The sequence below is a fragment of the Martes martes genome, assembly GCF_963455335.1.
Source record: "Martes martes genome assembly, chromosome: 16".
In the NCBI taxonomy this organism is placed as follows: domain Eukaryota; kingdom Metazoa; phylum Chordata; class Mammalia; order Carnivora; family Mustelidae; genus Martes; species Martes martes.
In genome coordinates, this window is record NC_137904.1 from 61,808,345 (window position 1) to 62,066,416 (window position 258,072).

At 57.7% G+C, this 258,072-nt stretch overlaps 5 protein-coding genes across 8 annotated transcripts in view; all 5 read right to left on the minus strand.

Annotated features, from left to right (window-relative positions):
- DNAH17 (dynein axonemal heavy chain 17) overlaps window positions 1-16,687 on the minus strand; it is a gene marked incomplete at its 5' end in the record, with an annotated part of 91,969 nt that extends 75,282 nt beyond the window's left edge. For both annotated transcript variants that reach the window (XM_080826459.1, XM_080826458.1), the window contains 13 exons: window positions 3,786-3,932; window positions 5,663-5,858; window positions 5,998-6,263; window positions 9,934-10,050; window positions 10,345-10,512; window positions 12,061-12,147; window positions 12,255-12,407; window positions 13,306-13,431; window positions 13,622-13,707; window positions 13,883-13,982; window positions 14,186-14,378; window positions 15,150-15,343; window positions 16,343-16,687. In XM_080826459.1, the coding sequence (XP_080682585.1) occupies window positions 3,786-3,932; window positions 5,663-5,858; window positions 5,998-6,263; window positions 9,934-10,050; window positions 10,345-10,512; window positions 12,061-12,147; window positions 12,255-12,407; window positions 13,306-13,431; window positions 13,622-13,707; window positions 13,883-13,982; window positions 14,186-14,378; window positions 15,150-15,343; window positions 16,343-16,687 (2,178 nt within the window). The remainder of the gene's footprint in view (window positions 1-3,785; window positions 3,933-5,662; window positions 5,859-5,997; window positions 6,264-9,933; window positions 10,051-10,344; window positions 10,513-12,060; window positions 12,148-12,254; window positions 12,408-13,305; window positions 13,432-13,621; window positions 13,708-13,882; window positions 13,983-14,185; window positions 14,379-15,149; window positions 15,344-16,342) is intronic.
- A 32,426-nt stretch (window positions 16,688-49,113) lies between these two features.
- On the minus strand, window positions 49,114-129,028 carry CYTH1 (cytohesin 1). The gene is made up of 13 exons (XM_080826466.1): window positions 128,898-129,028; window positions 71,323-71,405; window positions 69,643-69,707; window positions 67,798-67,864; window positions 67,400-67,518; window positions 67,030-67,110; window positions 65,810-65,922; window positions 64,709-64,857; window positions 64,193-64,304; window positions 58,998-59,074; window positions 56,393-56,464; window positions 55,634-55,788; window positions 49,114-52,782 (listed from the first exon to the last, which is right to left on the minus strand). Exons 1-13 carry the CDS (start codon window positions 128,917-128,919, stop codon window positions 52,704-52,706), a joined length of 1,194 nt encoding a protein of 397 aa, XP_080682592.1. The 5' UTR covers window positions 128,920-129,028; the 3' UTR covers window positions 49,114-52,703.
- Window positions 129,029-138,457: 9,429 nt separating this feature from the next.
- Window positions 138,458-177,461, minus strand: USP36 (ubiquitin specific peptidase 36). 2 transcript variants are annotated; one of them, XM_080827388.1, is made up of 21 exons: window positions 177,302-177,461; window positions 174,837-174,997; window positions 171,870-172,131; window positions 171,103-171,324; window positions 164,348-164,458; window positions 163,569-163,671; window positions 158,331-158,398; window positions 157,755-157,825; window positions 157,194-157,276; window positions 156,214-156,325; window positions 153,089-153,229; window positions 152,507-152,607; window positions 151,678-151,816; window positions 148,056-148,721; window positions 147,275-147,402; window positions 144,847-145,422; window positions 144,235-144,446; window positions 141,995-142,096; window positions 141,259-141,374; window positions 140,714-140,865; window positions 138,458-140,363 (listed from the first exon to the last, which is right to left on the minus strand). In XM_080827388.1, exons 3-20 carry the CDS (start codon window positions 172,120-172,122, stop codon window positions 140,734-140,736), a joined length of 3,336 nt encoding a protein of 1,111 aa, XP_080683514.1. In that variant the 5' UTR covers window positions 172,123-172,131; window positions 174,837-174,997; window positions 177,302-177,461; the 3' UTR covers window positions 138,458-140,363; window positions 140,714-140,733. The 2 variants fall into 2 exon arrangements, with proteins under 2 accessions (XP_080683514.1, XP_080683515.1); XM_080827389.1 differs by lacking the exons at window positions 174,837-174,997; window positions 177,302-177,461 and having other exon boundaries at window positions 171,870-172,199.
- An 8,957-nt stretch (window positions 177,462-186,418) lies between these two features.
- Window positions 186,419-231,265, minus strand: TIMP2 (TIMP metallopeptidase inhibitor 2). 2 transcript variants are annotated; one of them, XM_080826383.1, is made up of 6 exons: window positions 231,230-231,265; window positions 230,847-231,018; window positions 199,177-199,277; window positions 197,180-197,288; window positions 191,289-191,413; window positions 186,419-189,368 (listed from the first exon to the last, which is right to left on the minus strand). In XM_080826383.1, exons 2-6 carry the CDS (start codon window positions 230,974-230,976, stop codon window positions 189,171-189,173), a joined length of 663 nt encoding a protein of 220 aa, XP_080682509.1. In that variant the 5' UTR covers window positions 230,977-231,018; window positions 231,230-231,265; the 3' UTR covers window positions 186,419-189,170. The 2 variants fall into 2 exon arrangements, with proteins under 2 accessions (XP_080682509.1, XP_080682510.1); XM_080826384.1 differs by having other exon boundaries at window positions 230,847-231,265.
- Window positions 209,770-211,431, minus strand: CEP295NL (CEP295 N-terminal like; the record flags this gene model as incomplete). Its single annotated transcript, XM_080825597.1, has 1 exon — window positions 209,770-211,431. One exon carries the CDS (start codon window positions 211,429-211,431, stop codon window positions 209,770-209,772), a length of 1,662 nt encoding a protein of 553 aa, XP_080681723.1.
- Window positions 231,266-258,072: the final 26,807 nt, after the last annotated feature.

Here is a 258,072-nt window from a genome sequence, read left to right on the forward strand (position 1 = left end):
ACGTCAGAGGCTGACCGCTTGCCCTTCAGAACAACGCTTTCCACACATCTGGTACATTCCTATGGGCCCAACCTTCTCCCTCAAGTGTTTTCAGGGGTTGAGAGGGCAGAGAAATAAAGCTCAGAACTCGCCACGAGTCGAGACTGGACGGCGGCGAGAGAACGCGTCTGTAGCTCATAAAGCGAGTGAACGGGAAGTATTGGCTCCAGTCGTCCAAGTTCAGATGCCGAGTAACTACCACCGGCTGTGGCCTCCTCCCCTTTACGGGTGCCCTCGCTTTGAGACTACGTCCCACACGAGACCATTTCACGAAGCGCCTCTTTGGTAGGTTTAGGAACTACGTCCTGGGAACTACGTCCTGGGGACGGCGAGGGGAGCCCCTTCCGCAGGACGGAACCAGCTGGGCAAAGGCGCTGCGTCCCGGAAGACGGGGCAGAGACGGCAGGAGCGGCCCGGGCTCGGCACCCGGGGCCGGCCCAGCCGGGGCGCCGCGTCTTGCCCACGACTCACACGGATGCTCGGGGACTCGGGAAGGCTGTTCATTTATCGCCGATCCCCCTGGCAACAGCCCAGAGACGTAGCCGAAAGTCCCCGAGCTGTTGTAATTGCCGGTGTAAACCGAGTTCACGGGGAGAGGAACCATGAACTGCTAGGTACGTCCTGGGTATTTTTTTTAGCACAGCTTTAGGGCACTGTCCTCGAAGCGTCATGTGGACAAACCCCACACTCGCGTGGTCTCTCGAGGCACCACGCCCCACTGCACCCCAGCTCAGACGCTTAACAGATGCGAGCAGTCTGCAGGCTGGTGGGGTCTCTTGGCAACAGAAACCACGCGAAGGATGCAAAGGGCCTGGGGAGAAGGGCTCCAGAGAGGGGCACGGGCGTCAGCAGCAAGCGTCGCCGCAGGCACTGAGCCCCGGGCCTGACTTCCTGCCTCCCCACCTAGTCCAACGTTCCTGTTTGTAGCTGAGTAACACGCTTCCCGGGTTGGACAGAGATGGGTGTGGCTGGGTTTTGTTTGGAAATACAGACGTATGAGATCAAACTTTTAAAATTTTTTTACCTAAAAAAAAAAATTTATTCATTTAAGTCATGTCTGCACCCAACGTGGGGCTCGAACTCACGGCCCCGAGATCCAGAGGGGCTCGCTCCCCCGACGGAGCCAGCCAGGCGCCCCAAGATCCAATTTTTAAAATTCAGAATAAACTTGGCTGGGCTTTTTTCTTCTGGTTCATCACCGTGGGAGGTGATGGGAGGCCTTCTGCTCTGAAAAGGGCCCATAGACACTTTTGGCGCCGCCGCGGCTGGGAGGGGCTCGGGGCCGGTGAAGGCAATCGTCTCTGAGTCTGGAGAGAGCCGCTTCCCGGGAAAGCTAGGGCAGGGAAGGGCGCTTATGACAGACCCTGGTGTTTTGTCGCTGGCGGCACAAACATGTGAGACCGTTAACATTTTATCTCAAGAAATGAATGAAATCGAGCTTCTTTGTTTCTGTTGGACACATTCTTGTGGCGTCACTGCCAGGCCTGATTCGTGGGCTGCAGTAAGGCACGCACCGTGGCTGATTCTTGGCTGGTCGTGTGGGTGGCGGGGTGGTGACGACCTGTGACAAATCGGTGTGATGGCCTTACCTGGCCCGCTTCACTTGGCCTTTGGCTGTCCCAGCGTGTTCTTCAAGGAGGTCGCTTCTGCCGAAGGGAGGGGGCTCCCTCGGCCTCCCCAGGGCCTCGTTCATGATCCTCTGGTGACATCTACACTCTTCTCTGGGTCGGCACGTGAGGCGGGCACCAGCTTCCCGGCTCGGTCAAACACACGGTATTCTCTGGCCACCGTCCCATACACGTTTGGTAAGCAAGTCCCAGGTCCCAGAAACGCCCTCGGACTCATAGAGTCGCTGCTGCGGTCTCTTGCTGTCGTAGGGGAAGGTACGGGGCCTGCTGGGCTCGGGGAAGGCGAGCTCTGGTGGAACTTTCCAGGACCGCAGGTGGAGGAGCTTCCCCTCCACGTGCGCGACGGAGTCGGACGGGGCCCCTGCAAGACAGGCCAGGGAAGGCAACAGACTCGTGGCCCTGCGGCTCTGGGAAAGGGGCCGTCGCACCAGGAAGCCGTGAGCAGAAGCATCTCTAGGACAGACGGAGACACGAAGCACAAGCAGAAACAGAGGAAGGCCGGTCAGCGGGGTGCGCAGGCCAAGTAAGGTCGCAGACAGGAAGCTCACGGGCGTGGCGCATCGAGAGGACCCACGGGGATGGGACCTGCAACGTCCACATCCAGGCTCCTCCCGTGGCTGGGGGCCTCTCAGCCACCCGCTGCCCTCCCCAGATCCCTTCCTTCTGACTGGGCTGCTGTCCTCCTCCGTCCCTCTGCTTCCCCAGGACGCCCATGTGAAGGAGGCTGGCACCTCCTCCAAATTCCCAGGGATCCAAGGAGAGGGAATCCTGTGGGTCCCTTCCTGGATTTGGGGGGGGTCTGCAGGGGGGGGTCCATTGGCTCCCGAGAGACATCCACATCCTAATCCCCGGGATCCGTGGCCGTGCAAAAGAGAATTTCCGGGTGTGATTCAGTTAAAGCCTTGGCGCTGGGAGGTCATCCCGGGTTATCCGGCGGGGGTGGGGGAGTGGAGGGCATTGCAATCACAAGGTCCTTAGAAGACGGAGGTGAGAAGGTAGAGGGGAAGAAGGAGGCAGAGGCGGGGGGGGGGTGTCCTCTGAAGGTGGAATGGGGAAGGCAGTGACCTTGAGGAGGTGGGAAGGGCAGGGATGCAGGGGAGCCCACTGGAGCCTCCGGGAGGAAGGGGCTCGGCCGACGCTTTGATTTTAGCAGAAGGAAACAGATCTCGGACTTCTGACCTCCAGAACTGGGAGATGGCAAACGTGGGCTGTCGGAAGCCACGCGGTCTGTGGTCGGTGGTGGCAGCGGCCCCAGGAGACTCATGCAGAGCCACATCCATCCTAACCTGCCTAACTTGGGCGGGAGTGAAGGTCCCAGGGCCCCAACGGCAGAGGAGGGATCTGCGGGCGGGGGGAGGGTGGTGCCTGCCACGGCCCACGGTAGCCCCGAGTCCACACCTCTCTGGGCCCCTTTCTAATTACCGACCCAGCCCCCAGGGGATGTCTTGCCCAAAGGAGGTGCTCTGAACAAACAGCCCTGGTTCCCGAAAGGCGTGGACCCCAAGGCCATTCAGTTACTTTATTCAGAACCAGCCTTTTCAGGACTCCTTGTACCAGGTCCCCAGCTCTGATCAAAAGGGGTGGAGCCCAGCGGGGGCTTGAACTCACGACCCTGAGAGCAAGACCTGAGCCGAGATCAAGAGTCGGATGCCCAACCGACTGAGCCCCCCAGGCGCTCCCCGAAAGGAATTCTTGATCCGCGGAGCTGACGTGCGCCTGCCGCCTCCCCGGGCCCCGATCTAGGGTACCTCAGCGGGGGGCTCTTCCACGGCACCTCCCCGCCGCGTGCCGCTGGCAAACCTGTCACCCCGGCCGATCCCGGGAGATGCCCACCCGCTACACGTTACTGGATGTAACGGGATGACTCTGATGTGACCCAGAGCAAATACAGCTTGGGCAGTAAAGCCCCTCGGAGCAGTCGCGGAGCCAGAACAGGAGCCGAAGCCCGGCGGAAGCGTCCGTCACCATCACCGCTGCCCCCGGGGGGCTCGAACCTCATCCGGACACAGAAAACGTGCTCACTTTCTCTGTTGCCCTTGGGGGATCCTACGGCCGCATTTATTCTAAACAAAACCCCAAACTGGGCAAATAAAACGAAATGAAACTGCCTCAGCTCACCTCATTGTACCAGCCGACGATGAGCTCCAAGTTGCCCACAAACTTCCGGAAGGTCTCACGCTGCGAGAACAGACTCTCGGCGCTGCTTGGGATCTCCTTCTGCTGCTGGAAGCCCAAGTACTTGACCTCTCTCAGGACTGCCACCAGCTGTCAGGCCAACGAAGGTCACGGAAGAGGTCAGGGCGTCCCCCCAGGGGTATGGCACTCAGCAACACAAGGGCAGGTCACTCCCCGGTCGCTCCCCGTCCTGGGCACATGCTCTCCTGTTGGCATTCAGGACACCAGACTCTCCCGGTCACCCCCGTCGGGCTCGCCGGACGCTCTGGAGATGTGCACGCCCGCGGGTCCCAGGGTGTCATCCGTCTGCGTCTGTTCCCAGCTCAGTGACCTCCCCCAGCCCAGACCTCTCTCCCGCCCTCAGGCTCCGGTATCCACCTGCCCACTCGGTGCCTCCCTTCGGATGTCCAGCTGACGGCTCAGCCCGCCGTGGCCCCGTCTCCGGGGCAGGCCGGCTCTGCTCGTCTCCTCTGGCTGGTGGCAGTTCTGTCCTCCCAGCGGTCCAGCCCAGAAACGCTGGGGCTGGTTCTGTCCTCCTCAACGACTCTATTTCCAGCCCAGTCAGAGTCTCACAACCTCACAGGCTCTATGAGCGACATCCAGTCGCCCCTCACACCCTGGTCGCAGCCACGCTGGTCCGGGCCACCACCTTCTCATGGTCTGTCTCGTGGATTATGGCAAAAGGCTCCTAACTGGTCTTCCCACGCCTACACCTGCCCAACCCCCACCCCCGGCTCCTGGAGGGGACCTGGACAGACACAGACCACATCAGGGCTCACCTCTGCTCCAAAACTTGCCAGGGCAGCCACGTCACTAAGAAGGGAAATCCGAGTCCCCTCCGTGGCCCTGGGCGCTCTCAGTGCCCCGCCCTCCGCCCTCCTCCACCCACCCCTCCTTCACCTCTTCTCCTGCCAACAGCAGAAACCTCACCTGTGCCCCGTCCTCCAGCTCTGCCGAAGCCCCTCCCACCCGCCCCACTCGCCAGCACCTCCCCAGCATGGCCTCCTGCTGCTTCCACACAAATGTATACCCCCTCCCGCCCCTCCCCTGCTCCCTCTCCCTCTCTCCCTCCCTTCCTCTCTCTCTCTCTCTCTCTTTCTCCCCTCCCTCCTCCCCCAGTAAGAGGTAAGTTCCCGGAGGACAGAGACCTTTGTCTGGTTCACTAAATTATCCTAAGTGCATAGCCGACGTAGGTGCTCAGTAAATATTTGTTGGTCTTTAAAAAGAATGAATTTGTGTGGAAGGGGAGGTTTCAAAGGAACCTCACATCGGCCTCCCTGACATCACCGCTGGGGTTCAGAGCAGGACAGGGGCCTCCTTGCAGGAATCCGGGCCACCCCACTGGGGTCTCTGGGGCTCGGCTCACTAGCCCGGTTTCAGCCCCGGACACAGGTCCCACGGCTCACGCGTGAGTTCTCTCCACCTGGCCTGGCGTAACCGGAGGACCCATTTGTTCAGATCCTGCCAAGACCTCCCTCTGTGTGTTTCTGTCCGTCCTGGCGTTCCCCCCCTGGGAGCCCAAGAAAGGCCGACAGGCTTTGAGGGAGTGTCGTCACCGAAGCCGCTCTCCGCAACGCTACTATCCTGTCTCAAATCTTAAATACGTCCCGGACACGCTCTGATCCTTAAGGAATAAAACTTCAGCTAAGTATGTCATCGGCATCAGCCGCCACAAGTCTGTGTTTCAGGAGAAGGGGCCCGGCCTCGGCGGCACCCACGGGCATAGGGCTCCTCCCACCCCCCACCTGCTGAGGGGCCCTGGTCCCCGCGGGGCCTCTGACACGGACGCCTTCTGCGCCCCGTGGCAGGACGGCACCCACCTCTTTGCTGAAGTTGACCTGGATGAGGCTGGTGACGGGGTCCCGCTGTATCAGGGGCTGGCCCAGGTTGAAGTGGCAGTCCTGGTCCACGCCGGCCACCCACTGCTGGTAGGTCTTCTCGCGGTAGGCCCGCAGCAGCCCCATCATCTCCTCGTACTTCTCGTAGATGAGCTTGGCCTCCGAGCTGGACATGACCCTGCCGTCGGTCAGATGGGGCGGTGAGGGGGTCCCTTCAGCGCCCTGCCGGCTCTCGGGGCACCGGGAGAGCCCCCCCTCCCCCGCAGCCGCGGAGGCGTGATGCCCACGGGGGCCCCGTGGCCGGCGCCCCGACTCACGGGTGCTCTACGTGCTTCAGGTCCTGCCTGGGCGTCTCCAGCCTCTCCTGCAGCTCCAGGCTCCACTTGAGCTGCCCGGCCACGGGGGGCATGTTCTTGTGGATCGGGGGGACGTGCCCGTCCGCAGAGGCCGCGAGCTGCGCGTCGTACAAGGTCTTGGTGTTGTCCAGCTCGGCGTCAAACAGCTCCAGCATGACCGAGTACCTGGGCACGACCTCCGCAAGGATCAGGGGCCGCTCCAGGAGGCCGCCGCACATGTGCAGGAGCTGGGGGGGACGAGAGGCGCGTGTCGCCAAGGTCCCCGCCCCCGGCCCCGTCCCCAGCATCGCCCCCACCTCGCGGCGGCCGGCACGAGGCGCGAGGCCAGACTTCAGGGGCGAGAACACCTGCCCCATCGGGACAGAGAACGTCTAGGCCTCTGTGATTTTCACGTTGGCGTCTGGGGAGGCCCCAGGTACGTGGCTGCCCACGAACAGCACGAAGTAGGCCTGAGGTCTGGAAACACTGCAGGCCCAGGAGAGGCCAGGCTGACCGGTTGGAGGTGGGCGTGGGGGTGGGGACCCCGGAAATGAGCTCGGAGGCCGACGAGGGTGGGAAGCCAGAGACGCGGCCCCCGAGGACCGGAGGCAGTCCCAGAGGGAGCCTGGGGACGTGTAGAGGCCATGACCCTGGGGATTTAAGCCCAGGTTCCCTGAGTCCCCGAGGAACAGGGACAGCCCATGTGCCCGGTCACGTGTCCTTTCTGGGAGAGGAAAGGCTGGGCCTGCGGACCTGCCCGCTGGTTGCCATTGACCTGAATTCGTCCAGGAGGCGTCCCGGCACAGTTCTGAAAGCAGTGACGGTGCCGAGTACCTCTCCAGGTGGAGGGTTCATCACCGTCACCGTCTAGGTCTGCTAGACAGGAGCAATCGTTTGCCAAACGAGAAGCTGAGTAGAAGAAGGAAGCTACTTTATCTGGGTATTTCGGTTCGGTGCCGGCTGGAATCAGATGGAGAATTTCCTAAAAGATCACCACCCCAGGTCAGGGCGTGGAGGAGCCAAGGGGCAGTACAGGCCCTGGGCTGGGCCTGACGGGGTGGGGACGGGGTCTTCCTAGAACCCGGAGAAAGAGAGTTCTGGAAGCTCCACGGCCAGCCCGAGGTCAGCCAGACCCAGGCCAGGAGAGCCACCCTCGAGGCAAACGGGAGTCAATGGCGCTCTCAGACCACACAGTCGCCCAGCCCTGAGTGCCTAAGGGCACCGGACCCTGTCTTGGATTTGCCCCAGTTTTTGGTGTAAAGACTAGGACGATGTCCCCAAAATGGCCTTTTCAGGCAAGAGGGAGACATGGCTGCAGAAAAAAGAGGAGAGATCTGCAGGTCCCCAAAAGCCAGACAGGGCAAGCTAGATGCTGGGAGAAATGGAACCCAGATGCTCTCAGCTCCCCGCAGGGGTCTGGGGGACGCATGGGGTCGCTGGTGCCACTTCCTGCAAAAGCGACCTGTCTTCTTGCGAGAAAAAAGGTGCATCTTGCAGGTTCGTGACCCCCTGACGTCTTGTCGCTTGCTCCCCTCCCGTGCTCCTCTCTTTTTCACGTCTACATAGTTTTTGGCTCCTGGCTCCTGGGACGAAAGCTAATTTTATTTTCCACCAGGAGACCATGCGGAAAATTGCTCTAGAACTTCCCTGGCTGCGTGTGAATTCCTGACACTGAGAAGCGCATGGGGGCAGCTGGGGAACTTGCAGGGAACGGAGGAGGCACTGGGAAGGAGGGAGCCCCAGGGCCCGTCCTCATTAGGGCACGGGGTTGTGTCAAGCAGGAGAGGAAACGCGCCCCAGTCCAGGAGGGAGAGTCGCACACTTGGAAGCCAGATTGAGGCCAGCAGTAGGAGGGGGGTGAGCTCCCTGGGAAGGCCGAGGTGCAGGCTTAGCTCCTGGTGGATGGGGCGTGGGGCATGGTCCTGCGGGTGCCTGGGGGTCAGGGAGGTTTCCTCCCAGCCACCCCACCCCTCAGAGTGCTGACCCGACCCCTGATCACGAAGGCAACGGGCTTGTTGATTTGGCCTCCACAGCCCAGATCCTTCCCCTGGACTAGACAACAGCACCACGTCAGAGCCCACGGGTGGGGAGTGTGGGGGTGCTGCCTCCTCCGCTCCCCCCTTTAACCCCTTACAGGAGACGAGGCAGGCTATCCGCCCAGCTCGCCCGCCCTCAGCGAGCTCCCACGCGATCTTTGAGTTTCAGAGACCCCATCACAGCGGGGAGGTGGGGGTCTTTCCAGGTTACAGGCCTGGCTAGAAACCTGTGTTCGGGCACCTTCCACACGGACAGCCTTGGAGCCCCGTGACCCCAGTACAACTCCCCTCCCGCGGCTGGAGCCGGTTCCCTCCACGGGGAAAGCTTGGAAGCACCTACTGTGTGTCCAAATCAAGTGCCTGTCCCCGGGGAGTTGATAATCTAGTCGGGAAGACAACGGACACGGAGAGATCAATACACACCTGGGGAGGGGAGGGCCGGCAGGTAGGCCCGGATGGGGGAGACCTCGCCTGCCTGCTTTGGACGGGGGGCATTCCAGAGGAGGGAACGGCGTTGAGGTGCTGTGTGGGTTTTCACTCACTGATGCTCCGCTGGGAGCACCAACACAATCTCAGACCCAATTGCTCCTTACAAGGCAGACTCTCAAGTTCCCTTGTATTTGCATTTTAAAAAAACGATGTCTAAAAAACAAAGGAATGTCCTGGCATCTGTGTTGGGGAGATCCAGAAAGACGGCCAGTACCCTGAGCTGCCCAGGCCACGCCCACTGCCTTCCGATCTGGCCAACTCAGGGATGGTCTTGGGTCCTGCCTCCCCTACTAACCGGCTGACTGTGTGGCCCCGGGCAGGCGTCTTGACTTGTCCAAGCTGGCAAAAATGGGATGGATAACACAGGTAACGAGTTTAGCACATGGCGTGGGACCTAAGGTCCTATAATAATTATGGGGTGTCTCCTGCGGGCACCAAACTGCCAGCAGCAACCGAGGCTTTGCCAAGAGAAGGGACGAGGCAGCTCAGACCTACTGAGTGACCTGGTCGGAAAACACGCGTAACACTAGGCAGATAGAAAAAGCCACTCACGTATATACAAATATTCACTCATTTAAATGCTCAGTCCCTGTTCTCCAGATGAACTGTAGATCCGTCTCCAGGGATCCCCCCTTCGGTGGTTTGTCCAGGGCAAGGCAGGCCAGAGAAATGCAGGAAGAAGGGCAGGGCTGGGACAGTATGGAGCGGTGGGGACTGCGGCACACCGGCCTGCCCAGCTCCTCACGATCTAACCAGCTCGGCCGGTGGCAGGTGCCACCTTGCCGCTGCTTTCCCGGTGGCTTTCCCAGGGGCTCACAAGGTCAAACTCCCACGTCCTCGTGTATCGGCCTTTGTGTTTCTCTCTTGAGCCGATGGTCTCCAGGAGTTCTGGTGTGTTCTGACCATCTCTTTTTAACATTCTCTTCCATAACATCATTTCCTTTTTCCCAGTAAAAGTGCTGCATGCTTTACGCTCGCAACTTGGGACAGCACAGAAAAGCACCCACAGAGGACGACAATTCCCGGCCAGCCCGCCGCCACCCAGAGGCGGGTCCCCAGTAAGGGTGTCGGGCGGCTCGCGGGGTCTCACGTGTAGAAGAGGGTGCAGATGCGACCCGGCAGGTCAAAGAGGGTCTGGGCTGTGTTTTCACGGCAACGTTGCCTCTGACCTTTGGTCCCTTCCAGCAGGGGGAGCGATGAGTAAGAATGAGCGGACACCCCTACTAGTGAGACGCAGTGAAGCCACTGTCCTCTCACCCTCATTCCCTCTTTTAACTCTACGAGGAGGCCACCGAACCCAGCAGGAGCTCCCCACGACGGCCGCACCACCCGGTCCGCCCTGGGTGGCCCCCGGATGACGGCTCGCAGCCTGCAGGCCCCGGCCCACACCGACCTTCGTACAGGACTCGATAGAGCTACAGTCGTCAAACGCTTGGCAGAAGATCGTGGCCAGCCGCCTGTCCAGGTCTTGAATTTTGGTCTCAAAATCTGCGTAATCTTCGTCAAAACTCTGAAAGTGAATTAAAACTGGTAATCAGTTGTTTGTTTGTTTGTTTGTTTTGCCTGGTGATCAGCACGCAAAGCCGGGGGTGGGATGCTCTCTCGGACCCTGCCCCCCCGTCGCGGCCCCCACCGGCAGGTTTCGGGGCTCCGTCTGAGGGTGTTCACGGTCATGGGGATGCCCCCACGGGCGGCTGGTTTCGGGGACATCTTCAGAACGTGACCCACACTCCCTCCACGTGTCTCCCCACTCCTGGGGCATCTGACGTGGGTCCAGCCAAGTCCACCCCCCACCCCGATTTACCGAATCTCCAGGGTCCAAGGGGTCATATTTGCATTCGGCAAAAACCTTCACCAGCTCGAAGACCTCGTCGTAAATCCGCGTGACCATGCTGCCGAGGATGTTCCCCCTCACGCCCCCGAGCTCAATCTTCTCCAGTTTCAGAAACTCAATAGCTGTTTTATAAAGATCCTGGTGGAGGAAAAAGGAGCCCAGGAATCTTCTTAACTCAACCCAACAGGTCGGTCCCTGCCCCCAGCGGGGAGGAACCAGGGAGGGAGAACGGGCCTCTGACCCGGGCCACCCGGCAGCAAGGTAGTGGGGGGGACACCTTGTTTATTTCTGTCCTCCGAAGTCCTTTCTGGAACAGTGAGGGGTGAACACGGAGAAGGGGGAGACGAGGTGGGGCTCTCGTCCGGACCCCGCTCTGGCTGAAAGCCCCCTCTACACACACCCGCTCTCCCAGGGCCCCCAGGTCCTCAGCTGTGGCGCGAAGCGTCGGAACCTCGGGGGGTTCCTCGTGTCGGACTCAGCGTCAAATCTCTGCTTCCTGGAAGGCCCTTGGCACCCAGACCCGGCCCCGACGGTGATCTGAAAGGGTCCCCCCTCCCGCAGGGGACGCCCGACGGAGGCGCCTCCAAGTCCTACTTCCTCCGACCCGGGGGTTTCGCCTCTTCCCCTCCTGGGAGCTTCTCCTGCTATTTGGGCCCCCGGCGGTGCTTCCCTTTCCAGAACTCTCCGCGCTCCTCCTCCGGCGTTTCATCACACCCGGCGCCCTCACGCATCACCCCCCCGCATCTGTGTGAGGCTCTCGTTTCCCGATCTGGATCCCCAAGGCTCCTTGGGGACCCCACGTGCGATGCTCGCGTGGTGCTCACGCCACGCCCCTCAGCCAGCGCCGGGCGGGGGCCGTCGTCCCCAAGTGCCGTCACCAAAGTGGACCCAACAAGAAGCAGCAGCAGGGCCGTGTGCCCTGAGCTCGGGGCTCGTGCTGCCGGAGGAGGGAGGGGACAGCCGGGTGACCTCCCTTCCCAGCCAGCTCACCCTGACTCAGGACCTGGGAGCTCTGGGCACGAGGAACCCTGCGATGCAAATTTGCTGTCCTAAGTGGGCCTGGTCCACCCGCCCGCAGCTGTGGAGAAGACCAGCCAGGCCCGCCCAAAGCCACTGCAGAGGGCGGAGACCACCGGAAACACCAGTGCCCCAGGATTCCGGGGTGATTCTCCCCTTCCAACGGTGTGAGTAGTCTGAGTTTCCATACGGAAAATCACAAACAAGAAACAAAATTCTCTCGTCCTGCCCACGCGTTTATGCCTTGGTGCCTCCCCGGCTCCTCAGCCGTCATCTTGAACCAGTTAAAAATGTTCATTTGCTCTGTGTCCGTCCGTGTATCTGACAGTCCTTCCGCAGGGTCCTGCCCCTCCCCCGCTCGCACTTGTCCTAACCGAGCCCGCTAACCCTCGCCCATGGCCACCCAGCTTCCTGACGATGCCCGCGTAATTCGTCATCAGCCCGCCCGCGGACACAAGGCATGGGTTGGGGGAGAAGCCTCTCCAGATGGGCCACTTTTGTTCTTCGCCGACGACTCCGGGCGCGGAGGAGGCCGGCCCCTGACTCGGTTTCCCCACAACGCGGACGCTTGGGTGCGGCTTTCATTCTCCCACCGGGAGAAGAGGACGTGGGACACGGACGGGAGAGGCAGCTCTGCTGAGGCCCGCCTGAACCACACTTCACCTTTACCTCAATGGTCTGGACGCGACGGAAGAAGTCATTCACCCTGGAAAATGCCAGAGAGGAAGGGAATTCCCAGGGCACCGGCTTCTTGTCCTACAAGAGAGACAGAGAGGAGGCCGTGGGGGCCTCAAACGTTCCCGCAGTCGCCCGCGGGACCGGCGCCCACGTGTCCTTGAACTTGCTCTGAAGCCGGGCCTGACCTTAAAGAAAAGCTTCATGTTTGCGCAGCAGAAGTCGTAGGTGCGGTAGAGTTCCTTCAGGACGCCCAGGGACAGAGAGACGCTGCCCAGAACCTCCTCCGTCTCTCCCTGCAAGCCTTTCAGCACCTCTTCCGGGCTCAGGAAACTGCGCGTCTGGGCAGAGGAGAAGACATCGCGTGGTCCTCACGAGCCCTCTGGGGTGACGTCCAGGCCGGCAGGCCGCTCGGCAGGCTACGAACAGCCCGAACCGGGGCCCACGGTCCGCTCCTTCGGACACGTCAGCGGTCCCTGAGGTCCACGTCCCGACCGGGCTGCCCGCTGCCGGGCTGTTTCCAGGAGGCCGGGCTGCCTCCCCGCCCGGCCCCGCAGCCCCCCGCGACGGCTGCAGCAGCGACAGATTCTGGTCCCAGATGACTGGGAGCCCCACCAGCCCGGGAAATCCAGTCCTGCCCCCGGAGCCAGGATCCTGCCCACCGTGCCTTCCCGGGCAGCAGGCACGATTTCCACACACCCGGGCAGCCCCAACCCAAACACTCGTGGCTGGCGAAGGCGGGTGCTTGTGAAAAGGGAGAAGACAGGGAGTCTGTGCTGAGGGAGACAGGAGGCAGCTCGGTGTCGCCGCAGATGAACCCCACGACCCTGGCCGAGTCCTTTCCTCCTCCCGCCCAGGGCGGGGCCCCTTGGGCTGACACTGCCCCGGGGCGGGGGTGGGGGGGCAAGTCTTTGCCTGTTTTTAAACTGCCCAGGAGGGGTGCCCGCGTGCCGTTGTTGGGTGAGTGTCCGTTGTTGGGTGAGAGTCCTGGGTTCGAGGCCCGTGTCGGGTTCTGTGCTCAGTGGGTCTGCTTGGGCCTTCTGTCCCTCCGCTTCTCCCCCTACTCATGAGCACATGCGCTCGCTCGCTCTCCCTCTCTCTCTCCCCCCAAATAAATAAAATAAATCTTAAACAAATAAACAAACAAAAAACTGCCCAGGAACGCGGGCAGGGGGGAAGCCGAGCAGAAAGGGAGAGGCGCCCGTCGGGAGGAGGGGGCGGCGTGGCGGGCGGGGTTACCATCTCGATGATTTGGTTGCAGAACTCCTGCAGGATGACGATGACCCTGGAGGGCGTGTTGTAGTACTCGGACGTGGCCCAGATGAAGCAGATGGTGTAGAGCACCTTCACGATGAAGGTCGGGAGCTGCGGAGAGACGGGCGGGCGTGCACTCTCCGCCCTCTGCGGCTCTGGGTGGCGGTGGGGGGGACCCCAGAGGGGAAGGAGGAGGCAGTCCCCGGGACCATGCAGCCCCTCCCGGCCAGGAAGCCCACAGCCCCCGCGCCCCTAAGACGCCAGACCAGCCCCCGCGAGCGGCCGTCTCGGGCCGGCGCACCGTCGTGAAGTCGGCCTGCTCCGTCTCCTCCAGCAGGACCCGCAGAGGCTTCAGGTGCAGAACAATGTCGCTGGCCTCCTTCAGGCCTGCACGGAATGAGGACCAGGGCTCGCGCACCTCCAGCGGTCAGAGATGGGGCCGGGCGGCCCCACGTGCACGGCCACCGGCTCCCTCGAGACCCAGGACCTTCCCCGGAGGAAGCCGCCTGTGGGCAGGGGCCCCGGCCCCCCGCGGAAGGCTCCCGCCGCTTCCCCAGCTCACCGTCCATGACGTTCATGTACACGTTCTGCAGGGCTGGCCAGTAGCAACTCTTGGCTTTTTCCAGGATCTCAACTATTTTGTTCACTTTGGGCCTGTTCAGCTGACACAGAGAACAGGAACATGAGCCTTTCCAGAGGGACTCGGAGGCCCCACACAAAAGGCACCTGACCCCGCGGCGGCTGGAGCCCAGGACTTCCGTGTGGGTTCTCCGGGTCCCCTTAGGAATCGGCCTGGCCGGCACGTGGGCCCTTGGCTGCCGCACCACAGAGGCCGGGTCACCGCTGCAGGGTGGGGGACAGTCACCTGCTCGTGGATGTATTTGAGATTCATCAGCCGAGCGTCCCAGAACTCAAACTCCACTCGGGGCAGGGGGTGGAGGCCGTCCAGCAGGGGCTGGGCCGAGTCCTTGCTCAGCACGTCCCGGATCTGGTGCGACCAGTCGATGATGATGGTTTCGATGGCGTGCAGCAGCGAGTTGTCCAGAGCAGAGGGGATCCTGCACAGCAGGTGGGGGGGCAGGATGCTCTCCCAGCCGCAGGGATGGGTTCTGCCAGCACTGCCCTCCCCGGTAGCCCTGGGACAGCAGGCCCCATCTGGCCCCCATCCCACGCTCCTCACAGCCACCCCGGGGGAGGCTGGAGAAGTGCCCAGATCCAGCTCAGAGAGGCCAAGTGTGGCACGAAGCCCACGTCCACGGTGGCTCTCCCGGCCGTCCTTACTAGGGTCATACAGGCACATGCGGCGGGGTCCGTGGACCACTCCCAGTGGAGAACCTGCCTGCATAGTGAGCCCCCCCAGGGGCCGTCACCCCCTGATGTGTGTACACGGAACACACTGCCACCAGGCAGCCGCTCCAAGAGCCCCACACTCCAGCCAGCTGCCAACGGAGGTCGGGCAGGTGCGAGGGCATGCGGAGTCCTTGTGCGTCCCGGGGCCTCCGGGACGCCACCACCACTACCTAGATTCATGGTCTCTACCTGTTGAAAACCCCTTCGGCACCCCTCAGTGCCCCTCAGTACCCACGTCCTAAATCTGGATACCCCCTTTTCCTGGCTGTGTGACACCATCTGCAGGGCGTGGGACGCCCGGACTGGTGCCCACCTCACACGATGGGAGAGGGGCTCCAGCAGCCCCTCCTGTCCTGCCCGAGTGCCTTTGACCTCAGACTCAGCACCTCACGGTACCGTCTGCCCTCTCGTGTTTCCTCCCTGGGGGTCACGGGTCAGCGACTCTTCCGGCTGGCCAGGAGCTGGGCTGGGCCGCCTACCTCTCCATGGACTCCAGCGTGCCGTCCAGACTCCCCAGGTGCTCCGGGATGGGCAGCAGCGTCTTCCCTTTGATCTTGCCGCCCATCACAAACATCTCGTTCTTCAGCTTGTGGACTTGCTTGACGATGTCTTCCGAGACCACCCGGGGCCAACCGCTCAAGTTTTCGCTTTGGTTTAACAGGGAGTAGAGCACCTGGAAGGAACAGCTCCTTACGCGCGCCCAGGCCTCCTCCGACCCGGTGGCTCCCAGGAGGAACTCGGAGCCCTCGGTGCCTGGAGCCCTCCCGGGGAAACTGAGCCCACGCCAGAAGGAGGCGTGGCCGGGAGGGGCGTGCAGACGCAGGCCGATGGCCCAGCAGCAAAGCCGCCTTTGAGAAGGGAACCCCAGGTCTCCGAGCAGTGGCTCACAGGGCTTGCTGGAAGCAGATGGCCCGTGCTGCCTTGGAGGGCTGTTAGGGGCCGAGCCGGGCCCCCCAGGTTTGCATGTTGAAGCCCCAACCCCAGTCCCTCTGGCTGTGGCTGTCTTTGGAGATAAGCCTTTCAAGAGGGGACTAAGTTAAAATGAAGTCCCATGGATGAGCCCAAACCCCATGTGACCGGTGTCCTTACAAGGAGAGGTGTGGATACGGACAGACAGAAGGACAACCAGGTGAGGACGTGGGGAGCAGACAGCGTCTACAAGTCCAGGAGAAAGGCTGCAGAAGAGACAGGCCCTGCCCTCGCCTGGGTCTGGGACCTCCACCCCCAGGACTGTGGTCCCTTGTCACAGCAGCCCCAGCAGACTCACACCGACGCCCGAGCACTCCCGCTCCAGGCCCACCAGGCTCCTCTTCCCAATGTGAGGGCAGACTGGCCTGAGTCCTCACTCGAAGTCTCAGAGCTGGGGAACCCATCTACCGGGACCAAGAGACCCCCACCCTCTGACGCTGTGGGCGGGGGCCGTGCCCGGGGCACCCTGAGCTCCTAAGGAGACTGAGTGAGGACAAGGCGCTGGCTGGGGCCTCTCAGCCCTCGGGGGCACAGCACCGCCTGCAGGTCGGGTCGAATGCGGGTGTGTCTGCACACCAGGGCCTCTGACCCGCTCCCAGGGAGCCCAACGCTGCTGGCCCGTGGGCCGCAGGGCTCTCGGCCACTCACGACAGGGCGAGGAACAGAGATGGTTCCCCGGCGCGGCCTTCCCCCGGGCACCCACCTCCTCCACGACAGCGATCAGCTGTTCCACGGGCGCGGGGCTTATGTCCCCGTAGATGAGCCGGTCCTTGTAGGTGTTCTTGCTGAGGTTCTCCCGTCCCTTCTTGATGAAGTAGACCCCCTTGGACTTGAGGGAGGCGGGGAAGCCCAGGCAGGGGACGATCATGCCGGCGGGACTGAGCGTCAGCACCAGAACCAGGACGTCCGGCTTCTCCAAGAAATCCGTGAGTAAGGCCATGTTCTCCTCGGCCCCGATCAGCTTGCCCCACTTGTCCGGCTTGAACTTCAGAATGAGGGACGCGATGCCCTCTAAGTACTCCAGCCTGACATCCGGCGTGATGGTCATCGTGGCCTTAGAGCGTGGTCAGCTGCCCCGGGCACAGAGACGCTGACACAGCACCACGCGCGGGGGGGCTCACTCCGCGCCTGTCTCCGGAGCCGCTCGAATCCTCTGACCCGACCAAGCCGGGCGACGAGGTCCCCCTCGAATGGCTGCTCTTCCGCTGGGCGTGGGCTGGGGGCAGGGAGGGACACGGGGGTCCTGGCTGTCTGCCCTGGCTGGACCGTCGTGGCCCTGGGGCGAGGACCGCACAGGGGGGCGTGTGCTCGCGTGAGCTGGGACCGGGAAGGTAAGAGTGGGAAAGGCAGAGGGGGCGCTGGGGAGAAGGGAGGCCAGGAGACGGTCGCAGCCAGGGGGTCCGCGGGTGGGGCGTGGGGGGAGGCCAGACCAGAGCAGCGTCAGGTTGAAGGGTCCCGGGGAAGGCGGCTCACACCCCCGGGGTACAGCAGAGCCCAGAAGGAGCTCCCCTCCCACAGGGAAAGGCTCACCCGCTGGTAGACGCCGTTCCCGTCGTCGGCAGGGCCAACGGACAGGCAGCTCCTTCCCAGACCAGGAAGGAAAATGGCTCCCTTTCCTGGAGGGGCTCCAACTGTCATGGAACTTCCGCGGGTCCCCTCAGCACCTGGGACTTCTAGAACCTTCTCCTTGGGACCTGAGGGACCTGTGGGGGTGCGGCAAACAAGCAAGGCTCCATGGCCTGCCGCAGTGGGGAGGCTCTCGGACTGTAATATTTATTTTATTTTATTTTATTTTATTTTATTACTTTTAAAGATTTATTTGAGAGAGAGCCAGAGCCCGTGAGCATGAACAGGGGGACAGGCAGAGGCAGAGGGAGAAGCAGATTCTCCACGGAGCAGAGAGCCCGATGCAGGGCTCTATCCCAGGACCCCGGGACCACGACCTGAGCCCAGGGCAGACGCTTCATCGACGGAGCCACCCTGGCACCCCGACTGTAGTATTTTTTAAATCAGTTGAACCATCTTTTTGCCTTTGAACTGGAGCGTTCAGTCCCCTTCCAGTCCCTGTGACCCACACACGCTGGGATTTACGTCTATTGTCTTCCCGAGTTCTCCTTTCTCTCCTGCTTCTGGATTATACAATTTTTATTATTTCGTCCCCTCTCATTACCTTGGTTATTATACATCTTTTATGCTTCCCTTTACAGGCATGGAGACGTCGTAACATGCATCCTGACTTACCCCACACTAATACTCACTGCAACCTGGTAACGAAATTCAGAAAACAATTTCCACTTACAATAACATCAGAACAATTCTGCTCACAATTTCACTTATACAAGCATCAGAAAGAATAAAATACTTGGGATTAAATTTTAAAAGTTTATTGTTTTGTTTTTATTTTTTATTGTTTTTTAAAGATTTTATTTATTTATTTATTTGAGAGAGAGAGAGAGCACGAGAGGAGAGAGGTCAGCGGGAGAAGCAGACTCCCCGCCGAGCAGGGACCCCGATGTGGGACTCGGTCCCGGGACTCCAGGATCATGACCTGAGCCGAAGGCAGTCGCTTAACCAACTGAGCCACCCAGGCGCCCTACTTAGGATTACATTTTAAAAGGGAGCGCGAGACTTAAAAACTGAAGACCACGGAACATCGCTGAAAGAAATTAAATACGTGGGAGCATGAAGGGGCATCCCACGTTCACAGCTCCGACGGCTTCCTCTGGTTAAGATGATGACGCTCCTGAGACTTATCTGTGACCGACCCAGATTCAGCACAATCCCGGCCAAAATCCCAGCCACGTTTCTTGCAGAAATGGGAATGTCGGTCCTCCCTATCACAAGGAAACGTGAGGGGCCAAGGAGAGCCAAAACGATCTTGAAGAAGAACGAGGTTGGGGGGCTCACGCTTCCCAAGCTCAACATCTCCTATAAAACCACAGTAGTCCGAACGGAGAGCTGCTGGAGCGGGGCTGGACGTCCAGATCCCTGGACCGGAACGGAGGGCCCGGGAGTCACCACAGTTATGGGCAGCTGGTGTGAGACGGGGGGTCCCAAGACAGGCCAGCGGGGGCGGAGCAGGCTTTCCGAGAGATGGCGCTGGGACATGCGGACGCCCACACTCACCCCTACCTCACACCACCTACAAAAATTAACTGAAACTGGACCAAAGACCTGTGAGAGCTACAACCAGAAAGCCCTTCCAGTAAGAACTGCGAGTAGATTTCCACAACCTTGGAGGAAGCAGCAGTTTCTTTCTTTCTCTTTTTAAAGATTTTATTTATTCATTTGACAGAGAGAGACACAGCCAGGGAGGGAGCACAAACAGGGGGAGTGGGAGAGGGAGAAGAAGGCCTCCCACCGAGCAGAGCCCGATGCAGGGCTCGATCCCAGGTCCCTGGGATCATGACCTGAGCCGAAGGCAGATGCGTAATGGTTGAGCCCCCCAGGCGCCCCGAAGCAGTGGTTTCTTAAGAGAGGACACGGAAAGCACGAGATCAAGAAAATAATGGATAAGTGGGGCATCATGGAAATTAAAAATTGGGGGGCTTCAAAGGGTACTATAAAGAAAGTGAGAAGACCACCCGCAGAATGGGGTCACGTATTTTCACGTCTTCTATCTGATAAGGGATTGGTACTCAGTATACATATGTAACTCGTAACACAATATAGAAACACTGGGGCGCCTGGGTGGCTCAGTTGGTTAATCGTCTGCCTTTGGCTCAGGTCAGGACTCATGGTCTCAGGGTCCTGGGATCGAGCCCGCATCAGGCTCCCTGCTCAGCAGAGAATCTGCTTCCCCCTCGGTCTCTGCCCTTCTCCCACCCCCGCTTAATCTCTCTCTCTGAATAAGTAAAATCTTTAAAAGTAATAATAATAATAAAAATACAAACAATATAATGCGAAATGGGCAAAGGGCATAGATCAACTTTTCTCCAAGACATACAAATGGCCAATAAGCACATGAACAGGTATTTACATCATTAGCTGTCAGGGAAGGAGCTCGTGTCCAGCGCCCGGAGCCACAGAAGCCGTCGAGACAGGAGTTCCCATCACCCAGCCTTCTGGATGAGCCCTGCCCTTGAAGCACGTGGCACCGTGTCTGGGCCCTGGCAGGCCTTCTGTAAGTATCACTGAGGGAACAAAGGCTCTGAGAAGTCCCGCAGCAAGGAGGCCTGTTGAACCTCATCCAACCCAGTATTTGCGGCGCCCTTCTTCCCTTGGAGCCCCATCGCTTGTGTGAAGCGCTAGATCCAGGTCTAGGTGGTCCAGTTTCCATACGATTGTGCTTCCCTGGGGTCTGTGTCCGTGAGACACAAAGATCAAATGTCTCCTGCTGAAATCGTGGATGTGCAAGGGGTTCAGGGAGCTGCCCCCTCGTCCTCGAACTCCCGCCCTAGGGCTGCAGGGTGGGTGCTGTGCCTGCTGTGAAGGAGGGACGCGTGGGTGACCTGGAGCTCCTGGTGGGTCACACCTGAGGTCCCGCCTGCGCAGAGAAGACAGAGGAGGACCCATTTTCTAGGAGGCTCAACCAGCTCTCGATACGGACACGCTGTCCACGTTGCAGCAGGAACAGCGGGCCCTTTGGGAATGGCCAGGGCACTGCGTGACGCTTCAGGGCTGGCAAGTGCCCTTGGAGCAGACCAGGGAGGCCAAGGGCAATCCTCTCCCCTCCCCCAGGGCCACCAGCGAGGCACGCCATTCCCTCACTTTCTTCACCCTGACAGTCACAGCCGCGCCGTGTAAAGCCCAGCCTCTACTTACAGTCCCCTGGGAGCACGTCCTCCCTGCCCCGCTGACTCGGAAAACCTGTGCACCATCGCCCACCGCTGTGCACAATTGTAGGACCATCCCCCCTGCTGGGGACACCTGCCGACAGCAGGAGGCCCGGCCCAGCCCTCCCCACCCCACAGCCTCCCTCCCTCTCTCTGCCCTGACACGTCCTCATGCCCGGTTCCTGGCAGAGGGGACAGGGAGGACAGTCAGCCTTTGTCCTGCTGCCCAGACACGACCTTGCCCCGGGGCTGGGCGGAGAGGGAGGGCAGAGCCCTGTTCCCCCGGGCTGGCCCCGCAGGGTACTCTGCTTCCTTCGTGGGGAGGAGAGTGTGGCCAGAGGGTTGTCTCGGGCCCGCGAGGTTTCCAAAGGTCGCAGCGAGCTCGGCGCTGGAGGCCTGTGAGCCTTCTGCAGCTCCGGGGCTCTGCCTAGCAAGCCCTGGGGCTGAGGGTCCACAGAGCACGGAAGCGTGTGGGGTGAAAGCTGTCCTGGCCGGGAGCAGGGCGGGTCAGTGTGAGCGCTGCACAGCCTCGTCTCCCTCTCCCCACCCAGGGGGACGTGGGCGGTGTGGGGTGCTCCCCGAGGAAGCAGGCGGACGGCAGACATGCCTCACGGGGGTGGGCCCAAGAGAAACAGTTGACTCTAGTCCAAGACCGGAGAGACCGACTCATCGGTGCTGTTATGATGCAGAAGAAACCAGACCAACCCCAAACACAGCCAAGACAGCCGCCCTTAGAGCCCCGAGCAGCCACAGGCGACGCCAGGGGACGGGGGTTCTAGCTAGCCGCGGCCAAGGACTGGGACAACACGGGTGGGGACGAGGACCGTCCTCAGATACCGAGGGGGGTGAGGGGGGTGACTGAGCAGGATGCTTCCTCAGACGGGCTTGGGCAGACTTAGAACCTGACCCAACCCTTAGCCTGTCCAGGGGAAGGCTCAGCGGGACCTGACCTCAGTTTGGTCAAGAAGAGAGTCACGGCCTCGTGAGGGGTTCTGAGCTTGGGGGGACAGAAGAGTCAATCCGCGGGGCTGCAGATAGAAGGCGCCGCCCCCCCAACCCTGCGGCTCTGGCTGGACCCCACCAGGGCACTTTGAGGGACAAGGTTCGTCACTTGCTGGTCCTGGAGGGAGCGTGGAATGCCCGGACCACGCAGCAGGGTCACAGGGGTGGAGGGCGCGTGAACCTGGGCTCTCCCTTTAGTAGGGCCCAAAGGTGGGGTGTCTGGGGCTGCGGGGTTGTTCTCTACTGGCTGACTTGAAGCATATGAGTGGAGGTAGGGTTCAGGAGAGCAGAGGCGGGTCCCTCGGGCAGCCCGTTGGTGAGGTCGCCCGGCGTCGTCTGAACGGGGAACCACGGGCGGGGGCCGGCTCCCCATCTGGCGGTTTTGCTGGTGGCTGTGTCGCATGCACGGCAATGAGCTTATTCAAGACGGAAGTCGTGCACCTGGAGTCTCCGCACCACGTCTCGGTGTCCCGCACACCTTTGAGTCCTCACGGGGACCCCGCGCTGTCCTCCCGCCAGCATCTCTGTGTTCATCGGGGCCGGCCGGGGACAATGCCGTCCAGCCCTTCCAGGTGCCGGCCCTGGGCTCGGCCCCGCGGAGCGCCTGCGAGCTTCATCTGGGTTTGGAGCGGAGGTCCTCGGAGTCTGGTCCCCGGGGCGGCCCGCGGCACCGGGGATTGAATTAGGGAAGCAGGTTCTCAGCCCCGTCCCCCCAGAGTGGTGGGAGCCTGGAATCTGGGGCTGGACCCAGCAGTCCTTACGGAGCGAGCCCCCAGGAGACGCTCCCGCACAGCAGAGCACGAGAACCCCTGATTTAGAGTACAATTTTGGCGTCTGTTTAGAGTCATGTCATTCGAAGGAGGCCTCCTATGCGTCCTTTCTGGTCACTCGCGCCTGAGGAGGCCCCCCCACCCCCCGCAGAGCCCGCCTTCCCTTCCACGAGCCCCGCCGGTGGGTGGCTTGAGGAGCAGCGGTCACCTCACCTCGTGGTTCTCCAGTGACCGCACCGTGGAATCACCTGGGAAGCTTCCGGAACTCACGGCGCCTGGCCCCGCCGCCCCAGGGTCAAGGCCAAATGTCCAGGTCTTAAAAGCTGCCGCGTGGGTCTGAGTGGGGAGTCCCTGCCCCAGGAGGCCTCAGTGCCCCTGGGAGGTGAGTCTCGCTGTCCCTACCCCGTCTGCAGCCACATTCATCCCAGAGCCCTCGCAGCTGGCTCATCGCTGACCATCTGTCTCCCTAACGGGACAGACCTCGGAGGTCCCAGGCGCTTCACCAGGCGGGTGCCAGGCCCAAGGCCTCTGCCCAGCGTCCGACTGCTCCTTCCATACGGGCAGCTCACCCGTCAGGTCCCGTGGGTCCGCTCTGGGCTCGGGGAGGCGGACGACCTCAAGGACAGGCTGGGCGTCTGGAGACCCCTGGTCGCCCCAGCTCAGCATCCCCCAGAGACTTGGAACTATCAAAGACCGCTGTCTTAAGAGGAAAAAGACCCCTTTGCTCTGGACTTTTTTTTTTTTTTTTTTAAACGTTGAACTCCTCTTCGATGACTTGGTTTAGGGCGTCTCAACTGGAAAACAGAGTTCTCCCAGGTGCAAATCAAGTGCTGGGAGTCGCCCCCGAGGGTCACAGCGATGGCGGAGGCTGTAAGGCTCTGGGCTTTTCCCCTGAAAATCACCTGTTCTGCTGTGTGGGAGAGTTCAAGTTCAACTCTGAATTTCAGGGGAGCGAGACACACGCAGCCCTGGGCGCTGGGCCCCTGCTGGAAGGCCTGCTTGGCTTTGTTTGCAAAATTAAATGTGCTTTGAATGTAATGAGTCAGGAAAGGTCTGGAAATGAAATTTCCTGCCTGTGGTTTGACTCACGCCTGTCTGTCTCGAAATCCACCCCAAGGACATCTGTTCCAGGGTGACAGGGCTGGTCTGGGCCTGCCCTAGACTCCTGCAGGGAGAGGAGCCTGCGTTCCCCCAGGACGCCTTTCCAGACTCCACTGGTCAACCCCTAGGCCAGTTCCCCCAGCTGGGCCTCCTTGCCTGAAGAAATAGAGACCTACGAATCTCAGTACTCCCTCGGCTTTTCTGTCCTCTTTGGTAGCGTCGTGGGAAACAAAGGCAGAAGGAGACGCAGATAAAATCACCTGCAGCCCCTCGACAAACCCTTGTGCCAGGCAGGGGATGATGCCCCTCCGGGAAGCGCCCAGATGTCTTCAGCCAGCCTTAGCTGGCTTTCACTAGAGAGAAAAACCACCTTAGCTGGGCCGTAGACAGGCCTCCAGGACCCTGGGAGTCGTCCTCAGTGGATCAAAGTCCTTTCGGAACTCCCCGTATCTTTACTTCGTCCAACCCTGAGGTGTGTAATCCTTGGTCCTCACGGTCCCAGATGGCAGCTCTCTCGGCCCACGGGTCCTGTCCCCTGCTTTAATAAAACCAGCTTTTTGCACTGAAGATGTCTCAAGAATTCCTTCGTGGGCTCCGGATCTCCAACATCACTATTCCCAAAAAACTACATCACTAGTGATGTGTGGAACAAAGGCAGAAGAAAAGTTATTACATGTCCTTACTACCTACAGCCCACTGACAAGTCCTTGACTCGGGCAGAGTGACCTTCCTCTAGGGACGCAGCTGCCTGGATGTTGGTACTTTGCTAAGAGCCAAGGGCAGTCCTAGCTCGACCCCCAGGATCCTGTAAGTCTACTTTAATATAAAAAATTCCTTTGGAAACTCCCTTTATCCCTACCCACCCCCAAGATACATGCTGGCCATCACCCCCAGGCATATGACCCACCGATATGCATCTAAAGTCTCATGACTCAGGTTTTGCTAGACGGTAGAAAATGACCTTTCCCCAACACCAGCTAGCCCCTCAAGGGCCTGCAAACCTTGCTTCCAAAATTCCTCAGAGACTCACAATCTCCCTCACCCCCCATCCCCAACTAGAGAGCACACCATGGGTCACTGCTCATGACCCCAGCGCAGCTCTTTCTGCCCACGGGTCCCGTCCCCGTGCTTTAATAAAACCACCTTTTGGGGTGCCTGGGTGGCTCAGTGGGTTAAAGCCTCTGCCTTCGGCTCAGGTCATGATCCCTGGTTCCTGGGATCGAGCCCCGCATCGGGGCTCTCTGCTCAGCAGGGAGCCTGCTTCCCCCCCCCCCTCTGCCTGCCTCTCTGCCTACTTGTGATCTCTGTCAAATAAATAAATAAAATCTTTAAGCAAAACAAAACAAAACACCTTTTATCCTGAAGACAAATTCTTCCTTGGCCGTTGGCTTCAAACCCTCACGTCTTTCCTACATCACTAGCACACGAGCCTAATCGTCCCGGTCGCTGGGACCGGGGGTCTCCCAGGACCTGGGACTTCTGGAACTAGACCTAGGAGAGTCAGGGACACTGAGGCTAGTTAGTGACCCTCACACTGTTGCCAGGGCAACAGAGGGGGCCGGCCATCTCTCGGGAACCTTCCAGGAATCGAGAAGAATTCACTGCGGTTCTCGGTGAGGTGTGGGACTTTCTCAGGACCACCCATTGGAGCGAATCCAGGTTTAGAATCCGATTTTCTAATTTGCCAGATGCTGCTGTTTAGCCCTCAAGGGGCCATTTTAATCGCAAAGCTTTATTTTATAGTCTTGGGTGGTCCCAGACCACCGGGGGCTCCGGAGCGAAGGAAGCCTCCCCAGCCCCGTGGGGCTCGGCCAGAACCTGCCGTGTTACCCCCAGGTGACCCACTTGCACGACAGATCAGGAGGCAGAAACGGGCGCTGGAGTGTTCGCTGTTCTTACTCGAAGCCACAGAAAAACAGCCCGTTGACTGGGAGCAGCCCGCCCAGCGAGGCAGGGTTTTCAGCAAGCTCTTACACTCCCGATAGGGCTTGATCAAGTTCGAAGGGCAGTTACATGTGTCTTTGAACAACACCGGGCAAACAAATCAATTTCTGATATACGGCAGAAAGAGACCCTTTTGTTTCTTAAATAGACTATATTTTAAAGGATTTATTATTTATTTATTTATTTGGGAGAGACAGCGTCAAACGGTGGGCAGGGGCGGAGGGAGAGAGAAACCCTAAGACTGTGCCGAGCAGAGAGCCCGATGCGGGGCTCGATCTCAGGACCCCGAGATCATGACCTGAATTGACACCAAGGGTTGGATAATTAACTGACTGAGCCACCCAGGGGCCCCGAAAGAGACTTTTTAAATTATTTTATTTTTTTAAAGATTGTGTTTATCTATTTGAGAGAGAGACAGAGCACCAGCAGGGAAGGGGCCGAAGGGGAGGGAGAAGCCCGCTGTCAGGACCTCAGCTGAAATCAAGAGTGGGACGCTTAATCAACTGGGTCACCCAGGTGCCCCTAAACGGACTGTTCTTTTAAAGCAGTTTTAGGTTTACAGAAAAACTGAGTGTGAAGTCTCGAGTCCCCCCATGCCTCTCACCCCCTCCCTCCACACTCCTCTGCACCCCCCAGTTCCCTAGTGGTGACACCCTGCATTCCTGGGGCGTGGGTGTTAACGGGACACGTTTATTTGACAGCTGAAGGCCACTGTGATCTCTTGGTGCTGTGCACTCCGTGGGTTTGGACGAATGTGTGCCGAAGCCGTGAGCCCCCACCGTAGCCTCACGCCGAGGGTTTCCCGACCCTGACATCCTCTGTGCTCCCGCTCACCGCCCCTCCTCCCCGCCCCCAGCTGTCTCCGCAGCGCTGTCGTCTCCCAGCGAATGCCGGACAGCCGGAACCCCACGGTAGCCTTTTCGGATGGGCCCAGGGACACCCATTTCGGACTCCTCCGTGTCTCTCGGTGGCGTGCTAGCGCTCTTCTCTTAACCACTGGCCAGTATTCCACTGTCTGGACGGACCCGTTCCCTCATCCGTCACCTACGGAAGGGCATCCTGGCTGCGTCCAAGTTCTCGTGCTCATGAGCAAAGCGACTCTGAACATCCACGTGCGGAGTTCTGTGTGGAAGTCGCCCTTCAGCTCCTTCGGGTGGGAGCTGCGTGGCGGGAGCACACACGCCGGCGGGTGGGGCTGATGGGTCAGACGGGGGGGGGGGGCGCGCTGGGCTGTCTTCCAAGGTGGCCGGGCCGGTCTGGGTCCCCCCTGCCCCCCGGCGGAGAGTGAGTGTCTCCAGGTCCCCGCCAGCCCTGGGTGTGGTCCGTGTCGGGAACCTGAGCTCCTCTGACGGCCGCGCCGCGTCTGTCCCTGCTGCCGGAACGTGCAGTTCTCTCCCTGGGGACTGAAGGGATCCGGAGCCCCTTGCCATGGGCTTACTCATCATCTGTGTTTCTCCCCAGACGAGGTGTCTGTTTCGGTCCTTTGCCCAGTGTTTAACTGGGAAGAGAAATCTTTTAAAATGAGATATTTTTAAAAAAGCCACAGCCACATTCTGTAGGAATCCACTTATATGAAACGTCCAGAATGGGTAAAACCATGGAGACGGAGGGCTGACGGGCGGTTGCCAGGGGCGGGGGCAGGAGCAGGAGGGAGGGGAGGGGACCGCTAACAGGGCGTCCTGGTGGGCTGGTGACAAGTTCTGGAGCTCCATGGGGTGGTGGTTGCTTAGTACTGTGAGTGCCCTAAATGCTTCTGAATGGTTCACTCTACAACGTCTGAGAGGGTAAATCTTGTTCCATGTATATCACAATTTAAAAAAAGAAGAGAAAAAAGCCAGCTCTGTGGTGAGGGTGTGAAGAACACGGCACGGAACAGGGACCTGTCCACCGCGGGGTCAACGGTGACCCAGACAAGGCGTCTCCCCCGAGGACCCCCACTCTCGCCACAGAGCACGGAGACGTCCCTCCGCCTGCCCCTGCTCCCCGCACCCCCCCACTCTGTCTGCTCAGGAAGGTCCCAGGCTGCCCCCTCCCCAACTCAGGTGACAATCGCTGGGTTAGATCAGTCCCTCTGTACCAGTCTGTACAGCTACGATTCTGACCCCACAAAGTCACCAACAAGGCCCTGGCCACGGGCCGCCGAAGCGCCCTGTCCTCACAGGGCAAAGCCGTTACTCCTCCCTAATCCCGGCCTCCCCCTGGCACAGCCACGCTCCCTGCTCTCCCCGGCTCATCGGCTCCCTCAACCCCGTCCCGCCACCGCCCCCCCCAGGCCCTAGATGACTCCTCACTTGGGGATGTTGAAGGCCCCCCCAGCCCCTGCTCGGCTCCATTCAGGGTCCTTAGTCACCTGGGGATGAAAAAGGGAGTCACAGCCCCCGTGTATCCTGTGCCGTGATCTCAACTGCGCTCAGAGCTCACTGCAAAACCCAAGGTCGGCCTTGGCCAGGGCAGCCCCATCCACCCAAACCCGAGACACAAGCCCTGGCCCGCACGTGGCCAGTCATCACAGCGCGGTTGGGTCCGCGGTGGCTCCTGGGGGCTCGGAGCCTCTGGGAGTGTGCGGGTTCCCTGTCTCCTCCCTGTGGGGACGGTCCGGCTCCCTGAGGGAAGGCCGGGGCTCGGAGGACAGGACATGGCTCCCCCGCACGGTGGGCTCCGACTTCCCTGGGACAGAGCACCTGCAGGGGCGGCCCGGACCCCACCGCGGGGCAGGCTGCCTGGAGACACTCTGCTGGGCTCCACTGCCTCCCACCACCCTGTGAAGCAGGTGCCTGCGGGCCCGGGTACAGATGGCCCCTGGCAGGTGTGGCCCCTTGTCACCACTGAGCAGAGCAGGCCTCGGTACGTCCCTGCCCTCGGCTGAGGTTGGGGTCCCGAGGTGATGAATCTGGGATTCTGGGCTTAGTCCAGCCGCTCAGTGCCCACGAAGCTTCCCTCTCCACCCCCCGAGCTGGAGCACCCCGGCCCCGAGGCCCTCCCGCGGCCCCACCAGCCTCTGCCCGGGGCCAGTCCCTCCACGGGTCTCCGTCTCTGTCTTTCCGAAGGGGATGACTTTCCCCGTTTCAAGGGGTGGCCCGTGACTCACGGGCCTCCTGGTGAAATGGTTTCCTAAGAGGGAAAACACGATCACTGTGCAGTGCCGGGGGCTCCCCACGGTCAGGTCGGGAGTCCACGAAGACCGAGTTCCCCGAGCCGCGACCCATGAGCACCGGCTTCTCCCTCTCATCAGGGCTTCAGGGGGCTTCAGGGTCGGCAGCCTAGTCTGCAGGAAGGGACCGTCCACAGTCTGAGGGCCGGGCGGGGCCGGTGACTGCTCGCCCCACCCTGCAACCCGGAGTTCGGAAGCAGCCGCAGACCCCGTGGGCAGGGGTGTGGCTGTGAACCCCTTGAACGTCACTTAGACAACAGGCCTGACACTCAGTTATGCTTCGTGGTTGCAGAGGCCGGACGCCCACAGCGGAGCCTTCTCACTCCGCGCTCGCTCAGAGGGAGACCGAGAGGGAAAGCTCTGGGGTCTCCTCTTCCAGGGACACAGACCCCCCCCGCTGACCAGCTCTACCCCCGCCTGCCGCCCCCCCAGGCCCACCTCCAAGCACAGCCACCACCGTGGGGCTCCGGGCTCCGGGGAAACCGTCCGCGGCGGCCGTGACACAGTCGTGGAGATAGAAGGGTCGTAAGAGATACTTACTCCCAAAGCAAGCAGGAGAAGGGACGAGGGGACGAGGGGAAAGACGGGACGAGGGGAAAGACGGGACATGGGGAAAACGGACGGCGAGCTGGCAGGTCTGAATCTAGTGGTGGCGGGGACCGCGCCAGGGCTGAGAGCAGGGGTGCAGAGAGATAGGCGTGCGGGGGATGGGCTGGGGAGGGCTTCAGCGGGAGGGAAATCGAAGTTACGGTTTAGACCTTTGGGCCTTTTAATCCCCTCAAATGAGGCAATTCTAACCCTGAAACGGAGCCCGCAGAGCCCCGGCACCTGCGCGGTCGGCCTCGTGGAGAAGGCACGGGGTGCGGCTCAGGCGGGGATTTCGACCCCATTAGGAGCTGGTGCGGAAAGACACCCCCCGCCGTTTCTGATTCCCCAGGAGGGAAAGTACGGGCGTCTGGGGGCTCAGGCCCTCGCCCTGGTGGTCTCCCTCCAAGGCAGATGGGAATTATTCCCAGCAAGGAGCAGAGCGAAGTGAAGGTGGGTTATGCTTCCGCCCCTGCAAAGCAGACGACCCCGTGGGGTGCAGAAGGCGGGGTTTTCATCGCTGCGCTGTCTGGGGCTGTCTGGCCAACAGGTGTGCAGTGGCCCCCCTCTTGGGAGGTCCTGTGCTGGGGGTTGCTGGAACGTGTCTCCCTGCTCACGTGTTTACAGAAGAGCGAGACCATGCCTGCTCCTGTCTGTGTCCGTCTGTTCTGTCTGCACCCCCTCGATGCAGGCCTCCTGCAGGCTGCTTCCGTGACGGAGACGCCCCTGGACGGAGGACCCGGCCCCACCCTGGCCAAGCCTACACCTGTCCCAGGTCGCGGCTTGGCTCGCTCCCCATGACCCGTGTGCAACTCCTGCCCAGGGACCCTCTTCCAGAGCCCTTCTCCTCCACCCCTCCACCCGGACAGAGGAAAGTGATCCAGCCTGGGACCCGGATGGAGGGGGCCTGGCGAAGAAACGGGTTCTGCCACGAGCACTGTGAGCTCACGAGGACGGAGCCCACGTGTGTTCTGCTTGCTCTCGAATTCCCAGCACCTGGCACAACCTTGGATCAGAGTTGACGCAAGAAACACTTGGGAAACGAATGAATGATGAATTGTCAAAAAGAGAAGAGGAAGCCATGACAGCAACGTAAAGGTCCATTCAAGCATGTTGGACTTTCCCAGCAAGCCTGGAGCACCAGGCTGGAACGCAGGGAGGGGAGGCACGCACCTCGGGTGCAAAATTTAAGGAAGGCCCCAAAACTCAGTAATCAAGATAAACATCATAAACATCATTTTAATGCAATTTTTTCAGAAAATGCAACTGCATTATGAACAATCGATGACAATCTTTACGTGAAGACAGGATTAGTAAGAGTGCGGTGCGAAGTCCGGTGGAACCAGGGCCAAAGGGAAGAATCCAAATACGGACCTTGCCCCAACCCCTACATTTCGCATGCAAGCAGAGCCCTCCCCCGGCCCCACCCACGTCCTGCTCTTGAGGGGAAGAGAACCTGGGAGACAGAGAAGAAAAGAAAATCCCGCACCTCCCTGAACCCAGCAGACCGTAGACGTAAAGGGACCTATTACCTCCGAAAGGAGTTTCAGCTGGCTGAAGATAGGGTCCACGAAGCGTTTCAATAACATCAGGAATAGGTTTAGGACAGGAATTAGGGAATGTGCATTCGTCCAGAGAAACAGAACCGATGGGATATGCACAGAGATCTCCAGAGAGACGTGGAACGAGGGGCTGGCTCCCACAGTGACAGAGGCTGAGGAGCCCCATGGCCTGCCCTCTGCCAGCCGCACACGCAGGACAACTGGGGATGGGGTTTGGTCCAAACCAAAGACCTGAGAACCAGGAGCGCCCGTGCCCATGGGCGGGAGAAGACGGTGGTCCCGGCTCAAGCAGAGAGAGAGAGACTTAGCCTTCCCTCTGCCATTTTGTTCTCTGCGGGCCCTCAGTGGATGGGCTGCTGCCCACCAGCTGGTGGTGGCCCAGAGATCTGCATTCCTGGATTTAAATGCTAATCTCTTTAGGAAACACCCTCGCAGTCCAGCCCAGAAATAGTTTCCCAGCTGCCTGGGCATCCCTTCGCCCAGTCAAGCAGACGCATAAGATCACCTACCACAGGACACTTGGACGTACTTGCAAACTTGTGAAATTAGGTCATGGACGGTATGGAGGTTTCTCCATCACATGAGATCCACTGGCAGCACTGGGCATGCAAGCCGCCCACCCCAGAGGGGCATTCCTTCCTTCTACTTGCCGCGCAGCACAGGGAGACAGACCTGATTGCCAGAATGAAGCAAACGAAGTAGGTTTCCTTTCTCGGAACCACCAACCCCAAGCTCCCACCCTTCCCTGAGTGAAATGGACAGAGAAGTGGGGGGGGGGGTTTAGCTTGGTCTCCCCAGGGAGGACTGGGACAGGCTTCATCCGTGGCCACTTGGGAAATGACCACGACATGGCCCTCTGCCCCACACCAGGGTGTAAAGCCGCCCAGCGGCTGGGCCCACGAGTCCCTCTCCAGAAGCACAGCAGACCCTCAGGCCCTGGGCATGCTGCCCGCCAGGGCACTACAGAATTCGCTGGAGCCGGCTTTCCCACTGATTGCGGGAGGCAGAGCATACGGCATGGCCAACAGCCAGACCACCCATGACAGCAGAACCCCGACACAGCCCTTGCGGCGACCAGACCAAATGACCAGGATGTGGTCCTTGACCACCAGCTTCCCTCATCTCTCCCTTGCTTTCAACCCGGGACCAACCAGGGAGACACAAATATGCCACCTAACCAACCACAAAGGATGTCCTACTTCTAATTAGCTCACGGCCGGCTTCCCCACGCCCACGGCCCTCTCCTCCGCCGTCGGCTCTCCCGTCCCTGTGCCAAACGCGTGGCCGGCACCCGGCTCTGAGTGAGAAGCCCACGCTTCTCCCCTTGGCAGCAGCGGGTAGGAGCCCAGACACGGAGCCCATCACCAGGGTTTGCAACAACCTTGTTAAGCAAGCGCCTGACCCCTCCCTTTGAACTGGGGATAATAACAGCACCCCCACCACAGGGAGGTCGTGGGGACGAAGGGTCAGTATCTGTGAGGCTTTGGAACAGTCCTGGGTGGGGAACGGGTCTCACCCATCATCACCCGGCCCCACTTTATGTATCAAACGGACCACATACGTATCACACGTTCTCCGGGCTTGTTTTTCACCCTGAAAGCTACAAAGTGCAATGAAGTCTCTAATTTCAAGGCAGCTTTGATGCCATTTCGAGCTTCTTGTACACATTCCTTAATTTTGTTCTTTCCTTTCCCGGTGGAACGCTCCGTCCAGGGGAGGTATTGCTAATGAGCCCATTACCGTTGCCGAAGCACCAACGGCACAAGACCGTCAACATCCGGGTCGTCCTCGCTGTGGGAAGTCGGCTGGGACTCACCTGCCTCCTTCTGCGCCCGTCCCCGCTGGGCTGACCGGTCTCCTTCCTCCTACTGAGCATGGCGGGTGGTGGGGACTGGCGGCTTAGCGTCGGCTTCACAGTCGGCGTTTGCTCTCCCCGCTGTCCCTCTGCAGCTCTCTTCCTCCAGACCGGCCCACACTCTTCCTCTGTACGTGCAGAGACTTCCCGGCCTCTGCTGTCACCTGTTCCAGACACGTCCCCGCCTGTGTCAGCACAGATCTCGATTCTCATGCTGCGCACCCGTTCCTTGGATAATAAGAATGTCCCTGTTAGGGGCGTCTGGGTGGCTCTGTTAGTGAAGCGCCCGACTCATGATCTGGGCTCAGGTTATGGTCTCAGGGTCATGAGATCGAGCCCCGCATCGGGCTCCGTGCTGGGCGTGGAGTCTGCTTGGGATTCTCTCTCTCTCTCTCCCCCTGCCCTGCCTCTCTCCCTCTCAAAGAAACAAAGAAATCTAAAACCCACAAATATATGAGCTGATAAGGTCAGCCGTGCACATCCTTCTATGGACGGTTTACTTCCTTTGTTTCCATCTGGACTCCCCTGTTTAAGACTGCGACCCCCTTACCCACCCCCGCTGCCCCGGGGAAAACCCAACCCACTCAGCCCCCTCCTCCCCTGCTCTGCTTTGGCGTTCCCGCAGGGCACACCGCCTTCTAACACATTGCTTTATTTCCGTATTTATTATGTTTCTTTATTGCTCATCTTCCTACATTAAAAGTAAAGGTCCGCAGCTGAAACAGAGCCTGGAATGTGCCCGTGAACATTCACAGGACCCATGGGTTCATCGTCCAGCAGGCATGGTCCACGCTCAGCAACGGCCCGACACCTGACTGTTCTGGGCCCGCGCTGAGCCCAGCGCTGGGAGCTAGCATTCCCAAACTCTGAGACCACCTTGACCTTCCCAAGGCATCAAAGGGCATGGTCAATTTTCCGATAGTTTATTTTTCTTGTACTTTTTAAAAGCATTAGTTCTACGATGGATTGGAAATGAAAAGCAAAACAAAAGAAAACAGGTCCTTTGCCACAGGTAGTTTGAGAAGCACCAGGCCCGTGAAGGAAAGAGGCCTAAGGCCTGGCACACAGGAAAAGTCCGTTTCTAATGTACGAGCTGGAGTCGAGGAACATCCAGGGCCTGCGATGCTGTGCGCCGAGCAGCCACATAGGAGGCCGGGGGCAGGGCCGGGATTTCGGAGAGCCGACGCCTGCAACCCTCTGGCCCGTCCACCTACCCCACACCCACTCGCCTGGGGGACTGTGGGACGGTCACCACACTGTCCAGCGGGGAGGGAGCAGGGCGACCACCCTGTCTGCTGGCCATACCACCCCTGCCCTTTCCGGACGGGCAATCTCTCCACCACCCACCCCCCCCCCGGCTTCATGGTCATGGTCGGCCAACCCTGAGTCTTGAACTCAAGGGTTCAGAAAGGGCTGAGCAGCCCTCTTCTGGGGGTGCTGAAATGGTAACGTGGGGGTCCAGCAGCAGTGGGCGTGGGCTGCTAGAGGAGGAGAGCGGAGGAGCAGGTGAACCAAGCAGGAGCGAGAAATGGAGACAGTCCTGATAGCATTCCGGAATGTCCCAGGGGTCCTGAGACCCACCTGCCCTGTGCGCGTCAGGTCCCGTGAAAGAAAACACCCAGTCCTTTAGGCTTGAAGAAGCATGGGTGGGTTTCCTGTAGCTTATAGCCTGGAAAGACAGGGCCGCCCCAGAGGAACCTCTCCCCACCCCACCCCCTGCCCGAGCATCAAGGCCACGCCCCTCCGTGGGTTTGAAGGCTCGGGTCCCTCTCCCCGTCCAGGTTCACAGCTGGCCACGCCCTGATCCATGGGGCCTGCTGGGTTTGCACACAGAACTCCTACCATGCTGGGGTTCAAATGGGGGGTCTGGGGACGGGGTCCGAATTCCTCTCTGTCAACTCGTCGGTGGTTTTTGTGGCTCGACTCTGAGGGGATTTGGCAAACTCGAGATTCAAGGCCCCCCCAATATAAAGGGGCTCATTCTGCAGGGACAGAGTGCGCCGAGGTCGGCCTTCGGGGTGTGCAGGGGGCAGCCACAGTCCCCAGGGACCCCCTCAAACACTGACCCAGGGGCCGCTGGCTCTGAGTGGGGACATGGTGCTGGGACGTCCAGGTGGGCCTCGCCTAATCAGCTGAGAGTCTGCAGAGCAGAGCTGGGGTTTTCCTGCGAAGGAAGAATGCCATCTGTGGCCGGCAGCTTTGGCCATTGCCCAAAAGGTCCAGTCTGCCCTTTGTAGCAGCCATTCCTGCCACGTCAGACATGCCTCGCCAGCCCCCACGGCCACGCAAGCCCACTGCCGGCAATAAATCTCGACACACACACACACACACACACACACACACACACAGATGCTCCTGGGTCTGTTTCTCTGCTCAAACCCCAGTGGACACAGAGTGTGTCAGGAACCAGGGCCAGGTTTTGGCGTGGTCAGAAGGCCAGAACGTCGCCCAAACTTCAAGCTTCCCCTTGTCCACCTGCACCTGCCAAGCGAACTCTTGAGGAACGAGAAGCCGAATTCCCAGTTTCTCACTGCTTGGCCACCCAGTGCGGTCACGGGTTTGCACCTCGGTCAGCCCGTAGCACCTGGCCGCGGAGTCTCTCCCGGGCCCAGCAAAGCTGACGCCGGCGGCTCTACTCCAGCTCCGCGTGGGCCGTGGGTCCTGCCACAGGACACTGGGCCGTTTCTCAACAGCCTCCTGAGAAGAGATTCTAAGACACAAGAAAGTCAGAAAGGGAATCCGTGACTTTTCTTTTCCTTCTCGACACCCCCCGATGTGGGGGAGGAGATCCAGCACCAGCCTGGAGCCAGGGGGCCAGCCAGCACAGGTCAGCTCAGTACCCTTGGGAGAGGCGTCCTGCTACTTGGTACCTCAGTTTCCCCATTTAGAGAATAAACTGGATGACCTCTAAGATCCCAAGACCTCTACCTCTGGCATCTGTGGTTCAATCCGTGAGACACCAAGCTGGGCGTCAAACCACCCTTGTCCAGCTGGGGCATCTCACTCGCATCTTCTGAGCCCCATTCCCGCTCTGGAATCACTGAATGTTTTTGTTTTTTTCTTAAGATTTTATTTGTTTATTCAACAGAGACAGAGACCACAAGCAGGCAGAGAAGCAGGCAGAGAGAGAGGAGGAAGCAGGCTCCCTGCTGAGCAGAAAGCCCGATGCGGGGCTCGATCCCAGGACCCTGGAATCATGACCCGAGCTGAAGGCAGAGGCTTTAACCCACTGAGCCACCCAGGTGCCCCTCACTGAACGTTTAAGAAGCTTGATTTCTAAAACCACGTGACCCGAGAGCACAGCTCTCTTCAGCCTGGGCACGACGCCCCACAGTGTCTCCCCGCATTTAGTAGTAGCTGGGTAGTGACCCAGCCTCGCGAGGGCTGGATTCTGGGGTCCTTGTTCAGTGCTCTGTTTTAGCTCATCTAACACGCTTACCCTGGGTCTCTCTGTCTCACGCACAAATCACGAACGTTGGACTCTGACCCAGGATCTGTCTTCGTCAGGGACACACTGGGAATGTCTGCTCCATTGGAAGGTTTTTCAAGCTGCTGATGGCCACAAGGGCCCTTTCACAGGGAGACGGGATGCCGGCCCAGCGCGGGAGACAGCTCTGGAGAAGCCCACACGGTGTGCTCCCAGGAGCCAAGTCACCCCCCCTTGTACTTGGCCTGCCTATCGTGGTGGAGGGCGCCTGCCACTCTTGTCTTCACCCCAACATTTTCCAAGGAGCTTGAAAACCTGCTTCGGCCCCTCTCGAGCCATTTACGAAAACAGCCACGGTCCTCAAAAGCCTGATAATTCAAGTTACCTCGAGGAATATCACAATGGACGAAGCTCTTCGTTTGCTTTGAATATACTCAGATATTTGACCTAAGCCATGAAATGCAGAGGAAACCCCCAACTTTCCAAACCTAGGGAATGAGACTCGGGGAAGGGATACCTATTCTCTGCAGGAAACTGGCTGGGCCTTTCCACCTGGGAGAGGGGGTCGGTGATGACAACGATGTGCCGGGGCCTCTTGGAAATGAAAGCAGGGATAGACGGGGACGGTAGAGTGGGACTTCGGTCCACAGACAGTGCCGGGCTAGGACACGGACGGACGCCGCCAATGTTATGCGGAGGGAGAGAAGCCAGAAACAAAAGACTGCACGTTACAGGACTCCATGTTTGGCACAAAACACCCAGGAGAGGCAAATCCGTAGAGACAGGTGGTTTGCCAGAGGTGGGGGGAGGACAGGAAGCTGGCACCAGCGGGGTCCAGGCTTTCCACCCGGGTAATGAGAACGTTCTGGAACCACGAAGAGGTGTTGGTGGCGGAACAGCATGAATGCTCTAATTGCCCGGGAGCAGTTTAGAATGGTTAGTTTCGGGGCGCCTGGGTGGCTCAGTGGGTTAAAGCCTCTGGCTTCGGCTCAGGTCATGAACCCGGGGTCCTGGGATCGAGCCCCGCATCGGGCTCTCTGCTCAGCGGGGAGCCTGCTTCCCCCCCCCTCTCTCTGCCTGCCTCTCTGCCTCCTTGTGATCTCTGTCTCTCAAATAAATAAATAAAATCTTTAAAAAAAATTTTTTTAAATAATAAAATAAAATGGTTAGTTTCACGCTATGTGAGTTTTGCCTCAATACGAACATTTAAAAGAAAAAGGTTTAAAGGTGTTTTTTCAGCATTTACAGGTGTTACCGGGGCAGTGCTGTGTTAAAAACTAAGACACTCTCTACATGTCCATCCGACGTGGCTGAGATCCAAAGGGACAAGCACAGAGTCACCGCAGTCCTTCCAGTCTCCGGCTGGAGCCCCCGGAGTCACGGGGGCCCTGCAGGTCCCGCACCAGAGCGAGATGCGCCCTTCTGGGGACAGAATGCGAACATTTTCCCGGAAAAGGATCCGGAAAGTGGGTGAGGGGACCCTGACTGGTTTTCCGCTGCAGACTGTGACCAGAAAGCACCAAACGGGGAGAAAGTTCTGGAAGTCTCTCCTGAGGGAGGATTAGCAGGATTAGCGAGGTCCGTAAGACCACGTTCTGGCCTGAGAAACAGTCGTGGCTGTGGTGGACCTTCTGCCTCAGGCCAGAGGACAGGTTAAGGAGCGCGAGCCCCAGACGTGACACCTGCCCCTGGGCCTGCCTGCCCGTCAGCAGAGGAGCCTTGGATCCCGAGACAGGGACAGCGTCAGCACGTACCCCGATGCCCCCTCCCCACCACCCTGGGCTGCGATGGGGTCCCCTCCTGGGCTCCCAAACCCGGGAGGGAGACCTTATTTGGAAGCAGGGTCTCTGCCGATAGGATCAGTGCAGATGAGATCCTCCTGGATTAGGGCGGGCCCTAACCCAGACGGCGCGCTTGGAAGGAAACGGACACAGGGGAGAAGGCCACGGGCCACGGGGACAGGGACGGACAGGGGCGGCTGCAACCCTGAGACGCCGAGGACGGCGGGCACCGCCAGGGGCTGGGGGAGGGCGGAAGGTCCTTCCCCAGGACCTGCAGAGGAGCGGGGCCCGCAAAACCCTGACTTCCGACTCCTGGCCTCCAGACGGTGCAAGAATTTTTTTTCTTCATTCTAAGCTGTCCGGTGGTTCTTTATTGATCAGAATGGGATTTCTGCGCTGAGCCAGGAGTCTTGATGCCTAGGGTTTTTGGGAGAACAGAAGCCTCGCCTTTATCCCCCTCGCCCCGGAGCGCTGCTACTTCCTGTCAGGGCCACTGGATCATGGCACAGGACAGGAACGAGGGAAGACAGAGGCTTCAAGGCGAGAAGCTGTTGCACAACACGGCTGCCTTTCCCTTAGGTTTTAGAACATGTGCCCCGGAGGGGTGCAGGCGCCTGTGCTCCTGGGGGGACAGAAATGGTGGGAAAGAAAACACTCACACTCCACAAGGAACATGGTCCCGGCAGGGACTTGAAACGTTGTGCCGCTCGCTTTCCTCCCAAGCCAGCACTGCCCCCACCCCAGGTGGTCAAGGGTGACAGGGGCAGCAAGGGAAACTCTGTGTATGTCGGGCGGGGGGTTAAGAAGTGCCCCCCCAACTTGCTGTGACATCACCCTCCCCGACGTCTGGAGGGCCCTGGGCAGAGGCATCTCCCCCCGGAACCTGGTTGAGAAACCGAACCCACAGGTGTGTCCACGCTGGGGTGAAGAGGAGCTCGGCCGAGACAACTCTCACCAGCCCCGTGCTCTGGGGTGGGACTGGGATTCCTCAGGTACCCGTGGACCCAGAGAGGCCACAGAAGGGACCGGAGGACGGGCTACACCACTCTGCCGCCGACGGGTTGCCCTGGAGAAGGGGGGCCGGACAGCGCATCCGTTTCACACGTCCACATGTGTGGGTGGATCCCCCGACTGGGAGGCTAGTGGGGGATGGTACCCGAAGACCACCAGATGTGGCCAGATGTCACCACGCAACCCCAGAATCGGATGAGAAGCCTCCGCCGCCCCCCAGCTGCAGCCAGCCACCGACACGGACGTCCCTGGGCGGTACCGCACCGGTCGCCTTCCCAGGCAGGCTGCAGGGGTGCGTGCCGGGACAGAGAGCGGCCGCTGTCCCCCCCCGCCCGCCCCCCCACCTCCCCCCGCCATGGGCTGCCGCGGTTTGGAAAGGAGCGTGGGCCAGAGGGCAGGCTGCGGCCCTCACACCTGAAGGGGCCAGGTGTTTGCCGGACACGTCCGAAGCTTTAAACCCGGCAATGACAGAGAAAAACGCCCGGCGGAACTGTTTACCGGGTTAAGCTGCGTTAAATTTAGTTTTCTCGTTGCCAAGCAGGAATGGGCCTGTCAGAGGCGCGCCAGAGCGGGGCTGAAAATAGAAGAGCGTTTGCACACGGCGGGCCGGGAACCGTCAACTCACACCTACCGCGAGACGACAAGATGCACAGCGTACGAGCCGAGCGCTGAGCCCAAACTGCAGGGACAAAGAGAGGACACGGAGCGAGTGAAGCCACAAGCACGAGTGTGTCCGCTCCTCCCGCCCCAGGGAAAACCCGCCGCCCCCGACCACCAGGCCAAGAGCCAGCGGTTGGGAAGGATCAGCAAGACAAGCCAACGCCCGGCACGACGGACCCACGCGGGGCACGAGAACGTAGCTAGAACCACGAACAGGAAGACTGAACGCCGTGGCCCTGCCGGTACCATCCCAGGCCGAGCGTCTGAAGCTCTAGGATGACGCTTCTCCAAACACAGCCTCCTGACCACGCTGCGCTCGCGTGGCCAAGGAACGCCCACGGCGGGCAGGAGGCCCACGGTGGTCCACAGACACACATGTCCCCCACCTGGAGCTTCATGGGGTGGGTGGCAGGGGCACTGTGCTCCCTCGTTCCCGGCGAGTTACCACCCTGGTCCCTCTCTGTAATTCCTCACTGGGTCATCCGCCCGACACCCCATTCACTGTCCTCACATCATCACTCCTGATGCCGGAGGGGCTCTGGGCATCCCAACCGTGCAGGGTGGCCCCAGCCTGGCCCCCGTGTCACCTGCACGGGCACGTCCCCGCCCTCTGCCTCCCCACCCACCTGCTTGCTCTGGTCAAGAGAACTTGGAGTCTGGAGGCTCCCAGTCTACTTCCCTCGAGTGTGAACGTGTCTCGTTGCCTCCGACTTGCCCCTTAGCTCACTCCACCGATGGCCCTTTTCCACTCCTACGTCCTAGCACAACAGATCTCCTTTCTGGTCCACGCTGGCTCACACATGACGGTGTTATAACGCATAACTCAGAAAAGACGATTCTCTGCTGAGTTTTGAAAATTAGATTCTTAATTAGAAAAAAGTCCATTAAAAACAGGAGCTGAGCTTTGCGGTGTGGGCGCACACATGTGTTGTGCAGGGGCCGGGGGAGCTCCTAGAATAAAAAGGACAGAGAAGGAATTGCCCACATCGTATGTTCTGTGCAATAGACATTTTGAGGGGTGTCTGGGGGGCTCAGTCATTAAGCGTCTGCTTTCAAATAAATAAATAAAATCTTTAAAAAAAATAGACATTCTGAGCCACTACAGTGATACGGTGAACACTGTGGTTTAACGGGGAGGGACCGTCCTCATTCGGGACACCCAGCAAGTGAGCTCAGGCAGGAGAGGCCAAGGGCCCCCGCTGTAGCGCCAGGACCCGGAGCGCGCCCGGTGGGGGCACAGAGAAAGCTGTGCAGGCCCGTCACCGAGGCAGCCTCCCACCAGAACCGCCACACACGAGACCAAATCCAGGTGTGGGAACGCAAGGCCGAGTTGGGGGCCCACTTGCCACTTGCTCTAGGTCCCTGGGAGCCACTCTCAAGGGACACTGGGTACACGTCTGAGCTGGGAGAGCCTCTGCCTGCTGCCCCACTCTGGAGGCCACAGTCAGGTAGTCAGAGGTCAAGGCGCTGCCCCCCAGGGTGGGCTGGCTGAGTTCTGGGTAGCGGCAGGAAGGGCCGAAGCTGGCAACGTCATCGTCCAGGGACGTGAGGGCCGAGGTCAGCCCTGCCGAAAGGCAGGAGGCCAGGAGAAGCCCCAGGGGAGAGCACAGCCCTGAGGCTGGCAGAGCCCGAGGAGGCTGAGTGAGATCCACTCAGGGAAAGCCTCCGGCAGGCACAGGTTATTCTGTTCGGGAAGTTTAGGAAAAGGCGGGCTTCCTGGGCCCTGTGGGCAGCTGCCCCAGCCTCCGAGCGCCATGCCTCGCAGGTCACAGGCTGCCCTCTCATTCTAGCAGGGGCGGCCTGGAGGGGAGGGTCCAGCGCGGGACTCCCCGGCCCAGCGGGTCCCGAGTCCGCTCTGCAGGACGAAGGCGTGAAGGAAGAGGTTTCGGCCGGAGGGCTCGGGACCACTGGGCTTCCCCCCTCCAGTTCTGGGGCTTTCCTGAGAGAAAGCTCGCGGGGGCCCAGCAGGCACCACAGACCGGGCGCCGGAGGAGAGGAGGCCGGGAAGACGTGGGTCCCCCGCGAAGACCATCGCCCAAACGGGCACTTACGGAGCGAGGCTTCACTTTGCTAATGGAAGGTCTCTGCTCGGTGGGAAACGGAGAGCCCCGGGGATTCAACCCCAGAACACAACCTTTTTGTCTTTGATTCTTCACTACCCCCAGAAGACCTGGTCTGCACAGGGTGCACCGGGGCCGCGTGGAATGAATGGCGTGTACCACAGCCCTCGGCGGGCTCCCTCGTCCAGGAGGCACAGAGGGCACCGGCAAGGGGAGTCGGGCGGAGAGCAAGCGCCGGCTACCTCAGACTGAGAGAGAACCAAGAAGTCTCTCGTATGGAAATAGAGCACGAATGCGCGGCTCGGTGTGTTTTCAGGATTCGAGGCACAGGACACCGGCATCGGCAGCGCAGGGCCTGGCCTGTCCCAGGGACATGATGGGGAAACGTTCCTTCGGGAGCTCCTTCCACAACAAACAGGTGTTGCTGAGATGAGAAAAGGTGTGCGGGACCCAGGAAGGGGTTTGAAAACCATTCAGGTCAAAACAGAAAGGGGGGCTTTGGACAGGTACACCTGAGCCGGGCTGGGCTCCCCGACGGCATCCCAAGGGACGCCCGCCTGTCATGAGCCCTGGATACGCGTGGCTTTAAAAAAGCGCTCTTTGTCCGAATACCTTTCGGGTGTGCCACAAAGCAGAGCCCTGGCTTGGAGACCCAAGGCCCAAGCAGAGAGCTAGCTTTGCCCCTCCCAGCCCCGCCTGGTCGCCCGGGACCGCGGGACCACCCCGGCACGTCACACCCACCAACATGCTGCCCGCTCACCTGCTGCCGGCAGACCAGAGGGGAAACACAAGTTCCGAATGTCTGGGGGACAATCCGGCCGTCTCCAAACGGCCTCCCTCCTAAAAGCGTAGGATGGACGGGCAGCGCGAACCGGGACGTGCGTCCTTCCGGATGACTGGGAGATGCAGGCAAAACCAAAGTTCAAATTCCCTCCACGTAGACTGTCGCGCTCCGACGGCGCTCTGGCCGCTGCGCCCCGGGATGGCCAAGCGTGTGGCTGGGGCGTGTCGCAGATCCAGGGGGAAGACAAAACACAGACAGAATCGTCCCCGGAAAGAGGCAAGTCCGGTGTGACGTCCGAAGACACCCGAGGCTGGTCCAACCTCTGGTCGTTCAGAGCGCCACGGCGATGAACCACTGGGGCATCACCAGACCTGGAGATCGCGGATCTGTCCGAAGCCCCCGGCTCCCGGAGCCCTTGGGCTTTCCCGAGCGAGGACAGCGAGGGGAGCATCCCTGGCCGCGACTGGCTTCTTAGTTACCGCAACGCTTCAGCAGAGCCACGGCTGCGTCTCGTTATTCGCAACCATCCCCGCAACTGACCGCAACTGGGTGTATGTTAATGAGGTGCCTCAGGACGAACACGCAAGCATGGGGGCTGGTTCCTGGGGGAACCAACCGGGAACACGGGGCTGAACGCCGGGAGGGGTGAGGGGCTAAAGGTTTAATCAAGCATGCCTATGTAACGAAGCCTCCGTAAAACCCCAAAAGGACAGTGTTCAGAGAGCTTCCAAGCGGGTGGCGGGTGCAGGGACAGGGAGAGCGGTGTCCCTGGAGACAGCGTGGACGCTGCGCACCCCTTCCTGACATCTCACCTTAAGTTTCTCTCCATCTGGCCCTTGACCTGCATTCCTTATCAGAGCCTTTAATAAACCAGTCAATGGGAATAAGTGTTTCCCTGAGTTCTGTGAGCCGCTCTGGGGGATTCACCCAACCTAAGGAGGGGGGTCATTGGAACCTCTGACCCGTAGCCAATCTGCAGGCTCTCAGCTGTGCTTGCGACTGGCATCTGAAGTGGGGGATGGGGGACAGTCTCGTAGGACCGGGCCCTTAACCTGTGGAATCTGACGCTATCTTTGGGTCGACGGGGCCAGCATTAAATTTAAATTCGTTTTGAATTAAAACGGATTGCTTAGTGTTGTGTGTGTGGGAACCGCCCCTCATTGGAAATGGATCTGGGAACATTAAAAGATCAGGGAACTCCTGAATCAGGAAGCCCGTCCACCAAAAGATCTGGGACTAGAAAAACTCAAGAGAAACTCTATACGAAGTTTCTAAGGGGAAAACAGAAAATCTGATACAAAGCATTTCTGTTGATGGGAATTCTCTCCCCCAAATCAGCCATGAGGCAGAAGGAGGCTATACGTTAGCCCTCCAGACTAAGCAGATGTCCTCAGACACTTGGAGACACAGCGAAGAAGAAACAGCTATAATCAGAAGTCTAAAACCTAGGACCAGGGAAAACAAAGATATTGTAGAAAAATATTTTAAAACTGGGAGATGGGGGAAAGGTGTACGGGAATTCTCTGTACCGGTCTTGCAACTTTTCTGCAAGTCTGAAAATATCTGGAAATAAAAAGTTTCAAGAGGCCTGGGGATACTTTCACGACTGTCTCGGTGGGCCGAGCAGTGACGGAACTACAGAGAGAGGGCAGGTGCGGGGGGCCAGGGAACACAAGTCGTCGGAGGGCCCCGTGCAGGGGGACGAGGGGGACTGGAGCCCAGAATGTGGTGTTCGCTCTGGGGAGTTAGAGAAGCTGCTGCTAGAATCACAGTCGGCAGAGTCTGGCCACTCCAGGGCCGACGGGCATCAACCAGAGGAACGGACGCAGAGCCCGTCCGCCCCGTGCGCTGCCTGGAGCCCCCGGCCTCTTAGCTCACTCCAGGGTCCTAACTACGTGAACGTGTGCTGCCAAGGAGCGCCGTGGGCTTACTTCACCTCCAGAAATAAGGTATTTGTTGTAATCGTGGGAAGTCAGTAGATAATAATCATGGTTCCCTATAAGAAAGGACAAACGGAAGCCCCGCATGTCGCAGAGGGACGTTCACGTCCCAGTAGAGGGCTCGGGTCACGTCATGACGGCATCAGCACGGAAGCCTCCACAGTCCTTCTGCAGCCACAGAGGAAGCCGCCCGGGCTCGGTTTGTTTAGAAGCGGGCGAGGACGACGCAGCCGCAGGTGTCGTCGGAGGGAGACTCTGAGCTGCCTCGAGCCAAGCGTAGGGAAGGGGGTTCAGCGGGCAGGCAGCCTGCTGTCCGGCGGAGGGGGACGGGCCGAGGACAAGAAGAGAGGCGAGGCGCCCCGGAAGCTCCGTCTTCTCCCTCCTGTGCCGCCTCTTGCTCCCGCGGCCTCGCAGCACCTCTACCCGGACAAGCGCGAACCCGGGAAGACCCGGCGCGGCCGACCCGCGGCGCTCACGCGGCCCGATGCCACTCTCCTGGCTGCTGCAATCCGGTGCTCATGAACTGCTCACACGGTCCCGGCTGGCGTCAACCAACCTGCGGTTTGTCGTCCTGCGTTCACTTGTTCATCAGACGGGTCCCGAGGGCCCTTCCTGGGCCAGGCACTGTCTAGGGGCTGAACCCAGAGATGACCTCAAGAGACAGCACCCCCGCTGTCCCAGAGCTGATAAGCTAGTGGGACGGCTCCGAGGACCCTATCACCACACCCCTCAGGAATGCAGGTGCAAACAATCCTTGGCAAAACATTAACAGATTGAGGGGGCACCTGGGGGGCTCAGTCATTAAGCATCTGCCTTCGGCTCAGGTCATGATCCCTGGGTCCTGGGATCAAGCCCCGTGTCGGGCTCCCTGCTCAGCGGGAAGCCTGCTTGTCCCTCTGCCTCTGCCCGTCCCCGCCCCCTACTCATGCTCTCTCTCTCTCTCAAGTAAAAAAATAAATAAAATCTTAAAATATCAACATACTGAATCCAGTAACGTATTCTTAAAAACCCATGACCCAGTGGGTTTTACCCCAGGGACGCAAAGTTGATTGGCCACTAGAAATGTTACTCAATGGAATCACGATATTGATAGACGAAGAGAGAAAAACCACACATGCTACGGCGTCTGTGCAGAAAAGCCATTGACAAAACACAACACTCATCATGATTAAAACTCTCAGGAAACTAGGAAAATACATGAGCACCTTTAACTTGAGGAAGAGCCTCTCTGAACACTCCACGGCTGTCAATCATCCCAACTAAGGATGAGAAACAGAATGCTTTGGTCCAAGATCAGGACCGGGATAGAAGTGCTCCCTTTAGCCCTTACCTCATCCCACATATAAAAATTAACTCGCAAGGGCTCAGACCTACCTGTAAGAGTGAAACCTTCTCTGGGACGGGGGCTGGTCACCAGAGACCGCAAGGCACGACCAGGACCAAGACCACGCTCGGGACTTCAGGGAGCGGAGAGGGGCTGGAAACGGACCAGCGATGGATCGGGCCTACATGAGGAAGCCTCCATAAAATCCCAAGAGCACAGGGTTCGGGGAACTTCCAGGCTAGTGAACACACCCACATATATGGGGAGGGTCACACACCCCACCTCCACGGGAACCGAAGTTCCTGCCCTCGAGAACCCCCTGGAGCTCGCCCTATGTATCTCCTCCTCTGGCTGCTCATCTGTGGCCTCTGTCATACCCTGTCCTCCAACCAGCAAGCGTGCTTCCCTGAGTTCCGTGAGTCCCTCTAGCAGATTAATCATTCCGAGGAGGGGGATCGTGGGAACCCCCGCAGGGAGCCACGTCAGACAGAAGCTGGGGGTTACCCGGGGACGTCCTACTTGCATCTGCCGTGCAGGGCAGTCTCGTGGGACGGGGCCCTTGACCGGTGGGATCTGTCTCCAGGGAGAGGGGGTTGGGACAGAGCTAAACTGTAGGACACGGAGGACTGCTTGGTACGTGTGTGTCCGGGGCGGGGGCGGTGGGGGGGGACCGGAATTGTCAGAAGTGCAATGTTCTGTGTGGAGGTAGGAGGTGAAAAATTTTTTGGACACGCTCTCGAGAGAACATTCTCCCGTCCGTGGACATTTCCAGTCCCGAGCCTTGATTCGCAAGCTGAAGGTCGAGTCAGAGCATCGGGAAGTTGAACAAGGTTAACACGTGTACCAGCAAATACCGACATCTGCCCGTGGGCACATCCCGTCCGCCCAGCATCTGCTCTCACCCGTGAACGTGCAAAGGCTGTTTGGGCTCTGCTCCCCGGGAACTGTTTGCCTCGGAGAAATGTGGCTGACTTGTGCCAACTGCTCCCTGATATTTCAACCCAGGGTCAACAGGACGTGCCCCGGTGTCCTCCACACACGACCCTGTCGAGAGGCTCTCCGGACTCTGGGCCCACGGTGCACCCGCATCTCTGGTGGGTGCGTCCTCCAGTCTCCACTGACACCCCGCCGGGCCCGCCCAGCGCCCGGGTTGGCGTGTGCCCCACGGCAGGCGGGTGCGCCATTACCCGGGAGGCTCGGTGCCTGCTAAGGACTCACCGAAGGAGCCCGTCCTTCTGCGCCGACACCCCTCGGAAGAAGGCACGCAGAGCTCAGACTCTTGGCGTCCCAGTCCCGGGGGCGCCGCACGACCCTGTGGTGTTAGCAGCTGTTGGCGGGCAAACGCCTGCCAGGTGTGGGTGGGCTTGGCTGACACGAGGCAGTGGCATCGTCCAATGGCCTGGGGACGGGGACTGCGTCTCGGGGGCTCTGGAGAGGCCGCCAGGTTAATCCCGCAGACGGAAGCAGCCACGGGCCCAGCTAGTCTCTGACACATTTGTCGAGACTCACTTAGGCGATGCCTCCTCTCAAGGTCACGTCCAATGTCTCTCTGCCAACCGTGCTGGGGGGGTTCTCCCGGGAAAGGGGCAGACGGCCCCGGAGAGCTTGCTTCCTCCAGCCCCTCTGCCTCCCCCGTCCTGCGAGGACACCGTGAGAAGCCGGAGGGCCTCCCCGGACGCTGGACTTCCCGGCCCTCGGGACTGGGAGGAATACGTTTCTGTGGTTTCAGCCGCCAATATCGCACAGGGACCACACCCAGACGGAGCCGGCAAACTTTACTTGGCCTGAAACACAGAGCTCCCTGGTTCCCGTCCCAGAAGGGCCCCTGGGAGTCACCCACCGGCAGAGACCGGGGCTGCTCACCCCGGAAACTGCACAGGGGCTCAGGACCGGGCACTCAGGGCTTTCTGTGTAACTTTCCAGAGATCATCTGTAGCTCGGGTTAGCTTCGCAGGGGGGCCCTGTGGCTCACAAACGATTAGACCTGCTTTCCTGGAGGTTCTCGGGTGGTGCAGACACACAGACTTTTACCAGACATGGTTTCCCTCTGCCCCAGGGAAGAGAGGACAGTTACGACAGCGGGAGGGCTGATGGGTCGAGATCGGCGCTCTCCGCAGGGAGAGGCAGCTCTACCCCACTCAGAAAGCAAAAGGTTTCAGCCTGATTCTCAGATGACGAGGAGATGAGCAAGTCTGCAGACAGGTGAGGTCGTGCCTCCGGGACCGGCGAGCTCAGGCAGCACAGAAAGGATGGGACGTCAGGCGGCCCTGCAGGAGCTGGGGTGCTGTCCTCACCGGTGACGCCACACCCCCAACGTGTCCCGTGATGCTGTCAGGTCTGTGTGTCTGCAAGGCACATGGCAAGGCTGCCCTCCTGCGGCCCGGTCGACACGGGGCGGCCTCATTATAGAGACGCCTGCCTTGTTTCCAACGGCCCCTCCTGCAGACACCCGGCGAGCCGGGCGGAGGCACGCGGGTTCTGGGTACAGCACCGAGCACACCCGCAGCCAGCTCGTCCAGCAAGGTGGGGGCTGAAGCCGCACGGGGGTGCCCCGCGTCCGAGGCTGGGGTCGGCCCTGCCGGCGGCAGGCACCCAGGACCAGCCCCGGGGGCGGAGGACTGGCCCCGGCGACACCAGGTGCAACCAAAGGACACGCTCCCCAGGAGAGCCGGGAGTCGCAAGCCCTGTGACACTGCCTGGTCTGCAGATGTGAAAACACATCGTCATTTTCACGTTAGGAAACCCGTCATCCTAGCTCCCCATCGTCCACGCAAGAGAAGCCATTCTCTGGCAGGTGCCGAGTGGTTTTCGGAGGGTGCTGGCCCCAACCACCGGGTTTCCTTCAAAATCTAGGAAGGCAGACAGGACAGGATTTGACATTGAGACGATTGCTCCCAGGGTGATTTGGAAAAGGATTATTCTGCCCTGTCAGATCATCTCAGGAACATGAACCCACAGCGGGAAGAGCTGGACGGTCGGGTCTAAGTTCCCAGGCTGCCCCTCTTGTCCTGTGAGAGGCCGACCCGTTCCTGCAGACCACCAAATGCCGTATCTTACCCCGGGACATGGCCCAGGACCCCACCAGTACCATCTACTCCACGGTACACTGTTCTACTCCCCTTTAAGAAGAATCACACGGAGGCCCCTGGGTGGCTCAGTCGTTAAGCCTCTGCCTTCGGCTCAGGTCATGATCCCGGGGTCCTGGGATCGAGCCCCAATTCCAGCTCCCTGCTCTGCGGGAAGCCTGCTTCTCCCTCACCCACTCCCCCCGCTGTGTTCCCTCTCTATCTCTCTCTCTCTGCGTCAAATAAATAAAATCTTAAAAAAAAAGAGGAAGAAGAATCACCAAGATCCCAGAACTCCTAAAAACACAAAAGCTAGTGTGTAGTAGGCTCAGTACTGGACCCAAGATCTTGGAAGTTTTTTAAAGTTTTTGTTCTTATTTTATTCATAAATTTCCTTTTCAAAAAAAGGAAAACAAGTTGATAAATTCAGATTTATATTATGGTAATAACAGAATAAGGGAGGGGGCACCTGGGTGGCTCAGTCGGTTCAAGCATCTCACTCTTGATTTCGACTCCGGTCACCTTCTCAGGGTTGTAAGACTGAGTCCCATGTTGGGCTCCGTGCTGGGCGTGGAGCCTGCTTAAGATCCTCTCTCCGCCTCTCCCTCCGCCTTCCCCCCACTCCCCGTGCTTGTGTCCTCTCTCAATCACTCTCAAATTTTTTTTTTTTTAAAGATAAAGGGTCAAAGTGTGATTAAAAGGGAACATACAGGCTACAGACTGTAGGATTCCAGCTGCGTGACGTGCTGGGAGAGGCAGAGCTAGGAGACAGCAGAAGTCCGGGAGGAAGCAGGGAGGGAAGGAGGGACAGGTGCGGCACAGGATGTTTGGGGGCAGTGAGACTTTCTGCAGGACACTGTAATGACGCATACAGGTGATCATGTCCGTCTAGACCCCTCGAACGTACACGCCAAGTGAACCGGGCACACCCTGCGGACTCCGGGTGCTGCTGTGTCCATGTGGACGCATCAGTTGTGTCACATGGACCCTCCGACCAGGACGCCGACGGGAGGGGAGGCCGTGCAGATCGCGGCAGGAAGCAAACGGGAAATCTCTGTACCTTCCCTCCGATAGCACCGTCATGCCAAAAGTGCTCTAAACGATGAAATCTACTAATAAAAACATCAGCAGGAAGCAGGGCAAGTACAGAGCAGGACTGAGTCACAGGCCGTTGTGCCTCTGACTCTGGGCTTCCTGGCAGCCAAGATGAAGAGCAAAACACAAGGACTCCCAGAGTGGCAGTCAGGCCCTCCCCTGAATCCCAGAGGCAGAAGCAAGCGCAGCGAATGGTCCTGGTGGCTTTTCAGAGAGAGGCCAGCAGGACACTCCGGCCCTGGTGGCCTCAGCCAGGGGTCATGGGGGACTGGACTGGACGTTGGAATTGGGATACTTTCACTGCACTGGAAGGGTGTTGGGTCCCGTCTCGCACTGTCCTGGAGGCTGTGGCCCTCGGAGACACGGGCCTAGGGGATGGACAACCCCAGGTTAAGACCAGCCAGTGCCAGACAAGCCTGTCCAGCAGGGTCCTGGGGCAGGGCTCGAAGTTCACCCTGCGTCTGAACCTTCGATCTGTGTGTGTAGAACCAAGCACCCCTCCTTCCCTGCACTGGGGCACGAGCCCGGAGAAGGGCTCCCGTGGACTCGGCCTGGGCTGAGACAGACCCCTGTGCAATTAAAATTCAGTGTGATTTTGGGAAACACAGCAAGCTGTACAACAGAGCATTCCTTTCCAAACAGAAATCGGTGTAGGGTGCCCAGGGTGTCAGTAGGGAGCACGGGGTGAGGGCCTAGAAGCCCCCTGGCGGTGGCATGCCTGGGCCGGGATCGCAGGGAGCAGGCAGATAGATGGGAGGGCTCCCGGGGCAAGAGGGGATGGGGGTTGGCCGGGCGGAGACAGCCCGCCCCGATGCGCTCTGCATCGTGAGGACGGGGAGGGAGGGCTGGGCTGTGGGCCGGCGGTCCAGAATCAATGGGAAAGGGCAGTGCTGGCCCACAGCACGCGAAGGACGCTGTTTCTCCGAGATGCCGTTCGCAGGGGCAGATTTCGGAGAGCTACGTGCTCCGGACACCTGCCGAAATCAAGGAGGCCCGCAGGAGGCAACACCGACGGCCACGCGACCCACGCCAGGAAGCCGCAAGGATGGGCGCTCGCTGCTGCTTCAGGGCCGGCCGGGCCTCGTCCATCGGCCCGTGTTGGGGCCGTGCGCCCTGCCTCCGAGGGTGAGCACACTCAACTCCTCGCAGGCGCCCCGCGGGCTCCTCTGGAGACGGACGTGCCGAAATCCCGCAGGGGGAGGCACCTCTCCGGATCTCAGCGCCCAGCCGGAGGTTCGCCGCTCCTCCCCGCAAGGGCGAGGCAGCTGCTGTTCGCTGCGCCTCCTCAGAGGAAGACAGAGCCGCTCCCCGCTCCCCGCGGACGTCCCTGCACCTGCGGGAGAGGCCGGGCCGAGAGCCACCGGGCGGGACCGCCCTGCTCCCAGGCCGCCGCGGAGGAAAGAGGCCACAGAGCGCAGGGGTGCGGGGGCAGATCCGGACTTTATTTGCTGCGGCTCCTTGGCGCCGGTTTACAACGCAAAAAAACCAGAGGAACGAAAACAACTGGAATAATAATTATAATTTTTTTTAAAACCCTGTCAACAACTTTCAGTCATTTCTTTATATTTTATATTTTGACAAAACTTTTTTTAAACAAATACAAAATAATCTAAAAGGAGAGAAACTATACACGGATATTTACAGTCTGGTAAATAGACTAACACTGATCTGGTGCCCCTCGGGCTGTGCGGGAACCAGGGCAGGGGCGCGGCCGGCGGCGGGGCCAGGCGGGCCCGGACACCCTCCGGTCCCCTTCCGAGCTCCGGCACGAGCACGCCTGCAGCCGCTCTAGGGAGGGCCTGTAGGAGGGGGCCCCGAGAGTCCCCCCGCCAGCACCCCCGATCACGCCCTTTCACAAAGGCCATGTCCAGAGAGGCCCGCCTGCCCTACCGGAGCCGGAGGAGCCGGGGTCCCGCTGCCCGAGGAGACCGGCAGCTCTTCGCCTTACCGCGAGAGGCGGTGCGTGCGCTGCCCGGTCCCGGGGGACGCGGTGGCACCGGGACGGCCTGAGCCGGCCCCTGCCCGGCCTGCACCGGTGCCGGCCTGGATGAGCGGCGGGAGCGGCCCCGAGAGTCCCTGAGAGGACGGCAGGAGGACACTGCGTTTCGTGGCTCCCTCCACGCCGTAAGTTAGGCCGTCAGGGGGGAAGGACGCGAGCCAGGCCTTGTCCCCCTCACGCTCTGCCTGCCCCCGCCGGGCAGATGAAGGCCCCCCTCCCCTCTAGTGCCCCCCACCCCCAAATGGGTGACAGTAGTCCAGGTTGGGGCCAGAGTTGAGGCAGAAAAAGGTGAAGACCTAAGGTGATCAGGTAAGACCTGCTCCTTCCTCTAAAACGAGGACCGTAGCTCTGGGGGAGGAGGAGGAGGAGACAGGCCGCGGGGACCGCCTTCCTCACAGTTTTGGTTACTGGGTACTTAGCTCAAGGGAAAATGCTGACTTGGCATTTTAAAGCCCGACGAGAAGGAGCTCGGAAAGAGGAGAAACGGGACAGCCCAGCAATTCTCTCCCCTCAGCGTCCCCAGCACCGGGGATGGGGAAGCTCCGGCCCCACCGCTGGCCCCCAGGGCCCGGCCTCACCCGTGCCCACCGCCCTTGACCTCCGGCTGCCGAGAAGCCGGCTCCCGCCAGTGGCTACCGGGGGGCTCCCACCCTGGCCCAGGCAGAACGCCTCTGGACCGCTCGACTTTAGCTTTCTCTCTCTTTAAAAAACAAAAATATATCTTTATAATACGTGGCTTCTCTTCCATCCCACTTTTCTCCAAACATAGAATAATATACTGACAACGTGAGTTCACGGCGCAGGGCGGAAGGCCGCTTCACAGGGAAATAACCGAGAGGTAAACAGTTGGCTTCGAGCTCTGCCGTCACACCTGCCGAGCGGGAGACTTGCAAGGAGGCTGACATGCGGACAGGGCCCCGTTCTTTGGAGACAGAAAGGCTCCCAACCCCACGCCCGACGGGCCTCAGATCCCTCTCCCTCTGCGAACTCCTCCCCTTCTCCCACTTAAAAACAAATGGCAAAGCTGAAGCCGGTCTCTAGGAACTCAGGGTGATGCCCAGCAGGGGACAGCCCTGTCCAGCAGCCCATCCCCCACGTCCGTGGGGGACGGGGTGGGAGGAAGAACCCGGGGCCTCTCACGCCGCGCAGGCCGGCGCCGCTCACCGGGCGGACTCAGTGTCTCTTCGTGGAGGAGACCTTCTTCTTCCGCGCCGCCAGCATCTCGTAGAAAGGGTCCCTGCTGATGGCTGCTCTGGACACAGAGGGGAGAAAACAGAACAGACTGAGGGACAGACCCGGGAGACCACCCCGGGCAGGCGCTTGCCGGCGGCCCTTGTGTCCCCTGCCACCTGACTGCCAAGGCCAAATCGGCGACATCAACCTTCACCACGTCCATACGTGACTTCCGGGACAAGCTTCGAGACCCACGGTACGTGCAACAAGATCATCCTGGACTGTTCACTGTCCATTTCTACCTAATGGTGGGCTTTGGCTTAGGAATACAGTATTACACACTCTTACCAGATACCAGCCCAGAAAGACAGTGTGCTACTTCATTCCACAGCGACAGCGAGCACCACACAATCGTGGCCCACGGCGGCCCAACACATGCCACTCTGATGGCTGCCACGGTCTGGAGCCAGGCAACTTCTGAGTCCCACATTCCCACATGCACCAACCCGGTAACGAAGACCACACGTAGCTGTCCACACGGTCACAGGGCCTCGGGGTGCGGCTGGCCAGGCCTGCTCTGCATCCACAGCCTGGCAGGGAGGGAGCCTGCGTGTGCCCTGGCACTGACCCGGAGACCCCAGCACATGACAATGACAGCAGGGCCACCCCCGTGCACCTGTCCTTCCCAACCGTCCAGCACGTGGTGCCGTGAGCCCCGCTGACCACTGGCTCCACGCCTGACCAGGTAAATGACAGGCCTGGCAAACAGACCATGGCCTATCACGAGGGGTGACGTGTCGCTGACAAGTGTCTCCACAGCTCCCCGGGCAGCTAGAACCGACAGTCCCTGGCATGCGTCCCAGGGGATCTTGCCACAAAGGCCTCAGTTTCAGCGTCGAGAGCCAAGGACACGGAGGCGCCGCTGGCCACACGGCAGTCAGGGCTGCATCTTGCTGGGTCACAAGGCTCAGGCCTGAAGACCGGCACCACCTCCATCGCTCTGGACAGTTCATCCGCCTCGCTGCGCCTCAGTGTCCTCATCTGTGAAACGGGGACGACCACGCTTCCCAGGCCGCACTGAAGGGCGAGGCGCCGGTACCCGGAGCACATGAACACGGTGTGCGAATCCCGCCCCGGGGACCCGGCAGGACCCGAGCCAGCCCCAGGGGACAGTGAGCACCTGCACGAAAGACGGGACGATTCCAAACGCGACTCTCCAGAACGCCCAGCGGCTCTGGCCGCAGGAGGAAGACCCCGCGACGGACGGAACCCACGGCCGCAGACGAACCGTGCAACGGTGCGCAGGGGAGGCTGTCACAGCCCCGTGCCACTGCGGTGAGGCCCTGCGGGGCCCAGACAGTAACCAGCGCACACGGGCACCTCACACCGCTTGGCCAGCTATCACGACACCAGCGGGTCACCCGACACGAGAAGTTACATCCCTTCCTTCAAACCACACGCTAAAAATACGCTTCACAAGGACACAAGAGTTAAGTGTTTTTTTAAAAAAATGCACCATAAAAACGGACTGCAGGACCTACGACGGAGGGTCACTCGCCGGCTGGGATGCCCAGGGCACAGCCACTCCTCTGCCCAGACCTCCACGGCTCCAAAGTTTTCATTTAAATTCATTAGTTACCACACGATGTGGTATTGGTTTCCACACACAACAGAGCGAGTCGGCACATCCACACGTCGCCCACGGCCCGTCACGCGTGGCGGGCTCTGCAGTCTCATCGCTGGTACTGACTCCGGACACTGGGCTGCCTCGTCTATGGGTGAGGGTCAGAGAGCTCGCATCGAGGAGGGGAGCTGCCAGGGTCACCCCACAACTCCGCTTCACCCCAAAACGTCCCGGCAGTTATCCCCATCCCACCGAAGGAGCAGGAGGGGTGCCCATCTCCGGGGAGGCCCAGGGTCTGGCAGGAGGCCAGGCAGGTGCCCGCATCGGAGGGAACTCAGCACTGGGCAGCCTGACCCCGGCCTGTCTCTTCAGGCCAGGACTTCCAAGCAGACCGCCAGGAGCCCCGCACGCATCCTTCTTTAGTCCCCGGCCTGCCGTTTAACCCTGGCCAGACCCTGCAGCAGCTTCAGCAGCGATACCAAAACACACCCCAAACTCAAGCGTTCCCCCTCAGGAGCAGGTTGTGGCCGCGGCAGGAGCACGACCTCCCGGGGAGTGGGGGGTCCGCAGGGCCTCGGACCACCCAGTCGGGGTGGCCTCCCTGGCCTCCGGGGAAGTCAAACACTCTCAGAACAAACTGCCCCCAAGACAAGCAGCCACGCCATGCCCACGGAGTGCGACGGCCACGTGGACAGGCTTTGTGGAAGTCCCAGGGAGGGAGAGGACAGCTGTAGCCCGTCATCACCCTCACACTGTGCAGCTCAGCCGAGCCCTGCCTGTCCCAGTTCTGTCTACACCCGAGGAAGCCTAAGAACCCTCCTCCCCCCACTCTCAAACCCTCAGCCTCCCCACAGACAGTGGTCAAGGGTCGGGGGGTCTATTCCGTGACCCCAGAGCGTGGCCACGGGACTCTGGGTAGCTTCCTCATCTGTCAGTGGGACAAATCTCCCCGGAAATGATAAAACATTAGGATTGCTGTCTCCACGGAGCTGCCGTCCTGGCCGTGAGGCCTGCCTCCTATGACACGGGCCGACCAGGTGAACAGACGGCTCCGGTGCCTAGAAGGGACCCACGAGGGCCACTGCGGGAAGCCCAGACCCGAGGTGCGCTCGCACACGTGCCGCCACGGCCACACGTGTAGGGTCCGCTGGAAAGCAGCCTGGAAGTCCGGTCAGACTCGGCCCTGAGGCTCTCCCTCGCGGGCCCCGGAGCGGGGCGGGCGGCGCACGCAGCGGCCGGAGCGGTACGTGTGCGAGCTGGCAGCGCCCGTCGGGGGAAGCACGCCCACGCCGCGCAGGTCACCTACTTGATGCATTTGATCCACTCCTCCTTCTCCTCCGGCGTCGGGGCCGAGATTCGGTACACGGTGTGGTTCCCTTCCACCACCCGCCCGTCAGCCTCCGTCTTGCAGGCCTTGATGACTTGGTCTTTATTGTCGGGGATGTAAAGCTCGAAGCAGTTCTGAGAATCACAAGAGAGAGGACGGGGTGTCAGAGATCCGAGGCAGCTGCTGACCAAGAACAAAACGCTCGCTTCTCCCCCCGCGAAGGCTCCCCGCTCTGCCTTCCACAGAGCACGGGCAGCGCGTGTTTCCCGTGAGAGCCTTGCGGCGGAGTGTGGAGCACGAGGCGGTGTGTCACCAGCCTCCTCAGCAAACACACCAGCCTCGTGTCCGTCCGCTCCACTCCCAACACACCGAGAACACGCACGCTTTCTAGAGCCCACCTGTGGCCCCGGCATACCCCAAACAAACGGGAGGCATCTGTAAGGCGCCCGGAGGTCCTAACACGAGCAGCCCAGCCGGAGTGCCTGCTGCGACCTTGTAAGGAGGGACAATTCCATCCCCCGCAGGACTGTCCACACGTGACACTGAAGCACGTGGACAGAACGAAGAGGTCACTTACAGCCTCATCTCTGGCTTGAACACTAACGATAATTTTAAAGTCAGACCAAATTAGAGGCCTGACACTACTTTCAGCTTCAAGTAAATCTTGGCAATTTCCGTCTTTTTCAAAGAACTGCTACCCCACTCCCTTCTGTCCTCTCCCGTATCCCAGATACTTACCGGTTTTTTGGAGTCCTCTACCTCCCGGATACTCAGATTCTCTAAAGGGATGATCCCACGGGGCTCCTTGTCCTGGAGAACAGGTGTAGACAGATCGACGTCACTGCCGGGTCAGGGGCCGCAGCCCATCGCGCTCCTCACCCACACGTCACCCGGGCCCTTCTGCTCTGCTCCCTGAGCCCACACATCGGCGCTAGGGCCCACACCCTATGTTCTAAAATCAGAAGGCCAGGAAGCGTCTAGGTGCACGAATCCCTGTGACCAGCGGCCTCTGTAAGGAGAACTCCCAGGGCAGACTCAGCAAGTGTCCCCGGCAGAGCCCGCGGGAGGCCCTCCAGCAAGGAGCACGCCCGCCTCTCTCACCCAGACACCCCCTCGCCTCTCTGCCTGGATCCCGTGTGCACGTCTTCAGGCTCTGGGCCGGGGCCGGCAACCCCAGAAAGCCCCGGGCTCGGGCCGGATGCCCTGCTCCCTGCCGGCAGCGCCCGGGAGGGTGGTGTGTGTGACCTCACGACCTCCTGCCCTGCTGTCCCCCCCGCCAGACAGGAGGCTCTTCAACGAGAAACTGCCTTCCTGACAGCTCCGCGTAGGTCTAATGGCAGCTCCACTCCTGTCCGCAACAGCAGAACAGCCTTGCCGGGCCCTCCCCCCGCCACGGCCCTCCCCCAGAGTGTCCCACGTGAGCGAAGGCCGCCGCAGGCACACACTTCACACCTCCCCCTCCGGGACATCCCACTACCTAACAGCCCAAGGTCATTCCAAGGTCGCAGCGTAGCTGGGCTAAGCCTTGGCACTGAGCTCCCTACGACAAACGTCCCCGCGGCCCTGTGCTCTCTCCATCCGCAGACGCACGTCCCTCTTTCTTTTCGGGGAACAGCCCCATCATCAATGGCATCTCTGAACACGCAGGTGCCAGGACGCAGTACTGAGACCGTCTTTCTCTGCCCTGCACAACTGCTTACCTCTCCCCTAATTGTTCGCAGACTTGTCTTTTCCAGATACGATTTCTGTGACTGTCTCAAACCTTTCCTCTGTGACGGTGATTTTAGTCCTGGGTCACCTGTTCACTCCTCACAGTTTTTACTGATTATGTAACCGTCCATCAGTTACAGTCTACACACATCATGCGGCCTCTGTCCCTGTTCTCAGTCACTGCGCTGCACTAGGCAGAGGTCACTCTGCCTTCCCCGGCTGCCATCCCCCACTTCCTGACCCCAGATTTCCTGCACTGTGTCAGGTGATTCTGAGCGGAAGCTCGGCCTACCGTCTTAACTCGGAGGCCCCCTGTGTCTGCAGAGACACATCCTCTGATGTCCGTGGCCTAGTACAACGCTGGCCGCTGCGGAAGGGGGCGTGGGACTCAGGCGATGCCCCTGCAGTCCGCACCGTGAAGAGCCACGGCATTCGGGACTCTCACGCATCACCCCGGGCCCGCTCCAGAACTCAGGGCACGCTGTGTAGACGCCTGTGTTATGTTCCGTTTTACTCCAAAGAACGGTGAAAAAAAAATCCCAAAGAGGCTAGGATGCCACCATCCAGCTGTCTTTGAGAAAAAAGACAAACTACGGGCCAGGCGGGAGTGGGGGGTACAGACAGGAATGCGCTCTGGGGTGAAAAAGTGAGAAAACCACTGACTGGCACAACAGGCAGCCCTTGAGGGTGAGTGACGCCCTCACAGGCCAATCCCCACTCCCTGCATGAGAAGCTCCGTCCGCACGGTGTCGGCGACGACAGACCGCCGTGGAGGACGGCCGCCTCACCCAGGCACGTGCCAGGCTCCTGGTTCCTTCCCAGACGCGCATCCGGGGCTTGCACTTAGCACACGAGTCCCACCGTGCTCTACACGTGTCAGACACGACCTTTCCAAATCTCCACGATCCCGTGGGATCCATGACCTTAACTCAGTGAAGACCTATGTCAGGACACAAGCCCCACGCGGCCGAATAGGACGGACATGCGAGAGAGGATCGAGTGACAGCTGGGTGGCCAGTGTGAGCCCAGCCGGCCAGGCATGCTGGGCGCTGCACGAGAGGAAGCTCCGATAAACGTGTTACTTTCTCAGTTTTATTCGCACCACGTCCTACTACGAAGAGACTTACACTTATCTATCTGCATCATGATTCCGTCCCCTCTGAAAACCCACAGAACTTCCACGGACGAAGAACACTTCAGACCCCAGGTAATTCCCAACTTCTCCCACTTCATTTTACTTCCTCCTCCTCTGGTCCATCTTTCCCTGCTGGGCTGCTTCTCCCGAGTCCGGAAAACCTGAATTCTCCACGCGGTGATTTTCATCCCCCTTCCAAGGGGCCACAGATTCCTTTTTGGTACCTGACCACGTTCCCGGTTTCTAGCCCAGCTCTCAGCCCCATCCTAACGCCGTGTGCGACGCCAGGCTGCTGCCTTCTCCTGCCCCGGTCCAGAGCTAGCGGTTGGTCCCCGCCATCCTCAAGGCCCCCGACTCTGGGGGCTGTCCCAGCTCTTCTCTTGACCCCAAGTCTCCTGCCAGCCCTCCCCAGGGTCTCCCCTAACCAGACCTGACTGGAGTCGTGCAACACGGAGGCCTGACCCACTCCCAGGCCGCGGTGGACCAGCAGATGCTCACCGTCGTGTATTCAAAGTAGTAAAGGCAGTTGTCGGTCAGAATAAACCAGCGTCGTTTCCAAGTCTTGACCCTGCCACCTGCAGAGCAAAGAGAGGTGCGCGTCGGACAGGAGCCACCCGGCCCGCACAGGCTCCGTTAACACGGAAGCCTCCGAGAGCACGAGGGACCAGGAAGCGAGGGGCAGGGCACCCGGAGGACACGGAGACCATGGCAAGATTTACATCAGTAACAAGACACAGAGCCAAAACAGAAGCACCTTTCACAGAGTGAAAGTCTGTGGGAACAGGCAGAGCAAGCAAGTCAGGTGGCGCCTGGAGATGAGCTCAGGAGCGTGGGATGAGAGCATGGCGTAGGGGAGGGCCCCGGGCGAGGAGGACACGCGATGCACGTCTGACCAGGCTGCAGCGGCGCAGCAGGAGCGTCGGGTGGTGGAAATGGGCCCATGGCGGACAAAGAGGGGAGCGGGTCAGCCCCGGTCCCAGCTACACTGTGAGGACGCCCGGCCCAGCCCAGGGCACATATGGATGCAGGGGTTCGTCAGATGTGTTAACCCCTTCAGAATCAAATCTAGAGTTTTCCTGGAATGTGGAACCCAAATTCCCGGGGTTTTGCCCTCTACCCTACCTTGCTGACCACAGTGCACTTCTGTATGGCTTTCAGGCCCTGGGCCAGTGTCCTACAAATGACATCTCCCCAGAGTTCTGGAGGAGACAAGGCAGAGTTCCCGGATCGGGGAGGAACCCACCAGTGAGTGGGAGAAGCGCTCAGGAGCCTTTCCAAGCTCGAACTTCTCACCTGAAGCGCTGACCACTGAGCTAGGGGAGGGGCCCGCAGGCCAAGGGAGCACGGACAGTGGGGCCGTGAGCGCCAAAGGGCCTCTCTGTCCTCCCTAACGTCTCTGTGAAACAGCAGCGCTGGGGCCGAGAAGCTATGCCCACCCCGGGGAGGGAGGCTCGGTGGTGGGCTGTTTCAGCGAAGCTGCCTCCCGCTCCCCTCGTGGCCGTGAGCCGAACCTCATCTTGGTCTGCTTATGTCGGGGGCAAGGGGCAGCTTTCTGAATGCGAACCACACAGAAGTCACGCAAATGCCTTCCTGTGTTACGATGCGCATGCTACTGTGTGCCCACTTCTTACTGCCTCGACAGACTACGCTCTTCTCGCTAAGGCTTAACCTCCAGAGAACATCACTTCTCCTATCTTCACAAAGACAGGCCCACGGGCTGCGGAGCTGGTATGACCTTAGTCATGACTTCTCTCCCGTCCCTCAGCACAGGCAGCTGAGCCGAGAACAGGGGCGTGCTGCCACGTGCTCACACCGGGTCTCCGAACGGGACGAGACGGCTGGAGCGCTGCACATAACGTTACGGAGAGGCGCACCCAGCCCGGGTCCCGGCATTGAGCAGAAAGCCTGAAGGACTTCTCAGTCCCTTTCTCAGCTCTGTATGGGGGCCTGAAGTGTCAGGGAGGTTACATGATCGATCGTGAACTGCACAGACCCAGGGTACGGAGGCCTTTGCCGCTGGCACGCACGCGCTGCCCACCTGCTGGGCCCTGTGCAAGGGCCGGCCCTCCCACCAGTGGCGATCTGCCAGTTGATATGAGCATGTGCCTCTGGTCCCTAAGGCCCTAAGGCATGAATTCAGAAAAAAACCACAGATGGAAATATGACATGCATGTGGAAAATGGGAAAGGCTGGGCAGGATCAAAACAAATGAGGAAGAAAAAGAAGACAAGGACTCTATCTAGAACGGGAACCGATGTGTTGTAACAAGGAACACCCACCCCCACTTCAGAGCCCGAGAAATCAGCTCTTCTACCTCTCGGACCTTCATCCCCACGCAGGGCTCCGTACACTGGACACCTCGACCCATGCGGACTCCCATGCACTCCCCCCCGCAGGACCACCCGGGGGCCCTCGGGGCTTAGGAGGTCATGGAGGAGGGGTCAGATGCGACAAAGAAGAAGGTGGAAGGAAATCTAGGAGGAAAAGCAAAGCTGGAAAGATCCCCTCCCTGATTCCGAAAGCTGGATGATGTCCCCTGGCAATCGGCTGTATTACCGAGACCTCTGCTGTGAGAAGCATCACGGTGGCCCGGGGGGAGCATTTCCACGTTGAAGTAAACAGACATGAAACAAGCAGACAGACCAATGCGCGCACCTAGGACAGTCCCTGTGGAACTCACAGGACCTCTCCCACCCCCGAGGCGAAGGCCAGGCGTCGGCTTCCCTAGCGCTGATGAGTCCCCAAACGTGCTAAGGACCGTTCTGGCTGCGTGCGGCTCTCCCGGCAGGCAGTGCTGGAGCACACGCCTGAGAGGCTCGTCCTCCAGGAACACAAGCCCAAACCAGCAAATGGAGAGGAGAGACCAACAACGTAACTAAAAGGCCAATTTTGGGTTTTTAACAATATTCACTGGAAGAGAGGAGGGAGAAAAACACAACGGACATGAAATACGGAGCTCAGGTTGTAGCGCCCTCCCCTACCACCTAGGACTTCTGGGGTGGGCTTTTGGTGTTTATCTTTTTTTTCCCCCCAAACTTGGCATCCTTTGAGTTTAGGAGATGCCACTTCCCTGTCCCATGCAAAGGCAAGTATCCCGAGCTGTCTCATTTACTTCCCGTCCTGGCGTGCTTTCGGATCAGGGCCTATCAGAAGCACGTGGCGCCGGAAGCCAAACTTCCCTCTCTTCCTCCTCCTCAGAAATCACTGTCATTCACAGGTGTGGTCAATTTGAACGCGACACATACGGACTATGCCTGGCCAACGTTTCCAAGAGAAAATTCAGTGAATACTTTCTCTGCTTTTAGAAACCCACTTGGTATGCTTTCTTGCACTACCGCATTCAGTAAATTTAAATTACTCCGCGGCCTGGTGCCTGGCGGTCTGATGCACTCTGCACTAGTCCTAAAAGGGAAAACATGAACCCCTGATCCTGGCCAGTTCCCTAGGGACTGTACAATAAGTTAGAAGCAGCAGTAACACTACCACCAGCAATTAAAAAACAAAATAACCAAAAATAACAAAATAAGGAAACGCTGTAGCAAGTACAGTGGCCTTGGCAGAGCGAGCGAGCAGGCTGGGGGGGTTACATACCTCCTGGAGTTTGGGACAAGGAAAAGGAGAGCCCAAATCATGGAAACATACAAATGAGGGAGAAAAGAAAATTAAAACAAAGAAATTAAACCAAACTCCTTAATCTTAAAGTGCAATGTATTAGTCATTCCCATCTGCCCCGGGGGAGCCAAACATAAAATCACTAAGCAGGCGAACGCCACTGGCCGGCACGTGAACGGGGAAGCCTGTTTCACCTGCCACACGCCGCCCGGGGAGGGCGGGCTCTACAGCACCCCCGGAAGCCTGGCCCCGAGGATGCCGCAGAGCCGTGCTCACAAAGCTAAGGTTTATTAGTCTATCCGGAATCCAGAGCTAAGAGAGGAAAACGGGGGGGGAAATTTAATGTCTTCCTGCAGATGGCTGTCACTTTTTAAGGTGTGTGTAGGAATGCACACACATATTCCCATGAATGCATACGTACATACGTGTGCACACAAGAATACACACTCTTACACGGACACACACACACAGCTGCAGATGGCCGGAAGCCTGCCTTCTGCAGCACGCGGGTACACGGGGGTGATCCTAAGTGGCTACGATGAAAACACGGTAGAACGAGTTAGGGGTTTAGGGGAACTTTAGAAAAGGCAATGCAATGACCTAAAAGTAAGTCCCGCATTTTGTTAATTTTTTTTTTCCTTTTAAAAATATGGGATGCCTCATGAATTTACATGTCATCCTGGCACAAGAGCCAAGATCATCTCTGCACTGGTCTAATTTTAGCATCTGGGCTGTCAAAGCTAACACTCAGCATTAGCATTTAAACAAATTTCACTGGAGAGGAAGTAAGCCGAGCTCGGATGTGCTTTTTAGATTTCTAGTCGTGGTCCTTTTAGCTCTGTCCACTTGGCAGGAGAGGTGCAGGGCAAGACGGCTGTCCCTGAGGCTAGCAACTGTTTTCAAGGATTCCATTGGCTTAAAGACCTGAGAAATGTTGACCAACTCAAGAGAGGAGTCAAAACTCCAATTGGGAAGCGGTGCTTTAAGGAGAATTTATGAATGAGTCATTATATGGAAACACGAGGACCTGGGATATGCTTTTTAAAGGACACAAATCCTACTGCTACCTGAACTTGTTTAAAAAGACTCCATTTCAGCACTTCCCAGAGGTGTCAGTCATCGCCAAGAGAGGAGTGACTTCTAACCGCACCAGGGCTGGCGGCTGAAATGGTAGCGGGAGGTCATCCCAACGAGCACCCCGGGTGATGAGGGAACCCGTGCATCAAAAGGCCAAGGCCGAAGAAAACAGAGGACCGTATCCTCTCAGGGCCAAAAAAAAGTGCCGATGATGTCCAGGGGCTCTCCCCGTGCTCTGGAGCAATTAATGAAATAACCACATGTGGGCACAAATGTCAAGAAAACCCTACTTTTCCTTTTGGTCACTCTCTCACCTCCAGGCATGACCACAAGTCTAAGTGAATAAGCTCACTTTTGGCCAAGGGAAGAGGAACACTTTTAAAAAATTCTTCTAAATGAGCAGAATCGTGGAAGTGGCTGATCTGGGTTGGCAGGGAGGTTTCGGGGGGTGGGGGACCACTGCCCGGGGACGAGTGAGAGCGCTGCGGGTCGCGTTGCAGCCAGGGGCTGGGGTTTGCCATGCATGCTGCCCGTGGGGAGCCGGATGCAGAGGTGGTGATGACGCGCTGGGGTGGGGAGGCGGGAGCGCCAGCTACGAGCCTGTGTGATGGGAAGTAGAGAGATGGACATGGCTGGCCACCCTCCCGGGGACCAAGAGGGCAGAGAAAGGAAAAGGACCAGGTTCTCCAGGGATCGCCTTGACACAAAACCCGGCCAATCAATTCCAGGGTAAACACGTGGCGTGCAAACCCGGGGGAGCACATCTGTGCAGGGTGAGTCCGCGCCCAGCGGTAGCCCTACGTCCCGCGGCGGCACTGACCGCATGCTCCTTTCCGGAGGCGGGTCTCGTTAGAATCCCAGGAGTTCACACCACCGCCTCGCCGCGGCGCCTCCTGTAACCTCCCCCCACCTTCTCGCAGCAGCACGTGTATGTGCACGAGCACGCACACACCCTTCCTCTCAGTTTCTGTGCCGGGAGCCCCGGCCCAGAGTGCGTTACTCACCGAGTTTCAATAGCCAGCCTTCCCGGTCTGGGTTGAAGAACGTGTGAGTGAGGTCATTCCCATCATCCTCTGGGATTTTAAAGGGCTCGTTTTTTATGCTCTCATACAGATTCTGGGATAAAAGATGACACTGCATGTCTCTGGTTCTACAAACATCTCTGTGCCCTCCCCCTTTCTCTTGTTCATTCATTAAGTGTGGGTTATGTGCCATGCCCTTGTCAGGCACCGAGAACAGAAGAACATGACGAGTTCTGCCTTCAGGCCGCTCGCAGAGACAAATAAATAAGGTGCCTGATGGATAATTAAGAAAGAAAAGAGAGCAGCCTAACTTGCATTCACGCTTTTAGTTTCAAACTTATAAACCACTTCCCCCTCCTGATTCCCTCGCTGGGCCTCACGACCAATTTCGTACTGGGATTCACACAGTTAAATGAATTTTATGAGCAGACACTCGGCGGAGCACGGGTCTCTCCCGTCCCAAATTCACCACCTCTGGGCTTAGAGTGTACTGCTCACCCGGAGCAGCTCCTCGGGCAGGTCTCCCCCATCATTGATGCCGCGATTCATGGCGATGAACCTCTCCACGGTGGGCTTATCTTTGACGTTGGGGTTGTGCAGGCTGGTGTTCAACATGATGATGGCAAACGAGAGGACGTAACAAGTATCTAAAGAGAAAAGCAGCAAGAGGATCAGAAACACCCACCGGAAGGACCACAAACGTCCAACGCAATCAAGACTAACGGCCACACTGTCAGAAGGAGGAGACGACCGCACACGCCTGGACGCCGTCTAACTGAAATTATACACCGCGAACCGAAAACAGCCAGGCACCGAGAAGTGCATCAAGTATCCAAGACTGAAAACAGATTATTTTTCAGATTGCAAAAGGAGACCACAGATGCTGCACCACAATCCGAAAAACAACACAATGTATAAAAAAGAAAATACAAAATACCTATGACGCCACCGCCCGGCAACAACTTATTTTGCTTTTATTACACAAATGGGCCGGTGCAGCGTATCACAAATGGAGCTCACAGATGCACCCTCTTAACAAAACTGGAATCAAAACAGAGACAGAGCTTTGAATCCTGCTTTCCTGCGGCCGTATTAGCATTTTCCCCATGTCAATAAAGCCTCTTTTCAAACGCGTACTTTTTATGTTTTTAATCCTTGCATGAAACTGAAACTGAAGGATGGCAGACACGTGGAGCGCCTCGCTTCAGGTGCACGCACGCTCGCTCGAGAACATTACACGCCGCCCGCGCCCAGCCCCACAGACGCGCTCCCCACCGGTCACGGCCGGTTACAGTGTCCCCGCACTTCGACGCTGTACTTATCGAACTTGCAGTTACAAAGTAAGCAGGCCACAGAGATGCAGAACACGATTTTTAACAGGTGTACACTGCCCGCCTCTCAGCTACTATAACATCCTTCCCACCCCTCGCTCCTACTCCCGGGCCTGCGGGATTACCCCCGACTCTCCGCTAAGCCGGCTCCCGTTTAAATCGATGTTCTCGGCACGAACCCAGGTCCTGTTGTTTTGGAAACGACCTAGTGCCAGCAAAGACACCCGCAGGAAACGCGGGCCATCGGCGGGGCCTGCGGCCACCCTACCTGTGGACTGGAACACGCCGTGGTTGCACTGGCAGTAGCGCTGCGCGAACGCCTCCATCATCCGGTCGATCTTCTGGGCCTCTCCCGGTAGCCGGAAGCTCCACAGAAACTGCCTGAGTGGGGAGGACAGGCGTGTCGCTGGGCAGGGGCTCGGGGACACCACTCCCTTCTCCGGGAAAGGGGGTGGCATTTCCCATGGGTTTTAGTACAAAAGGGGGAAAGGGGACCCACTGGGCCGGGGCTTCTGCTCCCGCAGCTCTGAGCAGGTGCGAGCTTACAGCTCTACACCACGGTTCTCTCAGTCAAAGCCAAAGTATTGAAGAAAATGTGAAAAATTAAGATTTTCCTATATAAGAGAATGGCTCTCCTCCTCAGACCAACACACAAGACTGAGATAGAAATAATGCCCAGGCTAATGAGTGCCCGTCTCCGGAAACCAAGATGAGGCAGTGGAAAGAGAAGATTTTCTATCAGCGCTTTCACAGCTTATCCCCTTAAGTCCAAGAGAGACCTGTGGCCAACAGGTCTCACCGTGCATCACTCTCATCTATCCAAACAGCAACACAGAAGCTGATGCTAGTGACACCCCTGGCAGCAAGGTCACCGAAGGGTGGTGTCTCAGAAGATTTTGTAAAACAATGGGGGCACCCGGAGGGTTCAGTCGGCCGGGCATCTTTGTTTTGGCTCATAAGCTGGAGCCCACCTAGGGCTGCACACCCAGCATGGAGCCTGCTTGGGATTTTCATCCCCTCTCCCTCAACACTCCCCAGCTTTTGCACGTGTTTGTGTGTGTGTGTGTGTGTGTGTGTATGTGTGTGTGCACATGTGTGCACTCTCTCAAATCTTTTAAAAAAAGAATAAAAAATGAAAATTTACTCTCCTTCTAAGACGAAGTGAACAGCTACTGACTTCCTATTCTAGGTCAGGGGACTCAAGCGTTTTCTACAGTGAAAACTGGAAAAAATTTCAAAATATAAACATTCACCAATTTCCCAATGAAATTTCCCAAATGAAAGACAGGAGGAGTTGTGTAGAATTTGCCTTTGGGACGTGCTGTCATCCTGTTCTCTTTAACCAACCAATCCTCTCGGCCACCGGTTCTCCGGGATGTCCAAGAGAGCCCTCTAAACATCCTTCCATCAAAACGCCACGCAGGACAGACACGGCATCGGAGACCTGCCTCTCCCACCTTGCGGGGCGCCCTACCCACACGCACTCACCGTAGCGCCTGGACGAGGTTGAGGTCGGTGAACTCGTGCAACTCCACAAACGCGTGAAGAACCCGGATATTAAACTCGTCTCTAACAGGAGAAACAAAAGACGGGGGCGGGGGGCGGAAGTCAGACCCGGGGCCTGAGAATCCACACCGTCCAGCCCCAGCCAGGCGCTTTCCACGCTGAGTCCCGTGGTCCCGCAGGCTCCACACACAGCAAGGAAGAGGCCCACATCCCTCTGTCCCCGCACCTCCAGAACACCGGCCCCTGTGCCCCAGAACTCAGCTGCCTCAGGACAGAACTCCCCCTGGGGACTCGGAGCATGCTGGAGCTCCTGACCAGCCCGCTCTGCCCTCGGCATCCGGCAAGTCCTCACCTCTCCCCCAGGTAGTCGCCGATGGCGGTCTTGTTGAGCCCCTCCCCTTTGTACAAGAACTGGGCGATGTCCTCACAAGTGTTCTTCAGCAGGTCATTCTCTATCAAGAACTGGATCCCCTAGAAGAGACAAGGATGCCGATGACACTTGCCCTGGAAACCTCCAGAACAGAGGGAAAGGGCAGAGGAAGAACCATGTCGGTGCTCTGCACACACAGGAAGGATCAACGGACACGAGGGGTCAGGGGAGCCCCAGCTGAGGGGCCGGGGCTGAGGACGTGAGGGGGGGTCGTGCGCTCTACGAAAGGGCAGGAAGCCGTGACGGACAGCGCCGGGCTCTGAGCGCCGCAGCGACCCCATCGTGGAGCCCGAGGACACTGGCGGAACCCTCTCACTCACCTTTTTAGGGTCCATGTTAAATTTCTTCCTGCCCATGGCTACCTGTTTGTTCCTCTGCATGTTTTTCCTGTAAAACAACCCCGGAGCCACGTTAGTCCTCTGGCCGTTGGGAGGCTCAGAAAGACGAATGTCACCGCACCCACGGGCCTGCTGGGGGTCTGGAAAGCGCTAGCAGGAGAGCACGGGTGTATGTAGGTCTACGTGCGGAAGGTCAGCGGAACTCCTGACCCCGGCCCCGTGTCCATTTGTTCCTTCTATCCCAGGGCTTTTCTTTTAACGTGATTTTTCAAAAAATCTTTATCAAGGTATCACATACATATCGCACAATATACGCATCTTATGTGTACATCTGAACGATTTCTAGGAAGCTGACAAAGCTGTGGGGCCCTCACCATGACCGGGTGTAGAACATTCTACCACCCAGCGAGGCTGTGCCGGTGAGCGAGTGGTCCGCCCGCCCTGTGCCCGCCGGCCGGCTTGCCCGTAGCTGCAGCTGGGGCCGGGCGAAGCGACGGTGTCGTAAGTGCTGCTGCACGAGCCTTGCATCAGGTTCACTTTTACCTCCCACCAGTGACCACCTGGGCGCTCCGCCGCCGGCCACGGCACAGGGCACGCGGCACAGGACGAAAAGGGGCCACGCCGGCTCACCGACGCCAGGGACCCCAGGCCCACTCTTCACTCTGGGCGTCTCCTTGTCACGGACTTGCACTGCTCTCTGCACCAATATTCTGGGCACCAGTCCTCTTTCAGACACGCCACGGCAAACGTTTCTCCTTGTCTGTGGCTCACCTGTTTCTTTTCACAATATCTTTAAGAGCGGAAGTTTTAAATTTTGATAAGCTCCAATGTATCCACTGCTTTAAAGCTACAATTTTTTAAAATGGGAAGTTAAGAAAGCTATCATCTGGGGCGCCTGGGTGGCTCAGTGAGTTAAGCCTCTGCCTTCGGCTCAGGTCGTGATCTCAGGGTCCAGGGATTGAGACCGCATCGGGCTCCCTGCTCAGAGGGGAGCCTGCTTTCCCCCACCACCTCTCTCTGCCTGCCTCTCTGCCTACTTACAATCTCTCTCTCTTTCTATCAAATAAATGAAGAAAATCTTAAAAGGAAGCAAGCAAGCAAGCAAGCTATCACCCCAAACTGACAGCACAGAGCCAGGAAGTAAAGACTGGTGGTTCTTGGGAGACCTGCGCTTTGCTCGTCTCTAATGGCACCGCCCGCACACACTTGAAATAACAAACTCCAACGGTCTTAGGAAGCCAGACAGGGGACTTAGGCTTAGAAAAATACAGACATGTAGTGAGTTAGAGACAGTCCAGTTAGTGCATTAAGTACTTAGAAAACGGTCTGGGAAGCTCATTCAAAACTAAACTCTGGAGGTCACTGACGCTTCGTGCCGTCACCCTGCAAACAGCCCTCGTCAGGTTGCACTATGATGCCCACATCCATGCTCTGCTCCCAAGGGTAGGGGAGGCATGAGCGAGCCCCCTGGGGCACCCACACACAGCTGGGCGCTCCAGCCTTTGGAAACAGTGTGAGTGGCATTAAGCTTTTCCTGGACTCAAAGAAAAGCACAAACTCTGAAATGCAAACACAGTGGACAGCAGAGGGAAGGAACGCCAGTTCACAGAGTCCCTTAAGGGCTGTTTCGGGCTTGGGGGCCTTTGGAGTTCTCTGGCTCAGTGTCTGCCATGATGTGAAAGGCTGTCGCCTGTCAGAGCCCCTGCACTGAATAGGGGAAACAGAAAAAACATGGGGACTGAACACAGAAAGTGCCCCCCTCCCTTATGTAGGCCACAAGCGCAGGCCGGGTGCTCAGTAACCCAGGGGCCGGCTGGACAGACTCACCTTTCTTCTGTGGACCCGAGGTTTTCAATTTCATTAGCTACCTCTGCTATCTCATCCTTGAGCCTCTACAAAACAGACAGGTCAGAGTTAGCAGGAGGGGCCGATGCCGGTGAGAGGAGCCCCACTAACAGCTCACATAACTCTCTCCAACCACAAACAAGACAAAATAAGCCAAAATGAAATAAAATAAGATAAACCAGGGGAAAAAAATCTTTAACATTTGGAAAATTCATCTACTCGACAAATATGTATTGAGCTCCTACCAGGAGAATACAGGGAATTCCATTCCATTCCAGGGAATACAGAGGTGGGAGAGACCACTCCTGACCTCCAGGAGTTCACTGTCTAGGGAAGCTTATCATCACAGACGCTGCACAAAATACGTACTTCTGCCCTGAAAGGTGGCTGCCTTGATACAGTCTATCAGATCTGCAGCCGCTACGCAACTGTGTCTGCAGACTCAGGACGAAGGGGCCCCACGCCCAGCCTGTCGGGCCAGCGGCGCTGGGGCCGGGCTAACACTGCCGCCCAGCGGCGGGCCACGGGAATGTCCACCTGAGCTCCTGCCTCTCCGCCCCCGCCCACCCCCTCTCATGGGTAACACAACACAGACCCTGGGAACGGACAGTCCCAGCGGAGGGGGCTTCCAGTGAAGAACTGCTAAGACTTCGGAGGAGGGAGTGGGGGGAACTGGAGGCGGAGGTGGCCGTGAGAGACTGTGGCCTCTGAAAAACAACCTGAGGGTTCTGAAGGGGCGGGGGGGTGGGAGGTTGGGCCAGCCTGGTGGCGGGTGTTACGGAGGGCACGTGTTGCACGGAGCTCTGGGTGTGGTGTGTAAACAACGAATTCTAGTACACTGAAGAGTAATCAAAAAATTTAAAAACTTAAAAAAAAAAAGACTTCCGAGCATTTACCAGTGAAACAGGACTCAAAGAATTAACGCAAATGATCAAATTCTCCTGAAGTCAACACCGGAGCCAGTCTTTCCTTTGCACACTCTGCAGCTCTGAGGTTCCAGGGCGTGTCCCCTCCCTCCCCTTCCCACCCCCGAATGCCCAAAGGCTTTACGAAGAATTCTACAAGAATAACATCTGCTGCCCCAAGAGCTAAAATAATGCAACCAATGGCTTCTATGACTTACGTCCTACAAAACTTCGCGATTACGCAAAGGATCTTAGAAACACGGATGAAACCACGCTCGCGGCTGAAGCATCTCGCGGGGCCCGGGGCTTCGTTTAACCCTGACAGCAGCCTACCCACAGGTGCTTCCACACCCATCTCACAGCAGAAGCAACCGAAGTTCAAAGAATCCTTTCATCTGAGATGGCTCGTCCAGGAAGAGGCAGCGCCAGGACGGGACGTGGCTCTAGCTTAGCCCGAAGTCCCTGTTCCAAGCACCCGAACCCTCACCCATGCCCCCCTCGGCAGTGGGAAGCCCGCATGGGAGTCAGGGGGCCCAGGCTCCCCTGGTTCTGGCAACCGAGCAGGCGGGTGAGGCTTCACAAACCACCTAAGCTAGGCCTCCCTCTTCTCACCGGGGAAACCAAGGTCGTTGTCGGTCACTATGCTCTGCTCAGAGCTGGGGGGGAGGGGGGGCTGGGGTCAACTCGAAGATGTCATGAAGAGACCTTTGTAAAGGACACCTGTCACACCACACGCGTCACCGCCGTGACCTCCTACCTGAATGTCGGCCAGCAGCTCCTGCTTTCTCCGCCGGATGTTCTCCAGTTCCTGGCGCTCCTCTGCGGTCAGGTCACTGGGAACTACAAGAAAGGAGAGAAATGTTACTAGGAAAGCTTTATCTCATCAAAAATAAACAGACTCCAGAGACCACAAAAGGACAAGGACGCCATGGAAGAAACCAGAAGCCCGTTTTGGAAATGGGGACAGCTCTGGCTCCCATTCTCCCTCAGCTTCGCCGAAGGAAGACAGCACCCTGCTCACAGAGGAAAAGCTCGCTGGAGAGCACTTGCCATGGAAACGAGAGAGAAAAGGCTGCCTGAGGTCAGATGAGGTCGGCCGGGGATAAAAGGGGACTGTCCGCTGAGCCCTGGCCATCTTCAGCCCTGTTAGCGGGGACACTTCAGGCCCCCGTGAACCCATCTCTTGAGGCCTCGGCCTCCTCGTGGACCTCCCCACCGACCCGGAACCACTTCTGCGACTCCATGAAGTAGGGAGGGGGTGGTCCCTGCAAAACAACATGAACATTTCTGTGCCATTCGGGGACAGGGAGGGGACAGATCAACCCACACAGAAGGAAAAAGCCCAGAAGGAGCTACCCCAGCCAAGTGCCTGCTTGGCTCTGAGACTTTGCTCTCTGCCTTACATGCTCTCCTGAGCCCATCCTGAGAACACGATCACTGAATTCCCGTCACAGGACACGTCCCCCTCCGGGGCCACAGCTCCTCACCTCCAGGAACAGGGGCTTGGGACAGCAGCCCCTCGGTCAGAGGGGAACACAAGCACTCAGGTCAGGAAACCCTTGGCTCAAATCCCGCCTCTGACCCGCCGCACACGGTGCAGGGGCGCCTCGGGCCAGCCGCCCACCCGGCCCGCATCCTCAGCGGCAGAGCAGGGGCCGCAGCCCTGCAATCAGCGGCTGCGCATGGGGAGGCCACCCGAGGAAGCGCCCAGAGCCCGCCTGGCGCTCCGCGGAAGCTGGAGAGCGCTGGCGACCGCAAACGGCACCCGGCTGGACGGAATGGGCAGCAGGGGGATGTTTCCAGGCGGGGCCGGCGCCGGCACGAGTCGGAACCATGGCGACTGAGCCCGTGACACCGGACCAGGCCCGCGTGAGGACTGTGTGAGATCCACGCCAGAGCTCGTGCGCAAGGTACAAATGCCTCCGTAGTGCATTTTACATCAACCGCACGCGGAACTCATTACTGGATGAGTAAAATACACTATTTCAACTGCTCTCACGTGGGCTACAGACAGACAGACTGCATTTTGTGGCTCAGACTACATTTCCACCAACAGCGCGGAGCAGGGACAGCAGCTCTGCCTGAAAGCACAGGACCCACAACTGTGTTTCTGCGACACTGAGACGCTTCTGTGGTCACACACCACTTACTTTCCCCAAATAGTTTATACAAATCACGGAAGACAACAAGAGAGGGCAGAAGCGACAAAGACGATGTCTAGAGCACAGGTCGAATACCTCCCTAAGATAAGCTGGCTTTTTTTTTTTTTTGTAAGCAGGCTGCACACCCAGCCCAGAGCCCAACGTGGGGCCTGAACCCACAACCCTGAGATCAAGACCTGAGCTGAGATCAAGAGTTGGACGCTCAACCAACCAAGCCACCCAGGCGCCCCTAACTTTTCCTTTACGCAGAGTTCCCCTGACCCTTCTCTAGAGAAGTGTCTTTTAAACTTCCCCAAGACGCACTAAAACGTGCATTTGCTATCCCGACCTGATCACCACACACGATGGTACCAAAACCGTTCCTTCTTTACGGGGCGGCCGCTGGCGTTTTCTATCCTTCCACCCTTCGCTTTCTTCACGGGGGCTGGGACGGCCCAGCCTAACGCATCGAGTCCCACAGTGGGAGGCACCAATGTGGGAGGGGGATGGGTTCCGGCAGATGACGGAAATCCAGCCCAGGTCACCTTCCGAGAGTGGCCTCGCTGCATCCCTGGGACTCCGGGGGACGCTCACCAGCGCCGCCTGAGCAGCTGGACCCGGGACGCGTCAGCTCGGGGCAGGGCGCACGCCGCTCTGGAGCAGCGGACTCTACGGCCTCGACGGACGCGTGCTCCATTCTCGAGAAAAGCGCACTTGAAGGAGGGCACTCCAGTTTCTCTCCCACTCACAGAGCAGAGTTTCTAGCCCATGAAGACCGGAGGATCCCTTTAAGAAATAACTTCCTGAGATTCTAGAAGACAGATATTCTTCTAACATAACACGGTTTGAGAATTTGAGGCAACAGTTCACTTGTAAAAGCTATTCCATGGGGGAGAATAACCAGGCTGCGGTTCTGAAGCCACACGGCCGGTGTCATCAGACCACCGCATCCCTACCCAAGGAGAGGCAAGATTACGGCCCTCGGACGAGGCCGATGAAAAACAGACCCAGCATGTAGAAACTGTGCATCTCAAGACTTGCTGCGCGCCCAGAGAAGCCAGTGTTTCTCCTTCCAGAGCGGAAAACCTCTGTGGTTGCTGTCTTTCCAGAACCTCACACTCACCCGGTCCGGGTTAGCCTTCGCGCATGACCACTCCTCGGGAAGGTCACCATCGAGCTCTGGGGTACCAATTCAGAACCTGCTGCTGATCCTCCCCCTGCCAGCACACGATCTCGGAAACAGTAAAGGAAATTTTTAAAAGCTATAAACCTCCAACACCAGAAAAGTCAGGGAGAGGGGCCTATGGCAGAAGAGGTTTCAACAAACTTCTGGGACAGAAAGTAGAGTGCCAACTCCTCCTTCCAGGGGCCACGGGGGCCCGTCCCCGCCGGGTCTGCAGAGCCCAGCACAGTGCCCGACAGAGCACAGGCTGCGGATGTCTGCACCCCCGGCCCCCCGCTGAACAAAACCCCTGAGCAAGCAGCTGAGCCGGGAGACCGGGCACTGCCCTTCCGGGGAAGCCGGGTCCCGCCAACCAGATGAAAGCAGAGCCTCGCTGCCCACGAGGCCCGCCCCACACACGGAGCGCCCATTCGACCTCCGGGCCACTGCGTCTTACACCCACAGAGACGGCGGAACCTACAGCCCAGACAAGCACCGGCAAGGCAGGAACAGAAAACCCACCCTGGAGCCGAACAAAAGAAAACTTCAAAAGAACAGAAAACTCTGAAAAAGGGACAGTTAAACACTACGCTCCTGGAAATTAAACCTATTTTTGTCCCCCAGCTTCCTCCCATCAAAAAGGGGTTAAATGATAGGAGGCACGTGCAGAACTAAGAGCAAAGAGACCTGAAGACAGAAGCAGAGACGGACTCACTCGGGGAGACGCTCCCTGTAAAAATTCCCAAGTCAGAGGATTCGAGATGATCCTAAAGCTCCATGAGCAGGAAGGGGAGGAGGCGGCCGGTGTGACAGCGGACACTGGGAGACAGAGGAGGGGCTTTCGAGGGTCTAAATAAAAATGACTTTGACCCTAGAATTAATTCGCAGTCGATGTGGAGGACAAAAATGGATCATTTCAGACACAGGAGATCTCCTTCGGGAGGCGGAAGACACGCACACCAGGACGGGGCAGCAGCAGCCTCGGGAGCCCGAGGAGAGCACGCGTGCGCACGCGCGCTCTCGTGCGTGGACAGGAAGGTGACCGGCGGCCGGGAAGCAGCCCATCCCGGAGAAGGGACAGGAAGACCACTGAGAAGCATTTATAAGATGTGGAGGCACCACGGGGCCTCCTCTCAACAAACAAAGAGGATCCCGGGACACAGAGCAACAATGAAGGGGATCGTGAGGTGGCCACGGTGGGCAGTGTTCAGGGGAGGCGAGGAAGCAGAGTCCTCTGGGCCTCCTCGACGGGGGCAGCTCCCAAGAGAGCTCCAGGCCGAGCAGCAAGTACATCCCTGTAGCGGTGCGCGCACAGCCTCTCAGCCTCTGGAGTCGAACCGCAGAGGTGGCACGCAGGCTGCCCGCAATCACGCGCTATCAGTTGTGCAGGCCAGAGCAAGGGGGTGGCGGGGGGGGGGGGCAAGGCAAGGCGGGTCCCCACGGCACCTGCTTACAAAACCAGGGACAGAGCTAACAGATCAACGAACAAGAAAAGGAAGCTGTAAATAAATGAAGTTGTAAATATGTGTGTGCAAGTCCCAAAAGTGGAAACAAAGGAACCGAACACTGAGAAACCGTCCAGAATGGACAGCGAGAGAGCGGAGAGAATGACGTAAAGTGGGAGAGGTCGAGGGACCATCTCTGACTTTGATAAACCCATCAGTGGGATGAGAACATTAACATGCACTTGGCAGCACCTACCAGAAGATAAAAGCCAGAAAAAGTGAATGACTAGTGGCTGCTTCTGGGGAGTGGGTCTGCGAAAAGAGAGGAGGGTCCTATGAGCTCCTGAATACTGGCTCAAAAAATACATGTAGGCACTACTGCATTTTTAAAAAATTTTATTTACTTTTTTGAGAGAGAGTGCGCACAAGAAAGCTGAGGTGGGGGCGGGCAGAGGGAGAGGGAGAAGCGGGCTCCCCACTGAGCAGGGACCCCACCCCCACCCCAGGACCCCAGGATCATGACCTGAGCCACCCAGGTAACCCAATACTACTGCACTTTTAAAATGAAAACTTTCAAAAAACATTCGTCTGTGGCTCCTAGAGAAGACAGGCCTTCTGCGTCCGGAGGTCAGAAGGGAGCAGCACCGGCTAATCTGCAGCAGGAATAAACAAAACGTGTTCACGCGTGCGCCGACCTCCCGACATTAACCGCAGGATCTCACTGCCCACCGCGTTCCGGCCTGAGCCGCCTGCGGTCACGGCGCTGCCTGCCTTCGGGTTCAGCAAATCACCTGAGAACTACTTTTACAGAAGGGCTGGTTTGCATCTCATCTGTCTCATGCAGTTCTCCCTGCGACCAGGAAAAAACCCAGCACCCTAACCCACGTCCCTCCCGCACTGAAACTCATCAAGGGCGGGTCCCCTCCTCACTTCGAGCCCTCGTGCACACACTGCCCCGGAGGAGAGCAAACGCCAGGGAGAAAATGCTTCCCTTCACTTAACAGCAGAGAGGATCCAAACCATGGCTGGAGAGGGAGGGGGTGTGTGACCCCCAGGATGGGGCAGGCCACACCAGGGCAGGAAGGCAAGGCACAGTCGTGCACGGCCCACACCCCACGTGCCTAGAAAGGCAGCCTGGGCTCCAGCAAGGGCACATACCAGTGCCATGGCTCTCCCTCGAAGCCATGAGGGTTAAACAGAAAAGACCGGCTGACGGGCCAGATGGCAGAGAAACAAACAACTCTCCCTCCCCCGACTGCCACTGCCACGTGCTGCAGCCACGATTCTGTGCCAGAAAGGCAGCTAAGCCCCCTTCTCTCGAAAAGAATGGCAACCAGCGAGGCAGCAGCCCGAGCACAAAAGATGGGGGCAGAGCGCCTGGGGGTCTAGAGGCCTCGGAACGCACTCCTGCAAAGGTTAATTTACAAGGTGTCCCCCTTCCAGCAAGGGGGCCAGTGCAGGATGGGCCCTCCCCAGTCCCTTGTGGGGTTCCAATTCAATGCCGGGGATTAAAGTGCGGACAACAAGGGACCATTGTGCTCAGCTGTGAATAGAAAACCCACACAAGGGAAGCTTCCATTTCTTTCTTTATTTAAATGTTGCTCTGCAGATTTTACCACTCGGCAGAGCCCCAGAGCTGAAATGTGCTCCATCCAGCACATACAAAGGAGGACTGTCTTAAAGGGACAGCTCCCATAAACAAGCACATGGCGGCAACCCCGCTCGGCTCAGCTGCTCCCCCTCCACGGCTCCCCCCTCTGCAGGCAAGAGCAGGTGCCCAGCAATCCTCCATGAAGTCCGACGAGAAAGCAGTTCTGAGAGCAGTTTCTGCTCAGCAGGAGCACAGGCGACTGCCGGCCAACACGGACCACTCTGTCCCACATCCCTGGCAGTGTTAAAGGTGTGCTTCGGGACGGAGACACCACTCTCGGAGGTCCTCCGGCGACACCAGATCCCTCTGCCTGGCTCTAAAACACTCCACTCGCCTTGTTTTTCCAACCATGACCATCAACCATCGCCTTCTTATATATAGCCCCTGCCTTTCAGTGGGTAAGAGGCTCCAAATTTAAACCAGCACAGCAGGAAACGTTTTAAGAAGGGAGACCAAGAATCCAGAAAGGTCCTTCTTCCCCCCCCTCCATGCCTGGAGAAGGTAAACAGGCAGGAGAGAACACCCTAGACCAAGTTCCCACCCAGGCCAGGGAGGGCATCAGTGTGTCTGGACACTCTCTGGGACCAGAGGTACCCCTTGGTGTAAGCACGGCCAAAGCTTCGCAGATCTGTATGTTTTATGAGACTGAAAATACACAGCCTCAGATACCCGACTGGGAACAGAGAAGCAGTGGTAAAGCACATGCTTTCTTATATCCTCTCTAGAAAGTGCTGCCAGCCCTAGAGAACCCAGTCACTTACAGCTTCTGGGTTCGAGAGGACAAATCTGGGACGCTGTCCATGGGAGTGAAGGCGGTTTCCTCCCCTCCAGAGATGTAAAGGTGAAAGGGCCTGCATCTACCAACCTCGGACCTGTGCGGATCCCACCGGTTCGATGCCTCACACTGCCCCACCCGATGGGCTGAGTCACCTGGTATCCCAGGAAATCCCAGTGACTTACAATGTGAAAGACTCAAGAGATCAGAAGAAACTCGGGCACTGGAGACCAACATTCAACAAACTTTCACAAACCTCTCGATCCCAAGCTGACACCGGAACACCTGGGGTCAGATCTTTGCGGCAGGGACAAGGCGGAGACCGACACGCAGAGCAGCTCTCAGGTAAAGGGCATCACGGGGACATGGAACACAAAGAGCTGCAATGACTAAGGAACTGCAGTGAAAGCCTCGGTTCCAAGACAGAGACAGGCCTCAGGACGGCTGGCACGCCCAGAGGGCAAGAGAGGGAGGACGGACACAGCACACCAACAGGACCAGAGCCGGAACCTGGCTGCGCCGGTGAGCCAGCAGTGCCGATGATCACACCAGACCTTTACAGAAAGTCTGCTGACTTCGGAAAACCAATGACTCTTCCTTCCTACTAAGTCAAGACCAGGCATTCTTTCTAAACCTGCATACAGTGTCATTCCACGTCAAGAAGGAAGGACAGCCTGACTACAACCCAGATGAACCCTGAGACAGCAGGCTCACTGAAATCAGCCAGCCATAAAAGGCCACGTGCTGTAGGATTCCACCTCCCTGAGGTCCCCAGAGCAGCCAAATCCACAGAGTGGGATGGAGGCTGCCAGGGGCCGGGGGAAGGGAGATGGGGGACGGGGCTGACTGGGGACCAAGTTTCCATTCTACAAGGTGGAAACTTCTGGAGCCTGGCTGCACAACACGGACTATCCGGAGCGCTACCGAACCGTCTGCTTACGACCATCAATTTTATTACGCGTGTATGTCACCCTCATGAAAAGTAAACTAAACATACGAAAAGTTAATGGCAGTATCTCGACTTCCTGATTTCTGCTTACTGTGCTCTTCTCCCCCGACCAACTCACAGCATGTCTCACCACCAATTTATGGTCTAGGAGATTCTATTTTTTTGAAGATTTATTTATTTATTTTCAGGGTGGGGAGAGGGAGGGAGGAGCGGCAGAGGGAGAGACAGTCTCAAGCAGATTCCCTGCTGAGTGCAGGGCCTGATCTCATGACCCAGAGATCACGACCTGAGCTGAAACCCAAAGTCCGACGCTCAACCGACGGAGCCCCCCAGGCGGCCCCGCCTAGATTTTGAAGGAACTTGCGCACAAAACATGGGCCAGGAGTGAAATCAGCATGTGGCCCACAGCTGATACTCAACACAGAGAGGCCAGCGGCTCCCTCTAGCAGACGGCCCGTGCGAACATTTACTATTCCAGTTTAACTTCTTTCCACACAAAAGCCACCAAGTCTCCTACTTAGGAGAAAGAACAGATACGTTAACGATTTTACTGCCATTTTCTGCATATTTAAGAAAAACTCTGTTCCAGGGGGGCGCCTGGGTGGCTCAGCGGGTTAAGCTTCTGCCTTTGGCTCAGGTCACAGTCTTGGGGTCCTGGGATCGAACCCCACATCGGGCTCTCTGCTCAGCGGGGAGCCTGCTTCCTCCTCTCTCTCTCTCTGCCTGCCTCTGCCTACTTGTGATCTCTCTCTGTCAAATAAGGAAATTTTAAAAAAAGAGAGAAAGAAAGAAAAAGAAAAGCTCTGTTCCCGCCTCAGTCTTGGAGCCGGTTCATTAGTCCAGAGAAGCTACCTGGGGTTGAGGGTGGGAGGAGGACCGCTGCTGGGGGCTTTCCTCGTCAGGTCATTCCAGGATCTCCGGCCAACCACCTCACCACCCTGCCCCAACTGGAATGTGCGGTCATCATCACGGCCCTTCTCAAACAAGAGAACAGGTATCAAACAGCCCCACAGATGCCCAGCTGGCTCAGGTATTGGGGCATGCAACTCGTGATGGCAGGGTTGTGAGTTCGAGCCCCATGCTGGGTGTAGAGATCACTTAAAAACAAAAGCTTTATTAAAAAAAGAAAACAAACCCACAGAGCCCCATGAACTTAGGGAGGAAAAGGGTATTCTGTCCTCTTACCTTACACACAGAAGGGAACTGACACATTTTATCCAGTAAGTCCTAAAACTCCAGCACTAACCAGCCAACCAAAGGGAGATGAGGTCAAAATCAAGGTTGTAAAAGGGACGAAATTATAAAATTGTATCCTTAAAGTTTGGTTTAGAAAAACAAAGTTAGGGGCGCCTGGGTGGCTCAGTGGGTTAAGCCTCTGCCTTCGGCTCAGGTCATGGTCTCAGGGTCCTGGGATCAAGTCCTGCATCGGGCTCTCTGCTCAGTGGGGAGACTGCTTCCCCCCGCCCCCCGCCTTCCTCTCTGCCCACTTGTGATCTCTGTCAAATAAATAAATAAAATCTTAAAAAAAAAAAGAAAAAGAAAAACAAAGTTAAGATCTGCTTTCAATGAAAGGTAAAACCTAGAAAACAATCTAGAAACCCTCTCCACCTTTTCTCAAGCCTGACAGCGATAAGATCTGCTCCGGCTGGAGTTGTGCAGCAGGAGTCTTTCAGGCTTCAGACTTCCACTCTCTGTCTGCGAGGCTGTTTTTAAAAGGATCACAGGAACGGAAAGCAGAGCTGGACCCAGCTCAACAGGGGACAACCATTTTCTTGCCTGGCCCCCTTAAGACAGAGGCAGAGTGCTCAGCTCTTGGGGAAACCCTGGGAATTCCCTACCCAACAGACAGACCAAGTCATCTGCGCTCGCCGCCCTTTCTCCTGAGGGAAGGGCTCCAGGAACACCCCTGTGCGGATGCGGTACCCCTCCCGTGGCACAGCTGTGTGGCCACACCCCTTTCAGTCCACAACAGAGGCTGGGAGGGTGGGGTTTAAGAGGTCAGTTTTCTCTCACCTCACCTGCTCCTAAAACCTGTTTGTATGCCAGCTCTTGGTAAAACCTTCATTTTTTGGCACACTAAAATATTCTCTGTCCGTCTGATCGCTGGAATGGACCCCTAGGATCCAATGAAATGTGCAATTCCAACTCCTTTTCTGGGCGTACTGCTGGAAGGAGGGCTACCCACTCCCAGAGGGGGCTCCAAAGTCCTCAGAGTCTCACAGAAGCTCACGGGGTGGGTCCAGAGGGGAGGGGATCGCCCCGCACCTGTCCCTCTGCCTCCTGCTGTCCCGTTTCTCACCTCGCCAAAGCGGTGCCACCAAAACTGGCCATCAGCTTGTTCCTGAACCTCGGGCCTAGAAAAAAACCACACTGAATACCGGAACATCTACCCTAAGAAGCCAGTGGAAAAACCCTAGGAGGAGAGAACACGCAGAACCCCGAGGCGGTCATGCAGAGACGGCCGCGTCCGCAGCACATCATGGGCTCTGCTGCCGGGTGGGAGAGGCCCGCAGCAGCGCATAACAGAGTGGGACCCGCACACTCCGCAAGACGCCCCACGCACCGAGCTCCCGCGCCACCGCCCGGCCTCTTACCCAAGGCGAGTCCCCTCTCCGGCAGCCCCCGCAGCCCCCGTCAAAGGCTGGGCCGCTCGCCGCTCTCCGCTTCAGAGGCCATGGTGGGCCGGCACCGCGGCCCCACGGCGCCAGACTCCGGGGAGCTCCCGCAGCCCCCCGCGGACGGAGGGACGGAGCCAGCACGGCATGTGTGCCGGCACAGCCAGGGTAGGGGAGGCAGCCCGGGAACAAAAGCCGAGTGGAAACCGAGGACGGAGAGGGAGCCGATCCCGGCGGGGAAGGCTGGCGGGGCAGAGATGGCCGCGGAGCTGCCGCCCGGCTGACACTTGGCGTGTGTGCCGCTCAGCTCAGCTCCTCGCAGGCGTATTTCCATGAATGCGATTACAGCCGGCCCCTCCTACTACCCCCCACGCGGCCTCCTGGGGGAGGGGTGCAGATCGCTCGCAGGCTGCACTTGCTTTTTTCTACCCCAGAAGCAGAAGGCTGATGGCTGCTTCACTGCGAGGATGTTAACCCTTCCCTGAGATGCCCTCTCATTACTGAGCGGATAGACGACGGGGCAGACCCACGCGGCGGGGCGGGGGGAGGCTGTTCCGTCGCACTCGGCACCCGGCCACCCCTCCTCCTGCTCTGCACCCCGGGAGCAAGCAGTCATGCTGACCAAAGGCCCCAGAGCACAGGCCTCGCGTCTCCACACAGGTGTGGAGACAGCACATTCTGGTTAGGAGCAGCTCGGCGGGCTGATCTCGGGGACAGTACCATAAGGTGCCCGGTGACACGAAACATCACTGCAGCCCAAGAGCCGTGGCTCTCAAACTCAGAGGACCCGGGGACACCCCACGGGCACCCTTAAACACACAGACTTGGACCCCCAGAACCCAGGACGTGGGTTCCACGTTAGACCGGAGCATGAGATGACTCGAGGCAGCCGTCTTTGGCTGGTGAGGGAAGAGACACAAGGTTCTAAAGTCAAGTGCCAAAGCAGCACTTTGGAGGAAAAAGAGAAACCGTGACACCAGCTCGGGGCTCTGTGACCTCCTGCCAGGTCGCTCTCCCGCACAAGGGCATCCAGGCAAAGCAGGGGGTTGAGCTGAGCACCCCCACCACCTCACCCCCAGATGGGACAACCCACAGTGTCTCTAGGCATTGCCACATGTCCCCTGGAAGGCAGAACTGCCCTGCTTAAAAATCACTGCGCCCCATGACCAACAAAGGAGAAGACAAAACCATCCCCACGCCCGCCCCCCCCCCCAACTTCCAGTCTTTGGTCCTTAGGAAGCTGCTGAGAGGAGGCACCCCCGCCCCCCCACCGCCCCGGGCAAGGCCTGGCCCCACCCCACCCCTCTTCCTACTAACAGAGGTTGCATGCCCCTGGGGATTCTTTGTCACCAGCACAGGGTCGCCAGACCTGACCCAAATAACCCAACTCTGTCGCCTAGCCTCCGTCTTTGAAGAAATAGCCGTAATAGGAACTATTTTACTTCTGTGCCAAAATGGCAGTTCTCATCTGTAAAATTTTACCAAGTCCATGAAAAATAAACCTCAGAATTACTCGTGAACCCTCTGCTTTAGGCTGCAAAAGGAACGATCAACAGAGGCGCACCTGGAGTCCCCACCCGACACAGTCCCACCATCTGGAAAGCCAGCCCGCTCCCGCCCGCCCCCCGGGGAGGGTCCTTCCCCCCACCATTCTCATTCCCAGTCTCCCTTCACTTCCTTGTGTCTAAGGGCTCGTGCTCACCGTCCCTCAAAAGCTACCACTCGCAGGGAAGACTCTGGGGCCACAGCAGACAGATTCCCCTCTCATCCCACATGTGCTATGACCATCCCCTGAGCATCTCAACCCACGCCGCCCCTCCGTGTCCACTCATGCAGCCTACCGCCGGGCGATGCACTGTCCTTCCAGGGGTCTCCTCTGTCCAGCAGTAACCCCTGATCTACGTGTATAACCGGGGCTCTGCTTGCTGTTCTGAGGCAACACCACTGGTTTGTACACAAACACACACACACAGAGCAGGGACTGACAGGTCCCAGCAGGTGGCTGCCGACCTCTCACCTCCTGCCCAAGTCGCAGTCATGGTGCCCCCAGGTGACCACACCCACGGCGGCCCAGCCATCCCGGAACCTGCCGCTGGGCTTCACCTGTGGCCTGGGAGCCTGGGCAAAGGTTCAGCCCGAGCCCAGGCCACAGGCGGCTGTGAGCAGAACCCAGGACAGTCAATTCTCAGCACAGACCACAGGACCCGGGACGTGAACAGACAAGAAGTCAGAGCAATAAGCTACCGACATAATGGCTGCAGCATGGTCCTCCTCGTGTATGGAGAGCACAGATGCTAAAATAGACAGCCCCAGATCAAGTTCATGAAATCACAGTGATCAAACACAAAGACCTTTCGCAGCCTAACTAGTCATCTCAGGAAATCCACCAAGAGAGAAAATAAGAGTTTTTAAAAATGGTTTTCTCAGGCTGTTAATTCAACAATCTTCAAAAAAAAAAAAAGTGTACCACCATAAGCAAGGCGCCCTGTGAGCTACCACAGAAGATACAGAGATGGCGAGACACGGTTCAGCCCCCAAAGAGCTTACACCTCACTATTCCCTTGGAAGGAGAAAGAATCAGGCCGGTACGTGAGAAGACGCTGGCAACAGGTCAACACGGCGGCCACGTGCCAGCAGGCTGCCCACAGGGGCTGAGGCTGCAGCGTGCTCTGAAGGCGGGAGCCAGGAGGGAGAGGGCACGCTAGGCCGGGGAGAGGGACAGGCACGTGAGGGAAAGGGGCCAACACTCCGGAGAGGTGGGGAGAAGCTGGAGCCACACCGTGTCCTCTGACTCTGACACGAAGACCTCTGGATTCTGCCCCTGCCAGGGGCCCCCAGCTCCCCCCAGCAGGCTGGCACGAGACGCTCCCGCGCAGAGCTCACGTCCTGCCCTTGGGCACACGGAGCCGGGGACCCTCAGCACGCGTGCGGGGCAGTCCGTACCACTTACTCTGTCATCGGAGGTAAATTCCCCTCTTTCAACTCATCAAGGGCCCAAGCGTGCTAATCCTCGGCGGGAGGCACTGCCAAGCCCCAGCTGACCTGGGCAAAGCCCCACGCCCCAGCACGCACAATGGACAGAGAGCCCGGGTCTCAATCCCCCCCTTCCTGTCACATGGCAACAGGGCGCAGAGCTCCAACAGCTGTGCTCCATTCCTGACACTGAGACGTGCTTCATTTTTCTTAGTAAAAGCTAAAGCATAACCGCTTTTTGCGAGAGGCAAAGACTGACACCCGTCCCACGGAGAAGGGCCTGCAGACCTCTTGAGAGAGCAGCAGTGTCTCCTCCGAGCCCCAAGTGGGAGAACCCCATTCCCAGAACCGGACACCGACCCTTATCGGAGCTGCCCGGGGTCCAGACAAGGCTTGCCGAAGTCTGAGAGAAGCTGAGCAAGGGACGCGGCCCTGGGCTGGGCACCACCTTCTGCGTCCCGGCCGGTCGTGGCGGCCGCTCACGGGCAGGCTGCAGCTGGGGCAGGCACAGAGGCCTGGCCGTGGGGACAGGGCCCCCTCCCAGTGCCAGCGCAGGCCCAGTGCCCTAGGCCTTCCATTCTGAGAGACTGCTCTGGGGGTTCTCCACCTCCTGCCCTTGGCAGAGGGCACAGCTGAGCCGGGAGCAGCACCGCAGGGAGGACAGCCATGAGGCGGCGGCAGGAGACGACGAAGCTCGGTGCCACGGTCTCTGCCCTCGAGACCCCGGATGGCACTTCTCCCTCTCTAGAACGAGCTCGGGAGGAGACGTGATCCGTGGGGGTGGGGGCTTTGGCTGTGAACCCGACACTGGGAAGGTTTCCGGGGGCACTTGTCCCTCTAGTAAACAGATCCCCGCCTCCTGGTCACCCTGCAGATTCTGTTGTGACTGGCTTCTCTGGACCAATTCTCCTGTACCCCCAAGCCCCAAACCCCCAGAGCCAGCATGTGGCAGGGCCACCCTCTCACACGGGCAGGACAGAGTCACCAGGAAAACAAAGGGAGATCTCAGAGGAGGCGGGAAGACCCCACCAGGGAGAGGTCTCTGCCCGGTGCGTACGTCACAGGTCCTAAAAGCACTCCGTACATCTCCAATGAGATTTTTACAGAGATGACACAAATGAATAATAAAGTTCTAATGGAGAAGTTTATATACGGATGGTCCAGAAAAGCATGAAGAAGAAAAAAGGTGACATGAGCGAGTCGCTCCTGGAGGCTGACCCGTGAGGCTTGGTGACAGGGGACAGCACAAGGGACATTCGAGAGACGCTGACCCACCTGGCAGTGCCTCGGGTCACACAGTCTCAGGAAGAAATGACAAATATAAACAAATGTAGAGAGAAGTGCGCTGTCAACCCCTGGCGGTGGGGCAATAAGCCAGCCAGGCACCGGGGGAAGACGAGGCCGGACGCCCACCTCATTTACCTCAGCATGAACTCTAGCCGAACCACGAACTTGAACATAGAGAAAGAAACCATCAAAGCTCTAGCATAAAGCACGGATGACTCTGGTCGTGGTCTCGAACAGCGTGTCTCCCGCATGAAGACGAAAAGCTTCTGAGTGGAAACGGAGCCCGAGCAGCTAAAGGTAAACAGCCGGGACAGCAAATACAGAAGCATGTGCCAAGGGTCATTCTTCAGTCCCCAAGGAGCAGCGGGAAGCCCAGGCGGATGAAGACCGACACCACTGGCAGAGGACCCGGAGGCAGATGCAAGAGAAGAATACAGACGGCCCAGCACGGAAAGATGCCCGGACTCTCTAGAAACAGAGAACTTAAAACATGCCGATTAACCGATACCGTGCTGCTCTCCAACAGTCGAGCAGAAATTAAATGTGTGATGACATGGGGGACCCTGACGAGGGTGTGGGGGCACGCAGGTGGCCAGGGGCGGGTAACCTGGCACCATCCTTCTGCCATACCAAAGCTCAAAAGCCACGTACCTTTTTTTAAAAAAGATTTTTATTTATTTATTTGACAGAGATCACAGGTAGGCAGAAAGGCAGGCAGAGAGAGGGGAGGAAGCAGGCTCCCCGCTGAGCAGAGAGCCCGGTGTGGGGCTCGATCCCAGGACCCTGAGATCATGACCTGAGCCGAAGGCAGAGGCCTTAACCCACTGAACCACCCAGACACCACTGCCACGTACCTTTCCATTCAGCACTTCCATTTAAGAATTGACCCAACCGACATCTTCCGGAAATTGCGAAAGTTACAAAGTACTTAAACACCATGTGGTCAGGAGAAAGAAGGAGCGGATCTGTGAGTAACTGACTAGAAAATTCTCTAAGACATACTCAGTGTGATGAGCAACCCCGGAGCAGCGGGGGCACGAACACAGACTCTGGAGGGACGCACCTGAAGCTGGGCACGGACCCTCCTCAGAGACCATGGCCGTGGTGGCCTCACGGTCTACCTCCCTGTGTGTCGGGCTCTACAACCAAGGCCACACTTTTTTTTCGCTGGTTTTTTGTTTCTTTGTTTTTAAGATTTTGTTTATTTATTTAAGAGAGAAAGGGCAGAGGGAGAGGGAGAGGGAGAAGCAGGCTCCCCTGCTGAGCAGGGAGCCTGATGGGGGACTCGGTCGCAGGACCCTGGGATCATGACCCGAGCCGAAGGCAGAGGCTTTAACCCACTGAGCCACCCAGGCGTCCCTGCTCTAAGGCTTTTAGCGCCCACTGTACCTACACCACGCTGCTGCGGCTTTGTATGTGGGACTCCGTCTGAAGTCTCTGCATCAGTGTCCTGAACTCTTACCAGAAAATACAGAAGAACAGAGACTTTAGACACCAGAAAGAAAGGAGACGCAGAGAAGCCACTAACCAGGAAAAGACATTTACCGGCTCTTTCGTGACGGCGCTATGCAGTAAGGAAGAGGTTCTTTTCTTAAGGAAGGGGGGGTGTACTGGGGTGAGTGCGAACCCCCAGCAGAGGTGACCTGCCCGTCTCCACTTCCCCCAGCGTGTCACCCGCATCTACGGAGCCAGGCACATCACATCCTCGGGAGACGCGTGCGGGGGGTCACGAGATGGCCGTGCCCTAGCTGTGCTCTTGAACGTGAGCTCCCAGCTGAGCCCGATGTCCCTCCGGGAGCCATGGTGATGATGTTCGCTGGCAGAGCTGACTGGGCTGGACCAGGTCACTTCGGAGGCCGTCCGAGTCCAAGACCACACTGCATTCAGGAACTGTCCCAGCTGCAGCTCCTCAGAGGGCAAACAGGAGGCCAGCAGCAGCGACAAGAGTCTGTTCCTAACAAGGAAATCTCAGCCAAGGGGAGGACAAACAGAAAAGGGGCAGAGGGGGGGAACAATGTGCCTTCGGGGGTTGTCCAAATGCAGGGTAAAAGTGAAACCCTGATACCCTAAAACATTTCCAGGAGGTCTGGCCTTCCATCCTTCAACCAGAAGCAAACTGCATGCAGGTTCCACAGCCCCCACCACAAACAGACTCCAGAGAGCCTTCCGGAACCACAGAGAGGGCTGCTGACAAGAACTGGAATGTCCCCGCCTCCACTAGCCACTCTGTGTACCGATGAGGGCCCTCAAGGCCCAGACTCGGGCCTGCCAAGACAGACCCCCAGTACCTGCCTTTTCTGTCCCCCAGGGCTGGCTGCTGAGACCACCCCACCTGCCACCTGCACATCCCACCTGTCTGCAGGACTTGGGGCCCCGGGTGCCGGCAGCCAGGCCAGTGCTTTCCAACTCCGTAACAGAACTCAGGAGGCTACGGAGATGTTCAGGCCACAGAAAACAGTCCACTTCTCCAGAGAAGCAGGACCCGAGCCTCGTTTCTGCTCACCTTTGTAAGAAAAGGCAAGGGCGCTTCTGATCCTCTTATGACGACACCGTGAGCATTTGTGTCTGGTGCGCTCATGGGAGGGCCTAGGAGATTCAGCCCAGAGTGAGTCCCCTGGACACCTGTCACCACAGACGGTGACATAGGATGCAGGAGGCGCTCCTGCCTCACAGTAAAGATGCAAACCCCACCCCCACGGAAGGGAGCGAGGAGTAGCCGTGGGAGTACAGACTTCCAGTCCCGGCACCGCAACCTTCCCTCTTCCTGCGCGCCCGACGCTGCGCGGCTTGTCCAGCACAAGGCTGGCCCCGTCCCGGGACTGCGCCAAGAGGATGGGCTCGGGCCGTAAGTCAACGGCAGGGGGAGGATTTCTGCGGTCACCTGGGAATCCAGGATCCTGGTGGAGAGGCACTCTGCCTAGTTCCTCTTCCTATAATAATAGGATTTTACACTCACATAGAATCTCACAGCTTAACAGGTCTCCCCTTCGTCTCCGTTCTTACGTGCACAACAAAGCCCAGCTACGAACTCTGATGCTTCCTGATGGTGAAGGCGGCTCTGCTAGCTCCGGTTTGCCAATGAGGCAGGACTCACTGAGCAGGACACTCTACTGACACACACAGCCCCGTTCGCACGCCCTGGCCGAGTCCCTGGCTCCCCAGTGCCCCGCACCGCAGTAACCGAATCCGCTGCAGCTCAGCATCATGGAGCATCTGCCTGTGCCCACCCTGAGCACGGAGCTCGGATTCAAACGGCTCCGGCCCCTGCCCTGCACAGAACACGGGGCCAAGGGGGAGGCATGCAGGCCCGGAGCTCCAGCCCCCGCGGCCGCCTGGGCCATGCTCACGCGGCACTCGCAGCACACCCGGGGACACCAAGAAGCTCAGACAGGTCAAGCCTCCGAGCCAGGGCTTGGAAGGACAAATGGATTCCCCAAATGGAGAAGGAGAGACCAACGCCAACACACATATCCAGGAAGGCGAGGCGGCCGGGTGCGTGGGGACTGGGGGCACAGCTGCGGTCAGGACCCAGGACACATCAGGACTGGGCCGGCACCAGAAGAGAGCCCAGCATCAGCTTGCGAGGGTCTCGGGTTCCACACGCCAGGGAGCTTGGGTTCCAGCCCAGAGGAAAGGTTCAAGGGCGAAACAAGGGGGACTAAGCGTTGAAGAGATGGGACGAGATCACTGGAGGCCAGCCTGTGGCTATGAGACACCGCTCGCTCCTCGCCTGCACAGCGCTGCGCTGGGGACAGAGGCGCGCACGCGCCACACAAGGACAGAGGCCAAAAGCATCTGTAACGTCTGGGTTATGGATCGGAGATTAGCGCGGCAGGAAAACGTCCCACTTCTTGAGACACAACCCCCACTTACCCTTTCCTAGGTGTGCTCTTTGGATCCTACGGACCTAGAAGGGTGGCTCTGTGAGGGGCGTGACGCTAACACTTCCCTCTCTGCCCTGGGGTCTTGGGGACCTGCCAGAGCCAAGTCCGCCTGCTCCCTTCACTTTCAAGCCTGCCCGAGCGCCGTTTCTGCATCTCCTTGGGATCCCTACGGGACCTGTTTTAGCGGCAGTTAAAAGGGCAACAGCGCTGGCCTCCTGAGTCCCAAACAGAGGACAGGACCGAGTGCTCCTGGGAGGAGACGAGAGCAGCCCAGCCGGCAGTTCCTGAAGGTGACTCACTCCAAACAAAGCTGCCCGTGAACCCTATCTCTGAACCCTGAGCTCTAAGTCTCCAGCCCCAAAACGGCACCCCACTCTCACCACACATGTGAGCCATGCATGTTGGAGGTTAGGGCCTCCAGGACAGCTGGAGGCTGATGACACAGGACCCCCTGAGTCAGCCTCTCGAGGGACTCTTCAGCGGGGTCCTTGGGGGTCTGGAGCCAGGCCTCCCAGGAAGGCCCAGCAGGACATGAGGGGGAGCGCGCGGCACGGTGACCCGCGGTCATGGTGTGCCTGGGCCAGGCTCACACCTGCTGTCCCAAATCATCAGTAAAGTGACCTCCTCCTTTCCCACGAGAGACCCTGGCGACCGTGGACTCGCCCGGCAGCTAGAACCCCTCCTGGGGGGGGGGTGTGCAGCGCTCACACAGAACCGCCTCTCCTCACGGCCCCCCTCCCGCGCAGTAGGGTTACCACGAGCCCCTCCGTGCCCCTCTCCCCCAGCCTCTCGTACACGCTACAGCTTTCCAAGTCACCCCGCAGGTACGGTCCAGCATGAGCGTCTCAGAGGTAAAACCTGGAAATGTATCGTACGGTGAGCCAGGTAAGGAAAAGCAGAAAAAGGTCCCCAAAACTTGTTACAGCTTTCCTGAAACCCACCTTGAAAGAGAGCGTAATGTTTACTTCAAACCTCCCCGTATTCGTTACGAACGACAAAGCAGCCCACACTTCGCTGTCATCCGGCGGCGGGAGCGCGCTGCCATCCACGCGCGACACGCATCCACGCGCGACACGCTGCAGACCGCAGAGCCGGAACCCCGGCCTCGCGGGGCTCCCCTCCGCAGCTCTCTTCCAGGGCCCTCAGCTGTGTCACCCCCTCCCTCGGAGCCTCCCTGGGCGCCGTGTGGGCACGGAGAGGACGAAGGAAGTCCACAGACGCCACGGACCCCGCGGTCCTGAGCGACACGCAAAGAGGAAGGTCCGACAAGCTCTGCACGTTCCCTTCCACTCGTCTCACCCCCTACCGGGGGCTGCCCCCCGCCGCGCTTTTCACCGTGGCCGTCGGTCAGGGCGCGGCGACCCCAGAGCCCGGGGCCGACTGTCACTCAGAGCCGGGAGCAGGGACACTCACGCTAGGACGCAGGCCCCGCAGAGAAGCGCCCAGAGACCAGGCTGGGGGCCCTGCTCTGGGTGAAAAACACACTGAGTCACACGCAGCCCCACGCAGGCCTCGCCCCCGAACCACTCACGACCCTGCAGTCCTTCTGAGGACAGTGAGGGAAAAGCCTGAGTCTGGGGGCCGCTCCTCCCCGCAAGGCAATAAAACTGTCATCACAGGACGTCCCGGCTGGACGGCGACAGCCACAACCCCCACAGCGGGACGGGACTCACCGGCCTCCTCGGCGGCTTGCAGGACCATCTTCCCCCGGCCCAGCGGGACCCTGACGGAGCTGGATGTCGTTCGTCTAAGGGGCACCCGATGACGACGTTTCCCTGGGCGGGGGCGGGTGGGGCCCGGAACACCTGCGGGCCTGGGTCACCACCGCCACCGCCTCTGGGACAGCTCAGCGCTCCTTCCTGAACTGCGGAGCCAATGAGCCTCCCGCGGCTGAGGCGTCACGGCCACCGCCCAGTTCCTGAAGTCGGGCCCAAGGAGCTTCCGAGGAGGAGTTAACCGCCTCCTCCCTGGATCCGGCTCCGGCTCCGGCTCGGGGCCGAGGAGTCTGCGGTGACACCCACCGTCCCTCCTCAGATCCAGCCGGAGCACGGGACACAGCCAGCTGTCCCCTCCCTTCCCTCCGCGAGCACTCGCTTAGAACCGAACCACGTCAAGTCCGGCGCTCACACCGCCGTGACAGCACATTTCCGAGGAGAATGACTAAGAGATCGCAATCATTACGGTATGCCGTGAGGTCACAGGCTAAAAGGAGAAGGCAGATGTTAGAGGAACAACAACAAGAAAAAGCTAAGGGCAGTATTTCCAATACAAGTTTAATTTTATCTCTCTTCTATTTTCTACCGTCTTGTATCAAACTGCTTGTTTCCCCAAACTCTTACATTCACGAAGCATGTTTGTTGTTGAAATCAGATTAACGGGTAATGAGGGGAAAAGCCTTATTAATCCCATCACCCAGGGGTGACCCCTGATGAAATTTTGGTAGATGTTACTTACATTGTTCCAGATTTTTGTTCTGTGTATTATACTCTCATCCTGTCTTGGCCTCGCTCTCTGTGTGTACACACATTTACGAATACACCTTTATACCTCCACAGATCCTACATGTGATATGTGTAATAATTACGTTATATAACACACGAGACGTATGTATCTCTCAAGATGTACTTACACGACCTCAAGAGAGAAGTATGTATGTAGGCATAAATATGTATCGATAGAGAAATACAAAGAGAAACAAAAACTGTGTATTTTCTGTGCTATCTTATAACCTGCCATTTTTCACTTACGACACTTTTCCATGACTGTAAATGGAGACTTATCACATTTTTTATTATCCATGGTATAGACTGGGTATTTAACCAATGCCAGACTGTAAGACTCGGAAGCAGTTTCAAGTTCTCCTGCCAACCTCACCGCCCATGTGCACACAGTCCGGGCGCGTCTCTGATGGTCCTTGGAGCAACTGCTCCGGAGGCCGGCCGCCAGCTCTCGCTACTCCCTCCTGTGTTCACGGGAGGGATCACAGGGTCCCTGCCTCAGTCACTTCTCTCAGGCATGTGCTTAGGACATCACTGCTGTAGGCCACGTTTCCTGGATGCTCACCTTGTGCCCATGGCCGACTCACATAACCCTGAGAGCACCCTGCGAGGGCTTCTCTTCGGCCCTGATTCGTGGAAGGGACACCGAGGCCCAGAGGCATCACACGACTTGCCTGAAGTCTGGCCGCAGGGTGCCCGTTCTGTTGGCTGCCCCACCGCACCCGAGTCTCCCCTCCCCTCACTGGTCCTGGTTGTGGGGGCCCCTCCCACAGCAGGTGTGCACGAGGCCTGTCCCACATCCACGCTCTGGATGTGGCCACAGGTGCCTCAAGGGCAGTGGCCTCAGCCCACACTTACCCCTCTTGCCTAATAATAAATAAACAGACAAACATAGTTTTAAAAACCACTCTTTCTGTAGAGGCAAGTGACAGAGACCCAACTCCCTGCCTTCGGTTCAACACTTCGAAATCAGAATTAGCGCTTCTTCCTCCACGCCCCCTCCCGTAACGAGGGCCAGGCCAAGTCCCCTCCAGCCCCGTTTCAAAATCTACGTTTAATGACTCCCAAATCAGCATTTCGGTCTCTGATGCCTACCCCAGCTTTGAAAAGGCCGGGTCCCTTCTACTTCCCACAACTGTGCAGCAGCAGAGCGCCTCTCCGGAACCGACGCCGAGGCAGGCCGGCCTGGCCCCCGGGCACGGACACACGCCGCCTTCAGACACTGCCCAGGTCTGCCGCCTCCCTGACAGGACAGACTTCATTTCTGCGAGTCTGACTGCCGAAAAATGGCTTCTCGGTGGCTAGGGTCTACGATGATCTGATGACCGGTGGTGCAGATGATTTTTTCGAGTCTGCGGTATTTCCTCTTTTATGAACTGCTTATTCATATCCTTTACCCATTCTCCTCTTGGTTATCTTTCCTTATTGGTTTGCAGATTACGAATTCTTTTGAATCAAATGCTCCAACCTTTTCTCACAACCTGTCACTTGTTTTTATCAGCAGGTGTGGTATCTCTGCCTTACAGAAGCTTCTGGGTTACACGCAGGCCTGTCGTCTCTTCCTCCCCTGGCTTCTCTCAGCATTTACTGAGCACGCAGAGTGTCGGGCAGCCCACGGAGTGTCGGGGACCGGAGGTGCACCAGATGGCCATGGCACCTGCCCTCACGATGCTTACGCTCTATTGGGAGCTGGGGAGGGCAGGGCAGCGAGCAGCAAAATACACTGTTATGTTGGAAGAGAGATGCTACGTGGGCTTGGGGCGGAGCGCGTGGTCAGGGCTGGCTGGCTGCTCCTGGCCAGGGCAGCTGAGGCACAGCCAACGGCAGCCGGAGATGAAGGCAAGGCCGGGGGCGGGGGGGAGGGCTGTTGAGGGCCTCGATGGCTATTTTAACGACCGGTTTCCACCGTGGGTGAGATGGGAGGCCACTGCCCGGGGCCGGAACAAAGTGAAGGACCTGACTTCGTTTGTGATGAGAGCGCTCTGGCTGCTGGCTGAGAACAGACTGCAGGGCAGCAAGGCCAGAAGCCGGCGGGGGCTGGGGGGTGTGCCTCCGTCTTCCGGGTAAGAGATGATGGCGGCTTAATGCAGAAAGGGATCGGATTCATGTTCTATTCTAAGGCAGAGCCAGGAACGTGCCAATGGATCCCACATGGGTGTAAAAGAAGTCAAGTATGGCCCGGACCCTCTGGTCTGGGCAGGCAGAAGAATACAGATGCCATCTTCCAGGTGGCAGGCCGCCAACAGGGTCCCTGCCCCATGGCACAGGGCGTGCCTCAGCCTGCTCTCTGGCCCTGGACCTCGAGACTCACACCCTGCCATGCTGCCCAGTTCACGTCCCGAGACAGACTGTAAATGGCTCACACGGTATCCACCAACCCTGCGTGGAGACAGCGGGCCCCCTTCAGGCCAGGTGCCTGTCCCTCTCTGTGAGCTGCCAGGACCACAGCGGGGCCCGGCAGGCAGGGTGTCACTACCTGCGCCACTATCCTCTTCCAAAGCCAGTGCAACAAGTAACACTGTTAAAAAAGGAAGTAGCGAGGCGCCTGGGTGGCTCAGTGGGCTAAGCCTCTGCCTTCGGCTCAGGTCATGATCCCAGGGTCCTGGGATCGACCCCCGCATCGGGCTCTCTGCTCGCCAGGGAGCCTGCTTCCTCCTCTCTCTCTGCCTGCCTCTCTGCCTACTTGTGATCTCTGTCTGTCAAATAAAAAAAAATTAAAAATCTAAAAAAAAAAAAAGGAAGTAGTGACTGAAGAGCCAAGTCTCCAGTTCCTTAAAACAGAAGGTTAACTACTAAAGCATCAAATTATATGCTTGACTCGCTCATAAGGAAAGTGACATCGTAACTTATCATCCAGATCTTGGGACGTTTCTCAGACCGCAGGTGGGTGCTCCTTGTCATCCCGTCAGCCAGCGGGCATAACCCGGGCCTTCCTGGGCAAAAGGAGGCAAATCACCACCAGGCCTAGTGACGGCCTCAATCCCGAAGAGAGTGGGTAGGACTGTAGCACAGCTCTTTCAGCAGAAGCTGTGCCCAAGCTCAAAGGACACCGTGAAGTCCTTAGGAGAACAACGGCATGCTACAAAAAGCAGGACAGTCACCTAGGCCTCAGAGCCGTCGGAATGATAAGACGGGAGGCAGAGGAACTGGCCCGGGGCCCCCGTCAGCATCAAACAACAAAGTGAAAAACAACACTTTATAACTACTCTTATTAAAATCACACAAAAGAGGGGCGCCTGGGGGGCTCAGTTGGTTGGGCATCTGCCTTAGGCTCGGGTCATAATCCCAGGGTCCTGGGATTGGGCCCTGCATCGGGCTCTCTGCTGGGTGGGGAGTCTGCTTCTCCCTCTGCCTCTCTCTCTCCCTCTGTCAAATAAAAAAATAAAATCTCCAAAACTACACAGAAGGGTGTTTGGATTGCAGGTGTTCTGACTCAAGACATTTTATATTTTCAATGAATAAAATACCTTAAACAGCCTTAATCCTGTACCCCAGCCTCATCTTCTCTGGTGACAGGCAAGAGCATGCAAACGTGAAATGGTTTAAAACGACACAAGGTGAAGACGTACGTGAGTGTTCATGTAACGTTCCAGGGCAAGTTTTTTCTCAGCATGATACCCACGTCATCAGTCATAACCCCGAAGAGACAGAGTACACTCCAGGTGGGAGCCTGGGGAGCCCGCGGGCAGACTGTCTAGAAGTCGCGGCAGAGTCCGGGGTGACTCAGTGGTGGAGCTCCCCAGGGTTGGCAAGGGGCTCCCGACCAAGGCTAGGCCTGCGGGAGGAGGTGGCTCCTGCAGAGGAGGACAGGGCTCGGCTAACCCTCAGCTGGGGACAGGGAAGGGCTCAGGACGGGGCTCAGCTAACTCTTAGCTACCTAGCAGGGAGAAAACACCTCGACCTCTTTCTCCTTTGACCCTCCAAGCCTCTGCACAAACCCAGCGGGGACCACAGGGCAAGGCAGCCTGCAGACACAGTCCACCCTGGGTAGCCTCCAGCCCAGCAGGACGGAGCGGAGAAGGGCAGACGCAGAGGTCGGGGGTGCGGGGGCCCCCCCAGCAAACCACAAACTGCCAAGAGCCTCTCCTGGCGTCTGCACGGCCCCGTCAGCTGCCTTGAAGTCTCAGCTCCTTGTAGGTTTCAAGACCCTCCTTAATGGGACCCTGCTGCCCGTCCTGGTTTTTCTCTTCCCCCTCGTGTCTGGTTTTTCTTCTTTAACCAAAATAACATGCACACATCACATAAAAAAAAAAAAAATAGTACTGATGGCTTAAAACAGAAACCCACAGCTTCCTGCCCAACGGTACCCCCCACGGTCGTATCCTGCTCCGCAGAGGCAGCCCTGTCAGCTCTCTGTTCCACGCCTCACCTCCCCGCTTCCCAACGACACACACACACCCTCTGTTCCCGAGTCTCCAGTTCTGGCCATCCACGGCCTGTCGTGCAAACTGAAGACTCCGCTTTGACCCTACGCGCCCCCCCCCCCCCGCCCACACACACACACACTGGCGCACGCCGGGATGGTCACATGTAAACTTGGGGCTAAATCAGTACTTACTACTCCCATAAACACTGCTCACAGACTAGCGGTACAACCTACTATGATTACAATTAGCACAGGATAGCATGAAGGGTCTCTTCTGTCTCTGTGTGCTTGGCTCTCTGCACCAACGGATGAGACTGTCCACAGGAGCGAGCAGCCAAAAATCGGCCCCCAAATCCCCGCGCCCCTCCCCCCACCTGGCCTTGCTGCTCTCACCCCAGCACGCTGGCGAGTCCTTCTGCCCTTTCCAAACGCCACCCCCGTTTCTCTGACTCCATGTTTCCGGGTCCCTTCTCCTTTCGCTGGAGCATATCCTCTGTAACTACCAGAGAAAGCACGTGGAGGGGTGGGTTTCCATCATCTGGATTTTGTGTGTCTGGAAACACCCCTGTTCCTCTGGCTGGACACAGAACCGCACCCTAACATCGCTTCCTCACAATGGCAAAGGCGTCCCATGTCTTCTGTCCCCACAGCGCTGTTAGTGACCGAGCCGTTCTGAATCCCAAAATTTTCTAAGGGATCTTTTTCCTGCTCAGACAGCTCTCCGGGTCTTTACCCTCGGTGCTGTGCGGTTTTGTAACAAGGTGTCCAGGTGTGGGTCCATTCGCATGCACCGTGCTAGCCCGTAGGCAGACCCCCCAAGTCTAAAGTCTCAGAATCTTTGATGTCCTACCCTTTTTCTCAGCTCTCACTGTGCAGTTTCTGTTGGACAACTGGACCTCCACTGTGGATTTTTTAATCTTTTCACTCTTACTTTTCATCTCCTCGTGGAAATGTTCTTGCAATGGCCTGAATGTTTGTGTGCCGAAACCCTGAGCTGACGGTGTCTGGAGGCGAGGCCTATGGGAGGAGATCAGCTTGGGAGGGAGCAGCCGCACACGTGGGACTGGCGGCTGTAGAGGGCCAGCTGGCTGTCCTTGTACCTTGAGAGCACACGGCAGGCTGACAGCGCTCCGCGAGCTCGGGAGGGAGCTCTGAGCAGGAAGCACTGACGGGGGCCCAGCTCAGACCCCCACCTGGCTCTGGGAGAGCCACGCCACCCCGTGTGTGATGCTGTCAGGGCCGCCAGCACTGGGATGGCGCTCTACTTCATCTTTTAGTCTTTGTACTATTTTCTTTTGGCTGTTTTTAATTTGCACAAAGTCCCTCTTAATCTCTGAATGTTCCTTTTGGATAGCATCCTATTCCTGCTTCGTCGATATCACATCTAAGACTCTTAAGTACGAGGCTTTTCAGTGTTCTCCCAGGATGTGTTTCCTCAAACACTTTTTCTTCTACTTGCTTTGTTCTCCTGTTTAATGCTGAGGGTATTTCTTAAATGTCTGGTAAACACAGGCTGTTTCTCCATCGCTGGTTCCTCCACACCAACAACCTGATCAGACGTGGTGTGGGGTGGCTGTGGCCTGTGGAGTGCTGGGTCTCACTGTCAAATAATATAACGGAGGGGCGCCTCGGGGCTCAGTCGGTGAAGAGTCCGCCTTCACCTCAGGTCATGATCCCGGGGTCCTGGGGCAGTGCCCTGAGTCAGGCTCCCTGCTCGGCGGGGAGTCTGCATCTCCCTCTCCCCTCTGCTTGTGCTCTCTCTCTCTCTCACTGTATTTCTCAAAGATAAATAAACAGAATCTTTAAAAATGAATATAAATAAATAAAACAATAAAGCAGTAACACGCGAGAGGCTCTGTGTGTTCTTTCTCATATTAGCCTGAAGAACCCCTCGCCGATCCCCTACCTGGGCTGTGTGGGCTCCAGACCTGGCCGGCAGCATCCGGGCCGCCAGGGGGACGGGGAAAGGACGGGCCGCCCACACGGACCCACACGCACCTTCACTCACCGTGTGCCACAGCCTCTTCAGAAATCAAACCCTGATGTTCTACCAAGAGTGGAAGAGACGTCGCCTTAATGCAGGACCTCCTGCCGCAGACCCGAGAGCCCACGTGCGCGCCAGGAACACCTCCCACCCGCCCTCCAGTGTCCAGCCTCACCGCTCGTCTCAACTGGCAGAGCCCCGCGGAGCCCCGCGGCCCCTCTGCGATGGGAGGGTAAGTGGTTCTGGTTCCCGACGGCCCCCTCCTCTGCAGCTGGGATCTCCTGACAAGCCGCCAGTGGGAGAGCGGCGTGGGGCACGCAGTCGGCGGAGTCCCGAAACTCCCAGGAGCGCAGCTGTGCGCCGGGGTGCAAAGTGACAACGACACGAGTCCTCGCAAAAGGAAGCGCACCTGCAAATACTCAGACTCTGTGGAAGCTACTCCTGCTCGGGGTACCCGAAAAACACGGGCTCTGTGCTCGCGTCGGCAGCACAGACACTGAAAATTGGAACGATACAGAGTAGATGAGCACGGCCCCTGTGCGAGGATGACACGCAAATTCGTGAAGCGTTCCATATTAAAAACAAAAAAAGGTGGATTTGTAGTGTTTTTCCTCACAGACGTGAACAGAACCAAAAAATAGAAGGCTGAGGACAGAGAAAATATGTACGTGTTGCGAAGACGTCAAACGGAGAATTGGAAGAGCACGGCCACGCCCTGACGAGCCTCGCACCTGACAAAGGACGCGGGGGCAGGGGGCGTCCCTAATCGTATTTGCCCACACGGGCCTCTGTGAGGCAGAATCTTTAGCACTTTTTTTTAGTGCTTTTATTACCAAAAGAAGAAGTCAAAATCAATTAGGTATATATTTTAAAAGCCCAATCCAAACCATGTTCTTCTGCCCTTTGTATCATGCACAATTTAAATTTCAATTTTTTCCAAGAAGAGTCAACTTTTGTAAAAAAAAAAAAAAGAGTGCAATTTTCCACAAAGTCTGACCTTACTTTCTGTGTAAAGAAAATCCATCATCAGTGCCATAAAATGCCATAAATCTGAAACAAACCGCACGGCTTTGAGTTTCCACGAATCCTTTCCTGAGAAGGGGGTGGACACATGCACAAGACGACCACGCGGAGCCCTCGTGCCGGAGAACCCACATCCGGGGTGCGCCGCTCTCGGGGTGGGGCAGGTGGCACCGGCCCTGGAACCCTAGCTAAATGACCCTGCACTTTCTGGTGGCAGTGGCACTCCACAGCCACGGTCCCCAACCTCACCAGCCTGGGAGACGGTTGGAAATGCATCACGCGTACCTGGGAAAATAAAAACGTGACAGTATCCGCGATGCCACCCAGAGTCATCACACTCCGCAAAGACCGAGGAGCTACAGTGTGATTTGCGGAGGAGAAGGGAGACGACGCCAACTGGACGGGAAGTAGCTGGCGCAGGAGTCTTAGACGCCTTTTTTTTTTTTTTTTAAAGATTTTATTTATTTATTTGACAGGCAGAGAGGCAGGCAGAGAGAGAGAGGAGGGGAAGCAGGCTCCCCGCTGAGCAGAGAGCCCGATGTGGGGCTGGATCCCAGGACCCTGGGATCATGACCTGAGCCGAAGGCAGAGGCTTTAGCCCACTGAGCCACCCAGGCGCCCCTAGATGCCTTTTAAAATAAAGTAAAAAATACTGATGTGCTCAGTGCCGTGTGTGCTGCCCTCTGCTGGCTCCGTGAGGAACCTGCTCAAAGGTTTACAAGTGGCCCTTTTCGCCAGTAAATTCAGTTACCCTTTGAACATACATGGGGAAAAAGAGGAAATTCATGTTCTACAGAGGGTGGCCCGTGCCCTGCTGATACTCAGCAGTACTTGTCTCTTCCTTTCTGAAACGGTTTTCTTAATATCACAACGGGTTTGCCCTTTGTCCACACGCGGCGCCTTCGTGGGAACAGGTGCTAGCTAGCCCGTCGGAACTTGAAGGGACGGAGGCAGACCAGACAGACACATGACACACGGGACAGACCGTACAGGCACTAGCATGCTGGAAAGCGGGGTGACAGGCGACCAGAGGGAACCAGGAGCGCACGTGGGGACCGCCATGTGAAAGCACTAAATCCGGAGGTCGCCACGGGCATTGCCGAGAAGACAGATCTGAGCCGCAGGGACAACAGGCCCAGAACAAAGACCGTGGACCGGCCCCTCTTCTCTACGGTTCAGTGACGCACAAAGCACAGTCACATTCCTCTCTGGACTTCCCCCCACCCCGTCCCTCACTGCCACGACTCGCGGGGTTCACCGCACTACTGCGGCAGGACCGAGGAGCCGGCCACTTATTGGTGACGAGCCTGCGCTCCCCAGTAACCTGAGTCAGCCTAACGGCTCGGACAAGCTGCCCCCTGTCTTCTAGCGACTCACACCCATCGCTCCGTATTTCTTAAAGCAAGGATCTGCCGGGTGCCTCATTCATTCGAAAAAGGCTCAAGGCTTTACCGGTGTCCACTCAGCGCCCACTGGCCTGCGCGGCACACCCTCTAGCTGTGGGCCGGGGGCTCGCAGGAGGACACTGTGGCTCCCTGGACACGCGACACGGCCCGGGAGGATGCAGGGGGCGGCAGCAGTTCCGTAAACCGCCACGTGGCATGCTAAGGACTTGCCCACGGAAGCCGGGCCCTCCAAGCTCTTAGTGGGAGAACGGCAAAAGTCAGCCCGTGGGAGAGGAGGGGAGAATGGGGGCACTGGGCAGTCCACGCGAGTGCGGCGACCTTTCGGAAAATCCCCGTGGCTTTCTCTGGTGTTGAGGCCCGGGGAGGGTCCGACACTACCCCGGACCACGGTCTTGAAGGACACAGACACTGGCCATCATTGGGGTGAGGGGGCGCTCTCCGGGAGAGGAAGGGCACGCTCAGCCAGAGGCCCTGGGAGGCCTGGAGCTGCCCGGCTCTCCCCGTGGCGAGAAGCCCACAGCCGCAGAGGCCTACCTGCCCTTCTGCGCTCACACCATGCTGTCTCGTCCTTCCAAGGGTCTAGCCCCCAAACAAGCCCCCCTCCACTGAACAGATCCTCCCTCCAGGTGTTCCACTGTTTTCTGGAACTGATTTTATACCCAGCATCACAGAACAAAGAGCTGTGTGGGCTGGGCTGCACAGCCGGGGAAACCTACCTGGAAGAGAAGTTTGCATGAAAAAGAGACGCAGTCAAAGCAGGTTGGAAAGCAGAAAGATGGGAAGGTTCAAACGGGAAACGCCCAGAGCCGGCGGAGCCCGGGGACGGTCTGCCCTGTTGACTAAAAGGATACAGGCTAATGCACAGTAATTAACCAGGGAATTGTAAAAAGCATGTATCAGTTTGCAAAGAAACACAGAAACTTTCACAGAAATACAGAATCTCTTTTCAGCATGAAAATAACCCTGGAGCAGAGCAAGGGACCACTCCTACCACCATCCCCTCACCCGCATCTCACCACAGGGCAGGCCTAGGACCCAGGAGCTCGTCAGCAGCTACGCGGACCCGGCCCACCAACACCACGCCCGGCGGGGGTCTTCCCCTCCCGTGGCACGTACGCTGTCCACAGTAAACAGAGACGGGCAGCCTGGAAGGCAAGCATTTCCCTGACCTCTCACGTTGCCCAAATGACAGCACCTCTCCTGAAACCAGTCAGCACAGCCCCCTAAAGGCTGAATTCCACACTCCATGTTTTTATCAAAACAAACTGCTCGTGAAATAAAGCACACACAGTAAACAATCACCCTAAGTATTTTTAACACAAAGAAAGGATTATCTCACTGAAGGCACAATATACCAAACTTACTTTCCTGTTTTTGTTTTATTATTATCTTTCAAAAATTCTTTTTCTTTTTAACTTTATTTTTTCAGTGTTCTAAGATTCATTGTTTATGCATCACACCAAATTAATTTTTTTAATCTTAAGCCTTTTTAAAAAAATTTAATTTGTTGTGTGTGTGTGTTCCAAAGTCCATTGTTTAGGCACCACACCCAGCACTCCATGCAATACGTGCCCTCCTTAATACCCACCACCAGGCTCACCCGACCCCTCACCCCCCGCCCCTCTAAAACCCTCAGTTTGTTTCTCAGAGTCACACAAAACATACAAGTCCTTGTTCATGGCCCACCCAACAAAGGTTAGTTAATACGTACTTTTCTGTAAATTATTTTCTTGCATTAATATGTCTTAGAAATTTTCCTATACTGGACCATATGGATCTACCTCAATTTTTAAAAACTGGTACATTGCACAGTAAAGTTTTTGCCAGACTTTGAGCCTGGACAGATGACCTTGAGGTTGCTTCTGACACTTTGCCGTCACAAGCTGAGCTACCATTCCCAGTCTTGCAGGTCAGGCTTCCTGCTCTGGGCACCTATGTCTGCGGAAGACCCGGGGGAAAGCTGAGTCACAGTCAGCTGGTGCGGGCACTTAACTGTGCACTGGGAGTCGTGATAGATCTGCAGAGAACTGGCATCAACATGGAGTCCCCAGATCTCCTTCACCCACTCCCACAGCGCCGCCGTCCCTGCCTCACGTAACCACAGGACAGTTACTGCGACCAGAAGCCGACAAGGACACGTTGCCGACCGCTGGCCAGCACGCCCACGGACACCACCGGGCCTCTTGCTGCCTCCAATCCAGGAGCCCCACTGCCTGTCGCGTGTCTTCAGTCCCCAGTCTGTGACAGCTCCCTGGTCCTTGGGTCATGGGCTTGACCCCTGGCAGAGAACTGGTCACTTATTTCGCAGAACGTTCCCCGGTTTGGATTTGTTGGGGGTTTCCTGCTGATTTCACGGAGTCTGTGCACTTCTGGCAAGAATGGCACGAAGCGCGGGGCTCTGTTCCTCTCAGAGCATCATGGCCAAGGCCCGTGACGCTAACCTTGACCACACGTGGCGAAGGTGAGCAGCGGGTCTCTGTCAGCGATGTCCCTTGGAAACTGGTGAGTGCTGTGAGGGGAGGATGCACTCTGCCATCGCGAGATTTTCCGGGTGGGCTCAGCCCATATTTCCCGCTGCCCCAGCCCCCAGAATCAGGCGCTTCTCCCACGACCCCAGGCTCCTTGGAATGGAGGGCAGTACTGAGAAACCAAGGTCAGCGCACCGGGCGGTACAACCACCGGCTAGACTACCAAACTGCCTCCCCACCCTCCACAAGAACGCCCGTGTCCCCACGGGCCCGTCAGGGTCCTTCCTTTCCACTTGCTAATCCGATGGCTGTGGTAATGTCTCTCTCCGTTTACTAGGAATACTGATCACTAGGTTTATTGGCTCTCTATGCTGCTCCGGTGAACCGTTCCTACCTTTTGTCCTATTTCCTACCATCTTCTTATTAATTTGTGGGTACTCTCCCTAAATTATGGATAATAATCCTTTGCTTGTAAGTGTTCCAAATATTTTCTCCAACTACCCTGGCTGTGCTAACTTTTCTCATGAGAGCTTCTGTCACACAGAACAAAATATAAATATTTATATGTTAAGTTCATTCGTATGAAGCCAAGTCTGTCAATTATTTTTTCTTTTATGATCTAGGTTTTTGGGACCTGTTTAGGAAGCGGTGTTCCTTCCCAATGAAACTGTACAAAATACTCACTTTAAAATTCACATTATAGGGGCGCCTGGGTGGCTCAGTGGGTTAAAGCCTCTGCCTTCGGCTCAGGTCATGATCCCAGAGTCCTGGGATCGAGCCCTGCATGGGGCTCTCTGCTCAGCGGCGAGCCTGCTTCCTCCTCTGTCTCTGCCTGCCTCTCTGCCCACTTGCGATCTCTGTTTATCAAATAAATAAATAAAATCTTTAAAAAAATAAAATAAAATAAAATTCACATTATATGCATGTATGTATATAACGTGTGCTTTGTATATATTTACACATTTTTGTCACTCTATACTTTGAAAAACAAACACCTTCAAACTGATTACAGGACCAAGTATATAGAATAGAAGGGAGCATGCCTGGGCGGCTCAGTGGGTTAAGCATCCGCTTGATTTTGGCTTAGATCTCAGGGTCCTGGGATCGAGTCCCACACTGGGCTCTGTGCTCAGCAGGGAGTCTGCTTCTTCCTCTCCCTCTGCTCCTCCCCACGTGCTCTCTCTTTCTCCCTCAAATAAAGAAAAATAAATAAAAATCTTCACAGTACATGTAGTACATATGTGCACATACAAACGTACATAAACTACATATTAACGTCCCTATACTTTGATCTGTAATCCACCTGGAGTTTCTTTGTTCATTCTTTTAAGTACAGAATGACAAAGGAATCTCAATGTTTCCTGAACGGATGGTCAGATATCCTCACCATTTGCTGAGAAGCACACCCCTTCCCTGCTGCCATGAGATGTCACCGTTGTCTGGACAGGTAGGGACTAAGGCACAGACCCAGGAGCCTGGGGGGGCCAACCTGGGTGTCCCACTGGCAAGCCGTGTGTCCTTCCACATCTGTGAGTTTGCTCATCGAGGAAATGGAGATCTTCCCACTTCACAGGGTTACTGGGAAAGTGCTCGGAGCAGCGCGGACACCCAGGAAACACTCAGTGCCAGACAGCTGCTGTCGTTACAAACGAAGCTTGCACACACGCGCTGGTCTACCCAGCCAGCAGTAACCAAAAAAACATATAATGTCAGCCAAATATGTGATTTTAAATTTTCTAGTGGCCACATCAAAAAACTAAAAGAACAGGTAAAATTAATTAGAAATAAATTGTATTTTTTAAAAAGATTTTATTTATTTATTTATTTGACAGACAGAGATCACAAGTAGACAGAGAGGCAGGCAGAGAGAGGAAGGAGCAGGCTCCCCACTGAGCAGAGAGCCCGATGTGGGGCTCGATCCCAGGACCCTGAGATCATGGCCTGAGCAGAAGGCAGAGGCTTAACCCACTGAGCCACCCAGGCGCCCCTAGAAATAAATTGTATTTAATCCGTCTATCTGTAACATCCTTTCAGCATATTATCAACATAACAGATAACCAACAAGACACTTGGCATTATTTTTTCACACTCGGGTTTCAGGATGTGGTGTCTGTTGTACACGGGAGCACGCTTCACGTTTTCAACTACGGCTGGTCAGCAAAGGGTATGGGACAGGGCTGGGCTGCTCGCCTGATGTGGTCGTATATCCCTGCAGCAATGTGACAGGTGTGTGTGTGTGTGTGCACGCACACACACACGTGCAAGGAAAGAACCAGAAGGACTGAGCATCCACTCATGACACAGAAAAGAACCCCTCGGCAAACGAGAAACAGGAATCTTTCCTTAACGTGACGAAGGTGTAGACAAACGATTTACAATGCGTGTTACACTTCCTGGGGGAAAGGTGAAAGCTTCCCCAGAAGACCGAGAAGAAACAGAGTGCGTCCCTCTGGGCACGTCGCTTGGCACTGGGCTGGAGGATTCTCTAGTCCGAGCTTTCTCAGGCAAGGAGCACAGGAGACTCAGGTCCTAACGCCCCAGCCCGTTAAACAGGGCGAGAAAGAAGACGTCAGGATTGGAGAGAGGGAAGAAGAAGAAATGCAGCCACCACCTCCACGGCTGGTCCGACTGTCCACACAGAAGAGGTAAAGGAAGCGAGGGGCGCCTGGGTGGCTCAGTGGGTTAAAGCCTCTGCCTTCGGTTCACGTCATGATCTTGGGGTCCTGGGCTCTGCTCAGCAGGGAGCCTGCTTCCCCCTCTCTGCCTGCCTCTCTGCCTACCTGTGATATGTCAAATAAATAAATAAAATCTTAAAAAAAAAAAAAAAAGGAAGCGGACGAGCTGCTAGAACCATCGCCAGGGCTGAACGGCACCGCGGCCACGACAGGATCCACGCGGGCGCCCACGTGCACCTCCGTGTGCTTGCAACCACCAGGAAGCAGGTGCCCGGTAATGGGCCGATCAATGGGCAAGCGTTAGTGGAAGGAGACCCGATACGGTTACTGGAAGACCCTGAAGACGACCTAAATGAGCGGAGAGGGAAACCGCGTGAGGACCTGTCCACGAGCGACGGCACTTTCTTCCCAGATGACCTCCAGAGGCGGTGCCTGCAGAAGGAATCGCGGCCCCAGTGGGCTCGAGTCGATCAAGCGGGGCCTGTCAGATCGCGTGGTCCCGGCTTGGGAAGAACGAGAAGAACGAGAAGAACGCAGCGCGGAGCCGCACACACGCGCACTCGACGCGGGGCAGGCCAGCCACACCGCCGGCGGGGAGGACAGCCCGCAGACGCGCTCTCCGGCCAACGCTGCTGGGGGACGCCGTCGCACAGACGCCAGGAAGTGTGAGTAGGAGCGGTCAGCGCGGCGATCGCGGCAATAACTCAAAACTGGAAACCCCCGGAGTATCCACGGGAAGTGGAACCGGATTTTTGGAACTGCGTTACATCCCAACGGTGAAATACGACACGTTGGTAAAACAAACAACAGGCTCCAGGACACAAGTCGGTACGTCTCAGGGACACACAAAGGTAACGACACGAGCCACCAGAGTTACAAGAAAACTTCACTGGAAGAATTTCACATCAAATGCAAGAACAGAAAGTGTTAAGGACACATCAAGACATTTTCTAATATGCAAACCCGGGACATAAACCTCCCACATGGCCCTTCTTAGGAAACTTCTGGAAAACAGGCTTCTATAAACTTAAGATAAACCGAACACAGAAACACGGGGGACCCCTTCCAGCAGAGCAGGAACCCCAGAATGACACGTGGCCGAGTCCCCACAGACGCCAGAGTAAGGGAAGGGGAACGACTCCGGATCGGAACAGAAGGACGCGCCCTGTCCAGGTGGACACAACGGACCGGTGTGTTCAGGCAGACAGAAAGCACCAGAGAGAAGCTCGGGGCAGACAAGGAGTATTTCAGAAAACCTCCGATAATTTCCAAGCAAACCAGGCAAAGGACAAGCAGAGGCGGAGAAGAGCTCCCGGAAAAGCAGCCTCGCACCGGGGAGGCCATGAGGCGGCTCGGCGGACGACGCCATGTGCGACCGGGAGTCGACGGACGTCTGAGCCGGGCGGTCCAGCAGCCGCGGAGGGCGCGGTCTTGGACTGCAACTAACCCGTGTGACAAACCGCTAAACCAGTCTGCCCCCAGGAAGGTCTCCAAGTGGGACGGGGAATTGCTGGTTCTCACTGGTTAGTCCGTTCTACAATCTTCTTCTCTCCTAGAAGGCACACAGGGGCTGACATCAGCCCAGACCTTCCAAATTTTAAAGGTCAAAGGGAGTCAGTGTTGGTTCATGGTGGGTTCCACTCTTTCTGAGAAGACTTAACAATACTTAAAAAATTACTTCCACTGAAAATGGTATCAACCCACTGAATTTCCTTAAGGTAGAATTTTTTTAAATGAAGATATAATTCATAAACCACAAAATTTTTTTCAAGGTGTACCAGTCAATGGTTTTCATGCATTCACAAAGCCATGTGACTACCGCCACCATTTAATTCTAGGGCGTTTTTAGCACCCCCAAAAGGGAAATTCCATTCCTATCAGCAGTCACTCACTCCCCAGTCCCTGGTAGCCAGTAACCTTTCTGTGTGTGTGCCCTCGCCCCCGTACAACAGTGGCCTTCTGTGTCATGTGTCTTCCCCTCCACGTGTTTTTAGGATTCAGCAGTGCTGTGGCGTGGAAACGTCCTTCCTTCTTGCAGCTGAATACTATTCCGCCGTAGGACCGGACCGTATTTGGTCTATCCATTCTACAGCTGAGGAATAATGCCGTTATAAGCATTCATGTAAACCTCTTTGTGGTGTGTCATCTTTTAAAGCATGCATGCCCATCGCCATGACAAAGATAAATTCTCTAATATTGTCTAGTTTTCCACCTGGATCCTACCTGTTCTTCAAAGTGCAGCCCCACAGCCTCCTCCCATGGCTCTCTCCCGTCACCCACCATGCCCCATACACGGGAAGGTGCTGACCCTGATTTATAAGCTCCACCTCTGAACATTCTATGATTCTATGAACTAAGGTTCTCCCATTCTCAAAGCTGAAAAGTTTCTGCTGGGCCAGCAGGCTTTGAGGTGACCACAGAGGAATCACGTTCAGTATCCCATTAGCTCGGCAGAAATACTCCTCCGCCCACCGTAGAAGGAACAGACGGTTAATACTGTACTGGGTCAAAAGGAACATGTTTAAAGATCAAACAAACCTAACAGTGTTATAGGAGGGCAGTGGTGACCAAGCTATCTGGAAAGTTCATTCTTTAACTCGATTAAACTAATGCATTACAGGCACCAACCATTTATGACAAATTCGATTGGTATTTCCAGAAGTGATCTTTCTGGTACTTTTACTACTTGAGCAGCGATGATCAAATCAACTCACTGGGTTTTCTATGTACTTGTAAACCAAATTCAATTAGCAGACTTAGAGGGGAAAATGCCCAAGCTTCCGAAGTGTGCACACAAGTAACACCACGGTGCGAAACTCCATCAGCTCTCTGACAAGTCAGAGGCGGTCGGGTGGGAACACAGGAGCTCGCCGTCTGCTTTTTTCTGCCTCGGACATCCACTCTGCCGTGCGAGCACTGCGCGTCCCCTTCCTGCTTCCTCTGTTCCCTTTCTGCCTTGCTAATTATACATCACCCCTTTCTCTGTAAAACCACAAGACCAATGTTACAAAATCCACGCTCCACCCATCCTTTACTCAGCTGACAGACAACAAAAGGAACCGGAGGAGACGAAGCCCTCACGCGACAGCCGAGCTGGCCAGGAAGAGGGACGGTGCCCACACTGTGTCGTGGGCAGAGCCATGAAGGCACCACACAAGTCAGCGTGGCCAAACTTCCTCCTGCTACTGGCTACCGATTTTAAAACAAACTGAGCAGAAACCACTGTTTTGTCTAAAATCTCGTCTCCTTGTTTCAGAAGGCAGGTGGCTTCAGGAGGATATGAAACAAGAAAACTTTTCATCTATTTTTGAAAGCGTGCTTCTTCAAGATTCTCTTCAAGCTCTTAAGAAACTTTTGTTTCGATGTTTACTTTCTAAAAAAACAAAACAAACAAACAAAACAAACAACCTTCCTTCCAGTGTCAAGAACATTCCCACCAGGTCTGGAGGTCGTTCTCGGGTGGCAGCAGCTGCCATCCCCCGAAGAAACAGCCCGTCTCCCTGCGTGAACGCTCTCCGCCCGCTGCCTCTGGGCCCCGGAAGGGCCGCACAGGGAGGGCCAGTAGGGCCCACATGTGCAGGAGTGGGAGAGCGTGACCTGAGCACACGATGACGTCTGTCCCAGGAAGCTCGGGTCGCACCCCGGAGAGCAGAGCCGGTGGCCTCCTCTAACCTGGCAGCAGGAGAGACGGAGACAAGTGGATTGCTTTAGAACAGATCCTGGAGGCGGACCACCTGGCACATGAGAGCGAGGAAGGAGTCGGACTGGTCTCCCGACATCTGGCACACACACCTATGTGACCGGCGCGCTGTCCTGGGATGGGGCGAGCTGGGTGACCCTGAGTGAGACCCCTTTGGGCATCCTGGGGGGATGACGAGTAAGCCAGCAGAGCCTAGAGCTCTGAGGGCGGGGGAAGCCAGACATGCGGCCGGCTGGGGTGATATGGGTGGGTGGGTTCTAGAAAGCTGCGCTAACCCTCGGCAGCCCAGCACTCCGGCCGCATGTCCGGGGAAGCCCAGGGCGGGGCTCCTATGAGCCCCTGATCACACCGCTCACCATCACACACGTAAGCGCCCCTTGCGTGTGCTTGTCGTCAAGGACCCCTCACGTAGTCTACACTGCTGATGCGCTGACGTGGGACACAGGCCCGACGGACGCTCCCGCACGTCTTCTCAGCGGGGCACGCGACAGCCCTCCTGTGCTCGCGGATGCCAGCCAGCACGTCAGCACCGTGCTGGGGCTGCTGTCGACGGGGACGTCGCCAGCACACAGGGCGAGGACGTGGCGCTCGACGGGCTGCAAAGCCCTTGTTGACAGCGGGCGGGCCAGGCCAGGAAGGCAGGACGCCACCTTGTCGTGCGCACGCGGGAACCTGCGGCGGGCCCCGGGCGTTCTCCGCGGGCCTGTGCACACTCGCAGACCACGGCTGGAGCACCGTTCTCGTCCTGGCTTGGCTGACAAATTTTAGTGAGCGGGCACACTCACCAATACGGACCCACAATGAGGATGGACCGTAGGAACGGAGGCGGCATCCAGAGGAAGGCAGTTCTTGACGCTCCCGGTCATGTCTAACGGTCACTGCAAACGGTGGAGAGCGCCGGCCACCAGCGAACAAAGAGGGAGAAGCGTGACCTACTTTACAAAACTGCCACCCCTTCCCCGATGCTCCCGGCGAGGCAGCTCCTCCGGCCCCTCTCACCAGGGACAGAGCTGGTGGTGGGGTCTCTACCTTCCCCATTCCCAGGAGTTCAGAACTTGGAAGGAAAAAGGAATCTGACCCGGCGCTCTCTCCCTCTGTAAAGGAAGGAGCTTTATCATATGCTCTACATGGGGATTTTCATGGAAATTACCTTTTAAAAGTATCAAATTGAAGTAAAGTCTCTATTGTCAATTACAGGGCTTCGGAGTCATCGGGATAAATGCCGCTGCCGGCGGTTCAGACAACCGGGAACTCTGCAAGCCCGTACATTCCCTTCTAACTCTGACCAAGTCACCGTACTTAATGCCACAAACCCCACATCACAGAGTGACTGCATAGATTAAATTTTATACTGAAAATGCAAAGTGCCTAATTAAACACAAGGCTGTAAGTAGTGCTGCGGAACATGAAACTCGTCTGTTTAGGGCAACGCGGTCCTGCCAAAAAGTCCACCATAGTACTGGTTGGGAACCAAGGCATCCGGGGACACATCCAGAAAAAGACGACTGCTCGCAGGGGCACCCGACCGCCCCCGAAGATTCGCCCTTCCTTTCCCCAAGCCTTCAGGCGCGTGCTCGAGTGAACCGGGTGACTGTGGAGTGAGCACCCAGGAGCATGACACCCCACCACACCCCACCCCGAAGGCGGACAGACAGTCGATAAAGGGCATGAGGACGGCTGGCAGCCCCTTGCTAACCACACGGTCTCGCGCACCGTCCTCGGCGAGTCTAGCAGGAGATGACACGCATTCAGCTCAGTATACTAGCGACTAGGAGGGAAGACGGCCTGTAGTGAGGCGCGAGAGCAGACGGAATGCGTGACTTGCCCTGCCGCAGTTGCCAACAGACCAGTCTTCCCACTTGAAATTACTTTCAACTCCTGCCATCTAACTTGTTCAGGGACATCAGTCACAGATTCTTTAGAATGGCCTTCAATGGACACCTGAATTCCAACTTAGATTATCTACCTACCCGGTCCAACACCCCGAACTCCTAAACAACAGAACTGCTCTAAAACGAGTCTATATAAAAATCCCTTTTAATACTAACACCCCTCCCCCATTTTTAAGGAGGACTGACCACTCTGAGTGGCAGGGGTGTAACGCAGGGGTGACAAACACCTGGCTAATGACCCCGGGTGGGGGGCCTCTCCCCTAGCCACAGTAGGTGGCCCGCAGAGGTGCCTGCATGTTGCCTGTCTCATTAATGTCGTGGACAAAAGCCGTGAACCCCAGAGGAGAAGGAGACAGTGCTGACGGAAACTTCCAGAAGGCTTCTCCACCAGCCCCCCGACTTGCACAGCGCTCTCAGGAGGATCTGCCCGGCCACAACAACGTATACTTGTACGTTTTTGTGAGGCTCTTCCCCCAATTTTAAGTACAAAATTATGATTTTTTTAACTCCAAGAAGAGAAAAAAAAAGTTTGCATTTACTATGTGACTGTTTAAAGTTTCATGTCACTTTTTTTAAAACCCAGATTTGGGGGCGCCTGGGTGGCTCAGTGGGTTAAAGCCTCTGCCTTCGGCTCAGGTCATGATTCCAGGGTCCTGGGATCGAGTCCCGCATCAGGCTCTCTGCTCAGCAGGGAGCCTGCTTCCTCCTCTCTCTCTGCCTGCCTCTCTGCCTACTTGTGATCTCTGTCTGTCAAATAAATAAATAAAATCTTTAAAAAAAAAAAAAACCCAGATTTGATGCAAAATAACATATTAAGACATTCTTAAACAGATTTGCGTATCGTGCTTACATTAAAAAAAGCTTTTCTCTCGCCTATTTCAAAACTAGCTGCATACCGTTTGTACATGTCATTCCTTACTATCTCTGTTACATTTTACATGAGATAAAACAACTTTAAGGGAAAAGAAAAACACTGCCACATAACCCAGCCACTCCGTTCACAGGTAGTAACCCAAGAGAAATAAGAACATGTCTTACACAAACACTCATACATGCATGCTCACAGCAGCTGAATTCACAGTGGCCCCAAACTGGAAATAACCCACATACTCGTGGCAGGTGAATGGGTACATAAAATGTGGTCTGTGTAGATAGTGGAAATGAAATAACTCGGCAATAAAAAGGAAAGACTGACGCTCCCAACAATGATCTCAAACACTTTGTGCTGAGCGAGGGCCAGGCGCCAGAGAATACACGGTACGATTCCATTAATATAAAATTCTGGGAAACGCAGACTCATCTGCAGTGACAAGAGGCAGGTCTGTGGGGGGGAGAGGGGGGCTGGGCTGCAGACAGACCTGAAGAGTCTTCTCGGGGCAACGAAGTGCTGAGTCCTGACTGTGACGGTGGCTTCACTGGGGTCAAACAACGACCCGTCACACACGTCATCAAACTGCACACCTGCCATATCCAAGTGTATCTCAGTGAAGTTAGTTCTTTCAGGGGTGCCTGGGTGGCATTCGACTCTTGGTTTCAGCTCAGGCCATGCTCCCAGGCTGCTGGATGGAGCCCCACGTGGGGCTCTGAGCGTGGGGCTGAGTCTCTTTGGGACTCACTCCCTCTCCCTCTGCCCCTCCCCCACCCTCCCCCACCCGCTCACGCACACGCTCACGCACATGCACTACTGTCTAAAATAAACAAATAAAATCTTTTTAAAAAAATAAAGTTAATTTTGTTTCAAGAACTATAAGAAAAGGGAACCTGAAAAGTATATTGAAACAGGTGTGGAAATGACACATTCACTGACTAAAGCTATTTCAATGTCACCTCTGGTGTGTTAGGTCGCTGTGAAGGCCCTGCGAGCCCTGGAGTGTCTGCCGGTGACAGCCGTGGGTGCTGACACCCCCCCCCCGACTTACGTCCCTGAACACCTCAAGAGACCCTTCGTTAGACCCGACCGGAGAGGTAGGTATGACTGTGTCACTACCCCAACTCGGCGGCCGTTGGAGAAGACAGATAATTTGCTCACGCCACAAAACGGCCAGAGTTTTCAAAATTAAAGCTGACTGACGAGGGATCTGTAAGAATGCATCCTGGAAAGAGTATTAGAAGACAAAGTAATCAAGCAAAGGTCAAGCTCCTTTCGACCAAGAGGTCCCTGAACAGGGACTGTCTTCTCTCTCCTGACATAGAAGGATTTTAAAACCCATCTGTTCACAACGAAAGCATGGTTTGTGTGAACTCACTTTCAAAAGTCTTCAGCGCGTTACGGGAACACAGATGTCTGATGTCCATCCGTGGCAAGGGGACACAAAGTTCAACGACCGCCCCACATTCAGTAAACATGAAAAAAGTGAAGACAATGACAATCCACAAGGTGGAAAGCGGACGGATTCCCATCTTAACTTTATTCATAAGAGGCCCGCATCCGAACTCACCAGAGAAATGAAACGGGATGAAACACGCACTATCCACAGACACCAGCTGCTTCTACCTACAATGTAAGGTCCCCGAGAACTCTGCTCGTGCCTGAATCCCAAGGCCTGCAGGACACCCAGCTCCAAGTAGGTGTTCAATAAATGCCTATTGAATAAATTAATTAGGAATGACCTGGGGAAGAAGCTGCTACAGTCTCCCCATTCTGACTTATACAGACTAGACAAGATCTTAGAACAGTCAAAGCTCACCCCACCAACACTAAGAGGAGAGAGAGAAAAAAATATTTAAACGTTCTATCAAAAAGCCAACGATTAAAATACAATTCAATGAGGGGCTCCGGGCTGGCCCTGCCGGTGAAGCGTGCAAGTCCCGATCTCGGGCCGTGAACTTGAGTCCCACATCGGGGGTTGAGCCTACTTAAACACACACACACACACACACACACTTCAGTGTTGGGAAGGGTACACTAATATGATCATACACGAGTGAGACGTCAATGTGGCTGTGACAGTTTTTGGAAAGCCATGTGACAGTACCTATGAGGAGACTAAAAATAAAAAGCTAAACTCACTGACCCAGTGCTTCGACTTACTGGAAACGAGCCTAAGAAAACAATCAGAAATGTGGGCGACCTTCTACCAACGATGATGTTACAGCGTTGTCTGTTTTAGAACAAAGTGGAAACTTCTGAACAGCCAACAAGCGAGGTTAATGAATTGGCGGGGGGCGCATCCACACACGCTGGGTTTGGCAGAGGCAGGCCACCATGGGGCCCGCGCAGCCCTGCACGTCTCGCTGTCACATTTGGCTGGCCAAGGAGACCACACGGCACAGCTCGCTGGCTCCAGGGGAGGGGGTCTGGCTCGTCTGCTGCCTGCTACAAAAGGTGCTTGGTCCTTGGCTCCTCAACGGCAGACTGACCCAATTCAAGCGTGGCCACCATCGAGGCCCCTCACGTCGACCCCGTGGGACATGGGGTGGGGAGGCGGCACTCCCCGGCTGAGGTCCTGCTGTCTGCTGCGCTACGTGCCACCAGCTGTCTCGCTACTGCTTCCACTCCCGTGTGAGGCTGCGGCGAGCCAGCCGGCCTGCTGTCCTCTCCTCTGGGGTCTGGTCTTGCCCTCTGCTACGAGCACAGGCCCTGCCCTGACAGATGCCACTAAAAATTATCCATGTACAAATTTTAACGGCAGAGAAAAACACATGTTTTCTTTCTTTCTAGGAAGCTACAAAACAGTCTACAGAACTGGAACTCATTTTTGGTTTTATTTGTTTAATCGTACATTTTCCCAAAAGGACTCAGCTGGGTCAACATGCCGGCATATGCACAGAATAAGACAAGACTCCAAGCCAAGTATACCAGAATGTCCACAGCCACGGTCCGGATGCTCCTCCCTCCACTTTCACGCGCTGCTGAAACTCTGCTCAGTCTGCCCAAGTGGCGAAGGACGAAGGACACAACTACAGCCGCCTCGCAGGCCGCCTGAAGCAGGTGAGCTTCACGCAAGCCCCAGAGCCCCGAGGGGAGCGCACGCTGCGGGGGGGCCCTTCTGGCGAGGTGACCGGGCCTCGCTTCCCCCGCAGGTTCCTGGGCCTGGCTAGCCAGTCCCAAGGGGGACAGGGGAAGGATCTTTTTAGGTCACATCCCCTGCTGGACAAGACCGGGCGCTCCACGATGGCATCAGTCCAGGGGCTGCCTAGCAACCGAGCGACACAAAGGGAAGGTGTCTCTAAAAGGAACAGAACGAAAACCACACAGACTCTTGGGGAACCTGAGGTGGGGAGGCCGCTAAACCCAGTAACTATAACAGAGGAGTAAACAAACCCCAGGCCGGCTGTGTTGCTTTGTTTTCCCTTTTTCTTCTTTTTTGATCTGCGGAGCCTCTTCTTAAAAGCCTCTGCTTGACTTCGGCTCAGGTCATGATCCCAGGGTCCTGGGATCGAATCCCGCATCGGGCTCTCTGCTCGGCAGGGAGCCTGCTTCCCCCTCTCTCTGTCTGCCTCTCTGCCTGCCTGTGCTCTCTCTGTGTCAAATAAGTAAAATCTTTAAAAAAAAAAAAAAAAAACCACCTCTGCTTGAAAGCTCCAAACCCTCTAAGGGGAATTCTAAATGGCCTGGAGCAAAACCGCGTCCGTTAGAGGTTCCAGCCGGAGACGCAGCTACACTCAGCCGGCACTTCTCACAACCCTGGACATACAACGACACACAACTCCTCACACTGTCGGTTCACACAACCAACGTGGGATATGACGAGATCCACCCCTGGCGCACCAGCCCAAGCCAGGGCCCTGCCGCGTGGCCCCAGGCTGGCGGTGGGGGGAGCGGCGGCGTTCCTGAGCAAGGGGCTCTTCCGCACCTGATCTCCTCGAATTCAGGAACTCTGAAAGCGCGCGTGTGTGTGCGTGTGTGCGCACGCATGTGAGTGTGCGTGTACGTGTGCGTGTGTGTTCACTTGTTCCTTCCCGGATCCTACCCTGGAAGATCCCAATTCAGCAGGTATGGCTAGAGTGGGGCCCCAGGAAAAAAACGCTTGCTAGCTTGATTTATTTGACAGAGAGAGAGAGATCACAAGCAGGCAGAGAAGCAGGCAGAGAGAGGCGGGGGCGGCAGGCTCCCCGCCGAGCAGAGAGCCCGATGCGGGGCTCGATCCCAGGACCCCGAGATCATGACCCGAGACAAAGGCAGAGGCTTAACCCACTGAGCCACCCAGGCACCCCAAAAATTGCTTTCTTAAAAAAAAAAACAAAACCTCACCTAGAGTCTGCAGATTAGCCAGGTATGGGAGCCACCAAGCTAATCCCAATTTCCTAGATTACAAACTGCAGAGGTTAAACAAAGCACTTGTGTGTTTATCTTTGTAGGACACTTGACTACTCCAACCGTAAAGGGTCTCCATCTGGGGTGCCTGGCTGGCTCACGGGAGCATGCAACGCTTGATCTCAGGGTCATGAGTTCAAGCCCCACGTCAGGTACAGAGATTACTTTAAAAAATTAAAATGTTAAAAAAAAAAAGATGTTCATCTGGAACACAGTTGTAATTACAAGTTCAGATGTCTGAAAGCCAAAAATTCAGGAAATATTTTAATTCCATTTTTTTAAAAACTGATGTTTTAACCCCAGCCTCTTATCCAAATAGTTAGAATTTTACAGTTTAACAAAGAATGTAGTGACATTCTACTACTTTAAATGACTTCTCCTAAGACAAACAAAAATCCCACTATCCCACAAACCCTAAGATTTTTAAACAGAACTAAAACGTAATCCTACACGCAAGGCACCACAAGCCTACCTTTTGCGTTATACAGATACCAAACAAGTCTGATGGCATCACTTCTTAAAATCAAATTCATCCTAACGCAAGCATGGTTAGGCCACTGTCATTTTCCTGATGCCAAGGAGACCAGAGGCTATCCTACTCTTCTCACCTTCCACGCTCACCTGTGAAAGTCGGGGAGCTGCACCCGCCCATTCCCCCTCCCCCACCACCCTGTGCTCAGTCCACAGTTCTGTTCTGGGGACGGGGCTTGCCTTGAATCCTTATAAAGGTTACTGAGGTTTTCTCTGCACGTACAAATGTGAACTGATGCATGTTTAATAAAGAGGATACGTAGGAGCAACCTGAGTTTTCACTCAGCATCACACAGCCATCCTGCACGCCTGTAACACACAGATCTCCTGTTCTTAAAGACGCACCTGATACTCTGTAACGCCAACGCAGGATGGAGTACTGAAGCGTCTCCCTCCTGCTGGGACAGTTAGCGCCTCCCCCATTCTGACTCCCAGAGCCAGGCTGTGGCTCACGTCTGCACTCACGTCACCCATCCTGAGAGTCTCTGTTACTCCAAGTGCCACCAAGTCTCACAGTCCCGCTGCTCCAGGCTGAGATAGGTGAGGTGACCTTGGGGATAACACAGAGAACGAAAACCGTGCCAACATCCTAGGGCCTATAAAAACCGCTTTAAAAAGTCAAAAGTGACTTCTAATTATGTACTTTTCTCTAGCAATTGAGTTTTTAATATAAAGATGTGTTATCTTTATAATTTTTTAAAGTAGAAGTTTAAGTTCCTCTGTAGAACGCTATAAATACATTTATGTGTTTAAGAAAATGGGAGCTTAAGAACAGTAATATTTAGCCAAAAATTTAATTTTGTATCCCTGCAGTCTATTGGGGGTGGAAATTAAACCAAATGAGTCCTTGCCATGAGTGCATGGGAGAGGAACAGCACCTCGCCTGCTTCCTCCACGCGAGGAGATGTCCATCATGTGACTCGAGGAAAAGGCAGATGTCTGGGAAAGTAATCACCACATCATGTTATGCCAACATCGCCGTCAAGGATAATGAACTCCTTTTTCCTAACAAGCACCATTGTTCAGGGATGTTTCCATTACCTGAAACCAAGAAAAATTCTCCTTACTCTCAAAGAAAGTACAAAAACATTCCTAAGAATTGGCTGCCATCACACGGCCCTCCGACTGAAGACGTGCTTTGTTCTGATTTGTAATCTGACGACAAACAGGGTTGCCGAGGAGCAGAAACAGGATGGACGGGTCAAAGTTGGCTGCTGCTTTGCACACACTCTCCTCTACCCTTGAATTAGGAATCCTCTTCGAGAACCAGAAATGCTCACCGAGACTAGACAACATCTGTGCCAGGACCATAATCCTTACTGTCCACGTGGGACATTTCCCCAGGAAGGAACTGCCTACCCTTACGAGAAGCATCCCAGGGACAAGAGCGCTAGGGTGGATGTGGCTGGCAGAACAATGGCCCCAAAGATGTCCACATCCTAGTCCCTGAACGAGTGGATCTGCTCAATCACGTGGCAAAGGGGAACTGAGGCAGATGTGATGAAAGTCTACTCAGCTGCCCGGAGGTGGGGAGATTTTCCTGGGTCATCTGGCGGGGCCCCATGGGATCACCAGTGTCTCACAGGGAGGAGGAGGAGGAGGAGGAAGTGGAAGAGGAAGAAGTGGAGGAAGAGGAGGAGGAGGAGGCAGCAGGAGACTCAGTGTCAGAGCGATGAGACCTGAGACAGGGTTTCGCAGTAACTGCCAGCATTGAAGATGGGAGGAAGGGGTCGGAGCCACGGGATACAGGCAGCCTCTGGAAGGTAGAAAGGGCAAGGAAATCTCTCCAGGAGACTCCAGAGAGATCCGGCCCTGCTGACACCTTGGTTTCACCCCAATGAGACCCATTGCAGACTTGCAACCCCGGAAAAGCAACGTAACAAATTTGTATCGTTAAAAGCCACTAGAGCAGGCACAGGAAGAGAACACAATGCAGCCACTCCCTCCACCTCTCAACGGTGCTGAGGGCGTATCTCAAGTCGGAGCCGCTTCCTACCGCGATGTCCAGCTGCTTTTCTGATCTGTTAATCATTAAAAAAAGAAAATCAACAACCCAGGTCTCATCCTTATCAACCATCTGTCAAACACCTTAACACTTCCTGGAAAAAAGAGTGAGCTCACACCACAAACCACCTCACTGTGGAACAGACCAGCCCCTCCTAAAGAATTTCTCTGCCACACGCATCTTTCCAGAATAGAATAATCCTATATTTCATCTAAATATTCCTTTTGTAAGATTTGGACCAGAACCGCTGAACGCTCGGAAAGCGTCCGCATAACCCCCCCAGCAGGTCAGCAGTGAGGGGCGTCCCACCTGGTTACTGCCTCGACCAGTGGCAGAGAAACCGAGCCCCCAGATAAAGCCCAGAATCACCAGGGGCGCCCGGGTGGCTCAGTGCGTTAAGCCTGTGCCTTCGGCTGGGGTCACGATCTCAGGGTCCGGGGATCGAGCCCCGCATCGGGCTCTCTGCTCAGTGGGGAGCCTGCTTCCTCCCTCTCTCGCTCTGCCTGCCTCTCTGCCTGCTTGTGATCTCTGCCTGTCAAATCAATAAATGAAATCTTTAAAAAATAAAAAAAAAATAAAAAGCCCAGAACAACCAAAGAACACGGGAGGTAAAAGGGAGACAGCAGCAGACAGGAGCGACTTCAATCAGGGAGCCTTTGTCTCCCTGTCAAACACGGACGGGGAGAGGGAGCGTGGCTTGAGCAAGTCCTTCAACAAACTCCTAGGGCGCCTACAACCGGCCTGGCGCTGGGCCTCTGGGTCATGGCTGATCACAAAGCTGGAGGAGCCCAGGCGCGCACAGTAAACTTAAGTGGAAAGGAGGTGATGTAAGCGGTAGGAGGTGACGAGTGCCATGGGGTGGGGAGGAGCCTGGGGAGGGGCGTGCAGGTGGTCTCATGAGCTGGGCAACTGGGCAAGTCTCCCTGGGGGAGTGGGGACTGGAGCCAAGGCCAGTGGGCAAGGGCATCGACCATGAGGACGTCGGGGCGGAAGGCACCCTGAGCCCCGGGAACAGCCAGAGAAAGGGCCCAGAGGGGGCCGGTGCCGGATGCCTCCGGGCGAATGGGCTGGGCAGGAGGCGGGTAGAGGTGTGAGAGTTCAGATCTCAGGGCGGGGGGAGAAGGGGGGCTCTCTGAGGTCAGCAGACTCAGAGGAGCCTCCCTTGCACAGCACGGACAGAGCCGGAGGGTGTTTTCTAGAGTGAGATCACAAAGTCTAGGGTGGAAACCCTATTTCTGTTGGGTTATTATAAATCCAGGAAATAATCTTCCAATTATAATCCTAAGAATCTTTTCAGAATTTCATTTCCTCCATGCTTTGTCTGGACACAGAGGGAAATCACTAAGGTCTTTGTCGAGCTGCTGAACAGAGTGAAGGAGCCCCTCCCTTCACATCAGGACGAGTCAGCAGGGAAGGGAGGAGAACCGCCCAGGGAGCAGGCACGCCTGACAAGGCCACCACCAGACCCAGAGGCTCAACTCCGAGGAGGCCCCCAGGACGCGGTGGAGCTGTGCGCCAACTCCATCACCGTCGCGCGGGGCCCCCACACGAGAGTGGGGGGCCCCAGGTGGAAACTAGGAGGCGTGCCCCAAGCCGCCTGGGATCCTGGGATCCCCTTGCAGGAGCTTCCACGGCTGGCCCGCGGGAGCCGCTGGGCGAAACCTGGCTTTCGGAACTCCTTCGAACGCAGCAAGCAGCCGGCGTTCTCAGCGGACGAAGGGCAGGAACCTGGGCCTCCGGTCTGTTTCAGAAGCTGCAGGGCTGAAGTCCTGAGTCAGCATCCTCAGTGGCCCCACCAGGGACTGTCGCCCGGATGAGGCCCGGTGCAAACACGAGCCTCTCCTCTGACCAGAGACGAGGCCGCAAAGTCAGAGCGTCGGCTAGAAGACGCTGGAAGATACCGTGCCGTTCCCCAGAAGAAACTCTATTCTTCAGCAGTCCTCTCCCATGTCACTGCCGAACTTGGTTTTCCAGTAGTCTGTACGTGTCACCACAAAGGGCAAAAAGGCAAGGAAGTGGCAGGACAGGGTCCCTGCGAGGGGCTGAGGCCAGCTCCAGCGCAGGCCCGCAAGGGGCACGACGACTAAGGTTAACCCTGCCCTGCTTACCTGGCTTTCTCAAGAGAGTCCCCCTGCCCGGGTGGAGAAGGGATCTGAGACAACGGGCATTAAGAAGGAGCGGGTGGCACAGCAGAAGCGACTGGGTGGCTGCGGCCTGGCTTCCGGTGCGGGTCGCACGCCCGACCCTGTCCCTCGCCTGTGGAGGGGCGGGCGCCACGGATGCTGCTGCATGCGGGAATGCTCCTGTCGCATCCGACCCCGGGGCCAGGTGTGTTCCCCCCAAGCAGCTCGCACCCAAAAGCAGAGTGAAAGCTGGATCGCCGCAGGCTCCCAGGGCGTCCGCTCACATCTGTCAGAGCACCTGTCGCGTGTTCTTGGAACTCTCCGACACGTCAACTCCCCACACCTTGAGCTTCCTAAAAGCAGGCTCACGCGTCACCATTCCCGCAAACACCCTGACACCAAGAAGATGATGAAAAAGGGGCTGAGCCGGCGGACGGCTGGCAGGGCCACCGGAAAACAGAGGGCAAGGCAGAGAACGGAATCGGCTGTTTCTTCAAGCCTGGGTAACTGCGGTGAGAGGTAATAGCAATAAAAGTTCGCTAAAAAAAAGAGAGGAAAGGGAGGTCTGGAGGGAGGACTGGAGCGGAGAGGCAGGAGGCCACCTTCAGACAGGCAGGGCTTGAGACGGTGACGAAGGTCAAGGGGAACGCCCAGGCGGTTGAAAATGCAAAACTGCAGCTCGGACTCCAAACGCCCTTTTCGCTTGCGTCACCGGGGCTGCTGGAAGCCGTGTCTGGGGCAGCGCGGCGGCCTCAAGGAACGGAGCTAACAGGGGCACACGCTCCTGTGCCCGGCAGCGGCTGGCTCGAGCGGCCCCACAGACGGACGAACACGAGCCCCGTCCTGCCCGAGCTTCGCAGCGCGCCGTGAATCAGTCTGTAATTCGAGACTGGCTCAGAAAAGTTTTCAAAATGTTTACTGAAAAGTCTATAGGCGGCCTGGCCGGCTCAGTCGGTGGAGCGCGTGGCTCTTGATCGTGGGGTCGTGAGTGCAAGCCCCACACTGGGGGTAGCGCTACTTTAAAAAAAAAAAAAAAAACGAGACTCTGTGAGGACATACAGCATCCCCAGATTAAAGCAAGTCTCTCCAGCCCACATCACCTCCAGCTGCCGCCCTCTCTGCCCGCTCATCTGAAAGGGCCACGCCCGCAAGGCCTCCTCTGCAGACCTGGCTCCGCCCGGCCCTCCAACAGTGGGGCAAGACGCCGTGCCCAGGACGACACCCCTGGCCCTCTTCTGGGTCAGCACGAGATCCCCCCACTTCCCTGGGCTCCACTCCCACTCGTGTGCTGCTGAGTTCTTGGGTTCCAGCGACAAAGCCGACTGTCTAAACGGACCTCTCTCAGGGGACGGTCTCTAAAACCCCTTGCGTTCCACTCAGTGTGTCCAAAACCAAGCACCTGCGTTTAACTGGAGACCCTCCCCAAGCAGCGATCTGCGTCATCTGCGTCATCTGAGACAGCACCCTGGCACCACCCGGAGCCCGGCTCATCTCCCACATGCTGTGTCTCCCTAAACCCTGGTAACCAGTCCCATGCTTTTCCCTTGACTTGTCTTGGAGTTACCGCCCCCTCCAGCCCACCAGGACGGCTGCAACAGCTCCCTAGGGGTCTCCCCACTGCCCGCAGGAAGCACACCAGGCAGTGGGATCGTTCTAAAATGCAAAATAATCATCATGAAATACCCCAGTTCAATCCCCTAGGCTCCTCATGGCTCAGAGACCGGTGTCTGGAAACACAGAGAAGCCCTCCAGGACTCTGGCCTCCTCTCTAGACCCTGTCTCTGGCCTCCCAGTCTCCAGGTACAGAGAACCAGGCAGCTCCCCGGGGGACCCAGGCCCCCCTCCCCGCTGGCCCTGGCTCGCTCTCTCTGAACTGTACCGCTCGGCCACATTCACCGAGTTAGCACCAACTCAGCTTCCAACCTCCAGTTCTGGGCAACGTCCTCTGTCCGATCAGTCCCGCCGCAACTCCAGGCGGGACAGCGCCCCCTGCCCACCCAGGGTTTTCACGCACACACCGGCCACAACCACTCTGACCCTCGGCCCCCCAGCCTGCCTCCACATCTGTCTTCCCGGCGCAAAGCATCCCCGACAGCAGGGGCCGCGCGCTGCAGAGTGACGGGGGACGTTCTGGTGTCGCCGGACACACCGCCTGCTGACAGCAAGCCCGCAACGGCGCTACTGAGGAGGAACGGGTTTTTAATAGCATCTCACCAACGCCATCATTCATACCTAACGCAATAATTACAATACGGACTGTAACAACGCCAGAGAGAAGCACTCATCTGAAATAGAAACCTTGAAGATTCAAAAAAGAAAAAAAAGTGAAAAACAGGAAAAGACTCCGATAAGGAAGGTCACATCCTGACCCTTGCAGGAGCCAAGCGGCTCAGAAAGCAGCTCGTAACCACCTCGCCGCCACAAAAACAGAGACGCACTGTCACTGACACCATCCTGGAAAACGGAGACTCACAAAAACCCCCACAACCCATCTTATGTTTCCTCAGTCAATGCGGAAAGAGAAGCAAAACAGCATTACCGGCAGTTTCAGAGGATGTGGGACTCACTTCTTGAACATTCTAAATAATTTTCCACCTCCTCCATGCCTCTATTATTGCAACTGAAACTAAGCAACAATAATTAGACAGACAATCAAGAAGCAGTGTGGCAACAAAGCCAACGGACAGGTTCAGACAGAGTGCTCGTCTTCAGGAGCTCACTGTCCAAGCCTTTCATGTGGGAGGGTGAGCAGGAAAGGGGCGGACAGGCCTCTGTGGGGGGGCGGGGGGACTCCAAGCTGAAGCTCCAACCTACGCCTCACTGTCCAGAGGCAGGCACACGCACACACACACACACACACACACACTCGCCTCCTCCCTGGCGGGGTGACCTATATGTGTGCTCTCAACCTTGAAACCAGAAGGCACTCTCGTTCCAGTTCTTTCGATAGAACTACCTGATCTTCAATGCATGAAACACATAAGAAATCATCTATTTGGAAAGACTGTTTCTGATTGCTAAGTGGGACATTCAGAGAGGGGCAGGTATGAGCCTTATGATCCCACAGACTGACCCACCTATCAGTATAACTGAGACCAGTAAGAGCTACCTAACTCACAACTTCTCCTCTAAAGGAAACATTTGCATCTGCCCAGAAGATAAAATACAGGCCAAAGATCATCAATCATTAAGAGAAAAGTTAAGGAGAGGTAAACAGGTGACCACCACAATTGGTCAAAATCTCACCCCCACCCCAGTCAGACTGAATATGTATGTCTCCCATGCTGAAAACATCAGAGTGAGAAAAACAGTCATTTGATTTGTTCAAGGCCATAAAAAAAGAAAAGTTAATCTCAGTTGAGTAAATAAAGAAACCAACATCCCACATGAACAGGCAGGTCATAATACACAAACAGGCAAAAGAAATTTTTTTCAACCTAGCTGACAATCAGTGGATTTAATGAGGTGCCACTTTATAACCATAAGGTTGGGTTAAAGAAAAAAAAAAGCTTTCAAATGCAAATCCTCACCGCGGCATATCCACAGTGACACTCAAGCGTGTAAACCCATACATGGCTAGGAACGAGGTACATGGGTACTGCCCTTTTGGAAAGCAAATTGGCACCACGCACCAAGAATTCTAAAAATGTTTACCCCACTGACATGTTAATATCACCCCTGGAACTCTACCTTAAAGACCACAGAATGAATAATTATGGTAACCTTGTGTTCCAGATTTTCTAAGAAAACCCTGACTTCATAATGGTATTCTTTTCCATAACAGCAAATCACCAAGTGTGTAAGTGAATTCGACAACAATGAAAGACATCAGTATCGTTGAACAACACGGAAAATCGGTTTGGCATTCGGGCAAACACGTGCAGAAGGGTGTTCTGGTTTCTGTTTGGGACGGAGAGCTGAAGACAAAAGCTCAATCACTGAACATTGACTTTTGCCACACGGAAGCTGGTTCAGCCTGTTACTCCCTCAAGAGCCGCGGAGAAGCTGCTATCGGGTACCAGGCCCCATGCTGGTTCTGGAGGCACGAAGACCAAAGCGCCCGGCTCCCCTGCAGATGGCGGGCTCCCACTCACCGGCCCGCAGCAGCCACCGTGCCCGCCACTGCCCGCACCTCCTTTCATCTTCGGATGGCGGAAGCCTTGCCCTGGCCAAGAGCCACATCTCCGCGCCTTCGCAGAGAAGCTTACTTCTGAAAGGCCAGTTCTCCCTCATGTCCAGACTAGGGGTAAGTCTGAAGCTCGTAAAACGCCAGCGGAGCAGAAACTGTGTTCAAGAAGTAAAGGCCATAAACGGCACCGTAGGTTCAAAGACCTTAAGAACCTACGCTCGGAGATGTGCTGATCTTGTTGGACTTGTGAGGCAGAATCATCACCACTGAGACTTCCAGGTCACTGCCGATGGCCCTGCCCATCTCTGCCTCACAGCCTGTCCTAGGAGAGGTGGACGACGCCAGCGGTTCCTGGGGTCAGAACCTTTAGAGAAGCGACCTAAGGACCCTCCGAGTATGCACATTCACAAAAACTTCCCCAAACTGGGGCGCCTGGGTGGCTCAGTGGGTTAAGCCTCTGCCTTCGGCTCAGGTCATGATCCCAGGGTCCTGGGATCGAGCCCCACATCGGCTCTCTGCTCGACAGGGAGCCTGCTTCCCCCCTCCCTCTGCCTGCCTCTCTGCCTACTTGTGATCTCTGTCTGTCAAATAAATAAAATCTTTAAAAAAAAAAACAAAAAACTTCCCCAAACAAACCTCAGAAGGGCTCCAGAGGCAGTCTGCGGGATAAAAATGTCTGCTCAAGTTCAGAAGTCACGGAGGGGAGTGGTCAGAGTCTTTTCTTGGGCAGGGTACCCTACGAAAGCAAAAATACCTCCTCCTCCTGCAAAGAGAACCGTGAAGTCCAGGAGGAACCATGACCCAAGAAGATTACAGGAGTCTTTAAAGAAAAAAAAAGTCCCAATTATTTCGCAGTGTTTAAAAAGAAACTGCAGGGACAAGATCCACCAACCTCAGATCAGATCCATCAATTAAGCTTCCAGAAAATCACTAATTCCACATCTTTCACAGAAAACTAGGCTTGAAAAGGACTTGCGTTTAACTGTCCCCATGCACCCCACCCCCCAGGTCTTCGCAGTCCAGTATGTCGCACCACACGGGCAGCCCGAAGCACGCTGTTCCTGCCTGGGGAGGTACAGACCCAGGAGTGTCTACGGGAAGAAGGACTTTCGAATTCAGTGGTGCAGTCGCTGGATGGACAGAACACCAGACTCTGCAGTCCAGAAAGACTATTCTGGTGGTTTCTGAAATTCTCTGTAATGGAACAGGAAAACTTCAAAACTCGTTCTCTTTCTTCAGCATATTATATGTGAGTTCTCTTCTGAAAGTCCTTTAGGCCAAAATGGCAGCTGGGAAATCAGTCATCTCCCCAAAGGGCTCAAACAGTGGTAGTGTCCTAGGCTACCTCACGGCACGACAGAGGTTCTAGCTTCCGAGGGAGCGCCTGGGGCAGGCATTCCCCGCGCTTGCGGAGTGCACCGCACAGTGCTGCGTGCATGGCTGTCTTAGCCCTGGAGGCAGATTCACTGCAAAACCTACGAGGGAAACGGACAGCTCTGGAGTCGAAGGGAAACCCTGAAGAGCTGAGAATCGTATTCTTTGTACGACCAACTTAAGCTATTAGGTACTTTTTGTGTGGGGAACACTGTGAGTGGGGAGCCCTCTTGGTTCCTCCAAAATACACAGAAGATGACATTCTTAACTGTATAAGGGGGAAGAATAAACCTCTTTCTCATCTTTAGTGTGTGGTCGGCAGACTATCGGCCTCCAAAGACGACCGTCACCTAATCTCCAGAACCCACGACTATGTTACCCTATGTGGCAAAAGCAGGATTAGCCCTGCAGAGCCAAGGTTGTCATGCTGGATCACCCTGGCGACTCCAGTGTCATCACAAGGGTCCTAAGACGCAGCCGCAGATGTCAGAAAGGAGAAGGGGCTACGGGCTGGCTCTGACGAAGGAAGGTGGCCCAGCCACAGAGTGAAGGTGGCCTCCAGAACTTGAAGAGGGCAAGGAAATGGATCCTTCCCTGAAACCCCCCAAAAAGGAACACAGCCCTGCAAACACCTTGAGCTCAGTGACACCACATTTGGACTTCTGACCCCTAAAAAATATATAGGATCATGTATTTACATGCTGTTCTGAGCCACTGAGTTCGTGCTAATCTGTTACAGCTGCCTTAGGACCTGAATGCACCCGCTTCCATTCACCCCCTCCAAGTACAAATGCGTGTCATGCCTGTCGGCAGAGCAGCCACTGTATCAAAAGCGACCAGACCAAGAGCTTCCTGCCTCGCCCGGTGGGTACAAACGCCAGCAGAGGGCAAGAAGAAAGCCTGGCAGGACCGTGGGGTCCGACAGATTAAATGGCAAGAGGAGGCAGACAAAACAGCAGCGGGCAAAGCCGGGAGAGGCCTCTCCTGGGCAGAAAGAGAGGTATGGAGGGGACGAAAACCCTCTGGGACCAGCCCGGAGGTGGGGTTTTTTCCCAGTCACAAAAGGACAGCACTAAGGCTTTTCCTTGGAAGGTGACTAGGGGACACCTGACGGCCGCCGTCCCTAGGGTGCTCTCGCTTCAGGCTGCCAGTGGGTCTTGGGAGCAGCGGCACACTCCCCCGGACCCCGCTCCGGGTCAGGCTGCAGGTCGCAAAGCCACCTCTTCCCCCTCCGCAGTTCCACCATGACCTACCTGCGCACAAGCAGAAGTAAGACCGGCCCCAGGGAACACGCCGGGAGCGGTCCCCGCAGCCACGCGAGCCCGCTGAACTCCGCGGGCATCCCCGCCGCTACGGCCCACAGCCGCTCACCCCCGTCCGAGCCGCCACCCCCAAACCCTCACGAACACGACGTTGGTGAATTAGCCAAAAGCGTGTCCCAAGAACCCCCGGCGAGCCTGCAGTCTCGGGCGCTGGGAGGGGGCAGGTCCGGGCCGACGGCCACCGTCTTGGGGATAAGGTCAGCAGGAGGGGGATTCGGGAACTGTCAAGGGGGACGCCGTGCGGCGTGAGGGGCAAACTTGGGGGACCGGAGCCGCTCGCCGGGGAGACGGCGGCCGGCTGCGGGGGCCCGCGCCCGCCCGACAGCGCCCGGTCCCCGCAGCTCGGCCGCCGCGGGGGAAGCCCGAGCGCTCCGGGGCCGCCCTCCGGGCGTGCGCCCCGCTCGCGAACAAAGACGCGGACCCCGACACAACTTGCGGACCCCACCGAGGCCCGAAACTAGGGGGCCGCGGACGGGGTCTCGGGGCGCTCGGGCGGCACCGCGCGACCCCCGGCCCCCCGCCCCGGCCGGCGCCCCGGTCCCCGCCGCCCCCCCCCCGGCCGGCCGCCCCGGGCTCGCGTCCCGCACCGCCGGCCCCGCGAAGCGCCAGCCGCCGGGGCCGCCTCAGGCGCCCGGACGGACACGGCGGGAAGCGCGGGAGGGGGCGCCCGCACCGCCGCGCCGCGGGCCGTACTGACCGTAGCTGTCGTCCTCCTCCATGGTGCCGCCGCTCGCCTCTCGCGCCCCGCCGCGCCGGCCCCACGCGCCTCGGCCCGGCTCGGAGCCCCGCCCCCGGCCCGCGCCGCCGCCGCCGCAGCCGCTGCCGGCCCCTCGCCACCCGCGGGGCGCCCCGCCCGCCGTCCGCGCGCGCCCCGGCACGCGGCCGCCGCCCGCACGCGCCTGCGCACGCGCGGCCGCCCGGGCCCCGCCCACCGGACCTGAGGCCCCGCCTGCCGCCCACGCGCGCGCACCTCCCGGCACGCCGCCAACCGCAGGCCCGCGCCTGCGCACGCGCGTCCGCGCGGGACCCGCCCCCGGGGCCCGAGGCCCCGCCCGCCGCCCACGCGCGCGCCCCTCCGGGCACGCCGCCAACTCCAGGCCGCGCCTGCGCACGTGCGCCCGCCGGGCCCCGCCCCCCGGGGCCCCGAGGCCCCGCCCCTCCCGCCCCCGCGGGCCCCGCCCGTTTCGGGTTCCGCCAGGGCGGCGCGGGCGGCCCTGCCCACAACGGGCGGGAGGCTGCCCACGGGCCCAAGGTCGCGTCCGGCTGCTGAAGGGCAGGGTGGTCCTCGCTGACGTCAGCCTCGAAGGTCCTGCGGGCCCCGGCTCGCCAGGGAGGGCCCCGTCCTTGGCCAGAGGCCGCCGAGCGTTTGACTTTATTTCCTTCCGTGCCCCGAGCCTCGCCCCCGAGTGTCCTGACTTCCCGGCTTCTCCGCATCCCTTCACGAGTCCCGAATTTTCCTGGATCACGTTTCACAGGAGGCGCCTCATCGCCCCTCATTGCGGGATTGTCGTGACCCCGAGTCACCCTGTCTGAAGGCACACGTGTCTAGACCGTCCTGGGCATTTTGTCTGTGGCTGCACGAGGCTCGCCAGTGCCCCTGCCCCCGGCGGAGTGAGCGGCCCTTTGCCGAGCTCGGGCAGCGGCTCCGCACCTGGAGGCTGGAGGCCTCTGCTCCCCCCGCGCTGTCCTCCTTAACGGGCATCGGCTTGCGTCAGCCCGTGAGGGGACACCAGAACGGGCTGGAAAGTCCCCGGGAGAGCCTGTCCTGAGAGCAACGACAGGCCCAAGGAGGCGCGGGCGCGGGCGCGGGTGGAGCTGAGGCAGGGCCCGCTGTCCCCGAGGTCTCCCGACGTCACCACTCTGACCCCACCCACGGAAACGCGTTCCTACCTGACCTTTTAAAGGAATTGCTCAAAAGACAGCAAAAAACAAAAAAACAAAAACAAAAAACAACAACAAGGGATCAAGTGAGACCCTAAGAAATTTGGAGGCTGTTTTCTCTGTGACAAAAAGGAAAACCCCAGCGCGGCAGAACGACAGCCCCAGAACCCACAAGCTCCCCTTCCAATGACTCGTGAGTCCCCAGCCAGACACAGAGCAGACCTCGGGCACTCCGTGGGGATCCACTGACTCTGCAGCTTGAGCTCCGTCCGCAAAGGGAGGTGAAGGTGAAGAGCTCTTCCTGTGGGCCCTTCTGTCCCCAGTCCAGCCCCGTCTGCGCTGACCTCCTCCCTGCTGGAAGTGTTCCTTCCTGAGAGCACCAGCTCGTCCACAATGACAGCTCACCACTTTAACGGACAGTTTAGTGTCTCCTAATTCCCAACGCACTGCCTCACACTTGTCCGCCTTAAGACATTCGCTGATGGATACAAACGCTGCATACATGTGTTGCTGTGTGCAAAAAACACTTTTCCCGGGAAGGAGACACAAAAAATGGGAACAAACTGGGAGAAAGGGAGGTTGAGACCCACTTTTCATTCTGTATTCACTTTGTCGTGGTCTTTCCATGCTGTCTGGTTGTTTTAAAACACGCAAATGTATTTTTGTTGTTGATTTGGAAAAAGAAAGAAAAATGTCACTTTTCTAGCTACTCCCAGATGCACAAGCTCTTTCGTGGTTTGGTGCTCAGTCTGTAAAGCGACTGCCTTCCCTTTAGGTCATGATGCCGGAGTCCTGGGATGGAGTCCAATGTCAGGCTCCCTGCTCATGCTCTCTCAAATAAATAAATAAAATATTTTAAAAAAAATTTTTATAAAAAAAATGACCAGAACCTCAGATGAAAGGGACTTCAGGATCACTCGTCTCACAGGATGGTCCAAGCCCCTCCTGGTGAGCAGACCACCACACTCCAATTCCAATGGGCTGGACCTGGGGCTGCTGGGGGAGAGCTCAGCCCAGGCCTTGGCAAAGTCTGGAAGCTGACAGGACCTGTCCTGAGGTATCTCCATCAGGGCGAGGCGTGACCCCTCTCGGCAGCCTGTTTCATTATTGGCCAACCCTAGGATAGGCCTCCCAGGACTTCTCGATTGTTCTAGGCAACAAAGAAAAGTAATTTCCATGAGGAAACTCCGTGCTTTTAACTCAGATCTGCTTCTGAATAGCCTCCTGACCCAGGCTCAACCCTCCTGACCTTTTCCTGCCCACAGAATGCAGCCTCTGCTGGTAAAATCCAGGCTTCCGCCCAGAAGTGATCTCTGAACTTGCTAGATCGGTCCCGGTCTTCCGCTCAGCTTCTACACGGCTGACGGGAATTTCTGTTGGATGGGATGGATTTCGACATATCAGCCCGAAGAGCCCTAACCTTTGCATCCTGTTGGGGGTACAGCTCTGGCCCACTCTTCTAAGAAAACTGCTTATTCACAAACATCCGTCTCTAATTTCACAAACTGACCAACCCAGCCTTCGGTGGAGAACCTTGGTGTCTCCCTAAAGTCTAAGAAGATGGTCCCTATTTCCTTAGGCACATCCCCCAGTGACTTTCTTTGAAATAATTGCAGAAATGAGATGCTTTCTCTTGTAGAGGTTATGTTATCTTTCTCCAAGTTCGATTCTGGTGGGTTTGTGAGGTTTGGCTTCCCTGATTTCGCCAGAGGGTCTAGTTTCACAGGGGACGTGACAGCGGGGAGTCCTGTTCTGGCCCCCGTGTGCCCACGTCCTGTGTGTGTGTGTGTGTGTGTGTGTGTGTGTGTTGTGTGTTCAGTGATCCGGCTACATTTCCTTTGGGCTGGCCTGGACTTCGATGCTCTCAGAATCCACTGGCTTTGACGGACTGATCTCCTTTCGCCCTAGTGGAGCGTGTAGTCTCCTTGCCACCTGCCCCCTTCCGGCTGTTTCCATGCCCCTCTCTGGGCCAGAGTCACCAGGGGATTCAAGGCATTCCAGCTGGCCGCCTTCTCCTAACAGCATGGTAGAGGTGTCCCCTGCCACCTTAACTCTTGCTCAGTGGCCAAACCTCGGGAAAAAAAGCCATTGGGATGACAGGTTGGGTCTCACTATCAACACCAAAACTGTTATCTGAACTCCCAAACCTAGCACCTTGGGATAGTGAGGGGTCCTGCCGTGAAAGCTAATCACTGCGATTAGCACAGTACTTGACTGTTCACAAGTTCCTTTGCCTTAACCTGGATCTATTACGGGTCCCAACTCCCAGTGCCTGAGAAACCAATCCTTGTTAGATGAAGACAGAGTACAATTTTTAAAAAATCAGCGGTCTATCCCAGGGAACAAGGGCAGCTTTTGTTTGGGTTGTGTGTAAACACGGGCAAGGATGTAACAGGATTTCTAACCTGGAGTCACAAAGACGCTCTATTAGATGACATTGGTGATGCAGAGGGATGGCTTAGACGTCATCCCTGTGCCACAGATTTGGAAACTGAGGCTCACAGTGCAGGGTCGAGTCACGGGATCCGGCTTTGCTGGCTACCCGTGTCCTCTCCCTGGAGAGGAGAGAGCTGGAGGCAGGCAGAGCCGGGAGCAACGGGGCCCCGTGGACCACCTGGGACTCCCTCCGGTCCACTGGTTCTAACCCGGACATCCTTCCCACGTCGCTGTTTCTCCAGAAAACCTTGGACATCTGCCGTTTCCCTGTGGTCTATCCTCAGCGGCTGGTCCACTGACAACTTTTTAAAGTTCGTTCTTCTCTCACACCAATCCCTCCTTACATAATAATCTCAAAAATTACAATTATTAGGAAACATTTTTTTTTCTTGTGCTTATACTGTGGTGTTTCAAACTTCTTCACAAACAGTGTGTGTTCAACACGGGGCAGGTTACTGTGCTACAATGTTTTCATTACAAAGGGACATTCACAGGCTTTAAAGAGACGGAGGCTGATTTCCGTATTTACCAACACGAGATGATTCGCAAGCTGTACGAAGTGAACAAAGCACGGACAGGACTGCAGTGTATATTTCCATTTGTAATAAAAATATGTGCACTCGTGATAGACACGGACGCTCGCATGTTCCACCATTCAACAAATATTTGTTGGGGAGCCTGCGAGGTACCAAGCACCGTTCAAGGTGCTGGGGGCACAGTAATGAAGAGGTTGCTGGGAGAGCCCGGCCCTCACGGGGCGTCCACCCTCGCACATGGCACTCACAGGGTGCCCATGCCTGCCTCTGGAGGAGAGCTGACCACCAGAGAAACAGGACTGGGAGGGACATACCCTTCCATACTGCTAGGGGTTGGATCATGTCCCCCAAAACCCTAACCCCCAGCACCTTGTGTGATCTGATTCGGAAATCGGTTCTTTACAGATGTGATCCAGTTAAAATGAAGTCACTAGCGTGGCCCAAGTCCAACGATGGATGACTTGGTCAGAAAAGGAGACACAGACACATGCAGAGGAGAAGGTCGTGGGAAGGTGTTGGAGAGCTTGGAGGGATGCGGCCACAAGCCAAGGGCCCCCGGGGAGCCCCCGCTGAGAACTGGAAGAGGCAAGGGAGGATTCTGTCCTCAAGCCTTCAGAGGGAGCATGGCAAGTTATTTAGGACTAATATGAATGAAACGGCCATCTGGGGGAGAGGCTTGGGCACCGGCATGTAAAACTCTGGCCCTGGGAAATACAGAGCTTTAAAATTATATACCATATACCAAATATATATGTATTTTATTTCTTTATTTTTAAAGATTTACTTATTTTAGAGAGAGCGGGGGTTGGGGGAGGAAGAAGGAGAGAGACTCCCCGCTGAGCTTGGACTCATTTGCAGGACTCCGACATCGTGACCAGAGCTGACATTGAGTCGGACGCTTAACGACTGAGTCACTCAGGTGCTCCTAAATTAATTTTTAAGGTAAAAATTTTAGGGGCGCCTGGGTGGCTCTGTCGTTAAGCCTCTGCCTTCGGCTCAGGTCATGATCTCGGGGTCCTAGGATGGAGCCCCGCATCGGGCTCCCTTGCTGAGTGAGGAGTCTGCTCCCCCCCCCCCGCCTGCCTCTGCCTATTTGTGCTCTCTTGTTCTCTCTTTCTCTCTCTCTAAACGGGTGACTAAAATCTTAAAAAGCCAACCCAGGTGAGCAGGCAGAACTGTGCTGAGACAGGCAGGCATTGGAGCCAGCGTCCTCCACCGACACAAGGCAGAGGGCCCGACGGCCAGCCTCGGAGCCTTGCCCAGCTCCCCGTGTCTGCTCTCGGGGGAGGCAGTGCACCAGGGGAGAAAGGGTGCCCCCCACACGGAGGAGACCACAAACCAGATCGCTCACGCAGGCCAAGATTGGGGCATTGTCTTGCTTTGAAAACCCCCAGATTTTATTTTGCTAAAGCTTGCAATTTCTTCTGTGTGAATGGCACTTAAAATGTGTTTGTAATGGAACTTGATTGTATCCAGCTGTCACCAACGGCTCCCGCGCCGCCCAAAAGGCAGCTGGCCACGTGCCACGCAATTCAGGCTCTCACTTCAAATGGGGGCTGATGCTCCAGTTCCCGCCGGTCTCTGCCCGCATGATTTCACTTGTGAGACAAGCAGGGTCGGACAGGGGCTTGGGCTCAGAGAAGACCACGTCACCAAGAAGCGGTGCCTGCGGCATGTCAAGCCAGTGATGTCCACGGGGGGGTGGGCTGCCCGTTTTCCCAGCAGAGGCCAGACGCACAGTTATCCAGGACACTTCCTTGAGTGACCTTTCCGGGACACTGACCTGGCGAGGATTTCCTGGGCCCTGCTGGAGACAGTGACCGCCACTCCCTGCTGACCGGAAGCACCTAACAGTGGCCACGTGAGACAGGAAACAGAGGCACACGCGTGGAAGAGGAGGGAGAGGTGCGTTAAACACAGATCACTTCTAAGACCGTAAGGGCAAAAGACCATATTTAAACTGTTCCAGCTGTTAGCACGCAGACGTGAAGGTGGGTGCCTTCATTTAATAACACAGCCGGGAAAAAGTCACTCATTTACGTAAAAGCACTTGAATTCCCTGTCCCCCTGTCCTTTCCAATCTGGCCCAGTGACGGTCAGAGGCACCCACATACCCGGGACCTGCCTGAGGGGCAGCACGTCTGTGACATGAAGACGACAGGGTGAAACACCAGGGAGAACGAGCACGGGAGGCCTGCAGTGTGACGGTGACAAGAGTCACGAGGGCTTCAGCCGCAGAGCCAAGGTGTAAGTCACCAGCCTCACGCTGCTCGCTAGCGGCGGAGCACCAGTCGGAGCGCAGGGCTGGCCTCCCTTCTGCCGGGAGCCACGAGTGAGTCTGACCCGGACCGACTCTTCTCTGAGTTTTTAAAGCAGGAACAACACACGGCAACAGATCCTGGAGACCAGCCAGGAGAAGACTATGTTCCAAGTAAGCACGCCCAGAGCGCAGACACAAGGGGCTTTTTTAGGATGGCAGACACGTGAGCATGCCACGAGAGAAGGCTGCAGACAGATCCCCAGAGGAGGAGGAGGAGGCTGACCTCGAGGGTGCAGGTGGGACACCAGCCCTACCGAGGGGGGACACCTGGTGGCTACAGTCTGCAGCCGGCCCCACAAGGTTGAGGGTAAGACTTCTGTCCATACCTCTGCCTGCCTTCCTAGACTCCCAGCCCTGCTGACCACTCCACCCGAGAACCATCAGATCAGAACCTGCCCCCCGGGAACGTGAGAGACGCGCACTCTCAGGCCCCAGCCCACCGGCTGAATCAGACTGCGTGGGGGAGGGGGCCCAGCGATGTGGGATGACCCACATGTGGGACCCGATGTGGGATGTGTTGGGACGACCCCCTGGAGATTCTGATGCTCGCTCTTATTTGAGGCACGGGACCAGAACGGCGCTTCTCCGCACCGGGCGCCCGGGAGAGTCACACAGTTTTACATGCCGGTGCCCAAGCCTCTCCCCCAGATTCCCGTTTCATTCAGTCCTAGATAACTTGCCCAGCTGATTCCGCTGCCCCCCCGAGTGCTGGAAGCATCAGGCTCGGGGGAGAAAGGAGCAGATGGAGGTGGAGAGAAGGTGGTTCCTCGAGTTGTGTTTTACTTTGGAGTGGGAGGGGATTCCTGGAGTGGGATTAGAAACCGTTTGCCAAGAGGTAGTGGCCCACAGGAAGGGGGAGAGCCAGCGTGTTTGGAATGGGTGCGGAAGCGGCTGGGCGAGGAACAGATCTCCGGGGCAAGCGGAGCCAAGGAAGACGGGCGGCTGGTCCGGACCCGGGCGGGGGAGGAGTGGGACGCTGTGACTGGCAGGGTTTGCGAGGACAGTGCAGCACGGCTGCCACCCCCGCCCCCCCCAGCACAAGGGTGGCTGAAGGGAAGGGAAGGGCCAGGGGGAAACCACCCTGCCCTGCCGGGCATCTACCAAGTGCCACCAGGTCCTGTCTACACTGAAGCTGCCTGCGCTACTGAGACTCAGGGCAGGGACTGGTGCTCTGGCCTTTCTCTGGGCTGGAGGGCACACTGGCTGCTACAGGGACCCCAGCCGGCTCCTGGGGAGGGGTGGGGGGCGGTGAACACCGGACTGCGGGCCTGCGGCTCCCCTACCTCTCCCCCCTGTGATTCTCCCTCCGTCTGGGAACACGCAAGTTCCCCAGGCCCGGCTGCATGGCGGGGGGATCTCACCCACCTGCCTCTCTGGTACTGTTTGGCCCTGCCACTCACCTGCCACCCAAGCCGGGAGCTGTCCTGCCCCCACCCCGGACCTTCCATTTCTGTTATGTCTCCTCTTGATCCGTCTCCAAAGACCCAGGGAACCCCACCTCCTGACGGCTCCGCCAGCGTCCGCTCCGGCCGCAGCCCTTGTTGGCTGGTCTGGGGGCTGGTCATCCTCACCGCGCTTCACCCTCCTCTCGAGCTCCTGGGCCTTCGCGCGCTGCCGCCAGCCTCCAGAGTCTAAATCCCCCGCAGACCTTGTCAGCTCTGGCTGAAGTCGCGCAGCAGCTCGTGGGGACCCTGGACATACCGAGGCCGGCACACTGTGGTGCACGCGGAAACTGTCAACCACATCGCCTGTGCTGTCGCCGTGTCAGCGGACACTCAAGTGGGCCCTGCCTGGCCGATGGCGCCCGAGGCAGGGCCGGCCACACGCTCGTTGCGGTTGCCACCCAGAGCCGCGGGTCCCACCCTGGAGACCACAGCTGCCTGAGAAACGGAGCCGTGTCCATCTCTGCGTGGACGCAGCTCCAGTATCGAGTGGAAACGTTTGGAAAAGTAAAGACAAGAATGCTGTGGTCCCGCCCCCGTGACCACTGTGCCCCAGGGCTGAAGGGGACCCCCGACCTCCCGCGGCCCAGCCTGACTCAGGTGCTGTGGACGTGAGCTTGGCTTGCCAGCCCACACTCTCCCGCCCGACCAGGCGCCCTGTTTGCTTGGGTCCAGGGGTGTCCTCATCTGCCCTGTTCCTACTCTGCCGTCCGGCTGAGCTCCCACGGTGACGGGGCAAGAGTTCCCGGGTTTGAGGGGCACGACTAGGCGGGAGCTCGGAGACACTGAGGGGAAGAAAAAGGAAGGAGCAGCGAGACTCAGGGGACGGGCCTGCCCGGTGGTGTCCATGGAGTGTCCGGAACAGAACCCACTGGAAAGCTGCCGCTGCCCGGGGCGGCTTTTGCTTCTGTCTCCCACTCCCGGGTGCTGCTCTGGCCAAATGGAACTCCCGGTCCCCGCCGTCCCTGCAGGCACCTGCTGCCCCGTTGGCCTCACCCAACTTCCAGGACACGTTATCAGCCAGACCCTGACCCTCCCGCTCAGCAGATGGCCCGGCCCGACAAGACCGGGACATTTCCCCGGAGCCCACAAATACGTCTTCCTCAGCACGCCCTCCGGTGTGCCCCAGAGACGACCCGGGCTCGGCCACCTGGGTCCGGAGGGGCTGCGGGCGGCGCTCAGCACGTGGCCACGCGGGCACCTGGCGGTGCAGCTGCCAAGACGGAGGGTCTCAAACCGGAGGCCTGTGTTGCTCTTGTCGACCGTGAGCAAAATTCACAGTTTAGTAAAACTGTCCTCTCCTTCATCTTTCCCTGTGGAAATCCAAATGTTATTCAGTAAAAAAACTCAAACAGCAGCAAACCTCGGTTTCCCGGTTTCCTCAAGGCAGTACTCACTGTGAGCCCCCAGCGAGCGTGGTGGCCCCTTCCAAGGGTTCCTCCGTCTTCTTAAATTCAAATGAATGTACTTAACGTGGTTAAATAAATCGCTTTATTCCTCTTTATCCTTAAGGAAGACCTGCTCCAAACCTGCCCGCGTACCAGGGGCTACCCCAAGGAGCACCATGGGGAACCCTGCATCTGAACTGGGAGCTGCGATGTTAACTTTTAAAAGTCAAAGGGAAAAAACACAAAGACACAGGCAGGGCTCACAAAACCTTTTTATTGCACCAGGGTCTTGGCAACACCGGCGGCGCCTCAGCGCCTGGAGTGGAGGCGCAGCGCACAGGGACGTGGTGGGCTGAGCCCACCAGGAAAAGGCAGGTGAGTGAGGCCACATGGGACCACCAGGAGAGGCGACCCCCCTCACAAAGTTAAATTAAACCCACATTCTAAGTCACCCACGTGACCGCTATTATAAAAGCTTTAGTTATTTATATACACTTATATATTTACATGTGCCCTAGGGTTTGGACTGATTCTCCGGGCCCAGTTTGGCTAAGGACCGTGTGTGGGAGGGAAGGGCCCGCCCCAGCAGAACAGTGACAAATGCTGCCGACAGGCCGGTGCTCAGCACCGCCCAAGACGCAACGGGCATGTTTTCCTCAGGAAAAGGTTTCATAATCACAGACTGGAGAAGGGAAGAGCCTGAAGAGGAGGGAGCAAGTAGAGACGGGCTCTGTGCGGCCGACGCCGACCTCCCTTTCCACTGGAGACCACCGAGAAACAGGGCCGTACAGGGATGAGGGTCAACACCGAACAAGGCAAAGAAACCAACGCCCTGCCCACAAAGGCACCTGCTTTCCCTTCCGAGTGGCCGATAAGAGACCCACAGGGCACTGGGGGGCAGGGGGCGGGGGGGGACGACCCTCATCTTTGAACGAGGTGTGGTCAATGCAGAGAAATCCGTCCTCCCAGGCCGGCGGACGCAGCCAGTGCCCTGCTCGCTTCCTGCTGGGCCCCGCTCGGGCCACGGGCATCACTGTTCTCCCCACCTTTGCGAAGAGAAATGTAAGAACAGGAGGAAAAATCTAAAAGAACCTACGTGAGAAAGTTGACATATGTCCCCACCCCTGCCCTGTGAAGGATACTTTTCTCTGATCCTCCCGCCCCCAGGCCCCGAGCAAGAGGCAAGGCTCGGGTGACACAGGGGGACCAGGCCAGGCCATCGGGGGTCTCAGGCCACAAAGAACCACTGCGGAGGACAGACGTCCACGTCAGCTGTCTGTGTCCGCTTCCGACGTTCTGGATTAGAGGACGCGGGGACGTCCGGCCTCGGAGTGGCTTTCGGACGGACCGCTACACCCTCTGCGACTGGGTTGTGTGTCTGTTCTCTGGAAAATGTCACCTTAACCGAGGGTTTCCTGTATTTATTGAATTACGCGTCCGCACGCACAGCTCGAGCAAGAGAAGAGCGCGCGCGCTCACAAAGCGGAGCAAAGCAAGCCGGGGGCGCGGCTCAGGGAAAGGGAACGTGTTGCTGACAAGCCACACACCGCATCACAACCAAAGTCTCTGTTAAGTAGTAAAATAAAAGGATTCTACCCCAAGACCACCACCTCGAAAGCCCCGCGGGTCGCGGCAGCTGCAGGGGAAGGGATGGCGAGGCCGCCTCGGCATCGGCAGCTGCGGGAAAGGCAGGCGCGACCGCCGTCGCCCCCGCCCCCCGCCCCGAAAGAGCCTTCGCTCTCCGGGGACGGTCTCGGTCCTTGCGAGGGAGGGACGCGCCGGCGCCGCCCCAGGGCTTCCGTGCTGAGGGGCACAGCTAAGGCATAGACGGCAGCGCCGGCCGCCGGCAGCCGGGGACGGGCGGCTCCCGAGAGGACCCCGCGGGCACCTGCTCGCTCGAGGGTGCGCGGGGAGGAGCGCGGCCGCCGCCGCCCCCTGCTCCCGCCCGGAGACCCCACGCGAGGCGGTCCGGGCTCCCGGCCGGTGGGCTGCTGCCCGCTCCAAAATCACCGTGGGGTTGTCGCGGCACCAGCGGCGACGCCAGAGGTCCCGACCCCACGAAGCCCGGCTCCGCGGCCGTCCTCCCGCGGCCACCGGGCGGCTCCGCCGTCCTCAACGAGGCCGCTCCTCGGTTCACACGGGCGGCGCCATCTCCAGAGGCTGTGGGGCACACGACGTTGCTCCTGACGAGGGACGGGTCCCGGGGAGGCGCCCCAACACCCCCCAGCGCACGTCGGGACGACACGCAGCATTAGACGGCGCTCGGAACACACCCGGTCCTGCCTCACACCGCACACACCCGCGTGCGCCAGACGCACACGCCCATGCCAACGTGCACCTCAGCGCACGCGCGCCACGCTCACACCTCACCACACGGGCCACACACTAACGTACACCTCAGCACACATGCCACACGCTAACACACACACACACACACACACACACACACCCCGGACCCCCCCATCAACACACACGCGCACGCTAACACCCCCTCCCCCCCCCGCACTAACCCATCTCGACAGCAGCAAAGTCAGCGGCGGTAGCTGAGGCTGGTGGCCTTAGCTGGATGAGTCACAGACCAAAAGTTCCGTCTACTCTGAAGTTTCTGGAAGGCATTGTAGGTTCTTTTCTTCTCTCTTTTGAACTTCTTCAGTTTCTTTTCCTATTTAAAAAACCCCAGGCGTCACCATTGCCAAAGAGGACTCTCCCCTGGTGCCCGCGCCTCCTTGTGAAGGCTTCTTAGGTGGGGGACACGATTCTCAATGTGCTACAGAACCAACCGGCTTACTCTCGTGTGGCCTGAGGGAGGTGTCCCCGCTGTCCCCACCCTGCTGACGAAGGAGCAAAGCCACCAGGACAGATGCCTCGTCCACGGCCACACAACGTTCACAGTGGCCAGACTGGCACCTGAGCCAGCAGCCTGCCTCCTGTGGTCCCTGACCACTTTACAGTGTCGCCACTTCAAACGGCCCCAAAGGGTCAAGTCCTCCCTGCCCGGCCCTCCGTGGGACCGCTGCGAGTGCCACGTCACGCCAGCTCCAAGCACAGCCCGTACCTTCCCTCGATCGAACTCTTCGTCCCAGTCATCGATGACCGTGGCCGTGCGGGCCCATCTGCTGTCCTGAATGGCATCCTGACTGACAGCCGACACCTCGCCGCCCCACGTCAACACTGCAAAGCAGACACCGAGTGTCAGCACCTTTGTGCACTCGCTTCCAGAACGTTTACGACCCAGGCTGGCCTACGCCTGATACATTCAGCTTGGTCGAGGGGCACCTTTCGGTGAAATGGACCACGCAGAGGAGGATGAGGGAGGGCAGGGCGGTCTCCGCGTGCAGGATAGTGGTCTGTCCCTTAAGCACACACGCTGTCCACTCTGCACCACTGGCCCCCAGTTAAGCTCCTTTCAAACCCGTGCTCTCATCGGAGACAGAGGTCTCACGTTCCCCCAAGACGAAGGACATACAGCACCGGAGCTGGGCGATTCCCATCCACTCCGTTCCCACGCCGGCCCGCGCCACCCAGAGGCTCGGGCCTGCTCTCCTCGCCCCCGCCCACACCCCCAGGAGGTGGCATTCTGGACCTTCCACGGCAAAACCACCCGCAGGGCCTGGTTCTGCACTTTGTGCAACGGCCACAGCTCAGGGAGGTTCTTGGCTGACGTTCCTCTCCCCGTCCCTAAAGCCCGGTGACCCCCTACCCCAGGACCACGACACAACGGGTCCATTCCCGACCTCTGTGCGGCCCCATGAGTGAACCGTAGCACAGAAGTCCATTCTTGAAAGCAGTACCTTTCCTCCCGTAAGCTTTATCAGACGAATACTTGAGCAGCTCCCGGAGCACGTCGGACTCCCGCTCTCTGCCCCAGGACGCAAGGGGAGCTGGGGCCTGCCCTGCAACCAGAGAACATTTAGGTCCACACGCCTCTGACGGGGCCCTCGATTACCTCTCAAGGGGGGCTACCGTCCAAATCAGCTCTCGGAAGAGCCTAACCCGCCCCCCCAAGACTGAAAACCCGCAACCAGCAGTGTGAGCCCTCGATCTGGTGCAGGAAGAACGAGAATGAGCTCCAGGGGGATCCCGCCCCTCCCACAGGGAAGTGGCCAGAAAAAAAGTGGCGGGAACTGGAGGAAATGACAACGTGCTGTTGTCACCACAGCTTCCAGGGAGGCTGTCTCCCAGCCGCGTCCTGGAAGAGCCTGGTCACCACGGACGGCTGGATGCTGACAGCAGAGACCACCCACCTCAATTTCCAGAAATGACATCTGTCTGGTCCTGGGCCCTGTCTGGTCCCCGCTAACCACCTACAGCTGCTATAACAGGCTCCCCTCCCTCAGCACGAACCTGACCTTGCTCTCCATGCCTCCAATGTATCAATGACCCCATGACCTTCATGCCCAGTGTCCAGTGCGATGCCCCACAACCAGTCTAGTGTCTAGTGCGATGCCCCACCACCAGTCCCTGCTGCCCTCTCCAGCCCCTCGCCCCGCGCTCCATAGCACAGCGCAGCCGGGTGGTCATACAGGGCCGCCCGCAACGCTCTCTCCGTGTCTGGGCTGGAAATGCCCTTCCCCGCGGAGCCAACTCTTCCGCTAGTCAGGACGGAGAGCAAACAGAGGAGAGGCTGGGCCCCCGCAGCCTGAGCACCTGCACCGGGCGGCGGGCCCTGAGGCCCAGGCAGCACCCCCACATGGTCGGTGGCTAACGAAGCGAGCGCCGGCGGCTCATGCCCGCCGCCGGCCTGCTCTGGCGCCACCTTTGAACAGCCTGTCTTCCAAGACCGGCCACGTTCCTCGTTGCCCAGTGGTAGCGTTTCGTCATGGGATTTCTTTTTTTTTTTTTTTTAAGATTTACTTGAGAGAGAGAGAGAGAGCGCGCACCAGCGGGACCGGCGGAGGGAGAGGGAGAGAGTGAGTCCCAGGCAGACTCCATGCAGAGCCTGGAGCCCGACGTGGGGCCTGATCCCAGGACCCTGAGATCATGGCCTGAGCCGAACCCAAGAGCTGGACGCGTAACTGACTGCGCCCCCTGGGGCGCCCCTTGTCATGGGATTAATATTTAGTCACAGGCTCATCTATCAGGAGTCCGACAAACACACACCATCCCCAGCAGCCTGTCGCCCGCACATGCGCTGACACAGCCGGCCCCCAGGCCGTGGAGCAGACCTGGCAGCAGCGCGGCCACACCGGGTCCCTGCCCAAGCAGGGGCGAGCGCCTCTCCCCTTCGCTTAACGGACACTGTATCAGGGGAGCCCAGCTGAGCCTGGTCAGCCCTGGAGGAAACAACCAGGAGAAGTCACTCGGCCATGGGCACCCAAGGCCTGGGGAACAGCCCAAGCACTGCAAACCCCAACAGCAAGAGGCCACATGCTGTCTTTAGAAAGGCCCAACTTAAAAAAAAAAAAAAAATTAAAAAAAAAAAAAAAAAAAAAAAAGAAAGGCCCAACTTGCGGCACTGGGGTGGCTCAGCCGGCTCAGGTCGTGATCCCAGGGTCCTGGGATGGAGCCCCGCATCGGGCTCCCTGCTCAGCGGGGCCCTCTCCCTCTGCCGCGCTCTTGCAAATAAATACAATCATACACTTGATCTTAGCCAAAATCAAATAAATACAATCTTAAAAAAAAAAAAAAAGCCCTATCTATTAAAACAGGCAGTGGATGGTTAATTTCTGAACCCAGCCTTTCAAGTTCAAGAATCACAGGAAAAACTCCAGGCTGGATGGCCCAGGACTCCTCCAAACAGGAAAGTTTAGGCAGAAGCGTGTTGAATCAGAAGAAACACTATGTTCTCAGAACATTTGAAGTTTAAGCATCTCCTAGGTTTTCTCTCGGAGTGGTCTCGGCTGACTGCCTCACCGGATGAGGAGCTGTGACCCACAGGGCACACAGACTGCCCAAGGGGACAGACACAGGGCAGAGGTAAGAGGTCTTTCCGGCCCTTCCCCTGCACTACACCTACTCTAGCCGTGCGGCAGGGCCGGGCACAGGTGTCCCCCCGGGTGCCCCCCCACCCCTGCTCCTCACAGGTGCATACCAGCTCCATCCCTGGGACGCCTGCCATTCAGAGGTGGGGAGGGCGGGCTACCAGGGAGAGCAGAGTCCCTCTGCCTCTCGCCCCTGCAGGCTTTAGGATGCTCATTCTCTTCTACTTCCTGCCATGACTCCTGCTGTCTTTTTTTCTTTTTCTTTTTCCTTGGAGACGCCGCAATGGCCTCTAGCTCGATGACGTCCGAGGGAGAGCAGCTCCTGGGAGGTCAGAGTCAACAGTCAGTTCCGGGCAAACTGAGGGTGAGTGGGGGTTCAGGTCGCTACCCTGGAACTCCCAACTGGCACGGGCCTCACCCACACAGAAGAGCCACCCCGAGTGCACCCTGCAGACGCGAGCAGGACAAAGCACGCCCGTGGTCCCGGGGCCACCATGAAGCCTAAGAGACGTCAGCGAGAGAACCCCACAACTGCCCCACAACTGCACCGGACCTAGGCGAGTCCTCCAGGCCAGAGGACGCGGCCGCAGCACCTGCCGATCCGGGGGCACATAACATGCTGCACCACGATCACGTGCCTGTCCAGGAAGCCTGGCCAGCACGCTGGGCCTCCATACCGCCCACCTGGGACAGACGCGGGGCCACCTGGCTCCCGGGCTCACCTGTGCCACGGCGGGTCCCGCTGGAGGCCATCTTCCGCACCAAGGCCCTCCGCGCCCTGTCGTCTCCTCTTCTTGTTGCTCACGGGGTGGCCGTCGGTCCCGCTTCCCACTTGCCGGCCGTTGTCCCGTAGCCGTCCGCCCTCGTCCTCTAGTCTGTCCGTGGGCACCTCTGCCCGGGCCTCCTTCCCGCGCTCAACGTTCCGGGGCTGCCTCTGCGTCTGCCCCTCCTGCAGGGGGGAGGCATCCAGGGCCTCCGTGCGCTTCCTCTTCCTCCTTCTCCTCTTCCCCGGAGAGGCCGCCGCCGCCGCCGGGCACGACTCTGAGCCCTGCCCCTGGCTCTCCCCCCTGCGGTTCCTTTTCCTCTTCTTACAGAGGCCCTGGGGGGACTTGCTGGCCTCTGGCAGCTGGTGTGGAGGGGCCTGGAGGCCCCCATTGGCCTGAGGTGGGGGAGCAGAGGCGGAGGAGCAGCTCTGTGGGTCTGACGTCCCGAGAGGTCGGGGGCTACCGGACAGTGACATGGAGTGGGGACCGACGGGGAGCTTCAGGTGGCTGGACGGTCTGGGAGGTGAAAGCGCCCTGTGGGGGGACACACTGCTCTGACGCACAGGCAGGCCCCTCCTGCCCACCCACAGCCCCTGCCCGTCCAGATGAGGATGTCCAACGGTCCTTCCTCACCGCGGGAATCTCAGAGACACATAAATTACACCAACTTAGAAAAGAAAGAAAAGTTAAATTCTACTTTACTGAAAATCAAAGTCAATAAAAATCAGAACCCCTTAGTTTCCTGTCACCAAGTAGTTCAAAGTATTTTTCCAAACCTGTGTTACTGAGTTTCTTTTTTAAAAGATTTATTTATTTTAGAGAGAGCGAGGGAGAGAGCAAGCAAGGGTGCGGGGGAGGGGCACGGGGAGAAGCAGAGAGAATCCTCTAGTCCCTGTTGAGCTCGGAGCCCGAGGCAGGACTCATCTCACAACCCTGAGATCACGATCTAAGCTGAAATCAAGAGTCGGCCACTGAACCGCCACCCAGGCGCCCCTCATGTTTTTTATTTCTGGCACAACGGTTAGAAGAAACTTCTTTAAGTTCACCCACAAGCCTCAAGGTGTTCATGCCCGTGATGCTAGCCTCGTAAAAGGGGCCAGCACGGGCCTATATACTATGCACTCGGACTCCCCTCTAATTCAGGGGCTCCAGAAAATCGGGGAAACGGACTCTACAGCCCATCACACCGTGAGACAAGGCAGGGTGGGACGGGGCGCTCCATCAGGTTAGGCTCTTTGACCCGCCTCTCGGCAGATATGCCCTTGCAAGAGTTAACTTTCTGCTCTAGGCCTCATGCTTCTCATACATAACCGAGTGACAGTAACGCTGACCTCAAAGGGTTATGGAATCAAACAGGACTGTCGTGACCTCAGCTAGGATAGACGCCGAGACAAACTGCACTATTCCATTTACTCTTTTCTGGGAAGCTTGAAAAAAAGACTGTATGTTGAAAAAGGAAAAAAAAAAAAAAACCCACAGTAAATATCTCACACACTTAAGGACCTACCACGTATAAAAACACCGTGCTGGGTCCAGGGTGAGTGTGCGGGCGGGAGAGGCCGGGTGATGGGGGCGTGCAGCAGGCAGCACCAGCCCATGGTGGCCGGATGGTGGGGAGGACCCATCAGCGCCCAAGGCAAACAGCAAACCACCCAAACCACCTCCCAGCCTCACCCAGCTTCCTCCCTCCCTCCCTCCGCAGCTGCCAGAGCCTCCCGCGGCGGCCCCTGGGCAAACAGGTGTCAGTAACTCAGCTGTCGGCTAGTCGACACCCTGAGGAATACAAGCACCCCCGAGTGTGACAGGACAGGTGGTGCGTCTGTCGGAGCCTGAACACAGCTTCCGGAGAACCACTGCTCCCTGCTCTGGACGCCCGCCCAATGCTCTGCAAGCCAGTGTGAGGGGATAGTTGGGGGAGCCCCCACAGGGAGGCAGAGGGGAGACCGGGGAGTGCCGGTGAGAGATACACAGTGATACCGGCAGCAAGAAGACAGCTCTCAGCGGGGCACAGGACTCTGGGTTCACGCAGGGTCCTTCTGGGACTCCTGCCCTCCCCTTCTACTCCGGAGTCCCGTCACGAGGCTGGGGAGGGACTCCAGGGCACAACCGCATCCCCATAGGGACCCGGCTGGTGGATAGAAAATGAAGACAAAAGTGAAAAGACCAGGACCGCAGAGAGCAGGCTGCCTCCGATGGGCCGGAGCTCCTCTGCCCGATGGGGAGAGAGGAAACAGGAAGGAGTCGGTGCAGAACCCGCCCTGTACCTGTCCAGCGACGCACCACTGTCCATCCTGCAAGGCCGGAGACCATGTGCGTCCTCACCAGCCAAGCGCACGCTAAGCACAGGGGGGAGCGGCCGGCCCGGGGGCCTGCGCCCACGGCTCACCTGATTGCACAGACGGGCCAGGAGGCGGCGGCGACGGGGTGAGTGGTTTTCCTGGGGTAGGTGAGGTCGGACAGTGGAGAGAGGGGCGGACGGAGGTCATTGCCGGCTGCCCTCCGCAGGGTGCTGGCCTGCAGTTATCGACATAAATAAAAACTTGGTGGTCTAAAAGAGGTCGCCGTGAGCGGAGAGGGAAAATAAAAATAAACAAATAAATAAAAACAAAAAATAAAAATGAAAGAGCCCGAAAGGATGATGAGGGGACAGAAGGAGGAAAAAAGGGGGGAGGTGGGGGAGGGGAATGGTAGAAGAAGAATCAGAAGTGTTTTTGGTTAGAAACAAAAAGGAAAAAAGGAAGGAAATTTAAACAAAAATCTCAGCACAATTAAATCATCGAGCTTCACGCCGCACACACAGGTGCCAGCCAGCCCGTGGCCCGTACGCCCCCGCGCCCAGGTTCCCTGCCAAGCCCACTGCACCTGCCCCGTCCTTCCCTTGAGGCTCCTCTAGGAGATTCTGTCTACGGACAAATACGGGGACCTGCCGCCTCTCCCCAACCCCCAGCAGCCATCCGGCGTGTGGATCACATCAGGATCCCCCCAAAGCCCCGCCTTGGCCCCCGGACAGCCCTGTGTAATCTGCAAATGCCTAGACCACCTCCGTTCCTCTGATCGGGGGCGGCCAAGGGCCCGGACACGATTCACCCCCCTGCCCAGACTGAAACCAAACCTGCTCTGTGGGCCCTAGAGACACACTTCCGGCGGGCAGGCTCCCACACACCCACCTTCTTGGCAGAAAGGGCCAGTTTTTTGGCCGGTGGAGGAGACATGATGTTTGCGGCCTCGGTGGCGGTGCTGCTCAGGGCGGGGGACTTGGGCTTCACCACTTTGGAGTCGTCTCCATCTGGCAGCGCTCTGGACTGTGTTCCCTGAGAATCCCCCAAGCGGGTAGCTCCGCTCTCGGGCGCTTGGGGGCCCTTGGTGGGGTCGCTGTTGGCACAGCGGCCCGGGCTGGAGCTGCAGGAGCCCCTCCCGTGGAGCTCACGGCTCTCACCGCCCGCCTTGGGCCCGTGCCCGTTGGCAGTCACTCCGGCCGGGAGCCTCGGTGAGGTAGAGAGGGCGGCGGCCCTGCCGTCCCAGGAGCCCTGCCTGGGGCGCTCGCTCCTGCTGCCGTTCCCGCTGCTGGTCCCGTGGAACCCCTGAGAAGCTTTGCGTGACGGGGAGAGGGGCCGCAGGGGAGTCGGTTTCTTGACTTTCTTTCCAGCCTCATCCAGAGAGGTTGGTGTGGGGGGGGGTGTTTTGGAGAGTCGGGGGGAAGGGGCCCCCACGGACAGCTTCGGAGGAACGTATCCATTCTGAGACTTGAGACTCGACACGGAACCGTTTCTGGAAACGGGCACACCAACCTCCTCGGGGGCCGGCGGCTTCTTCGTTGGCAGCGAGTCCGGTCGCTGGAGGAGAGCAGAGCAGAGGACACGATCACACCCTGGAGGGAGCATGGGCCGGCGGCTCCCCGACGAGGTTGGAGCAGCCTGTGCGGCGGGCGGGGTCCCCACCAAGAGCCCAAGGCAGATCATCTACAGGGACGCCCGGTAAAGGCTCTGCGGCCGCGTTGGGCGCTTCTGGTATCCTGCGAGCCGTGCACGCGGGGCGCGCATCTGTATGGGCCCCTTTACTGAGAGCAGGATGTTTCTTGTCAGGAGCGAAGAAACACAAAAAAGTATAAAGGAAAAAAATAAAAGCACCAGAGTCCCACCTACTGCACAAACATGAGCACTGACGGGCTCGCCGGCACCTTCTGCTCTGGAACGGCCCTGCTCTCCGGAGCGGCTCTGGCGCGGCTCTGGCCCGCACAGGTGCGCCCAATTCCACCTCTGCGCTCCCCAGAGCAGCTTCCCACGTGCTCCCGGGGAAGGTCATTAATGTCTGACCGGAACCCACCTTGCCACATGACATCTCGACCTGGCCTGTCTCCAGCTGCTGCGGAAACGAACAACGCTCCGTCCTCGCTCACCCGGCTCTGAGTCCTGGCTCTGTTGAAATGCTCCCCACGGCCCGGGTCTGTGCTGCTCCCCACCCCCACCTCCCGCCTAGTGCAGGGTCTCCCAGAATCAGAGCTTAACAACCACTTGGTTGCCGAACATCTGGTTGAACTGACCACCGAGAGACTAAAGCTTTTCCCCTACTTTGGAAATTTCCTGCTCGTTTCCTGGGAGTGGTCACTAGGCTACGGCGCCTTGGGGCCGGCACTCCCCGAGCAGGGCATCTGCTGTCCTCTCCCCGGGGATGGGGAGGGAGCTCTTCTCCAAAATTTCTGCTAAGTCGATGCCACAGCCGGCTCTTGGTGCACCAACCCTCGCACCCTGTCATCTGAGTTCATCCGAACTAGTCCTTTACGTGCTAGGAACAGGAACCTTTTTTTTTTTTTTTAAGATTTTATTTATTTACTTGACAGAGAGAGAGAGATCACAAGTAGGCAGAGAGTCAGGCAGAGAGAGAGGGGGAAGCAGGCTCTCTGCTCAGCAGGGATGCTGAGGCAGATGCGGGGCTCGATCTCAGGACCCTTGAGATCATGCCCTGAGCCGAAGGCAGCGGCTTAATCCACTGAGCCACCCAGGCGCCCCGAACAGGAACCTTTTGTTGGACTTGCTGCAAATATTTTTAGAAGATTTTTTTTTTTATTTCTAATATATCATGTACAAAAATTCAAATTTTCATTTATCCAGTTCCTTTCTCGTTTTTCTACATTGTCTGTCCTACAGTTTTCTCTCTTCTGGACGTTTACTGAGAATTCACTTCTACTTTCCTCCGAGTTTCGTCTCTTTTTTTTCCTCTAATTTTTAAAAATAACTTATCCTTACTTACATTCTTTCTAAAGAGAACACGTCTTGGGGCGCCTGGGTGGCTCAGTCAGTTAGTGTCTGCATCCGGCTCAGGTCATGATCCCAGCGTCCTGGGATCCAGCCCCATGTCAGGCTCCCTGTTTGGCTGGGAGCCTGCTTCTCTCTCTCCCTCTGCCCGCAGCTCCTCCTGCTTGTGCTCTTTCTCAAATATATAAATAAAAACTTTAGCCAAAAAAAAAAAAAAAAAAAGACCATGTCTTTCTGCTGCACTATTAAGACCTTATTGTCACACAAACATTTAACTTTAAGGAACTTACACTATGTCATTTAAAGTAAAATGGCTTTTGGGCACCTGGGTGGCTCAGTGGGTTAAAGCCTCTGCCTTCGGCTCAGGTCACAATCCCAGGGTTCTGGGATCGAGCCCCGCATCGGGCTCTCTGCTTAGCAGGGACCCTGCTTCCTCCTCTCTCTCTGCCTACTTGTGACCTCTGTCTGCCAAATAAGTAAATAAAACCTTTAAAAAAAAGTAAAATAAAATAAAGTAAAATGGCTTTTGTGCGAATACAGTGTTGTGTGGCACATTATCTTCACAATGTAAACGTGCGTGGCCAGTGGCATGGCCACATGGTACCGACTCCCAGTCTGGGCCACAGTGACAACCCCCTTGGCCATCACGCCATGGCTTTTCCTCACCACACTCAATCCCAATGCCTCTATTTCTCTCGCACTGGAAGGGAAATGTGGGATTTGCATAAGGACTAACGCCCTGTGGACCACAAAGGCCCTGTGGCTGGCGTTAGGATCTGACCTTCACACTGAAAGGAAAGAATCAGACACAGATAGCGGAGAGGACCAATCTGTTTTTGAGTTATAAGAACTGTGTTGTAGTAAGGAAACCACTCACTACTTTGCTAATAAAACTGATTTGTAGTAGAAAAATTCAAATACACACAAAAACAACTTTCAACAAACCCAACTTGAAAACGAGGATATTTCCCAACTGTTAACCTTTTACCACACTGGCTTTCTTGCTCACTCACTCCACGTGTCTACACACGTATGTGTGACGTTTCTCTTCCAAACCATCTGAATGTATTTTAGACACAATGTCCCTTTACTCCTACGTACGTCCGTGTACGTCCTAAGAATAAGGATGTTTTCTTAACACACTCGCAGCGTAATCATCAAAAGCAGGAAATGAACGCTGCTAGGGACTTCCCACATTTTCAATACTGAATTGTGAGGATAAAAAACACTTCTTCCCAGATGCTTCAGGTCGAGTGAGCATGGCAGCTGGCCCGGGACAGGGGCACGTCGAGCCACCGTCTGGTCTGCTCACTGGCCAGGTTTTCTCATCACTGTGGCTCCTCCCGCTGCCCTCCCCGTCCCTGATGTCAGCTCCTGACCAATTTGAGAGAGAACGTGGAATAAAACAGGATACACTGAGCTTTCCTTCCGTTGGGCTGAGTACCCGAGCATGAAGAGCTCTGGGGGCCCCACGGTCCCCTGACAGGCACAGACAGGAAGGTCCGCTGCATAAACACGGATCTTTTGAAACATGTACCTTTCCAGCCAGCGGGGAGCCAACACTCCCATCGCCAACGTTCTTCTTCAAGTGGTCGGGAACCACACCTGGACGGCCGGGAAGGGAGGAGACAGTCCTGGGGAGGGAGCCATCGGGACTCTTCTTTGAGCCTGGAATTCTGTCAAAGGAAGAAACAGGAGTCGGAGATCTCTTACGGAAGCCACAGAGGTGTCCCCAGGGAAGCCCGACTCCCCGGGCGAGCTGCTCCGAATTCCCACGCCGCCCTGGCAACAGCGCGGGCATGTCACGGAGCCTCGGAGATGGGCTCAGTGTAAACAGAGCCCCACACAGCTGAAGGTCCTCTGAGACGAGATTCTCGCTTTACCAGAAAGCCAGGGAACCCTCAGTCGCTGGGCCCAAATTTAGCAAAACAGCTACAAAGCAGCAAAAAAGGCCTCCAGCCTCCGTGTCCTCCAACCTCCAGGTCGCTGACAACCGGCCCCGAGGGAAGGTACCCGGCCGCGACCCTCATGGCCACAGAGGCGAGCGCATCGGTGCCATCCACACACAATGCATCTCGTTTGTGGCAACAGCAGAAAGAGGTGGCCTTCCCATCTCTATTCCACGTCAGCTCCGCGTGGAGCAGGCCGAGGGAGTCCTGCTGACCTTCCCGGAGGCACTGGCTGTCGCTCAGCCGGGCTGGCGTGGTCCAGAAGAGCACTTCCCCGGGGACACTCCCATCACCCCCCAGATGTGACCAGGACGAGAGCCGCCCGTTCCCCTCCCGCGTCTCCACTGCGCCCGCATAGCAGCAGGCCGGGGAGAGCAGAGGGCAAGCGCTCACGGGCCGAGGGCAGGCGTCACTCACCGCAGATAGAAGAGCACATAGGCCTGCTGGTTCAGAACCACCTTGATGTTGCTGGAATGCACCAAGGAATCGTTCATCTGGTACCACTGTCCGTTACTTGCCTGCAGCAGCACAGGGCGCAGGAGAAAAAAAATGGGACGATCAGCATGCATCCCATAATCCTGAGTTTTTAAAGGAAGAAATAAAAAATCTGCGGAGAAATGCCACATCTCTCCACGTGCTGATGAGTGAGCAATAAAACGTCTCACGCTCATCCGGCTCTGAATGGGACCGTGAAGTGCGCTTTGAACCCGTCCCTTCCTGGTGCCCCAACAGGTGTGAGCTTTCCCCTTGAAGGGCATTTCAGGTCTATGTGGCCCAGCATCTCCCACCGATATCCCCGGGCTCCAGCATCGGGCCCCAGAAGCAGCCCTCTCTGGCGTCCCATCCGAGGACAGGGACACTACAGCTCCTGGTGGCATGGGCTTGAAAGACATCCTTGCCCTCCTTTCCCTGATGCGACAACAGGCCCCGCACACAACGACACTGAGGCCACATTTGGAACTGCACCAACAGGAACCACCCGCACGTGGGGCCGCTGACCTTCACGTAGCAGTAGTAGTGGCCGGCGTGGCAGCTGTAGCCCGAGTGGACCAGGACCGCATACAGCCCGTACATGACAGGCTCTCCACTGCTTTGGGACATATAGGGACGGATGTTCAGGAACTCCGGATAGCCCACATCCTGTAGGGAAAGCCAAGGATAAGGCAATGAAAATTCATCCGTGGGGAAAAGGGTCAATTCACCCGCTCCAGCCACATAAAATGCACGACTCCTTGGCTGGTCTTGGATAATCCGGGGGCAACCGGGCCTGTGGCAACGCTGTACTAAGAAGCCCCCTGGTCAAGGGTTAAAGAACAGGAGGCAACCAGCCAGCCAACCGACATGAAACCCTATTTTATCGTCCCGTGAAGAGCCACACGACCTGCTCCTTTCCCTGCTCCGCACCCACGGCCACTGTCGCCCCGTGCGGGCCCCACGGGTAAGGTGAGAGGAACAGCTCAGGCCCTCCCCACCACCTGAGGAACAGGGAGGCGATGCCCGGGTCTGGGTCTTCAGAGAAAAAGGCGTTCAGTCCACGGAGCCAACGGTCACAGTAAGTCAGAACTGTAGCTGCGTGGGTCGGGACAAAGGTCATGCCAGAGTTTACTTCTAAATTTGGCAATTTTTCCGGCCCCTGAGTGACTCAATTAAGTGTCTACCTTCAGCTCAGGTGATGATCCCAAAGTTCTAGGACCGAGTTCCGCCTCGGGCTCCCCACTCAGCAGGGAGTCTGCTTCTCCCTCTGAGTCTCTCCACCTCATGCTCTCTCTCGCTCTCGATAAATATATAAATAAATAAAATCTAAAAAAAAAACCAAAAAACCCAAACCTGACAATTTTCATAGGAAGTATTTTCAAATATTATTTTTCAGTGGTAAGAGATCTACCTTCATTTCTGTCTACACACACTTTAAAAAGAAAAGATTCTCTTGAGAGAGAGAGCAAGCAAAGAGTGACAAAGGGAGAGGGAGAGAGAAATTTCAGCACATTCCCTGCTGAGCGCAGAGCCCGATGCAGAGCCTGATCTCAAGACCCTCAGATCACAGCCTGAGCTGAAAACAAGAGTCTGACGCTTCACTGACTGAGCCACCCAGGCACCCTGTACATTCTGACTTTTTAAAAATGAAGTCTAGGGGTGCCTGAGTGGCTCAGTGAAGTGTCTGCCTTCAGTTCAGGTCATGATCTCGGGGTCCTGGGAACAAGCCCCGCATCGGGCTCCCTGCTCAGCGGGGAGTCTGCTTCTCCCTCTCCCCCTACCGGCCGCTCCCCCGGCTTGTGCTCCCCATCAAACAAAATCTTTAAAACAAATAAATAAATAGTATAATTTACGTAAACTGCAGAGCTCTTAGGCGTACAGCTGGAGGACTACTGCATGAAGTAACCCACATCCCATCAGGACACGGACATCAACCCAGAAAACTCCCTCTTGCGCTGCAGAACGGCCCCGTCTCAGATACCCACGGCTGTGATTTCTGTCATCACTGATCAGCTCTGCCTGTTCTCAGCTTCACACCCGGACACACAGAGTATGTACTGTGGAGGCTGGCTCCTTAAGGCCATATGGCATCTGTGGTATTGACCCTACGCACCTTCCTCCTTCCAGTGACAAACTCGAAGTCTCGAAAGCCAATATATACAAGATCATGAACCCCAGTGTAACCTCACCACATACAGGACGCCAAAAATCAGACCCAAAAATCAGCTTCTCAAACTGTTCCCACAGAAAACTAGTTCCAGAGGATGTCAAGGTGAAACCACAACGATCGCACTGACCACTGACGGTGTCCCACGGACTCCCCGATGCACTGCACACACGGCACGATGTGAGCACGTTCACGGTCAGTAAAACAAATGAACGAATGGACCCCACACAATTCAGAAAATTCTTCACAAGGAGGTGCCTGGGTGGGTCAGTCGGTTGAGCATCTGACTTCAGCTCAGGTCATGATCCCGGGGTCCTGGGACTGAGCCCTGTGTTGAGCTCCTCACTCGGACGAGAGTCTGCTTCTTCCTCTGCCACCCTCCCCTCCCCCGACTTGTCCATGCTCACTTGCTCTCTCTCTCTCCAATAAAATCTTAAAACAACAACAACAACCAAAAACTCTTGACAATAAAGCTCCCTCCTGGAGATTCAAAATACGATACCGATTATCAATAAAGGCTCTGAGAAGGCCTGCAATTAAAAAAGGCCCAAACTTCAGCTTGGCAGTTCCCAAACTCTGCTGAGCATAGACTGTTTTCAAAGTACAGAACAGTTTACGTACAAAACACAGTATCTTGTAAACATATGGCACAAACATTCTGCAGAAACCAGCGTGGGAAATGCTGATGTAAGCAAGCCCCTGCCACCGCCAGTGAGGAAGTAGAGGCTCTGACAAGTGCCCTGCCCCAAACCATCTAAGTCAGCTCTAACCACTTTTATGATATGGCATCTTCTATCAAAATACCGTTGTGCAGGGCACCTGGTGGGCTCAGTTGGGGCAGTGTCCGACTCTTGATCTCGGGGTTGTGAGTTCAAGCCCCATGCTGGGGGTAGAGCAATGACTTAAAAAAAATAAAATAAATAAAATGCCATTGTACTGAAGTAAGTTTTGGCTCTACCTTCCACAAAAAGTCACAGTGCACAACTGCACCTGTGTTCACCATGGAACAGCACGCGGTAGAGGAGAGCCCCACAGTGCAGGGTTCGTGCTCATTCTTAAGGAAACCGTGAGCTTGTGTGTCGGGAACATGCCACGCATATGCAGAGGCTGGGAAAAAGAACCTAGTTAAGACAGTGATTCTTGGGGCACCTAGGGGGGACTCCATCGTTAAGCGTCTGCCTTCGGCTCAGGTCATGATCCCAGGGTCCTGGGATTGAGTCCCGCATCAGGCTCCCTGCTCGGTGAGCCTGCCTCTCCCTCTGCCTGCTGCTCCCCTGCTTGTGTGCGCTCTCTCTCTGTCAAATAAAGAAAATCTCTAGAATAAAGAAAAAAAAAACAGACAGTGGTTCTTGAACTTGACTGTGCGTGACAACCAGTTAGGGACTCTGCGAACACACAGAGTCCTGAGCCCTGTCTTCAGAGATTTTCAGGCACTGGCTCTGGGGCGGCACTGGGGCGACTGGACACCACGGCGAAGGCTCACCTTCGTGATCTTCCCCCCGCTGAAGTTGGCGAAGCGCTTGAGGGAGAGGGTTAAGACGTTGGACGTCCTGTGGATGGTGAAGCGCTTGCTGGCTGGGACCTTCTTCTTGCACCTGTGAGGAGGGTGCGTGGGAAAGGCGTCAGCCGGTGCTCCGAGGAACGCCGTCCTCACGCGGGCCCACAGCGGCGACACCTGCTGTCGGCACAGGGGCTCCCCGGCGGAGGCGGGCGCCCTGTGCATCCTGAGACACAATCCCCGAGACTTACGCGAAGGACAGCCGGTGCAGGGAACCAAGGACCCGGGTGGGGGGAGCAGGACGGCGCAGAGCAACAAGGAAGCTCTTCCCCACAGAGCGCACTCGGCCCGACGCACGGGCAGCAGCCCTGGGAGACCGCAGGGACAACGGGTGCGGGGCTGGCCGGGCGAAAGCACGGGGAGTGACAGGGGCGACCCCGGAGGGAGGGGGTGAGGACGAAAGAGGGCACACAGCCTCTAGGGCACAGAGAGACGAATTACAGGGTGGGGGGGGAGGCAGTGTTTTGGCGCGGGATGATAAATCTGAAAAGCGTTAACTAAGGAAATTATTCTCCAGCGGCCGCAGCTTCCGAATGAGCTGTTCACCCACACGGGAAGCCTGCGTGGCCCTCAGGAGACCCAGGCCCCGAAGGCGGCTCCCCCGGGACGCAGACGGCAGAGCGGCTGGAGCGCGCGGCCACATGCGGTCGCCTCCCATGCTGGGCCCGACGTCCCCGGCGAGGGCGCTCCTGGTGCAGCCCACGGGCGACGTACGCGGACGTCCTCGAGCAACGCCGCGGCCACCCGTGCCCCGTGCCCGCCGGGCCTTCTGTGTCAGGACCTATGCTCCGCTCCGGGGACCGGACGGCGGCCCAAGAAGGGGGGGGGCGCAGCCGCGGGAGGGTCAGGTGGGCTCCGGTGCTCCCGGCAGCGGGCTCGCTTTGCCGGGGCAAAAGGAGACTTACTTGGCGCACATATAGGCGTTCTCTCCACTCAGGACATCTGGCTTCACGAAAAGTTCCAGAGCGCGCACGATGTTAGCAGCTTGCTGAGGAGGACGAGCACAGGGGTCCGTGTCAACCGGAGGAGGAGGCTGACTCCGGACAGGCCGAGCATAAGGTCATTTCCAGGCTGAGGCAGCAAATCCCAGCGAGCGGCCTGCACCCAAACTGGCCCGCCGGCTCCTGGGGTGCCAAGGCCCCTGCCCCGACTGCAGCCACAGAGGGCTGGAACGGGACGGGGACTGTCCTCCGCGCGGCCCCCATGGGAGCGGCTCTGTGTCCTGCCCCCGTGGTGCGCTCGTGCCTCGTGCCTCGGGACACGGAACTGCACTTTATCTTCCTGTGTGAACGTGCACAGGGAAAAGGCTAGAAATCCACGCGCAAAAACGGTGACCCCTATCTTAAGGCAGGAGGAGTCGCAGTATGTCCATATCTGCCCAGGGAACACGCCCTCACTGGCTCCCCCGTGCCCCCCCAGCCTCCCCGCCAAGGGCAAACACGACACGGCGGAACGGCGGTCCGTACCCGGATCTCCAGTGCGACGTCCAGGTAGGGGTCATACGTGTCCGAGACGCTCTTGCACACCGAGCACTTCACTGCAACAGTACACGGCGGCGGTGGGGCGGCTGCATGAGCCCCCAGCGCGCCACCTGCTGTGTCCCGAGACTTAGCCAGTCCCTCGTGAACCCCAGTGTTTGGAGAGCGGGCTCACTGACAACCAGAGTCCACAAGGGAATGTCTGTCAAACCCAGCGCCTCGCTGCCTAGCCCAGTGACGGGCCTCCATCACCGCCCTGACGTTGGCCTTGGCAGCTCTGAGTCCCCATTTGAAGGGCAAAGGCCATCCACAAAGAACTAAGGAACTCAGATAAAAAATAATGCCACCCTCTTCTACCAATGCGGGACATTCGGCTCCAAACCTCCTCCTGGGAACAGCAAGCCCACGGGCAAGGGTGCATTTTAGAGGAGGCTGGGGGCACTGTGGCTACCCCAGGTCTGCCCACCGGGAAGGGGCTCCACCTGGCCACGGACTCCTAGTCTTCCCTGGTTCACGTTCTTATCTTCGACAAAGGGGAGGGGTAGAGAAAACCCCTTCACTTACCACGGGATCTGAGATAGCCTCCAAAAATTTGATGGACCAAAGTAGTCGCCTGTGTTTGACGATCCAACCTGGAAAGGAGGCCACAGCCTTCAAGAGAAAGTCAGGAGGCAGCCCCCCGCCCCTTTCATCCCCAGCCCAGCTCGCCCCTGGGAAATCCCACCACACAAGCACGGGTCTGATCCGCCCGCCCTGGCTCTTGGCAGGCCCCCCGTCGTGCCACATCGCTCTGATGGGCCCGGCCCACTCCCCACAACACCACCTCAGACGTTCAAGATCCTCACCCTCTCCGCAGGCTCCTCGCCCCCGACTTCACGGGAACGAGAGGTCGGAGAAACGTACCTAGTGCACCGAGTCTCAATGACACGGTGCCCCCCTCACCTGGAACCCACCCCCTGCCCCCAGCGCTCCCCACCTCAGTCCTGCAGTCAGCCCCACTCCTTGCTGGTGTCATATGCCCGAGCCTCTTATCTGAACAGAGGAGCGAGCGGGGACAAAACCCCCACCTCTGTATCTTTTGGCAGGACAGGAGCAGTCACGGCGTGGGCTCCAGGGTCAGGCCGGCTGTACTCAAACCCCCAGCCCCGTTTACCAGCCAGGATCTGAGGCCGCCCTAGGCCTCGGCTGCTGCTCAGCTGCCCCACAGAGCCGCGAAGCCGAGCACCCACAGCGCACAGCTCTTCGTGTGACGAAGGTTCTGCAAACACCACCCTATCTCTAGCCTCTACTCCTGGTATCCGCCTGCGACCCACGGAATCTGGCTCGGACTTGCTGCTCAGAAACGGTCCCCCTCAGAGTCTCCTCTGGGACACAAACCCAGTAGACTGTAGTCTTTGTGCTGGAACACGACAGCCCTGGACAGAGCAGCTGGTCCCTCACGGGCACGCTCCCCTCTCTGCCAGGGTCCCCTGAGCCCCCAGCTTTGCAGATGCCTCTCCTGACTGCTGACTCCTGGGCCTGGCCAGGCACTCAGTGGTGCCACCTCCCAGCGCTCTCCTTCCCACCCAGTGCATAAACCACATGATGCCCCGCGCTGGGCTCCCCCTGCAGTGTGTGGGACTGGCCAAGGGACCAGCCACGGGACCAGGCATGACAGTGTGGCCCAGACTCCAGGAGCTCACGGATGAGCGGGACTGCACGTAGTGGAGGACCAACACAAGAACATACTTCCATTTTGCAAAATTACAAAATAAAAAACCAACTGCGACCGTGTATCTTTACTGCCGTTTGTCAAGAGGAGAGATTTTTTTTTTTTTTAAGATTTTACTTATTTATTTGAAAGTGAGAGAGCGAGAGCACAAGCAGAGGGAGAAGCAGGCTCCCTGCTGGGCAAGGAACCCAATGCAGGACTTGATCCCAGGACCCTGGATTCATGACCTAAGCGGAAGGCAGAAGCTTAATTGACTGAGCCACCCAGGTGTCCCAAGAGGAGGAACGTTTTAATTTCCCAAACCATTGAGGACATGACCTCAGCACAAACCGGAAGCTTGTGGCCTGCCACACGTGATGGCGGCTGCTGAAATCCCGGCGGCCCCGAGCCGGCCTGGCCGTTAGAACAGGAGGAGCAAACCACCGCACAGAACCTGCTCTCGGGACCCCGAGGCAGAGCAAGCTCCAAGCTCAAACCAGCCGTCAGGAGGAAAAAAGCCAGATTCCAGCAAGCTGCCTCCAGCAGTCCTGCGGGAGCCCTGCTGGAGATGCAGGCTGGTCTCGGGAACACCGACGGAGAGACCAGGGACTGAAGGCAGCCCCGGAGTCACCCAGAAGCCCCGGCAGGAGGAGGAGCCTGCCGGGTCCTAAGACACAGGCCACGCCAGGGGCCGTCCAGTGCTTAGCCTCCGGGACACGAGGCACCCTGGATCGAGACGCACGCAAACCCCCGGACCCAGGGGTAGTGCCGAAGCAGCCTCAGTCCCACCCGGGCACGGGCAGAGGAAGACGTGAGCAAGAGTCACAGACCTCGTCTGTGCGGACCAGCCCCCGAAGCAAGCACCAGGCAGACGGAAGGGCAAGGTGCAACCCCAGCTCACCTAAAAACCCTCAAACGGGCGTCCAGGGAGAAAAAGACCGGCGTGACACGTTTCGCGGATGGAGAAAGTGAACTAATGTGGGGAAGTGATGAAATCACGTTGGGAACGAAGTGGGAAGGCAAGGGGCCCAGGCGAGAAGAGATTTAAGTGGGCGCGGGGGAGGGCACGGCAAGGCGGAAAGCAGCCGGAGGGGACGTCGAGGAAAACAAGGCCGCCAGAGACAAGGTGGTCCTGCAGGAGACCCCTGCGACCGGAGCGCCCGACGCAGGCCTTTAACAGCGAGCCGATACCGTCATGTGCTCCGGAGGTGACAGGGCTCTGACGACGGCGAGCGTCCCCGCTGAGGACAGGAGGCAGGGCGCACACCCCACCGGGGAAACCGCACCCGGGGGCACAACACACGGATGCATGACATCTGCCCCATTTACCGTCGTGCGCTCTCGAGCCACAACACTCAAACTGAGCTGAACCAAGTGATGGCGTTCGGCAGCGACGCGCCCGGGCTGGTAGAAACGATTTCTGCGCCCACGATGCCCAAGTCGACGGGGCCACAGGTGCAGCCTCTCGTCGTCCCTGGTCAGGTGTCCACCAAACCGACCGACGATGGTCAGCTCTAAAGACGCTCCTAGTGAAATCCCTGGGCTTTCAAAGGTGAAAAAAGATCCTGAATCATCTTGGTAAGGTCCTTGCAAGGTCAAGAGAGGGACTGACCTCGGGCTTCTGGAACCCCGCATCCCCCAGCCCAGGCTACCTGGGAAGCCCTGGCAGGAGGACAGGTCCACCCACCCCGGGCTTACTGAATGGGGGAAAGATTGAAGCAAAGCTGGGGACGAACGCAGGAGGAGAACACAGTAAGGTAAGAGGTGATGCACCTACGAGGCAGGAGGAGACAGAAGGATGGAAGTGTCAGGCCCCCAAACACGGACACACAGAACCACCCTCCAGAGAAGAGCGAGGCCACGCACGAGCGTGCAGGGAGAGGTGTCACCGGATCAGAGATCCAGGTCTCCCGAGTACCGCAAGGCAGCTCAGACGTGGCCACGCAAAGGGAAACCGGAGAGAGGGAGAAGAGGGAGAAACATGGCCAAGATGCCGTGGCATCATTGTAAACCTCAGCATCACGGCCAGGTCAAGACCCAACTCCAGTCGTCACAACAGAGGCAAAGGGCTGAACTCGCCTACGAAAGAAACAGGCTTTCAACAAAGATGGGACCGTGTCAGTATGTGACCACAGCCGCGTCTACAGAGAAAAAGCTCCAGGAGGCCCAGGGAGGCGAGCACCTGCCAGGGAGAGGAGACCAAACACTCCGGCCAGACGCAGAGACCAAGGCGGAGGAAGCGAGCACGGCAGGGCAGGCAGCCGCAGGTCTCACGGCGGACGGGTGGAGAGCACCCGCCGATGGAGAGCACGCTGGGTCAGGTCCCGTGCGCGCCGGTCACAAGGCCGGCACCAGCGAGGCCCACGAAGCAGAAATAGCATGAATGCACTCTGTCCACACGTCCATCTAGTCTCAGACAGAACCGAAAGGAAAGAAAGTCACTTTGACCTGCACATCAAACTGGCTCGTGCAGCTGACGCGACTCGTACTTTTTCTCATTTCACGAAGAGCACCGACACCTTTCTCGCGGATGGGTATGTGGAAAGCATCCCACAACCCCCCGCACGGGGGCAGGGCCGTACCTGGCTCACCTGACGTCAGCCACACTCATCCTTCTGCCAACGCCCGGCCACTTCTGTGCCCCAGACCACCGAAGGCTCACAGCCACCCACCCTGCTGCCCAGACGACACACGTGGACTCCACCCCACCGCCCACAGGCCCAAACCCTGAACCTATCCATCCTACCTACCGGCCCGGCCCATCCCTCCCAGATTCTCCCATCCCTGGAGCATCTGGGTAATAAGGCTGGCACGGTGGCATGGTCAGCTGCCGTCCTCAACGTCCCAGGTGATTCTGCCCTATGACCAGGGCTGGGAACCTCTGCTGGGGATGTGCTGTACCTACCTGTGTGGCAGGGAGGCCACGCCCTCCCCACCTGCAGGCCTCCCCCAGGACCAGCCACACTCCTTACCTCCTCCCTCCCCCATCTGAGCCCTGCAGGAACTCCTAGGAGGCCTCCTGCAGGTAAGAGGGCAGCAGAATTCTCCTGGGAACAGCTCCCAGGGTCCCTCCGCTACAGCACTTACCACGTGACCTTGTAGACAATGGCCAATATCTGGCTTACCCCTCACTCTCTGAGCTCCTCCCACCCGAGAACCCAGTCTTTCGCCTGGAAGTACCCAGTGCGAACCCAGTGCCTGGCACGCAGGGAACATAGGCAAAGAGCTCAAATCGTTAGCTAGAGCCCAGGGCGGGGAGAGGTGCGGAAGGGCAGCCCCAGCGTCGATCCGCCTGTAGGGACCGAAGCGGAAGAGCACGTGATCTCGATACACATCTCAGTACAGCGAGGGACAGATGCCAGAGGAACCCATGGGATGTTTTCTCAGGGTTTAAAAAGAACCGCATCACTGAGACCAGAGGTTTCCCATGATCACGGCTACTACTCGACTTTGTTGCAGGACATTCCTGATGCTTAAGCGGTTTAAGGAGCTTTTCCAGATTCCAGGACTCAGTTCTACCCCAAGCCCAAGCAACAGCCCCGGAACAGGGAGCATTTTCAGCCTATTTCCTTTTGTCTGAACCCAGGCGCCAGGAGCTACAAAAACAACCCTGACCGTAACTGTTTCACGAAAGGGAAGATGTAGCAGGAAGTCAGCGACCTGTCACACGCGTTTGTCTCTGCTTCCCAATCCGAAATGAAGACACCGTAACCAGGCAGAACGAAGCCTCAGTCATACACCTCCCACCCTCAGATGTCCCCGCGCTGTCATGAAGACGCTGGCATCCCTACCACCCACCCTGTCTCACAAGCACGAGGTGGTTTTTAAGAGATGGGAAGAGTCCAGGACAACAGCTGAAGGCGCTCAGAAGGACCTGCCAAAACGTCTTCCCCGCAGCGAGCTGCAGGGACGGGGCTCCCCCTCGGTGCCCGCCACCGCCCCCGGCCCGGCGTGGAGCCGCGCAGGCGGCAGGAGCGGTCCTGGACAGAGCTCCAGCAGGCGCGGGACCTGACCCGGGTGTCCGTGGAGCACGCCTGCCGCCCCGAGAACAGGCTTTGGCTGCCTCCACGGCAGTGGGGTCTGAAGCCCCTCAGGAAAGAGGAGGCACATACTTGGCGCAGCCGTTCAAACAGGCCTTCTGCATGGCATCCACGATATACCGGAGAAACTCGTGTGCGTCCTCTTGGTTCCCAAAGCGGAAGTGCCGAGCAATTTCTAAAGAGAGAGAGAAACATCAGACTGGCAAGGACGAGCTCATGCCTTCTCCCCCGTCTCCCACCGCTGTGTGCTCATCGGCGACCCCCCGCCGTCCCCGGGGGCCAGCAGCAAGTGAGGGAACCAAGAGCTCAGCAGGAACCGTGTCCCAACCCCGAGTGCTCGCGGCGGGGGTTTTCTTAGGTGACCGGATGGCCCACACTGTCCATACTCCACAGGAAGGCACGGATGCCGCACACCAGCGGGCACTAAGCGTGGGAAAGCCACTGGTGAGCTCGTTTTCCAGGAGCCGGCACAGAGCACAGGCAGGTCACAAGGACACCGCACAAGGTTTCAGAAACCAACTGACCTGTGTCTTCTACAGAGCGAACAGGCGGTCTGTGCTAATTGGTCCTGGGACATTCGGAAAAGCCCCAGCCTCCCCCTCCTCCCTGAGACACAGCCCCCAGCTGGCCCGAGCTTCTGCGTCCGTTAAGGGGTCAGCACCCCCCTGCCTCCTGACCCACACCAGCCCCTCAGTCGGTACCACCATGTGCTCCGAAGTCTGTGACGGGAGGTCGTAGGACTCCTGGGGCTCGCTGCTGACTCCTCCCCACGTCCCCAGTGCCCTTGCGCCCCCAGCGCCACCACAGACTCGGGCTGAGCTGCCCTCGGGTTGGGGCCGGGGGACTCTTACTTTTCAGATCTCGGATGAAGGAGACGGGCTTGATGGCGTTGCCGCTGTTGGCGAAGGCCTGGACCATGTGGTTCTGCATGAGGCACAGCATACAGAAGCTGCCCTGGTGACCTGCACGGCACGAGGCGGTCCTGGTTGGTCAGAGCTCCCCACTCGCTCCTGACGCCCCCATCCAGACTGCGGTCCCCACACACACCTCACCCCGGGCTCGTGCTGCTGACCCATGCGAGCCCTCGCCACGTGCCCTTGGTGCTAGTTCCTGATAAGAAGAGTAAGTCTGATTCTCAAAAGGAAGCTTACAACATTTCATCTACCTTCTAACCTGTGCCACGTGGTCAGTGAGAATGTTCTAGGGATTCCCGACAACCCCGAGTCTGCTCCTCAAACATGGAATCCCCCGACCACGGCGACATGGCTCTGCCTCCGGAGAGCGCAGGTGGCCAGAGCGCGTGGCCACAGACTGTACAGAAACAGGCGCCAGCAGAACTTGACTTACAAAGGGGGCCCGACTAAGACCACAGGCCGCGGCCTACCAGCCCCCGCCACGTCTGAAACTCTCTGTTGCCGCTTGGGCGGCAGGCTGGAGAGTGGTACCTTCTAACCTTTATTGCAAATTAAGAGATCTTTTACACACAAAGCACAAAGCCTGTACCACTCAGTTCCAGTCGAGGTGTCTTCAAAAGTAAAATGCCACAGTGACATCCCCTCCATCGCACTGCCCGGAGTCTCTCGATGGAGGAACCACTAACCTCAGTGGGTCCCCACTGCTCCCGTTAACGTAGTCCCTGCGCCAACACACGTGTAGACCCACACGCAGCAGGTGTGGTTAACCTGCTTTGCACAAACTACGCCATGTGGTACGTACTGGTCAGTGGTCCCGACGCAGCTCTGGGTCCTTCACATAGACTAGTTTCTCACCCAACGGAGAGACCACAGTTCACGTACGGGTTCCTGCTGACACACACGGATGCTTCCGTGTTCCTGCTATCACAGACAATCCTGCACCTGTCTCTGTGTCTAACCTTCTCGAAGGCATAAACTCACCACAGGCTTCTAGGTTCAAGGGCAAACCCACGTTCAGTGCTGTCTCAGATACACTCCAGTACTGCCCAAGCAGACCCGGTCGTAACACAAAATGTACCCCAAACCAGCTGTCCTCCCCCGTGCAACAGCTCTCCTCACCCAGGTACTTCGACCCACTCGAAGTCAGTAACAAAGCAGCATGCAGCCCGTGGTCTTTAGAAACAGAACACAGCTTGGGCTGGCAAAGATATGGAGGGATGGGGACCGCTTGCTGTGCACTGTTGCTGGGGATGCACACTGCTCCAGCAGCTGTGGCAAACAGGAGGACGCTCCCTCAAACAATTAAAAACAGAATTCCCAAACAGCAATCCCACTTCTGGGTTTACGCGCAGAAGAAGTGAAAGCAGGGCTCGAACAGGTTCTGTGCACCAGACTTCCCAGCGTTGTTCACAAGACCTAACAGAAGCAAGCGTCCACCAACAAATGAATGGGTAAGAAATACACGATGTGGGGCACCTGGGTGGCTCAGTGGGTTAAAGCCTCTGCCTTCGGCTCAGGTCATGATCCCAGGGTCCTGGGATCGAGCCCCACATCGGGCTCTCTGCTCGGCAGGGAGCCTGCTTCTCTCTCTCTCTGCCTGCCTCTCCGCCCACTTGTGATCTCTGTCTGTGAAATAAATAAATAAAAATTAAAAAAAAAAAAAAAGAAAGAAATACACGATGTACGCACAACGGATTATTCCTTAGCCTTAAAAGCAGGTCTGACACCTGCCACACCACCACGGATGAACCGTGAGGATGTGATGCCGCGTGAAGCCGGCCACGCGCTGGAAGATCAATACCGTAGGATTCCGGTTCCGCAAGTGGCTGCAGTCGCCCGGCTCACAGACAGAAAGGAGCGGGGTGGGCGCCAGGGGCTAGGGGAGGGGGACGGGCAGCCAGGGTTGAAGGGGCAGAGCTTCTGTGTGGGAAGAGGAAGGAGCTCTGGAGATGGATGGCTGCACCATAACGTAAATGTTTTTAATGCCTCTGAGCTGTACACCCAGAAGTGGTCGATTCTGGGGCACCCGGCTGGCTCGGTGGAGCATTTGACTCGACCCAACGGTCGTGAGTTTGAGCCCCACGCTGGACACAGGGAGTACTTAGGGGAAAAAAATTAAAAGAAACACTTTTATAAAGGTAAATTTTACATTATATGCATTTACCACAGTACCGAAATTTTATCTAAAAAAAAAATGCTAGGGGCGCCTGGGTGGCTCAGGTTAAGCGTCTGTCTTCGGCTCAGGTCATGGTCCCAGGGTCCTGGGATCGAGCCCCACGTCAGGCTCTCTGCTCAGTGGGGAGCCTGCTTTCCCCTCTCTCTCTGCCTACTTGTGATCTCTGTCAAATAAATAGATAAAATCTTTTAAAAAATTAATTAAATAAAATAAATAAAAAATTTAAAAATGCTAACCCCCCCCAAATTAAAAAAATTTAAAATTTTTTAAAAAATGCTATTATATACATGACCCCTCTGGAGGATTCTTGAAAAAGTTTATATGAGCACCTTTACAAAAAGGGGAGACTTTCACTTCTCATTTCAGAGCTTTTAGGATTCTTCTAACCATAACCCTTAATTACTTTACTTTTAAAATGACAATAACGCCTGAGGGGCTCAAATTTAGGCAAAAAACTAAAACGTGTTATTAAAAGAACTTAAACACAGGGGCGCCTGGGTGGCTCAGTGGGTTAAGCCGCTGCCTTCAGCTCGGGTCATGATCTCAGGTCCGGGGATCGAGCCCCACATGGGCTCTCTGCTCGGCGGGGAGTCTGCTTCTCTCTCTCTCTCTGCCTGCCTCTCTGCCTACTTGTGATCTTTCTCTATCAAATAAATAAAATAAAATAAAATATTTAAAAAAAAAAAAAGAACTTAAACACAAGCATTCACAAGTGCGGAGTTTCAGAGCGATGCAGGGGGACACTGGGGCCTTCACAGCACAGGCGTCCTGAGGGAGGGCGAGGGAGCCCACCACGAAGAGGGGCCAATCCCGGCTGCTTCCACCTCACGCCCTCGCTCCCACAGGCTGCAGAGTACGTGTGGCGGGTCACGGGGATTTCCGGCGTCACCGACTTTGGCTACACCAACCCTAACCGAGCCGACGGAAGTCCTGCCGAGGGAGCCGGGTGAACAAGACAAGGACAGAGCGACCTACGTCCGGACAGCGGGGTCTCCTCACCACAGTCACGAGAGAAGAACGGTGCCGGGTGCCGGGGGGCTCAGTCCGCTGAGTGTCTGACTCTTGATTTGAGCTCAGGTCATGACCTCAGGGTCACCGGACTGAGCCCCGCCTCAGGCTCTGCACTGGGCCTCTGAGTCAGCTTGAGAGTCTCTCTCCCCCACTGTGTCCCTCCCCCCACCGTGCGCACTCCCTCCCTCTAAAAAAAAAAAAGGCTTAAAAAGACAAAAAAACAAAAACACCCACAATGCCAGCCCAGTCAAGTCTTGCTAAAAGTCTACCCAGAACGCCCGCGACATCACCAAGGTCACTACCGAAACAGATTTGTGACCGACTTCATCTGCCGGGGGCCGGTGCCTCGGTATGTCAACTCCAGCCACCGCGGAGCCATCACGATCACAAGATGCTTGAAATGCCATTTCCATCGCATGTCACCTTTCGCTCATTTAAAAAAAAGTAACATAATGAACCTCCCCGAACACATGACACAAGCACGTATCTTAACGCAGCCCCTCTCTTGCTCCCACCTCCCTGCCTCTGGCTCTATCCCGACTTCCTGACTTATCTTCATTGTTCACCAATTTAAAAAAGTCATTTTTTAAGTCTTATCCCCTACGTGGATACCTAAACACTGTATCGTCTTGCTTTCCAACTCCATGAATAACCATTCAGGCTGGACGCAATCTTCGGGGCTTTTCTGGGTATTAGGCGGCTGCGCGCACGGAGCGGTCCTCCTTTCCCCTGCCTCACTGCGACTCAGGCAGGGGCCTAGGCCGCGTTTTAAGCATCCGTCCTGCTGATGGGCACCTGAGCATCTTAGTTTGCTGCCTACAGACGATTTTACACAGGCGTCCCGGCAGGCACCGACCAGAGCTCTTCTGCGGGTGGAGAACCGCTGGCTGGTAGGCTGCCTGAAGGTGAGGCCAGGTCAGACAAGCATAGAAGGTTCTCACTCATCCTCATGCTGACACTTAGTACCACTCGGCCTCTGCAGGCACACCCATCGCAAAGGTGTCACTGCACCTGTCACCACTTCGAGAGCATGTCCCTGGTTCCCGTCTCTCCCTACACTCTGACCACGAGTTTTCTCTTCTGTAAAATGCCGGTTCATAATTTTCTTTTGTTTTGTGAGTGCTCTTTCCCTTGTTGGTCTGAATTATTTCCACATTCTTGGTAGCGATCCTTTGTGGGTTGTGTGTCCTGGGTCTTGCCATCAGTTCATAGCTCCCTGTTTGCCTTTTAGGTGTTTTCTGGGAACAAATGTTAACTTCAATGCAGCTGAATGTGTCATTTTTCTTTTATAGTTGGTGCCTTCTGAGCCTTAAAAAATCTCCCACCCCAAGGTCAGAAGGAGATTTGCCAATGTTTGTTGTAAGAATCTAACATTTACTTTTGATATCAAATTTTTAACGCGTTCTTTGTGCACAGGTATGCCGTGAAATGGGGATCCTATTCGCTTCTTCCATACGTAAGCCCGAGTTCTTGTAAGGTTTTGTTTATCTCAAATGGGAGACACGTGAAGAACCTCCAGGTGTTCGCAGGTCCCCGGGCTCTATTCCGTTCCTTCGGTGAGCAGGTCCCTCCCTGACCCAAAACTACGATGTCTTAATCTAACTTGACAAGACCTCATAGTTGCGAAGGTGCCTCTCTTCTCAGTCTCCTTCAGGTGTCTTGTGATTTGGGGTCCTTCGCCCTGCTTTTCCACATAAATGTTAGAATCAGGTGGAGTCATGTTAATTGGGGGAGAATCCACATTTTGTGATAGTGAGGATTCCCTCTGAAGGCAGCTCTCTTCAGGTATGTAGACGACCGTGTCATGTCTTCCAGTGAAGGATTTCTTGGTAAATTGAAACCCAGATGCTCTATCGCTTTTGTTGTGATTCTAAATTTTACAGTGGCAAAAAAAATTTTTTTTTAAGATTTTATTTATTTGACAGAGACAAGTAGGCAGAGAGGCAGGCGGAGAGAGGGGGAGGCAGGCTCCCTGCTGAGCAGAGAGCCTGATGCGGGACTCGATCCCAGGACCCTGAGACCATGGCCTGAGCCGAAGGCAGAGGCTTTAACCCACTGAGCCACCCAGGCACCCCTCTAGTGGCAAAATTTTTTAAAAACTTTGTTATTTGGTGTAGAAAAATTCAACTAACTTTTTTTTATACTAATGTCGTATCTCGTCACACTGCCGAATTTCTACTTAGATTCTCTCACTCTTCAATGCAGGGATGTCATCTTCAGGGAACAACAGCGCACTCCTTCCTTTTGCCTCTAGGTCACGGCTGGGGTAGCACCGACGCAGCTTCAGCACGAGTGGCGAGGGGCCCTTGCTTCCCTCTGCGTTCTGAAGGGTGTGCTTCCAACATTTTCCTACCTAGAGCGCTTTGTCTGTAGGGCTTAGTAGACGCCCCTTGTCAAGGTAAGGGAACTCCCTCCTGCTGCTCCTTCGCTAGTTTATCATAAACTTCTTCTGGGGGCTTTACTTTCAGGCGACCTCTCTCTCTCTTTCAATCTGTCGATACAGTAATTGAGGAAGCAAAATTAGCAGTCTCTTCCGTAGCTTACCGTGCGCCAAGTACTATTCTGAGCGCTTTACGTCAGTCGTTCAAGCTTCCCAAGAGCTCTGTTGGGGAGATGATATTATTCCTTGGCCGATGAGGAACAGGAAGCTTCTAGAAGGTTAGGTAACATTCCAGGGATCACAGCACTTCGGGGGCAGAGCCAGGACAGGGCCCAGCAGGCCCACCTCCGGAGGCGTGGGCTCGCCTGCCGTGCTGTGTGCGCTCCACGGTCACACTCAGAACAGCCCTGCATTACCAGGACGAACACGAGCTGCTCGCCGTGCGGCAGAGACGACTGCCTGTGGCAGTATTCGGTCTAGAAGTTCTGTAACCACACTCGTAAATGGGACCGTACTGTTGCTTTCTCCTCCTGTACCTGCTTAATTCTGTTACCCAAGAATCTAATGAAGTGAGCTGAGGGTTCTCTGTTCTCTGGCAGAATCTGTTTCTCTAAATTTTCATAAAGCTCGCCCAGAAAGCATCTCAGCCTCGTATTTTCTTCATGGGAAGATTTTTAACCACCAACCTAATTTTTGAATAGTCAGAAGGCTTTCTGCTTGCTCTGGTATCGCTCCGTGACATTTTATTCCCGCTTTGCCCTCTCACATCTCTCCTCTGGGGAGTACCTCGTAAGGGACACAGCACAGACGGGTACCCCCGCGGATGCGGGGTCATCAAAGGTACATGTTTTGGACGGGTTTTTAAAAACACCTTTCTCCCCTTGGGTACTCATTCCCAGAACAGGCGGGGACCAACACTCTACCCCAGTGCCCGGCTCCCACGGCCCGGCCCACAGCGGGCACGCGGCGGATGGAGATCTGATCAGCCGCTACGTCGTGGGCTCCGCTCCCGAATCCGCCCCCGACCGAGGGCTGCTAGCACCACGGCCACATGGGTCCATCTCCCCAGGAGACCGGCCGGTCCCCCCGCCTCCCGGCCCACCCGCAGCCGCCAGCGGCACTCACAGTTGCGAGTGTGCTCCTTGGAGAGCAGGTAGCCGGCCAGAGGCGGGGTGTAGGTCAAGCACTGGAGAGTCGAGTTCAGGAAGCAGGTGTTGCCGAGGTTGTGAAGCCCCGCTCCCACGCGGTAAACCCGCTCCCACTTTAGCGACAGCCGCTCCGTGGGGAAGAGCACTTTCTGCGGGGCGGGGACGCCATCACCGCCGCTCTCGTACGCGTGGTCGCTGCCTGTGAGAAAGGGACAGGGCGGAAAGCAGGGCTTAGGTCTGCGCCCAGGTGGGTCATGAAAAAGAAATTGCCGACAGGCACACTTGGCGTGCGCCTGCCAAGACGCGGTGGCAAAGGGTAACCGGTGTCCCCTGGAAGTTACTAGAAAGCCCCGCCGAAAACCCAGTCATCCCGTGGCTCCCGCGGACTGCTCAGGTCTGGAATTCCAGGAGCCCTCCATGGAGGAGGAGACGACACCCGGGGAACGAAGAGCTGGAGCCAGGCCTCAGCACTCCGAAGCCCGGCCCGTTTCTCCCGCTCGTTTCCTGGCCCCGCTTTTGATGCTATCACACACACACAGTCCCAAGGGTTCCTAAAGATACAGATGCCATCGTGAGGCAACCCCGCGTCACTACTTCTGTAACTATAGAGCACCGACCCCAGAGAAGTGTCCCCACTCCGACCGCATTCTGCCCTTGTTCCTCCTAATCTGTCAATACTCCGTCCACCGCACGGCCAACACACAAGGGCGAGGCCCCTTCTGCCCGCCGCCCGGACGTCCGTACCCTGTCTCCTGGCCTGTGGCTCGTCCGCACTCCTGTGGCGACTCGCTCCCTCCGTTTTAGGGTTCAGCAAGACATATTTGCTCTTTAAGGACTCCAGCTGATAGGAGAAACTCTTGCTGGCTGGCTCGAACTCGATCTTCTGCAAAAGGACCTTCTTGGCAGAGGAGGCCAGAAGCTTCCCCAGCTCCCCATCGTCGGCCGAGTCCTTGCGGCCGGGCTTCAGGGCCTCCTTCAGCTTATCGACTATGGGCATGGCGCGTCACTGTGGGGACAAGAAGGAGCACAGAGTGACGAGTAACTAAGTCCCAGGAACAAAGCGTCACTTCTCTGAAAGTCCCCTCTGGTCTTTCCGGACGCTGAGCACCACCACGGCTACTCTGGCTTGGCTGCCAGCCCCACGAAGGAGGCGTGAGACACGGAGACACGCTACCGACCGCCGTGACAGAGCCCACACCTCCATCAGGAAGGGAAGGCGCTTCCACAAACAGCACTAAAGAGACTAAAGATGGTGGCGCTGGGAAGCCGGAGGGGCCCCGCAGTGTGAATGTCCTTGTTGAGCGACTACGGGGCTCGGCTTGGTGCCATCTCCTTCGGGGGTGACCACGTGGTCCTAACGTCTGCTCAAGAACAGGGGAACACTGGTGCTCGGAAGACGCTACAGCTGCACACACAGACCCACATGCTTCCAGAACGAGCGTGGTGAGTTTCGGAGCACGCCGTTGTGCTCAGGCTCATGCTCTTCCAAATGAAGGCCAGAGGTCACAGGTCATCACTGAAACGCTGTGAGTCCACACCAACACGCACTGTAAGTGCAACACACGCCACAGATCTCGAAGACTTGGTGTAAGAATGTAAAACATCTCAATAATTCTGAGCCTGGTTACAGGCTGAAATGATAATATTTTACACACACTGGGTTAAGGAATGTGAAAATCAATTTCACTTGCTTTTTATTATTTAACGTGGCTACCAGAAGATTTTAAATTATACGTATGGCCTGTGTTATCAGACAGCGCTTGTACAGATGATCGTTCTGAAAGTGAGGGAGGGGAGCCGGGACAGTGGTGGGACTGGCACGGTACACGCAAGACACCCAAATCTCAAGAGGGAAATGACGGCTCCGGGCGGAGAGCAGCAGGCCTGGCTTATTCCTGCACCTATCGGCCCTAAATTCCAGGGACAACCACTGTGACCTCCCAGCTCCCCTATTCTGTGTAAAACAGGGGCTGAAAGCAGCACCAAAGGTGGGTTTGAGGTTACCACGGTGAGAGCGGGCTGCAGTGCTGGAAACACGATTGACCAGGAATCCCCCCGTCACCTCTGACTGCAAGTCACTACCTTTCAACTCAACCATCCCAGCCAGAGCTCAAAGGCAATCTGAGTCACAGTTAGAAAAATAAGTGGCTTAACTGCTCACTGTCATCAGAAAAAGGAGGACTCCGTTAGGTATCCGGCATCCAGCCAGCCACAGGGGACTGCCGGGGCAGGAGGAGCCTGAAACTTAGTGACAGCATCTCTTACTAAGCCGTTCAAATGTATCCTTATGGAGCATCTCACTCCCCACACGGGTGAAATTTCTTTATCTATAAAAACTTGTGTGGGCAGGGGGAGGCACACTTGGGGGTTTAGTTGGTTGGGTGTCTGCCTTCGGCTCGGGTCGTGATCCCAGGGTCCTGGGATTGAGCCCCGCATCGGGCTCCCTGCTCGTTAGGAAGCCCACTTCTCCCTCTGCCTGTGGCTCCCCCTGTTTGTGCGCACACTCTCTGTCTCTGTCAAATAAATAAATAAAATCTTTAAAAAAAAATTTCTTCAGGGGCATCTGGCTGGCTGTGTCCGTACAGAGAGAGCCTCTTCATCTTGGGGCTGAAGGTTCGAGCCCCATGTTGGGTGGAGAGATTAGTTAAAAATAAAACCTTTTAGGGGCGCCTGGGTGGCTCAGTGGTTTAGGCCTCTGCCTTCGGCTCGGGTCATGATCCCGGCGTCCTGGGATCGAGCCCCACATCGGGCTCTCTGCTCGGTGGGGAGCCTGCTTCCTCCTCTCTCTCTGCCTGCCTCTCTGCCTACTTGTGGTCTGTCAAATAAGTAAATTAAAAAAAAAAAATTAAAAAAAAATTAAAAAAAAAATAAAACCTTTTAAAAAGAAAATCTGCGGGGCACCTGGGTGGCTCAGTGGGTTAAGCCTCTGCCTTCGGCTCAGGTCATGATCCCAGGGTCCTGGGATCGAGCCCCGCATCGGGCTCTCTGCTCAGCAGGGAGCCTGCTTCCCCTCTCTCCTCTGCCTCTCTGCCTGCTTGTGATCTCTCTCTCTGTCAAATAAATAAATAAAATCTTAAAAAAAAAATCTGCAATGAGTATAAATGTAAGAGGCTTATTTTTTTTTTTTTTAAAGAGCAAGCACAGGGGCCCCTGGGTGGCTCAGTGGGTTAAAGCCTCTGCCTTCGGCTCAGGTCATGATCCCAGGGTCCTGGGATCGAGCCCCACGTCGGGCTCCCTGCTGAGCGGGGAGCCTGCTTCCTCCTCTCTCTCTGCCTGCCTCTCTGCCTACTTGTGATCTCTACCTGTCAAATAAATAAATAAAATCTTAAAAAAAAAAAAAAAAAAGGAGCAAGCACAAGGGGCGCCTGGGTGGTTCAGTCATTAAGCATCTGCCTTCGGCTCAGGTTGTGATGCAGGGTCCTGGGATTGAGCCCTGCAACCAGCTCCCTGCTCAGCAGGAGACCTGTACTCCCTCTCCCACTCCCCCTACTTGTGTGCCCTCTCTGTGTGTGTCTGTGTCAAATAAATAAAATCTTAAAAAAAAAAAAATTTAAAAAAAAAGCAAGCATAAGTTCTTTGATTTGAGGAAATAAAAGAACCTTTCCCAAAGGGACTTATCAAAGTGTTCCCACCCACTGAAGCATTGCTCCTGGGCTACAAGCCAGCGACGTGGGGAAATGAAGAACGCCTCCAAAGCCTGTGCTGGCTCACCTGGGACGGCTGACCTCGGGCGTGTTGAGGCTGCAGCATGGGGTCAGGTTCCGGCCAGACTGGGCAGGTGCAGGGCAGGACCCTCCGGTTCATGAGCTCCTCGGCTGCGCCTGTGAGATCACCAAAGCTGCAAGTCCGTGGTCCCGAAGGGGCGTCAGAACCTGTGCGGTGAACAGGGCACCACGTGAGGCCGCTCTCTTCCACCATCTCAGCCCCAGGGCACCGACCCGGGGCGGGAAGGCAGGCTGTCTGTCTGGAAGAGTCTGTCTGAAGGAGTATGAATGGTGCTGGGTGGATTCGGGGAGTCTGGGGAAGAACTGAACGGACTGGCTACAAGTTACTACAATGTGCGTGATAGGAAAACACCGCCCTTGGCTTGGTATCTTAACCTTCAGTCCCGTGACCAGCCCAGCGAACAAAAATCTTCAGTGAACTCCAGTCTAAATCACTTTCCAAAGAGTGAAAGGTCCGACTTCCAGATTTCATAAGCCAGAATTTCCAAAAAACAAAACAAAACAAAAAAACCCCAAGGAAAAGGATCGAAGGAGCAGTAAGCATTATCCTATTTTCACTCTGCTAAGTGCAGATTTGTTTCCTTTAACTACCATCCACCAACACTGTAACTACATAAAATTAAAATACTTAAAAGTTTTTTGCTGTGGAAGCATTCAAATATGTACAAGGTGGTGGGAACAACACGGGGACCACCATGCTCCCCTTATCCAGCATCAGTAATTACTACGCAGGCCCACTCCTGATTCCTCTCCTGTCCCCACGTTATTGACAGCAAATTTCAGATACATCATGTCTCACAGCCGTAAATAAAAATAGACCAACACCAAAATAAATGGGGGACATAAAGAACACGGTCTCAGAATAAAAGCCAATCGGTAAGGTGAAGCTTCCAGTCTCACAAAAATCTCCTTTTAATATCCCTGTCTTAGTCGAAACTCGTACCTCCATGTGGACAGGCGGACATGGGTCCAAGGGCAAATGTTCGGGAACCAAACAGCAAGACGACAAACAGAACTCGGCAGATAATAACCCAATTTATTTCAAGAGAAGAGATTTAAAGAACATCTATCCCACGGCCTACTCCTCACGGTGGAAGTCAGAGATTTTGAGCAATTTTTCAATTTCTGACAAAGATCGACCTCTATGTCGCCAGTTCCACCCAAAACATCAACAATAACCAAAAAAATGCGCTTTCTCTGAGGGGTAGGAACCCAGAGAAAAATGTCCTTGGAATCAGCAGGCCCTCTGATGTACACATTCCACAGGACACACTTCAAAACCCGGCAAGGATGCTCCCTCTGCTCCACCGGCCAGGAACAGCTCAGGCTCCTCCAGGCCCATTTCCACCTCCAGGAGGAGGGAAACAGCATGGGCAGAACACCCTTCAAGCACATTCTCTCGCCCTCCTCCCTCTAAATGCACTTTTCCGGGATGAAATGCACCCAAGACTCACAGGGTCAACCACGTGCTAGTGGGGGAGGAGCCCAGATGGACAGAGCCTGGGGCCTCCCAGGGGCACTTTCACAGGGGCCTCCAGGCCCCGCAGAGCCTGCAGAACACCGGTCTCCAGCCGGGAAAGGGTAAGCAGAGCCTCCCTCTCCTTGGAGGCCTGATTCTAGGCGTCTCTTACAGAAAGCAGGCTGGCCACCATGCTTTCCTCGCTCATCTGTCTTGCCCCTAGTACCCCACGGGAGGCTCAAATCTCCCGAATTAAACACGGGGTATTTTACAACTCCACAGCTTGTCCCCACCCACCCACATTCACCATAACCATGACCCTGAAGAAGGTTACTCTCTCCAGGGATAAGTCTCTCGCACATTTCTTACTAAAAGGGGGGGAAAAATGAAATTTCAGCAGTGCTGCCCTGAACAGGCTCCTCCAGATTTTGACTGAAGGCATGCCAGGGAAAGTCTGGGTCCAGCATCAGTGATGCTTCCCTGGGAAAGGGCTGTGCCCAAGACCGACAGAGACCACCGCCTTCCCCGAGTCCCTGGGGCTCCTGGCTGGGGCAGCTCTCTCCCTCACCACCGGCCGGGGTTCCCCGGGAACAGCAAAGAGCATGCCTCCCGACCCTCTCTGCGGACCCCCCAGCCCCTCGCGGACTGCGCAGCCCTGGGCCTTCCCTGCGGATCCTGAGCCCTTGCGGACCGTGCGCCCCTGACCTCCCCGAGGACCCCAGAGCCCTCGCAGACCGCGCGCCCCCGACCTCCCCGCGGACCCCCAAGCCTCTCCCGGACAGCACGTCCCCGAACCCCTCGCTAACGTAGTAGCCCTGGGCCCTCCCCCACGGGCCCCCTCGCCCCTCGCGGCCGCGCGCCCGCGTCTCCCCCGGTGCGCCCCGCTGCAGGCCGCACCTTCCCGCGCCCCCGGCCCCGCCGAAGCCCTCCACCCGGCCGGACGCGCAGCCTCCCGTCGGCCTGCGCGCCGCCGAGACCCGGCCCCAGCCTACCCGGCCCTCGGCGGGCCCGGCTGCAGGCCCGCGGCGCTGGCGTCTACTCGGCCCGGGCCCCGCACGCGCACCATCCGGGCCTCGGGCGCCTCACACACGTGTCACGGCGACGCTTAAAGGCGCCGCGACCGGCGGCCCGCGCTGCGGGACTCGGAAGGTCGTGGTGGCTTTAAGAGACGGGGCTAGCTGCGTCCCCGCTCCCTGGGCCCGCCCACAGCCGTTCTACGTGGCCGATACGTCACCCCTGCCCCCCCCCCGCGGCCCCTCCAGCCTACGCGATGACGCAAACACGCAGAGCCGGAGTCGCCCCGCCCCCTGGGCCGGAGCCCGGCGTGTTCCCGGAGAGCACGTGAGGCGGCCGCTTCCGGGTCTGCCGCGGGCGCGCGGCGGGCGCAGCCTCGGAGCTCGGGGTCCGGGCGCGGGGCCTCGGCCTCCCTCCCCGGAGCCCTTTAGTGACCTGGACGCGGACGGGGAGCGATGAGGGCAGCAGGGGAGGCCGAGCGGAGCTTTGGGGTGAAGGGCGCGGGCGTAGGGGAGGAAGTGTCCGGGCTGCGCGGCGCTCGCGGTGCCCGGCCCCTTGCTGACCCCGGGACGGTCACCTGCGGCCCCCGGTGGAGCGCTGGGAAGGGCGCGCCGCTCCTGCAGCGTCTTTAAGGCTCCTTTCACCCGAGCCGTTCCTTCCCGATCTCCCGGGCTCCGGGGGGGTGGGGGGGGGCCTCCGAGCCGGCCCGGGCCTGGCACTCTCACGGGCCGAGGGGGAATAACCGACGCCCCCCAGACGACGACCTCCTGCACACGACGCCTGGTCTTTCCCGGCCGGGCGGTCTGGAGCGGGCGGGTGAGTCGCTGGGGCAGCCCGCGCCCCACGCAGCCCTTGCAGTTGGGGCCGGGGATGGAGGGTGACAAGAGGTGTAACCGGACAGGACTCCCCCTGTACTCACGACGCGGGCGCTGGTGTCTTGCAAAAGCAAACGGACAGGAACGACCCTGGAGGAGCCTGAGCCCGAGCCTTGTGAGAACCTCAAAAGCTGAAGATGGACGTGGGTTCCTGGTGTGATGGGTTCTGCGCCCGTCACCGAATCAACGAGTCGTTGGAATCGTTGGAACAGTGACTCAAACAAAGACAGGCCTCACGCCTGACCCTGTGTATCCGCGAGTGATACGGCGTGAGGGCAGGTTGGAAGGGGCTGAGGACACTGGGCTTTATCCCAAAGCTGCCCTAATGAGCAGGTTGCTTTGGAGGTAACTAACCTAGGCCTCCCTTCCCTCGTCTGTGGAGCAAAGGCGATCCCCAGCAGGTCTTGAGAAAACTGCAGACAATGCTTCTTCCATTGCTGAGCTGATGCTACGTCTCCCATACCTAGTTGGCTGCTTTGCCAACGTGATACGCTTCAATTCCCATGGCAAGCCTACGAAAAGATACTGTTCCCATTTTACAGATGAGAAAACTGAGTGTGCACCATCCCGGCAAGCAAGCGATGATGTGAGGGTTTCAGCCCGGGGTTTATCAGGCTCCAAGTTCACACCTGTAGCCAAGCCCTGGGAGGAAACCCCAAATTCTGATGAGATGAGAGATGGGCCTCCATCCTGCCTGGGAGTGTAATCTGAGACCTAGAAGTTGGGAAGAGCCTTTGGCCAGCCACATTCCCACCCTAACTCCCCCTTCAGATTCTCTCAAAGAAGCCTCAGAGCGGTACCTCCTTGAGGTATGTTCACGTGGGCCTTTCCTAAAGTGCTCAGTCTCAAATGCTACCAGAGAAATGCAAATTAAAACCACACCGAGGGCCATTTCACACCCACTAGAAGAGCTAAAATTAAAAAGACTACATGTTGGAGAGAATGTGAAGCAAAGTAGACTCTGTGAGACGGCTGGGAGTATAAATGGTGCAAGCATTTTGGAAGAAAAAGTTAGAGGTTTCCTGGAAGGAAGAAGCACCCCTCAGCCCATCCATGGCTATGGCTCTCACCACTCTAACTAGACCTGTAGTCCAGTAAATGCCACATGTGCACATACAGACCTCGTCCCCCCGATCTTTGGAATGGTGGGCCCAGGAAGTGCCTGCTGGTCGTCTCCCTGCAGGATTCACAGGCACTTCAAACTCACCATGCCCAGAAACGGCTGCATCCCCCCACCTCCCCTAAGCTGCCTCTCTTTTTCTGCCCTGTGCCCCTTGGGCTGCTATGCTAGGATTCAGACCAGATCCTTGCCCTTTCCCGCTTTCCAGGCTCCCTGGTGTCCAGGAGTATCTAGCCACTGGGGGTCACTGGGAGACTGGAGGGCAGGACCTTCCTCTCCCTCCCTCTCTGCTCCAACCAGAGAGGTGCACAGTGGTTCCAGCTTCCCGCCCTCTCCAAACCCTCCCCTCCCTGGGCTCTGGTCAGGAAGTGCTAACAGCGGCTGGTTGTCCTCTGGTTGGGCTGCCATCACGATGTAACCAAGCCCGGTATTAATCCCCTCTGGTTTAAAGGCTGTACGGAGCGGTTTCGGTGTTCTGATTGGACCCAGGTTGATACAGACCCTAACACCCACCTTCCTGGCCAAGAGCATCCTGGTCTCCTCTCTTTCCCTCACCCCATGTAAATCATCCAGCAACAAATTGTGCTCATTTTACTCTCAAATAATCCTCAAACCACTCTCTTCCTTCCGCCTAATTGCCCAAATAGAGCGCCTCTCCATCTTCAGCTGCATTACTGGAATGGCCGAATCCATCACCCGAACTGCCAAATAGAAGAACATGTTCAGGGGCGCCTAAGTGGCTCAGTCGGTTAAGTGTCTGCCTTCGGCTCAGGTCATGATCCCAGGGTCCTGGGGTCGAGCCCCACATCAGCCTCCCTGCTCAGCAGGAAGCCTGCTTCTCCCTCTCCCCCTCCCCCTGCTTGTGTTCCCTCTCTTGCTATGTCTCTGTCAAATTTAAAAAAAAAAAAAAAAAATATATATATATATATATATATATATATATATGTTCAAAAGGCCTACCCAAAAACACTGTGCGCCTGTCTGAGCCCTTCCCCATCTCCTGAAGCTGATGGGAAAGTCAAGCTCTCCTTAACCTGGTCTCTAATGGCCCCTGGAGGCTGGCTCCTTGCCTGCTTTTTCTTCCTCATCCCGCCCCCGCCCCCCACTCCCAGATCCTTTCGCAGAGCTAAATCCAAATGCCCTGTAGGCCCTAATCAGGTTATCTCTGCTCCAGGCTCATGCTGGTCTTTGGCCTAAATTCCCTTTCCCACTTCCCCTTTACAGCCTCCTCAGGCACTACCTCTTCCAGGAAGTCTTCCTGGATTTCCTCCATCCCTGCCATTGGGGGCAGGTGTTGCCCTGGGCCTGCTGTACATTCCATTTTCAGATTCAGTTGGAATGTTCTCTCGACTTCTCCCTCCCCTTGATGACTGGTAAAGCTCTCACGATGTCTCACTCATCTGAGTGCTTTGCAGGTATATGGTGCATAAATGTCTATGAACCCAACCAAACAGAAAATGAAATGCCCAAGATGAGACAACGAATAATCTCTAAATCCAGAAGAAGAAAAGTAGAGAAACACTGAAGGTAAAAGAATAAGGTAGACTCAAAACAAAACCAAAAAAGCTATAACCAAAATTAATCAAATGAGAATTTAAGAAATAATGTACAATTGGGCGCCTGGGTGGCTTAATTGGTTAAGCCACTGACTTTGGCTCAGGTCATGATCCTGTAGTTCCAGGATCAAGTCCCGCATCGGGCTCCCAGTTCTGTGGGGAGTCTGTTTCTCCCTCTGACCTTCTCCCCTCTTGTGCGGTCTCTCTCTCTCTCTCTCTCAAATAACAAAACTTTAAAAATTAAAAAAAAAAAGAAATAATGTACAATTAAACAATGAATCTTGGAACACTGAAAAAATAAAATTAAATTAAAAAAAAACAGAAATAATGTACATTAACAGATTAACAGTATCCGGAAGTCACCTGTGGCTGTCCAAAGATATGTGCTAATTTCTGGAGTGATCTAACTCGCGTCTCTCACCGTAAATTAATAATTCTGACTTTTACATCAGTCGTTGTGAGTTCAGGTTCCTAGGAGTTGTTCTGGCTGGGCCTACCCAACCCTAACAGTTTCCCCATTTCTAAACACTGCCAAATTAAGATCCAAGCCCTTCTCTGGCTGTGTTCACCAAGGAAAAGCCACACAGCAGATTCCCAGAGCCATTTTAGATCTTCTCTCCTTGGACTATGGATGGCCTGCTGTTGGATTTGGCCCATAAAGATCTTACTTTTTCATGAACATGTTTGGTGGTTTGGCCAAAAAGTAGCCAACAGGCCTTAAATTCCTGTGCTGGTCACTGGCCTGCCTCCTCCTTCCCTCCCAAGGCAGTTTTCTCTCTTAAAAACAAACAAACAAATGAAGTCAGCATCAACGCGCAGATGTGCATTTTCTGTGTGCTTAGAAGTAGCTATGCCCAACTGCTGACACCGAAACCCCACTTGAATCTTCACTGTCCCCATATGTATCCCACGGCCCTCATGACACCTCCCCCTCCTTGCCACAAACCCACCACCCTCCCCCCAAATTCACACCCCCCCCCCCGCCCCCGCTGCCTCTCGCTTCATTCTTTCCTGTTTCATTCATTTCCTTAGGACCCGAGCGTTGTTCTCTGTAACACAATGTTACTTTGCACAGCACAGTTACTGTGCTTTTGAAGCAAGGCGTGTATCCACGTTTGGCTCAGGACTGATTCTATACATTTTTCAAGAGTGTGCAAGACCTTCTCTTTTAAATCCCGGTACCACCTCGCATTGGACCCTCTGAGCTCCACCGCCGCCCAGGGTTGCCCAGAGAGCAGGTTCTGTTAGACTGTCCCTTGCCGTCTCTGGGCCTGCCTGGGAAGGAGGTGGGTACAGGTCCAGGGGACCCAAGGCCAGAAGCTGCCTGGAGTGAGTTCAATAATGACTAATTCTCTCCAGAGTCTGGAAGAGGAGGTGCCGGGGTCACTCCTAAGCCAGAGGCTGAGAATCTGCCAGGCATCCCTCCCTCCTCTTTCTGGCTGAAAAGGAAGGACCCTGAGGCTTCAGAAGGTGGTGGGGACAAGAGGGCAAGAGCCCAGGTTCCTGAATCGGCCGCGGAAGGTCACCCAGCAGACATCCCCACTGGTCTTGACAAGAAATGCCCTGGGACTTATGGGCAAAACAGCATTTTTAATAACGTGAAAAAAGTACGTCATGTAGATGCAAAAAATACTGGTGGGTGGTTGACCAAGAACACTGCGCGGATACAAAAACAAGTTCCAGAATTGCAGAACAGTATTAGATTTATATTTGGTGTGTTAATTTTCTATCACTGTTTTTCACTGTTTTTGTGGACAAATAACGGTTGCTTTGCTAAAGCGGGTTTCTTCATTTTGATGGCCCACACCGACACCAAAAGATGGCATCACAGGTCCCGAGCAAAGGCTGAGTAAACCCACAGGAATGACGGTGGTCTGGGGGCTGAATTCTTTTTGTTCCTCTCTTTTGGGGCATTGCCACCTTGCAACAGATGGGGTTTTGGGGTAGACCAGTTGTTAGAGGGATCACAAAGGGGGAATAGGATCCTGGCTCTCAGGGACGAGGTTTTCCCGTTTGCAACAACTGGAAGATTTTTCTAGATCAAAATGATTCTTAATTGATTTTGAAATTGGGTTTTTATTTAGGGTCAAAATCAGGACAAGAACAGGTATGCTTCTTCAGATACATTTGTGTCATTTAAGAGAATGTCATCAAGCTTTTGGGCTCTCTGCAGCACGTGATTTATCTATGAAGGAGATGTAATAGCGTTACTTAAATTAATAAATTGAAAATCTTTTCAAGTGTGTAAATAGTGTAGAAGTGTTGGTCTTATGTATTTCAAGTAAAAGTAGGAAGCTGCACTTTTTTTTTTTTGCACATTGGATTAAAATAACTTCCATGAGCAGCAAACATCAGTCTGTTTTCTAACCAATATTAAAGATTGTAAGACCAAATGTTTATTTTTTTTAAGTATATTTCATCATTGGTGGTTTTAAGTAGAATTTGATTACCATTTCATAGCTATAAACAGAATTATAAACACTGTTCCAGTTTTGGTGTATGAAACTTTTTTTTAACCATTTTTTAAGGAATATATTGGAATACCAAAATAGTTTTAATTACTTTCTGTAACAAAGTATTAGTCAATTATTTTAGTATGTACAATTTTAGAAAAGTGTCATTTTAAAAAAATTTTATTTTTGATCCTAGAATTTTTTTTTCAAGTTGCATTAAAATAATTTCACTCCATAGCTTGTTGCATTAACACCTGGAATTACTATTGTGGGAGAAATTTTATTTTTTAAATTGATGTATATGTTATGCCCAAGACTGTAGGATAAAGATGCTACCTTTTAAAGAGACTTATTTATTGGTAAAATGTTTACCTTAGTTTAAAATTAATTTAATTTCCTTTCTTTAAAGTTGTTTATTCTGTTCTAAAAGTAGTCCTGTCACTGTATTTATATGCTGTTAGTGGAAGGGGAACTGATTGGCATTCCCTGGCTGTTTTAACCAATGCAAAGGAAAAATGATTTCACATCTTATTGATAGCTACTTCAACAAACCATTTTTTGGGACTTCAGTTTTGTATATAAAAGAAAATATACTTCTATCAAAAACAAAAAACAAAACAAAACAAAACAAAAACAAAATAGAAATGCCCTGGGATGCTGGGTTTGCTACGGCACCCAGCATCTCTGTGGCTGGTATACTTTTGCTCCCAGATCATAGGAAGTCAGAAGTCTTTTGGGCCCTGGGCGTTGAGGGCTGCTGCATCCAGTGCCAAGCCCTAGCATCTGCGGGGGGAGGGGGGCAGGGGGGGTCAATGCACCTGGTGTGCCTGGGGAAGGTGTTCTACAATGACAGGGGCCACCACACCCTGGTTTTCTCGGGGCAGTCCTGGTTTATGCCTATTGACCCCCTCTTGGAAAGCACCCTCCTTCTCTCTCTAAAGTGTCCCTGTTCGATCCCAGCCCCGGTGCTTACTGGCCGGGTGCCCCGGAAACTGACCTCTCGAGGCCTCAGACTCTTTATCGGCCAATGAAGAGAGATGAGGACACAGACTTCGCAGAGTTGGCAAGTGTCACCCAGGATAATGGATTTGAAGCCCTTGATGCCAGTCCTGGCATGGACTAAACGTGAGCTTTGACTGGGGTTACTATCATTAGAATGATTTGCTAAGCAGTCGTCGGTGGGGGTTTAGCATCAGCGTCTCCGGAGCCTGGGGAGAGGTCGTGAACAGGAAAGGGGCAGGGCTTGTGTGCAAGAGTCCCACAGTGGGCCTGGGGCCGCTCTCCTGCAGAAGGCCTGCGTCTGGGGTTGGTGTCTGGGAACTCGGATTTCGGGAGGGCTCCCCCATCCTCTGGTAAGAAGGGATCCTGGGGAACCTGCCCTGTTCAGTTGGTGGAGTTTGTGACTTTTGGTCTCGGGGCTGTGATTTCGAACCCCATGGTGGGTGTGGAGCCTTCTTAAGAAAACAGAAAAGACAACAAAAAAAGGATCCTGTGTCTCAAATGTTCGTTTATGCTGAACACCTGCTTTCCTTCTGGGAGGCCGGAATTCTGCTACACACTGGGCACAGGATCCCTGCATGACCAGCACCCAGTAAAAACCCCCGGGGCTAGGTCTCTGTTGAGACGCCCTGGCTGGAATCTTACACGTGGAGCTCCCCTCCCCCCGCCCCCCTACAAACTTCGATTGGAGGGGTAAAGCCAAACATCCTGAGTGGAACAAAAATAAACATTAAGCTTTTGGCTTTCCTTCTGGGTCCCGTATGCAGCATTGCCTCTGCATCCCACCTTGGATCCCATCCTCGAACCCGCTCGATCATTCTCTGCATTGCCCGCCCACCGGACACCCCGCCATGTAGCCGACTCAGACTGGGATTTGCCTCCCTTTTTTGTTTCACTTCATCAGAGAGGAATATTCCTCTCCATCATTATGGAATGAAAACAGATACAGTCGTGTTTCTGAATGTCTTTTTTCTTTCCCAGTTTGTTTCCCAAAGGAGAAAATCTGCTAGCAGAGCTGATGGTTTCCCCAAATCAAAGGGCGGCCTTTCACGGCGAATGACTCACAGCAACCGAGCGGGGCAAGGCGAGCTGTGGGTCAGCTCTGAGCTCGAACCCGAGGCTAAAGATAGAACCTGTTCATAAAGTTTCAAATCTGTGGTAACAGCAAGCTGTCCGTAAAAAAACTGACCCCAATAAAACATCCATAGCCCCACAGTTTTGTCGTTGAGTTGGATCAGGGAAAAGCTAGCGGTGCTCAAACTTCTAGAGGTTTTAACCAGGCCCGGTGGCTGGCCCCGGGACCCTCCACGTTGGATCCTAGAGTGTCTGTTGGAGGTTCGGACCCAAGTCCCCATGCACGTTCCTTTCCACAGGATTAGTGAGGCTGAGGGGGGAAGAATGGCGTCTTGAGACCCCCTAACAGTCTGTTCACCCCGCATGTGGGTCCCCAAACCGATTCAAAATTGTTTGCAAAGACGGAGAAAGCTCAGATAATAACCAGGTCACGGGAGCGTGGAGTTTGTCAGATCATTCTCTGCATTTTGTTTGTTTGTTTGAAAATTTCCATAATGGGAAGTGTTTCACGGAAGTCACATTTGACCTAAACTATATATGTAAATATGTAAAAATATGTACCTAAAATATATATGTAAATATGAAAAAGAAAGTACATGGGTAGCCGCTATCTGGTGGGTTGTCTGCTAAGACCCCATGGAACCTGCAGGTCCGGAGGGGCACGAATGTCGGGGAAGGTCATTTGCACAACACGTTCAAGTTTAAATTATGATGGGGCCATCTTTCCCAGCTTAAGAGGAGGATGGGGAGGGGAGGAAAACCTGCAGAAAAAAGAGCCTTCAGAGTCACTGCCATGCATGGCCCTCATCAGGAAGCTGATGCAAGCCAGTGGACCGTAAAAAAGCATCGAAGAGACCATGGGAGATGTCTGAACACTGACTAGATCCCAACGGGCCTCTCTTTCTCTTGGGGACACACGTCCACCTCCACGGGACAGGCTCCCTCGGAGGTGTTTGGTTGCTAGGCTAGGAAGCAGCGGCTCCGAGCATCAGACAGAGCTACAGAGACAGAGCCAACGTTCTTGATAATACTGTTTATTGTCCATTGACGGAGCGATCACTCAAGAATGATACAAAGTATCAGAGACATGCACAGTCTGCTTGTCAACGTTCAACAGCTCTCACGTGTTCCCAGCACAGGAAGGTCTCAGACTTCATATTCCAGCAAAAACGCATTGCCCAAAAGTTAAAAAAAAAAAAACAAAAACAAAACGAAACGAAACAAAACCAAACCCAAGCAAAAACAAACACAAACAAAGCTTTAAATTACGGCAGCAAGTCCGGTATCTCTTAATACTTATCAAGCAAAGGTTTGAAAATAACTACAATGTAAACTTCACTTTCAATAGTTTGAGTTGCTTGCACGGAGACAAGAATGGAAGGAGGAGCGAGCCGTGCGTAGAACAGAACATAAATTCAAGGATGCCGAATGGAGGGCCTTCAACTACACGCACGTCGTAATTGTCGACTCTGATGGTATTTGAGTGGCTTTGTCTCTCGGCCGCCACTGGGTACTTCCTCTTGCATTTTTTTGTTTCTGTTTTCGTTTTCTGCTCAGCGTGGCTAGAACACCAATGTGTGTGGACTGAGTACAAAGGGCATCTTTTAGAATCAACCAACTCAAAGATGCTTTACTCTGTAATGATCTGAACCAGAGAACAAAAGGCAGCGGCTGGAAGAAAGCAACCACGCTCAAAGGAGGAAAGAAGAGAGCTGAAGGCGCCCACCACCACAGGCTAGCTAGCACGCCGCGCTTTCCGTTCTGGGTCAAAAGCTTCCACGATGCAGAAACCTTAGGAAAAAAAAAAAAAAAGTGCAAGGCTAACACCTTGCTAATACCAAAACCAAGGGTAATGAAAGACACAGCACAGGAATGATTACAACTGATGTCAGAAACAAACCGAAACATTTAAAAAATCAGCAGAAACAGGAGTAAATGTTACATATGATAACACCATACAGGAAGCAAACGGGGGGGTGTTATATTGATTGGAGGGGTCTGGTGTTCTTGTATATACTGAAATCACATGGACTGGTCCATTATGACATCTTACAAACGTTCTATCACTGTACAGCATGAAAGCACCCTCGATTCCGGGGCTGATCCCTGGCGATCCCCCTAGTCTGCCCTAGACAGGGAAGTCATCAAAAATCTGTGCTGACCGGGTCCCGGCAGGCATGGGGGGGACTACACGCCACGTGGGGGTCAGGGGTCTTACGGGTGGTTTGGGGTCACCGCAGAGTGGAGCAATGCTTAGAATGTGGTGACTCGGAGCGCTCTGCAGGAGGAGGGCGCGCAGGCGGACACACGTGGGTCTCCGCGTGTGCGTGTGCTCGTGCTCGCACACGTGCTCGCGTCGGTGTGTTTGCCTAATTTGCATGAGAAACTCAGAACAGTTTATACCGTACACAAGTAGGAAGAAAAGAGGACTTTTTGCTGAGCAATCTCTGCCTGCATTAACCCCCAATTTACCGGCAGCAGGAAGCTGTGCTTGGGGAACAGTTTCTCTAGTCCCCTAGGACGCTTCTTTTTTTTTTTTTGGACTGAGAGATGGAATATCAGAAATCTAACTGGAGGCTGGTACGGCTGGAAATTTGGGTTCACAGATTATCTGCGAATTCATCTTTAGAAAAGTGAGATGTTGGCCGCAGTATCCCACAGGCCTGGAAAGAGATTCACCGAACCCCCCTACCTCCCCAATTTCTCCCTTCCTGGGTAAGACTTCACAACAGGCCCAGCTACCTTCACTCCCAGAAGTCCTCGCCCAGCACAGTGACTGTCTGGCTTTGTGTGCGTGGGGGGGGGGTGTCATGGTAAGGCTGTGGCACCAGCACAGGAGGGGCTCTGAGGTGCGTTGGGGCACAGACACAGCACAGCCCAGTTTTCGATGTCTTCAGGATGTGCAAACAGAGCACAGCCAGCCCGTGCTACCGGCGACACACAACCTCGTGCAAAACGAATGCGTGCGACTCAGCTGGGTGCCCGATGCCAGGAGGAGGAGGAGGGAGCAAGACTGACTTCAGTAAATGGCAATGGGAGCCAAGTGTCCCCCCAAACGTCTGCCCTCAGGGCAGAATGCCACGGACTCCCCCAGAGTCGGGGTGTGTGGTGGGGGGAACTGAAAAGGACTTGGATGAAGGTGAAGCTTGTCGCCCGCATCGTACAAGGCCCTGGAGCCTGGCTCCCACTGTGGATTCATGGCGTGAACTGGGGCTCCTTCAGGAGCGAGCCACTGGTCCAGGGCTTCTGTATTTACGGGAGTCACAGGTACTGGGAGCCCGAGATGGGCACAGAGGAGACAGGGGCACTTGCAAGGGGCAGGGACGGCTGCCTTAGGGCCAGAGGTGTGAAGCTGCAGGAAACGAGGGACATGCCCCTCTCGAGGTGAAAGGGACCTGGTAGGCCTGCTACACAGTCTTGCAACGACCCTCAAAAGTTTCTGCAAAATGCACATTTCCAGTCTCTGCCCTGACCAGGCCTGGGGGACTCCTACGTACGAGCCACCCACTCAGTGTTTGTGACGGTGCCAGGGCTGGGGCTGGGCCCGTGCGTCCTGCCCTGCCTGCAGCCCAGGATGCCCAGGCTGGCAGACGGGGTGTGGGACCACGACCACTTTTAAAAAGGGAAATGGGGGTGGGAGGAGACTCACACTAATTTAGACCCACTTGGATGACTTTTATTCATGCTGTTTCTGGGAAGGGATGTCAGAGCTGGACCAGTCTAAACTCTTGGAGGCTTTTCCGTTGGCCAGAGGGGTGCTGTTGGCCTGCTTACGGGTCCTCAATATCGAGAAACTCCTGCTTGGGGGGCGCCGCCCCGCGGTACCACGCACAGGAGCCGTCACTTCTCTTGATGCAGGCGAAGAACTTGGCCTGATGCCCGTTGATGTTCTTCTCCGTGACCCAGTCCATCCAGAGGCACTCGTCCGGAGACGAGATGTAGCACGGGATCATGGGGCAGCGCGTGATCTAGGAAGAGGGACACGGAGGCAGATCCGGTCAGGGACCGAGGCCACACAAGGGGGCATCTCCAGAACCCAGCCGCGAGCCCAGCAAAGACGTTCAAGGGCAGTTTGTGGAGAATGAATGACCACATGAGCCCAGCGGCGGGGGAGGAAATGGGAGGTCTGGTTGAACCTGCTCCGTCAGCAGCCTTTCCCGAATTCCCCTAGTCTCCAAACAGCAGCAGGCAGCCCACCTGGGCAGGGGGAAGGGGCCTGGGGTGACCCTCAGGCACTGCCCCCACACCCCCCGGCAGCTGCAGGTGCCCCCTCTGCTTTGGGCCATCTTGTCTACCATATCTGAGCATGCCACAAAGGCCTCAGCAGAGCACGACCGTTCTGGGAGGACAAGACAACCACAGAGGGTCCCAAATTTCCCGGAGCTAGGCTCCAGTCAAATAAAAAGGACAGCATCTCGCTCTGAAGCATGCATGGGCCTTGAGGGGATCGGCAAGTAGGACTGTGGTGGAGGAACGTCAGTCCGCAAGAGGGAAAGGGAGGAACTCCCTTTTGTTTCGTATTTTTTAATTTAAATTAAACGAATTAACATATAGCATATTATTAGTCTCAGAGGCAGAGGTCAGTGATTCATCTCTCTTCTATAACACCCAGGGCTCATGACATCACGGGCCCGCCTCAGGGCCCGGCCCCGCTCGCCCCATCCCCTCCAGCCCCCCTCAGGCTCCGACGGTTTGTCCCCCTCTCCGGCTTCATCTTGTTCTGTTTTTCCCTCCCTTCCCCTATGCTCCTCTCTTCTGTTTCCTAAGTTCCACAGACGAGTGAGATCATCTGATAACTGTCTTTCTCTGACTTCTTTCGCTGGGCGGGACACCCTCGAGTTCCATCCACGTCACAGCAAGTGGCAAGACTGTGTTTGTTTTGATGCTAAAGGACTCAGTTTTGAGTTCCCGTTGGGCACAGAGCCGGGTGCTCCCCGGACACGTAGCTGTAGGTCCGAAGTCGCACTTCAAAGGAGCCAAGGGACCGGCTGGCGATGATGCGGCAGCACAAGCAACAGGGCTCCCGGACAAGAGCCGAGGCCGGCAACCTTCCGGCCCCGGCCCCGATTCCGGTGGGAGAGGGGCCCTGGCACCTGGCGGGGCTTCCTGTGCCGGGGCTGAAGGCACAGGCGGCGGGGCTGGAGGGCAGCGGGCGGGAGAGGACCCAAGCCTGGGGCCGGGGAGGTCGCACGGTCTACGGCAGCACTTAGCTCTTAACGCGAGCCCCGCTCCAGCTGTGACTAGCCCCAACTCCGGGCTGTCTTTTTTCTTTCTTTTTTTTTTTTTTTTTTTAAGATTTTACTTATTTATTTGGGGTAGGCATGGGCAGGGGGGCGGGGGGGGCAGAGGGACAAACAGACTCCCTCCTAAGCAGGGAGCCCCATGAAGGCCTTGATCCCAGGACCCCGAGATCATGACCTGAGCTGAAGGCAGATGCTCAAGCGACTGAAATACCCAGGCGCCCCCTGGGCTGCTTTTAAGAAGGGGACGGGGTGTCAGGGTTCTCCACGGCCCCGGCGCATGGAAACGGCTGGGATGTTCTTTCCCGAGGCACTCCAGTCTTTGCACTGGTACGTCCCCACAAAGCACTCATGGCATCCTGTTCTCCCCACAAAATTCCTCCCCCTGGGAGGCTCTCCTTCCCAGAAGCTACAGGCCATGTGGCAAGATTGCAGGGACTTCTCAGATACCCCTCTGCAGGGGGCATGCCTCGGGGCTCTGTCCCTGGCCAGACAGCCTCACTGGTGGAGAGGCCGTACCTCCCCAGAGCCCTGTTCCAAGGACCCTATGGACGGAGAGGGTCTGGCAAGCCAGGGATCAAAGCCTGGCGGTCTCCCTGGAGATGGAGGCGATGACGGAAAGCCCGGAAAGAGGCGGCGGTGGCTTACCTTGCACTCACAGCCCATCTGGTACCTGTGGTTCAGGCTCTTCTTCTGGGTGGTGCTCAGGGTGTCCCAGGGCACGATGAAGTCACACAGGGTGATATGCATCTTGCCGTTCCCCTCGGCCTTTCCTGAGGAGACAGAGGTCCGCAAGCTCAGGGCAGGCTACGGGTCCTCCTCCTCCTGCCACCCCTCACACCCGCGTGTGGCTTGGCCGTGTGCAGTCTTGCTGCTCACAATCCCGTATGTTGTGCGCTGAGCTGCAGCCTCCCCGAAAGCCCCGTGTGGGAGCCCGACCCCCAGCCCCTCAGAGATGTGCCTGTGTTTGGAGCTGGGTCTTTCGTGAGTTCAGTGAGATCACATGGGAGGGGACCCACATCCGATAAGAAAAGGCTCCTCATAAGACGAGATCAGGACCCAGAGAGGCACAGAGGGACAAGCCCTGCAGCCACGGGGAGGAGACGGCCGTCTGCGAGCCCAGGAGCGAGGCTTCGGGAGAACCAGCACTACTCATGCCGGATGCCGGACCCCCAGCCCCGGGGCCTGCCGGGGGGGAATCGATCCCCGGCCCGTGGTGTGAGCTGATGGATACACCGTGGACCATCTGTGTGGAGCAAAACGAACACCCAGAGCCCTCGGCAGACCCAAGAAAGGACAAAGGAGAAAAACCTCCCGTTTTCATTACAGTAAACACTCAGACGGGTTTCCTTCCAATACTCTTTCACACACGTGTGTTCGCACGAAAGAGCTCACACTGCGTGCAGATCATGCTGTTTCCTGTCTTATTTCTCACACGCATGTCCTCCATTTGACGTTGACCTTGTCTGGGTTTTTCCACCAAGCAAAAACATGGAATTCTATAAAATTGGAAATCGGCCCCGAATTCCCTTCATGGTGGAGGGGGTGGGGGGGGGAGGTGGCACCGTTTGTCTTTTTGACCTCAGGCTCCTGATCCCACTCCCTGTTGACCTTCCTGCCGCCCGTCCAAGCTCCCGCCGAGAGCAGGAGGTGGCAGGACACGGAGATGCGGTGCAAACTGGGTATCTTCCACCGGCCTGGCTGCGGGGCTCCTGCTGACCCTGGATGTCACGTATAAATGACACAGCCTCTCAGAACACTCAAAGGACACCCTTTCCGTACAGGTACAGTTATTAGGACTTGGCTGGGCACGCACAATGTGAAAATCTGTTACAACATCCTCGTACGTCTGCATTGGAAAAACACCCAGTCTTTCTTGGAGAGAAAGACGGGAATTAATTAAAATTTGTAACTGAGGGCTATGGGTTTCTTTTTCCTCTTGGAGGAGAGGACTGCAGAAGAAAATGATAGGGCCCGTTCTGTCCCAATTCCTGAGCATGAGCGTCTCCTGGTGCCCAGCTCAACATGTGAACTTGAGTCATCAGCCCAAGAGGAGGTGGGCTGCCTCGGGCCATGTGGTCACTCCCGGGGCCGCTGCCAGCCGGGCTGAGTGGTTTACTGTGCCCCGTGATTTCTGGGTGGCCCCTACTGACTCCAGGACAACAAGATGGAGAGCGTGTGCTCAGAAAGTAAACACCGGATTTGACCCAGAGCCATCCGACCAAGCTGGGGAAAGAAGTCAGCTCGGCGAGGTCCCCCTGTACCGGGTACGCTGGCCCCTGCTGGATTTGCCTTTTATGGATCTTAGGCTCCACAGCCAGTTAGGAAACCCAGATGTGCCTCATGTCGCTTGCTTGCTCCCGGTATTAAAGATGGAACAGTGGAAGTGGATAGACACAAGGTTACAAGCAGGTGTATCTTCAAGCAAAAGGTATCTTCTTCATTTTTATTATAAGCGGAGCCACAGTTCAGATGGTTTCGGTTGTAGCAAGCCTAGCGGAGGTGGGCTCCAGTTCCAGTTACTGGAACTCTCTTCTTGTTCAGACTGGGGACAATTTAATGGACTCGTGTGAAGGAACAGCCCAGGACACGTACATGTCACGTGACGCTGCCATACCTCTGATGGCAGATATAAATGAGTGAACTTCCGCATGAGAATGTCGACGTTCGCAGAGTAACTGAGTAACTGAGATGATCAGGCTCTCTGCTTTCGACTCACGACGCCTCATTTGGACACAGAAACCTCTCCCTTCCAGAAAAGAGGCTGAGCAAAATAGATCAAAAGACTCTCCTACCACGTCCCCCGAAATAACACAAAGCAACCTCGCAAGAGAGTCGCTGCCAGGCTGCCGCGCGCAGCCTCTGCCCTCGGCTCTCGTTCCGGACCCACACTTTCTAAGCAGCCACGCGGCTTCCTCACGTGCCTCGTGGTCAGTGGGACAGGGACGGACGTGCGCCGCATACTCAGCAGAGACTGCACGCCAGGGCTCCTGGCTGCAGGACATAACCCAGCTTCCTGGCCATCCCCCCTGCAGTCCAAACGGTCCATCTCATGCAATAAAGCGCAATGCCAAGGTCCTCAGAATCTCTGGGCAAGAGGCGGGATGGACTGACCATGAAAGGCCCCAGGAGATGACCAGGATGTCCGGAGGTACCTCCGTAAGGGAGGTGACTGACCTCACCTGCCGGGGCTCAGCCCTCCTTTGTGTGTGCCAACCCACCACTCGGCACCTCTGTGATGAACGGTCTGCCTCCGACCCAGGGCAGGGAAGGTTCTCGTTGGATGTCAGCTCCCAGCACTGGCTATCCACCGGCCTCTCCTGGGCACCTTCAGAAACACTGATGCCCAGGCTGCCCCCCTGAAGGGCCTGCTTGGAACTGCTCTACGGTGCCACCTGAGGTTTAGGACTTCTAACAGACTCCCCGAGAAATTCCAACAGGCCGTGAAGGCAGAGGGCTGCTGGCTCAGATGCTGGGGAGGCAAGACAGCTAAAACCTAGATCTCACGAGCGAGGAAGCAGAGTGTCACAGACCTGGGAGTCAGGAAGACACACCCAGCAGTGTGACCCAGGCACAGGAGTGCCGAGAAATGCCTAGCCACCGGCTCCTCCCGGGAGAAAGAGCTCCAGCGCCTGGCACCTGCCGATGTCTGTGCGGCAGACACTCGCACCCTGATTTCAAAGCACCAACGAGACATCAACCAGAATTTTTAACAATTGGCGTGGGAAAGTGGGTTCAGACACACACCACTAGACCTGGGGCACATTGTCCATCTCTCTACTCCTCTGTTTTCCTCATCTGTAAAATGGGGACCACATAACGTTACCTTGGTTGGAAGAGATCGTAAGGATCAAAGGGAATCCACACGAGAAGCTTTCAGAGGCCATCAGGACCAGGGAGAGGGCGATCCTAGTTCTACTAACAGGGAGACGGCGAAGCCTGTTGCATGAACCCCGACCTGGGTCACCTTCCCTCCCAGGAGCCCACCCAGAAGACCCGGCCAGGCCCGCCTGCCTTCCACACGTGCCTCTACAGCTCTGCAGTCTGCTCAGCTGCCTCTAGAGGGCGGTGTGAGGAGCTGGAGAAGGCCCGCGAGGTGCCGCTTTTGAAGGGTTATTCCCGGGAGACCAGCACAAAACCCGGAGCTGAAAACCGGAAGCCGTTGATCTCTTAGGGCAGCAAGTTCCCCGAACCCTGGGAGGTCTCGTCTGCTTTCCCTTCTCTCCACAGCTTTTCTTTCTGACCATAAAAGCAACGATGCCATTTGTAAGATTTTACAAATACAGGGACGTATCAAGAGGGGATAAACCTGATGCTGCCCATTCCTGGCACATGCGGACCTGGTCCTCTCCCAGCCCTCACCGGGCACCTGCACCCCGCGCTGTGTTCCCTGCACCTGCCTGCCTCGCCCTTCCCCGGTGTCACGGTGACAGCACTGTCAGGAAGGTCTCTGCTTCGTGATTCTGTCCCCATACCTGTCTCTCTGGTCAACTTTGTTTTTCTTTCTGTAAAAATAGTAGACGCTGCAAATGTAAAATGGTGCAGCTGCTTTGGAAAACAGTCTGGCAGCTCCTCAAATGATTAAACATAGTCACCATATGCCCTGAAATTCTACTCCTACGCATCGGCCCGAGAGGGATGAAAACACAGCCACGCGAACGCTTGGTGATGGGCGCTGACAGCAGCGGTGTGCATGTGAGCCCAAGGGCGGAAACAACCCCAGTGTCCATCAGATGACAGATGGGGGGACACACTGTGGTCTGCCCAGACATAGTATTCGAGCATAAAAGGGAGAGAAGTTCTGATTCACGTTACAACGTGGATGAACTTTGAACAATGCCGCGCTGAGCACAGAGCTGAGGGAGGGACGCCAGACACAGGACCGCAGAGTCCACGCTTCCATTCACAGGACTCTGAAATGGGGAAACCCACGGAACCAAAAAAGAAAGAGACTGGAGCATGCTGCGGCTGGGGGGCGGGGAGTGGGGGCTGGGGGGTGTGGGGTGGGGGCTGGGGAGGCAGGACAGCAGAGGAGTCGGGGTTCTCCAACGGTGGCCATGGTCGCAACCTGCACGGATTACCCAAACTACTGAAAGACGCCCTTTAAAGGGGCAAATGGTGCACTGTGTGAGTTACAGTCAATAAAACTTTAAAAGTCATGGATGCTCATAGGAAAACATTTAGAAAGGTCAGAAGTGCTCATAAAAGAAGAAAAAAAAAAAAAAACTCCCACCATCCCCAAGGAGAGGGACAGACATCTCCATGGAGCAACGAACCAGGGACCCAGATGCCAGGCATGAGCATTTTAAGGGAGGGAGGGGGCGTTACCCAAGGAGAGGTGACAGCCGTGTCCTCTGCCCCACTCACTCCCCACTGCATCTCCCCCTGGCAGGGACCCCCATAGCTGGCCGGAGTCAGTGCCAAATCCTCCGGATCCTTGATCTTTGCACCTGCCGCCCGAGACGGCCTCTTCCTCCTGAGCATTTGCTCACAGCTCACAGCACCCCCTCCCCCCCCAAAACCCTGTCTTATTTCTCTCGTTTCTTCTCCTGCCCCCACAGTGGGAGCATGTGTGTACTTCCCTCCAGGAGAGCCCCTCCTGAACGCCCGTCACACAAGGCACAGGGTGAGGCATCTAGTGGGCACCTGCCTAGTATGTGGGGTTTTTTTTCTAAGATTTTTTTAAAGATTTTATTTATTTACTTGACAGAAATCACAAGCAGCCAGAGAGGCAGACAGAGAGAGAGAGGAGGAAGCAGGCTCCCCGCCGAGCAGAGAGCCCGATGCGGGGCTCGATCCCAGGACCCTGAGATCACGAACTGAGCTGAAGGCAGAGGTTTAACCCACGGAGCCACTCAGGTGCCCCATTTTTAAAGATTTTATTTATTTATTTGACAGAGAGACAGAGCACAAGTAGGCAGAGCAGCAGGCAGAGGGAGAGGGAGAAGCAGGCTCTCTGCTAAGCAGGGAGCCTGAAGTAGGCTCGATCCCAAGACCCCACTTAGCCGACTAAGCCACCCAGCGCCCCTGTGTGTTGATTTTTTAAATATTCTTAGTGGATGGGGGAAAAAGTACCAATCATCCAAACAGAAGAAACCCCCCAAATCACAGAGAATCGGATTCAGAATGTATTTTTATGATTAAACTTGGACCGTATAACAAAATATAATGTTAGATGAGGGGCGCTGCCCCTCCACACCCCCGCCTCCGCACACGTTGTGAGCCTGCTTCCCTAGGGAGCATCTCCACATCTGGCTCGGGCCTCCCTTTCAGGAATAAAACGTGAAAATTCTCACCTCTTGGTGTCCACCCGACCACCTGTCTCCCGTGAATACTGGCTTACTGTGTTTCCCCATCAAGTCACACGAGTTCCATTGTGGGGGGCCCGGGAGGCGAGAACGCACCAGGACGTCTCAGATGGGAAGAGGCGGCGCAGCCCGGAGACTTCCCAACAGCCTCACGGGGTCAGGGCTCCCCCTGCGCCGCAGCCCTGGAGGCCAGTCCCCACGAACGTGCCCCATGCCTAGCCACGTACCCACCTGCAATAAGATACTCCTTCTTTCCTCCGACGTCCAGCGAGACCCCACACACAGCGGAGGAAGGGGCCGTGTAGATGAACTCAATGTCCTTGTCAGGGCCTTTGAACATCTGCAAAGACCGAGGTGAGACGTGAGCAGAGCCGGCCTGCACTGCGGACACGCCGACCTGCCCCCATGGGACCCCCGGCGTGGGAAAGGGGGACAGAAGGAACGGAGGAGCTGGACGAGAAGGCGACCATGCCCACTGCAGAGGGATTCTCTGGAGACGTTTGTCACGTAGTGTGGCAGCTGTCACCAGGCTGGGGACAACAGTCTCACCTGGAGAATCCCATCTCCAACAACACACGGGCTCTCCCTACCCCCGACGAGGTTGAGGATGTACGTCCAGGTGACATCGTGGAGGACCACCATCTCTGTGGAATCCCACAACTCTGACCGAGCATTGGCTACTTGGCAGGAGAGGCGCCCTTGCCTCCATGGCCTTGGACAGGACTCCACGGGCCAACGGGGCCTGATGTCCCAGCAGCTGATCTACTGGGGACAAGCCTGCTGCCTGGAGGCAGGTGCACCGTTCCAAGAGCCTGGCAGGAAGTGAGACCACCACACCCAGGGGTTCCTGCTGCCCCACCGGCTGGGGACAGTGACAGGTGGGGGATGTGGGTGTGTGCGGAGGCTGGCCCTCCACCCTGGCTATGGGGCGCCGGGGGCGGGACGCAGTGGAAAGGGGAAAGCACGCACATGCTCCGGGACCACACAACAGAGGACGCAGGGCACAGGTGCCCTCGGGCTTCACGCGTCCGCTGGAACCTTGCCGTGCCTAAGCCGAGGTCACTGTGGAGGGGAGGGGGTTGTTTCAGTGAGTGGACCCCAACATAACAGGGTCATCTCAATGTCACCATAAACCAGCTCTGCAAGAGCTCGGTCCACGCGGCCCCAGGAAAGGTGAGGCCGATGGTGACGACAATGGGCTCCGCTAAATGACATCTCCCACTGAGGGCAAGAATGTTTCTCTGGTGCTAACACCTGCCTTTTCATGACGCCTCGATGAGGTCGCAAGAACAGAGACGTTCCCTCTCCCTTTTAGAGAGACTCAGGCCCCGAGAGAGCAGGTCACCCCCTCAAACGGCTCGGATGCAACGAGTAAGTGTCTCATTGACCTGATAACATTCACTGCCCGTGGATGCTTCTTTCTATGACAAAATTAAACACCGACAGCGACAACTCCTGTTGCCAGAGCGGTCTCTCCAGTCAGAACCTAGGACTTCCCTCTCTGCCGCAGACCAAGTTAGTGACTGTTGACAACGATCACTTTCCTCCAGGGCCGGTCCCGGCCTTCCTGCCTCCCCCTACCCCGTCTCCTGGCAAACGTGGGCTCCTTGCCATACGCCCCGACACGAACAACATTCTGAGAAAACGGACCCCACCACCTGCCCCTCAGTCGGCAGCCTCCACGCCTCCCGCCCCTCTCTCACCTGGCGGACCCCCCTCTCCACCTCTGGCCAGGCTGTGGTCTCCAAGTCTTCCCCCACATTCTCTTTCGAGAAGCCGGGCCCCACCACACCTGCCCACAGGGCTCCTTCCTCTCAGGATTCGAAGCTGACCACGCAAGCCTCGAGCCTCCAGCACTGTCTGGGGGAGTGAGGGGTCCCAGGCGCGGGGGCCAAGGTCTCTTGCCTTCGCGAACCTCACGCTATGGACGGACACCCGTGGAACGTTCCATAGCAGCTCTGGCCAGCTCCGTAGGGACGCTGAGCCTCCGCCACACGCTTACTGTCCACCAAAATGAAGAGGACGCATTTCTGAAACAGCCCGGTCAAAGCGTGTCCACACAACTTTGCAGGCGTTTACAGATTAAGGAAAATCCAGGTGACTTACATCCGCCCGGGAGAAGGCAGGACACCTCCCCAGGGTCTCCCGCCTCCAGGGGACCCCGCCGCCGGCTCCTGACCCTCCCACAGCTCTGCCCAACCGGACAACCCCGCGACGGCCCCTGTTACCTTGATCTGCTTGATCTCATACTGAATCCGTTTGATGGGGTTACCGTAGATGTCATTCCCGGAATCCACCTCCTTCACACTGACCGCTTTCGCCCTTATCACTGCGAGACAAAGACACAGAGGTCAGCAGAGCCCCCGCAGCGCCGGCCTGGCGCCGAAGGAGGGGCGAGAGGAGCAAGCGAGTCGCCCCCCACACGCGCCGAGCGCGGAGGGGGCAAGAGGTGACGCTCTGAGACCCCTCCGGTCCCACGATTCTCCGATTCTCCGACAAGGACGCTGGGACGAGCCCTCGGCTTCCTGAGTCGGTCGCTGATAAAACTCTTCCTTGATGCCACGCTCGAGGGCTTGGGGGCTTTTTAAAATTCTCTCCGGTGTGTATTCATGGGAGGCTGGGGAAGCAGATAAGCGAATTAACTGGGCCGTGATTGTCACCCTGTAATGGAGGATGCGGAGAGTGGCACGGCCCAGCCTCCAGCCACTGCCGGCTCCAAACAGGCTTTTCCAGGCTGAGCGCGGAGGGCTAAGGGAGGCCCCATCGCATCTGGGTTTGGGGGTCTTACATCTGAAGGTTCTGGCCTGCTACGCCTAATCTGTCCTAAAAGTGACCCTGAAGAACGTCCTGTGGGTGATTTCTTTATAACAACAACAACACTTCCTATCAAAGGCGCGACCGAGGAAGGGTCAGAGCGCCCCGGCCACCCCGCCCCCCAAAGGAAACATTCCCAGGCCCCACCGGCAGACCCACAGGGCAGGTGCCAGGGAGGGAGGCCAAGCGGAAAGAAAATGATCCCAGACCATGACACAAGATGCAGGAGAGGGGAAGAGGTCCGGCTGGGAAGGTTCTGGAATGCTGGCCAGAGCCTGAGGCTGCTTGTGGGCCGTGCACCACAGGGCGTCCTCCCAGCAATTAGGCCAGGACCCAGCCCCAGGCTACACCCTGACGCAGTGAGGGTCAGCTGCTCACGTGTCCCTGGAGCCGAGCCCTCCCTCGTTTCATCTGGAGGCTTATCGGCTGGTGACACAGCCTGCTTTAATGGCTTTAAAAGCTTTGCCCTCCACAGCTCAGCTGTGCAGGGTCACTTGGGAGACAGTTAGGTTAATGTGGACAAAAGCAGAGCAGAGCAGTAAGGAAGACACAGAGCCAAGCACAGAGGCGCCTCGTCCTCCAGCCCCAGGCAGGCAGCTCGCGTCTTGGAACCCCCTGGCCGGGGCTGTCTTGCCCACGGAGCAGGGAAGCCCAGGCACGTGCATCCTGTCTGTGCCCCTCCCTTGGGCCCCAGCCTGGCACCAGAGGTCAGCCCATGCCCCCCCTGCGGCCCCCCACCCAGGCCCAAACCCCATTCTTATGTCTTCGTCTGTTGCAGCTGAGTCACAAGCGCAGGTTCCTGTTTATCAGGCTAAGCCAGGCGCCAACCTGCAAAGCCACATCTAGGAACTGCCGTCCAGTGGGCCACGTTCAGCAGAAGGCCCTGCCCTTGGGAGTGGGTCAGCCTGTGTCCAGTGGCTCCTCCTTCTCCACCCCCAGTGCCAGCAGACTTTTTATAGCTGCGTCCCTCCAGGCTCAAACATCTTCCTCAGCCACCCACTGCCCTCATCTAAAACAGGACACCCTCCGCAACCTGGTGCCAGCCAGCAGGTCTCTCCGTGACCCCAGCTGCTCCCGTCCTGCTGTTCTGCCTGTCCATAAGGGTCCCTTGAACCCGAAGACGCCGAGGGGTGTCCCCACCTCTGGATAGACAAGTCTCTTCTGCCCTGAAGACCATCTAGCCCTCCCTGCCAGGAGAACTTCTATGCATCCTTCAAAACCCAGATAAAATCGCCCTTTCCTGTCTTGCTCTGGGAGATCCTGTCCTCCTGCAGCCCTTGGCACGTTCCACATCTCTCCTCCATCCCGCCGTAAATGCCTGCACCCCTGTGGGCTCAGGGGGCTTCTACCCGGCAGAGGCTACGTTCTCACCATAGTCGGGGCCCGCTAGGTCCTTGCCAGATGGAACCGGGCTGTCCCTGAGACATCCAGGCAGCCCAGGTGAGTCTGTCTGTGGTCTCTCTCACTACCTACCTCACCCATACCGTACTGCGCTGCCACACGGGGAGGCGTTGATGCAAATCACGAACCATCCCACATTAATGCCCCAGATCAATGCCCCAGGTGTCTCTGGGGTGTCAGCGTTGTCACTGGCTGGTGGTATCACCAGAACGTCCAAGGGAGACAGTGGTTCTGGGAGCAGCAATGCTGCTGGGTTTTACTAGGACACACACAATTCGGCATGCCTTTTCAAACTACTTTTTCGAGGTCCGCTACCCCACATGACGCCTCATCCACAAATAACAGGTCCTGCATAAACACCCCCATAGCAATGAGAAAACCCCCGTGAACAGGTTCCATCCCGTCCCACGCATTCAGGTCCAGGCCTTTTTCTCCTAGAAAAGCCCCTAAGGTTGCAGGCAGTCCAAATCCTTAGTCAAGGGGGCGGCACCGGGCTAGACCCTTCTCTCGGCCCCTGCCCGCCGTGTAGGGTCATGGACGCTCCCCCCGGAGGCACAGCTGCTCACAGCGGACACTGAGCTGCCGCCGCCGCCACCAGCCCCCTGTGCTACTCCAGAAGTAGAGGACCTGGATCGTGGGACACACCGTGCCTGGCACACGTTCTCCTATTCCTGCAGGTGAGAGGCTGGGAGAGCTGCATGGCAACGGCCACTCGGGTCTGGATGGCACCCCCTGGTCAGCACGAATCCCAGGCTCTAGGTTGGACACCGCTTCCTAACTTGCTGGCTTCGCTTTAGGGCTACAGATGACACGCTTTCCTTTTTTAAATTATCAGAAAGAAGGGACTGGTTGAATCCAGGATCCAGGGCAGACTCGCGGGTCGGGGCCAGTTTGTGAACTGGCTCCCAGGCTGTCTGTGGCTTGCAGGGACGTGGGGGCGGGGGCCAGGAGGAACCGCGGCGGGGCTGGTCCACGCAAATAAGAACTCAAGATTCCTCGGGGTCTTTGAATGCGGCGTGGGAACCTCCTCTCTGTTTTGCGAAATGGGAGATAACGTGAAGGAAAGAAAGAGAGTCAAGAGGAGCAAAGAAAGACCAGCTCTACGGCAATCTTCTGAAAACGTCAACACCGTCGGACGCGAAGGAGAGGTGCGGGGCGTACACCCGTCCGTGGAGATGCCGCAGCGGCGCTCGGGGAAGCAGGGGCAGTGCGGGTTCAGCACTCTGGGCGGGGAAGGGTACACGCAAAGCTTTTGCAAATGAATTCATCAAAGCCGGAGGGTCCCACAGGTAAGCTGAAGGCGGGAGACCTGGGGGACACAGGCAGGGGGTCCCACAGGGACGGAGGGCTGGGGCCGCCGCGTGGGGGACCCCAGCCAGCTCCGGCTGTGGATATTCTGAACCTCAGCCTTCTGCCCCCAGCACGAGGCCGGAGTGGGGATTTCTTAGCAGCCAGACTCAGAGCTCGGGGTTGGGTTGCCCTTCAGGTAAAATCCTAAAAGCGTGGGCCTGCTCCTGCCCATGGTAGAAAGGGGTAAGGGGAGGGAGGGTCTTTGGTAACAGAGATGGCCTTCAAGGAGCATCCAAGCCAGACGAGAAGTCAGACCAGCGGACGGGGGGAAGCACACCATTTCCAACCCAAGCAGTGGGCAGGGAGGAGGCAGAGGGCTCTCCAGAAAGGCATTTCCAACACCCCAGGGGACAGGCGTCCCAGAGCTCTGGGATGGAGGCCACTCTAAGTCAAGGATGGGCCCGTCTTGGCCCCAGGCCACTTAAAAGCCAGGACTGGGGAAAAGCAAAGAGATGCCACGAGTCTGAGAGGAAATTAAAATCCAAGCAAGGACACACGTTTGCCGAACACCTACCATGTGCTGGGCCAGGTGCCTGGCCCGGGGTGGGCGACCAGCCCCCATGCTGTCCACTCCCCAGCAGTGAGCGGCTCTGCTCCACGGGCCTGCCCCTGGCTGTAGGAACCAGAGGCAGTGGCGGGAGCAAGAGGCTTTATAAAGATGCCTGTTTTAACTGCTTTGTGCTAAAAAATGATGGCTTCTCCCCGAGCTGCTCCAATTTTGTTTTTTTTCTTCCCTTTCTGCCGTTAACACAACATCTGGGTTTGAGATCAAGGGTGATACACTGGCTGATGAATTCACCGCCAGATGTTGGCTACTGGAATGCACAACCGTCGACTTAATTCAAAGCACACGCAACCGCAGAGCCCCTGCCCCCAGCCCTTGGGCCGCGGACATCACATGATGTCACTTCCCCCGTTAGCAGCCTGCAAAACAATCCCTAGTCTACCCAGCCAGACTTGGGATGGAAAAGAGCTGGGTGGGTGGAGAGGCAAGGTTGGGGACAATGATCCAAAGAACACAGGCTACGTTCAGACTACGAGAGAGGACGCCCGCTCAGGGAAGGCCCGGGGAGGCCAGGCTGTCCCTCTCACTGCCTGGGGCGGGGGTGGGGTGAGAACAGCGGGGGCTTTCGGGAAACCTAGGGTGTCCTCAGCACACAACGTGGCCTGGGCCGGGGCGGGGGCGGTGGGGGGGGGCACGCTTGACCAGCCTGGGCAGAGATTCAAATCACCCCCCCCACCCACTCACAGCTCGCAGCCCACCGACACCTTCTGAGTCCTACTGTGTCCGTGGACATTCCTGGGGAAGCAACGGAGAAGAGCGAGGCGTCTCCATAACCTGAGGGGAACCAGACTCAGAAAAAGAACCTTCTCTAACGAGTTCATTGACTTCACACCCACTGCGTCGTTTTCACTATCTTGCCGTGAGCCCGGCCGCTCTCCCACGAGAGCTACATACACGAATATCTGCTAATGGGACACCTCCCCAGGGGGCCACTCTGCTGGGCACCCGCTCCCAATTCCAGAGCCAGGTAAAGCTGTGGCTGTTAAAACATGACTTTTAGACCTTAATGGCCTTGTTTGGACGCACTCGGCTCACGCTAAGTTCCCAGGCCCGGGTGCTGGCCGACGCAGAGCTTCTGGCTTCGGGAAAAATCATGCCCTTGCCCAGAGGAGATGTGGGAATCTCGGGGGTTTGGAAAAAACATTCGTCTAAATACAAGGTCAAAATCCCGCCCCAGATCATCTGAGTCTCACCAGCGTCCTGACTCAGAGTGGCAGGGCTAGCTCAACGTCAGCGGAGGCCACATCCCCTCTCAGCCCAGCCTGTGGACCGCAGCCGCCAGCGGGAACCCGGGAGGGTCGCCCAGGGAGACCGCTGCCCGCGGGGACGGCACTGCTCTGCTCTTCCGTCCTCGCCCCGGCCCTGGGGTCCCTCCACTGGGGGCCCGTTCCCAGTGCCACTCGTGTAGGGGGAGGGAGAGATGGGGCCCAGCACACCGGCCAAAGACCCTCCTGTCCTGTCCCCAGTCGGGAGGGAGTCACCCTGCACAGTGACGGGAATGCAGCTGAGCCAAGCCCACAGCGGGCACTGGGGTCTGAGAGCCACCACGGGGGTGAGTGTGCAGAAGGGCACATCTTAGGTGGAAACGGGGCCACTGCGCTGCCCGGGCTGCAAACACCTTCCGTGGGTCCCTCGGTCCACTTCCTTGTCTTCGTGCCGGCCTCTTCAGAGGAAGCCCAGCTGCCCCTTACTCCAGGGGTCTCCACTCCGCTGGGGGGCTTGGGGCAGCCATAGGGTTCCCTGCTTTCATCCACACTCTCCAGAGAACAGGGTGCCCCGGGTCTGGACGTTACACCCTCCAATCACAGAGCTGCTGCCGTCCCCATAACGCTGTAAGCATCCGGCAGCTGGCATCTAGGATGGGAATTTCTTGTCCCTTTTGGGCAGACAGGTGACACTGCACGGCTGGTCGACCTGGCTGAGGTCCCCGAGAGTTTTGATGAGCTTGTCCAAAGCCCGGCTGAAGGCAGCCCGGGGGGCGCCCCCATCCCACCCGAACGCTAGCCCTCGGCGCCAGACTTGGGAACGCGAGGGGGTGCCCCACGGCCCCATCCACACCCAGACACGCCCAGCAGTAACAGCTGTAGCTTTGCCCTGTAAAAGCTGTAACGAAACGAACACGTTTGCAGGGCCCTGCCCCCCACCGCTGTGGGGTCCCTAACTGCTTCGGGGGGCATCGTAAGGGCGGTTTTGAACCTCTCCAATGGGACTGCTCTGCTTTGTGAGCAGGGTGGGCGACCTCCCGAACTGGAGGGCAGGGAACGGGGCACACGGGGATTGAGAAAGAGAATTGAGCTCACGTGGACCGCAGGCCCGCTCAGACCCCCCGGGCCTTAAGGCCACGCCCCTCCCCACAGAACCGCACGTGGAAACAGGGTGCGGTCCAACAGCCTGGGAGATGTCCCGAGGAATGCGTGGCGTCAGCGCTGGCTCGGCACCCAGATGTCCATGGGAGCGTCCGGCCCCACCTGCCCCGGGGCCTCGCTGTCCGGCCACACCCTGCCTTTGCAGGTGCCCCTTGGTGGGGGGGGGGCTTTCCCGGGACACCTGGCTCTGCCTTCCCCGGTGTCAGGGCCTGGCTGCTTTCAGTCAGCAGTGGGGTCGACTTCTGCCAATTCACTTCTTTTAGGGAACTGAGAAAAAGCGGGGGGGGGGAGGCACCACTTCATAATTAAAACCTTCCTGTGGTGGTAGGAGGCCACCAGGGGCTCCCTCCGTCTCAGCCACAGCCCCGACAGACCCGGTGCCACCTTCGGGTCCCCGAAAGCCTCCTCACCCCGGGGAGCCGACCGTCGTCCCCAGCTCTGGGGCGGGGCTGCGCCTGTCCAGGCTGAGGGCAAGGTTGGCCGGCGTGACTCGGGCCAGGGCGGGGATGCCTGCGCTCACCGCCCCCTCGGAGCACGTGTGTCTGTGGGGGCCGAGGGTGGGGCGGGGAGGGTGACTGGACAGCTAACAGCAGTGTGGCCCCAGCCCTGGGCCTTCCGAGATTCTAGCACATTCCCATGAGCTGCTGTCCACTGGATGCCCCGTCTCCATGGAGACCAGCGTTCCCACCTCCACTTCCTGTCCGCTGGCTCAGGCCCCCTGGGGAGCACGAGGGAACCATCCCTGAGAGCTGCTCGGCTGTGCAGAGAGAAGCAGAGGGGGCTCGCTCTTCAGCCGCCCGCCCCAGCCCCCAGGACCCCGGCAGGCCCCCGACTCACGCCCAGCCACCCTTCCTCTCCCTGGGAGCCCAACGGGATCTCATGCCAGAGGCCTCGGTCACGGTTCCTGAAGCCTCCCATTCACGTGCTGCTGAATCACTTGAAAAAAATGCACCCCGATCCTGGGAGGATTTGCTGAGAACAGTGCGGCTTTGTGGAAGGAAGTGCTGCTCTGCACTTTCCCCGCCAAGACCCCGAAGAGCGGCCAAGCTCGGCCCTGCAAAGCCCCAAGCCTGGAGCCCGCAGCGGGGGCAGCAGCTGGATGGTGCAGGGCGGGGGGCGGAGGGACCATCCGGCCACCCCGCTGCCATCCTCGCCGGTCCACCAGCTGGCAGAGGGGCATGGAGAGGCCGGCTGGACCTGCCCCCACACCGCCTCTAACAGACCGTGACCCCGGGGGAAGTCTGTGCCCCTCTCCGGGCTGCCCCACATGCAGGGGTGAGAGCGGGAGGGCCGGGCCCACGGCTCGGACTGGGCAGCCACCCTCCCCCTCGTGTAGGACTGAGACCTGCAGTCTTGTGGGCTGACCCCAAGCCGTGGCCACTCTCAGGCAGCGACAGGGATGCAAAGGCTGGGATCCCAGGGCCCACGCTCCAGCTTTCAGGCGGGGAGAACCTGGGAGGCACATGTGCCGGCCCCTCCACCTACACCCTAGAGTTCCGTGGAGCAAACAAGGCTGCCCCCCCACCTCCCGGAGCCGGCAGTGTAGAGAGGCGTGGTCAACCCCGCACTCCCTCCCCAACCTGCAGCCCGGCGGGGCTGTTTCAGCAACTGTAGAGGCAGGCCACGCGTCCACATCAACCCCCCACCGTGCTACCGAGGAAGGAGGCGGGAGGCCGTCCACATGTCGGGGCCATCCTCCGCTCACCAGAAGGACCGCTGCAGGTCCGAGAGGGGCTGTGCCCCAATGTTAAAAACCTTCATTTCCCCTTTATTTTACATCTCTGAGAGTCTAGATATCATCATGCACCCCATGACCACGCACCTGGCTGGGTGGCGGAGGAGAAAGGCATGAAGACCCTCAGACCGGACGGTTAATGTTCTAGTAAATTCAGAATGAGATGGAAACAGAGAAGCTGCCCCTGAATGTGTGAGCAGAAGCATGAAACCCATGGAAAGTTCTAGAAGATACAGTGTTCAGAGAGGGTGGGCCCACAGGGGAAGACGCAAGAAGTGGGCCAGGACGACGAAGGTGGACACAGTCATCGTGTCAGGAATCCTTGCTGCCACCTGGCCGTGCCCCATGGGAACCTGCCAGGAGCCCCCACTCTTCCGGGTGGCATTGTCCCAGGGTCCCAGGACCTCTAGCACCGTCATCCAGGTGCGTCTGAGCAACCTGCAGGGAGCAAAGCAGCACCCGTGGCCCCCAGCCCTCTGCAGCCCTGGTGGGAAAGGGCGGGGTGTCTCATCCTGCAGCCGGGGGACAGGATAGGCGTGACTGTCGGGCACCGGTGACTCACCCTCTACCTCGTCTCCCTGTCCATCTCCTACGTCTACTTTTAGCTCAAGTGTGGCCGAGAAGGGGCACTTCCTTGCCTAGGACACTCGGGCCACAAATACTACCTTGGGAAGTAGAAACGAAAATAACTGCCCCCCCCCACCCCGGCAGGCAGGCTCGTCCATTCATCGGACCGCAGTGGGTCCCATCACGGCCATGGCTTTAAACCCGGTGCTCCCACGGCGCCCTCTGGGACCAAGGTGACTCTTCAGCAGCAGGCAGGAGCCCCAGGTGACCCCGTACCCTGCAACCACAGGCCAGCCTCCCCTCAGCTAATCCTCATCTGGCTTGGGAATCTCAGAGCCCTCCTGGTCCCAGGGCTTCGTGCTCACTCATGTTGGGCTCAGATCAGACGGTCAAGTTGGCTTTGCAGCCCCAGACCCGTGACATTCCAGCAACAGGACAGAATGGAAATGGGCTGGGACCAAACATTTTCTCTACCTAACATGGAAAAGCCAGGTAAGACAACGGAGCTCAGGGAGATGCTTTCAATGAGATTAAAAGTGAGAGCGCAAAATCTCCCTCACCCCGGCTACTGGGGATTTGAAAAGGACCCCCAAAACTTATAGGGTGCCGTCCCTGCCCTGTCTCAGTGGCCCGTGTGGGGGTTCCGTGAGCCTGATGCGCTCCAGGGAAGCGCTTGGGTTTCTCTGGGCCTGGGTCACCCCACATCTCCCTGTGCAGCCCGCAGGGTGAAATGCAGGGACAAACCCCAAGTCTGGCAGGCACGCAGCTGAGAAGGAATGGAACAGGGAAGGAGCCCACGGGCAGACGCCGTTTCTGAGAAATAGTCTAGATCCTGGGTTTGGATGGTGGGCTCACGTCCTTCATCATGCTCTCCAGGAAGTACCCACTAAGGGACACAACGCCGTTCATGGACCGATAGAAATGCACCACGACCAAGGACAGATGATCTTCTTCTGTGGTCCTGGGGAGGGAGAGAGGGAGGGAGGCAGCCACGTCCTCTCTACGCGAGTCCAGGGGTCACCTAACTGTGGCTTGTGGTCTGCACCCAGTCACCCCCCCCCCCCCGCCTCAATTTTTGTGAATAGAGTCTTACTGGGAACCTGGCCCTGCCCATTCACTTAGATGCTATCTAGGGCTGCATGCAAGGTGCTGTGGCAAGGGTGGGTCGTGGCCACAGAGACCGGTGGGCTGGCAAAGCCTAGAACATTTATTATCTGGTTCTCTGCAGAAAAAGTTTATCCGTCCTTATTCTTGTCTCTAAGTATCTGCCATTGGCAGAAAAACCCCCTCCCACCCAGGCAGGGTTCCCAGGGCTGCCGGGTCAGGGGTGCAGCGGGGCTGGGACACTGACCAGCCAGCCAGGCGCCCCGCCCCTGCCTGCCCCAGGCGGAGGCTCCTGGCAGGCCGTGTTGCTGCGGACCGCTCCCCTTTCCTCTCTGGGGCTCTGTCTTCTCTTTGCCCGCTTCCTCCCGCCTCTCCTCTGCCTGTCTCCCCTGTCTCTCCCTGTCTCACTTCCCAACATTAAAGTGACAAGAATATCGTAAGCCAAGTCCCATGAAATGAGGTTGGCTTTGGTGACTTGCAAGACGAAAGAGATGTTAGGGCGATCTCCCCATGCGTGTCCCAGCCAACTGCCAAGCAACAAATGATGTATCTTTTGAAACTCTGCCCGCTTGACCTTGGACGCCCCTGAAGTCCAGCGCTTATCTGCTGAAAACGTCCGGACTCCTTCCCTCACCTGCATCTCTGGCTGTGCTCCTGGCCTGCGCGAGCGGCTTCAGCCCCCGGACCCGCCCCCGCGCCCCGCCCGCCCGGTTCCCAGGGTCGTGCCAGGGAGCCTTCCCGGATGGGACTGGGGTAGAAGGCCTGTGGGGGCGGGGACAGGCGGCCGCTGGGAGGGGGCCCACAGGGTCTGAATGGGGAGGGGGACACACACAGAGACTCTCCAGGCTCGGGTACCATTTCCGGCATCACGCCCGTTATCAGCGATGTATTTTTACCATGGGTGGGACGCTCGCGCTTATCATATCCTCTGAAACTCTTGCAAGCGTTTCCTGGCTTCTGCGAGAAATTGCTTGTGCAACTTGTTTTGCTCTTCGATTTGCTGCTGAAGGTCATGGATCATCTGACTGTGCCTGTCATCATCGATGATGAAGCCGGAGGCCCAGGGGGAAGTGGTGTCGCGGGCACACGCCCCTTCTTCCTCAGGGGCTAGGGAGGAGTAGGACTTCAGGTGGGCCGGGCCTGCCCTTCTCTGTTCTCTCTGCCCTTCCAGCCTGGCCTCGGGCCGGGCTTCCCAGCTCAGCCCCGGGGGCCCCGTCCAGTGCACTGGCTCCGTCGGCCCATCCGGTCTCCGCCACAAGGCCACGAGGCTGGCCCCGTCTGCCCGTTCTTGCAGGCACCGGCGCCGGGGGCCCTGCGCCAGCGGGTCGGGTCTGGCCAGCACCTCCCTGGAGCCCAGGCCACCCAGGAGCCGGTTCTCTGCACCGATAAACACCCCCGCCTTGGGAGACAACGGTTCACTCATGGTCTTAGACGGGAATGTGGCCGGCCTGAGATATTTCTGGTTCTTGAGGTTGCTCAAGAACTCCTCCAAGCTGGTTCGGGACTCCGTCTGGTGGGCCTTTGCCTGTGCTGGCCCCATGGGCTCCGCGCCGGGCTCCACATCCGCTTCTGGGCCCACCGCCGGCTTGTTGCGCTGGGACTCACCCCTTGGTTCTTGCACGTCGCGGGGGCTGAGCTCGTCCCTGGCGCTCTGATCCGGCGCGGGCCCCAGGGCGAGGTGCAAGGACAAGTGCTTCTTCAGCTCCCTGTTTGTGTCAAACAGCTCCTGGAAGGCAGACTCCAGCTCCCTCTGCCACCTGCTCTTGTCCCCGCACCTGCACAGGGACACCTGGGGCACAGCCCCGCCTCTGTGGGTCCAGCCGATGGGCCACGGCTGTTCTGGGTCCTCCGTGTTTCCCTCGGGGCTCTGATCCAGAGAGCTGTCTGTTGGGCCCTGACCGGGAGGAGTTGCCCCCCTTCCCGGCCGCCTCCTCCTGTCGCGGGCTCCTTCTTTCTCCCTTCTCTGCAGATGCCCGAAAGCCCCCGGGACAGCCAAGAACTGTTCTCTGTCCACCCCTCTGCTCCCCCAGGGGTCAGCGGGATGGTGGCCACCGCGGGCCTTCATCAAAGGCGGTCGCTTGCCCTTATTCTGCTCTCGGGGGCAGAGGGGGCGACGGGTGAGGCCTGCGGCTCTGGGAGCCCCCAGCTTCTCGGGGCCCGCGGCTTTCCTCTGGGGCTGGGTGAGCCGGGACCGCCGTCCAGCCAGCCCTTCTTTGTGACTCTTCTCTTCTCGGACGGCTGCTCTGTGCTTTTCCCGGGCCCTGGGCGGCCGGGCTGCTCCTCGCTGGGCCGGCCCCTCCGAGTCAGGCCAGTGCTCCCTGGCCTGCCCTCCCCCAGCACCTAACCAATGGGCTAAGTACAGGTGCTCCAGGCCCTGGACGTGCTGGGGCTGGCTGGGGGCCTCCAGCTCCTCGGCCAGGCGCGGGGGCTGTGGGCTCTTCCGCTGCGGGAGGTCTTGTCTCTGCAGGGCGAGGGGTCCCTTCTCGCGGACCTGTAGTAACCTGTGCTTCTGCCGTAAGCGCGGGGCCTGGTGCTCGGGGCTGGGACTCAGCCGAGCGGCTCTGTCTGCATTTCTTTTCATGTCGGTGACCTATGCAGACACGGCTTCAGAGCGACGGTGGCGGGAACCAAGAGTGGGAGTCAAGGCGTGAGGGGCCGGGGAGCCACAGTTGCCACGGCCGGCCCACGCGAAGCCCACACGACCGTGACACACTCTGCTGCCCGGAGCGTTCTGAGAAGAGCAAGCCCCTGGAGACAAGGCACACGCAGCTCTGAATGCAGGACGAGATCTAAAACGTGTCCCTCCCGGTCACTTATGACAAGACCCACCCGCAAGGGCATGGGCTCGGGTCCCCGTCTGTCTGGTACACCTTTAACGGGAACCTGGGGGGAAGCTGTTTTCAGCGGGGTGTGGTTTTGCTCTCCAGGGGACATCGGCCACGTCTGGGGACATTTTTTCTTGTCAGAACTGGGGGGGAGGAGATGCACCTAGCGTATGCAGGCCAGGGACGTTGCTCGACATCCTGCGCTGCCTGGGACGGTCCCCACGGTGGACAGCGGCTCAGCCCCCCTTGTCAACAGTGCCAAGGCTGAGACCCCCACCTGATCTCCCACCTTAGGAGGGGTGTTGGGACGCTGGTGGGGGTAGAAGGGTGCGAGTGTCTGGGCTCTGCAGCTGCTTACACATGGGGGGAGGAAAAGGTGGAGGAGGAGCCTCTAGGTTAGGGTGTGAGTGTGTGTGTGCCAGTGTGTGCACGTGTGCATGTGTGTGCACGTGTGCGGGTGTGGATTAGTATGTGTGCGTGCACATGTGCGGGTGTGTGCACATGTGAGGGTTGTGGGGATGTGTGCACATGTGCATGTGTGTGCACGTGTGCGGGTGTGGATTAGTATGTGTGTGTGCACATGTGCGGGTGTGTGCACATGTGCATGTATGTGCACGTGTGGATTAGTGTGCATGTGTGCACACGTGTACATGTGTGTGCGTGCACAGGTGTGGGTGTGTGCACATGTGAGGGTTGAGGGGGTGTGTGCATGCGTGCACATGTGGATTCGTGTGCATGTGTGCACGCGTGTACGTGTGTGTGCGTGCACAGGTGCGGGTGTGTGCACATGTGAGGGTTGCTGGGGTCTGTGCACGTGTGCGTGTGTGTCCGGGTGGTACTAGAATCCACCGCAAACCAATCAGGGGGGCTTAATCTTCTTTTCTCAGAATCCAGAGCTCTTCTCCTGTGGGGTTGTTGGAGGGGGACACTTTGGCATCAGGAAGGGACCCGTGCTCCGCAGGCCCTCCTAGACCAGGAGGGGCATTTACACCAACAAAGCGTGGACTCATACCTGGGGCCACCTGCTGATGTCAAGACCAGCCAGACCAATGGGCTAAAGGAGCCCCTTCCTGGGCAGGTGCCGGCTGTGCCGAGGGCCCCTCCACCACCCCTCCCTGCTTCCACGTTAGTCTGTGTGCAGCCGGGCTGAGCCAGGCCGGCCCAGAGACATGGCAGGAGTCGGAAGACGACTCCGCGTCCGTGGAACACAGAACAGTTACGGCTATCTGCTCATCTTCCGTATGATAACCCCGTGAGGTAAGGAGCTACCAGCACCCCTGGTTCACGGGTGGGGAAACTGAGGCAGGGCCTGATTAAGAAACTTCACCGGATGACACAGCTGGCGAGTGGCAGAGACGGGTCTGTGCCGCTCTTGTGGACCCCGGTGCCTTCAACCAACCGAGGCCGCTCACACGGCCACTGGCTTTTGGTAAATCTGATGCGGTTAGACCCTCAGAACAGCGGTTAGCATTCCATGGCCAGGGCGCCGGCCGTGAGTGTCCGGGATTTGGCAGAGGAGCCCCCCGGAACTCGACCGGGGAAGGAATAGTTTGGGTGTTTTCGTGACAGATCGTAGCCACGTGCAAAATCACACCACGTATGAAAACGAACTCAAAACGGAGCACGGACCTTAATGCAAGGTCTCAAGCTATAGCTTCAGTGCGAGACCCACGTGTGTCTTCACGACCTTGGGTCAGGCGAGGATTCCTCGGATACGACCCCCAAAGCACAACGAACAGACGAAACCGAGAGGATGGCGGGATCGATACTAAACACGTTTGCAGGCCGAGGGACGTCATTCATAAGCGAGAACAAAAGGCAAAGGCTGGCAGGAAGGACCCGAGAATCACACGCGCAACCGAAGGCTTGAATCCAGACTCTGAAAACCACTCCAGATGCAGTAAGACAATCCGATCTTTAAACGGGCCCAAAAAAGGCAAAACAGACACTTGATTAAAGAGAAGGCACACGGCTCATAAAGCGTGGGGCTCCAGCATCGCCCGTCAGCGGGAGGGGGGAGCACGCGGAAGCGGCGGGGGACCCTTCGCGCCCACCGGGACGGCGATGACGGGACAGACGGACCCTAACAAGTGCTGGTGAGGACCGAGCCGCCGGCTTCCTCCCACGCCGCTGGCGGGATGCAAAACGGTGCAGCTGTTTTGGAAAACAGTTTGGGCGATTCTGAAAAGGTAAACGCAGATTTGCCATATGTCCCAGCAACCGCACGCCGGAGGGTAGGCCCCAGAGAAAGACAAGTGCGGGCCCAGACCGAAGCCGTGGGAGCACGGGGGGACTGGCCGACCTTCCCGGCTCACGGGGAAGATGGGAGTTTGGGTCCGAGTCGCAAATGTGCCTGGGCTCTTTCCGCCCTGCGAACGGCCACAGTGGGTCCAAACAGGAGGGGAGAGCAGGGACTGTCCCCTCGTCTGCTCCAGAAGACACCTAGACCCAAGAAGGGAAAGCGCACCCCCGGGGCCAGCGGTGCCCTGGCTCACCTTCTGTTAACCGGCGATGGTTGGTAACACCCGGACACGCCTCTCCTGCTCGGTCACCCTGACCCAGGCCCCCGGAGAGGGCCCCCCCCAATACCACGGAGTTGGCTTTCCGCGAGACGGGCGAATGGATGAAAACAGAAAACGTCTGGACAGACTTCTTGAGGACAAAGTGCGGAAATTACAGCCAGCTCCCAGTTCAGGAACTGAAAACCCCGTGACGCCCAGCAGACGCCAGCTTGCCCTCCGCCCACACCCCCAGCTCCTCCAAGCTGCCACCTTTCAGCCCGGCCCCGCGGGCAAACGTGACACTGGAGTGTTCTGAGCGTCCCGGGGTTCTCCCTCTGGTCTTGTCCTCCTGCTCCCCCCGAGCTGGACAGCTGCCTGCCCCAGGCCGGCTGCCTTCAACCCCTCAGGGAAACCGCAGCCCCTGTCCCGACACAAGCCCCACTCGGAGCAGCAGACGGACGGCGAGGTGGACACCGTCTGGCCTCCCGTGCCAAGCAGACACTGGGTCCGTTCTCTCACACCCCGTGGCCCCAGTGCGGCGGCCACCCCCAGCCAGTCGCTCTGATCGCCCTCCAGCAGAGACGGGCCCCTGCCAGGCCGCTGGGGAGACCTGCTCGCGGGAGGACGGCCGGCGCCAGGCCCAGAGCAGACTCCAGGGCCCCTCACGCCCATGAGCAGCAATGCCGACAGTGCCATGATCAGAGGCCTGGGGGGACACAGACCCGGGGCTCCGACGTCAGACAGGACAGACTCCACCGCAGGGTCTCCGGTCCTGTGGCTCCCTCCCGCATATGAGAGGCACAAGGTGGCCCACTCAGGACTACGGGGGGTGACATGGGCGAAGCCATGCACATGCCCAGGACCCACCCGCTGCCCATTCTCACGGGTGGCCTCAGAGCCTGCAGGGGGGCTGGCCCACGCTCGGTGGACGGTCACGTGGCTGATCCGTGGCAGTCGGCTGGGACAGACCCCACAGCCCTCCAAGTGCTGGCATCTGTTGCGGTGACGCTGTAGGTAGTGGGGCCCCAGGCCCCTGGAACGATGCCTTCGGTCATCAGAATGACAGGACGTGGACATCGCACCCCTCAGAGAACGTGGGGCGTCCATCTACCTCGCACACACCTTCTTCTCGGCCGGAACCCACAACGTGATCTGAGGGCTCATCTGGGCCCACGGGACTGCATGCGATTTCACAGACGTTTAACCAAATGAGGTCACGTGTGTGAAGAAAACGGTCAAACGGAGTTTGACGTGTGGACAGGATACTGACCACCATGTAAACCTCACGGACGGCAGACCTCCGTGGCACAGGCCACCGCTCTTGCCTGGTCTCACCGCGACAGGGGAGCTCCAGCCCTATCCCCACTTTCCGATGGGGAAACAGACTCAGAGAGGTTAAGTAACTTGCCTAAGGCCACACAGCTCGAAGCAGGACAGCAAGGGTTCAAGCCCAAGCAGGCTGACCCCTGATCTGAGTCGCCCGCCCCGCGGCTGAGGAAGTTCAGTGCTGGGAGCCAGGACTCTGTCCTGGGGTGAACCTACCACCCGACCGCCCACCATCGCGAGAGGCCTCGGCGCTACAGGACAGTCCGTAGTGTTTCCCGCGTGTTTTTACCGCGGTTCATCGAACGCATCACCCTCTCCTTTCCCATTCAAGTATTTTCCTTAAACACAGAAAGGCCAGATCTGTCCCCGGGCCTCCCGAATCTTGTTCCGAGCTGCATTTTGATCCAACAGGTCTGGAGTGAGGTCGACATTCTGACTTGTGAGGCGCTCCCCAGGGATGGGATCCTCAGGTCCACAGACCACACTATGAATAAGGCAGCCCTAGCAAACGTCTCTACCCAGTACCTGTGTCTCGATCGGCCTCCTCCCAACCTCCTACCCCACCTGCGCCCCTCCTACAAGCCTCCTGATCAGCCTCTTGCCTCCGCCCTGCCCCAAGCCTTACTCCAACACCTCTACGCTCATCCGTAGCCACCGCCCTAACTCAGCACGTGGCATCTTCACCCACACCAGGTGTTCCAGCACCGTCCACAGGCCACCTGCGGCACGGTCCACTGAGCCGCCAGTTAAAATGCAGATTCCCAGGCCCTGCGTCTGCAGGGAGGGGCCCAGACCCCGGTCAGTTCACCAGCTCCCCAGCAATTCCTAACAAGGTCAACGGGGCTGCGGGCCTGGGGACGGGCTGGCAGCTCATGACCCAGCTTCCCTCCCCAGCTGGGCTCCCTGATGCCCCTCCCCCCGCAACCCAGGTCCAGGGCCAGAATGCCGCTCGTATGGGTTTCTCTTCCGCAACCCTACCCACGTTTCCCCACGCCTGGTCCGGTCCCTCCTTCCTCCAAGGACGTCTCCCGGCCTCTGTAGCAACGAGAGAAATGCTCCTGCCTTTCTCCAAAGGCCTACAGGCTCGGCGCCTAGGTGACACGTTTTAGCACTTCTTCTTTGAAACATATAAAAATAGACACAGAAAGGCCCCCATTAGCTGGCATGGCCAGAGAACATTTCCCTAGAATGAAAGCCTACTCTTTCATGTGCCAAGTTAATCATTTCTGTCTTCTGAGAGGCCACAGAACAGATCGAGTTCGACCTTTTCTGGCACACTGCAGATAAGCTTTTGGACTAAAACATAAGGAATCCCTTTAGGGCTTTTAAAATGCATGGGACCAAAAAAACAAAGAAAAGAAAGAAAAAAATATATATGTAGGACACAGTGCCTCCACACGAAAAGACCCCAGCATATAATCTGGGCTCTATAGGTCGACTCTTTATAGCTTCCTCTGTCCTCGTCTCTGGCTGTGAGGCACAGACAGACGGACAGCACCCTAGTCTCCTTTCCCCCAACAGCCTGGCACGCATGCAGGGAGCTTGCTAAAACTGTGTCTAGAGCATCAGCGGACTCAGCGGCACGGGGCACGGATGGGCTCTTCTGTGAGTCAAGAACACGGGTGTGTGACTCCAAACCTACCAAGTCTAGCAGTGGAAAGCCAGCCCCCAAGGACCCGCGGGGACACAGAGAACCAGCTGTGGTATTAGAAGGTGCTCCTCAAGCTCAAAAGATTTTTTAAAGATTTTATTTATTTATTTAGAGGGAGAGAGAGCAGGGGAGGGGCAGAGGGAGAGAGAGAATCCCAAGCAGACTCCACGCTGAGTGTGGAGGCCGACAAGGGGCTCGATCTCACGACCCTGAGATCCTGATCTGAGCTGAAATCAAGAGTCAGATACTTCAGGGAGGCAGAAACTGGCCAGGGGCCCCTCTGGCTCAAAAGATTTTTTTTTTTTTAAGATTTTATTTATTTATTCGATAGAGAGAAAGAGCACAAGTAGGCAGAGTGGCAGGCAGAGGGAGAAAGAGAAGCAGGTTCCCCGCTGAGCAGAGCCTGATGCAGGGATGGGGCTTGATCCCAGGACCCTGGGATCATGACCTAAGCTGAAGGCAGACACTTAACTGACTGAGCCACCCAGGCGCCCCTGCACAGAGGATTGTTAACGGCTTGAATGCCTGGTCCCACATAACAAGGAACCAAGTACTAGGAAGACATTTACAACTTGCACACGGGCCCCCAAATCTGACCGCATAAATGTAGAGCGGGGACAGGTCGGCAGAGACGCGTGGCCAACAGAGGCGGGGTGATCTTTCCCCGTGGGGTTAGAGGGGCCTAGAACAAGCGGGGCAATGGTCCAGCCCAGCGATGCCCGGCTCGGATGCCAGCTGGGCATCCTGGGCCCTGGCGTGCCGAGCTGGAGGGCACGTGGAAGAGGCAGGCCGACACCGGAGAAGCCCACCCTGCTCCCCCGCCACGGGCTGTCCTGATCAAGCAAGGTGGCCCGTGAGGCTCTGCAAACAGCCCGCGGCTTACAGGAAGGCTCAGTGAACGTCTGAGCACCGCAGGGCTGTAAAGACGGGATGCAGCGCCCACACGCACGCAGCCGCAGACGTGCGTCTGAATAACCGTAAAGAGGTGTCGAGAGCTCACAACGTCTACTTCGCCAACGTCGGGGGACAGTTCCACGATCAAAGTTAACTACTGAAACGCTCAGGAATTCACCTGAACAAGAAATAGACAGGACAAGTGCGCAGCTTCACTAAATAAGGAGAAAATCTGAGTAACGGAGAGACTGGACTTCCCAGAAAGATTTCAGAACAACCAGAGCGTGTTCAGCGAGAGGGGGAAGAGGCTGTAGCCTGAGGTCAGGAGGAGAATGAAAAGCCCGTCCGAGGAAAAGTCCTACGGAACCAAGAGAGTTTGCAGGGGAGCTGGCAGGTGACAGAAAAGTCTAGAGCGGCGCAGTGCCTTGGTGCAGAGTATTAACTGTGTGATCCGGTGCAAGTTTCTTAACTCCGGGTGCCTCGGTTTGCTCCTCTGAGAAATGGCGGTAATAGGGGCACTGATGGCCATTAGGAACACCCAAATGCTCAGTACGCTGTTCGGGGAAGAGGATGGTACTTACTGTGCGCGTCTCCAGATGACGGAGCTAGACCAAGAACACATTACAGGGAGGGAGAAACCGGCCAGGTGGAAAGAAGCACTTCCTACAGGATTGTCTTGAAATCATTGGGCTGACTTGGTAGGTAGTGAGACACCCATCACTGAAGGCATCCAAGCCAGGCCCGGATAAAACAAACATCAGAAACATTTTTAATTCCCATTTCTCTGAGTTCCAGCCTCTAAAAATACACTCGGTGACACAGTCTGTGTCACCCAGAGCCTCGAGGTTTGCCCACTTCCTGACTCTTCAGCCAAGTCCCAGAGTAGTGGTTCCTAAAGCTAGCTGGGTTTTGGACCGGCTGCATCAGAATCCCTGGGGGCTGGGCCAGGCCCCACGGCAGATTTTTGCACCGAAATTCTGCAGTGGGGACTTCTAGATCTGTACGTTTAACTGTCAATCACCCTGACGTACAGCCTGCCTGGGACGGTTCTAGAAGGCCAAGATGGCCGGGCAGCCGGGCCCTGAGGGAACAGCTCAGGCTCACCACGTCTCCGTTGTTGCCTCGGCCAGTTTCAGACTCAGAAGAGGGCCAGACTCATGGTGGACCCGGCCGGTGGCTCACTCAATGTCCCTCGACAAGGCCAGTCACCGGGTTCCCCTCCCACCTCAGACTCCAGGGACACAGGGCAGGTCAGGGGTCGCCATGACCAACAGCTGCTCCTGCTGTACGATAACCTCTCCCCACACCCCCAAACCATCACGTTCCTCCCCAACCCCGTCCTGCCCCCATCCCCCCACCCAACTCTACAGGGAGAGCCCCACAGCACAGGACTTTCAAATTAGCCTTCTGGGCATGCGGCCTGGCCACCCTGACCAGTCCACTTCCCAAGGCCCCAAACACGGGGCACACACGGGACCCACCCCACCACAGATGAGGGGCGGGCGCCGCGGGACGTCGGACGACCCGCGCTGGGGTCTCCGGGGCCCACTGACCAAAGCAGGCTGGAAAGGCAGCTCCCCACCTCCACCAGCGGCCCGGCGTCTGCCCCAGCTGGTGAACCATGGCAGGCTGCTGCCGCGGGAACGACAGAGCTGCTGGCCTGTGACATCAGAGCAGGGCTGAAGTCAGGGACAGTGACAAGCCGGCCGGAGGGCGCGCGCCTGGCAGGACACCTGCTGTGGGTCTAGCAAACACAAAGATTTGGCTCCAAACAGCTGGGGTGACGAGTAGGGGGACGACCCGGATGCAGGGACATCAGGAAGGTCTGGCACGTGTGCCCTTTTGGTGTTTAAGGAGGGGCTCCGGGCGAGAAGATCCTTTCCTCCCCAGCCCGGCAGCACGTGCCAGCGCTCCCTGCTGGGGCTTTTCCGGCTGTCCCAGGATCCCCCCACGATGCCTGCCGCCCCTCCCCCCGCAGGGAGGGTGTCTGCTCCCCTTTGGGTGGGGGACACCTGCTGCTCCAGGGGGTCACCGCTGTGCAGGACTCGCCGGGGGGGCGGGGAAGAAGGGCTCCCGGCCCAGGCCCCCTCGGGCCACCCGCACCCCCAAAGCACGAAATCAGACATATCTGACCTTGTTTCTAGGGCTAAGGGCACCCTCCACGAATCTCACCAATTCAGTTTGGGGAACAGGACTCTGGCCCTAAGAAGTCAAAGCAAGCCATCTCGGGGTTTGGTCTCTCGAGAGGAGGCAGTTATTAACGGGAACTTGGCTGAAGTGTGGGAGTCTCGGGGACAAAAGCCTTTGTCTGGGGCCGAAGGGTCCCGGGAGGCATTCTTCCCGCGGGGAGGGCTCAACCGCAGGCCGCCCCCGCCACCCGCTTTCGTTGGGGTCCCTCTGCTGAGTCTGCAGATGGAGACTTTCCCTCCGCGGCAAGCACCGTCAAGCCCTCGGGCTCGGCAGGTGGCTGGTGTACCCACTCCCTCAAGGGACAGGATCGGGGCGGGGGGGAGGTGGACAGACATGGCATCCACACATTCCAGCTCAGAGGACCTCTGCCGGCCTTCTAGGACGCTCCGGCAAGGCTACCACGGCCAACCTCTCCATGCTGCTTCCAGAATGAGGACATTCCTCCCCCCCCCCACCTAACACTCCCTCAGCTCCCATCCCTCTCCCCCACCCTGCACCGCGCTCCACAACCAGACCCTCACTCTCGTGAGCTGTAACTTTCCCAGTGACACACATCACTCAAGCTCACCGTGGGAACGTGAGAAAACACACGCTCGGGAGAGGACGTCTGACTTCCCCTCCCCCCACCCGAACGCGTTCCGGTAAAAAAACCAGAACACCATTTGGTCCCGCGGAGCGTCCAAAGCGGTGATTGATTTAACCGCCCCCCCCGCCCCCCGCTGCCTTGCGTGTAGGTGTTTCCAAGGTTTCCCGAAGACAAACAGGACGGAGATGAATATCCTCTCGCCTAAATGCTAGCATGTGTCCTCGATCACTGGCTGGATGCAGAGCTGTCTGATCAGAGGGGGACTTCTGCTGAAAGCCCTCCAGCCCTCTCCAGTGCTCAGGCTGAGACAGCACACCCCTCTCCTCAAGCCCTTCCAAGGACAACAAGCCCCGGAGCCAGATGAACCAAGCCATGGGAAGTCCAGCGCTGTGACATCCAATCCCGCTTCCAGACACTCGTGCCAGGACCGGGCTCCTTCGACTCCTGGCAGGAGCCCTCCGCGGCATGACCTTGGGCGAGTCATCCAACCACTCCCCATCCACACGGGAGGGGACGCGGGCCTCACCGGCCTTAACGAGTCAGGGGAGGGACGGCGAGGCCTTCTGCGCTGGAAAGGCGGAGACAGGTGAGGTCTTGATCTAAGAGATGTCCGAGGGGGGAGGATGTGTCTCCTGCTTTCAGTCCCCGCCTTCCAGAACAGCGCAGGCAGAACAAAGACCACCTCAGATTTGTCCCTTTGTTCTCCGTCCTGGAGCCACCTGGGCTGAAGGGACAGGATGTCGTGACCGAGAACCCGGGACGGGGGACACACACCCCAGCTCTGCGCTATGGCCACTCCCTCCCGAAATGCCAGACTGGTCCTTCTCTCCCAGACATCGGGGGATGGGAAGGTTCAACGCTAGACAAGAGGCCCCAGGAGAGAACTGTGTGCACACGTCCAACCAACAACCCTTTGCCCAAAAAGCAGGGTGCCTTGCGTGGGCCCCCCTCAGCCCCCACTGTCACAGAGTCAAATCACCCTCTTGAAATGGGTTCTGTCCTCTGAACACTACAGCCCACCACGGACCTGAAGCCCACAGGTGGCCAGCGTCCTCTCTCCCCGACTCGTGATGGAAAGAATGCGTCTCCTGAAAGCTCCGGTGACCAGCTAGGGTTCCAGTAGGGACGCCCGGTAGGCTTGTGACCACGGGCAAAGGCTCGGGTAATCTCCCCTGGTGTTGGAGCCCCTGCTGGTCACTGTGAGCGCAGACCTCGCCAGGTACGTGCAAGCACGCGGGACGTGCAGCCCAATGGGCTCGTCGCCCCACGTCTCTGCCTCCAGCACATTCCTGGCTCTCTTCAGCCTCCTGCCCTTGTCTTCTACTCTCTCGCACGTCATGGGACCTAGGAGAGGACAGGGTGGCCTGCGGAGGGTCAGCCGGAGTGACCAGGCAGAGGGATGTGGCAAAGATGGGGCCGCAGACCCCCAAGGATATCATTTCTCTCTGGTGCCGTGAGCCTGTGTGATCGGGAGGAAGTCCACGGCCCTCCTCCAACCCTGTGCCCTGAACTCCCCACCCGGCCGGGAGCAAGGAGGAGACACGAGCAATGGGGACATGACAGGCAGGCTGGGCTTCGTGCTGAGGGCTGGCCGGGAATGGGGGGGTTACTTTCCCGTGCCACCTGCGGCCTTCTTCTTACAGAGCTGCAGCGCGGGGCGCCGAGCATCCCAGGCTGACGGCGGTGGGCCCTCCCCGGCGTCTGCACTAGGCTCACCCCGCAGAGACTTCCCAGCCTCTGCTGGGCCAGGATCCCGAGGACTTTCATCCTGGAACAAGGAAAGGAGCCTCGGGCACGGAGTTGGGGTTCAGAACCAGTTCTGGCTGGCTTTTCTCCCAATGCTTTCCAGTTTGCCTTTTTCCTCTAAAATGCCAGTCCGTTTTCTCATTCTGCCGTCGGTAAAGCAGCAGGTGGGGAACTGTACCCGGGGCCCTCGAGTACGAGCGGGGGCTGTCGGCAGAGCCTGCGGCAGGACCCCGTGCCTCGCCAGGCCTGTGACGGTGCCCCCAGCCCAGGCCTCCAGATGACAGATCAGAAAGGGACCGATCAAGCCTCAGCCTCAGCCAGGCCCCGTGAATGAGCTCAAGACCCCAGCTTGTGCTCCGTGAACAGGTACGCAGGACGCGAGTGACACCCCCGTGTAGCTGACACAGAGCAGCCAGTCTCCAAGGCCCAGGGAGGACCACAGGCTTCTCACAGAGCAACAAACCCTCCACGCGACCGCTTCTCGGGGGACCAGAGGGAGCGTCAGGCGGCCCTGGGGTGCCGTGTGCCCCCCAGGCTCAGCGCCCTCACCCAATCACAGGGGGGCCTCCCTACCGCCTGCCCCCTCCTGAGGAAACCCTCACCTCCCTGCCCCTCTCATCCATCCCTGATGCCTTTCGACTTTGAAGAAATTACCCACCTAAGACACGTTAATCAAACACAATTTAGAAAATGCAGATAAACTAAAGGAAATAGAACTCGCCCTTGACCTCACTGTCGCCTAGAATTCTGACACCCTTCCAGACTTTCCTGTGAGCACTTAAATGTGTGTGTGCTTCTTCACGAAGTAAAGATACACGGGAAAGTAATAAACCCGCGGAAAGAAAAGCCAGGGAACTGCCACCAAAGACCAGGCCAGGGGCGACCCAAAAGAAAAGGGGAAGTTGGGGCCGGGAGGGATCACCAGAGGGTTTGGGGCGGGGGTTGGGGGGGCAGCAATGTTCTGTTTCTTGACCCGGATGCTCACTCGGAAACTTGAGAAACGGAGAGCGCTTGGGTGTGCGTTTTAACAAAACGTGTGTGTCAGCCCCAGACTCTGTCCCAGCCAGGGAGAGCGCGCGTTCAAAACGTGAAAGCATTCGGGCGGCAGCTGGGCTCGTCAAATTAATACCCTCCAAACGTCCTTCAAGGTCAGAAACGCGGATCCGTAAGGAACCCTGCCATCAGGATACAGCTTTATTTCTTTGGCTCATCTGCAGTCTACGGGCTAACCTCTGAGCAAGGGGCTCCCCTCCCCCCGCCCCCCCCAACGCCCCCCACCGCCTGGAGGAGCCAGCCCCACCCCACCAAGCCCAGGAGGCTCAGGATCCCCAAGGTCAGCCTCCTCTATTGACACCCCCCACCCCCGACCCCCGTCTCAGCTGCTTGCTAGCTGCATGACCTCCTCGGCCCTGCCTCAGTTTGATCTTCTATAAAATGGGCATAACGACTGAACCCGCAGGGCTGACATCAGGAATGCTGGGAATCCACTTGCCAGCACTTAGCATTTCTTAAGGACAATGTTAACAGGCCCCCATCACCCTCCCTTCACAAAACGAGGGTGCTTTTCCTCCCAGCTCCCCGGCTGCCTCCTGGCGGTACCAAAACCCGCCCAGTGTCTCCCTGAGCTCCCCAACCTGTGTGGTCAATAGCACGGCCCGCCCTCCGGGTCGGGTGGGGATGGTGAGCACAGTGCAGGGTCTCGGAGGGAGACGGTTCGCGCCCCCACCCTCCACACACACACACACACACACACACACACACACACACACACACCCCAGAGCCCCCCGGGGGCACCGTCCTAAGCATCTGACTTCACTCTTTCTTGTGATCTTCGCCCGCAACCCTCAGAAGTGGACAAATTTACCGTCTCTTGTTTGGAGCTGGAGAGACGAGGCAGAGGGCGCTCGCCCGGACGTCTCCCCTGGACGCCGCCGGGGGCTCCACAGCGGCCTCCCTCACGGCCTTGTTCGAAAGGGCCGGTCTCCTCGCGTCCTGCGGACCCTTCTTCCCCACCGCGTTCCACTTCCCCTTCCCTCCGGGTCCCCGCACACATTTTCCACTGTCTGCTGAGCCACCGCCCGAGCCTTCCTCGCGCAGACCCCAGGGTGGCCGCACCCCAGCAGAAACAAACAGGGAATGGAGCCTCAGGCGCTGAGGCCAAACCCCAGAGGCGAGCCCACCACGAGCCCTTCACCCCCAGGCCACCCCCCAGCTGCCAGATCTGCCTTATGTCTCGAGTCCTTCCCCCAGGGCACACACCTGCTCCTGGAGGACCACAAGCCCACAAATCACTCTGTCCGTAGCTTCACGCCCACTGCCCCACGTCCACACCTACCGGCCCTCCCAAGAAGCCTCCCTGCCACCACTCCCCCGGCTGGCTTTGGGCGGATTCCATTTACCCCCGTTCGGGATCCTTCCTTCCAGAGACCCCATCTGCTTGCTTTTTAGACTGAACACCTGTCCAGCCTGCCTCGCCGGGGCCCCAGGAAGCCTGACCCGGCTACCAGTCTGACTCAGCTGACCAGCAGTACAGTTTCATCAGCTACAAAGTGGGATCCCTCTGGGTCTCTGCGCATTCTCCCCCTGGAGTCGCACACCCGCGCAATGATGGAGGCACGGAAGGATCCCAGCATTCCAGCCAGCTCGGGCCCCAGGGGTCCAGGGGAGTGGCTCCCCGGAGCTCCCAGCTCCAAATGAGGGAGCCAGCTTCATCCCACCTGCCCTTTGAGACACTGCCCCTGACCATCCCTCGGTCTGGAAGATTTTCTCCACATGGCCCTCAGCCACCTCGCCTCCCAAATTCTGGGGCATCTCATCGACCCTCTTACCCCTGGTCCTCACTCTCCACACGTGCTCAGACCCTCCAGCACCAAGACAGAAACCTAGCCCAGCAGCCTCAACACTTACCTGTCCATTTAAAATTTTGTACATGGGCACCTGGGTGGCTCAGTGGGTTAAAGCCTCTGCCTTCAGCACAGGTCATAATCTCAGGGTCCCGGGATCGAGCCCCGCATCGGGCTCTCTGCTCAGCAGGGAGCCTGCTTCCTCCTCTCTCTCTGCCTGCCTCTCTGCCTACTTGTGATCTGTCAAATAAATAAAAATCTAAAAAATAAAAATAGAATTTTGTACAAATGCAGCTGTCGATGTCTGTGCTAAAAGAACATTCTTTTCTCGAACCTAAAGTGTCTGGGGTAGCCTGGGTTGGAGACAAACCTTGGCGGGCATCAGAATCACCTGGACAGTCTTAGAAACACCAGTGCCCATGACCTGGACCCTGAGACTGGAACTCGGGACACCAATTCAGACACCTGCCTTTTAGCCAACTCCCCGGGCCACGCCTGCTGTCATCCGCAGGTGCACACCCTTGATGGCTCGCCTTGGGGCCTTAGGAGGGGACAAAGACTACATGTGATAAGTCAGAGTGGTGTCCTTTGGCCCCTCGCCCTCCTCTCTGGCCTCATCTGCACCCAGAACACTCTCTGGCCTTGGCTGGACAGGTGGTCCCTTTGTTGGGCACATCCCCACGCGGCTATAACTGATGAGGCACTTAACTGTGCCCGGGTGTGTGTTCCCCGATCTCTCCTCGGAGTGAGGGTTCACACTCTCCAACCCTGATGTCCCGGCTCTGCTCTTCTCCTCCCAGGAAGAACATCCTAGCTACGGGTCCAGCTGCCCTGGATCCCTTGTGCGTGTGTGCCGAGGGGACAGGGAGCATCCGAGGCGGGGGAGAAGCGCTGACCCTGCCCAGCACGCTCTCCTCCCTTCTCCTGTCTCCTCCAGGCGTTTTCTTTCTCCTACTGTGTTTTCCATCCTTCCAGCCTCCTCCAAACACATCTCTTAGCCATTATGGACTCTAAGGGGTTCGCCCACACCTGCAGCCCCTCGGGCATCCAATCAGTGGCTCTGCACCTGGACGAGGGTAGCTGCATGTCCCTCCCGACCCCGTAAGCCTGGGGGCTGTCCACATCCTCGTTCTCAACAGGCTCAAATACTGCTGACCAATCCGGACCACGCGGCCTGCACGGGTGTCTGCCTGGTGACTGGCTGAGGTAGCAGGGAGGACGGGCAGGTAGCCACGCTCATCAGTAGCTCACGGAACCCAGGCCACGACTGCCAGTTCCTGAGGACCGAGCATGTCCCGGCTGGAGGCTGGCAGCCTGCCCTCAGATCCCAGGCAGGTACCACGGTGTGGGGAGAGCTCCCGCCAGCCACCAGCCATGCCCCAGCACGGCATCCACACCAGAGTCTGGGACACATCTCTCCCCCTCTGTCTCCCAACCCCAGGAACTGCTGGCAGCTCTGGTTCTAGTCATTCCCCTGGGAGAACACAGCCTTCTAGTCACTCCCCCAGGGACGCAGCCTTCCAGGGCCGCTGTCTGAATGCAGGCCCGGGGCACCCCCCCACAGCTCCCTCCCTTCAAAACCCTCTACCTCCAGACCCAACAATGCATCCCCCTTTCCACATGGTGACCTCCTTTATCATTTGGCCAAAGACCCTTGAGCCTGTCTGACTTTAGGCCATAGCCTGGCCGTCGGGGAAGGGGTCTGCGGGGCTGTGCCCACCTGCCACACGCAGTTCTAAACCCATGTCCACACAGCCTGGCACCGGTGTCTCGTGAGGACGAGATCAGGCCTCGAAATCCATGGGGCAGAGCTGGCCACTCCGTAGCCATTTACGGAAACCCCGCCGGAGAGGAGAGCGAGGATGGCTGGAACGTGGATCACTCAGACGCTCTGCAGAAGGACCGCCACCCCTACCCGGCCCCCGAGCACTGAACGCCTCATCTAGCTCACAGGAACCTCATCGCCCTGCTCCTCCCCAGCACGCGTGGCTGCAGAAGACACACAATTTCCGAATGCCTGGTGCCCGCTGTCGGACCCCCATCAGTGCACGCACGGGGCTGGTCCCCTCGCCTTGGCAACCAGCACATGGCCTTGGCTGCGGGCCCTTCTCCACCTGGTGTCGGAGATCACCAGGGGGTTTGCAGACAGCCGTGTCCAGAGACGCCAACCCCAGAGAAAGATGCCACGGTGGGCACTCCTTTGGAATAGAACTGGGCTCCGCCCCCAGAAGTGAGATTTTATCACCTCCCCCGCCCCCATCCACAGAGCTCCTGGATTTACCCCTGACTCCAGAAACTGGCCCATACGGCCCAGATCTGCCAAGCCACTCAGCGGGCTAACTGCCTCCAGGCTCTCTCCGCGACGGCACCGCCTGAAGAGCGAGCCTAAAGCTGGTCTCTGGCCGGGTTCCGGGCACCGTCCACGCCTGTCATCCACGGCCACAGACTCCACGAGGTGGTCGGAGTCGGGCCAGCAGCACATGGGAGCAGTGCTCGGAGACGGGAAACGCGTCCCGCCTGTCCTTGCTTTCCTGGAAAAACGGGGAACAGGGCCTTCCAGGAGGGACGCAATCACCTCTCACCCACCTACTGCTCCCTTCATCCCAAATTTCGTGACCTCATCATGAACTCCTTTTGCCGACCACACTTCCAGTCCTACCGGCTCCCAGAAGTCCCCACACAGGCAGACAGAAATCCGACTGCTTCTTAAGTCAACGGCCTCTTGTAGACACCAGGCCAGGTAACAAGCCCGCACCAGGCCAACAATTAAAGGCGCCAGGACACCACACTGAAGGGCAGCTTGTAGGCTCCCAACGTGCTCGCAGCTGTCACCCTTCACGGGCCCCTGCGTCACAGCCCCAGGGGGCGCAAGGTCAGCGGTGGAGCGGAGGTCCGGAAGTCCGGAGGTCCGGGCCAGGCCCCCTGTATTCGCAAAGCGACCCAGACTTGAGTGATCGGTACCAGCGCCCCAGGCAATTCTGTTCTCAGCCAGAGCCTGGGATCATTGCAAGAAAGTTGTGAATAAGCGCCCTTAAAGGAGAAGCAGACACAGAAAAGCCAGGGCTTTCCTGGAAGGTGGACTCCATGGCCCGCCAGGGCCTCCCCAAGGGTGGCTCGGCTCTGTATCCCACGGTGGCTGGGCACAGAAGGGCCAGCGGCAGTGGCCTGGCTTGAAGACCTCTCCCTGAAAATCATGTCCACCCAGAACCTGCGTCTGGGACTGTATCTGGGAAGAGGGTCTTTGTAGACGTGATCAAGGGAAGATGAGGTCATGCCAGACGAGGGTGGGCCCTGAACCCAGGGACCAGGGTCCTTCCAATAGGAGAGGGATTTGGACAGACGTGCACAGAGAAACCCGCTTAAAAACAGAGCAGCGGCAGGAGTGACCTGTCCACAAGCCCACGGACGCCAAGTAGCGCTGGCTGCCAGCAGCAGCTGAGAGAGGGACACCGGAGCAGATGCTCCCTTGGACCCTCCAGGAGGAGCCGACCCTGCCACAGCTTGAGTTTGGACTTCAGGCTCCCAAACTGTGACAGAAGCAACTCGGGCTGTTTGGAGCCTCCCCGCTGGAGGATTCGCTACAGCGGCCCCAGGAACCTCACGGACTGGGCTTTACGGCACAAGTAAAGCCCCACAGGGCCTCCAAGCTGGGATGGGGTTAAAGTTTAGGCTCTTGAACGATTCTGATGCAAGGAAATGGGACACACATGCCAGGAGATCCAGGTGGAGGAGGGAGGCGCACACAAAGCAAGAAAGAACCTCGAGGCTGAAGCTCCTTGACCCTGAACCTTTGCTGCCTTGGCTTCCTGGGCAGGCCAGGAAGTGGCTGGAAATTCTTCCCATGCAGCTGAAGAGTGAGTTGGTCCCCAGGCCCTGCCCTTGCCTGCTCGGCTCCTGTGAACCAAGCCCAAGCCCTTACAAGACTCGGTTCCTCTGGGCCTTGGGACCATCCTGCCCGCCAGCCTGATGGTCAGAAGCACGGCTGGCTCTTAGCAAAGGGGCCCGGGCGCCCAGCGGACTCCGCAGAGGAAGGCCAGCGTGCCTTGCTCTCAGATCCCGCTGGGCACCAAAGCCAAATAAGGGGTCAGCCTTAGGCCCCCGGCTCAGGCTTTACGTAAAACTACATTGCAAGCGCGCACACACCACGCTCCACACCAAGGTGGCCGAGCCGCGTGATACCTGCAGGTGAGCACCTGCGGACTCCTCCGGCTAGGCGGCAGGTCACAGGCCCCACTCGGAAGCAGCCAGGAGCCCTGGGGGTGTGGAGAGACCGGAGGCCAAGGCTAGCAACAGGAGAAACCCAGAGAACCCGGCTGCGGGGGTGCACAGGTGAGGCCAGCCAGCCTCACCACACCTCGCCTGGCAACCAGATGCTCCACCGACTTAGAAGCTGAACCTGAACCTGTTGAGAAGCCAAGGGGGGAGGGGAGGCGGACAGGGGCCTGCACCTGCTACACATGTGTCCTTCTGGCTAAACAGAACTCGGCCCAGGAAATCTGGCTGACCCTCACCAGGGCAACCGGAGGCCCTGACGGACACCTCGGGGGCCCCTCTGGTTCCCCCCATTCCTGCTGCGTTCTCCCTGCTCGTCTCCGGCCCCTGCGTGGATCAGAACAAATAGGAGCTGCTCCCCCTCCCTTGCTCGCTCCCACCTTTGGGGGGAAAGGAGTGCGCAGGGGAAAAGATTTTCTGAGAATTCTAAGCAGCCACACAACCCCACTTGCCCCAAAGTCTCCAGTCTTTGTGGATGTCCTGCAGGCGACCGGCGGCCAAGCACTCCAGGACCCTCCTCCCTGTCCAGCCCTGTGTGCGACGCCTCCCAGGAACGGGAACGGAGCAAGGGGCGGCCCCTGGGGCTCTACCTGCCTTTCCCGGCCGCCCCTCTGGGCCCAGGGAACTGGCCGCAGGAGGGAAGCTTCCATTCTGCCCCAGCTTCATCCGGTAAAGCCCCCAAACCGGGCTGGCGGGAGAGGGCCAGGCAGAGAAGCCCTTCCCCACCCGGCCTCGGGCCTGAGAAGCCCGGCTCCACCTCGTCTGCCTGGGAAAGTTTCTCCCGGGGTCCCCAGCCCTCCAGCCCCGGGGCCGGAACTCTCCCCACCCCACGCTGTGTCCCCCACTCTCCCCGCCCCCCGCGCTGGCATCCCAGGGCCCTCCGCCTGCCAAACCCCATCCGCTCCCTGGCTCCCTTTTCTGGGGCTGGAGCTGCGGAGGAATTTCGGCGGAATTTTGAGGTTGAGAAGCATCTCGGCGGAGAGGCAAAGAAAGGGAGACGGAAGGAGAAAAAGAAAGTGCGATTTCGGCGTCCACTTGCAGGATTCCAGCAGGCCCGAGGGCCGGCGTCCGGGCGTGGGCCCCTCGGCAAGATGCGGGCGGGCGGGGCGCCCGGGGACCCTCGGGGAGGCGGGCACCGGGCCGGGGCGGGGTCGCCGCTTACCTACGTCCGCATTGCAAAACGCCTGTTGCGGGTGCACCGGGGAGCAGCTGCAGGCGTCGGCCGGGCGCAGCAGCGTCCCCAGCAGCAGGAGGCCGAGCGCCAGCCGCAGGCTGCGGGCCGCGGCGCCCATGGCGGGCGGGGACGCGGGGACGCGGGGGCGCGGGGCGCGGGGCTCGGCCGCCGCCGCGGCTGTGCGGGCGCTGGACTCGGGGCGCGCCGGGGCCGCGCGGGGCTCGCTGCGCTCCGCGGGCGCGCCCTCCGCACCTGGCCCGCGCTCGCCCGCGCAAACTTTCCCGGGTCTTTGTCGCGGGCCGGAGAGGGGGCGCGGGACGCGGCGGCGGCGGCGGGCGGGGGCGGCGAGGGAGCGAGGGGGCGCGCGCGACCGGCCGCCGGGGCTGCCACGGCCTTCTATGGATGCGTGCGCTGCGGGCGCGGGCCGCGCCGGCCTTTTATTGCGCTCCGGGGCGTGCCGGCTCCGCCCCCCGGTGGCGGGCGGCCAATGCGGCGCCGGGAGCTCCCGGCCGCCCCCTCCCCGCGCGCCTCCCGCGCCTCCCGCCCTCCCCCGAACCCGGCTTTGTTGTGCCCGGACCCGCAGGCACGTCTGGGGCCCGCAGCTGCGCACCTGGCCCCGGGCCGCGCCCCTCAGGCCCCGCAGCTCCCCAGCCCCGCCCCCCACCCGAGATCTCCCGAGGTCGGGGTGGTCGCTGCGGGGCGGGCGGCGCCCGTGGGAGGGGGGGGGCTGACTCAGCACTGGGGACCCGAAGCCCACCCCTCAAGGGCACCAGGCGTCCACCCACCGCCCCTTCCTCTCCAGCTTGGCACGGGAGGTGTACGCTGCCCGACTCCCGTCCACCCCTGGGGTCCCTGAGCCAGGGATTGAGCAAAAGGGAGGCGCGCTTCGGGGCAGGGGTCACCCCCGCCGCCCCCGTGGTAGGTGGCCTGGGGAACCTTGTTGAAGATTCTTTTTACAAATGGAGGTCTTAGAATTTTAAGTGCGCTCGGCCAGTTCAGACGGAGGGGGAGGGGAGTGGTTACTATGAACAAAACAGGATTTTATATAAACTGGCCATATTTTTGACCAGCCAACAAGAGCCAGAGGGGTGGGCCTAGGAGTGGAGGCGCTAGGATTGGAGGAAAGCGTTTGCTGGGCTCTGCTCACAGTTCCCTCCCTTCGCCCACAAATGTGGGACTGAAGGACTTTCCCCAAAACAGTTCTGTGTTCCAGGAAAAGCTGGGATCCCGGAGGTGCGGGGAAGCCTGTGAAGTGTGGCCACCGGGGTCCCTGTGTGCCTGTCACCGAGGCTGCCCTGAGCCCCTCTGTGGTCGGTGCTGTCACACGCAGGCCCTCGCTCTTGCCCACAGGACGTCTGTCATCTAGCCGACTCCCCGACTGGCCTTGCCGTAGGAGACTGGAAAGTACTGGAAGGCTGGAAAAAAACGGTTCCTTTCTGTTTATGTGTCTTCGCAGCAAACAACTGGGAGCAGAGTTAAAGAGGCAGTGTGGTTATTTTTAGCACCCTGACGAATCCAAAGTCACTTTTCCCACTTTTGTTCCCGTAAAATAGAACTGTGTCGTCTTGAAACGATGTAGGATGCTAACTTTTTAGTTGTTCATTCAAATATCATAACATGATGGCTGCTTAGGGCCTTTGCCTCCCCTGTCCTACTTTCTTTATGACAAGTGGAAAAAAGGGCAGTTGAACTTCACAGAATCCAAAGTTGATTTGTCAGTTTATGAGGGAAACAGATAACCTAAGGACACCCTGTCCTTTAGGCAAGATACACACATTAGCAGTGGCGCACAGTGAGGGTGATGACTATCCCGGAGGCAGGTTTGATGGTGGGGCAGGGTGGGGGGTGCGGGGCAGGCCATCGCATGGGGTTGGAAATAAGGGACCTGGCCTGCCCACCCACCCTCCCTCCCTCCCGTCCATCCTTCCACCAACAGTGCTCATCGGAGGAGAATCTACAGTGGTCACTGTCCTAAGAGCAGGCCATTCAGAAATCCACCAAACAGACAGAAGTCCCAGGGGCAGCGGGTGGAAAGACCCCTGAGCCAGAGAAGGAGGAGGAAAGTGAGGGAAAAGAGCCAGCTGGGACCCCAGTCAGAAGGGCCGGGAGGGGGGAGAAGGCACCTTTGATTTTGAGTGAGTTGGAGGGTTTTCAGCAGAGGGGCATCGCAGGTCCATCTGTAAGGACGGGGTGGGGGCCGAGGAGGCCAGCAGGACCCAGACGCGGCAGCCCAGCCAGCTCGCCAGCCCCACCCAGCTTCCGCCGCCCCGTCCACACAAGGGTGATTAGATCCCCCCCCAACGGGTTGTTCTGAGGGGCTGACGTGGTCTCTAGAATGTGGTGTGTGCGTCCCCTGTTACCACGAGGCGCCCGTGTCAAGTGACTCCCATGAGGACGTAGCAGGTGAAGGGACAGAGCGGTGGCTGGAACCCGGGTCCCCTCCTCCAGTTCCGTGTCCCCCGCCCCGGCCATCGAACTGCCTCCTGCAGCCGCGGCCCCCGTGGACCTCCCTGCCCCTCTTCCCACCCTTGACCTGCCCTTCCGGGTGCTTTCTTCCGTCCCAGGACCAAGGAAACCGAGGCCTCCGGCCCGGAAGGTACTGAAGGGAGGAGGAGATCAGAATCAGCCACTGCCAGCAACGAGATGTTCCTTCACTCGCTCCGCGCCAAGAGGGCTGGAGCGATGCGGGATGACCTCGGGGCAAGGCCTGCGCTCCGAATCCCCACCCAGAGGAGGAGGACGGGGTCAGCGTGGCCCACAGCCCGCCCCCACCCAAGCCCAGGAGGAGTGCGAGGGAAGAGGCCCCGGGGCTGGTAGCTCCCTCTTTTGCCTTCGCTGCTAACCAGCCTCCTCCACCCTGATATTGGGGAGCGGGCCACATCCTTCCTGACGACAGCCTGCTGGACCTCAGCTTGTATCTGCCCCAGAGCCTGACTCCGGGCCGACTCTCTCCTAAGAGAGACGGGAGGGAGTGGCACCTGCCAGGCCAGCCGGGGAGGGGGACATCACTCCCGGGCCCACGACCGCCCACCAGAGACATTCACTTTGCCCCTGCCTCCCCCACCGAGAGAGGTTTCCAGCGCAGAGCCCAGCAGAGCTGTCACCCGTCCCACTCATGTCGGGGCACACCCTGCAAACACATCCCGGGCTTGGCTTGGCCGAGTAAACACCGACCGGGCCCAGGAGGAAATGCCAGCGCCTCCTCCCTCCTGCTCCTGTCGGGTAAACAGAGTCAGAGTGACCTCTTGGGCCTCGGGCACGAGGCCCTGTCCACCCGGCATGGGGCGAGCCCTGGAAGTGTGGGTTCTGCGTAGACTCACTCTCTCCGTTTGGAGAAGGTCTGCTGCTTCCTGGGTGTGTGGAGTGTGTTCTCTCCCTGGAGACAGCAAGAGAGGAGCCAAAGCCTCCCCGCCCCGTCCGGCAGGTTGCGGAGAGTCACACGTACGGACATTCACATGGGCCCTGTAGGCCCAGGAAGCTGGATGTGGACGAGTGGGGATGTCCTGGGCAGCTCCGGGGTGGTGGGGAGCAGCCGGCTGTGCGGGGAGCTGGGGGACAGCCGTGTGCCCGGCTGTCTGGGAGGTTTCTGGGGTTGTGGGATGCGTGGCTCTCAGGGATCAGGATCACAATGGGCCCCTGTCCAGTCTGGGTGTCTGACTCATGGCCACATAGACAGGTGGTTCCCCCACCACCACCAGCGCCAGCCCGGATATCTGTTCCCCATGTCCCCTGGCCAGGAACATCCCCGATGACAAGGTGAGTCAGGAGAAGGAGGGCGCCGACTGTGGCCTGGAGATGGGCTGCAGGTGTCTGGACAGTTAGCACCTCATGACCGGCGGGGGACACTCGAAGGACCTTCCACATTCATTCATTGCATGAATTGCCCTTATTAACCCCCTTTGGCCGGGCCTGACGTCTCTGCCTCTGACCTCTGGGTCGGATTGTTTTCCTGAGGGGGGGTGTGCCCTGTGCCCTGTGGGTGTTGAGCAACATGGCTGGCCTCCACCCTCTAAATGCCACCCCCCCAAGTTATGACAACCAAACACATCTTCAGACATTGCCTAATGTCCCCGTGGGGGAGCAAAACCACCCGGTTGATAACCACCCGCGAAGGGAAGTTTGATAAAAGTCTCTGGACTTGAGAAAACGAACGCAGAGACAGATAAACAAGGTTCGATTTTTTAGAGCAAACACCGGTGCTCAGGGGAGGTTACGGTGCTGGTGCGTGACCTGGACAAGGGCACACGGGACGGCGGACCAAGCTGTCCACGCGGGCTCTCTGGGGAGACGGGGAGGGCAAGGGATAGTTAAAGGGATGTTTTGTGCAAACGTCCGTGAGCAAATGGCACGCGTCATATTTCACTTACATGAAATGACGCAGGTGTGTGGGGAGAGACTGCAGAGGAAGAGGGTGCCGACCAGGAAGTTTGTGGAGTGTCTCCAGGTGGTGGGGACCTGGGTGACCGGGATGGGCGTCCTGTCCCGGGAAAGCAATTTTTAGGTGAAGCTTCAGCCCTGCAGCGGCCAGATCTGGCGGCGGAGGGTTGGGGGGCAGGGGTGGACATAGGGATTTTTCTGGGCTCTCTGCGTGGTGCCGTCGAGGCCTGCCCTGGGCACAGCTCCTCGAGGCAATTACGTCGGCGATCCACCCGTCACCCTCACTGCCCTTAGCTCCTGCTCCCCGCGTGGCTTTCCTTGGCCACATCCATGGCTGTTTTATGCCGTCTCCCCTTGGGGTCTTGGCGTCTCTCTCCGTCCCCGTCTGCCTCCCCTCCAGGCACCGCCGTCCTCTCCTCACAGGCAGGTGCCCCATAGGGAAAGGCCTCGGATCCTGGATACCCACCTGGCGTGCCTGCCTGCCTGCCTGCGGGCCCCGCCAGCCCGCTCCCCAGCGCGCAGCCTTCCCAGCACCGCCTGCCCACCCGTGCTGCTCCGGTCCAGTCTAGAGTAACTCCAGAAAGAGGGCGGGCGGGCGGGAGGCTGTCCCTTGGTGAGCAGGCAGCCCCGTGAAGTCACGGGCTTGAAGTGGCCGCCCCATCCGAGCTGCCTGGGAGCAGATGGCGCACACGCTTCCTCTGGGGAGGCTGGGCGGGCGCCACCAGCGCATCCCCCGGGCCCAAGCCTTCGCAGACCTCGTCCCACCTGGGCTCTGAGTCGGTGCTGCCTCTCCCCACCATGGCCTCGTTCGTTCATTCTGCCTCCCCCTGACACAGAGGGTGTCCTGTCTTGCAGGCCCCGGATGCGGGGCTCTCCTGGGACCCCTCCCCTTGACTCCGTTCCCGCGAAACCCAGAGGAGCGGGCCGAGCCCAGCCGGCGCCGGCGCCCACGCCCGCTGCTCCGCGTTTTCCCGTGCTCGAGGCATCGCCGTTGGCCCCGGGCATGGATCATGTGCTTCCTTTCATGGGCGGGTCAGGGAGCGGGGCCAGAGAGCAGAGCCGGGAACCCAGCGCTACTCCGCGTCCAGCCCCGGCCTGCTCTGGAGGCCGCCTCCTCTGGCGACCCGGGGACCAGGTGCCGGCCAGGAGCGGGGCCAGCGGGAGCCGGCGGGCCAGCTCCGCAGGGGTGTGTTGAGGCTGACTTCTGCCGGCTTCAGGTTCCCCTCCCTGGAAGCCCAGGGGCTGGCGGCTCAGGTTTCCCGCCGCCATCCTCCTCTTCTTTGGTGCTGGCAGTGACGGGCCCGTGGCCATGATGTCATCGCCTAATCCAAACAGAAGGGGGCTGGTTTGGCAGCGCTGGCTGGCGTCCCATGCTGAGTGCAGCAGTAAATTTCATTTCAAGGCTATGATTAGGACTGCGCCCAGGAATTTCCTCTCTCTCTCTCCCCTTCCCTCTCTCCATCCTCTTTTTCTTCCTACGTTCCTGCTTTGCCTTCTTCCCGCTCCTCTCCCCGGCTCTCTCTTCTCGGGGATGCTTCGGGTTCTCAGGGTGCCCAGCAGCACGGCGCACCCGGCCAGGCTCTTGTCACCTTCAGATTCCAGCCCTCCTTCCTGCCCTCCGTGACCAGCCTGGGCATATATGGAGTAGGGCCCAGTTCCTGGACGCCATTCAGGGGAGGACAGGGTGAGGGTGGGGGGCAGAGTTCCTGAAGGAGCTCCTTCGACCTTAGCTGAAATGCCGGGCGAGAGGAAGGGCGGGTTTGGGGGTGGCTCGGGTCACCAGCCAGGACAAAGGCAAGGAGGGACCCGGCTCCTTGGAAAGTGAGTCGCTGGGTCCTTACCACCATTTCCGGCTGGTGTCCGGAGTTTGGGTCCAGCACATTGGTACCCTTGCCCTCTCTTGGCTAAGAGAGCCTACCCGGCTCCCCACACAAGAGGGGCCCAAAGGCAGTAGCTCAGTCTGGTGCCTGCATCTCCCTGGCCTGTCCAGCCCCTGGGTGCAGGTGGGCCCACGTGAGCCTTGCCAGCCCACGCCCTGCTTCTTCTCTGCTCTTCCTGGGGGAGCCCTGGTCCTGTCGTGCTCTTCCTGGCCCCCAGGAACAAGACCAATAGCCAGCCACCTCTCGGGGTCCCCTGCTTTCTCCCACTAGGACTCAGCCACACCATCACACGGGGTGTAACCTGGATGCCCATGGTGGGGGGGGCCGCTGGGGTCTGGGTGGGGGATGCTCCCGCAGCAAGGGTGCTGTGGGTCCCCATCAGTGCTCCCTATCACATCAGACTGTGGTTTGACTCCTTGGGGAAGTGGGGGGTGCCCGTGCTCCATCAGACCCCAAGCACTCCTTCCCCCTTGAGCCTGGATGTGGCCTGAGATCCCCCCTGTTGGTGCCCTGGGCAGCCAGTCCAGCCAACTGGAGGTGGCCTGTGAGTGATTTCCATCCTAGGGAGGTGCCCGGCTGGGGATGTGTGGACAGCGGGATGCCCCAGGTAGGGGAAACGATGGTCACGGCCCCTTCAGACCCCATTGCCTGGACCCCTTAAGCTGCTTGCGTTTCTCTAACAGGTTACTTGCCTTCGTGTCTGGCTTTCCCACGACTCCCTGCTTCTGAAGGTTATAGCTCACTTGTTCATTCATTCGTCTACTCAACGAGTATGTGTTAGGGACCTGCCACCTTCCAGGCCCGTGCAGTGCCGGGGGCCTGGGAGGAACAGACGTGGTTCCTTTCCTCCTACAGCACGAACCACCCATTAGCAGAAACACCTACAGAAAGCGTGACCAGAGAGCGTGGGTGCTGGATGGGCAACCGCGGCATCAGAGGGTCAGGGGATGGGGTGGGGGGGCGGTTGCTGCCTGGGATAAATGAGATCTGGACAGTGATAAGAGTTATCCCATCGGGGTGGGGGGCGGCAGGGAGGACACTGTTCCAGACAGAAGGGGGGACCTGCGTGAAGGTCCACAGGTGGAGGGAGGTGGGGGGCTGAGTGCCGACCCGGGGTGGGAGCAGGGCCTGGGGTGTCGTCATGGCAGATCTGAAGGTAAGAGGTGGGAGACAGACAGGCAGCAGCTGTCGGGGGTGACTCACTGCCGAGCAGAATGATTGGAAACACATGTCCCGCCGAGAGAGCGCACATTTATTACTCAGAGCCGAGGGTTCTTGGACCACAAGGGAGTCAACGGGGAGAGGCGTGGGGAGGGGGCGCGGCGGGTGGCAGCCGTGGGGAGGGGCTCACTGTCTGCACCGTGACACTGTTCACCCTGGCCCTGTCCCTCCTTGTTACTTTTAAAAAATATTTTGTTATGACAACTCGCAAGCATATATCGACACGGAGAAAGAACAGGGTCATGCTCGTCCAGCCACGGGTGCCCAGCTTTGGAAACCATCAAGCCACCCGCCCCGGCCCCAGCGGGTTATTCGGAAGCAAATCCCAGACGTTGTCGTTCCTGCGTCACCTGGGGAAGAGCAGTTTTGTTTTTTGTTTTTTGGTTCTTCTGAAGGGTGATCTGTCCTTCTGCTACGTAGAGAAGCACTTCAACTTCTTTATTTCACGAGGGCTTATCATACCACAAGACTTTTCTTCTTCCCCTGGGGCAAAACCAGCTCCCCAGAATCAGACGCACCAGGGGGCATCTCCCATCGCCCACCGCAACACTGGCCCGTGACCGCTCCGTGACCGCTCACCCTCGCCCATCTCTGCTCCCTGTTGGCAAGACAGGATCCGACCAGCAGTGCTGTCTAGAGGAGCTTGTAGGAAGGGGTCCAGCACGTGGCAGGTCCTGGAGGCTACCGGTATGAAGGGGCCAAGAAACAAAAAAGCAAGTTGCATAAATTGGAAACTGCTGGAGCCGGGATTCAAACCCAAATCTGCCACGCTCTGAAACCCGCTCCCTTTCTCCGCCAGCCCCACGCCTGATCCGCATACCTTTGGGGGTCCATTGAACTAGGCTGCTCAGTGACTTTTGCTCATAATCTGGAAGGTCTCTCTGCCCTGAACCTGTCCCCTGGACACCAGGGTTGGGGGAGATGTCCCGACCCAGGCAAGCCCTTTCTTCAAGAACACAAGGCCCTTGGGAACAAGTAGCGAAAGGGGCCTTCCGGGCAACAGGAGGGACGAGAAGAGGGCTCCCTCCGCTTGGAGGTAGGTGGGGGAGCTCTTCTCACCTGGGGGACAGGGGCGCTGAGTGAATCCCGTCTGGATCTTTGGGCTCTAAGGGATGAGCCCCCAGGTGAGATCGTTGGACTAACACGGGCTTTGTTCGAAGGATGTGGAGAACACTGCGAGACTGATGGTGTGGCTGTACCCCGGGGACACTGTCCCCTCCCGCTCTTCCTCCTCTGGCTCCCCTGGATGGCTGGGCTCAGCCATTTGCCCCTCCCTGGCTCCTTTGTCTCTCTGGCTTCTCTGTGTGTCTGCAGCCCAGCCTGTTTCTCCACCACACCCTCTTGGCCCTTTGGTTCACACACCGTCATCCAATTCATTCTCTTCTAGGGTCCTGTTCTTGTGAGTGTGGGTCTGATGGGCCAGCCGGGGGTGACTTCCCACACACAGCTCAGGGACTGTAGCCACCAGCACCAACCGGGTGGACAGGCCTGATCAGGAGAGTGAGGACAGCCCCTTCTGAGCAGGTGCCCTCCCTCCCCTCTTGGAGGGAGGGCTGTGCCCCCACAAGGAGACACGAGGGCAGGTGGGGGAGACTTCGGGCCTTTGACGGCCTGCCTGTGAGACCCTTATACTAAGCCCCTCCCTTTGGCAACGGAAGAAAGCAGGGTCTGGGCCTCTGGAGGACCGGGTCCCACCCATTCTCCCCCACCCCACTCCCCCCTGCACTGGCACACTGGCCATGGGCCCAGGGGAGTTTTGGTCCACACGAAGGTCACTGTGGGGTCTGTCTCCCTGGCCTTGGCATCTCTCAAAACCCGATGGGGGAAAAGACCTTTACTCAAGATGGACGAGGCCCAAGCCCTGGCAGCCGTGCAGGACAGCTGCCCCAGGCTCGGACGTCGCCTGAAAGGCATGTCCGGGGCTGCTACTCCCTCTTCGGCTGCCAAAGAAAATATTTTTTGCAGGTTCCTTGTGAGCTGAGAATGAAAACACAACACCCACCAGGACGAGTGAAGGGGGGCGGTGAAAGGCCTGGCTTTCCCCGAGAGTCCAGCAGACGCGGGGGGATGGCGTCACCCAGGCACAGCTGGGCTGCCAGTCCTGGAGGTCCAGGGGGTGCCAGGTGAGCCGAGTGGCCGAGAGTGGGGTGAGGGGGGCCCAGAAAGGGGCAGGAAATGGGATTGTTGGAAAAGTTGTGCGGCTCTTAAAAGGCCGGTGCAGGGCTCAGGCTGAACCGAGTGCTTCCCGGGAGGAATGCACCAGAGAGGACTCCTTGACGGGGGTCTGCACGAGCTCTGGTTTAAAACACGCAGAAGAACAACGACAATTTCTAAAAAGTGCAGAATCCGGGCTGAATTATCAAAGTTCAGAAGAACAGAAAGCAAAAACACAGGACTCGCGGAATCCGAAGGAAGCACTGCTAAAGCTTGGGCATCCGTTGCTAAAAACCACGTCTGGGGATCCACGAGTAGTTCCGTCCGTGCACGTACAGCAAGTCATACAGTATGTTCCGTCCTGTCGCTTGCTTATCTCAAACCCAGGAAGTTATCGTGCACATCTCCCCATGTCACGAAATGGTTTCCCGGCAGCACCAGTCCCAGCATCTGCCTGGCACCCCGCTGCGGGCCCTCCCCAGGGGGCAGGAGGAAGTCGCTAATGGCAGCGCTGGGCTCCCAGTCCCAAAGGATAAGCAGGTGGCCTCCGCCGTTGCTATGGCAAAATACCCAAGGAAGGCTCTGATTGGCCAGGCTTGAACCTGTGCCCGTCCTTGAGCCAATCACGACAGCCCGTGGAATCGAGGGTTTGACTGGCCAGGCCCGAAGCGCGTGGCCATCCCGCAGCCTGGAGGAGAGGGAGGGGAGGGATGCTGAGTAGACGGAGCGCCTAGAGCCCCCCGGACTGCAAACCAACAAGACCCCCAGGAGCACAGGTGCAAGGCGTGTCCAGCACCGTAGGGGGTCTAAGACCGAAGGGCCACGAGACGTGGTCCTTAACCTGAGGAGGCTTACAGCCTGGGGAGGCCCATCGATACACAAACCCCAGTGAAAGGAAATGCCAAGTTCCAAGAGGACTTTGTTGCCGAACAGACCTGTATCAGCCCCCTCTGTCCACCTTGCCCTCGGCCAATCCCCTCACTGCTCTGGACTCGAGCTTCCTGGTCCATAACACAGAGCGACGGTGCGTACCACGCTGGACAGGGCATGGCGGGGCTCCCATTGTTGGCACAAGCAAGAGCACAGTTGGGAAGCTGGACGTGTGAGTACGGGGTTGATGGGGGTCCGCAGCCACAGTGGTGTCCCTACCCCAGGGGGGCGGGGAGCGCATGAGGCACAGATCGGAAGCGACACACAGCGCTCAGGAAAGACTTAAGTGTGCCTGGTGGTTCGCTCTAACAAGAACTGGAGATCACCCAGACGTCCATCAGACGATGACCAGGTAAAAATATGGTGCCTCCGTAAGACAGAATATCACGTGGTCATAAAAGGAACGGATCCCTGCCATCGGCTGCGACGGGGCTGCGCCTCAGAAGCGTGTCGGGTGAATGAAGCTGGTCACGAAAGACCACCTATTGCGTGGGTCCCTTCCTCTGAAATGTCCTGAACAGGTAAGTCCGTAGAGACAGAAAGGGCAGGAGGGTTGCCTGGCTCTGAGTAGAGGGGAGAGTGGAGATGGGGAGTGACGGCTAAGGCACAGGTTTTCCCTGGACAGGGACAGCTGCTCAGGCTTGTCAGGGGGACACTGGGGACAAGATGGGAAGAGGAGGCAAACGTTCCAGCCACGCACTCCCAGGAAAAGAGCTTTGGCGGTACCTGGCTACTGTCGCTCGCTTGGAGAACCACACTTGCGCACAGTAATCTGAGTGGTAAGGCAAGGGGCAGAAGCCAGTGCCGGCCCCACCACCTCCTTCGTGCCCATCATCTCTCTCTGGGCAGGACAACCCCCGGCGGACGAGTACGTATGCCACCACGCCCCCACTCTGGCCCCGGAACCCGGAGGGTCTGCTGCTGTGACCCCAGGCTGGGAGTCATTGGAGGAGGGTCGGGGGAGAGAACAGAAAGGGAGGTTGGCTTCTTGTTCAGGGCTGGCAGAGGCAGAGTTTCGCTGGCAGAAGAGCACACAAAATTGGACAAAGCCATCAGGAAGGCGAGGGCGGCAGGAAAAGATGGGAGAGTCAAACACACGGGCTGCCGTGGGGTCACAATGTGGGGATGCGACAAGGAGGGGGCGGCTGGGACAAGGGTTGGGGGTTCCTGCTGAGGACTCATTAAATCTTTATTACTCAGTGTTTTTGTTGAATAGAGCTTAATGTTTAGGGTGGGTTAATTTTACAGGAAACGGAGCAGATAGCACAGACTTCCCGTACCCCATGGTGTTCCCTGTCATTGTCACCGTACGCAGTGTGGCGGATCAGTCACAATGTCTTAGTCTGCTAGGGCTGTGACAAACACGTCATAGACACGGGGGGGTGGGCAGCGAACACCTGTTCCTCCCAGGTCCGGAGGCTGGAGGCCAGAGGTCAGGGTGAGAGCCTGCCTCCTGCCTCATTAAGTGTCGTCCCGCTGTGTCCTCACATGGCGGAAGGGGCAAGCAAGCTCCTGGGAGTCCCACTGATGAGGGCACTAACCCCATCATGGGTGCTGCCCTCTCAGGGCCTGACCGCCTCCCAAAGGATCCACCCCCTAACACCATCACGTCGGGGAGTGGGGAGCAGGATTTCTTTTTTTATTTTATTTTATTTTATTTATTTATTTGACAGAGAGAGAGAGACACACACACACACAGAGAACACAAGCAGGGGGAGCGGGAGAGGGAGAAGCAGCTTCCTGCTGACCAGGGAGCCCGATGCAGGGCTCAGTCCCAGGACTCTGGAATCACGACCCGAGCCAAAGGCAGACGCGGAACGACTGAGCCCCCGGTTGCCCCCTGGGAGCAGGATTCCAACAGGAATTTTGAGCACACACACATGTGCTCCATTGCTCGGCTGAACAGATACCGATACCTTATTATTAACTAGAGTCCATGGTGGACGTAAGGGTCACCTCGGTGTTGTACGGGGTGTGGGTTTGTCACCAGCACGGCATCGTACAGAAGAGTCTTGCGCCCTCGAGTCCCGCCACCTGTCCATCCCACCCTCGCGGACTTGGTGTTTCCCGGAAAGTGACATCCGCTGGAAGAGGATGTGCAGCCCGGCTCGAGCATCACCCGCCAGATGTCGTCTTGTCCCCGTGGGGCACCAGGATCTTGGCATGGCCTAGTGCCTTCAGCCCCCCAGGTTCCCCCTCTAGTGATGGAACCGTGCCTCTCTCTGGGGTCCAGACAGGCTAGCTGTCCGCCTCCCATACATGAGAGGAACAGAGCATCTCCATTTTCCTTACGGAGGAAAACGGGAGCGTATTCTGGGCCATTCTACCAACGCTGCTGACATCCTCCATCCATCCAACGCTTGGCAGGAGACAGAACCAGCCAGGAACCGCGGAGGGGGCCCGTCTGCAGGAAGGACTGGCATCAGTAAGTAGGCTTGCGAGCCCTGTGGCCCGGGAAGTCTTCCTCGGCGTCTAGTCGACACATGTGTTGTGAAATAATGTGGTTGCCGTGTTCTCCGCGACAGTGGGGGTTTGCTGGGGAGACCTGCGGGTCAAGGGACGGGCAGCCCTGACATCTTGGGCGACATGCCACAGGCAGGCGTGTACCGAAGGCTGGCATGCTGGTCCCGAGCAGGGTGTGACGCACTTGGAGAGGCTGAGAGTCCCAGGGCCAGCCCAGCATAGCCATCTCAGACCGGCCTCCCCAGCGCTGCTTGGGAGCATCGCCGGCCACGTCCAGGCCCGGCGTGGCCCTCACCACCACGCACACGGAGCCACACGCGAGAGAAGCAGTGTGCCGCCTGCACCTGGGGCTCAGATCTGAAGCTCTGCTGATTCCCTCTTGCCGGGGTGGCGTGACAGGCGCCATGTGCTGTGGTCCCTCCCTCAGACGGGTCGCCCCACAAGCTTCGGCTGCCTCTGACCACCTCTTAAAGGGAACCTCATGTGTCCCCTGGGCAGAGCGCTCCAAAGCCGCATCTTACCGAAACACAACATACACACAGAGACGTGCGCCGGTCTGGAGGGTGCAGCTCGGAGCCCCCTGCAAAGCGAGTGCCCACCGGACCGCCGTCCGGAGCAACCAGGGAGTGTCACCGGCCCCCAGAACACCACCTCCTGCGGGGCCCCTCAGGGCCTCCCCCCACGCAGACCTCAGTCCTGACCACTAGCCCTGGGACTCAGTCCGCCAGCTTCTATTTTAGGTCAGACCGGCTCAAACACACAATTTGCCAAAAACCTGTCCAGTCATTTTTGCAAAGACGATTTCACTTACTCAGAAAGTATGTGGTCCCTATACAGTTCAGTTTAACTGTTGTCATCTGTATCGGGTGACCCTCGCAGAGGAATTCTGACTGCGTAACCCGCTCGGCCTCCGGAGGGAGATCCAGAGTTGGGCCGTCAGTCCCCTCCCCTTCCTGGGGAAGCACAGGCGACCTATAAAGCAGGGCCCCACTGCCCTCAGGACAGCGAGGAAATGTCCAACATCGTGGTGTCGCTGAGTGAGGACACTGAGGTCGGTCAGCGACAGGCGTGACGGGACACGCCCGGGGACTCTGGCTCTGGGCTCCCTGTCAGGTGAGCTTTTCAAACTATTCCTGCCTACACCTGCTGAGTTGGAGTTTTCTTTTATGGGCAGACCACAGAGACCCAGTGTCCTAACAGGCGCCAGTTTCTCGCAGGTGGGGAGGGTGGCGGCCCCCACTCCAAGACCGGCCTGAGGACAGGCCCCGACCAGCTGGCTGGTTCCGGGGCAGGCGCCGTAGGCCCAGGGCCCAGGCCGTGGACGCCTGCGCCCTGGCGGAGAGCGGGCTGCACAAGGAGCTGGCCAGGCTTGCTTTTCTCAGAAATATTCTCAGAACACACGATCTTTTTTTCCTTTTATCATGCTCAGTGACGTTTGTGTGCCAAAGCTCCCCGGTAGGCCGGGCGAGGGGAAGGAAATCTTCCTCGGGAGAAGTTAGCCTTGAAGCTCGGCTCGGTGTCCTGGGCCGAAGGCTCTGCCAGGGGCAAGGCCACGTCTATCACCGTGCATCGTGCCGAGAACAGAAAAGCACCAAGGCTGGCCTCCTCCTGCCGCACCCCTGCTCCCCGCACTCTCTCTCCATGGCCCCGCTGCCTTGGGGAAGACGGGCTCCCCTGCCCTTCTTGGGCCAAAGCCACATCTTGAGGACTGAGTCACAATGTAGCTTCTGTGTTTGGGCTTTGAAGACCAGAGGCAGTGAGTGAACCTCACCAGGTATGGAAGCAGAGACGAGAGGGGTTTAATGATAGAAACACCTCAAATTCTGGAGGAATGGCTCCAGCTGCTCTCTTTCCTCTTCAATTACGTTTCCGAGCACGGACCGTCCTTGCTGTGCTGGGCGCTGGGGACAGAGGAACGCTTGAGCCTGTTCCCTGCTCCCAAGCCGCTTGTCCGGTTGCATAGACCGACATAGGGACTATCCCACCATGAAACAGGAAAAATATTAAAGTAGTTTCCTGTACTGGTTAAGATATTGTCAGTTATAAATAACCGTGCAACCAAACACACACGGTCTTAAATCGTCAAGCAGGTTTCCTGGCTCGCTTATCTGAAGAGCCCCCAGGCACGGCGGGCATCGTCATGTTTGATCACGGCTCTCGCCTCCTCCGCGCATCGGCTTCTTTCTCGGACTGGATTGCCTCATGGTCACGAAATGGCTGCCAGTGCAACCAGACTATGTGCTTCCACATTCAAGTTGTTCTCTTTCTGCCACAGACCCGAAGTCTTGAACTTCGTTATGGACTGGGCAGTAGTGTAGACTCAGCACCATGCAGACCTGACCTTTGACTCTGTCCCTGCTGTCGTCCGGCCTTGTGCCTCAGTTGCCAGCTTTGGGCTGGGCGTGTGCTCCGAACTGGCTCAGTGAGGATGGAGGAGATGTTTCTGGGAGTTGGGGCTGATCATGTTTTCCACGATGGCCACAGCAATAGCTCCCACTCTGCGAGGTCCTCATCAATGCAACCTCGACACCCCACTAATAAGTGGTGGGGTCTCTAGCCCGTCCCCTGGACTCTGGGTGGGACTTTGGGATACTTCAGCCCACCGAGTGCAGTGGGGGTCATGTTGCCTGACTTCCACGGCTGGGTCATAAAAATGCCATGCACTCAGCCTCGTCTTCTTGGAACCCAGCCACCGTGCCATTAGGGAACCTGAGCAGCTCTCCTTGAGGAGCCGAGGCCCCCAGTCCGTAGCCCGGGCTAAGTCCCGGCCAGCAGCAGCAGCCATTTGTCAACCACATGACTGAGCCATCTTGAAAAAGATCCTCCAGACGCCAGCGGATCTGCTCCGGCTGATGCCACGTGGAACAAGGATGAACTTGTTCTTGCTGAGCCCAGATCACAGATTTACGACCAAAATACAAGATTCAGACACTAGGTTTTGGGGTGATTTGTTATACAGAAATAGATAACCAGAACAGGATTTCTGAAAAAGAGGTTCCTTCTGCCTTGTAAATGTGGCATAGAGCTGGAGCCGCTGCAGCCATTTTGGCACCATGAGGAAAGTCTCGTGAGGATAAAGTTGCTGCCACAGGAGGCAGACAGGAGCCGTAAGCTTGCACCAGGCTCTCTGGACGTGGCTGAACCGCTGGCTTGGCTGGCCATGAACCCACCGGGCTTGCGCACGTCCCAGTTAATGCCAACAGAACACCCTCTCCAGAGGTTAAGGCTTTCTGAATTGGATTTGTTCTCGTAACCCAAAGCCTCCTGACTGAAGGCGCTCCTCTCACTAACAGGAAGCCATCATCTGAGTATAAGCAGAGAGCAACGTCTCCACCAGGTACTTAGAACAATAACCTTGGTGGCTCCACGGCGCTGGGCTGGAGACGGCTGGAAGGCTGGCTGGCCACTCAGGGCATGGCAGCTAAGCTTCCAGGCAAGAGAAGGTGAGGGTCAAGGTGATGGGTCTGGAGAAGGGCATTGCCGACGGGCAGTTCACAGGTGACATGCTCGGCACTCCTCGGCGTAGAACGAGGTCGCAAACACGACTCCTGGGAGGGGCCTGAAGAAAGTGGCACCAACCTTCCCTCCCTGGCCCCCTCTGCCCCCACGGGATTGAAACCGCTTTCCCACTGTCCTGGATGTCTGGCTGCCGGGCGGCGGGGGGCGGCAGGGGCGGGCGGGGATTGGAGATCTCCCAGCAGGATCTGGGAGGAGGCTCCGGTGGAAACTTCGAGGCCCAAGTGGTTCAGCAGCTTCGCAGCTCGCCACTGCTCACGGCCCTCGAACACACGACTCTCCCTGTTCCAGCCGTCGTCCTCCCTGCATTTGCTCCTCGCCGGTCCCCACCCAGACTGACCTCAGCCCATCCCACCCTCCCGCGAGCTGGGGCGGCCTCCCCCCGCCCCCGCGCCCCCTCGCACAGCTGGTAGCTGTTACTGCAAGCCCTCAGATGTTTACCAAAGGCCTTGCTCGGCATTTTCCCTCCTCTGGCAACGCGGATTCTTAAAGGGGCCAGTTAGTTTTCCTCCTCTTGGGCCTTGTGGACCCCTCGCCCTCTGGATCCTTCCTGGGGGCGCCCTCTTGGCCTCCGGTGGGGAACAGGTGCCGGGGTCGGAATAGCCAGGGCCCGAGGCTCGTGGCCCCCTTGGCGGTCAGCACCGAGGGCCGTGACGGCCGGGCCACCCTGGCGGTTGGAAGGGACCACCTAACTGACCTCATTTCCTCTTCGGCTGGAGGACGTGCATCCCCACCCCCCGGGAAACCCAGGACAAGCCCCCGAGACCCACTTCTCCGAGGAGAAGGTCCTCCTGGCCGGCCTCCTCCCTGACTGAGTGAATAAACACAGACGCCCCAGGGTTTGGGCAGCCCAAAGCCCAGAAACACCACACTGTGCCAAATGCAGAAACTCCTTCTTAAAGGAGCTGACTCTTAAGCCTTTTCAGAAATGCTCGGACCTCGCATGAGATCAGGCAGGCCGCCCGACCATGCGTCCGGCAGACCCCACTGAGGTCCAAGGGAGCTGCCCGGCCCAGCAGGGTGGGGAGAGGCGGCCTAGCCCACGTGCGGTCGGGGGTGAGTCCTCCTCACCTCCCCAGGCCAGGGCCGCCGTGGAGGGCACATCAGACCCACCCCAGCTGCTGGAGCCTGCCTGGCTGCAGCGTGTGTGGCCTTGGTGCCAGGTGGGGGGAGTTTATGTCTGGGCCTGGGGTGGGAGGGCCGTGGGTCTCTAACCTGGGTCACTAAAGGAGTGAAGACTCCCGGATCGCCTAGCACAGAGCTGGGCCTCCGGGAGCATCTGGTAGTGAAGACAGGAGATGAGTAAACACCCTGCCAGAGATTGAATGTCTCCCCAAACTTCACACGGTGGGAACTAACCCCCGATGTGACAGCCTCACTCTGGGAGGTGACCAGGTCATGACGGTACAGCCTCACGAATGGGATTACTGACCTTATATAAGGGGCCCCGGGACCTCTCTCTCCCCTTCCTCCCTGCGAGGACACAGTGAAAAAGACGGCTATCTATGGACAGGGCTCCCACCAGACACCAGATCTCCGGGCACCTTGACCTCGGACGTCCAGCCTGGTTGTTTGTAAGCCACGCGTCTGCCCGAGCCGCCCGAGCACACGGAGACAGGCCCTCGCCGTCGTGATAAGGGGGACCGTGACAATGGCAGCCTTTGGATGCCCTTCCATGTGGTACTAACCACCGTCCCTGGAGAGAGATGGTGGATCTGCATCCCCGTTCCAGACTCCGACCCAAGGCTCAGAGAGGGGAAGCCTCCTGCCTCAGGCCACATAGCTGAGTCAGGAGTCAAGCCTGGAGGCTGTGTCTCACCTGCTTCCGTGTCTGGCCCACCTGGAACTCAGAGGTCACCTTGCCTGTCTGGTTGCAGGGGCGGAGGGACAGACGGTGAGGCCCAGGGGCCACATGGCGTGGCTGGAACGAGCCGGGGCTCGGCTTCGGTGCAGGTGCTTTCTTGTGGGCGTGGGACTCCTCTGTTTCTCCTGGTGAAACTGGTGTCACGGCAGGAGGCAGGAGGGTGGGCAGGGGGCACCGAAGGGTGCCCTCGGGGACTGTATCTCACCATGGCCTTGGGAAGGGCCCCAGTGGCAGAGCAGGGAGACGAGAGACCAACCAGCCCCACGGAATGGCGAAGGTCAAAAGAAGCCCTGGTTACCAGCGCCACCCCCCAAAGTCTTTGTGTTGCCAAGGCAACGCTCCTCCGTGCTACCCATCCCCGCACGGGGTCTGCTGCGACCGAAGCGGAAGCCTCTGGCATGCGGCTCCCCAGAAAGGGCTGGGCTAATGGGGAACAGCTGCTCAGAGCACCACACACGGGATCAGATCGTAAGGAGCTGCCCTTGGCCACTGTCCCCTCCCAGCCTCCCTGCTCGCAGGCGGGATTCTGGCCCTCCTCTCCCCACCTGGGAGCGCTCCCAGCCTCTGGGGAGCCGTGCTGCCCACACACCTGGCCTGGCCGGCCCCTGCCTCTCCCGTCCAGCCCCCTCCCTCCTTCCCTCCCTTTGTAGGGCAAAGAAGATGGGACCAAGGAGCCAGAACCCAGTGACCCAACCAGAATGGGGTGGTGGGGCTGCGAGATCCTGATGTAAGGCAGGTCTGTTAGGTCAGAGGATGGGGGCTGGTCGCCAGAGGAACCCACCACGTGATCAGAGTCGGCACCTTCAGCACCAGCCCAAGACCTCCGGGGGGGGGGAGAGGGGCCAGAGGTCCGGCCGGTTGCCAGCGGCCGTGATTTCACCGAAGATGCCCGTGGAGTGAAACCTCCATGAAAACCCCAAAATGACAGGCTTCGGGGAGCTCCCAGGTGCTGGGTGGGTGTGGAAGCTCCACGCCCCTCCCCCACACCTTGGCCTGTGCATCTCCCCCCTGCGGTGGCTCCCGCCTTGTAGCCTTTATCCTAAACTGGTAACAGTGAGTAAAATGTTTCCCTGAGCTCTGTGGGCTGTTCTAGCCAACGATCCAACCCGAGGAGGGGGTCGTGGGAACCCCCCTGGGGACTTGTGATTGGCATCTGAAGTGGGGCGTGGTCTCCTGGGACGGAGCCCTTCCCCTGCGGGGTCTGTGCGGACTCCCGGGAGCTGGTGCCCGAAAGCTGGAGCAGTTACTGGAAACGAAGCCGCACGGGAGGGGTGGGGAGGGAGGGCCGGCTAACCCTCTGGTTCAGTGGGTGGGGGTGTCAGCAGCCCTCGGGGCCCCCGGAGGGGGTCCCACCTGCAGCCATGGGACCCGTTTCTGGCGCGAACCTGGGGCTTTGCACTTGCTTAGTGTGCGGGGAGCTCCGGGGGGCTCTGGGAGCGCAGGGTGGCAGCTGACATACGCTGGCCCAGCGTTCGTTCCACGGCCCGCGTCACGGCTTCTCCTAGGACTGTGCGTGATATTTGCGCTGTAAGGGTTTGGGTTTTCCCCCTTGGGTACAGATGCGGTCGTGGAGAAGGCGGCGGGGCAGGTCCGACTTGACCGTGTATTTGAACACACGGGCTGATTCCTTCATTCAGCACAAGAGTTAGGGGCTGACCGTGTCCCTGCTTATGCTGGGCATTCCCGTGATCTGACCGTGGAAGATGAAATCTGGCTCGTGGGCGCGGCGACACACGGGGGGACGGCCAGGCCCCGTGGAGGGATCGCCGCAGGGCGTGCGTGTCACGGGCACAGGGTGGGGCGGCTGACTTGGCACTAGGCACGGAGACGTGTGTTCCCAGAGGTCACGTGTCGGAGGGAGCTGGTTAGAGAAGAGAAGCTCGGGCCCCAGACCTGAAGGATGCGTGGGAATTACCTGGTGCAGAGGAAGAGAGAGAACGTTCCAGAAGAAGAAACCCTTGGTGGGCGCCCAAAGAAGGGAAAGAAGTTCCATTGACCAGAGCAGGATTGGGGGGTGGGTGTTGGCAGTTGGAGAAGCTTCTTTCCTCATGAAGGGACCTCCATTAGGGATACTCCTGGCTGCTCTCCTCCACCTGCCGGGGCCACCGGAGCTCTGGTGCGTCAGGCCGTGCACGTGCAGCGGGTCAGCCTGCCCTCCGGGCGGACGGAGGACCCCTCTCTCTGGGGCAAGTGTGGTGTTGTTTTGCTACAATTCCAAGTCCGCTCCGGCCTCCCTGAGGCGCCCAGGAAGCCCTGGAAACGGACGCTGGCCGAGCCGTGTCACCGAGAAGCTCCGGAAAGGAGAGGCAGGTCACTCTGGGTTCAGGGCGGGGACCTGAGACATGGACAGGAGGCAGAAGGTCTTCAGAAGCTGGCAGCGTCCCTTCTGCACAATAGGTGCCTGGAGGGTGGGGGGGGCCCGGTCTCCTCAGGTCCCTGGCCCCCCAGCCCAGTCTCAGCCAGCGGTCCCCGAGGCTGTCCCCAAGCGCCAGGCGTCGATCCCCCGGCCCACGCTGAGGGTTAGAATGGGCCTGGTCACATTAAACCAAAACCAGTCTCTCAGCCTCAGCCCTCGGATGTTTGAAAGATGTCACCATCCCTGATCCACCACCCCTCGCCCGTCTCCCGGAGCTCGCTGACTGATCAGACTCTCCGGCAGTGTCCAAGGGTCAGCTTCTCGGTCACTTCCCAGGGCTGGGCACCGGGCAGAGGCGGGCACCAACTCCTGTGTGCCGAGGTGGCTGAGGCCAGGAGACTCACTAGGCATCGGGGTCTCGTGAAGTTGGATGGGAGAATCCGTGTCTCAAAGAAACCCGGGCCAGGAAGGGCGAGTTGTTCCCGGTCTGAGTGGCAGTCCCCAGCCAGCAGGAGGGGAGAGAGCTCCACATTTTCAAGTGAGGGAGGAAATTCCTGAGGCCCCCATCCGACTCCGGGCACCCAAGGGTGGTGTCGCAGGAAGGCAGGAGACCCCCGTTGGGACCAGGACGCCTCCCCTCGGCACCAGCAGGGTTCAGATTAGGGAAGGCAGGTAAGAGCAGAGCCACCCCGCGCCCAGACTTGGAACAGCCCCACGGTGGGCGGATGGTGTTCCCCCAAAAGATGGCTCTATGTCCTGACCCCCAGGACCTCTGGATGTGACCGTGTTTGGAAAAAGGGTCTTCGGAGGTGAAACTAAATTAAGGACCTGGAGATGAACTGCCCTGGATGTAGGGGGCCTGAATCCAGTCACTGGTGCCCTTACGAGAGAACGGGCAGGGGGCGGGAAACGCAGGGGGTCGTGCTGAAGGCCGCAGAGATGGGAGCGATGCGTCTGCGCCCTGTGGCCTCTAGAACTGGGAGCGGTGTCATTTCCAGCCGCGCATGTGGGGGCCCCGGAAAACTGACACAGGCCTGGATCCCGGCCCCTCCGGAGTCTGGCGGGCAGGGTGCGCAGCCCCCTGATCTGACCTGGGCAGACAGGTCTGGGGTGGGCCCCCTCCTCCAGCAGGGCTGGAGGCTGGCTCTAGGGGGTGTGTGGGGGTCGCAGGTGCTAGTGCTGGCTGTCCCCGCTGGGCAGGTTCCCCTAAGGAGCATGCACCCCCGCTGACTCGGGTGGGGTGTTGTCCCTGCCTCACCCTGGGGCCCCACAGCCCCTCTGGCTGCTCACCTGGCCACCCCGCCCCCTGCAGACCCTCCATCCCACGGTTCAGCATATTGGGCTCCGCCCCGACCGTCTCCAGGAGCCCCTTCCTCTCTCCCTATAGGTCACAGCCCGCGGTGCCCCCAAGCCCCTGCATCTCGGCTCCCGCGGGGCACTAGCCGGTCGTGTTTGTCCCTGGTCGGCAGAGACCCGGGGGTCAGCTGACCCCTGGCCCGCTGGCACGAGGGCAGGCGGCGGAGGCGGGCACGGGGCGCGGGCGTCTGTGCACACAGAGCCACCCGGTGGTGGCCGGCAGCGGTGCGGGAGGCGGGGCCGGGCACTGGGCTCTGCGTTCCGTTCCTTCCCTGCTGTTTTGCAAGGACCACATGCTTGGCGCTGAGCTCTGGCGGCCCCCCAGCGACATTCTTTCGGAGGATCAGCTGCTGCCACATCAAACCTTTTCTGTCCAGCGCTCGCTGGGCCCAGGGCCCGCCACCTTCACCCGGAGCCACACGGGTGGGGCACAAGGAAGCCAGCGCGCATTCCGGGGTGTCCTGACCATGTCCATGCGTGGCCCTGGCCGAAACCTGAGGTGTGTGGGCCTGAGCAGCAGGCGGACTGCTTTTAAAAAGACTTTCCTTGTGTCAGAGTTCCTCACTTAAAAAAAAAAAGTAAAAACCAGACAACAAAAACCTTTCATTGCACAAGGGACACGCAAGTATTCTCGGGGTCAAAGGGTGGCCCACGCATCCCCTCCCCCCCACAAAAACACGAATACGGGGCCCCTGCTCCTCACCCCAAACCAAAAACTATGACAGAGAGCGTGGGGGGACTTCCCTCGGCCCCTCCCTGGGGTGACCCCACGGCAGCTCGGTGCAGGAGGGGTGGTCCCAGAAGGAACACCTGGGTCATTTGGGGCAGGGTCTGGGGGACACGGAGACTCGGCAGACAGCCAGGAATGTTCTGGAACTTGCTTGTCTGTCTAACTTGATACTGTGTCTGGAGTCGCTTTCATGGGGCACACGTGGCACCACAGCGTCCCTTTGAAGGGACCTCGTCTGCCCTGGACTGTTCAGCCAGTCCTCCGAATCTCCCTTCCGCGCTTGGGACACCTGCTGCTGTGTGGCTGAGACCAGGCTGCCGCTCCCAGGTGGCCTCTCCGTGGGGCAGCACGTGGCTCGGCATGGTGGGGACGGCTCCGGATGCTTGCGGAGGGAGAACAGTGGCAGCGGCATCCGGAACTCGGGGTCCCCGGGGCCGTGGGTCTGTCTATCGCAAGGTGCTGGCGGTTTCAGTTCTAACTTCACTACCGGGGTCCAGCCATCCTCAGCCCCTTGGCTCGGGCCAATTTCAAATGGCAGCTCCTGGGGCCCCCCGGGGTGTCAATCAGGTAAGCGTCTGCCTTCTGCTCAGGTCAGGGACCCGGGGTCCTGGGATCGAATCCTGCATTGGGCTCCTTGCTCAGCAGGGAGTCTGCTTCTCCCTTTCCTCTGCCTCTACTTGTGCTCTCCTCTCTCAAATCAATAAATAAAATCTAAAAAAAAAAAAAAAAGAAAGAAAGAAAGAACCAAATAGCAGGTCCTCAAGACAGGCGGTGGTGGTCATTTTCCCTCCCTTGGCTCTACCGGGGCCTCTCACTGTGGAGCTCTGCCACCGCGTGCCCAAGCCTCGGTTAGCGTCCGCCAGGAGGAGCGGCCCCATGGAGAGGCGGCCCGGCGCTCCCAGCTGTCCCACCCAGGTGAGGCCCCCGACGCGAGGAGCCCGGCCAGCCCTGTGGGGGTGAAGAGGAGCATTCTAGCAGAAGCCAGTGCAGGCGACGATTCCCAGGGCCGGACGCCTTGCTAGTGGGCCAGTCCCCTGAAACACTGAGTTTCTGAATTGCTGCTCAGTCCCCGAGCCTGGTTCTTGAGCCTTTCCTTCCATTCCGCCAGCTTTCTAGTTCCTTCCATGAACCTTCTTCTGCCGGGATTCAGCAGTTTGGGTTCTGTCGCTGGCGGCTAGGAGCGGCGGCTGGTATAGACGTGGGTGCTGGGAATGGGCTCCAGGTGAGGGGCCCTCGGAGAATGTTGGGCTGAAAGCAGTGGGGGGCACCCACTACACCCCCACCCCCCACTGGGACGGCTGCAGTTAGGACCACAGCGTGTGGTGCCGGTGTCACATGGGACGCGGAGCTCCTGCACGCGTGGGGGGAGGGAGGAGGGCACGGCACCCGCACCGAGGAAGAGGGTTTGGCGGCATCCACTAAAGTGCAACGTAGACCCCTCCAACTCCGCTCCTAGGGGTACCCCCGAGACAAGCAAGTCCACACGTCCTCCAAAGGGGGCGCACAAGAACGCTCAGAGAGGCTTTACTCAAAATACCACGATGCTGGGCACACCCCGAGGCTCATCGGCTGCGGACTGGGTTGGAAAATTGTGGCAGATTCATGTAACGGAATTCTGCCTTGCCGCGTGGAGCGACAGGCACGGACCTCCTGGACAGAACACTGAGCCCAGGAAGGCTGACGCCGAAGCGTACGTACTGTGTGATTCGATTTACGTGAGGTTCGAGAATGGGAACGACTAGTCGGTGTCGAGAGAAGTCAGAGCAGTGGTTATGGGGGTGTGGTAGCACCCGGGAGGAGGAGGGGGGAGCCCTCTGGGGATGAGGGAAGGGTCAGCATCGAGATCTGAGGGGCAGGTGCTCGGCGCAGAGATGTAACGCACCTAGATTGATTAACTGAGCTCTAGACTTTATACGTATAAGGGGATATATACGCACATGTATGTATTATAGACACAAATACATGTATGTGTTATAAACCAGCAACCCTGTCTCTTGAAATGCCACTGGCACACAGGACCGCAATGCAGTGCAGACCAGCTGATTCGGTTATTGCCTGAGGCACCTGGTGGGGAGGACCCACTGGAGGCAAGATGTTGGGGACCCTACTGCTGCCCGTAACATAGTATGAAGAACAAAGAGTATTCAAGGGTTGCAGGCTCAGGGCAGTCGTTTCTGATGGGACCGAAGCCAGGGTGAAGAAATCTTATATGCAAAACGTAAAGATGCAGTGTCAGGGGACGGACAGCTGGGGGAAAGCACCTTTTGCCCCTTTCTGCTACCTCCTTCCTGCTTCCTGAAAGGCGGACATGATGGCTGGAATCCCAGCAGCCATTATGGACCATGAGGTAACCTAGAGGACGACTGAGACAGTGGTGGGGAGAGAGGAGGTGCCTACCCCCAGAAAGACGGCCTCATCTCTCCTGTGTGAGAGCAAAAGAAAGTATCTCGGGTAAGTCACCGCTCTTTTGGGTTTTCATTATGAGCAGCCAATGCTAGAAATACCCAGTACAGGTGCATCCCTCAGAGCTCTGGTTTGCTGTGGGTGCGTCTGAGAGTCGTGCTAACTGCTCAGCCGGCCGACGGACAACAGGACTCCCCGGAGACCCATGAGCTCCTCAATGTGATACCGAGAGAGGAACCCGGGACGCAGGACCCCGACGTGTGCACCTCGGTGGTTCATCTGTAGCGCCGTAGCTGGACAGACCTGGTCAGCTCTCTTCCCTGAACGCCGGGGGACACGGACCCAGGAGGGGGGCGCCAGGTGGCAGGGGCCTCCCGACAGCCTCGTGGCTGTCCACGAGGTGCTCGGGACCAGGGCAGATCCCTCCTGAGCTGCTAACCCAGGGGGCTTGAGCTTCACAAAGGTGCACCGGGGAGCTCAGGGGGCCCAGCGGGAGGACCCCCCAGGACGTGTCTGGGGGTTTGGAGTCAAGTCACGCCCCACCCTCTTCAGCAGGGAACCTCTCTTCTTCCACCCACAACCAGCTTTGGGCCCCAGCACCTGAACACGGGTCCCGGGCTGCCCTCTGTGAACTAGACGGGATCTGAGCTACTTGCCGCAGGTGGGCGGCCCGGTGGATCCCCGGAGGCACGGGTGACTCGCACCTGCAAACTGGGGCTCTCTTGCATCTCAGCCCTCCCTCCCCCGGCCCCCTACAGCCTCGCGGGGGGGGGGGACACAGGCCTGGCTTCAGGCGCGCAGGGCAGGCCAGCCCCAGGTGGGAGGGGCTCCCTGTGCGCCGTCGCCCTCCCTTAGGGACTGAAGGTTGAGCAGACATCTCACTCTCCATTTGGGTACAGGGAGGAGGGTCTGGGGCCACTTGCCTGTGGAGAGGGCCAGGGGTTTGATCCGAGAGCCTGGGATGGAAGGAGTAGGGTGGGGGAGTGACGGCAGGCTCGGGGAAGAGGACGAAGACAGATGTCTTGGAACGGTCACAGAGGGTGAGGACGTTTATGTCTCGTGACTGTTCATGGAAAGGCCCCCCGCCCCCCGCCAAGAGACCAGTGTTTCTACCACGAGACCCCTTCACGTCCCACCGAGTTGGAAGGTGACAGTTTCACCATGGCCTTGGGCCAGTCCAAGGCGGGTGGAGAAGGGCGGCTTGAGGGGAGCTGGGGGAGCAGGGCTGACCCTCAAAAGCATACGGAGCGGGGAAGGAACTCAGGCAGACCTGCGGGGGGGGGGGGGCTCCTCCTCCCATGGCCAGACTGCAGGCTTCCGCACAGGCAGGGGCCACGGGGGCCGGGGAGCATAGGAGAGGGGGGCTGCTGTTGGTGCCACGGGGCTGACCGCATCCGCGGCGTGTCCTGCAGCATCCAGGGCGTATGGACATGAACGTTTGCTTTCTGTCGGCCTTGACCTGCTGCTGGGCCCCACGGCAGTGACCAGGCTCATCAACTGGCAACGGAAGCAAAATGACCGATGGCAAGGGACGGCCACGGGAGTGGCCCCGACGGCAGAGCTGGGGCCGGTGCGCCATCGGAGCTGGGGGCGGTAGCGGGGGTCAGGCGGGAGGATCGTGTCCCTGCGTCGGCAGCGTGGGGCAGGGCCTGCTGCCGTCTTGGCTTCCCACCTTTTACCCCCCAGCTCTTTCCACCGGGGAAGCCGGGTGCTGCCTCCCTTTCCTGAGGCCATGACCGGCCAGAGGCTCGTGCTCAGACCCCGGCCAAGAGTGGCGGGCATCGTGGCCTGGGCTCAGCCAACCAGATGCTTTCACCAGGGACCCTGGGCCTGGAGCGTGTATCACGGAGAAGCAGGGACGGTTCTGAGTTCCCGTTCCCCTTGCGGTGGGGGCGGCCTTGGGCACCCAGAACCCAGGGGTGGCATTCTCTCTGGGCCCCAGTCTCGGCCCCCTGCCGCCTAGA

What these genes read in the sequence shown, in the direction of transcription:
- CYTH1 (XM_080826466.1), bottom strand. Translation starts at nt 128,919, where the DNA reads ATGGAGGAGGACGACAGCTACG. An exon ending in CTCGGGTCCACAGAAGAAAG is followed by an intron (nt 67,865 to 69,642) that starts GTGAGTCTGTCC and finishes GTTGTTTTACAG; the next exon opens with GAAAAACATGCAGAGGAACA. An exon ending in AGGCTGGCTATTGAAACTCG is followed by an intron (nt 59,075 to 64,192) that starts GTGAGTAACGCA and finishes TTTGCTCTGCAG; the next exon opens with GTGGCAGGGTCAAGACTTGG.
- USP36 (XM_080827388.1), bottom strand. Translation starts at nt 172,122, where the DNA reads ATGCCCATAGTCGATAAGCTGAAGGAGGCCCTGAAGCCCGGCCGCAAG. An exon ending in GCCACAGGCCAGGAGACAGG is followed by an intron (nt 171,325 to 171,869) that starts GTACGGACGTCC and finishes CCTTTCTCACAG; the next exon opens with GCAGCGACCACGCGTACGAG. An exon ending in GCGTCCCAGGGATGGAGCTG is followed by an intron (nt 142,097 to 144,234) that starts GTATGCACCTGT and finishes CTCTGGTTGCAG; the next exon opens with GGCAGGCCCCAGCTCCCCTT.
- TIMP2 (XM_080826383.1), bottom strand. Translation starts at nt 230,976, where the DNA reads ATGGGCGCCGCGGCCCGCAGCCTGCGGCTGGCGCTCGGCCTCCTGCTG. An exon ending in ATGAGATCAAGCAGATCAAG is followed by an intron (nt 197,289 to 199,176) that starts GTAACAGGGGCC and finishes CGGTCTTTGCAG; the next exon opens with ATGTTCAAAGGCCCTGACAA. An exon ending in GAAGGAGTATCTTATTGCAG is followed by an intron (nt 191,414 to 197,179) that starts GTGGGTACGTGG and finishes CTGTCTCCTCAG; the next exon opens with GAAAGGCCGAGGGGAACGGC.